The 288358-nt window shown below is 48.9% G+C and overlaps 1 protein-coding gene across 1 annotated transcript; it reads left to right on the plus strand.

Annotated features, from left to right (window-relative positions):
• Positions 1-4855: 4855 nt before the first annotated feature.
• Positions 4856-223867, plus strand: LOC140428153 (5-hydroxytryptamine receptor 2A-like). Its single transcript, XM_072514274.1, has 3 exons — positions 4856-5446; positions 95101-95301; positions 219770-223867. Exons 1-3 carry the CDS (start codon positions 5068-5070, stop codon positions 220606-220608), a joined length of 1419 nt encoding a protein of 472 aa, XP_072370375.1. The 5' UTR covers positions 4856-5067; the 3' UTR covers positions 220609-223867.
• Positions 223868-288358: the final 64491 nt, after the last annotated feature.

Genomic DNA, 288358 nt, shown 5'->3' on the forward strand with positions numbered 1-288358 from the left:
TAATAATCGCTTATTGTCACAAGTAGGCTTCAATTAAGTTACTGTGAAAAGCCCCTAGTCGCCATATTCCGGCGCCTGTTCGGGGAGGCCGGTACGGGAATTGAACCCGCGCTGCTGGCCTTGTTCTGCATTACAAGCCAGCTATTTAGCCCACTGTGCTAAACCAGACCAGTTACTTTACATAGTAAAGTGTGCAAATCTAATCAAGTTTAGTAGTGTAAAATAAATTTGTTTTGATTTAAACTCCTTATTTTTATATTCTTTGTCAACACTACATATCTGGCTATCTTGGAGGAAAAGGCAGGGACTATAACAATCATGTTTGTGAATATGAGTAGATCATGTTCTGTGTTCTTGTATATGAGTATATCATGGCCTGTATTTTTGTATATGAGTAGAGCGTGGACAGTGTTTTATGTATTTCATGAAATAATGGCCAGTGCTTCTGTATATGAGTAGATCATGGAATGCCATTTTGTTTATAGTTGATCATGGACTGTATTTATATATGAGTAGATCATGAACTAGGGTTCTGAATAGGTGCAGATCATGGATGGTATTTTTATATATGAGATTAGGGACTATGGTTAAATATATGAGTGGATCATGGACTGTGATTATGAATATGAGTAGATCGTGGGCTATGGTACATCATGGAACATGGTTATGCATATACCAGATCGTGGACTGTTGGTATGTTAATGAGTAGATCATGGACTGTGTTTACGTATACCAGTAGATAATGGACTTTTTTTATATATGCCAGTAGATCATGGACTGTGGTTTTGGATAATAGTAGATCATGGACTGATTATCTATAACAATAGATCATGGAAGTGTTCATGTATATAAGTAGATCATAGATTGTGGTTTTTTATATGAGCATATCAGGGTCTGCGTTTTTGTATATGAGTAGATCGTGGACTATGGTTATGCATATACCAGATCGTGGACTGCATATGAGTAGAACATGAACTGTGGTTATGTATAAGAGCCAATCCTGGACTGTGTTTTTGTACATGAGCAGATTCTGGACTGTGTTTTTCTGTATGAGTAGATCATAGATCGAATTTATGTATAGGAGTAGATCATGGATTGTAGTTATGTATATGATTTCATCATGGACTGTTAGATTTATGAGTGCACCATTAACTTAGTTTATGCTTTGGAGTAACAGATAATGGTTTGGGCTTAAATATATATGAGTAGTTCATGAACTGTGTTTATGCTTCTGAGTAGATCAGGGACTGTGTTTATGAATTTGAGTGGACCATGGTCTGTGGTTATATTTATAATGGGGAACAAAGAAATGGCTGACCAACTAAATATATACTTTTGTTCTGTCTTCACAAAGAAGTAAGAAATATTACACCAGGTTAAAGTCCAGCAGGTTTGTTTTGAATCACTGGCTTTCAGAGCACTGCTCCTTCCTCAGGTGAATGAAGAGGTGGGTTTCAGAAACATATATACAGACAAAGTCAAAGATGCAATACGATACTTTGAATGCAAGTCTTTTGCAGGTAATTAAGTCTGCAGGTCCAAATAGAGCAACTGGAGAGAGGGATAATCTCAGGTTGAAGAGGTGTGAATTGTCTCTAGCCAGGACAGTTGGTAGGATTTCACAAGCCCAGGCCAGATGGTGGAGGATGAATGTAATGCGACATGAATCCCAGGTCCCGGTTGAGGCCGCACTCATGTGTGCGGAACTTGGCTATCGGTTTCGGCTCGGCGATTCTGCGTTCTCGCGCGTCCTGAAGGCCGCCTTTGAGAACGCTTACCCAAAGATCAGAGGCTGAATGCCCTTGACTGCTGAAGTGTTCCCGACTAGAAGGGAACATTCCTGCCTGGCGATAGTCGCGCGATGTCCGTTCATCCGTTGTCGCAGCGTCTGCATGGTCTCGCCAATGTACCACGCTTCGGGACATCCTTTCCACTCCACTTCACAAAGAAGGACACACATAACATACCAAAAATGCTGGGGAGCACTGGGTTTAGTGAGAGGGAGGAACTGAAGGAAATCAGCATTGTCGAGCAGCACGGTAGCATAGTGGTTAGCATTGTGGCTTCACAGCGCGAAGGTCCCAGGTTCGATTCCCGGCTTGGGTCACTGTCTGTGCAGAGTCTGCATGTTCTCCCCGTGTCTGCGTGGGTTTCCTCCTGGTGCTCTGGTTGCCTCCCACAAGACCCGAAAGATGTGCTAGTAGGTAATTTGGACATTCTGAATTCTCTCTCAGTGTACCCGAACAGGTGCCTGAATGTGGTGACTAGGGGCTTTTCACAGTAACTTCATTGCAGTGTCAATGTAAGCCTACTTGTGACAATAAAGATTATTAAAATTAATTGGGGAAATTGATGGGATTGAAGGCCGATAAATCACCAGGGACTGATAATCTACATTCCAGTGTACATAAGTTAGTGGCCCTAGAAATAGTGAATGCATTGGTGGTCATCTTCCAGGATTCTATAGACTCTGGAACAGTTCCTGCAGATTGGAGGGTAGCTAATGTAACTCCCCTATTTAAGAAGGGAGGTACAGGAAAAACAAGGAATTATAGACCAATCAGCCTTTTGTCGGTTGTGGGGAAAGTGCTATAGTCCATTATAAAAGATTTATTAGCAGAGCACTTGCAAAACAATGTCAGAATCGTAAAGAGCCAGCATGGATTTATGAAGGGGAAATCATGCCTGACAAATCTACTGGAATTCTTTGAGGATACAACTAGTATTGTTGACGATGGGGGGTCAGTGGATGTGGTTTATTTGGACTTAAGAAGACATTCAACAAAGTTCCACATAAGAGATTAGTGTTAAAATTATGTGAATTCATCATGGCCTGTTGTTTTGTGTATAGTAGATCATGGACAATGTTTGTGCTTCAGAGTAGAGTCTGCACTGTATTTATCTGTATCAGCAGATCGTGAACTGTGACTATATATTTTGTAGATCCTGGACTGTGTTTATGTACATTAATATATACTGGACTGTGGTTATGAACATGATTTGATCATAGACTTTGGATATACATAAGATTAGCCATGGACTGTGTTTACACACTATGTAGATCATAGATTGCAATTTTGTGTATGAACAGTTGATAGACTGTAGTTTTGTACACATCAGGGACAGTGCTTATGCAACCGCGTAAATCATATCGTGTGTTCATGCTTATGAGTAGTCCATGGGCTGTATTTATGTATATAAATATATCAAGGACGATATTTATGTATATGGTTAGATCAAGGGCTGTGGTTATGTGTCTTGTAGAATACTGGCTGTGTGTTTGTATATGAGTCGATCATGGACTGTGTTTATGCATATTGAAGATCATGAACTGTGTTTGAGCTTTTGAATAGATCATGTATTATGAATTCATTATGGACCATAATTTTGTATAGGATTTAATCATTAACTGTGTTTATGCTTATGATCAGATCACAGACTGTGTTTATCTCTATGAGTTTATCATGGACTGTGGATATCCTTTGGAGTCGATCATGTACTTTATATATTTTATGAGTAGATCTTGGACTCTGTTTATAGATAATTGTATGTATGACTAAGTCTTGGGCTATAATTTTGTGTATAATTAGATCACAAGCTTTGTTTATGTATATCAATGTTTATGTAATTGAGTAGATTTCTCACTGTGTTTATGTATATGAGATAATGATGGACTGTATTTATGAATGTAGGTAGATCATGAGCTGTGTTTATGTATGTGCGTAGATCTTGAACTATATTTATGCATATGAGTTGATCATGGACTGTGAATATGTACGTGGGTAGATCATGGACTGTGGTTATGTATGTGGGTGGATCATGGACTGTGGTCATGTATATGTGTAGATCTTGGACTGTGTTTATGCATATGTGTTAATCATAGTCTGTACTTTTGAATGTAGTAGATCATAAACTGTGTTAATATATATGAGTTGATATATATGGATTGTTTACAAACATGCATAGATCATGAATTGTGCAAAACTACATGCATGCTTGTGAGTCCTTGACTTGTTCTGGACTATGATTTCATTTTAGAAATTAACCCAAATAGGCTAAACTTGGATAAATTTGGATTAAGTATCCCCAATGCTCTTGTCCATCAGTCGTACAGTCAATTATCTTTCTTACATGAATGTAGATGCTAAGTCAAAGTATTCATTGTGGAGTTTGTATGATAATTACAGATCGAGTGGTAATAATTTCTTCCAAGCAGTAAATGAAGTGCTCTGTGTGGAAATTAATCTTTTTGTTGAACGTGTATGATTGTAATGACATTATCTCAGGTAGTTAAAGCATTGCTCATATCCTATTTATCCTTTCAGTGTCTGACGGAGGAACATTGCAGCGGGTATTGGTAGAAAAGATGATGAAAGTGCTTTGCTGGAAGTCCCATACTTAGTGGTACAGCCCACCCACACTGAGCAGTCATTGCTGATTCCCTGCCAAAGGGAGGTGAGAGCAACTGACAGAAAGACAGCGAGCAAATGCACTGGAGGATGAATGAAAATACACAGACCACAGACTGATCTTCCGAACTGACAAACAAGCACGTCCACTCTGCAAGCCTTACTGCTGGGAAACTATCCATCTGAAGCAAGAGAGAAATCATTTTAGCTTTTGAAGGTGTAACATCAGCAGCTTTATTTAGTGAAGATTGAATAACAAGTCTGAGGTTAAGGACTGCTTTTACACATGCCGTTTTGATCTGGGATAAAGATTATTTTCCTTTGACCGCAATGGAAACAACCTCATTTTCAAAAGAAAATTGTCTTTGGAAGAAGTTACTGAAAGGAACCATCAATGAACACACACAAATGTGAATCATTCGGGATGGTTCAGCTGCTGCAGTTTCGGACTGGAGTATGTATTTTCTCGGAATAGTAACGGGACCTGAGTGAATGTGGTCTTTTAATGCTGCTCAGGAGAGACTAGGTGATTGACGGCTTTCGGTACCCACGTTCATGGCTTTCGGTGTCAGGACCCATGTTCCTTTTAACTATGACGGAGAGACATTTCAAATGTGATCGATTTTGCTGATTTGACTTGAAAGCTGAGGTTCGGAGAATGAGTTCTTTAACTGAAGTAGGGAACTCTCTCAATTTGACCACATACTCCTCTACAGCTTTACTGCTGAATCTCAGTGCATTCAGTAGCAGAGCCCCGACAGGATTTGCAAATCGATCTGGCTCTTGTAATCTTACTCTAGCTCCAGAAGCCCTATCGAACGAAGTCTGTGGTGACAGAAAGGAGAAAAACTGGCCAGCTCTGCTTATAATCATCATAATAATCTTAACAATTGGTGGAAACATTCTTGTTATCATGGCAGTGTCACTGGAGAAAAAACTGCAGAATGCCACCAACTACTTCCTAATGTCTCTGGCAATAGCAGACATGCTGGTCGGGATCCTCGTCATGCCTGTCTCACTGATCACTGTTCTGTATGGTAAGTAAGTACAGCATTTTTCATAGATAATTTTTTTAATAAATTAAATCTACTCTCTGTTTCCCCCTATCCTCTGTTGTGTGAAAAGCGAGTGAATTACTGCTGAGTAAAGCAATCGTAGTCCTAGCAATTATGTGGATGAACTGATTAGAACAGTGATCTGATTTAACATGAGAAGCCAGCTCAGCTTTGAAACGCTACCCATTACCTTTCTTAAATGTTAGATTTTGTTGCCTGCAGAGAAGCGCAGAATGTGCGGGTGCATTTAGGTCACGTATTTCCTGAATAGGTTAAGTACTTGATGCTGTTCTTTGTGAAACAGAAATAGAAATGCAGATCCCACCAGATGAGTCATTGGCCTTTACAGATTTTATATAGGGTTGCTTTGGCCAAATCTTCAGCTCCTGAGCATTCCTCCTGTATAATTTTAATTGTGTACTACAAAAAGCAAGCACAAGGTGAACCGATGACATATTGAACCTGGTGCATGTAGCATGTGTTTAATTGAAAACTCATTATTAGTGTCTGGTAGTACCTGTTAGTCCTCTGGTGCCACAGGGATAGGTATTCTCAATATTACCATGCCATACAGTAGGTAGGACACATACTGCTATATTACTCTAACACTGTGCAATTTGACCACCAGGTTTTCCCAAATTGTTGAAAATACTTTCTGAAAGCTTTAACATTCGCCCTTTCTTTTTAACAACTGAAAATTTTAATGTACCAAATCAGGGTTTTAATGACATTTAAGAAAAGATACATGGCTCTCAATAATATAATTAAATGGACCCATTGAACTACCTTTTGTATCTTCACTTGAAGTTTCACTTGAACACTTTAACAAAAGCCTGGGCTTGGGCGTTGAATCACGGGGTTTAGAATTGGGAAAATTGAAAATCAGGCAGGGGGACCATAATGCGCCTGCTCAGGCTAACTACAGGCCAGTCATCTTTAACTCCAATGGTGGGAAATCTGGGACTAAGTGTTGATTGAGTAATGAAAACCAACGTTTTTTAAAGACAACTTCCATACAATAGAATCCATAGAATCCCTACAGTGCAGAAGGGGGCCATTCGGCCCATCGAATCTGCACTGACCCTCTGAAAGAGAACACCCTACCTAAGCCCAGTCTCCTGTCCTATCACAGGGTTTTTGCACAGAGCTTTGCGTGGAGCCCATCCTTTTCAGGGTGGAAGCTGAGGTGATCACCATGACAGAGCCTGTGCACCTGACTATGACAAAGCATCTGATGACCATTGGTACTTTATGATTGGTCTTTTTAGGGCAACACAGTGGTGCAGTGGATAGCACTGGGACTACAGCGCTGAGGACCTGGGTTCGATTCCCGGCCCTGGGTCCCTGTCCCGTGTGGAGTTTGCACATTCTCCCCATGTCTGCGTGGGTTTCACCCCACCAACCCAAAAGATGTGCAGGTTAGGTGGATTGGCCATGCTAAATTGCCTCTTAATTGGGGGAAAAAATTATAATTGGGTACTCTAAATTTATAAAAAAATAAATGATTGGTACTTTTTGGGCAGCATGGTAACACAGTAGTTAGCACAGTTACTTCACAGCTCCAGGGTCCCAGGTTCGATTCCCGGCTTGGGTCACTGTCTGTGCGGAGTCTGTACGTTCTCCCCGTTATCCCCGTGTCCGGTTTCCTCCCACAGTCCAAAGATATGCAGGTTAGGTGGATTGGTGATGATAAATTTCCCTCAGTGTTAGGTGGGGTTGCTGGGTGACGGGGATAGGGTGGAGGCATGGGCTTAAGAGGGGTGCTCTTTCCGAAGGGCCAGTGCAGACTCGATAGGCCAAATGGCCACCTTCTGCACTGTAAATTCTATGATTCTCTATGATGTTCAATATTCTTGTCCCTGACTTTGGAGGAGGTGGGGGTGTAGTGGTAATATCATTGGTTGGTAATCCTCTGGGGATATGGGTTAAAATTCCACCAAGGCAGCTGGAGGAATTTAGAATTAATTAATAAATCTGGAATATAAAGCTAGTCCCAGTGATGGTCACGATGACAACTATCATCGATTGTTGCGAATAAACCATCTGCTTCACTAAAGCCCTTTACGTCTGGCCTACATGGGGCTCTAGACCCACAGCAATATGGTTGACTCTTAACTGTCCTCTGCAATGGCCTAGCAAGCCACTCAGTTCAAGCACAATTAGTGATGGGCAACAAATGCTGTCTTTACCATTGACATCCGCATCCATGAAAGAATAAATTAAGGGCAGCACGGAGCGCAGTGGTTAGCACTGCTGCTTCATGCCGCCGAGGACCCGGGTTCGATCCCGGCCCGGGTCACTGTCCATGTGGAGTTTGCACATTCGCCCCGTGTCTGCATGGATCTCACCCCCACAACACAAAGAGATGTGTGGGGTAGGTGGATTGGAAACATTAAATTGCCCCTTAATTAGGAAAAAAAGAATTGGATACTCTAATTTAGATTTTTACAAAAAGAAAGAATAAATTGAATTAACATCTCAATTGTGAAATTCTCACCCATATTTTCAAATCACTCAGTGGCCTCACCCCGCCCTATCTCTGGATCCTCCTGCATGGTTTCCATACTCCTTCAAATTTGACTTCATGGCGCTTCCTCAGTTATAAATCGCTCTGTCATTGATGGCTGTGCCTTCAGTTGCCAAGGCCCTAACTAGAATTCCCTCCCTACAGCCTCCCAACTCTACGTATTTCTCCTCCTTCAAGATGCTGCTTAAAATCTATCTCCGTCTTCTGTCTTAATAACTCCTCTGTGGTTCAGGGTCAAATTTTGTTCAATAATGTTCCCTTAGAGCACCTTGGGAAGTTTTACTACATTCAAGGCATTATTGCTGATCATTGACAAATGGTGAAAGCAAAATGCTTTAATATGGTTTACCCATTGTTATTTTTTGCAGAAATGTTTATGTATAGAGTCACATTGTAAGTGTTCACATATGCAGATTTAATTTTAAATGTTGACATACAGAGGGCTGCATAAAGCAAGGGGTGAATTTTAATACCCCAAGCAGGTGTAAAACGTAAACATGCCCCAGTCCACCTACTGCCAGGTTCAATGGAGGCGGCCAAGAGTGGGCCGTAAGGAATGGACTGCCAACCAATTCCTAGGAGCTGGGCTGACAATTTAAATATTTTAATGAGGCTGGTAGTTTCTTCTTTAACTAGCTTTTACATTTAAAAGCAGCCAGCAAGGTTTCCCAAGCCGCTTGTAAACTGCGCAGCCGAAGGGAACTGAGGACTTCTTCGGAGGGAAGGTACATACACCATTGCTTGTGGGTCAAGCCTCCCAAATTGCCCCTTGTCAAATCTCCAGCTCTCAATGTCCCCACTGGAATCAGTCCTATCTGCTCCTGCAACCTTTAATGGAATCCTTTATATCTGACTGGAAGCCAGGCCAGTCAATCAGGCAGACAGTCAGAGGGAGAACCCATCGAAGGCACAAAATGCTTACCATGGAGTTAAAACCTTTGGGTTTCCCATCCAAAATCCCATCCCCACAACACCCATCCCCCACAACACCCCTCGCTGCCCTTAGTAAGCTGTTGCTGTTAGTATCCCAGCTTAGGTTTTACATGTAGTACTTACATCACCCTAACAGCCCAACAGACCTGTGCCAGTATTCATGCTCCACACGAGCCTCCTCCTAATCTTCTCAATGCACTCAATCAGCCTATCATTATATTTCTTCCTCTCTCATGTGTTTATTTAGCTTCCCTTTAATTGCATCTATGCCAGTTGTTCATCTACCCCAGGCGGTACTGCGATCCACATTTTAACTGCTCTTTGGGTAAAGGTGTTTCTCCTGAATTCCCTATTTGATTAATTAGTGACTACCTTCACAGAATCACAGAATTGTTACAGTGCAGAAGAAGGCTATTCGACCCATCATGCCAGCATCAGCTCTCCGGACAAGCAATTCAATTCAAGCCGTTCTCCTGCCTTCTCCCTGTAACCCTGCACATTCTTTCTTTGCACATAACGGCCTAATTCCCTCTTGAATGCCTTGATTGAACCTTCCTCCACCACTTTTGTGGCAGCACCACCGTGCTAAATGGGATAGACTTCAAACAGATCTGGCAACTGGGCATCCACGAGGTGCTGTGGACCATCAGCAACAGCAGACTTGTACTCAACCACAATCTGCAACCTCATGGCCCCCACTCTGCCATCACCACCAAGCCAGGGGATCAACCCTGGTTCAATGAAGAATGCCAGCAGCAACACCAGCACAGTAAAAATGAGGTGTCGACCTGGTAAAGCTACATCACAGGATTACTTGTGTGCCAAACGGCAGCACGGTAGCATAGTGGTTAGCACAGTTGCTTCACAGCTCCAGGGTCCCAGGTTCGATTCCCGGCTTTGGTCGCTGTCTGTGCGGAGTCTGCACGTTCTCCCCGTGTGTGCGTGGGTTTCCTCCGGGTGCTCCGGTTTCCTCCCACAGTACAAAGATATGCGGGGTGGGTGGATTGGCCATGCTAAATTGCCCTTCGTGTCCAAAAAAGGTTAATTGGGGTTACTGGGTTAAGGGGTTGGAGTGGAGGAGGCATGTGCTTGAGTGGGGTGCTCTTTCCAAGGGCCGGTGCAGACTCGATGGGCCGAATGACCTCCTTCTGCACTGTAAATTCTATGAAACAGCAGAAGCAGCAAGTAAGAGACAGAGCGAAACGATTCCACAACCAACACATCTGGGGCACGATTCTCCGACCCCCCCATCGGGTCGGAGAATCGCCGGTGGCCGGCGTGAATCCTGGCCCCGGCGTGTCCCGAATTTTCCGCCACCGGAGATTCGGCAGGGGCGGGAATCACGCTGCGCCGGTCGGCTGAAATCGCGCCGGCCGGTGGGCCCACCCCCAGCGAATCTCGGTCCGCGATGGGCCGAAGTCCCGCCGCTGTCAACCCACGCCAGCTGGCATGGATTGAACCACCTTTCGAACGGCGGGACAAGGCGGCGCCGGCGGGCTCCGGAGTCCTGGGGGGGGGGGGGCGCGCGGGGCGATCTGGCCCCGGGGGGGCCCCCACGGTGGCCTGGCCCGCGATCGGGGCCCACCGATCCGCGGGCGGGCCTGTGCCGTGATGGCACTCTTTTCCTTCCGCCTCGCCATGGTCTTCACTATGGCGGAGGCGGAAGTGACCCCCTCCACTGCGCATGCACGGGGATGCCGTGAGCGGCCGCTGACGCTCCCGCGCATGCGTCGCACGGCAAAGTCATTCCCACGCCAGCTGGCGGGGCGCCAAAGGCCTTTCCCGCCAGCCGGCGCGGGCCTAGCCCCTCAAGGGGAGGGCTCGGCCCCTCAAGATGCGGAGAATTCCGCACCTTTGGGGCAGCGCGATGCCGGACTGATTCGCGCCGTTTTTGCCGCCAGTCGGCGGACATCGCGCCGATTGCGGAGAATCCCGCCCCAGATCTTAGCTCTGTAGTCCTGTCACATCCAGTCCTGAATGGTGATGGACAATTAAACAGTTCATTGGAGGAGGAGGCTGCACAAATATCCCCATCCTCAATGATGGAGGAGCACAGCACATCTGTGCAAAAGACAAGGTTCAGGCATTCGCAACAATCTACAGCCAGACGTACTGAGTGGATGATCTATCTTGGTCTCGTTCGGAGATCCCCAGCATCACAGATGTCTTCAGCAGTCTTCAGCCAATCTGATCCATTCCACTGGATACTGCAAAGGCTATGGACCCTGACAATATTCCGGTAATGGTACTGAAGACTTGTGCTCCAGAATTTGGCACACCCCTAGCCAAGCTGTTCCAGTACAGCTACAACACTGGTATCTGCCCAGCAATGTGGAAAATGCCCCAGGTACACAAGAAACAGGACAAATCCAACCCAGCCAATTACCGCCCTATCAGTCTACTCGCCATCATCAGCAAAGTGTTAGAAGGAGGCATCAACAGTGCTACCAAGCAGCACTTACTGAGCAATAACCTGCTCGCGGACCTTTAGTTTGGGTTTCGCCAGGGCCACTCAGCTCCTGACCTCATTACAGCCTTGGTTAAATCATGAACAAAAGTGCTGAATGCCAGAGATGAGCTGAGAGTGACTGCCCTCGGCGTCAATGCAGCATTTGACCGAGTATGTCATCAAGGAGCTCTAGCAATGGGAATCAGCGGGGAAAGCTCTCCGCTGGCTGGAGTCATACCTGGCACAAAGGAAGATGGTTGTGCTGGTTGTAAGTCAATCATCTCAGCTCCAGGCCATCATTGCACGAGTTCCTAAGGGTAGGGTCTAGGCCCAACCATCTTCAGCTGCTTCATCAATTACCTCCCTTCCATCATAAGGTCAGAAGTGGGGATGTTCTCAGATGACTGCTCAATGTTCAACACCATTTACAACTCCTCAAATAATGAAGCACTTATTCAAATGCAACAAGACCTGGACAATATCCAGGCTTGAGCTGAGAAGTGGCAAGTCACAAGTGCCAGGCAATGCCCATCTCGTACAAAAGATGATCTAACCATTGTCCCTTAACATTCAGTGGCATTATCATCACTGAATTCCCCACAATCAACACCCTGGGGGTTACCATTGATCAGAAACTGAATTGGACTTGCCACATTAATACTGTGGCTAGCAGGGCAGGTCAAAGGCTTGGAATCCTATGGTGACTAACTCACCTCTTCACACTCCCCCAAAGCCTGTCCACCATCTACAAGGCACAAGTGAGACACAAGTGAGAAATGTAATGGAATACTCTTCACTTGACTGGATGAGTGCAGCTCCAACAACACTCAAGAAGCTCAACACTATCCAGGACAATGCAGCTCCGCTTAAATGCTCCCCCTTCCACGAACATTCAATCCCTGCACCACCAATGGACAGTGGCAGCCGTGTGTACCAGCTACAAGATGCACTGCAGTAACACACCAAGGTTCCTTAGGCAACACCTTCCAAACCCACAACCACCACCATCTAGAACAACGAAAGCAGCAGATACCTGGGAACCACACCACCTGGAGGTCGCCTTCAAGTCACTTCCCATCCCGACTTGGAAATATATCGCCGTTCCTTCACTGTCGCTGGGTTACAATCCTGGAACTCCCTCTCTAACAGCACTGTTGGCGTACCTACACCTCGGGGACTAACGGGTTCAACAAGGCAGCTCACCACCACCTTCTGAAGGGTAACTAGGGAGGGACAATAAATGCTGGCCTAGCCAGTGAGGCCCACATCTCGTAAATGAATTTTTTAAAAAACACTGATAGACAGTGCATTCCAGACCTTAACCACTCGCTGGGAGAAAAGGTTTTTCTTCATACCACTTTTTCTTCTTTTGCCAATTACTATGCCCTCTCATTCTCGATCCTTTCATGGAACAGTTTCTCCCTATCTACTCTGTCCTTCATGATTTTGAATACGTGTATCAAGTCTCCTCTCAGCCCGGCGCCGAGGTCCCAGGTTCGATCCCGGCTCTGGGTCACTGTCCATGTGGAGTTTGCACATTCTCCCCGTGTTTGCGTGGGTTTCGCCCCCATAACCCAAAGATGTGCAGGATAGGTGGATTGGCCACGCTAAATTGCTTCTTAATTGTAAAAAATGAATTGGGTACTTAAAATTTTTTTTTTAAAGTCTCCTCTCAGCTCTTTTCACGCCCAAGGAAAATAGTCCCAACTTCTCTAATCTATCTTCAAAACTGAAGTTCCTCACCTCTAAAACCATCCTCATGAATCTTTCCTGCATTTTCTCTAATGCATTCACATCATTCTGGCACTCAGAACTGTGGTACTCCAGCTGAGGCCAATCTAGTGTCTTGTACCAGTTCAAAATCTGAAGAGTCATAAAGACTGAAATGTGAACTCTGTTTCTGTCTCCACAGATGCTGTCAGACCTGAGATTTCCAGCATCCACAGTATTTTGCTTTTATTCAACATAGCCTCCTTGCTCTTGTACTCCATAGTCCTGTATTTATCTTCTATTATGTAAGACATCTATCTTGTATTCATGGCCCCAGTTCTGGTCTTCCTCACAAGTAGAAACATCTTCTTTACATCAAGTCTATCAAATCTCTTCATGATTGCAATGACCTCCATCAGTTCATTTGTTTTTTCTCGAGAAGGGCAATACAGCCTGTTTAATCTTTTTTGGTGGGGATACTCTCTTAGTTCTGGCATTATCCTTTTTGCACTTTCTTGTATGTCATGATGTCATTTTTATAGTATGGCGACCAAATCTGTTCTCAGTTCATTAAGTGTGGTGGTTCCATTTGAGTTTAACACAGCTTCTCTGCTTTTCAATTCTACTATTTAGAAATTAACCCTGGGGCTTTGGTTATATTTTATGGCCTTATTAACCAGTGTTGCTACTTTTAGTGATTTGAGTATCCATACCCTCAGATCCCTTTCTTCCCCACTCCATCTCATTTAGACACTTAGGCTTAAACATTTGTCTGTCCCATTTTATTGGACAAGGTAGTTGTGACTCAGAACCTGCCCATGCCAATTCTGTTGGAATTGCCAGGGTAGTAGCATTAGGCCAAACATCTCCCACACGGCTGGCTTCTCTTCACACTGCCAGTTGCCTCTGCGCTCAGCTGGGGTGCGATTAGTAATGTGTTTATGGTGTAGTCCGCCTGGTCTTCTTAAAGGCAACCTGTCCCTCTTGAATGAAAGCTGTACTGTGTTAGAATTTAAAACAAGGAAAATGAAACACCAAGAGACAGAAAGGGTTTCAGGGTGATGGATAGACATTGGAGGTATGAATGGTGAAGGTGGGCAGGAGAACCAACGTCATGTTTCCACAGGAAGGTCCAGAAGCCCTCAAGGGACATATTCAATGGAGTGAGAGCAGGTGGTCAGAAAAATCAACTCCCAGAATCTGGACCTAAGGGCATGGCAGCATTGCCACAAGAAGTCTAATGACTTAACATGGGTGATCAAGGTCAATGAATGCACTTTCACAAGATGGGCTGGATATTTATGGGGTGACTCCATGGAGCTATAAATATGGAAACTAGGATTCCAGGATTCCCGATCCCATTCCTGTTGCCCCAATTTTTAGCAGTCGAGGTTAAAGGTGCCGGCTGGTGTGAGTTGTGAGCCCGCATCCAATACTCCCAACCTGGGTGGCTCCATTGTGGAGATAGCCATTTCTTAGCTCTTTGCAATTTTCATGGAGTTGGACCAGCTTTTAAAGGACCCATATTCATGGTCCCTCAGTGGTGTCCTGAACCATAATCTGGATGAGGAAACCTTTTAAAAGGTAAGTTCAAAAGGTATTACCCATGCCCCCACATCAAACATGCCTATCCACCCATAACCCCACAGCTCTTCATACCCTCCCTGCCCAGCAATTCCCCTGATGGCCCCTCATACCCTCTAAGCCAAGCTATGGCATTTCTATGCCCATTCACCCACTATACGTTCTGCACAGAAACAATTGACCTTATAGTAACAACAGGATGTATGAAGAAATCTTTAAAAATAAAGTTGTTCATTCATAACCTTCTATATTTTTTCAACCAAACTGCAGTGTCAGAGATTGTAAATTTCCTCCACATACTTGCTGAAGTTCTGACATCCTTCTTCAAGGATGTTGCCCAGAAAAGATTTAACATAACCTTGTTGCTTTTATACTCAGTGGCATTTTTTATCAAGCCATGGGTTTCATATGCTTTTTTAGGAGGATTATCAACTTGTCCTTTCACCTTCAAAGACCTCCTGTACCCACTTCAATATCTCAGAATCCAGAATCATTGAATTGTCGCATCAAAGAAGGAGGCCATTCAGCCCTCCATGTCTGTGTCAGCTCTCCGAATGAGCAATTCATTGAGTACAACTCACCCACAGATATCATATCATTTAATATCTATTACCTCTCCTCATTTTTTTTTCCAAAAGGCATCACTTCACAACATTAAATGTCAAGTGCCATGCATCTGCCCATTTCACTGGTCGATGTCCTTCTGAAATCTGTTCCTATCCTCATTGTTTACTACATTTGCGTGTTTCGTGTTGTCTGCAACCTTTGAAATTCTGTTCATACCATGTCCAGATCATTAATATATGTCAAAGAGAGCAGTGGTTTGATACTGGCGCCTGGGGAACCCCACTGTATACTTCCCTCCAATCCAAGTAATAACTGTTCATCACTACTCCCTGCTTTCTGACCTGAGCTGATTGATTACTGCACCTTTAATGTAATGATCCCTTTAAGGCCTGGTTTGGAACCCTGGGGGACTCCGCCTCCGGCTCCACCCCCCAGGGAGCCATACATAAGGTAATGTTCAGTGGGCAGTGTGGAGTGAGCACACTTCTCGGTAGCTGTCTGGTTCTCTGCTAATTAAAGCCTTTGTATTACCAATCATCTCTCTCGAGTTGTAATTGAGGGTATCTCATAACCTTTAGCCAACTTTGCATCTGTGCTGCCACATTCCTGCTAATCCCATGAGTTTGAATTTTGCTAACAATTCTATTATGTGCACTTGACCAAACTTCATACTTTTGTCCCTGAAATTCTATGAGTTGAATTTAGATTGTGCAGTCTAAGCATGTGCAATGTACCTAACTTTCAGGCTGCTTTTGTACTATTCAGCTGGCTTCTCTGATGGGATATTTTCCTTTACTTTATCGGACTTTCTGATTAACATTTCTGTGAGAAGTTTAGAAACATAAAAGACAAATTTCAAATATTTTACTGAGGTAATTAATTGCTGTTTAAATCTATACATGTATGTGCGTACACAGAGAGAGAAAATAATTGAACACTTATTGTAGCTTTTGTTAATTGGTTTAATTTTTGAAAAATGTTGTATCAGGGAGAGCCATAAAGAGAGGAATCAAAGAAATGGGTGAAAGACAGAAGTTAGAGAGATGGAAATAGAAGTGAGTGGGAGAGTAACGGTTTTATTTCTATAATATTGCTTCAATTTTTAGAAAGAATTGGCTTCTAAAGTCATTCGCACTTGGCTGTTAAAGTAAATCTAATTGCACATATCTGTGAGACAGATTCTAATTTATAACACCTATGAGACAAAGGGAGTGGGAGACAGAAACAAAGACAAAACTGGAGGGAAAGGCAGACAGGCAGTTTATTCCTTTAGCTAATTTTGTTTTTCTGTGAAGAGAAAATTTAACCTTGAGAGTAAGTAAGGGTTCAAACTCAGGGTCGCGACCCGTGACTGTTTGGCGGGAGGGTCGCGGAGCGATCAGTCACGGCGTTCGCGATCTTGGGAAGAATTGCCCAACGGCCGCGACCGGCTTTCAAGAATGCCGGCCGTCCTGTGAATGCGTGCTCCCTCAGCCTGATGCAGCAGTGCGCAGGCCCGGAACCCAGCGGGGCAAACCGCCTCCTCCGTACGTCAACTCGTTGTTCCAGAAGCAGATTTTTTTTTTAATCGATTGGTCTTCCCTCCAGAAGCGGTGGCAGAGAGCAGGTCATGTGCCCAGTACACTGACATCATGTAGACTGGGCGCGAAATTACTGAGAAGACTTTCCTCCGTTTTGTAGCGGCCAGCAAGCAAGCGACAGGACTGTGTGAAGAAATGAGGGTGAATCTTTTTGGACTAAGGAAGAGAGGGCCAGAGACACAAGCAGACCAGGATCTCAGAACTGAATCTGCTGGAGAGAGCTTCGCAGGAGAGTCCACGGCAGGACAAAGCGGTGCCGGTATGAGCTCCAGGACCTCTGATGAACAACCCACACAGAAATGTAACATTGAATGACAAAGCAAGTGAGATCATGTGGACCAAGCAGGCTCACCTGTCGCATTAAAGGAAAGCGTAAATGGTGGGTCTCGAAGTTCTGTCGGCGTGGGTCGAGAAGGGCGGCCGGCATAGGTCCTGAAGGCTGACCGGTTGGTAAAAATGGGTCCCCAGAAATAAAATTTGATGAACACTGGACTACAACATCCTCCTCCACTCCTCCATCATCTAATTATCTGGGACCAATTTTCAGAAAGACAGAGAATGTCTCCTGCTTCCAGATGTCCCGCCTCTAAAGCACCCACCAATTCTGCCAAGGGTGGGATGAAGGAAGTAGGTCAGATTTTGCACATTTGTGATTCACGGAGGCAGCTGCACATGATAAAGTGTAGCTGTCTTCAAACAGACCAAATTTTCGCTTGGGGATTTTCAAAAGACAACTTGTGGGCATTAAACTTTATAGGAGAAAGCCTGGAGCTGCTGGAGTTATTTGGAGAGGCAGGGTCCCCTTTTGGATAGATTCAGTGACACTTTTGGGTCAAGTGGCATTTTGGAGAGGTAAGACGCCCTTTGGTAGAGGTAAGGTGCCCTTTGGGATTGTTAAACATAGACATGAATGTGCATAAAAATGGATAAATTGATTGGAACTATCACCTCAGAACTATCAAGCTATAAAGGAATTTAAATCTCCTGTCCTTTAACTATTTAATAAATCTGTCTGCAGGTTAAATAAAAATGCTTGTTGTTTCACTTTGTCTGTTAACCCTTTGCCTAGAGATGCTGAGCTAGCTAGATGCTGAGCTAGCTGGATAGTCGGCTCGCGGGAGCAAAGTGGGGGGAAAGACGAAGTGGTGGGGAGGGAGGGGGGGTACTGCTGACATGTAAGGGACAGTTAGGAGACTGGAGATCAGATGGCAGTCGCCGCTGAGGGGCGAATCAAGTGAGGTGTGGAACACGGGCTAGGAGCTGGCCTAGGAAAGGTCATGGTTGACTGACAGGGGAGGGGGGGGCAAAAGCCCCCCCCCCCCCCCCCGACCAGCCTGGTTACATGGAATGTTCATGGACTGAACGGGCCGGTTAAGAGAGCTCGTGTGTTCGCACACCTGAGAAAGTTAAAAGTGGACGTGGCTATGTTACAGGAGATACACTTGAAGCTGGGAGACCAAATTAGATTAAAGAAGGGATGGGTCGGGCAAGTGTTTCATTCAGGACTGGGCTTTAAAACAAGGGGGATGGCTATCCTGATTAATAAAAGGGTGACATTCGAGGTGGGGAGGATAGAGGTAGACCCGGGAGGCAGATTTATTATGGTTAGTGGGAAGCTAGAGGGAATGGCAGTGGTGCTGGTGAATATATATGTCCCAAACTGGGATGATGTCGCGTTTATCAGGAAGGTGCTGGGGAAGATCCCAGACTTTGACTCGCACCGGCTGATCATGGGGGGTGACTTTAATACGGTCCTGGACCCGAGGTTGGACCGGTCGAGTGCTAGGTCGGGGAAGCTATCAGCAATAGCAAAGGAACTGCGGGGGTTCATGGAGCGCATGGGAGGGGTGGATCCGTGGAGATTTGAGAGACCAAGGAGCAGGGACTATTAATTCTACTCCCATGTACATAAGGCGTACTCCAGGATAGATTTCTTTGTGCTAGATAAAACACTGTTAGCAGGGGTTGCGGACACTGAGTACTCAGCAATTGTGGTCTCAGATCATGCACCACATTGGATAGATCTATGGGCAGACACGCGCATGTCCAGGCGACCACAGTGGAGACTAGATACAGGGCTGTTAGCAGGTGAGGAGATCTGTGAGCGAGTGAGAGAGGCCATTCGGGGCTACATAAAGATCAATGACATGGGAAAGACTGCAGCTGGGGTGGTCTGGGAGGCACTGAAAGCGGTCATTAGAGGGGAAAGTATTTTGATTCGAGCACACAGGGATAAAACGGAGCGGTCGGACCTGGACAGGTTGGTAGGAGAAATGTTACAGCTGGAAAGGAGATATTCAGAGTCTCCAAATGAGGAGCTCCTGAAGGAGCGTCAGAGACTTCAAATGGAGTTTGGGCTCCTTTCCACAGGAAAGGCAGAGGGTCAGCTGAAGAGGGTAAAAGAGGCAATATATGAACATGGGGAGAAAGCTAGCAGGATGCTGGCACATCAGCTGAGGAAACAGGAGGCAGAGATAGAAATAGGGATATTAAAGGATTTGAGGGGGAAGACGGTGACGGACCCGGGGGTGGTGAATGAAGCGTTCCGGGAATTTTATAGCCAGCTATACAAGTCGGAACCCCCGGTTGGGGAGGAGGGCATGAATCAATTCCTGGGGAAGCTCGAGTTCCCGAAGGTAAATGAGGAGCTGGTGGAGGCCCTGGGCAAAGCAGTGGATCAAATGCGAAGGGATTTTTGTAGATGGGACATACTCCCACTGACGCTGGCGGGGAGGGTTCAGATGGTAAAGATGACGGTCCTTCCGAGACTGCTTTTCTTTTTTCAGTGTCTCCCGATTTTTGTCCCAAAGGCTTTTTTCAGAAGTATGAATGTGGCGATATTGAGGTTTATATGGGCGGGTAAAACCCCGAGAGTAAAGGGGACACTCCTGGAACTGGCCCGCGAGGAAGGGGGATTGGCTCTGCCGAGCTTTATTAACTATTACTGGGCTGCCAACATATTGATGGTCAGGAAGTGGGTAGTGGGGGAGGGGTTGGTCTGGGAGCGGATGGATGCAGCATCCTGCAAAGGTACGAGTCTGGAGGCTCGGTACTCGCCGGCTCGGTACTCCACAAGTCCTGTGGTGGTGGCAGCCCTGAGGGTGTGGGGACAATGGAGGCAGCATATGAGACTGGAGGGGGTCTGCAGTGTGGTCACCGATCTGTGACAATCACCGGTTTGTCCCGGGGGGGCTGGATGGGGGCTTTAAGGTATGGCAGCTGGCAGGGATTGAGAGGTTTGGGGATCTATTCATCCAGGAGGGCTTCCCGACCTTGGAGACATTAGAGGAGGAGTTTGATTTGCCGGGAGGGAATGGGTTTCTGTATCTTCAAGTGTGGGACATTGTATGGTGGCAGGTTCCAAGCTTTCCTCGGTAACACCGCTACCGGTGGCATAAGGCAGAGAGTTTTGCCCACTGTCTTCAAATCCAGCTGCAAATGTCATTCACTAGACACCACTCCATTCGTCTTCCAGGCAAATGTCTAGGGCTGAACCAGTCTCTTCACCACCTTGGTGTCATACTTGACCTTTGGGTTGAACTTCTGACTGTGTACCCCACACCATCTGTCTTCATCCTTGTATTAGCTCATCCACTGCTGTGCCTTTGTTACCTCTAGATTTTACTATTCCAACAAATTCCCAGCTGGTCTCCCAAATTCTGCCCTTTGTAAATTTGAAGTCATCCAAAACTCTGCTGCTAATGTCAGAGGTTGCACTAAGTGCCATGCACCCAACACTGCTGTGCTCATTGGCCTTCATGACTTCGCTAACTTCTATCTCTCACCCATCTCTTTATCGCATTTTCCGACCTCTGTAATATCCTCCAGCCCCACTGAGGTGTCTGTGATCTTCTAATTCTGGCCTCCAAAGCATCCCTAATTTTAATAGCTCCAACAATATAAAAGGAAGGGTACAATCCTAATGAAGGTGCAGGAAGAGAAAGGTATGGGGGTATATGCGCACACAAACCGTTGAAGGAGGTAGGGTAGTTTCCAAGAGTAGTTGAAAAGACATTTGGGATCTTGGGCTTTATAAATAGACGTACAGTTGGAAAAGCAAGGATATTGATGAACCTTTATAAAATACTAGTTTCTCATCCACTGGAGCATTTCTGGACACCACACTAATGGAAGGCTGTAGAGAGGGTGTGGAAAAGATTCTTGACAATGTTTCAGTTACATAAACAGGGGGAAACTGCTCCCATTGTCAGAGGACCGACAACCAGAGGACACTGATTTAAGGTGTTTGGCATAGGAACCATGGGAAAAACCTTTCCCACAGTGTTTGGCTAGGATCAGAATTCATTACCTGTGAGTGTCAGGAAGGAAATTGCAGCTTCTTCAGGAAATTTGATAAACCCCTGAAGAAAAAGAAATTACAGTTACAGGCAAAGGTAGGGGAATGGGACCGACTGAGTTGCTCTTTCAGAAAGCTAGCACAGATGTGCCAGGCCGAGTGCCCTTCTTCTGTGCAGTACAGATTGTATGATTCAATTTGACGAATAGTGGCCATTCCTCCTTCTGGCATGGCTTTAAGATCTGAAATTTTCTCCCTCAACCTTTCTGTCTCTCTACCTTTTGTTCGTCATTTAAGGCGTTCCTTAAAACTTACTTCTTTGGCCAGGCTTTTGATCTTCTGCCTTAAGATCTCCTTGTGTATTTCAGTGTAAACAATGTTTTTGCTGACTCTCCTACTGTTATGTATCAGAGAATAAATTCCTGCTGGTAAAGCTTTGTGTGATGTGTAGTGATGTCAGCAGAGCATTTGCGTGGGCTTTAGGTAGTTCTCCACCTTTGATTGTACCTTAATAAACCTCTCATCGTGTTTTACAAGAATCCAAAGTGTGGGCACCTTCATTCCTTTTCTCTTTGCAGCAACAAAGAAATGTAACAGAAGAGAAAACTAACAACGAAGATTGAGGCAAAGGATTACTGGAAGACAAACCTGTTGACTAAACAGTGGAGACGGCATCAGGAGCAATGGAAGATTCTCGGGGCCAGATTCATATATACACACATATATCAGGCAAAGCACTGACACCATGCTGAAGGTTTAAAAAAGATTTTTGACTGCAAATGTGACTAAGAAGACCAACAGTCGGAAAATCTTGCCTGCATTGAAGTGAGTGGGAACTGGGCTGTAGGGACCACACTAAATGGGCTGCGGGGAACGGGGATTTTGAAGTCTGCCAACACTGCATGGACCAGTACTTGGGGGAAAGTCAAATGGCCATCAGGCAACACAGAAAAAAATTCCGGTTGCTTGAAAAAAGGAGATTGTTTGTGCCATACTTTCCATAAAAATATGAAGGAGGAAGTTGGTTGAAATGTAGACCCTGGGAGCCGGGAGCCGATATGGTGGCAAAAACAGGCTCCATGGATGTATTTGATGAAGACCGTGAGACTTGTAACTCTTATGAGGAAAGATTCCAATTATATCTCACAGCAAATCAGACACCAGACGGCCTAAAGGTCGCAGCATTTCTCAGCTCAGTAAGACGTAAAACTTTTATGCTGCTACAATATTGAGTTCACCCAGCAAAATCAGGAGATAAGTCCGGCATTGAATTAATGAAAATCTTAAAGGGGCATTTCTTTCCTCGACTATTATTGATGCAAAAAGGTTTCATTTCCACCGCCATAGTAGGGAAGAAGATGAAAACATTTCCCAATTTGTAGCAACTTTAATAAAGTTAGCAAAATATTATGAATTTGATGAAACACTTGATACTCTTCGTGATAGGGTGGTTTGTGGACTCCACAGTGAAGCTCTTCAGAGGAAGCTGCTCACAGAAAGGGATTAAACTCTAAAAGTTGCTGTAGATATTGCCACATCTATGGAGCTAGCAACAAGGGAAGTTTCACAGATGGGGGCTGAAGCGTAGATCCACAAAATGGATACCACAAGGATGCAACCATGTCACCGATGTACTCAGGTTGAACACTCAGCAGGGGAATGATGGAGTAAAACAAATACATACAAGAACTGTGGCAAGAAGGGCCATATTGCTGAGGCATGTTGCGCTCAGAAAACCTCTCCAACACCAAGAATATGCATGAAAAAAAACACATCTAAACAGACAAGTTGTGTCTATAAATTGGTAGACAAATTCAAGATCACTCAAAGGACAACGTAACAGAGCTACTGCAGGAGCTGAAGCTAGGTATTTTGTCAATAAAGGGCGATCAACCACATTTTGGGGCATATCCAAAACTCGAAGATCATTAGACCATAAGACCATATGACATAGGAGCAGAATTAGGCCACTCGGCCCATCGAGTCTGCTTCGCCAATCAATCATGGCTGATATTTTCTCATCCCCATTCTCCTGCCTTCTCCCCATAACCCCTGATCCCCTTATTAATCAAGAACCTATCTATCTCTGTCTAATTTGTGTAAATTAAAGTAAAATGGAAGGTGATATGGGCGTAGCAGTATCGTTGATACCTGAGGGAATTTATTATCAAAAGTTGAAGCATCTGCCTTTAAAACCATCAAATATGATCTTAAGGATGCACACTGAAGAGGCTGTACCATTAAATTATGGTGAAAGTTGAAGTAAATGGACAGACGGCAAAGTTGCCTCTTCACACATTGTCCGTGGAAATTTTCATGCTCTATTTCGCAGAGCATGGTTGGCTAAGATTAGGCGTAACTGGGAAGTCATAAATTAACTCTTGGATTCAAAGAGCGACTTACAGCAACAGTGTTCGAAGATTCGCTGGGCTCTACGACTTGAGTTGAGCTACACCTAAAAATCAACCCAGCCAGCACACCCAAATATCTCAAAGCTAGAACCATGCAATATGCCATCAGGCCAAAAGCTGAAGAGGAACTAGAAAGAAATGTATGAACAGGAATAATTGAATCTGTTGCTGCAAGTGATTGGGCGACACCAATAATTCCTGTATCAAAACATGATGGCTCAGAATTGGTGTAAATTTTAAAACAACTATTAACCCAATATTGTGCGCAGATCATTATCCACTATCGCTATTTGAAGACTTGTTTGCTGGACTTTCTAGAAGGCAGAAATTCAGTAAAACTGACCTTTTACAACCATATCCGCAGACGAATGTGGCTGCCAAATCACAGCCGCTACTCACCAGTGTGACGCACAAAGGTCTGTTTCATGACAGAAGACTTCCTTTCAGAATAACATCTGTGCCTGCTCTTTTTCAAAGATGGCTCAGATTCTAAGTGGGTTGAATAGAGCGTAATGTTATTTAAAGGACATACTCATCATTGGTTCAAGTGAACAGGAACACTTGGAGAATTTGGAAGCTACCCTGAAGCGTTTGCAGAGTCACAATCTGACAGTTAAAAAGAATAAGTGCAACTTTTTCAAGTCATCCATAAATTACCTAAGTTACATCATCGAGAAAGATGGCTTACACAAGGAGCCAAAGGAGATAGCTGACCGCAATCTTAATTTGACACAATAAAGGTAATTTTTTAGGATTGGGCAATTATCATGGTAAAATCGGAACAAAATAGCAACATGATTGAAACTTTTGCACATTTTGCGATGTGCCAAACAGGCATGATGCTGGTCAGAAGAATGTGAAAATGCATTTGATGAAGTAAAAGATGCTTTACAGCAGTCAGAGCTGTTGGATCATTATAATCCTGAACTGAAGTTGCAATTTGCTTCCGATGCCTCCTCTGGGGCCATTGTAGTTGTCTCATACATTATGCCTTCAGGAGAGGAACTACCGATGGCATTTGCTTCATGCACTCTTATTAGCACACAAATAAATTACGCTCAACTAAAAAAAGAGGCTTTGAGCATCATTTTGATGCAAGACGGTTCCACCATTACCTTTATGGCCGTCATTTCAGTCTTTTGACGGATCATCGATCCTTGACGACAATCTTTGGGTCGTATAAAGATATCCCTTCTTCGGCAGCAAGTAGATTGCAAAGATGGTCTTTGATATTGTCGGCACACACAATATCCAGTCTCACAAGAGCAACATGAAATGCTAATATTTTGTCATGAATGCCGTTGCAAGTTAAACAAGAACTTGAAGAACATTTTGTCAACATCCTGTATTTGTATTGGATATCGTAAGTGTGCACCGACAATATCAAAGACCACCTTTGCAATCTACTAGTTGCCAAAGAAGGTGTACCTATATTTGGCCCAAAGATTTCCATCAAGGGTCGATGATCCATCAAAAGACTAAAATAACACCCATAAAGGTAATGGTGGGACCATCTTACACCTAAAATGATGCTCAAAGCCTCTTTCCAGCTGAGCATAATGATCATGGATAATGTACCTGTGACTTCATCTCAACTTCAAAGATACGCAAGAACCAATCCAGTGATGGGGAAGGTAATAGACTTGGTCCAAAAAGAAATGCTGTCAGACGTTCATAGGAAAAATCTAGACCTCAAGCCTTACAGCACTCAAAGACTTGAGTGGACAGTTCAGAATGGAGTTCTATTGTGGGGAATCTGTGTGATTATTCTTCCGTGCTTGCGTACTAGAGTCCTTGGCCAACTGAATGAGGGACATCCAGATGTGGTGAGAATGAAAGAATTTGCACGCAGTTATTTTTGGTGGTTAATTGCTCAAATTGAAGAGAAAGTAGGGCAATGCCAATCCTGTGCAAAGCTAATGAACACTCCACCATTACAACCATTACATCCGTGGGGATGGCTGACATAGCCATGGCAGAGGATACACATCAATTATGCTGGTCCACTGGAGAGTCGCATGTTCTTAGTGATTGCAGACGCACACTCAAAATGGCCAGAAGTCACACGAATGAAGCTAACGAGACTGAGTAGACCATTGAGAAATTAGACAAAATATTTGCAAGATATTTACTTCAAAGTAGTTTGAGGACTATTTGAAGGGAAGTCACTCCATATCATCCTACAACAAACTAATTGGCTAAACGTTTTGTGTAATCATTAAAGCACTCTATCAAAGCATCGAAGGACCAGGGGACATTGGTAAGAAGAGCAAACATGGGGCTGGATTCTCCGTTTTTGGGACTATGTCCCCACGCCGGCATCAAAACGGTGGAGTTGTACTCCTGAACATCCTGTATTAAAGGGACATGAATTCACAGCCCTGCAGGGGGCTAGCAGGGACCTGGAGTAAATCTCACAGCTTTTGCTGCAGATACTGGCCCCCACACTTCTGGGTCAGAGGCCTCCAGCGGCCGCACCGTGCCCCATAGCGAACTTGGACCGCGGTGGTAGACCCACAAAGGAGACCCCTGATCGGCCGCATGTCCGACCCTCAAACCCCGCACAATTATTCCCCGGCCACCTATAAGGCCTCCCCTTGGCCTCCGATCCGCCTGACTAAGTCCGCAGTCGCCACGCGAATATCCCGACTGGCTGGACCAGGTTAGTTCCACTCCGACGGGACTTCGGCCAGTCGGGGGTGGAGAATGTCGGAGCGGGCCTCTGGCAATGGCCCCTGACGGCACGGCATACTCCCCGGTGACTTTCTGTGCCCAGAAAATCGGCGAACCGGTGCTGGTCCCAATTTCCGTGCCAAACTGGATTCTCTGCCTCGGCGCCAGTCGCGCTTTCAGCATCAGGGTGTGGAGAATCCAACCCAGTGTCTTTCCAGAACACTGTACATGCTACCATGTAGAATTCATCAGCAATGCTGTTGCTCAAGAGGAATCTACAAACACAATTTGATTTGTTAACTCCACCTGGTACTTCAGAGATTGTCAAACAACAAGCACAAATTGCTTGGAGGGAGCAATACTTTAAAAAGCAAATGTTCAACCAGGGAGTGAGAGTGCTAGCTAGGAGCTACACCACCATTGAGAAATGAGTATCTGCCGTGATCCTAGCAAAGAGAGGTCCAAACATCATACACTGTACAGATGGGTGATGAAAGAGTTTAGCAACGTCTTGTTGGTCAGCTACTTGCTTCATGATGTGATTTTGCAGAAACTTCTCAAGAGGTTCTTCCCTTGAAAAATCTAGACAGCGATACTTCAGAACAGAGACCAGACACGGAGACAAGTTCAGATTCTGTTTCTGAGGACTTTAAAATACCCACAGTGATAGATACTGGGGTAACTGCCCAAGAAATACCATCTACTGAAGAGAATGAGGGCACTTCCAAGGTCTCAAGCAGCCAAGTTCCAGAATGCTGCATTATACCAAAAAGGAATTGACGTCCACCGCAGAGTCTGTCTTTATTGAATTGTACATATGTATACATGTATCTACTGTAAAAATGTTAATCATTGTTGTTGCACTAATGAAGTAAAGGGAGAGCGGTGTTATGTATCAGAGCATATATTCCTACTGGTAAAGCATCACGTGCTGTGCAGTGACGAGAGTGTTTATGTTAGCTTTAGGCAGTGCTCCATCCTTTATTATATGAGCAATGCCTCTTATAAATCTTTCATTGTGTTTTACAAGAATCCAGAGTGTGAGCAACTCCATGCCTTTTCTCTTTGCGGCAACAAAGAAAATATAACAACTACATTGTGCATTTGGAGATTTTCCGACATTAAGGCAATTGTTGTTATTTTGATATTCAACAGTGGCGGCAGTAAAAAATGACTGGTGCCAGATTGTTTGTCCATGATATATTCAGGCCAGCTTCCCTGCCCACTGTTATCAGAGGGCAATGGATAGATAGTGTTTCTGGTAACCACGAGTTTCAGAGATCAGCAATGCAAGATTGCAGGAGAATTGTGCTTCAGGTTCAGCAATCAGGATGTGGAAAATGCAATTCACATATTTCAAAAGATCAATGAGCTTTTTCTAACCTTGGAAGCAATGTCTTGTGGCAATCACTGAGCTTCATGCCAGTCAGTAACTTTTAAATGTTAAAAGACTTCACGTTAGCAAGAATTTTACAGCTCCCAGAGTCCGTCACTGTTCAGCAGTCCCTTGCTATTTTATGCAGATAACTTAAATTGCTTTTTTCAACTAAACACAATAGCTGAATCTTCCTCTGGGCTCGGGAAAACCCCAATATGTGAATGTTCGCAACTCGTAAACTGCACACCCGACCCATGTGTGACTTCACGCGCCATTTCCTGTCTTTTCGCACTCAGGTGTTTAGATCAATGATTGCATATGGCGGAGGAATAATACAGGAATTTGTCTTTTACCTTCAGCAAGTTTATTATTCATAAAGTTCAGTAGAATTACAAACTCCTTATGGTTCCCTCAACTGTTCCAACTGTATCCATTTGTATTCTTTTGGAGGTTGAGCCAATGATCATCACCTGTCTTTAATATTGCAATTAGATAACAATGTAATTGCCAAAGCATGCAATGGCCGATACATTGATACCGGGTTGGGTTTACAGTGCAGTTTGTGAGTCACAAACCATTGTGCAGGGAGTGTAGGTGTGGAGGAGGGTTAGAAGGTCCAATTCCCAAACACAGTATCCCAACACCAACATTGTTTAAAAAGGTCTCACACCCCCATCCATGCAACTACCCCCCCATATCAGCCTCTGCCCCCTCCAATCACCCAGGCCATCCTATGCCCTCACGTACGCTACATGCACTGTCAGATTCCCTATGTAACCTCTATGCCCCCGTGTATCCTCCATGTCTCTCAGATCACCCAGGCTGCTTCTATGTCCCCCATGTAACCTCCATAGTCACTCATCCACCATGCACTGTATACAGTCCTCAGATCCCATGCAAGTGAACCTTATCATCTAAAAAAAGCCTCCGTATAATCAATCTGAGAGAATAAAATGCATTCTACCTGTGAAAAATAAAATTATTATCAGCTTGTGTCAACAAACCAGAAGTCAAATCAAAGGCACAGTTTGTTAATATACCCTCTTAAAACCATCATTCATTCTCCGATAAATGGAACACTTATTTGATGAAAGCCATTAGCACCTGAATCTCAGCCAAGCATTGAAAATGGCCACCGCTGTCCAAACAATAGACAGGAAGCAAAAACAGATGCTTATTTCAACTGCAATGCAGAGTGTCTGTCAATCAATGTATTGGAGCAGGTTGTTGGAATTTTCTCTTGTCAAAATCAGGTTTTCTACTTTAGTCAGAACCATTTAAATCACAGTGGAAAAGATGTTGGAACAGTCTGGAGGACATTTTGTAACATTTTATGGGGTTTTTTTTTCCATTGAAAAGGCACAGTAATGCATGTGAACAAATACACAAAGCGGGTCAATGAAAGGGTCAACCTATCTTTAAATTGATGAAACGCTGCATTGAAAATATAGTACATTACAATACAGCACCTAATAGTGACATTTGAAGGTGTGAAAACATTCAGAAGGCTCCCAACTCTTTATTTTCTTCACAAACTCTCAGACCTGCCGTACTTTTAATGAGCTTTCAAAACCCTGCACCAGCCAACGAAGATTTTCATCCTCCTTTTAAAATGGGACCTCGTTGGGGGTGGGAGTACATTTCACACAGTAGCCACTCACAAGTTGCAAAAGGGCCAGAGGGAAATTGCCCAGGATTTGGGAACATGGAGGGAAATTGGATTTCCTTCAAAAATAAAATGAAGGGTGGCTCTTGCACACTGCAATGTACCTTCTAAATCTTGAAAAAAACAGCCAATGTCATTGAATTTAGTTTCAACATGACTGGTTCCCATTAGAAATGGGAACAGAAGAATAATGAATAGATAAATTGACAGGAAATACACACAGATATAGGGCACAAATCTCCTGAATTCACTCATAAGTGCTCCCGCCAGCGTGAAAACTGGAGTGGAATTCAGTGGGACTTTTCAACTTTTTTGAGATTGTCGGGTTTTGCACTGGCCTTGAGTTAGGCAGGCCTACACTCACTGACTGGTCCTGGTCCTCAAAGATCAGGCACCGTTTTTAAATCTCAGAATAACATTGCAGCCCCTTCCAATCGCTGGGAAAGCTCCCTTCCAAATCACTGGCAATGCCAAGCGCCCCCAAGTGAACAACACCCCGTTATGGGCTCACCAAATGCTCCCTTCAGCCCCTCCCTCTTTATGCCACCCTTCAGTTCCTCCCCTCAGGACCCCTCAGTCCCCCTCAGGCGCTGCCCCTTATCAGTGTCATCCTTGCACCTTGCACTCCAAGGGAGGGGGAAAGTGGCTGAGTACCTTGTCTACACTTACCTCCAGGGTGTCGAGGAGGGCCCATCAGCAGAGGTGGGGATCAGGGAGACTTGGGCTGGGCTGTAGGGGCTCAGGTCAGGGGTCTTTCCCGGGATGGGGTTCTGGTGGCAGGTCTTCCCTCTGTAGCTTTGATAATCATTAAATTAGAAAGACCAGGCACTCTACCTGAGTCCTGCCTCCGCACTTGCTTTTTCTAGGAAGCTCGTCAGATCAAAGACTGCCTCTTTAAAAAAAGTGCTGTTAATTAGAACACCTGCTCAAAGGAGGAAGCACTTCAGAGTTAATGCCCCATGAAGAGCTATAAAAACAAACAACACTAATGCCTCCTTTGAAACAGCCTAGACCTGTCAGTCAAGAGGCTTATAAAAGGTAATGGACCGTGAAATTGAATGTAAACAATGCAGTTCAAAGCTTTTGGGCTTCGCAACATGCCCAGCAACTTGAAAAAGTTAAAGGGGAATGAAATTGACTGTGAAAAAGTACTTCAAATGTTTCCAACACATCAATGAGAACACTTCAGCTGACAGATATTTGAACTTGACATGCTGAGAGAAACATTAAAGAGCTCCAACACATCAGAGGATAAACTTTAAACTGCTGAAAGACAGTTCAATAATTTTCAAAGTAACAGAGGGAAAGACCACAGACCTGAACCCTTCCAGTCAAATCCAAGCCCCCGGCCCCTCCCCCCAGCTTCCATCTCCTCTGACGGATTCCCCCTTGGCACCCTGGTGGCAAGTGTAGAGAGGGTACTTAACCCCTTACCCCATCTTTGAGTTGAAACCATCAGGTCCTTGCTTATCAGGACCTGCACCAGTTCACACCCACATGACCCATGGCTGGTGGGGGCTGGAGCATCCCAGGAGACTGGTGTATCAGGTTTCCTGCCTGATAGTCACATTAAAATGAATTTAAATTAGTTTTCATGTTGGCACCCACTCTGGGCAAAAGTCTGGGGCTAGACTCTCTGAGCCTCCGCACCGAAATTGTGTTCGGCGTTGGGGCGGAGAATTGTCATCAAACCCGAAATTTTGACCGGCGCCGCTCCTGCACCAGGAGTCTCTCGCGCGCAAACTACACGGCGCGGGTAGGAGTCCATTGACAGAGGCCCCCCAATGATTCTCCGCGCGAAACCGGCCGAGTTCCTGACGGCGTGATTCTAACCACCTATCGGCCGTCGGGAACATCGGGTGGTGGCTGCGGACTCAGTCCGCGGCTGCCCAGGTGGGGGGGCGGGGAGATCGTTCACATGGGGGGGGTGATGCCTCATGGACTGCCAGGGGAGCGATCGGGCGTCACGGACCCGTGGACACCCGTGATCTTGGGGGACCTACGTTTTTGGTGACGCTCCGCGGTCTGTGTCCGCCCTGTCCACGGGGCACCCGCTGCAGGCCGCTGCCATGCACATGTGTGGACTCCTGACCGGAAGTGCTGTGCCCCGTATCCGCAGACAGAGCTACGAGGAGCACTGCGGGGACCTGCTAGCTCCCTGTAGATGGGAGAATCACTCAGGACTTTCTTCATGAAAGTCCACGCTGGCGTGGGGACATTGCCCCATTATTGGAGAATCCAGCCCATGATTGGGGCTGGCAGGAAGCTGAGTTTGACACCTGGCGAGAATCATATTTTGGCCCTCACGCCCGGCTCAACAGGTCGTTGTGATTCTCCCCTGGGGCTAGTGACCCGGAGAATCACCCCCATCATCTTAAAAATATATTATCGATATGCGCATGATTTGACATGGAAAACGCAAAATAAGAAAATATGCATCCATGGTAAAACATTTAATTGTTATTTTGTTTATGGTTAATTTATCTATCTTTGTCGGTTGGAATGCAAGTCTGACTATGGTGTGAGATTGAACAAAGAAGCATTTGTATTGAATGTAATTTCAGGTTCATCATAAAAACGCTGGGGGCTAATTTTTCCTCACTGAAAGTGTCTGCAAAGTTATAACTATAGGAAGCTGAAATGATATCCATTTCTGAAATCATTATTGGGAATTTGTGAGCTGATATGTCCCAACCGGACAAATGAGATTCATGTGCACTGAAGCATCCTCAGGGCATCAGAAGCCATGTTTTCTATTGGTCCCAATGCTAATGTTTTGCTTTGTGTTTAGTGTTACTTTCTGATAGAATTTGCTGAATATTTGTCAGGAAAATGTTGGTGAACATAAGGAAAAATTGAGTTAAGGATCAGCCATGAATGGCAGAGTAGGCCCGCGGGAAAAAAGCAAGGAAGACATGCATTTCCATAACACTTTACACAAACACTGGACATTTCAAAGCCAATTAAATACTTTCCAAGTGTAGTCACTGGTGCAGTCTCGGGAATGCAACAGGTAATTTGCAGACAGCAAACCCTAACAAACAGCAACGAGATAATGACTGAATTATCTGATTTTTTTGTAATGTTGTTTGAGAGAATCATAGAATTCCTACATGGCAGGAGGCCATTTGGGCCATCGGGTCTGCACCGACCCTCCGAAAGAGTACATTGCCTAGGTCCACTTCCCTGCCCTATCCCCGCAACCTCATAACCCCACCTAACCTGCAAACTAAGGGGCAATTTATCATGGTTAATCCACCTAACCTGCACTTCTTTGGACTCTGGGAGGAAACTCGAGCACCCGGAGGAAATCAACGCAGACGCAGGGAGAATGTGCAAACTCCTCACAGACAGTCACTCAAGGCCGGAATTGAACCCAGGTCCCTGGCGCTGTGAAGCAGCAGTGCTAACAACTGTGCCACCATGCAGCCCGTGAGATTCATATTGTTTAGGACACTGGGGATGACTTGACCGTTCTTCTTCAGGATAACATTAAACACAAGCAGAAAGTCCTTCAGCATGTTCCCTTCCTATATAGTACAACTCTTTCCCTGTGCCTAATTTTACATTAGCATTGTGCCAATAGAAAATATGGGGTGCGAGTCAATGGAAACATTTCTAAGTGTCATTTTTGGCAAATTTGGCAGGGTGTTCCTCGACGGCTGCATTGGTGAGATCACGGCCCCTATTCAACGGCATTTAATGCTAAAAAAGAGCCCCCATGAGATTCTTACCATTATTGGCTGTTTTGCCGTCTGATTCTCTGGACTTGCGCCTCAGCTTCTCACTGCTAACAAGAGGGAGCTGCTTTTAAATGCTTCCTCGCTCCCAGTCAACACACAAGCATAGCAGGGCGCAGACCTGATCCTCGCTTTGGTGATGCCAATCTCACAAGGCTTCTCGATGCTGTGAGTGAGAGGTGGGCCACCCTGTTCCCCGAGGGGGTCAGAGAACCAGCAGCAAGCTCAGCAATGTCACCTGGGAGGCAGTGGCAGCTGCTGTCAGTGCGGGCAGAATGATCAGGAGGACTGGAATCTGTCAGAAGAAGACCAATGACTTCCATCCAGCTGCAAGAGTATGTTACCACCTCTCTCCTGGCATCAGTGCTGTCTGCCATACCTCAAATTCCCAAATCCCTCCATAGATCACTGGCTGGCACCTCGCACCATCCCCACATCCAGTCTCTGTGCTTATTCCTCAGAACACCCTGGCACCCATCTGCACAACCCCTTCATGTCCAGGTGCAGTGCCCACACATGCCACCTGCTATAGACCCCCCTGACCCATCAAGCATGCAACTCACAATGCCCTCTCTTTGTCCCTGCAAGAGCAGGAAACCCATAATAAATGGGAAATGGCCAAGACGGGTGGAGGGCCAGATGCCAGAGATTCAAGTCTTCACCTGCTTCCTCCAGCTCCTCCTCGGGTTCGTCCTCCAGCTCTTCCTGGTCTGCCTCCTCCTGAGACAATGCATCATGTCTTTCCTACTCCTCACCCAGCACTTCAGTGCCAGGTTGTGTAGGGCACAATAGACCACCACAAAGCTGGGGTTGTATTGCAGGGCACCACCAGGGTGGTCCAGGCATCGGAGCTGCATTTTCAGCAGTCCCACACACCGCTCAAAACCAGTGGCATCATGGGACTCATTATATTGGCTCACTGCCTTGGTATCAGGTCGCCGCACTGGCGTCATCAACATGATCTCAGCGGGTATTCCTTGTCCCACAAGAGCCAACCCGTCCTCCAGGGATGGTCCTCAAAGACACCGGGGATCTCTGAGTGCCCCAGGATGTAGCTGTCATGCATGCTCCATGGGTAGTAGGCACACACGTGCATGATCTGGAGGCAGTGGTTGCACACGATCTGAACATTCAGTGAGTGGAACCCCTTCCTGTTAATAAAGGGCACTCCCTGATGCCACGGTGCTCGCAGGACGACATGCGTGCCATTGATTGCCTCCTGAACCTGTGGCGATGGTGGAGAATCCTGCAGGCCGGGCATCTTGGTGGGCCTTGTCCAGCTCAAAGATGTACGGTCTGATGCTTGGGCATACAGAGCATCTATGTCCTCCCGGATGCATCTGTGGGCTGTAGAGTATGAAATGCTACACAGGTCCCCACTTCAAGCCCTGGAATGAACTGGTGGCATAAAAGTGGAGGGAAGTGGTGACCTTCACAGCCACCAGGAGCGGGTGTCCTCTTCCAGGGAGTGCCAACTGCACGAGGATGTGGCACAGGTGCTACACTGTCTCTCTCCTGAGATGGAGTCTTATGCGGCACATGCTGTTCGTCATCTCATCGAACAACCAACGACGCCTAATAACCTTGGGCCATCGCTGGCCTTCCCTTTTGGGTTCCTCCTCAGCCTGATGGGTTGCCGGGTCTTCAGATTGTGCGGCGGCCCCCTTCACATGGGGTGCCACATCCAGTTTGCATTGTTTCTGCTGCTTCCCCCAGTGTCTGGCCACCTTGGCTGCCACCAGCAACACAAGGGCAGCCATTGTAGGATCAACTTGGGAAAAGGAGATAAACTGACAATCAGTTTGGGCTTCCATCCCAGGATCCTCAAATCACCCAAGCCTCCCCTACTCTTAAGAGTCCCCCATTCTCTCAGAGTGCCATCCAGAGAGCCAATTGTGCTGGCAAACCTTGCTCTGCACACTCACCATCGGCCACATCAGGAGCCCCTAGACCCCAGACCCAAGACCTCTGCCGGGAACATTAGGGAGGCCGTGCTCGGGTGCCCACCCCAGATCCACACATTTACCCTTTGGTTGCGAGAGGATCCTCAGTGCTGAAGGCCTGCTCTTTAGTGTTTAATTGTCGGCAGCTGACGGTGCTCGAGTTCAGGCCCACTGCTCAGGCTTCAAAGTGTACTTGTCTTCTCCTCACTTTGTCTCAGTAACTATCACACCAGGTTCCGGTTTTTACAAAGGAGTACGAAACGACACCCATGTGACTTCCCGCTGGCGAGTCAGGTAATTCCCGGGAGGCCGCTGCATTCTACTTCAATCTTGTTATGAGATTCAAATGACTGCAAACGAGGGTTAATGATATTCTTGCCTTTTTTGGGTGTGATCCGGAACTCGTCATTAGGAGCGGGCCAGTGAATTGCATATTGGTTTGCGCCTGGCGCGGATCTCGATTTTGGCCTTTCCTGCTATTTATCTGGTGCGTCCATAGCCTCATTTTAACATCTCAATGGAAAAACAGCAACTCTAACAGTGCAGCACTTCCTCAATGGATGTTAGCATAGATTTTAGAGAGGTTAAACTGTTCTTCTCGTCCCTAACAATCTGATTTTCCTAACATTTTACTTGTAAGATATTTGTTCAGAGACCATGGGTGGGATTTGTGGCAGCAGAGATGGCATGCCATTGGCCAGCGATGGCATCTCCAAGACCCTCCGCTGTCAACAGGGTTTCCTGTGTTCATACTTCAGAGTTAATGGATCCTATGTAAACCTATATAAGTAAACAACGATAACCTTCCTTTGAAATTGCCTGGACCTGTCAATCAAGAGACTTGTAGAAGGCAATGGAAAGATACACTGGCGGAGGCAGTCCAGAGAAGGTTCACTAGGTTGATCCTGGGTATGGAAAGATTTTCTTATGAGGAGAGATTGAGTAGATTGGGCCTGTACTCATTGGAGCTTAGAAGAATGAGAGATGTCCTTATGAAGACGTACAGAATTCACAGAGGGCTTGACAGGGAGATGTTGAGAGGATGTTTCCTCTTCTAAGAGAGTTTAGGCCCAGAGGGCATAATCAAAGAGTAAGGGGTTACCCATTTAAGACAGAGAAGAGATGGAATATCTTCTCTCAGAGGGTATTGCACCTGTGGAGTTCTTTACTGAAGAGGCTGAGTATAAGTATGATCAATGCTGAGATAGACAGATTTTTAATCAATAAAGGAATCACGGACTATGGGGATAAGGCAGGAAAGTGTAAGGATTGCACCAGATCAGCCATGATCTCATTGAATGGCGGAGCAAACTCAATGGGTCAAGTGGCCTACTTCTGCTCCTACGTCTTCTGGTCTTATAGATGGTGAAATTGAATGTAAACAATGCAGTTCAAAGGTTTAAGCTTCTAAGTATGCACATATGCTTGAAAAAGTTAAAGGCCAATGGAATTGACGATGGAAAAAGCACTTCAAAGGTATCTGCCCCATTAAAGGAAAGACTTTTACCTTCATCTCACAGACCTTTGGCATGCTGGAGAGAGTTTAAAGGGTTTAAGGCTACAGAGAGAACACTTTCACTTTCTTCTCACAGATCGTTGATTTTGCCATGCTGGAAGAGAGTTTAATGATTTTCAAGGCTACAGATCGGACACCTGCTAAACGACCCCCCATTATGAGAAGGACCCCAGCCTGAGCGCCTCCAACCCAGCCCAGCCCAAGTCCCCAACCCCCACAGTCCCTGAATGACCCCCTTGGCATCCTGGAGGCAAGTGTAGGGAGGGTACTCAACCCATTCTCCCCACTCCCCCTGGAGTGCTCGCTTGTCAGGACCTTCACCAATTCATGTCAGCGGGAATCCTAGCTGGGGGGGGTGGCGGGGACGGTGGTGGCTGGAGCATTCCAGGAGGCTGCTGAATCGAGCTTCCAGCCTGCTAATTACATTCAGATGAATTTAAATGGCCATTAGCATGCTCTTGCTTGCTCTCGGCGAGAACCTCCTCGGGGCTGCCTGGAACCTTGTAGGGTCAGCAGGACAGTCCGGGAGACTCGCAGTGGGGTATCAATCCCGTTTTTGACCTCAGGCCCAATTTAATGGGCCATGGTGATTCCCGCCTCTGGCTAGCAGCCCAGGAGAATTCCCCTCAAGGTTACACGGCATAGGCAGTAACATATTAGCATGGATAAAGGATTGGTTAGCTAACAGGAAGCAGGGAGTAGGATACATCAGATTTTTTCAGCTTGGCAAGATGTGATGAGTGGAGTGCCACATGGATCAGTGTTGGATCTTCAACTATTCACAATCAATGATTTGGGTGAAGGGACCGACTGTATGGCAGCCACATTTGCCACCAATGTAGGTAGGAAAGTAAGTTGTCAAGAAGAGGTAGAAAGTCTGTAAAGGGATACTGGCAGGTTAAGTGAGTGGGACAAAATTGGCCGATGGAGTATAACATGGATAAATATAAACTTGTTGACTTTGGCATGAAAAACAGAAAAGAATTTAAATGGATAGTGCTTGCAGAATGCGGTCACGCACAGGGATCTGGCTGTCATAGTCCATGAATCACAAAAGGTTAGTATGCTGGTCCAGCAAATAATTAGGAAGACAAATGGAACATTAGTATTTATTGCAAGGGGAACGGAATATAAAAGTAGGGAGGTTTCACTGCAACTGTACAGGGCCTTGGTGAGATCACATTCAAGATACTGCTTTGGTATCCTTGTTTGAAAAAATATATGATTGCATTAGAAACAGGTCAGAGAATGTTCATTCAATTCATTCCTGTAATGAGGGGCTCATCTTATGAAGAAATATTGAGCATGTTGGGCCAATATCAATTAAGGAGTTTGGAAGAATGAGAGGTGATCCTTTGAAAACATGTATGACCCTGAGGAGATTTAATAGGGTAGGCACTGGAAGCATGTTTCCACTTGTGGGAGAGACTAGAACCTGTAGTACAGGGATATCGGGCACAGCCAGGGTAAATGTGGGACTGGGAACAGTACTGTCCACAGAGTGATGTAAAGAAACACATGACCTGAGAATAAAGAGTTGTGGACTAGACAGAGACTGTGTAGAAACCAGTATGGAGTTAGCACGTGCTCTCTCTCTCGCACTCTCTCTTTTATGTAATATATATATTACATAAAATAGTTATGTGTTATAAATAAACAGTTAATGGTCACCATACAAGATTTAGAACCCCTTTGTGAGACCTCCTGAAAATGCAACATGCAATAGAACCGGGGGCTCAGTTGAAGAATAAGGGGGGCGATTCTCCAATATGGAGCCCAAGTGTTCGCGCCGTCATGAACGCCGTCGCGTTTCACGATGGCGCGAACCGGGCCCGGGTACAGCCGATTCTGGCCCCCACAGAAATATTTTCTCACAAAGGATCAGTAGTCTGTGGAATTCTCTTTCCCAGAGAGCAATGGAGAGCAATGACACAGCTTCCAGAGAGAATTCCACAGGCTAATGACCCTTTGTTAGAAAATATTTCTCCTCGTCTCCAGCTTAAAAATGAAAAGAAACATTTTCTCACAACGGGTCATTGGTCTATGGAATTCTCTTCACCAGAGAGCAATGGAAGCTGTGTCATTAAGTTTATTTGCAGCAGAGTTAGACAGTTTTTGGATCGACATGTCCTGGGGGACATACAGCAAAGTGGAGTTGAGACCACAACCACATCAGCCATGATCTTATTGAATGGCGGAGCAGGCTGGAAGGGCTGGCTAACCTGCTCCTGCTCTTAAGTCCTATCTATGTTCCTAGAAAAAGAATGAGAAAAATGCCATAAAGGCTTCTGGGCAGAACAGGTACCCCAGGATTACCTTTGGACACGAATGACTGTGACAAATTAAATAAAACAAATGCCGATTTCCATCTGTGCATCAGGTGCGCAGAGTCAGGAAAATTCCCAGTTCCACAAACCCAACTTCTAAACATGTCTGACCAAACACTAGAAAATCAAATGGATGAGAAATAAATTGACCTCAGTAGCATGGGCTGATCTGTTGGTGAATAAACCTATGGAGGAAATGAGAAGTACAATGAAAAACCGGTACACGTCGCATAAAAATAAAGTGGACTCGACTTATCAACTTAAGTGACTGTTGTCAAAAGAATCAAGCTGAAGGAAAATGTTTCCATAAATGTAAGGAAAAGTGGAAATCCAAAGGACTAAAAGCTACAGAAACAACCATGTGATACAAAGATGGTAATATGGCCAAAACAAATACGTAAAACGTGTGAGGGATATTAAATACAACAGTAGAAGTTTTTATAAATGTATTAAGCACATGAGACTGATGATTGTTACGTTCTGGTGTTTGGAAGATCGGAATAAGTGCACTAAAGAACTTCTAGTTCTTGACTAGTTAAAGTTTTACTGTTGAACAATTGCATGGGTTAGATAACCATAAGAGTATTATCAAAAACCTACAGACTATTATAAATGATCTAAGAGCTTCTACAAATTATGACTATCTGCTTAGAAGATCTTCTGTGAGCTCCCTGAGGTAACAGGCTGTTCTCTACTGCCTGCTGTTGGTTGCAGGTCTTGCTTATGCTTATCATCACATCCCCTTTCCTTTGGAAATGTATAGTTTTACATTCATAATCTCAATTTACTATACAATATACATGAAATGCATAATGTGTTCATTATATACATATTTACAGTTCATCACAAGTTCAATATGCCCAGCTTTCTTCTGTCTTGTCGACCTTCTGAGCATTGGTTGAACCTGTGAGGTTGCTTGATTTTCATTTGTTGTTGAAGATGATTTGTGCTGTGTTTCTTGACTTTGTACATTTTCAACTTGTTCTAGTTCTGTATGCTGAGGTAGCATTTGTTCAGTTGTCCTTGGATTGCTTACAACATCACCTTGTGGTTCCATAACAAAGGGGTGCTGAACCTTCAGCAAGGCTCTCCTGTTTTATCTAAGAACTTGTCCGTCATCGGTGATGATGATATATGACTGAGGACCTGATGATTGTAGTACCTTGACACACTTCAACCATCTGTTTCCATCAGGATCTCCTACGCTGACTATGTCATCTTTTTCTAATCATAGAATCATCGAATTTACAGTGCAGAAGGAGGCTTTTCAGCCTATGAGTCTGCACCTGCCCTGGGAAAGAGCACGCTACGTAAGCTCACACTTCAACCCCATCCCAGTAACCCCACCTAACCTTTTTTGTGGACACTGAGGGCAATTTAGCATGTCCAATCCACCTAACCTGCACATCTTTGGACTGTGGGGTGAAACCGGAGCACCTGGAGGAAACCCACACAGACACGGGGAGAACGTGCATACTCCACACAGACCGTCACCCTGTCATAATATGGACATCATGAGGTAAAAACAGGCAGTGACAGACACCCAGGGTAGCCAATCAACATACAGGACAGAACACAACCAATCACCAGACAGAACACCAGAGGGGGGTTTCTCACTATAAAACACACGAGGCATCAACACTCTGCCTCTTTCCATTGGTGACAACTGTAGTGACAGTCAAGGTGTATATATCAGTCAGCACCTTCTACACGTGGATCAGAGCTAGCCTGGTCTAGTAAGTTAGAGTTAGTACATTTAGAGTAGTAGAGTGTCAACCTACTGCCAGCTCTGTGCATTGTTCCAGAAGTTCAATAAATCGTATTGAACCAATGTCTACGTTTGGTGTATGCTTTACAGTTCATCTGCATCCTGTTGCAGTCCGTGTTACCCCAGGGTGAATAACACGACACACCCAAGCCGTGAATCGCCTGGTACCCTGGAGCTGTGAAGCAACAGTGATAACCACTGTGCTACCGTGCCGGCATCAATGGTTGCAAACATCTTGTCATTTTGTCATAAAACCTCTTCTGCCTCCTTTTTTGAAATGTGAGATTCCTCACAAGTTTTCAATTCATATGTTTCAGTGGAATGTAAGGTAAGGTTGTTCTGAGCTGTCGATTCATCAACAACTGCGAAGGAGATAACCCATTTATCAATGGTGCTGCTCTCGAGCTAAGTAACGCGAGATAAGGATCTTCCTGGCTGTCCATAACTTTTTTGAGTAGCTGCTTCACAATGTGAACACCTTTTTCGGCCTGCGTGCTTTGACAGGTTTGACTGTAAGTCCCATACTTTGTTTCCATTGAATTTCAATGCTTTTTCTAGTTGTTCTCCGGTTTCAAAGTCTACATAACCAAATTTCCTGCTGGATCCAATTCGGACATCCGTGATTGACAGTTCTTATTGGTGAAGAAGCATTTCTTTAGTTCCTCAAAATTCTTCTCAGAGTTCAAGTTTCCAACAAGGAACGAAAAGGATGCATCATTTTCAGTCTTGTGCTTCTTAGCTGGTGCCACCACCTTCTGCTCCTCTTACTTCCTCTTTCCAGCTTTCTTTGGCACAGCCATCTCAACTTGTTTCTCATCCTCACTCTCTTCTTCACTCTCTTCCTCATCACTGTCCGGAGCTTTTAACATGCCAGCTTTCTTTGTCTTGGGTGGTGGTGATGTATCTAATATCGGCATATATTTGGAGGTGTTTGAAGTTGCAGGCACGTCTGCGACTTAAGGAATGACCTGCTAATCCTGGTATTCCAGTGTCTTAGCTAGATCAATGTCCTCTACACCAGACATTTCTTCTGCACTTTGTGGTCTAGCCTCAATTAGCGGTTCATCCTGGTCTGATATGGCGATACATGCTTCGTCCTTTGTTGGAAAACTGCATGAAGATGTACCCATCTGCTCTTCCTGCAAGTTTTTTGATGTACCGGCCTCGAGTATTTGAGAATTCACTGCAGGAACCAATCCATGGGCATCGGATAATTCATCGTACTTCTCTGGATCCAATTTTTCTAAAATGGGTTTATTCTTCAGTTTCCCATGGACTGTTCGCAGTTGAAATGCTCTCAACTGATTTGTCTGCTGTTACACTCGCATTTTCAGCCTCTGCACAGTCTACCTTAGAACTTTCACACTCATCGCTGTCCTGCACAGATTGGATGCTACTTGTTATCAGCTCATCACTAATGCCAAATAAACTAAATCAATTTTCAGGCTCTTCTTCTGGTTCTTTATCCGTTTCTTCACCCTCTTCATCGTAATCAGCATCATCGTCTGCCGCTTCTCCTGCGAAGTATGACACTGCTGTTGGAATAATGTGTTCATGGAAACAATAACCAACTGCAAAGTCAGCAGAAAGTCGTGCCGCGGAACCTTCATCAAGTTTCCCATTCTCTGGAACGCCAGGTGGACAAAAAGCATTGAAGAAAGAGTTATTTGGTACAGTTTTCGTGACTGTTCCACCATTGCACCAACCCTTCTGCCTCTGCTTTGTTTTAATGGTCTTCATGGTAACATTTTTTTCCTTTCTTCCAGTCGATTTGGCATCCTGTGCATCCTATAACTTGTGGTCCATCAAAAAAGAAAAATTCTGACTTATCAGTCTGGGCTTTCATTGTTTATGTCTTGATCAATGTTTCATTTGTGAAATACTCATTTGGGTCAAACTTAAACTCCAGAGTAAAACTCATTGGCAGCCCTGGACCTGAAAATTTCACCTCTAAGTCTCGTAAATGCATTAGGATGGGCTCATCATGCTCCTGTATCATGTCACTGAGCAGATCCACATTCTTGAAGATTGTTAACCAGAATTCTGGAATTCTTACTGGCTCCTCCTTTTTGTGGTATTATCGTAACTGTAAATACTGCAAGGATTAATGAAGTGTCGAGAGTAGCCACTGGAGGGAGCTACAGTTACAAGTATATAAGGCAGTGATGCTAAGCCTTGTGGGAGTGTGCATGCAGGAGTTAGCGAGAGAGAGTCAGAAGTACAAATAGTGTGAGTGAGAGCAGATCATAATTTATATCAGTATTAAGATTAGCTGCAGATGAGTGTAGTTTAAATGTTAATAATCAACTGCGTATTCTTTAGGAGTATATGTCGAATCCAAATTAGTACTGTTAATAAATTTATAGCTTTGTTTAAGTTTAAGTTATTTTGTGGTCTTTGTGAGCACTACACCAACCATCCTGAAATAAGCAACACAAAGAATACCATACTTTTCTTCATCTTTTTTCTCTTCCTCCACCTTGACTTTTTCTTTCATTGGTATACTTCTGTCAGATATAACTTGAGTTTCCTTGTCTTCACTAGAGACAACGTCTACAAAGAATGTGTTCTCTAGTCACCTCATCAATGACACCGATACTCTTTGTTTGTTCAGGCCTTTTTCTTGCATAACATTGGGCTGCAAAATGATTCCTGCCAATACAGATGGCAAATATTTTTCCATAAGCAGGGCATTGCCGTGACATATGACGTTTGCCACATCGCGGACACAAAATGGAGGATCGGGTGGGCTGCTTAAAATGGCCACCCGCACTGAGAGCACGTTTCTTATTCAGCGGCTTCACCACACTAATGGTGCCTGACGCTTCTTCTACCTTCACGCCAAAACTATGAAGATTCAACGTGTCGAGCTGCTTTGCAGCCAGCTCACTAGCGTGACATATTTGAATGGCACTTTCATGTTTCAGGTCTATTTCTCGTAGTAGTTACTCACATACTTTAGTATTAGATATTCCAAAAACTATCTGGTCTCTTATCATCGACGACTAGAGTGTGCCAAAGTATCATGACTGCGCTTTCAGGAGCAAGTTAGTAAGGAAGCTATTGAATGCCACTCCCGTGTTTTGGGTGCGCGCACTGAATTTATAGCACTCAAAGGGATAGTTTTTTCTAGAGGAGCAATGCTGATCAAATCGATTCAGCACTTCTTCGAAGCTGTTGCTGTCAGCCTCATTTTCAAATGCGAAAGTATTGAAGATTTCAATTGCTTGTGGACCTGCTCTAGTGAGCAGCAACGCGTTACGCCTCGCATAGAGCTGTGCCTGCAGACCGAGGGCCGCAATATACAGTTTAAACCGCTGCTTAGTCACCCTCCAATTTTCATCTACATTACCGGTGAACCAAAACTGTTGAGGTGCCTTGATACCTTCCATTCCAGGCTTCAAAGTTTTACCGCGTGTTGAGCACAAGATGCCAGTAGTTTGCAAGGTTAGTCGCAACGATTTGATTCCTTTCTTGTCCCGCAGAGTTATCTTCAGTGGTTCGAATTATCCTGTACAAAACCTTCAAGTTCTGGTTAAATCATCGCTCCTGGTAGCATGTCATGTTCTGTAGACTGGCCGAAGTGAAAGATGTACTACAGAACATGTAGTTTAAAATAAGTTATTATAGAACAAACTGCGTAGGTAGGATAAATTAACTAACGACCAACTAACACTAAACAACTCTTGTGGAACTACTGCAAATATGTCCATCTCCCAGCACGATCAACTCCCAACACCCCAATCACATGGTGACGTGATGAGTTTACAATGCCACCTAGTGCAGTGGGTTAGCGCTGCTGCCTCACGGCGCCGAGATCCCAGGTTCGATCCCGGCTCTGGGTCGCTGTCCGTGTGGAGTTTGCACATTCTCCCCATGTTTGCGTGGGTTTCGCCCCCACAACCCAAAGATGTGCAGGCTAGGGGAATTGGCCACGCTAAATTGCCCCTTAATTGGAAAAAATGAATTGGATATTCTAAATTTATTTAAAAAAACAATGCCATCTAGTAGTCAGAGGTCGTGCATAACATTATGTACAAACTTTCATTATGCATATCATCACAAGGACTATACGTTATATGCTGAAAAGCATATCCTGTGCAAACTCTGTCCATTCATGACTGCTAAAACATGGGCCATTGTCACTCATGACAATTTGAGGTATTCCATGGCGGGCAAAAATGTCTTGATGACACACCTAGCTGATGAGTTTGCTAGTTCTGTAAAGTTGGAGAAATAGTTGATTACTAACAGGTATTATTTTCCTGCCAGATAAAACAGATCCATTCCTACCTTCTGCCATTGATTCATAGTGATTCAGCCCATTTCATAATGATTCAGCCCATTTTCATTGGTTCTTTTCATTGTTTGTACTGAAATTTCTGACAAGTTGCACAGTTTTCGATCATAATTTGAATATCTTGATTGATGCCTGGCCAGTATTCTGTCTCTCTAGCTTGTCGTTTGCATTTTTCTATGCCTAAGTGTCTCTCGTGAATCTTTTTCAAAATCATTGATTATAACAATTTTGGAATGACTATTCTATTTTGCCTCAGCAAAAAAACATTGGCTGTACTCAGCTCTGCTCTGATATTTTAATATTTGGAACAGGATCTTCTTGGCCATCCCTGTGTGAGATATTTTATTATCTTCAGTAAGATTTCATGTTTTTTGGTTTTGTCTCTGATTAGTTTTGACTTCTCATCTGAGACTGGAAGGGATTCTGTCACAAGATTCACATATGCTTGCACATCCTCATCCAAGTGTTGGTCTTCTTTCATGTCCGTAGCACGAGACAGTGCATCAGCTACTACAAGATGTTTACCTGGCGTGTAGATGAGATTAAAATCGTATCTTTGTAACTTCATCATCATGTATTGTATCCTGGGTGAAATCTCATTTACATTTTTCTTTACTATCGCCACAAGTGGTCTATATTCTGTTTCCACTAAGAATGTTGGTAGGCCATACACGCAATCATGGAATTTGTTTAATCCATTTATCAAGCCCAAGCATTCTTTTTCTTGTTGAGCATATCTCCGCTCTGTGTCAGTCATTGAATTTGAAGCATAGGCAATTGGAAGCCAATTTTCATCATTGTCTTGCTGCTATAATACTGCTCCCAACCCATCTTTTGGCATGTCTGTCGATATCTTTGTCTTCTTCTTGGGTCAAAAAATGTCAACACAGCTGCTGTAGTCAATGCTTCCTGTAACAGCACGGGACACCACAGTAGCATAGTGGTTAGGACAATGGCTTCAGGGTCACAGGTTCAATTCCCGGCTTGGGTCACTGTCTGTGCGGAGTCCGCACGTTCTCCCCGTGTCTGCGTGGGTTTCCTCCGGGTGCTGCGGTTTCCTCCCACAGTCCAAAGATGTGCAGGTTAGGTGGATTGGCCATGCTAAATCGCCCTTACAAAGAACAAAGAACAAAGAAAAGTACAGCACAGGAACAGGTCCTTCGGCCCTTCAAGCCTGCACCAACCATGCTGCCCGTCGAAACGAAAATCTTCTACACTTCCTGGGTCCGTATCCCTCTATTCCCATCCTATTCATGAATTTGTCAAGACACCCTTTAAACGTCACCATCGTCCCTGCTTCCATCAACTCTCCGGCAGCGATTACCCTTTGTGTAAAAAACCTGCCTCGTACATCTCCTCTAAACCATGCCCCTTACACATTAAACCTATGCCTCCTAGTAATTGACCCCTCTACCCTGGGAAAAAATCTCTGACGATCCACTCTGTCTATGCCCCTCATAATTTTGTAGATCTCTATCAAGTCGCCCCTCAACCTCCGACGTTCCAATGAGATCAAACCGAGTTTATTTAACCGCTCCTCATAGCTAATGCCCTCCATACCAGGCTACATCCTGGTAAATCTCTTCTGCACACTCTCCAAAGCCTCCACATCTGTCTGGTAGTGTGGCAACCAGAATTGAACACTATACTCCAAGTGTGGCCTAACTAAGGTTCTATACAGCTGCAACATGACTTGCCAATTTTTATACTCAGTGTCCCGGCCAATGAAGGCAAGCATGCCGTATACCTTCTTGACTACCTTCTCCACCTGTGTTGCCCCTTTCAGTGACCTGTGGACCTGTGCACCTTTATCTCTCTGACTGTCAATACTCTTGACGGTTCTACCATTCACTGTATATTCCCTACCTGCATTAGACCTTCCAAAATGTATTACCTCACATTCCTCCGGATTAAACTCCATCTGCCATCTCTCCGCCCAAGTCTCCAAACGATCTAAGTCCTGCTGTATCCTCTGACAGTCCTCATTGCTATCCGCAATTCCACCAACCTTTGTGTCGTCCGCAAACTTACAAATCAGACCAGCTACATTTTCCTCCAATTCATTTATATATACTACGAACAGCAAAGGTCCCAGCACTGATACCTGTGGAACACCACTAGTCACAGCCCTCCAATCAGAAAAGCACCCTTCCATTGCTATTCTCTGCCTTCTATGACCTAGCCAGTTCTGTATCCATCTTGCCAGCAAACCTCTGATCCCGTGTGACTTCACCTTTTGTACCACCTTCTGTCACGGCCTCAGCAATTTCCTCTCTTGCTTCCTGCAGTATTCTGAGGTAGATCCCATCAGGCCCTGGGGACTTATCCACCTTGATATTTTTCAAGACGCCCAACACCTCGTCTTTTTGTATCTCAATGGCTATCTACACTCCCTTCTCCAGACTCAACATCCACCAATTCCTTCTCTTTGGTGAATGCTGATGCAAAGTACTCATTTAGTACCTCGTCCATTTCCTCTGGCTCCACACATAGATTCCCTCCCCTATCCTTCAGTGGGCCAACCCTTTCCCTGGCTACCCTCTTGCTTTTTATACCTGTAAAAAGCCTTGGGATTTTCCTGAACCCTATTTGCCAATGACTTTTCGTGGCCCCTTTTAGCCCTGCTGACTCCTTGCTTTAGGTCCTTCCTACTTTCCTTATATTCCACACTGGCTTTGTCTATTCCCAGCCTTCTAGCCCTGACAAATGCCTCCTTTTTCTTTTTGACGAAGCCTACAATATCTCTCGTTATCTAGGGTTCCTGAAATTTGCCATATTTATCCTTCTTCCTCACAGGAACATGCCGTGTCCAAAAAAGGTAAGGTGGGGTTACGGGGAGAGGGTGGAGGTGTGGGGCTAGGGTGGAGGTGTGGGGATAGGGTGGAGGTGTGGGCTTAGGTAGGGTGCTCTGTCCAATGGCCTGTGCAGACTCGATGGGCCGAATGGCCTCCTTCTGCACTGTAAATTCTGTGTATCTGTAACACTCGCCACTCATGCTCATGTGTTTCAGACCTTTGGAAAACAGCGGGCGGGATTCTCCGTTTCTGAAACTAAGTGTTGACGCCGCCAACGCAGAATTTGTGGACTTTCACGGCAGAAAAACTGGTGCCACACCTGGACCGATTCCGCTACTATTGAGGGGCCAGCACCGGAGTCGCGTGGAACGCAATCGATTCCATTGAAAAAACGGTGCAGGATTTGCTGGGTCCGTGATTGACATTCGGGAGGCTGACAAGCTGCAGTCGCACATACAAACTACACTCCCCACACACACTTATCCCAGCCAACAAGATGGCACTGGTCATGCTGGAGTGCCCCATCCCGCTGATGGGTCAGCTGGGGCCAGAGGGCACCAGGTGGGGGTGCCCTGTGGGGGCACCTACACGACTCATGGCACTCAGCTCAAAGTGGGCTGTTAGCGGTGTGCGCAGCTGCATGGCTGCCTTGCTGGCTGCGGCAATGGTGTTCCATGCCCGTCCACCCCGACCCCACAGCCCACCTCCTGGCCATCCCCCACCACTTCCCTGGGCCTTAGCAAAGGTCCCCCGGCAAGTGGCACAACTATCAGCACAATATGTCAATGTTGGACACTTTCTGTACCCCCTCTCTTTCCCTCATCAGCTGCCACGCCGGGAACTCGGAGGCAGAGCATCGCAGAGGCCCCAGAGAATACCGTGTCGGGCTCACTAATGATATGCAAACGGTATCTACTATACGTGCATTCCCGAATGCATTGACACCGCTGTCGAGGTGCTGGAGCATTATGATTTGGCGTCAAATCGGCGCCTGACGCAATTTTGGCGTCGGAACCGATTCTCCACCCAATCACTTTTCCCAATTTTGCCGTCGGCTAACGGAGAATCCCACCCAGTATCTTTCTTGATTGTTTCCCACAAACACGTTGTTTTCGCTGAAAGGTTAGGAATACATTTTCCTACAAAATCTATCATGCCAAGCATCCTGAGGACTCCTTTTCTGTCTGTTGGACGTGGCATGTTTAAAATCGCTTTTATGTTTTCTTGGTCAGGTTGTATACCTTTAGCAGAAATTTCATCTCCGAAGAATGTAGTTTTTTCCATACCAAACTGGCATTTGGCTTTATTTAGTTTCAGACCATGCTTTTTGATGCTTCTCAGCACTTTGATAAGCCTTTCGTTGTGCTCTCTTCTTGTCGAGCCCCAATCGATTATGTGGGCTACGTATACTCTGACACCTGGAATGCCTTCTATGGCATGTTCTATTGCCCAATGGAAAATTTCAGATGCTGAAATAATATCAAATGGCATTCTGAGAAAACGGTATTGCCCGAATGGAGTGTTGAAAGTGTACAGCTTTGTGCTTTCCTCATCCAACTTGAGCTGCCAAAAACCCTGTGACGCATCTAATTTGCTAAAAAATGTAATTCCTGACATCTCACACGCAATTTCTTCTCTCTTCGGAATAGGATAGTGCTCTCTCTTTATGTTCAAATTGAGATCCTTGGGATCAATACAGATTCTGAGGTCATTGTTTCCTTTTCTTTACGCAAACCATGGAGTTCACCCAATCAGCTTGTTCTTCAATGCATTTTATCACCCCCAGATTTGTCTTTCTCTCCAGTTCATTGTTAAGTAGTTCCTTCAATGAAGCTGATACACGTCTTGGTGTGTGTATGACTGGTTGCGCATTTTCTTTTAACTGCATATGATAAGTGAATGGTAACACTCCGAATCCTTGAAAGATTTTAGGAATTCTTTCAGGATTGCATCCACTGATGTATTTTAGTAGTTACAGCACAGCCTGCAGTGCAGACTCTTTTCACTAGTTTGCGTGCTTCACATGCTTCCACTCCCAGTAATGACTCACGCTCGGCCGCTACAATGGAAAATTTAACTTTATGCACTTTATTCATTGCACGGAATTCTAGTATGCATACTCTCAATGTGTTAATTCTTTTGCCATTGCAATCCTTTGAAAGTACTATAGTATTTAAAAGGTGCGGTCTAATCTTCATTTCTAGCATATTGGATAAACTTATAAGATTGGCTCTCACTCCCGTGTTGAGTTTGATTGACATTGATTAATGTTTTATTAATCATCAGAGGAACTGTCTAATTGAACACTAGCATTTGCATTGCTTGTACTGCAAATTTGGTTTGAAGCCTGTTTAACTTGCATGCTGTTGCAATGCTTATCTTCACTAGTGAATCCCGCCCCCGCCGGCTGCCGAATTGTCTGGCGCGGGGTTTTGGTGGCGGCAGGAATCGCGGGGTGCCGGTCGGTGGCTGCTGGCAGCGGCCCCCCGGCGATTCTCCCGCTCGTGATGGGACGAGTGGCCACCTGTTTTCGGCGGGTCCTGCCAGTATAAATCACAACAGGTCCTTACCGGCAGGACCTAGCTCCACGGGCGGCCTGCAGAGTCCTCGGGTGGGGATGGGGGGACCTGGCCCCGGGGGGTGCCCCCATTGGTGGCCTGGCCCACGATCAGGGCCCACCCTCCGCACCGGCCGCTATCAACCTCCGCCATGGCCGGTGCGGAGAAGAACCCCCCTGCGCATGTGCTGGGATGGCGCCAGTACATGCTGGTGCTCCAGCGCATGTGCCAACTAGCGCCAGCTGGCAGAGGCCATTCGGGGCCTGTTGGCGTGGCGCCAAGCCCTTCCGCACCAGCTGGCGTGGTGCCAAACACTCCGGCGCCAACCTAGCCCTTGAAGGTGCGGAGGATTCCGCACCTTCATGGCGGCCCGACGCCTGAGTGGATCACACCACTCGTAGGCACCAGAGTGGCCCACCCCGCCGGTTTGCAGGGACTCCCACCCCATATCTATGAAATATGTGTCTTCGAGATTTATCTCATCAATCATGTTGTACAACTTTTAATTAGAAAAATATTGTTTTGCAGTGAATTTTGCCGTTGCACTTGGAACAGATTTTTCCAAATACTGGACATTGCTTTTGCAAATGCTTGTTGCCACATCGCTTGCATAAAATGGTGGTTTCAATTACTCGCTTAAAATGGCCACCACAGCTGGGACCACGTTTTGCCTTAGGGTGCATCACAACATGAATGGCATTGGCTGCATCTCTGAGTATTGCGCCAAAAGTCTTCAGGTTCAGAGTGCTAACCTGTTGAGCAGCTAGCTCGCTGGCATGGCAAATTCTAATGGCATCGTCGAGCTAGAGTTCGTTCTCCCTCAACAATCTCTCCCGAACATTATCATTGCTAATCCTGAACACGATTTGATCGCAGATCATTGACACTTGCAGAGTTGCAAAATTACAAGTCTGTGCCTTCAACCTCAAGTCTACTAAAAAGTTGACGATTCACCTGCCTGCTGTGTACGCATGCGAAAAACATACTGCTCGAATGTTTAGTTTTTCTTCAGTGTGCAGTGCCGATCAATGTTTTTTACGGCTTTATCAAAGTTATTTTTATTCGCTTTGTTATCGAATGCAAAGGTGTTAAAGATTTCTATTGCTTATGAAGCTGTTACAGTGAGCAGCAACACTAGTCACTGTTCATCAGGTTGTGCCTGAAGACCCCAGAGCTGCTACATAGAGTGTGAATTGCTGTTTAAAAGCATGCCAGTTTGCATTTACATTACCAGTGACTCAAAACTGGTGTGGTGTCTTTAGACCTTCCATCAAGGACTTCTCTGCCTTGCAGTGTATAGAGTGATATTTGTCTGTACTCTACGTGGTTAGTATAAATTATTTTTATTTATTCTCTGGTGACCTTGTCTTTAGATCTTCAAAACCAATCCTGGGTATCTTGTTAGTTCTTCAAAGGCAGTCCCATTACCATGTTAGATCTTCAATCCTGGTACCATGTTACATTCTGGTGCTTGGCCAGTCAAAATAAGTGCACTAAAGAACATCTAGTTCTTGACTAGTTAAAGTTTTATTTTTGAACAATTGCGTAGGTTAGATAACCATACAAATATTGTCAAAAACTACTAACCATTATAAATAATCTGCGTGGGTTAGATAACCATACAAATATTCGCAAAAAACTACTAACCATTATAAATAATCTAAGAGCTATTACAAATTGTGACTATCCACTACGGAGATCCTTCACCAATTCCCTGAGGTAACAGTGTCACGTGGTTGTTCTCTATTGCCACCTTCTGATTGGAGGTCTTGTATATCACTATATACATGATTGCTTATGCATATCATCACAGTGATGGGGTGGGGGGGGGGGTGCGTTTTGACATATTAAAACGGGTACAGGCAAGACCATAATGCCTAATAAGAATATGGCAGACTTACTCAATTAACAATTTTCACCTTTTTCACAGGGAAGGAAGAGAACAAAATAGGCACCAAAAGGAATCTGAAAATATGTTGGGGGAGAGAAGAAGGGGCTTCATTAAATATTTAAAAATGGTGTTGGAGCAAATCATGGGACTTAAGATTGACAAGTCTCCAGGACCAGATGGTTTCCAGCACAGAATATTAACATAAATAGGGGAAGAAATTGTAGGTGTGTTAGTCTCTAGATTTGAAATGTTTTTCAGAAGGAAAGAAGGGAAAGTGTAAAAACGGGTAACTAAAAGCTACCAATATCAACTACCAGTGGAGGCCATGAGCTGAGCGGTCGCATGAAAGGTGGCTCTCATCTAACAACCTCAACTCCCATCTTTTAACCCTAAAAATTGGGCACCAAAAGTACTCATAAACCCCAACCCCTATCAACCGCACTGCCAAGCAAGTTGGGAAAGAACCAGCCACCCAGCCAAAACGCCAGTAAAGACAAGGGGAGGGAAACCTCAACCTCAGAGCAGGGAACCGCAAGTGAAGTCAAAAACCAGTGAGGGTCAACCCCACAGATCTACTTGCACAAACCCAGGCGCTGATGGACAAATTGATACGTTTCATCAGCTCCGAGCTCTAGGGACATATGGAGGCAATGAGAAAGGACCTCCTGGCAGCCGTTTAGGTGGCAGTGGAAGCCATGACGCCCACACGAGGGAGGAAATGGACAAAATGCAGCGGAGGCGAGAGGCCCAGGAAAATATGACATGGGACCTTGATAAAGCCGCCATGGACCAAGGAGACAGCATCAGGGCACTCAAGGCTGAGGTAGTGAGCCTGGCCAAGACCCAGAGGGAGTTGAATGATAGAGTCGGCGACCAGGAAAACCGATTGCGTCGGCAAAACCTGAGAACCGTGAGGCTGCCAGAGGGAACAGAGGGGAATAACCCCACAGAATCGGTAGCAGCGATGATCAGGAAGCTGGTTGGCGAGGAGGGCTTTGCCAAGTCCCCGGAGGTAGACCGTGCACACCGGCTGCTTCGGCAGCGGCCCAGGGCTGGGGAACCACCGCAGGTAATTATTGTGAGGCTCCACAAGTACCAGGATAAGGAGTGGATCCTGAAGTAGGCGAAGAGCGTGAGAGGGTGCAAGTGGGAAGGACAATCCATCCGCTTGTACCATGACATTGATACCGACCTGGCCAAGCGCCGGGCAGAATTCAACGGTGCCAAACTGCACAAAGGTGGGGTGCAGTTTGACATGCTTTACCCTGCCAATCTATAGGTCACATACCAGGATGAAGAACACTCTTCGACACCCTGGAAGAGGCCAATAAGTTTGTCCAGAAAAATGGACTGAGCAATCAACGATAGAGAGCAATGGCCAGGAAAAAGGCTGCAAAAATTTGAGAGGGCAGAGGCGACCACAGGCAGAGGAGCGGAGGGAGGGGGGGTGGAGGAGATCGAGGTAGGCAGGGGTTAATCAAGGGGAAACTGACTATTAGGGGAGCCGCGACACTAGCGAGCAGGCTCGTGTACGGAAATACAGCGAAGGAGGAAGCCACGGTGCGCCTCTGAGGAGGGAGACCTGGCAGAGGGGAAGGGAAATACAGAACTTCAGGGGGAACAGAGGGCGAAAAGGGAGGGAACCAGGGAGGTAGAGAAGGGGGTAAAGCCAAGGGGGGGGGGGGGGGGACTAAGAAGGGGATGCACATGGGTAGGGGAATACCGGGGGAGAAACGGGGGGAGGGGAGTGGAGGGGGATGGTAGAGCACTAGTTGCAGCGGACAATACGTCGAGATGCTGAAAATGAGGAAGTGGTGGGGGCCATCTTGAATGGCCCAAGAGCAAGAGCAGGCCCAGACAAACAGAGGCAGGCCCACAGGGTGAATATGGTGGACCCCGCAGGGAAGGGGGAGGCTAATCCCACATAGCTGGATAGTAACATGGAACATGAGCATCAATGAGCTGGTGAAGAGATCCAGAGTCATCGCCCATCTCCTCTGAGCTTACCGGGGCGATACAAAATCTCGTAATTGTAGGCGGAGAGCTCGATCCTCCACCTCAAGATTTTATAGTTTTTGATCTTGCCCCGCTGTGTGTTATTGAACATGAAGGCAACCGACTGTTGGTCAGTGAGGAGAGTGAATCTCCTGCCGGCCAGGTAATGCCTGCAATGCCGCACAGCTTCAACGATGGCTCGGGCCTCTTTTTCGACGGAGGAGTGCCGAATTTCGGAGGCGTGGAGGGTGCGGGAAAAGAATGCCACGGGTCTGCCTGCCTGGTTGAGGGTGGCGGCTAGAGTGATGTCTGGTGCATCACTCTCAACTTGAAAGGGGAGGGTCTCGTCGATCGCATGCATCGCAGCCTTGGCGATTTCGGCCTTGATACGGTTGAAGGCCTGGTGAGCCTCGGCCGTCAGGTGGAAAACTGTGGAGTGAATGAGTGGGCGGGCCTTGTCCGCATAGAACATAGAACATAGAACATAGAAAATACAGCACAGAAAAGGCCCTTCGGCCCACGATATTGTGCCGAACCTTTGTCCTCGATTAATCATAGATTATCATTGAATTTACAGTGCAGAAGGAGGCCATTCGGCCCCTTGAGTCTGCACCGGCTCCTGGAAAGAGCACCCCACCCAAACTCAACACCTCCACCCAACACCAAGGGCAATTTGGACATTAAGGGCAATTTATCATTGGCCAATTCACCCAACCCACACATCTTTGGACTGTGGGAGGAAACTGGAGCACCCGGAGGAAACCCACGCAGAAACGGGAGGACGTGCAGACTCCGCACAGACAGTGACCCAAGCCGGAATCGAACCTGGGACCCTGGAGCTGTGAAGCAATTGTGCTATCCACAATGCTACCGTGCTGCCCTTGTTTTTTCTTAATGCATGAGTCAAAATGTGCAGACGGGGAGGAAGATTTCCTCTCATCATTCATTCCATCAAGGTTTTCTTTTAAAAAGTTTTTACATTTTACTGGAAAAGCAAACACAGGAAATGTCGCACATCTCAGTCAGAGGAAGTATCCCATTGTTTCAGGAACGCGTTTGGCTGCAGTTAAGGGACCCACTGGGCATAGTATGAGCAGAACCCCAGGCATCGTTTGAGGGCCTTGGGGCATTGGGGGAGGGGGAGTTCCATGAGGGGGCGCATGCGATCGGGGTCGGGCCCTCGAACTCCATCTTGCACCACATAGCCAAGGATGGCTAAGCGGTTGGTGCTGAACACACACTTCTCCTTGCTATACGTTTGGTTCAGGAGTTTGGCGGTGTGGAGAAATTTGGAAAGGTCAGCGTCGTGGTCCAGCGTTACCAGTTTAATACCGCTGAGAGGACGCCAGGAGAAACCCTTGCAGAGTTTCTATCCAGGCTACGCAGGATTGCGGAGTACTGTGACTATGGTGAGACCTTGTCAGAAATGTTATGTGACCGTTTGGTTTGCGGTATTAACAACGCGGCCACCCAGAGAAAGTTGTTAGCAGAGCCAACATTGACTTTTCAACAGGCCATTCAAATAGTATTGTCCCAAGAGAGTGCAGGAGCAACAGGGAATGGAGGTACATGCATTGGGGCCTTCCATCCCAAGATCCCTGCGGTATCTTGGGCTGGGCGGCGTTTGGATCTATGCAAGTGGCCGCCGGACGTTCATCCTCGAACGAGCCTTCTCCAGAACCAATGGATGAGGAGCCATGTCAGTGTCGGACATGTGGGCGCCGACCACGTCGCAGACGCCGGTCCAGGGGGCGCCGCCGTCGTTCCAACTGAAACTGGGGCCAGCCCAGGGACCATACCTTCCATTTGGATGAACCTGCGGCGACTAATCCCGAAGACGTGGAGACGGAGGACGACTCCCTGCAATTTCATTGTGTGGCAGCTCCCCGCCTGGCCCCCAATACAGGTTCTGGAGGGTTGACGGAGGTACTAGGACGGTACCCAGATGTATTCCAGCCCGGTTTGGGGGAAATAAAAGGGGCCGTAGCCTGTATCCAATTCGTAACAGGAGCCACGCCACTATTTCTGGGCGCGCCCGGTGCCTTACACCTTGCTCAAGAAGATAGAAGGGGAGCTCACTCGTTTGGAGTCATTGGGTATTATCAGGCCCGTCCGTTTCGCTGACTGGGCAGCGCCAATTGTACCTGTAATGACGCCAGATGCCACAGTTCGCTTGTGCGGCGGCTATAAACTTACAGTGAATACGGCTTCCCGGCTCGGCCGATATCTAATGCCTCACATAGAAGATCTCTACGCGAAGCTTGCAGGTGGACTCGTTCACAAAATTAGACGTGAGTCATGCCTACCTACAGTTGGAGCTGGACCCTGCCTCCCGGCCATACGTAACTATGAATCCACACCGGGGCCTGTATGAACATACACGGTTGCCCTTTGGGGTATCCTCTTCCTGCGCTATCTTTCAATGTGTCATGGAGGGATCTTGAGAGGTTTCCCGCGTGTCGCTGTCTACTTAGACGACGTTTTGATTACAGGGACGTCGGAGCAGGAACATTTGGAAAATTTGGAGGCTGTCCTTAGACGCTTTTCGGAGGCTGGAGTCCGTTTACGTCGTACAAAGTGCGTTTCAGGCGAAGGAAGTAGTCTACCTGGGTTATCGGGTGGACCACGAAGGTTTGCACCCCATCTCAGAGAAGGTGCACGCAATTCAACAGGCCCCTGCCCCGACTGACACTTCGCATCTTCGTTCTTTTCTCGGCCTCGTAAACTATTACGGGAAGTTCCTCCCCAATCTGGCAACTACGCAGGCCCCGTTGCATCTTCTGCTAAAGAAGAATCACACCTGGGTTTGGGTTCAGCGGCAAGAAACCACTTTCCGGCGGGTAAAACAGCAATTGTCATCGTCTGGGTTACTAACCCACTATGACCCTGGAAAGCCTTTGCTAATCATCCCCGTATGGTATTGGGGCCGTCCTGTCCCACAAGATGGAGAACGGGGCCGAGCGGCCGATAGCTTTCGACTCCCGCACATTGACTGCAGCGGAAAAGAAGTAAGCGCAGATCGAGAAGGAGGGCCTGGCGGTGGACTTTGTGGTGAAACGCTTCCACCAGTATAGCCGCCACTTCACTATCGTGACTGATCATAAGCCTCTACTGGGACTTTTCCGAGAGGATAAGCCAATACCGCCCATTGCTTCCGCACGGATCCAGCGCTGACTTTTGTTGCTCGCTGCCTACGAGTATTCTCTGGAGCATAAACCAGGGACCCAGATAGCGAGTGAGAGTTTGGTGACCGAGGGAGTGCTGAATTTGGTGCTTTTTGAGTGCGATAGTGGGAGTTTGGTGACCAAGGGAGTGCTGAATTTGGTGCTTTTTGAGTGCGATAGTGAGAGTTTGGTGACCGAGGGAGTTAGGTGAGGAGGGAGTAAGGTGCTCCTTTCATTTTGTTTCCGACATTTCCGCAAAGAGTGTGAAGAGAGCCAGGAGTTTACAGGAAGTGTAGCTGACTGGGAGCAGAGTCGAAGGGCGGAGATCTAGTTAGTCCACACAGCAGCTATATTCTTTAAGGTAAGAGGGGATGGAGGCTAGGCCAGTTACATGCTCCTCCCGTAGGATGTGGGTGGTGAGGGATACCACCGGTGTCCCCACTGACTATACCTGCGGGAAGTGCACCCAACTTCAGCTCCTCAAAGACCGTGTGAGGGAACTGGAGCTGAAGCTGGATGAACTTCGGATCATCCGGGAGGCAGAGGGGGTGATTGAGAAGAGTTACAGGGAGGTAACCACACCCAAGGTACAGGACAAGAATAGCTGGGTTACAGTCAGGGGGAAAAAAACAAACAGGCAGACAGTGCAGGGATCCCTCGTGGCCGTTCCCCTTCAAAACAAGTATACCGTTTTGGATGCTGTTGGGGGGGATGACCTACCGGGGGAAGGCCCTAGCGGTCACGTCTCTGGCACGGAGTCTGGCTCTGGGGCTCAGAAGGGAAGGGGGGAGAATAGAAAAGCAATAGTTGTAGGAGATTCAATGGTTAGGGGAATAGATAGGAGTTTCTGTGGTCGCGAGCGAGACTCCCGGAAGGTATGTTGCCTCCCGGGTGCCAGGGCCAGGGATGTCTCGGATCGTGTCTTCAGGATCTTTAAGGGGGAGGGGGAGCAGCCAGAAGTCGTGGTGCACATTGGTACCAACGACATAGGTAGGAAAAGGGGTGTGGAGGTAATAAACAAGTTTAGGGAGTTAGGCTGGAAGTTGAAAGCCAGGACAGACAGAGTTGTCATTTCTGGTTTGTTGCCGGTGCCACGTGATAGCGAGGCTAGGAATAGGGAGAGAGTGCAGTTGAACACGTGGCTGCAGGAATGGTGTAGGAGGGAGGGCTTCAGGTATTTGGATAATTGGAGCGCATTCTGGGGAAGGTGGGACCTGTACAAGCAGGACGGGTTGCATCTGAGCCAGAGGGGCACCAATATCCTGGGAGGGAGGTTTGCTAGTACTCTTCGGGAGGGTTTAAACTAATTTGGCAGGGGAATGGGAACCGGATTTGTAGTCCAGCAACTAAGGTAGCCGATATTCAGGACGCCAAAGCATGTAATGAGGCAGTGGGGAAGGGAACACTGACAAAGGAGAGTATTTGCAGGCACGGAGATGGGTTGAAGTGTGTATACTTCAACGCAAGAAGCATCAGGAATAAGGTGGGTGAACTTAAGGCATGGATCGGTACTTGGGACTACGATGTGGTGGCCATCACGGAAACTTGGATAGAAGAGGGGCAGAAATGGTTGTTGGAGGTCCCTGGTTATAGATGTTTCAATAAGATTAGGGAGGGTGGTAAAAGAGGTGGGGGGGTGGCATTATTAATTAGAGATAGTATACCAGCTGCAGAAAGGCAGTTCGAGGAGTATCACCCTATTGAGGTAGTATGGGTTGAAGTCAGAAATAGGAAAGGAGCAGTCACCTTGTTAGGAGTTTTCTATAGGCCCCCCAATAGTAACAGAGATGTGGAGGAACAGATTGGGAAACAGATTTTGGAAAGGTGCAGAAGTCATAGGGTAGTAGTCATGGGCGACTTTAACTTCCCAAATATTGAGTGGAAACTCTTTAGATCAAATAGTTTGGATGGGGTGGTGTTTGTGCAGTGTGTCCAGGAAGCTTTTCTAACACAGTATGTAGATTGTCCGACCAGAGGAGGGGCAATATTGGATTTAGTACTGGGTAATGAACCAGGGCAAGTGATAGATTTGTTAGTGGGGGAGCATTTTGGAGATAGTGACCACAATTCTGTGACTTTCACTTTAGTAATGGAGAGGGATAGGTACGTGCAACAGGGCAAGGTTTACAATTGGGGGAAGGGTAAATACGATGTTGTCAGACAAGAATTGAAGTGCATAAGTTGGGAACATAGGCTGGCAGGGAAGGACACAAGTGAAATGTGGAACTTGTTCAAGGAACAGGTGCTACGTGTCCTTGATATGTATGTCCCTGTCAGGCAGGGAAGAGATGGTCGAGTGAGGGAACCATGGTTGACAAGAGAGGTTGAATGTCTTGTTAAAAGGAAAACGGTGACTTATGTAAGGCTGAGGAAACAAGGTTCAGATAGGGCATTGGAGGGATACAAGATAGCCAGGAGGGAACTGAAGAAAGGGATTAGGAGAGCTAAGAGAGGGCATGAACAATCTTTGGCGGGTAGGATCAAGGAAAACCCCAAGGCCTTTTACACATATGTGAGAAATATGAGAATGACTAGAGCGAGGGTAGGTCCGATCAAGGACAGTAGCGGGAGATTGTGTATTGAGTCTGAAGAGATAGGAGAGGTCTTGAATGAGTATTTTTCTTCTGTATTTACAAATGAGAGGGGCGATATTGTTGGAGAGGACAGTGTGAAACAGATTGGTAAGCTCGAGGAAATACTTATCAGGAAGGAAGATGTGTTGGGCATTTTGAAAAACTTGAGGATAGACAAGTCCCCCGGGCCTGACGGGATATATCCAAGGATTCTATGGGAAGCAAGAGATTAAATTGCAGAGCCATTGGCAATGATCTTTTCGTCCTCACTGTCAACAGGGGTGGTACCAGGGGATTGGAGAGTGGCGAATGTCGTGCCCCTGTTCAAAAAAGGAACTAGGGATAACCCTGGGAATTACAGGCCAGTTAGTCTTACTTCGGTGGTAGGCAAAGTAATGGAAAGGGTACTGAAGGATAGGATTTCTGAGCATCTGGAAAGACACTGCTTGATTAGGGATAGTCAGCACGGATTTGTGAGGGGTAGGTCTTGCCTTACAAATCTTATTGAATTCTTTGAGGAGGTGACCAAGCATGTGGATGAAGGTAAAGCAGTGGATGTAGTGTACGTGGATTTTAGTAAGGCATTTGATAAAATTCCCCATGGTAGGCTTATGCAGAAAGTAAGGAGGCATGGGATAGTGGGAAATTTGGCCAGTTGGATAACGAACTGGCTAACCGATAGAAGTCAGAGAGTGGTGGTGGATGGCAAATATTCAGCCTGGATCCCAGTTACCAGTGGTGTACCGCAGGGATCAGTTCTGGGTCCTCTGCTGTTTGTGATTTTCATTAATGACTTGGATGAGGGAGTTGAAGGGTGGGTCAGTAAATTTGCAGACGATACGAAGATTGGTGGAGTTGTGGATAGTAAGGAGGGCTGTTGTCGGCTGCAAAGAGACATAGATAGGATGCAGAGCTGGGCTGAGAAGTGGCAGATGGAGTTTAACCCTGAAAAGTGTGAGGTTGTCCATTTTGGAAGGACAAATATGAATGCGGAATATAGGGTTAACGGTAGAGTTCTTGGCAATGTGGAGGAGCAGAGAGATCTTGGGGTCTATGTTCATACATCTTTGAAAGTTGCCACTCAAGTGGATAGAGCTGTGAAGAAGGCCTATTGTGTGCTCGCGTTCATTAACAGAGGGATTGAATTTAAGAGCCGTGAGGTGATGATGCAGCTGTACAAAACTTTGGTAAGGCCACATTTGGAGTACTGTGTACAGTTCTGGTCGCCTCATTTTAGGAAGGATGTGGAAGCTCTGGAAAAGGTGCAAAGAAGATTTACCAGGATGTTGCCTGGAATGGAGAGTAGGTCTTACGAGGAAAGGTTGAGGGTGCTAGGCCTTTTCTCATTAGAGCGGAGAAGGATGAGGGGCGACTTGATAGAGGTTTATAAGATGATCAGGGGAATAGATAGAGTAGACAGTCAGAAACCTTTTCCCCGGGTGGAACACACCATTACAAGGGGACATAAATTTAAGGTGAAAGGTGGAAGATATAGAAGGGATATCAGAGGTAGGTTCTTTACCCAGAGAGTAGTGGGGGCATGGAATGCACTGCCTGTGGAAGTAGTTGAGTCGGAAACATTAGGGACCTTCAAGCAGCTATTGGATAGGTACATGGATGACGGTAAAATGATATAGTGTAGATTTATTTGTTCTTAAGGGCAGCACGGTAGCATTGTGGATAGCGCAATTGCTTCACAGCTCCATGGTCCCAGGTTCGATTCCGGCTTGGGTCATTGTCTGTGCGGAGTCTGCACGTCCTCCCCGTGTCTGCGTGGGTTTCCTCCGGGTGCTCCGGTTTCCTCCCACAGTCCAAAGATGTGCGGGTTAGGTGAATTGGCCAATGATAAATTGCCCTTAATGTCCAAATTGCCCTTGGTGTTGGGTGGAGGTGTTGAGTTTGGGTATGGTGCTCTTTCCAAGAGCCGGTGCAGACTCAAAGGGCCGAATGGCCTCCTTCTGCACTGTAAATTCAATGATAATCTATGATTAATCTAGGACAAAGGTTCGGCACAACATCGTGGGCCGAAGGGCCTGTTCTGTGCTGTATTTTCTATGAGTGCCGATGCACTGAACCGATTGACTTTGTCGACCGGCTCCATGTCGACCCCCACGACCGGTGAGGTGGTTGCAACCCTAAATTTTATGGACTCCTTGCCTGTCACAGCATCACAGATCCGTGATGGGCAGCACGGTAGCATTGTGGATAGCACAATTGCTTCACAGCTCCAGGGTCCCAGGTTCGATTCCGGCTTGGGTCACTGTCTGTGCGGAGTCTGCACATCCTCCCTGTGTGTGCGTGGGTTTCCTCTGGGGGCTCCGGTTTCCTCCCACAGTCCAAAGATGTGCAGGTTAGATAGATTGGCCATGATAAATTGCCCTTAGTGTCCAGAATTGCCCTTAGTGTTGGGTGGGGTTACTGGGTTATGGGGATAGGGTGGAGGTGTGGACCTTGGGTAGGGCGCTCTTTCCAAGAGCCGGTGCAGACTCGATGGGCCGAATGGCCACCTTCTGCACTGTAAATTCTATGAAATTCTATTCTATGCGAGTGGACCCAGGCGGAGCCAGTCCTGTCAAAGGTTCGGCACATAGTCCTGTATGGTTGGCAACATAGACAGCTCCCAGGCGAGTTGCGGGCATTTTCCTCCAAGCTGTCAGAATTTAGCGTGGAAGACTGTATCCTCTGTGGCGGACGCGTGTGATTGTCACGGAAAAAGGACAGGAGCTGATACTAAAGGACTTGCACAATGGGCATCCGGGTGTGACTGAAATGAAAATGTTGGCCCAGAGTTATGTCTGGTAGCCAGGCCTCGACACCAACATTGAGAAGGTGGCCCAAAACTGCTCCATTTGCCAGGAGCATCAGAAGCTTCCGCCGGCCGCGCCCCTACATCACTGGGAATGGCCAGGGCGGCATTGGGCGCGCTTGCATGTGGATTTTGCCGGCCCTTTTCAAAGGTCCATGTTCCTTCTATTAATCAATGCCCAGTCTAAGTGGTTGGAGGTGCATAAGATGCTAGGCACAATGGCCTGCGCAACAATCGAGAAAATGCGTTTGTCTTTCAGTACGCATGGCCTCCCCGAGGTGCTGGTCACGGACAACGTGACCAGCACCTCGGGGATTCCTTGGACTTTGGGGGGGAGGGATGTTATAACCTGCCTGCTTACAACTGGCTGGGGACTAATGGCAATCCCACAGTCCTTAGGGAGTATGAGCTTCCCCAATGAGGAGGGTGGAGAAATCATGAGCAGTGTCCCTGCATAAATAGAGCTGGCCAATATGGAACCAGCTAGAGAGGAGTGAGCAGCAAGAGAGTTGTGTGTATATATGTAATTGTAAATAAATATTTCTTTCTATTCTACAAACTCGTGCCGGATGCTTCGTGGCCCTCACAAAAGTACTCTAAAAAAATGTTTTAAGTCTAAATTGTTTCTCCCTTTACATTTTGGTATTCTGGCATCTGTACGCTGAGTGCAATGTGAAAAACTTTGACAACATGTCCCTTTTTTCAGCAGTTCACAAGTTCTGTACCACCAAGTGACAATTTGTACGATTTTAATTTCACGGCATCATTTCCATCGCAGTGTTTGGATTTAAATAAACCAAACACTTATTCATTGGATGGTGCCCCTTAAAATACTCTTGCCTCGTGGTTACCCATCAACTTAAGGCCCTCAAGCACTGCTTCAGTGTTAATCTTATGCATTTTTTTAGTCACCACAATCAGCTCCCTTAATCACATAGATGCGATTCCATTTGGTTCCGCTTTTTGTGCTTGTCATAGTTCATGGTGAAGGAACCTAATTATTGCAGGTTGCTGAGGAAGAGATGATTGAACTAAAATTGGGAAACATATTCAGCTGTGAGATTGGGAGCATTCAAAACATTCATATGTACAAAGGAACCTTGGCAGAGGTCTTCCTCTTGTTGGTGTACTGACACGTTGTGTTATGGATTGTCCAGTTCCAGCCTCATCAGACTCAGCGGTTAATTGAATTGCATTCCCTAGAGAAAGCTAACACTGTTAATCAGCCGGGCTGCTCTTGTGCACCATTTTAAAGTTGATGCAGACATTTGCGAATAGATGGTCCTTCTGGGCTTTAGGTTGAAGGAATTATATCTATTGTGGGAGGAAATAAAAAGAAGGAAAAGAAACATTTAGAAGTAATTACACTTTTGTCCTGGTTAAATATCTGTGAGAATTTAGGATCTATGACTATTCTTTCACAGAAAGGATTTGGAAAAGGGGATGTTTATAATGTATGTTTTTTATGAATCTTGATAGGGGCTCTGGAATGATAGGTAACTAAGATGAAAATGAGCTTGACACTGGTTTCCATTGAAAATAAATAATATGTAATGTATTAGGTGGTCTTGATAATTAAATAGAACTCAGTGAATTGGCAAGTCTTTGATCCCTGTTCCGCCTGTGATTAGCAGGAGGTAAAACATAGAGGGCTAAAAATTGGGTTGCTCCAGATTTAGGGTGTGGGGTGTTGGGATTTGCAATTCCCCTACTCCTGGTCCTATAGAGGTAAGAAGCATACCTGCCCACAAAGAAGAGATGGTCATTAGGAATTCAGCAACGTGAGGGACTGTAAGATATAACCCCATTCCCCAACTCCCCACCAACCCCCAACACACACACACCATTACTGCACTATTGCATGTTATCCAGTGCCCTGCTGCATTGTACTATGCAATCATCCGCACTGTTAATGAGGTCATCTATCTCGCAGAATATATTACGTTTGTGCAAAAGGCACATAACCCTTATTAAGATGCAAATTAGTCAGTTAATAAACTCAATACATTATCAATACATACTCAATACATTCAAGGGCAGCACGGTAGCATAGTGGCTAGCACAATTACTTCACAGCTCCAGGGTCCCAGGTTCGATTCCCGACTGAGTCACTGTCTGTGCGGAGTCTCCCCGTGTGTGCGTGGGTTTCCTCCGGGTGCTCCGGTTTCCTCCCACAGTCCAAAGATGTGCAGGTTAGGTGGATTGGCCATGCTAAATTGCCCTTAGTGTCCAAAATTGCCCTTAGTGTTGGTTGAGTGGGGTTACTGGGTTATGGGAATAGGTTGGTGTGGGCTTGGGTAGGGTGCTCTTTCCAAGAGCTGGTGCAGACTCGATGGGCCGAATGGCCTCCTTCTGCACTGTAAATTCTATGAAATAATTATCAAAAATTATTTTCAGATTGTACTCCATGTCCTGTAATACCAAACAAATTTATGTTTATATAGGCGGAGGTCTCCAACTGTTGGTATTCTCTTTTCCTGCTGGCAATGCAACCACGCTCGCAGTTTTCAATGAGAAGTCCCAATGACAGGCGGCAGGAAGATTGAATCCCACCACCAGCGAATGGCACGCCGCCGAGAAACACATGGTTGAGGGAAGGCCATAATCTCTTGAATATTAAAAAAAAATTGTGAACTTCTTCACAAATGGAAATAGATGGAAAAACAGATGCTGAGCTGGGGAAATATTTTGGGAATAATTTTAGAATATGTTGAGAAAAGAGGAGAGGCAGAGGTTTATCAGTGGAGTTCTACAAGATATTCATTGAATCACTACATTGCAGAAAGAGGACTTGCAGCTCACCAAGCCTGCACCGACCCTCTGAAAGAGCAACCTACCTAGGCCCACTCCCTTGCCCTATCCCCGTAACCTAACCGACACATCTTTCGACAATAAGGGGCAATTTAGCATGGCCAATCCACCTAACCTGCACATCTAGGACTTTGGGAGGTAACTGGAGCACCCGGAGGAAACCCATACAGATACAGGGGGAATGTGCAAACTCCACACAGACAATCACCTAAGGTGGGAATCAAACCCAGGTCTCTGTGCTGTGCTAACCACTGTGCCACCCCACAAACGGCTGGTATGGTTGGAAACTTTATCGCTGCAGGTTGGAGAAAGAAGGAAGGCACACAAAGTGTGGGTGTCAGATTACCAAAGGATATGTAGGGGAGTTAAGGAAGAGGTTACAAAGATAGAGTGAGCTGAGGCTGTAGAGGAACAAGGACAAGGGAGATAGAGTATAATGTGAAGTTGTTCACTTTGACAGGAAGAATAGAAATACAGAATATAATGTAAATGGAGAGAGAATGCTGCAGTGCAAAAGGATCTGGGTGCCCATGTACATGAACCACAAAAAGGCTGCATGGAGGTACGGCAAGTAATTGGAAGCTAAGTGGAATGCTGACCTTCATTGCAAGGGGAGATTAAGTACAAGCATGGGGAAGTCTCGGTACAACTGTAGAGGACATTAGGAGACTGCACGCAGAGTACTGTGTCCAGCTTTGGTTTACTCAAAGATGGATGTACTTGCATTGGAAAGGTTCACTAGGATGATTCCTGGGTTGAATTCATAGAATTTACAGTGCAGAAGAAGGCCATTCGGCCCATCGAGTCTGCACCGGCTCTTGGAAAGAGCACCCTACCCAAGCTCACACCTCCACCCTATCCCGATAACCCAGTTACCCCACCCAACACTAAGGGCAATTTTGGACACTAAGAACAATTTAGCATGGCCAATCCACCTAACCAGCACATATTTGGACTGTGGGAGGAAACCCACACACACACGGGGAGAACGTGCAGACTACTGTTATGGGCCAGGGTTTAGAGAACCCCAAAGTGTATCATGGAGTTCATCTGACCCACAACTTTTAATAGATTGTGGTATGGGGAGCACACAACCCACTCTACAGGTGTGGTACAGCAGAAATGGAAACGTATTTTCTAAAGCAAAATAATGTTTATTCTATGAACTCAAGTTCACCTTTTTAAAACATACAGTGAACATCTTAGCAACCATTAATTCAAATACAACCCCAAAAGAATACAACACATCATAATCCTTAAGCTGTCCTTTTAACATCCAGAAGACTTAAAAAACCTTTAAACAGAAGCACATCAGGTTAAAGTCACTACTAAGAGTAGTTATTAGTTTTAAATCACCAAAGGATCGATTTACAGTCTTTAGAATACAGAGAAAGACTCTAATACACCTTCTGGCTGTGACTGCAGCTATCCAGCTCTGAAAACAAAACTAAAACACACCCTGCAGCAAACAGCCTAAAACGAAAGTAAAAAGCTGAGACAGCCCAGCTCCACCCACTCTCTGACATCACTGCAGTAATAAACACCCAATTCTCAAAGGTAATCTCACTACAGATATTTATATACACACTCATTTATAAACACCCATTTCTTAAAGGTACTCTCACATGACACTACGCACAGACAGTGACCCAAGCCTGGAATCAAACCTGGGACCCTGGAGCTGTGAAGCAATTGTGCTAACCACTGTGTTACCATGCTGCCCAGGTCATCTTATGAGGAAAGCTTGAGCAGGTTGGTCCTACACTCATTGGAGTTTAAAGAATAAATTATTGAAACATGTAAGATTCTGAGGGAGCTTGACAGGGTAGATACTGAGAGGATGTTTTCTCTCGTGGGATGCTAGAGGTTTAAAGATAAGCGCTGGATTCTCCGTTCCTGAGACTAAGTGTTGACGCGGCGCAGGATTTGTGGATTTTCTGGACCGATTCAGTGATTGTAAAGGGGCTAGCACCGGCGCCACATGGAACACAATCGATTCCAAGGAGATTCGCCAGATTCGCGATTGAAACTCAGGAGGCCAACAAGCTGCAGCCGCATATACACACCACTCCCGACACACACCATTCCAGTCAACAAGATAGCACTGGTTGCGTTGGAGCGCACCCATATGGCTGATGAATCGGCTGGGGCCTAGGGAGGTGGCCTAGGGGACATCCATACGACCCATGGCCCTATGTTCACAGTGGGCAGTCAGCTGCGTGCGCAGCTGCATGGCTGCCTTGAAGGTTGTGGCAATGGTGTTTTGTGTCCATTCATCCTGACCCCACAGCCCACCTCCTGGCTACCCGCTACTACCCCCGGCCCTGGCAGAAGCGCCCTGGCCAGCGGCACAACTGTCAGCAGACTGTGGTGACTATCTCTCCTCCAGCAACCACTGCGGCTGTTCCACGATTTTGAAAAGCACAAGTGAACCTCGCCATTGGGAATTTGGCACATTGAAGGTGGACAATCGCGGAGGCCTCGGAGAATACTGGGTCGGGTACGTTTAAGATATGCCAACAGTGTTTACTGTACGTGCGTTCAGGAACGAATTGACGGCGCTATCGCGGCAATGGAGAATTGCGATTTGGTGTGAAATCGGCTCCCGTCGCGATTTCAGCATCGGAATCGATTCTCCGCCCAATCGCGTTTCCCAATTCTTGCGTCGGCCGATGGAGAATCCCATCCCAGGAATCTCCCATTTCATATGGAGATGAGGAGGAATTTCTTTTCCCGGAGAGTCTTTAGTCTTTGCAATACTCTTCCCAAGAGAGCAGTAAATAAACGTAAACCCAGAGTACATTAGGCTGCTCTCCCTTTTGGGAGAAAGCTGACTGGTGGCGATTTAACCTGAGAGTCACCACACCTCAGGCGAGGGGCAAGGTTGAGAAGGTGGGGCCTTCATCAATAACCTCTGCCAGTTGGACCTGTGCTGTTGATTGAATAGGGAGTCAAGGGTGTTATGTTCAGGGGCTGTTTAGCACAGGGCCAATTCGCTGGCTTTGAAAGCAAGACCAAGGCAGGCCAGCAGCACGGTTCAATTCCCGTAACAGCCTCCCCGAACAGGCGCCGGAATGTGGCGACTAGGGGCTTTTCACAGTAATTTCATTTGAAGCCTACTTGTGACAATAAGCGATTTTCATTTCATTTCATTTCATGTTCTGTGTTGTGGCTGTGTCAAAGTTGCACACAGAACATCTAGTTCTTTGACTAGTAAGATAGTTTAATAGCAAAATGAACACATGGAAAGATAACTAATGAATTATAATTCAAACGGTATCGAATAAGTGGATTCTCCTGGACCTACTTCTAATGCGACTCTCCTCTAGTACGATTTACGACCAACTGCCCGTTCTGTGGAGTCCAGGTGGATCTCTGTTCCCATCTGCTGATCGGAGGTCATATTTCTAACTGTATGCATATCATCACATCCTCCTTCCTTTGGAAATGTGAGTGTTCGACAAATATAATTGTGCCCTACAAAATATGACATGCATAACAATTTAAAACATGTCATATATACAGATGTAACTGTGCTTTACAAAACAAAATATGCACAACAATTTCAAACGTGTCCCTTGTACACAGTTCATTACACGTTCAGTCTTTCAGGTTAACAACATATTCTGGTTGCTCTCCTGAACCTTGACCGAACACGTGATCTTGTTCCATCTTTCGAAAGACTGGTTTTCTGGCTGGTCTTTGAGACATCGACTCTTTCAGCTTTTTGAAGTGATGCTTCCTACTCCATGTGTGTTCTTGTTCATTGGCCTTATTGCTGATTCTTGTGTCTTCACTGTCGCGGCTGCTACCCGGTCGATCACCTGTGTCCTCAACTCTTCTCGTACCCTTCCTTCTCTTTTTTAGAATCAGCTCTGTCCTTCTCCTTTTATTCTTAGCTTTAGCGGCATCATCCGTGAAGTTGGTGCGGTTCACACTCACATCTGCCTGCGCCACTAGAGCATCATTCTTGCTACTGGTCGCAGGCCAAGGGATTAGCTGTCTCTGGATCTCTTGCTGCAATGGCTGTCTCTGGATCGTCTGCTGTGAAAGCTGTTTCTGGCTCTGATTCTGGAGCCTTGCTGGATTGAGGAGTTTTGGTTGATCCATGGTGCTTGCGCTCAAACTTTGTACTGCATGCCCATCAACTGGTGAGGCATCCAATGTCGGCATACTTTTGGACGGTTTCGCAGTTCCGACTTCAGGAATGATCTGCAAATACTCATATTCCGGTTTCTTAGCTGAATTTGTGTCTTCAACATTAGGCATTACTTCTTTACTTTGTGTTTTAGTTTCAATTAGTGGCTCATCCTCATCTGATATAACGATACATGCTTCGTCTGTTGTGTAGAACTGCAGGAAAATGTATCCATCTGTTCTTGCTGCAAGTTTTTTGATGGACTGGCCTCGAGTACTTCAGAATTCACTGCAGGAACTATTCCGTGGGCATAGGATAAATCGTTGCGCTTCTCTGGAGCCAATTTCTTTAAAATGGGGATTATTTCTTCAGTTAACAGTTGGCGGTTCGCAGTTGATTTGCTCTCAACCAATTTGTCTGCTGTTGCAATCTCGCTTTCAACCTCGGCACTGATGCCAAATAAACTAAATAAACCTTCATGGTCTTCCTCTTCTGGCTCATCATCTGCTTCTTCACTTTCCTCATTGTAACCATCATTATCGTAATCATCATCGTCGTAATAATCATCATCTTCGTAATTCTCATCATAATCATCATCTGCAATAGCTTCTCCTCTGAAGTATAACACTGCTCATGGAATTATGTGTTCCTGCAAGAAGTGACCAATTTCAAAGTCAGCAGCGAGTCTTGCCCCAGAGCCTTCATCCAGTTCCCCATCCTCTGAACTGCAGGAGGACTAAAAAAATTGAAGAAAGAGTCATTTGGTACAGTTTTCATAACTGTTCTACCAGTGCGCTGACCCTTATGCTTCTGCTTCATTTTAATGGTCTTTATTGTGACGCTTTTTTCCCTTCCTTCCAGTCGATCTGGCATCCTGTGCATCCTATAATTTCTGGGTCATCAAAGATGAAAAAATCTGACTCATCAGGCAGCGACTCCATCTTGTATGTTTTTGTCAATGCTTCATTTGTGAAATACTCATTTGGCTCAAACATAAACTCCAGAGCAAAACTCATTGGCTGCCCTGGACCTGAAAATTTCACCTTTAAGTCTTGTAAATGCATTAGGATGGGCTCAGGATGCTCCTATATCATGTCACTGAGCAAATCCACATTATTGTAGATTGATAACCAGAATTCTAGAATTCCTATAGGCTCCTCCATCTCTTCATCTGGTTTATCTTCCTCCACCTTGACTTCTCCTTTTATCTCATCGGATAACTGCTTCACTTCATCTCATTGTCATTTGCAATCCTCTTTTGTTGTAGCGCTGTCTGGAATGTACAGCTACTCAACTAGGTTTAGTGCCTCACATGCTTCCACTCCTATGATGGACCTCCGTTCCGTGTCTATTATTGAAAATGTTATGGTGTGACTTCTGTTGTGTACCCATGCTTTGAGCTCGCATGCGCCTAACATCGTAATCTCCTACCCATTGCTGTCCTTCAGCAGTCTTGACGACTGTCGGTTTGACTCTTAGCCTGTTCAGATCTGACAAACTGATAAGGTTGGCCCTCTCTCCCGTGTCGAGCTTGCATTTAATTAAAGTGCCATTGATCATCAACGGAATCGTCCATTTTTCTTCCATGGAGTTAGGATCATTATCACTACTGCTTCACTGTGCATGGTCAGACTCATCATGTCCTCCATCAAAATCATATCCACGAAAAACAGGTCTTCGATGCACATCTTATCAATCATGTTAACTGATCCTGTTTGGTCCCCAGTTAGACGTGAGAAACACTGCCTCTCAAAATGATCTATTCTGCCACACTTGGAACACACCTTCCCAAATGCTGGACATTGTCGTGGCCCATGTCGAGTGCCGCATCGTTGCCACAAAATGGCGGATCCAGTCGGCCATTTAAAATGGCCATCTGCAATGGGACGAAGTTTCTTATTAGAATGCGTCGCTAAGATTATGGCGCTGGCGTCTTCTTCCACATTGGCTCCAAAATGTTTCAGGTTGAGCGTACGAATCTGCTGTACAGCTAGCTCGCTTGCATTACTAAACTTGATAGCGTTTCCAATTTAAGCTCTTCTTCCCTGAATAGCCTCTTGCATACCTTATCATTTGATATCCCGAACACTCTCTGATCGGGGATCATCAACGACTTTAGCGTACTGAAATTGCACAAATGCACCTTCAACCGCAAGTCAGTTAGAAAACTATCGAAAGATTCACCTGCTTCTGAATATGCGTGCAAAACACTTGAACGTTTCATTTTATTGGGGGGAGCAATGCTGGTCAAAGTGTTTAATTATTTAATCAAAGGTTTTGCTTTCTGCTTCTCTGTCGAATGCAAAGATATATATTTCGATGACTTGAGGACCTGCTACCGTGAGCAGCAACGCAAAACGCCTCTTGTCAGGCTGTGCCTGCAGGCCAAGGGCTGCAACATAATTGTTGCTTAAAAACACGCCAATTCTTGTCTACATTACCGGTGACTTGAGGCTGGTGAAGTCCCTTTAGACCTTCCACCTTTAACTTCACAGTCTTTCTGTGCATCGAGTTCCAGTTCCCAGTTGTTTACCAGGTAGGTGGAAGAATATTTTATTTTCTTTCTTCAGCCTGTTTCGCTCCGTCTTCTTCGTAGTTATCTTCAATTGTTCTACACTCTCTGGAACCATGTTATGTTCTGTGTTGTGGCTGTGGTAAAGATACACACAGAACATCTAGTTCTTTCACTAGGAATCATAGAATTTACAGAATCATAGAATTTACAGTGCAGAAGGAGGCCATTCGGCCCATCGAGTCTGCACCAGCTCTTGGAAAGAGCACCCTATCCTAGGTCAACACCTCCACCCTATCCCCATAACCCAGTAACCCCACCCAACACAAAGGGCAATTTTGGACACTAAGGTCAATTTATCATGGCCAATCCACCTAACCTGCACATCTTTGGACTGTGGGAGGAAACCGGAGCACCCGGAGGAAACCCACGCACACACGGGGAGGATGTGCAGACTCCGCACAGAGAGTGAACCAAGCCGGAATCGAACCCGGGACCCTGGAGCTGTGAAGCAATTGTGCTATCCACAATGTTACCGTGCTACCCTGAGATAGATTATTAACAAAATGAACACATGGAAAGATAACTAACAAACTATAATACAAATGAAAACGAATAAGTGAATTCTCCTGGAGCTACTTCGAATGCGACTATCCTCTAGTACGACTTACTACCACTGCCCATTCTGTGCAGTCCCCTGGTGGATCTTGTCCCCACCTACTGGTCAGAGGTTGTATATATAACTGTATGCATTACTATGCATATGCATATCACCACAAAGGGTTTTGGGGACAGGAAGGAAAGTGGAGTTGAGGCCACAATCAGATTAGCCATGACCTTATTGAATAGCAGAATCAGCTTGAGGGGCCAAATGGCCTACTCTGCTCCTCTTTCTTATGATCTTTTCATAAGGCGTTGAATACTTTTGGAACTTTGGACTTAGTATATTTGAGCAGAGTCTGTAATGATTAGAAAACTGGACTTTGTTTGGCACAGGGCACAAATAGATGCATTCTACTGCTTATCACAACTGTTTGATTTAACGCAACCTGCAGAGATAATTAAAATGACCGTCGGGGAGTCAAGCCCGTCACCAATTTTCCTGCCAGGATTCTGCAACGTTGTGGTTGCCTGTGATATGGGCGAGGCGTTTTCAGAACCCCAAAAATGTATCATGGAGTTCAACCAACATCTCCCTTTAATGGATTTGTTGCTTTTCCTAGCACACGGCTTTTTCCCTAGGTGTGGGATTACAATTATGGACACGTGGGTTTTTAAACACAAAACACTGTTTATTCCATGAACTCAACTTAACATCTTAAATAAACATTGGATCTCTTAACACCCCTTACTTCAAAGATAACTCAGAAAATATTGCAACAGTAAATAACTCCTTAAAATGTTCCTTCAAACTTCCAAGAGACTTAACACCTTTAAACAGTATCACATCAGGTTAAAGGTTTTACTATTATGAGTTTAAATCACCCAAATGATCCAGAGATGGTCTTTTATGGCAGACATCACAGCTCACTGCAAACACAGACACACACAAGCTGTTTTTAAAACTTGCAGCTCTCTGGAAACACACAGACACACACAAGCTGTTTTTAAACTGCAAAACAAAACTGCAAAATGGCTGATCTGACCTGAGCTCCACCCACTCTGTGACATCACTGTTTCTTAAAGGTACATTGCTTAAACATCATGTCTTAAAGGTACTCTCACATGACACCTGCCTCAAGCAGGCAATACGCCTAATCTTGGGAGATTCACACATTGCCAGAACCACAGAATAGTCCAAAGTATGTTTTTGGAAGGATCCCTTAGGGGACAGAAGGTGCTCTCTTGGGCCCCGCAAGAAATCTTGGGCCTCCCCAGATCACATCTCTCCCCTTCTCTCTGACTAGTATCTGATTTGCGAACTGCCCGCATCCAGCACTTACTTACTTTATGCTAACTATTTCCTTGGGGTCACCAGTTGAGTGCAGTTTCTGCCCAGTCACCACTAACATCCATTGCCCTTGGCTTCAGGTTGGAGATAGATGTTAAAATATTAGCATGAGATCACAGGAGTTTAAACAGGCCAAACTTCATATCGACCAGTCCATGTTTGGGATTTTCTTGCCTCAACTGAACTTGTCCCAATCATGGCTCAAATAGCACTTCAATGCTGATTGAAGAACCAGCACTTGTCTGGAATTAGCTGCCTCTTCTGCTGGAGGCATGCTGTAAATAGTAAAATCGTGATGGAACGAACAAGTGTAAATTTTCTCAAAAGCTACAGCAGCCTACAGTTAACTCTTAAAATATAAATAGTTTCTAACGCACAATATCATCTCAGTCCTTGCTCAGGGTGCGAGAAATAGGCAGTAGTGAGTTTAGAATCTTGGACTGTGTATTTGAAGACTCGCGGAACACTTTCTGACACTTTTCTCTTTATACTCTATGATTGTTTCTCGCAAGAAGAAAAGACAAAATATGGGCAGGATTCTCTGGAAAAATTTCCAAGCACTGTAGCGAGCGGAATTGCTGCGAGTTTCCCGGCAATTGGCCCAGCTAGGCTGGCAACGCTATTCAAACGTCAATTGGTCCACTTAACGAGGCCTCATGGGCTTCCCACCCCGAATGCCAGCTCGCCAGCTGATTCACCGGGACCATGCTCGCCAGCCCCCCGCTAACAACTTCAAGTAGCACTTAAGCTGCATTTGCCAACCCCAGCCAGCTCACAACAATGGCGCCGAGGAGACCGGCCCCAAGATTCAGGAATACTGACCTGGGGAGGCTCCTGGACGCGGTGGAGGCCAGGAGGGATGTCCTGTTCCCCAGAGGGTCCTGGAGGGTGAGCCACAAGGCAGCAAGTGCTGCCTGGGATGAGCAGTCAGTCAGTTCGGGCAGTGAGACCAGGAGGACTGGCCTCCAGTAGGAAGAAGGTCAACGACCTACACCGGGCAGCACGAGTGAGTAGACACCAACCTCCCACTCCCCAACCCCCCAAAGAAGCATTCCCCCAGGCGACCCCCAACTCTCCCTCCCCCTTCAGCACTCCCTCCATCCACCCCTTCAACCCTCCCTCCACACACACCCCCCCCCACCCCACACCCCCACCCCACTACTGTGAGCCACGCGTGAGGCTAACAATGCCCTCTCTGCATCCCCTCAGGAAAAGCTGTCCCATAATCGGTGGGAGAGAGCCCAGACTGGCGGTGGGGTGTCGGACTTAAGAATCCTCACCTCCTTCGAGGAGAGGGCCCTGGAGTTGACGGGCTGGCCGAGGACAGGGCGGTCAGCAATGCGGAGGCTGGCGGACACCGCAAAGGTGAGGGACCACCAGGCTCCACCTGGAGGACCTGTCAAATGTGAATAGTGATTACCTTACTGACTGACCCACCCCTCCCACTGACCACATGTCCATTCTCCCGCAGGTCCAGCAGCCGACAGAGCCGGCCCATCCTGGGCGGCCCCCTCTCCTGACTCCGAGGAGAATACCTTGGAGGAGAGCTCCGGGGCTGCAACTGTTATAATTGCGGCACAGCTTTAATCCCCACCCTCCACCAGCGTGGATACACACATCTCGGTGGGACATGTTAGTGGTCAGGCTTCTGGGCACAGTCTGGTGAGCACCTCACTGCTGCTGATGCACATCTGGTGGAGGCAGGGACCCCCAGGCGAGACATCAGTTGGAGGTCTGCTGGATCCCAGGACCCAGCTCGGTCCCAGCCTGATGCGGAGCCTCTGGAGCAGAGTTACCCGGGGCTGATGAGACGATAGGGACCAACTTGAACGTTCAGAGGGAGATGTCAGCGTCACTCCAGCAGATCCATAGCCGATTGGAGGAGTCCCAGAGGCTGATGTTTCCCGGCACAGAAGATGGCACCGGCAATGAGTGGCACTGAGGCCAACACTGCTAGTGTAGCGACCGCACTGGACAGCCTGGTGCACGACATCATGAGTGAAGGTGTCTAAGGTGTCACGCAGTCAGTGATGCCCATGGCTGAGGGTCTCAGCAGTACGTCTGCCTCACTGGGGGATGTCACCTAGTACCAGGCCGACCTTCATGGGGTTCTGCGGGATATGTCCTGCTCTCAGATGGGAATTGCCGAGACCCTGCGGAGCCTGTTCCAGTCGCAGGTGAGCATGGCTGAGGCACTGCCGAGCATGGCCCGGTCACTGGGGGGTGTATCCCAGTCACTGAGGAGCATCGCCAAGGGCATCGGCACCATGGTGGGGACCATGGGGAACCACCAGGGCTGGCAGAGCCAGATGATGCAGGGGCAGCTGGGGCCTGAGCCAGCTGCCCCTCCATCCCAAGGTGAACCCCAGGGCCCTATGGGCACTGACCAGGAGGAGAGGGCGCTGAGTGCCAACGCAGGCCCGTTCTATTGGGCGGTAACAATGGCCACCAGCACTCCTGAGTTCCAGTCCTCTGATGAGGCCGTGTCTCGGGTCAGCACATGGGACAGGGCAGCACGACTGTGCGTGTGCTGTCGGCAGGTGAGCCGGGGCCCTCCAGCCCCAGAGCCCCCAAAGGACACGGGCATCGAAGGCTACGGGGCGAGGGAAGTAGCTGGCTGCCTCCACTTCAGATGTACATCCTGGGCAAACACCGAGACATAGTGGTAGAGCTAGGAAGGCCAGGCACTTTGAGCATCATTGAGGGCACTGGGTTTGGGGAGGGGTTAGGTAGGCACAGGGCTGGGGGCTGGGGGTTTGGGGGCGGCACTATCGGAAATGGGGTATTGTACAGCACACTAAACAACTCGTTACACAAACATTGTAATGTTTCTGTCACTTTCATCTGCAATGACGGCTGATCCCCGAACCCTTTGCCTGTCTCTCCAGGCAACCCCCTCCCCCATGGCACCCACCCACACTCCGGCCGTGGTCCTGTCCCAGGAGCTGTATCCCACCCCCTGGGTGTTCGGATGTTAGCTGCTGCGTGTGTGGTGTTGACTCTCACACAGCGTTCGGGCATCAAGGTGCGATCGGAATGCCAGGCAATGACTCCAACATGCTAAATGGCCTGCCTACCCACGGGAACCCATATGCTCACTTAACCAGGATTACCAATTTCCTATTAGCGATTGCCTTCAGCTGCGCAGCCAGAGGCCTCAGCAGTCGGTGGGAGTTATGGGTGATCGGTGGGGCAGACGGTCAGGGACAGGGGTTGCCCTGGAATGGGGTTGGGATCCAAGGGTTGGCATGGTGGTGCCCCCCCCCCCTGGCCTCCTCCCATGGCGGCCCACCCCTGCGGAGGGTACCCCACCCCCGCCGAGCACTGGGGTGGCAAGCCCAACGCCCCCGGTCTCTTTGCCTGTGAGCAAAAATTGCTACTCACCTCCTCGGCTCCCCACGGAAACCCTTCCACCAGGTTCACGTTTTAAAAAGGTGTACTAATCGGCGCTAGCATGAGCACTTGCTCGAGAGGCCGGTTAATGACAGGAGGCCGTTGGATGACAGATGACTCTCGTTGATTCTCTGGAAATGGGGCTTAAGTGGTGATAATTGGTTTCTCGCCACGCTACGGTGATATTCCAAATTTGCCTACGGGAGCGGGCCGTTTGCATCGCAAACTGTTTGCCGCCTGGTTCGGTTCCTGTTTTTGGCCTCTCTCGCTATTCACCGGCCTCGTTACGCTTGAGCGCGAGTGTAACGAGGCCAGAACATCGCGCCCTATGTCTATGAGGGCAACAGAAAGACAACACCAAATCACCTGTTTCATTTCATCATACAGATTACAACACAGGAAGAGGCCATTTAGTCTAGTGCACATGTCCCAATGCTAGCTCTTCGAACAAAGCAGTTGGGGACAATTTTCAACTGCCAGCTGTCCATTTATTGCCTGAAAAACAGGTGACAGTTGGAAATCAGGCCCACCTGATACAGTTTTCAAATGAGCCGGTAAGGGTTCCCTCAGTGGACTCAACAAGAAGGGGGCTTCTTAAATGAGCAGGATCTTTAGGCCCTGATGGGAGTAATTAAATGGGAGCAAGCGGGGGGGGGGGTTGCGATATTTTCTTTGTTGCCACAAAGAGAAAAGGTATGGAGGTGCCTACACTCTGGATTCTTGTAAAACACAATGAGAGGTTTATTAAGGGTGTGCTCGTACAATTAAAGATGGTGATCTACGCAAAGTCCGCGCACTCTGCTGACGTCACAACACATCATGTGACACATGACATATGCAGGAATGTAGTCAATTAGCATTGATACAACAGATTCCCTTATGTATTAATTCTATACATATATACAATTCAATAAGACAGTCTCTATGGTGGATGCCTATTCCTTTTTGGTAGAATTTGGCGTTCTTGAACTTGGCTACTACATACTTTGGAAGTGTCCTCATTCCTTTCTGTAGATGGTACTTCATGAGTAGTTATTTCAGTATCTGGCATTGGAAGTCCTCCCAAACGGAATCTGAACTTGTCATTGTCTCTGGTCTCTGTTCCAATGTATTGCTCTCTCGATTTTCCAAGAGTAATACCTTGTGAGAAGTTTCTGCAAACTCACTTCATGCAGCAAGTAACTGATCAGCATGACAACGCCAAACTCTTTCACCATCAAGTTTCAAACGCAAACTGGAGGATTGGTACCTCACCTTCTGATTAGGCACGTTACAAACTCAACAATGAGTTCAACAACTTCAGACTGTGAACTCTCTCCTCCACCTTCAATTCGTTTTTATTTCTCTCAAGTTTATTTTCATTTCTTCCATTGATTAATTTTTCCATCCCCCCTTTTTATATCGCTCCCATCTTGTTTTTTCCTTACCACCGTCTCCCCTTCCCCTACCCCATCCCTTTAGGCCATCTGTTCCAGGTTGTCCTTTGACACACTGCTTACCTTTGTCCTGCCATTAACACATTCTGAACTCTGCATGTGCCACTATCAGCATCCTTCTTAGCCATGGGAGCCACCATTTACATTCCCTTTGTCTTTTTGTCCACAACATCTTTGTCAATCTTCCCCAGCCTCCACCTATTGCTGGCCCTCTATCCAATCCCCACTACCCCCCCCCCCTCCATGCCCTCCCCTACTACAACATGAATCACATCCCATTTCCTGTTCTCGATGAAGAGTCACCTGGACTCGAAACATTAGCTCTGTTCTCTCTCCACAGATTCTGTCAGATCTGCTGAGATTTTCTAGCATTTTCTGTTGTTATTGCAGTTGATTTTCTTGTACTGCAGTGTGAGCATCGAGGAGCGAGCAGAGCCAGAATATCCTGCCAGATCGATGATCGTGCTAAGCAGTTCCATTGTAACATTAATAAAGAGTTGATATACACCAGTCTCTCTGAAAGCATTAAGTAAGCTACAAATAAAATGTGAAATGTTCCGATGCAGAACTTCAGATCATTTGGAACCAAGCACTGCTTCTCAGACTGCAGCTGAAGTGCTCTAAGATCACAAGCTCCAGGTCACTGAATCACTGAATTGTTACAGCTCAGAAGGAGGCTATTCGGCCCATCGTGTAAGCACCAGTTCTCCGAATAAGCATTTCACTGAGTGCCATTCTCCTGCCTACTCCTCGTAACCCAGCACATTGTTTCTTTTTTTCCCTGAAAAACATTTTATTGGAGGCATTTTCAAATGTATACATAACAAAGAAGAAAAACACAAAAGCCAACCGCGGCATAAGCAAACAGCCAAAACATCCTTACGCACCCTCTGACATCCCCCCCCCCCCACTCTTCCTGCTGCCACACCGCGCCTTCCACCCTTTTTTAACTTTTTTCCCAGACCCCCTCAAGCCCAACCAAAAAAAGAGACCACCCCCGCTAACGACGACTCAATGCTTCTTAAGGACATCGATGAACAGCTTCCACTTCGAGGTGATCCCCTCCTCTGCCCCCCACACAATGGCGAACTTGATTTTCTCCAAGTGCAGGAACCACGCCAAATCACTCACCCATACCCCTGCTCCCTGCGGCTCTGAATCTCGCCAGCACAACAAAATCCGTCTCCATGCTATCAGGGAGGCAAAGGCCTCTCTCCCCACCTGCACTCCCGGATCCTCCGGCACTCCAAATACTGCCACCTCCGGACTCAGAGCTACCGTTACCCCCAAAACCTTTGATATTATATCTGCAAATCTCACCCAAAACTCCCTCAACCTTGGACACACCCAAAACATGTGGACATGGTTTGCCGGTCTCCAACAAATAAATCCCCAAAGTATTCAATCACCAACTGCTGCCACCCCCAGAACCTCGCATCCGGGACAAAACTATGATTGTCGCAAATTGGCGCCCACAGGGACATGCCTTCCATTTTAAAATGCTGCCGGCATTGGTTCCACACTGGTACAATACACAGCCCACACTGGTACAATACACAGCCCACACTGGTACAATACACAGCCCACACTGGTACAATACTCAGCCCACACTGGTACAATACACAGCCCACACTGGTACAATACTCAGCCCACACTGGTACAATACACAGCCCACACTGGTACAATACTCAGCCCACACTGGTACAATACACAGCCCACACTGGTACAATACTCAGCCCACACTGGTACAATACACAGCCCACACTGGTACAATACACAGCCCACACTGGTACAATACTCAGCCCACACTGGTACAATACACAGCCTGCTTCAGAAGGTCAAAGCTCCTTTGTTTCTGTCAAAAATATTGAGGATGGTTTGTTTTACATTTAGAGCACCCAATTCATTTTTTCCAATTAAGGGGCAATTTAGTGTGGCCTATCTACCTGGCCTGCACATCTTTGGGTTGTGGGGCGAACCAGTACCCGAAGGACCGCTTCAGGTGGGAAACCATAGCCTAGTACAATAGAACGAGCGCAGCGGAGAAGGGAAAGCAAAGTGGCAAGAGAGAGGAGTGCAGAATAAGACGGGGAAAGAACGGGCAGTAACCATAGAGAATGGGCGAGGGAGAAGCAAGACAGTAACTCCTGGGAGGGGGCTCACCGGACTAGCAGGAAAGCTAGCGTCTGGGTATGCAGCAGAGCAGGGAAGCGGCATGCCCCCAACAGGAGGGATGCCGCTAGGTGGTGGGAGGGGGGGCACCACACAACAAGGACGGGGAGCAAACGGGAATAGGAGCGGTGGAAAGAGGGCCAAAACAGGGGAAAACGGGAGGGGGGATAATGGGGGGAAGGGAGGGATCGGAGGGGGGCACAGGGAGGGAAGGAAAAATATGACTAGAACGAGAAGAGCAATAAGGCTACAAAGGGCCACAACCAGGGGCCCAGAACAAGGAAACACTGCAAGCAACCACTCAGTACGGTCTCAGGACGAATGGAGACCCTGGACTGCAGGGGCCTTCCCACGTGGTGAATGCACAGTGGGCGGCCATGTTGGGTGTCGCCCAGACAAAGGGAGACCCCGCAGTGCAGGGCAGATCCAAATGGCGAACGCACCACTGGCAGCCATATCATCATAGAATTTACAGTGCAGAAGGAGGCCATTCGGCCCATCGAGTCTGCACCAGCTCTTGGAAAGAGCACCCCACCCAAGCCCACACTCCCACCCCATCCCCATAACCCAGTAACCCCACCCAACACGAAGGGTAATTTTGGACACTAAGGGCAATTTTAGCATGGCCAATCCACCTAAGGTGCACATCTTTGGACTGTGGGAGGAAACCGGAGCACCCGGAGGAAACCCACGCACACACGGGGAGAACGTGCAGACTCCGCACAGACAGTGATGCAGTGGGGAATCGAACCTGGGACCCTGGAGCTGTGAAGCAATTGTGCTAACCACTATGCTACTGTGCTGCCCCATGTTGGATGCCCCCTGGAAAAAGGGAACCCCAGAGGGCAGGGACCCGACCACATAGGGAGAGCAGTGACGGTAACCATCTTAGTCGGCCCCCTAACAAAGGGAACCCTGGAGTGCAGGGTCCACCTGGTAAGTATGATTGATCCCACAAGAGTGAGGGACAGAAGCCCTGCACCAGGATAGTCACCTGGGACATAAGGGGACTCAACGGCCAAGTGAAAAGATCCAGAGTCTTCAGCCACCGAAGAAACATGAAAGCCGATATAGGCTTCCTCCAAGAGACGTACCTGAGAGAGTGTGGTGTACACCACTAGTGGTATATTATATGTATTATGGCACTGCACGTATATTAGAGGTACGATGATAAATCCCCACCTGCTGGCTCCGCCCAGCAGGTGGCATATAAAAGTGTGTGCTCTCCTGAGCTGAAGCCATTCTGGTTCCAGCTACAGGAGGCACAACATCTTGTTCAATAAAGCCTCGATTGTTCCACCGTTCTCGTCTCATGGTAATTGATGGTACATCAATTTATTGAACAAGATTTTTAAATGATGGATCTCCTCATCAAGCCTGATCGCCTGCAGCTGAGCCCTCAGGCAGCCAACGCCACGTCTACCTTCGACCACTGGCTAGCCTGCTTCGAAGGCTACCTCAGAGCAGCTGCTGAAGAACCCTCGGACTCGCAGAAGCTCCAAGTCCTCTACTCACGGGTGAGCCCTGACATTTTTCCCCTCATCCGGGATGCGCCCACCTACTCCGAAGCGATGACGCTCCTGAAGAGACATTACGTTCGACCGGTGAATCAAGTGTACGCCAGGCACCTCCTGGCCACGAGACAGCAACTCCCCGGGGAGACCCTGGACGATTTATTGCAGGCTCTGCAGATCCTAGGTAGGAACTCTGACTGCCAGGCTGTTTCGGCAGTCCAGCACACCAAACTTTTAATTCGAGACGCTTACGTCATGGGCATGAAGTCTGCGTACGTCCGCCAGCGGCTATTGGAAGGGGGTACGCTCGATAGGCAGCTCGCTAATTCGTTAGAAATGGCCTCCCGTAACGTTCAGTCCTAAGCCCCCGATCACACGGCACCCTTGTGGGCATCGTTGGGCCCCACCAGCTGCCGATTCCAACTCACCACAAGCCTGTGCCGCGCGGCAGCGAGCCAACTCTGGGGAGCCCAAGTGTTATTTTTGCGGACAAAACAAACATCCCAGGCAGCGCTGCCTGGCGCGGAGTGCGACCTGCAACGGGTGTGGGAAGAAAGGACACTTTGTTTCTGTTTACCAGGCCCGGTCGGTCGCCGCTGTTTCCAGGCCCGTCTTTGCTACACCCCCCACGTGCGACACAGGGGCGCCGCCACCTTCCCCTCCACAAGCCGCGTGCAGCCCGTGGGTACCGACATCTTCCCCACCGCAAGCCTCGTGCAGCCCGTGGGTGCCGCCATCTTTGATGCCACCCGCCATGTGCGCCCCGTGGGCGCCGCCATCTTCGGTGCCATTTTGGACCACGCCTCAGGACCTCTGCTCGTCTGACCGTTCATCGCCTACCGCTACCTCCACCACCGCTGATCAGCCCGGGACCTCCCAACATCTTCCGCAGCTCGCCTCTATCAACCTGGATCAGTCTCAGCCCTGCAACCTTGCGACCGCTAGGATGACGGTGAAGATTAGTGAGCACGAGACGACCTATCTCTTTGACTCCGGGAGCACAGAGACCTTCATCCACCCCACTACGGTAAGGCGCTGCTCCCTCCCGGTACACCCCGTCACCCAGAAAATCTCCCTGGCCTCCGGATCCCATTGCGTTGAAATCCAGGGGTACTGCATCGCGACCCTCACCGTCCAGGGCGTAGAGTTCAGCAACTTCCGGCTCTACGTCCTCCCCCACCTCTGCGCTGCCCTGTTACTCAACCTGGATTTTCTGTGCCATCTCCAAAGCCTGACTTTAAAACTCGGCGGATCCCTACCCTCCCTCACCGTCTGCGGCCTCAAGACCCTAAAGGTCAATCCACCTTCCCTGTTTGCGAACCTCACCCCCGACTGCAAACCCGTCGCCACTAGGAGCAGACGGTACTGTGCCCAGGACAGGACCTTCATCAGGTTGGAGGTCCAACAGCATCTGCGGGAGGGGGTCATTGAGGCCAGCAACAGCCCATGGAGAGCTCAAGTAGTGGTAGTGAAGACTGGGGAGAAGCACAGGATGGTCATTGACTACAGTCAGACCATCAATCGGTACACGCAGCTCGATGTGTACCCCCTCCCATGCATATCTGACATGGTCAATCAGATTGCGTAGTGTCGAGTCTCTTCCACAGTAGGCTTGAAGTTCGCCTATCACCAGCTCCCCATCCGCCCGGAGGACCGCCAATACACTGCGTTCGAAGCAGATGGCCGCCTCTATCACTTCCTTAGGGTTCCCTTCGGCGTCACTAATGGGGTCTCGGTCTTCCAGCGAGAGATGGACCGAATAGTTGACCACTACGGGCTGCGGGCCACCTTCCCGTACCTAGATACGTCACCATCTGTGGCCACGATCAGCACGACCACAACGCAAACCTCCAAAAATTCCTCCAGACCGCCAAACTCCTTAACCTCACATACAATAAGGAGAAATGCGTGTTTCGCACCAACTGCTTAGCCATCCTTGGCTACGTGGTGGAAAATTGAGTCCTAGGGCCCGACCCCGACCGCATGCGCCCCCTCCTGGAACTCCTTCTCCCCCACTGCCCCAAGACCCTGAAACGATACCTGAGGTTTTTCTCCTATTACGCTCAGTGGGTCCCTGATGCACAAAGACGAGAGTAGGATGTAATCGAGGCTTTATTACACTGAGATGTGTGGCCTCCGACAGCAGCTGACGAAATGGCTGCTGTACTGGGAGCACACATATTTATACTCCGCCTACTGGGCGGAGCCAGCAGGCAGGGATCTACCCCCGTACCTGTAGTACAGGGGCCTTACCATAAAGCACCTATATCAACATCCTATATATACAATATATACATCAGTGGTGACTACCACAGTCCCTAATTACGCGGACAAGGCCCGCCCACTCATTCAGTCCACAGTTTTTGCCCTAACGGCTGAGGCCCGCCAGGGCTTCAACCGCATCAAGGCGGACATCGCCAAGGCCACGATGCACGTGGTCGACGAGTCCCTCCCCTTTCAGGTGGAGAGCGATGCATCGGATGTAGCTCCGGCCGCCACCCTCAACCAGGCAGGCCCGTGGCCTTCTTCTCCCGCACCCTCCATGCCTCTGAAATACGGCACTCCTCTGTCGAAAAGGAGGCCCAAGCCATTGTGGAAGCTGTGCGACATTGGGGGCATTACCTGGTCGGCAGGAGATTCACTCTCCTCACTGACCAACGGTCGGTTGCCTTTATGTTTAATAATACACAGCGGGGCAAGATCAAAAGTGACAAGATCTTGAGGTGGAGGATCGAGGTCTCCACCTATAATTATGAGATCTTGTATCGCCCGGGGAAGCTCAACGAAACCCCTGATGCCCTATCCCACGGTACATGTGCCAGCGCACGAGTGGACTGACTCCGGACTCTCCACTATGACCTCTGCCACCCGGGGGTCACCCGGTTCTTCCATTTTGTCAAGGCCCGCAACCTGCCCTACTCCATTGAGGAGGTCAGGACCGTCACCACAGACTGCCAAGTCTGCGCAGAGTGCAAGCCGTACTTCTACCGGCCAGATAGAGCGCACCTGATGAAGGCCTCCCGCCCCTTTGAGCACCTCAGTGTGGACTTCAAAGGGCCCCTCCCCTACACCGACCGCAAAGTGTACTTCCTAAACGTGATTGACGAATACTCCCGGTTCCCTTTCGCCATCCCATGCCCCGACATGACTTCTTCCACGGTAATCAAAGCTGTCCACAGCACCTTCACTCTGTTCGGTTTCCCCACCTATATCCACAGCGATCGGGGATCCTCTTTCATGAGCGATGAGCTGCATCAGTTCCTGCTCAGCAAGGGCATCGCCTCGAGCAGGACGACCAGCTACAATCCCCAGGGAAAGGGACAGGTGGAGAGGGAGAACGGGACGGTCTGGAAGGCCGTCGTGCTGGCCCTGCAGTCTAAAAATCTCTGGTCTACTGCTGGCAGGAGGTCCTCCCCGACGCGCTCCACTCCCTCCGGTCGCTCCTCTGCACCTCCCGGGTCTCGCTCCCAATATGGCTGACAATTCCTGGACCCGTCCTCCTCTGGAAGCATGTGCGGAGCCATAAATCGGATCCCTTGGTCGAGAAAGTCCACCTCCTCCATGCAAACCCACAATACGCCTACATGGCACACCCCAACGGGCGACAAGACACAGTCTCCCTCCGGGACCTGGCACCCACTGGGTCCCCACCCAAGACCCCCGACCTGACACTGCCCTCCCCCCCCCGGTTGCCTCATTCACCACTGCACCACTCACACTCCCTCCAGCGAACCTCACCCCAGCCCCCACCCCATCAGGATCCGTCCTCCCACTGGATCCACTCAGGGGTGATGAAGACGAGGACAACACGCTCCCGGAGTCACAGGTGACCAGGTCGGCGCCCACATCACCACCGGGACTGAGGCAATTGCGGAGGAGGGTCAAGGCCCCCGACCGACTTAATTTGTAATGTTTTCACCACCCCCGCCGGACTCTTTTTTTTAACGGGGTGAATGTGGTGAACACCACTAGTGGAATATTATATGTATTACGGCACTGCATGTAAATTAGAGGTATGATGGTAAATCCCTGCCTGCTGGCTCCACCCAGCAGGCGGCGTATGAAAGTGTGTGCTCTCCTGAGCTGAAGCCATTCTGGTTCCAGCTACAGGAGGCACAACATCTTGTTCAATAAAGCCTCGATTGTTACACCATTCTCGTCTCGTGGTAATTGACGGTACATCAGAGAGCAGGACCGACTGCGGGTAAGAAAGGGCTGAGTGGGACAAACTTACCATTCCTGCTACGGGACGAGTGCCAGGGGCGTGGCAATACTGATCAGCAAGAGGGCGATGTTTAAGGCGACGAAGATGGTTACGGACCCAGGGGGACGGTACGTCATGGTCGGCGGGGCCCTGGACGGGGCACCCGGTAGTACTAGTTAACATGTACGCTCCCAACTGGGTCGACACAAAATTCATTAAAAAGACCATGGCGGAAATCCCCGACATAGAGACGCACCGACTAATCATGGGGGGGGACGTTAACTGTGTACAGGACCCAAGGACAGACAGGTCAAACCCCAAAACAGGGAAGACCTCAAACATGGCAAAGGAACTCGGCCGTTTTATGGAGTAGATGGGGGCAGTGGACCCTTAGAGATTCACCCACCCAGGGGAGAAGGTTCTCCTTCTCCCCAGTACACAACTTGAATAGCAGGATTGACTTCTTTGTGGTGGGGAAAACGGTGCTTCCAGGGCTGATCAAAACGGAATACTCCGCAATTGTAACCTCCGACCACGCTCCACATTATATGGATGTGAGGTTGGAACCGGCAGGGCCAAACGTCCCACATGGATGTTGGACACTGCCCTACTAGCCGACAAGGCTTTCAGCGAAAGGGTATCACAGGCCATAGCGGAGTATAAGGAGAACCAAAACGGGGAGGTCTCACCCCCCACGTTTTGGGAGGCGCTAAAGCCGAAATTATCGCTTTCAAAGCGCAAAGAGATATTGAGGAAAGGGCGGTTGACTCCATACTGGAGGTAGACCGTAAATACTCCGAGGCCCCAATCGTACAGCTCCTGGCGGAGAGGGAAAAGCTACAAATGAACTTTGACCTGCTCTCCACGAGGAAAGCCGTGCACCAACTCCGCTATGGGGGACCCTATACGAACACGGAGACAAAGCCAGCCGCCTGCAGGCACACCAGCTGAGAAAGCAGGCAGCCACCAGAGAAATTGCACAAATCAGGGACACCAGAGGCACATTAGAAACAGACCCAGAAAAGGTTAACAAAACCTTTGCGACCTACTGCCAAGGGCTGTACTCCTCGGAACCCCCAGCAGGGGAATTGGGGATGAAATGGTTCCTCGATGGACTGGACATGCCAGTCATGGGGGAGGACAGAAAACGGGGCTTGGAAGCACCACTAGCACTGGGAGAGATCATGGAGAGTATTAGCCCCATGCAGGCGGGGAAGGCGCTGGGACCGAACGGGTTCCCGGCGGACTTCTATAAAAGATTTGCGACAGCACTGGCCTCGCACCTGTGGGAGATGTTCACAGATTCACTGGCTAGGGGCATGCTGCCACCTACACTAGCACAGGCCTCAATCTCGCTAATACCTAAGAAAGACAAAGACCCAATGGAATGCGGGTAATACAGACCCAGCTCACTACTAAACGCAGAAACCACAATACTGGCCAAGATCCTAGCCAAAAGGCTGGAGGACTGCGTTTCAGAGGTGGTCACAGAAGACCAGACGGACTTTGTCAAAGGTAGACAGCTAACATCGACCATCAGACGCCTGATGAACGTGATAATGACTCCATCCGGGGAGAGGACACCAGAAGTGATTGTCTCCCTGGACGCAGGGAAGGCCTTTGACAGAGTCGAGTGGCAGTACCTCATAGAGGTCCCATGGCGAGCGTACGGACAAACAACACAAACTCCCAGTACTTCCAGCTGCACAGGGGCACCAGGCAGGGATGTCCACTGTCCCCACTACTGTTCGTTCTAGCGATCGAACCACGAGCAATCGTGCTCAGAGCAGTAAAACATTGGAGGGGGATCCAGAGGTGAGGCAGAGAGCAGAGTCTCGCTCTATGCAGATGACATGCTCCTACATCTCGGACCCACAAAGTAGCATGGAAGGAATCAACGCGCTCCTAAGAGTTTGGTGCCTCCTCGGGCTACAAACTCAACATGAGCAAAAGCGAGATCTTCCCAGTGTATCCACAAGGGGGAGGGGCAGCACTAGTGGGACTGTCATTCGAACAAACCCAACACAAATTCCGCAACCTGGGGATCCAAATCGCTCATGACTGGATGGGGATCCACAAATGGAACCTGACCAGTTTGACAGGGGAAGTCAAAAAGGACCTGCAAAGATGGAACACACACCCACTCTCCCTCGCGGGGAGAGTGCAGACGATCAAAATGAACGTATTGCCCAGGTATCTCTTCCTACTTAGATCTATCCCGATCTATATCCCCAAGGCCATTTTCAAATCGCTAGACAAACTAACCATGGCGTTCGTATGTGGGGGGGGGGGGGGGGGGGGGGGGGGGGGAGAATGCTCGGATCCCAAAGAAAGTCCTACAGAAAACAAAGTCCAGGGGAGGGCTAGCCCTCCCAAACCTACAATTCTACCACTGTGCGGTAGCAGCACAATGAGTAAGGGGGTGGATCAAGGAGCCAGAAGCCGAGTGGGTGCGTGCGGAGGAGCTTCCTGCAGTGGGATCTCGTTTCGGGCCCTCGTCACGGCAGCACGCCCATCCTCACCCCCAAAAAACATTCCAGCAGTCCAGTGATGGTAGCCACCCTCCAAAGCTGGAACCAACTACGGCAGCAATTCGGCCTGACCAAAATGTCGGACAAAGCCCCCATCTGCAAGTATAGGTTCGTACCAGCGCTTATTGACGCCACCTTTAAAAAGTGGAGACAGGACGGGGGGACACTGACAGAGACCTATACATCGACTGCAGGGTCACAGCACTGGACGAACTGACAGAGATTTCAGTTAGCTAGGGGAAATGAACTAAGGTACCTGCAGCTTAAAAACTTCCTACGGAAGGAGACAAGGACGTACCCACGACAGACACTACTGGAGGAGTTACTTGACCCAAACATCCGAGGTAAAGGAAACTGTAGCGACATGTACGAACGACTGGTAGAGAGGGCTGACACCGTACTGGACGCAACGAGGAAGAAATGGGAGGAAGGCCTGGGGCTCAAAATAGGGTGGGGACTCTGGAGTGAAGCACTGAATAGGGTCAACTCCACCTCCACGTGCGCAAGACTCAACCTAACGCAACTAAAGGTGGTACCTAGAGCCCACTTAACAAGAACCCGAATGAGTACGTTCTTCCCGGAGGTGGAGGACAGATGTGAACGGTACCAAGGGGCGCGGCCAACCACGTCCACATGTTCTGGTCCTGCCCCAGACTTGTGGAGTACTGGACAGCCTTCTTCGAGGCAATGTCCAAAGTGGTGGGGATGAGGATGGAGCTGTGCCCGAAAGTGGCGGCCTTCGGGGTTTCAGACCAGCCAGTTCTCTTCATGGGGAGGCGGGGGACGCCCTTGCCTTTGCCTCCCTGATCGCCCGCCGTAGAATCCTGTTCGGCTGGTGGTCAGCAGCACCACCCAAAGCTGCAGACTGGTTGTCCGACCTCTCGGAATCTCTCCAAATGGAGAAAATCAAATTCGCCATCCAAGGGTCGGACAATGGCTTCTGCAGATCATGGGAGCCATTCACCCAACTGTTCCGGGACCTGTTTGTGGCCAACGAACGGACTGATGAATAATCAAGTATCCAAGAGCCAGGGGAAAGTAGCAAAAGCATGAGAAAAAAGAAGGAAGGACCCCGGGGGGGGGGGGGGGGGGGGGGGGGGGAGCAGTGCAAGGGGATAGCTAAACTCAAGAGAAAAGAAAGGTGAACTGCAGGGAGGGAGAGGGAGAGGGGAGAAGGGGGGCAGGGGAGGGGGGAAGAAGGAAAGAAGAGAGGGGAACCAGAGAGGGGGTAAAGACGAGGGAACACAAACTGGAAGGAGAGCACCCCAAATATTGCTAATTCCGGACTCGGAGTTACCCTACCTTCCAGGACTTCTGACATAACATCTGTAAATCCCTGCCAGAATTCCCTCAGTTTCGGACATGCCCAAAACATATGAACATGGTTGGCCGGGCTACCCCCACACCGCCCACATCTGTCCTCCACCTCCTCGAAGAACCTACTCATCCGGGCTACCGTCATGTGGGCCCTGTGGACTACCTTGAACTGAATCAAGCTGAGTCCAGCACAGGACGAGGATGCATTTATCCTTTTCAAGACTTTTTCCCATAGTTCAGTTTCCAGCTCCCCTCCCAACACCTCTTCCCACTTCCTCTTCACCTCTCTAATAGGGGCCCCTTCCCACTCTAACAATTCCCTGTATATGCCAGAAACCTTCCCACCTCCAACCCCTGTTTTTGACAGCACTTTATCTTGTAGTCCCCTCAGGGGGAGGCGAGGAAAGCTTGGGACCTGTCTCCGTACAAAGTCCCACACTTGAAGATACTGAAACCCGCTCCCTCCCGGCAAATCAAACTCCTCCTCTAATGTTTTCAAGGTCGGGAAGCCCTCCTGGATGAATAGATCCCCAAACCTCTCAATCCCTGCCAGCTGCCATACCTTAAAGCCCCCATCCAGCCCCCCCAGGACAAACCGGTGATTGTCACAGATCGGTGACCACACTGTCGCCTCCTCCAGTCTCATATGCTGCCTCCATTGTCCCCACACCCTCAGGGCTGCCACCACCACAGGACCTGTGGAGTACCGGGCCGGCGAGAACGGCAGGGGCGCCGTCAGTAAAGCCTCCAGACTCGTACCTTTGCAGGATGCTGCCTCCATCCGCTCCCAGACCGACCCCTCCCCCACTACCCACTTCCTGACCATCGATATGTTGGCAGCCCAGTAATAGTTAATAAAGCTCGGGAGAGCCAATCCCCCTTCCCCGCGGGCCCATTCCAGGAGTGTCCCCTTTACTCTCGGGGTTTTACCCACCCATATAAACCTCGATATCGCCACATTAATACTTCTGAAAAAAGCCTTTGGGACAAAAATCAGGAGACACTGAAAAAAGAAAAGCAGTCTCGGAAGGACAGTCATCTTTTTTTTTAATAAACATTTTATTGAGGTATTTCTTTGGCATTGTAACAGCAACAAAATCAACAATGTACATAACAAGGAAAATATAGACATAGTGCAAATACCACCTCCCTCTCTCACAGGTCCTACCATTGCTTACCCCCCTAATCTACACTAACCTAACCCTCCCCCGTCCCCCTTCCCCTGAGATTAATTCTCTGTGAGGAAGTCGACGAATGGTTGGCACCTCCGGGCGAACCCTAACAGAGACCCTCTCATGGCGAACTTAATTTTCTCCAGGCAGAGGAAGCCAGCCATGTCAGAGAGCCAGGTCTCCGATTTCGGGGGCTTTGAGTCCCTCCATGCTAGTAAAATGCGCCTCCGGGCTACCAGAGAAGCAAAGGCCAGAACGTCTGCCTCTTTCTCCTCCTGGATTCCTGGGTCCTGCGATACCCCAAAAATCGCCATCTCTGGACTCATTGCCACCCTCGTATTTAAGACCATGGACGTGGCGTCAGCAAACCCCTGCCAAAATCCCCTCAGTTTTGGACATGCCCAGAACATGTGGACATGGTTGGCTGGCCCCCCCGCACACTTCGCACACCTGTCCTCCAAGCCAAAGAATCTGCTCATCCGGGCCACTGTCATGTGAGCCCGGTGAACAACCTTAAATTGGATCAGGCTGAGCCTGGCACACGTTGCGGTCGCATTGATCCTACCCAACGCGTCCGCCCAAAGGCCCTCCTCTATCTCTCCCCCCCCTCCCCCCAACTCCTCCTCCCACTTTTGCTTCAGCTTCTCGGTCTGCGACTCCTCCGAACCCATAAACTCTCAGTATATGTCCAAGACGCTCCCCTCTCCTATCCATCCTCTAGAGACCACCCTATCCTGAATTCCCCTTAACGGCAGGAGTGGGAAGGTTGGTACCTGCTTCCGCAAAACGTCCCGTACCTGTAAATATCGGAATTCATTTCTCCCAGCCAATGCAAACTTCTCCTCCAGCGCCCACATACTCGGGAAGCTTCCTTCGAAGAACAAGTCCTCCATCCTCTCGATCCCCGCTCTCCACCAAATTCGGAACCCCCCGTCCATCCTCCCCGGGGCAAACCGGTGGTTATCACAGATTGGGGACCAGACCGATACCCCCTCTGCTCCCACATGTCCCTTCCACTGCCCCTAGATTCTCAGGGCCGCCACCACCACCGGACTAGTGGAGTACTCCGCCGGCAGGAACGGCAGAGGCGCCGTTACCAACGCCCCCAAACGTGTGCCCTTACAAGAAGCCGCCTCCATGCGCACCCACGCTGGCTCCCCCTCCCCCACCAGCCACCTCCTCATCATGGCTATGTTAGCCGCCCAGTAATAATTGCTGAAATTCGGCAGCGCCAGCCCTCCATCCCCCCGACTCCTCTCGAGCATTGCCCTCTTCACACGTGGGGACGTGCTCCCCCCACACAAAGCCCACAATAATCTTGTTGATCCGCTTAAAACGGACCGCGGGATGAAGATGGGGAGGCGTTGGAAGATTAATAGGAATCTCGGGAGGACCGTCAATTTTACCGACTGCACTCTGCCCGCCAAAGACAATGGCAGCACATCCCATCTCCGGAAATCCTCCTTCATCTGATCCACCAACCGGGCAAATTCAACTTATTGTAACCTGTCCCAATCCCTCGCCACTTGGATACCCAGATACCTGAAACTGTTCCCTACCACTCTGAACGGCAGTTCCCCCAGTCGCCTGTGCTGACCTCTCGCCTGGACCACAAACATCTCGCTCTTCCTCATATTGAGCTTATACCCCGAAAACCGGCCGAATTCCCCTAAAATTCCCATAATTTCTTCCATCCCCTCCATTGGGTCTGAGACATACAGCAGTAGGTCATCCGCATACAGCGAGACTCAGCGAGACAATTATGAAGGGAATAGATAGGATAGATGCAGGCAGGTTGTTTCCACTGGCGGGTGATAGCAGAACTAGGGGGCATAGCCTCAAAATAAGGGGAAGTAGATTTAGGACTGAGCTTAGGAGGAACTTCTTCACACAAAGGGAATCTATGGAATTCCTTGCCCAGTGAAGCAGTAGAGGCTCCTTCATTAAATGCTTTTAAGATAAAGATAGATAGTTTTTTGAAGAATAAAGGGATTAAGGGTTATGGTGTTCAGGCCGGAACGTGGACCTGAGTCCACAAAAGATCAACCATGATCTCATTGAATGGCGGAGCAGGCTCGAGGGGCCAGATGGCCTACTCCTGCTCCTTGTTCTTATGTTAATTAGAACTACTTTCTTTTGTGCTCTGTGGACTGGATTTTCCTCCTGGGAATGTTTTGCCCTATTGCAGGTCAAAAACTGCACTCCCAATTGATGTATGACTTTTCCCAGAATTCTTTTCTTTTCCTGCGGAGTTTGGGTTTTCAGTGCAGTTTGCGAACTGTGAACTAGTACGGGAGGAGTGTGGGTGCATAGGCCCAGTTCAGTTCTCAGTGACAGCTGCACCATACCTAACATTTTTAAAGACCCTTTAAAGCTCATCCATCACTCCTCTCACCCACACATCTTCCACCCCATGCCTTCTCCGTGCATCCTTATGTATCCCCCATGGCGACTTGTCAGTATCACAGGCTTCAGATTCCATGCAATATCTATGCAAAAATACTTTGCGTTATTTGATGGGAAAATAAACCTCTCGCCCTCTTATAAAAGCCTCTACCAAATACATTAATACCGAGAAGAAAACGCATTCTGCCATGTGAATAAAGCCGTGCATTAAAGCTGTTACTCTGCTATTAGCCTGTGTGAACAAGCAGAAACCACATTAAAGGCATGATCTGTTATTACATCCTCATAAAACTGCAATTTATTCTCAGATGAAGGGAACACGAACTGTGCTGAAACTCCTTTATACTTGAAGCTCAGCCAAGCATTCATAAAGACCACAGCTGTCCAAAATATAGTCCACTCTCTGAGATGGAAAGAACAGAATGTGCTCATTTCAATTTCAAACAAGCATATCTGTCAATCAATGGACAGGAGCAGGTGGTTATATTTTTTTCAAGTATCTAAGGACTTTTTTAATATGAGCCAAAGCCGTCATTCCATTTAAATCACAGTTCAAAATATGACAGCACATCTGACAGGACATCTGTAACATTTTTCACTGCATTATAGTACTTACTCCATATTTTTTATATACCATGATAACTCCAAATCATCGAAACAAAATGTGATCTGTTATGCCCTGAGGCTCTGGTGATATATTTACATTATATCCCAGATATGACAAGTGACAGAATTTCTTTTTCATTTTAAGATATCTTGATATATTTGGTTCAATCGAAGATTATGCCCTGAACTCAGGTCCCTTCTTTTATTACCACATTGCAACTTAAAAAGCATAAATATTTGCATCAGATAATTTAAAGCTTGTAAGTATTTAAAATTCAGTTAGGTATTAATCATTCACTGATCTACTTGCTCTTTTGTTTAGGATACATCTGGCCATTACCTGCCAAACTGTGTCCCATATGGATTTATTTTGATGTGCTGTTCTCAACTGCATCCATCATGCATTTGTGCGCAATATCGTTGGATCGGTACATTGCGATCCGGAATCCCATCCATCACAGTCGCTGCAACTCAAGAACTAAAGCGTTCATGAAAATAATTGCTGTTTGGACAATATCTGTCGGTGAGTGCACAATATGTCATTACCCAGAGCAAGATTATGATTCTGTCTTTTTTGTCTCCGCTTCGCCCCCTCCTCTTTCCTGAATAATGAAATCCATGATGTAGAATAATTACAGCCTCTAATTTGAAAAAAAATATGACAATGGTTAACAAGCAGTTTGATGATAATATGAGACTAACTATGCCTTTGAGAATGGTAATCAGTTTGATAATGGTGTACCACAGAGGCAGATATAAACAGAGGCCTATTTTAAGATGGGACATTTAATAATATTCAAAGATAAACCAGTACAGGAAGACACAGAGCTAAAAGGAAAGGACGAAACTCATCAACATTTTACCCTAAAGCAAGGTTTGTTGTGATGGGTTAGCACCTTTCCCTTTCATCTCTGTCATCTGCTTTGGTGTCCAGCTCAGACGGAGAGATGAAATTCACTGCTGTGCAAGTGAAGGAATAGAAGTGTTTTGGCATTCTTGCAGCACCTATCACACAGCCCAAAGCACTTTACAGCCAACTAAGTACTTTTTAAAGGGTAGTCACCATTGTAATGTAGGAAGCTCAGCAACCAATTTACACACATTAAACTCCCACAAACAAGAGATTGATCTTCTTTAGAAATGTTGGTTGAAGGCTGAATGTAGGCAACTCTCCTGTTGCTCTTCAAAAAGTGCCGTGGACCATTTCAGGTCTTCCTGAGACAGCAGCCGATTCTTCAGTTTAATGTCCTGTTGAAAAAGCACCACCTCAGTACCACATTCGTGGGAGGCCCTTGAGTGAAAATTTCCACAATTTTCTGACTCCTCCCACACCCCCAAACACTCACAGTGGGCAACCCCAGCCCAACCACACATGTGCAAAAAATGTCAGTTGGGCACCTTGGCAGTGCCAATGAGGAACTGCTCCTGCCAGTGCCACCTGGCACTGCCAGGGTGCCAGGCTGGCCCTGTCAAGGTGACAGGCTGGCATTGCCAGAGTACCCAGGTGGCACCAGCAGTGCCAAGCTAGCACCCTGCCCATACGCATGGAGCTGGGGGCCTCCAATCCCCTTGGAGACCCCCATGAGTGTCGTTCTGTCTGGTTCCCATTTGTGGGGACCAGTACCAAACAGCACTCGCCTGAAATCCTCAAGGCGAAGGGATTGAAACCAAAATCCTCAGGTACCTTGGGAATCTGCACATTAGAGTAAGGCTTACTGCCCCGCTCTAATATGCAGATTTGCCAAAAACTGATCCCGCCCATTGTGGGCAGGATTCCCCTTGCAACATCTCACGAGGTCGCAATGAATCCCGCGAGGCGTTGCGAGCCAGGTAGATCCCGGGAACGGGGTCTCCCAACTTTCAACAGCCACACTGCACCGCGGTGAGCTGCTTTTCCGACGCAGCGTGGCTGGAAGATCGCGCGCATAGAGTCTTTAACATTGTGACAAGTCCCAAGGTGCTTCGCAGGAACATAATCAGATAAAAATTGATGCTGTGCCTAAGAAGGCAATACTGGGATTGGTAAGTAAAATCTTTGCAAAGGATGTAAGTTTTTAGGGGAGAGAAACTTCCCGGGTAATTTCCACATATGGTGTGTGTGCATCAGGACTCCTGCAGGCTCCTGACACACATCTCCCAACATGCATCCCAGCTCCGATGATACAGAAGATTTGGACTATCACCATTGGTAACAAGATAGCTCAGTTACTAGCACTCATGCTCTCTGGCTCAGTAGGTTGCAGGTTCAAGTCCCACTCCCAGACTTCAGCACAAAAATCAAGGTTGACACTCCTATGCAGTATTGAGGGAGTGCTGCACTGTTGGAAACGTGCCTTTCAGTTGCGATATTAACCCAAGACTAGCTGGAATTCTCCAGCTGCTGGAATTCTATTTTCCCACTGGCAACGCTCCCTGCCCATGGGTTTCCCGGCGGCATCGGTGGCTTCAATGCGAAATCCCATTGACAAGTGGTGGAAGAGAAAATCCTGCCATCAGCGAACAGCACGCTGCCGAGAAACACAAGGCTGGGGGACTGGAGAATCCCACCCTCTGTCTGGCCTCGATGTGAAAGATCCCATGGTACCATTTGAAGAAGAGATGCCATGTTTAATTGTACAGCGTTATCCTAATATCATCAATTACTAATTTATAGAAAACCTATTTATAATCTTACGTTACAAAACACCCCATTTCCTGCCCGTCTCCATATAATGAAATCTCAGTTAAAAGGTCAAGATATGGACATTTGTTCATAGACAAATGTTGCAGCAACCTGGCACTTTCATTCTCAGTGTCTGATTTCATTGTTTCCATAATGTTACCTGTTAACCTACACTGCTCAATTACCGTAATATACCATAGTTCGCTCAGACACTCACAGCTAACACCTCCGATAGTGCCATTGCACATAATTTAGAGGCTAACTCAGAAACTGTAAAGTAATGAAGCACCAGATATAAGTGGGCTGCAAGCAGGGCAGGGAACAAGATTTGCACCTCCGATCAAACCCCTGCAACGAACCACTCAAGACGAATTAAATTTTCTCAAGTCTGAGAAACCCCGCCATGTCGCTAACCCACACCCCCGACTTTGGGGGTTCCGAGTCCCTCCATCCTAGTAAGATCTGTCTCCGGGCCACCAGGGAGGCAAAGGCCAGGACATCGGCCTCTCTCACCCTCTGTGCTCCCGGGTCTTCTGACACACCAAAGATCGCCACCTCTGGATTCGGCACCACCCTCACTTGTAATACCTCTGACATGACGTCAGCAAACCCCTGTCAGAAACCCCTCAGCCTCGGACACGCCCAAAACATATGGACAAGGTTAGCAGGACCGCCCCCACAGCGCCCACACCTATCCTCCACCTCCTTAAAGAAGCCGTTCATCTGGGCAACAGTCATGTGTGCCCTGTGGACCACCTTAAACTGTATCAGGCTGAGCCTGGCACACGACGTGGACGCATTAACTCTCCTCAGGGCCTCCTCCCATAACCCGGTTTCCAACTCCCCACCCAGCTCTTCTTCCACTTTCTCTTCACCTCCCCTATCGGGGCCCCCTCCCATTCCATCAGCTCCTTATAGATCTCTGAGACCTTCCCCTCTCCTACTCCTGTTCTTGACACCACCTTATCCTGTAGCCCCTGGGGCAGCAGGTGCGGGAAGGTCGAAACCTGCCTCTGCACAAAATTCCTCACCTGCAGATACCGGAACCCATTCCCCCCTGGCAACTTAAACTCATCCTCCAGCCCCTCCAGGCTCGGGAAACCCTCACCAATAAAGAGATCCCCAAATCTCTCAATCCCTACCCGCTGCCACCTCCGAAACCCACCGTCCCACCCCCCCCCCTGGAGCGAACCAGTGGTTAGCACATATCGGTGCCCACACCAATGCCCCCTCTAATCCCATGTGCTGCCTCCACTGTCCCCACATCCTCAGGGCTGCCACTGCTATCGGGCTTGTGGAGTACAGAGCTGGCGAGAATGGCAGAGGTGCCGTTAACAATGCCCCCAAACCCATGTCCTTACATGAGGCTGCCTCCACCCGCTCCCATGCCGACCCCTCCCCCGCTACCCACTTCCTGACCATCGCAATATTCGCCGACCAGTAGGAATCAATGAAATTCGGGAGAGCCACCGCCCCCCCCCCCCCCCCCCCATGCCCCTGCTTCTGCAGCAGCACCTTTTTCACCCGCGGGGTTTTACCCGACCAAAAAAATCCCAAGATCTCTGCATTCACTATTTTGAAGAATGCCTTGGGGATAAAAATTGGGAGGTTCTGGAAAACAAACAAAAACTCGGGAGGACCATCATTTTAACTGTCTGTACCCACCCCACCAATGACAACGGGAGCGTGTCCCACCTCTGTAAGTCCCTCCTCATCTGTTCTATCAACTGACCCAAATTCAGTTTATGTAGCTGCTCGCACTCCCGCGCCACCTGGATAACCAAATATCGAAATCCCCCTCCACCACCTTGAACGGCATCTCACCCAATCTCTTCTTCTGTCCCCTCGCCTGGATCGCAAAGACCTCACTCTTACCCATATTCAATTTGTATCCCAAAAACTGGCCGAATTCCTCTAATATCCACATAATCCCTCCAATCCCCTCCAGTGGGTCCGATATGTTCATAAGTAGATTGTCTGCGTAGAGCGAGACCCTGTGTTCCACCCCCCCCCCACTATCCCCTGCCAGACCCTCGACACTCTCACTGTCAATGCCAACGGCTCTATAGCCAAGGCAAACAACAGTGGGGTAAGTGGACACCCCTGCATCGTCCTCCGGTGTATCCTGAAGTAATCCGATCTCACCCGATTCGTCCGCACACTCGCCACCAGTGCCTGGTAGAGCAACCAGACCTAGTCCACAAATCCTTGCCTAAACCCAAACCGCCCCAGTACCTCCCGTACATATTCCCACTCCACCCGATCAAAGGCCTTCTCTGCGTCCATGGCCACCACCACCTGAACCTCGTGTCCCACTGGAGGCATCATAATTACATTAAGCAACCTCTTAATGTTGGTCGCCAAATGCCGCCCCTTATCGAACCCAACCTGGTCCTCCCCTATTACCCCGGGACGCAGTCTTCGATCCTTGTGGCCAGGATCTTCGCCAATAGTTTGGCATCCACATTTACCAGGGAGATCGGCCTGTACAATCCACAGTTTTCCTGGTCCTTAACCCGCTTTAAAATGAGAGAGATCGACGCCTGTGACAACATTGGTGGGGGGGCACACCCGACTCCTTTGCTTCATTGAAGGCCCTTTCCAACAGCGGTCCCAAAACCCCCGAGAACTTCTTATAAAATTCCACCGGGTAACGTCCGGTCCCTGGGCCTTACCCAATTGCATCGCCTCCAGCCCCTCTACTACTTCTACAAGCCCAATTGAGGCCCCTAGACCCTCCACCCGCTCCTCATCAACCTTCAGGAACTCCAATCCTCCCCAAAACTGCCTCATCCCCTCTTCCCCGGCTGGGGGTTTCGACTTGTATAATTTACTGTAAAACTTCCTAAACACACCATCCACCCGCGCCGGGTCCAAGACCGTATTCCCACCTGCAGGACGCAGGTGAGGACTTACATTCCCAATCCCCCCAATGACCTTCCACTCACCCCCCATTGCGCTTCCATGAATTAGCCCGCCCAGCTATCCTGGCAGCCCCAGCCCATGGCACCTAGCATCCTACCCCCACTGATTCCCCTCCCCCCCCCAAGCAAAAACAACCCATCCCTAAGCACCAACAAAGAGACCAACCCCCCCATCCCCGAACAAAGAACAAACCTGAAGCTGAAAAAGAAAGAAAGGGCCCCAAACATAAGTTAACAGCAACATCATAACAGCATCTCCACCAAAGTTCAAAGCCCACCTTCTCCAGCCAGCCCATTGTCTTTAACAAAATCTACCCTTCCTCGACCGAACCAAAGTACAATTCCTGACCTGAATAGGTCACCCACAGATGTGCCGGGTAGAGTAGCCCAAACTTCGCCCCCTTCTTGTAGAGGGCTGCCTTGACCTTGTTAAAGCTCGCTCTCCTCTTGGCCAACTCTGCACCCAGGTCCTGGTACACTCGGATTTCACTGCCCTCCCAGGAGCAGCGCCTCAATCTGCCTGGCCCATCTCATAATTTGCAACCGCACCACGATCACCCTGGGCGGTTTGTTTCCCTTGGGCTTCCTTATTAGCACCCGGTGCGCTCGATCCACCTCCAAAGGCACCCTCTCTGAGCAACTTATCCAGTATCCTCCCCACAGAAGAGCCAGCATCGGCTCCTTCACTCCCCTCCGGCAGGCCCACGATCCTTATGTTCTGTCTGCATGACGGGTTGTCCAGATCTTCAACTTCTCCTGGAGCCGTCACTGCTGATCGCGCATCAGCTCCATCTCCGCTGCCATCAAGGCAAACTGCTCCTCATGCTCCCCCGCCACTTCCTCCATCTTCTGGATCGCCTGACCTTGGGCCGCCAGCTTCGTTTCCACGCAGTCGACCATTGCCCTGATCGAATCTACCGCCCGGGCCAGGTACTCCAGTCTTTCCTTCCGTTTCTGGGTGCACTTTTCGTTCAAAAAGCTCACCAGCTAGTCTGACGACCACTGAGCCGGCAGGGCCACTCCCTGCCCCTCCACCATCTCCACGTGCTTCGCAGGCACTGCACCAGCTCTAACCGACTGATTCACTCTTTTTGACCGCTTCTGACCCTCAGCTCCTTACACAGAGGGTCAATCTCTTCCACTCACTCTCCTTCACCTTTATTCCGCCTCACATACACCAGTTAATCGGGGAAGAGGTCCGAAGGAGCCACCAAATGTGCGACCACTCACTCCATGGCCGCCACCGGAAGTCCGAGCCCAGCCTTTTCAGCATGGGAGCAGTGATCAATTCAATGAGCACATTTTAAAATCCCACCACAATGCGGTGTCTGATCACCGATTTTATAGCTTCCATTTCAGCAGAAGCTGATGGAAGTCACGGAGACTCAGTTTTCTGCCACGGCAGCTGATGCCCACAAAGCACTGCTTGGTGCCAAGCAAACTCACACTGCTGCCACCATGGCTTCAGATCAGATACCAGTTCAAAGATCAGGTTTCGCAGCAGTCCAGAAACCCATTGTCCAACAAAATACTCTGATTGCTGGGATTCCCCACCAAGGGAGAGGCAGTGGCTCTCTGAAACACAATTTTACTGCCCTCTCTCAGGATCAGAGCATTTGTCCTCCCCCTGGCCCTCCCACTAGAACTATCTTTGGGACAGAGGGTACCTCATGAGCATTAACTGGTCAACAAAACAACTTTTTTAGGGCCGAAAGAAATAACTTGCATTTATACAGTGTCTCTTATGACTTCAGGATGTCTCAAAATATTGCACGGCCAATGACATACGTTTAAAGATTCAGTCACTTGGGCTTTGGTGATGGCCTCACTTCCATTCTCCCTCGGGACATATTTGGGTAACCCAGCAGTGGGCGTCACATTGAAGATATGGAGGCAATTTCGGCAGCACTTTAAATTAGGGACTTTGTCGAAGTTGGTACCAAGTTGTGCAAACCATATGTTCAAACCGGCAAGATTAGATGCTGAATTTAGGGGCTGGGAGGAGAAGGGGATGGGAGGAATGAGGGGCGAAATTCTCTCGAAACGGCGCGATGTCTGCCGACTGGCGCCCAAAACGGCGCCAATCAGACGGGCATCGCGCCGCCCCAAAGGTGCCGAATGCTCCGCATCTTTGGGGGCCGAGCCCCAACATTGAGGGGCTAGGCCGGCGCCGGAGGAATTTCCGCCCCGCCAGCTGGCAGAAACGGCCTTTGTTGCCCCGCCAGCTGGCGCGGAAATGACATCTCCGGGCGGCGCATGCGCGGGAGCGTCAGCGGCCGCTGACAGTTTCCCACGCATGTGCAGTGGAGGGAGTCTCTTCCGCCTCTGCCATGGTGGAGACCGTGGCGGAGGCGGAAGGGAAAGAGTGCCCCCACGGCACAGGCCCGCCCGCGGATCGGTGGGCCCCGATCGCGGGCCAGGCCACTGTAGGGGCACCCCCCAGGGTCAGATCGCCCCGCGCCCCCCCAGGACCCCGGAGCCCACCCACGCCGCCTTGTCCCACCGTTCAAAAGGTGGTTTAATCCACGCCGGCGGGACAGGCAATTTATCGGCGGGACTTGGGCCCATCCGGGCCGGAGAATCCAGCGGGGGGGCCCGCCAACCGGCGCGGTGCAATTCCCGCCCCCGCCGAATATCCGGTGCCAGAGACATCGGCAACCGGCGGGGCGGGATTCACGCCAGCCCCCGGCGATTCTCCGACCCGGCGGGGGGTCGGAGAATGACGCCCGAGAGATTTGTTTTTGGAGGGGCAGTTTGCGAGCTTGGAGAAGTTGTCAGAGAAGTTTGGGTCCGTGACTTTACGAGGAGGATTTTTCCAATGTTTCCGGTAGTGACGCCATCGTCATTGCTGGAGAGGGTTCTGTCGCTTGCGGAGACGGAGGAAGGGAGTACTTCAGGAATTTACAGGAGGATATTGGAGGAGGATACTGTGTTGCTGGAGGAGGGTTACGGCTAAGTGGGAGGAGGAGTTGGGGGCGTTTTGGAGGAAAGGGTGTGATGTGCAGCGCTGCAACGGGTGAATGCTACTTCTTTGGGGGCGATTCTCCGAGCCCCGCGCCGGGCCGGAGAATCGGCGCAATCGCGCCACGATGCCCCGATGCCGGCGTGCGATTCTCCAAGGGGCGGAGAATCAGCGCCATTTGTGCCGACGCAGTACCGGCTGCGGGCCGCTGGAATCGGCGGGGCCGCCGATTCTCCGGCCTGGATGGGCCGAGTGACCGCGCGGATACGACAGAGTCCCGCCAGCACCGTTCACCCCTAGTCGCTGCCGGCGGGAACTCTGCGCGAACGGTCGGGGTGCGGCCTGAGGGGGGGGGAGAGGTGGGCTCCTTCACCGGGGGAGGGCCTCCGATGGGGTCTGGCCCATGATCGGTGCCCACCGATCGGCGGGCCGGCCTCTCCGCTCCCGGGCCAACTTTCCGGCGCGGCTGGCCCCTGAACACCGACGCCATGTTGAGTCGGGGCCGGCGCGCAAAAGAAGTCCCCCGCGCATGCGCAGGTTGGAGCGGCCCAACTGCGCATGCGCGGGTTGGCGCGGCGCCCATTTGGCGCCGGGAAGGGAGGCTGGAGCAGCGTGAACCGCTCCAGCCCCGTGCTGGCCCCCTGTGGGGCTCAGAATCTGTCGTAACCGGGCCCGGTTCGCGCCGTCGTGAAACACAACGGCACGAACACTTGGGCTCCATTTGGGAGAATCGCCCCCTTTGTGCGTGAGACTTGGGCGTACACAGTTAAAGGTGGTACACAGGGAGCATCTAACAAGGTCCAGGACGAGTCGGCTGTTTATGGGAGTGGTGGACAAGTGTGAGCACTGTGGGAGGGGCCCCGCCAACCATGTCAATATGTTCCGGTCATGTCCTGACCCGGCGAGGTTTTGAGTGTCCTTCTTCAGCACCATGTTGGCAATTCTGCGAATTACGTTGCAGCCCAGTCCCTCAAAGGCCATATTCGGGGTGTCAGACCTGCTGGAGTTGCAGGCAGGGGCTGGGTGGATGTCCTAGCCTTCACCTCGTTGATCGCTCGCAGGTGGGTTCTGTTGGGGTGGAGGTCAGCTGTTCCACTCAATGCTTCAGTGTGGCTGGGGGTTCTCATGGAGTTTTTACACCTCAAGAAAGTTAAGTTCACCATGAGGAGTGAAATTGAGGGGTTCTACAGACTTCAGGCGGTGGATATGAAGGACGATCACGCACCTGGAGATGCTCCATTCTGAACCCGACCTTTTTAGCATGATAACAACGACGCTAACCCTAAAACATATAAAATTCGCTAGGGGAACAGTGGGCCAACAGAAAATGCCAAAAAATAACAAAAATAGGAGAGAGGAGAGCTGAGTATGTTCCTCAGACTCCGAGGCATCTTTGGAATCAGCGGGGGACAAAATGGCGACAATGTGCAGCCCCTCCCCCCTCCCATTTGCCGACAACATCAGCCACATTGTGGCAGCTGAACTGAGAAAGTATCAACGTGAATTGACCGGAAAGGTCAAAAGGTCAGTAGACAAGTCCCTGATCCAAAAATCAGGCCAATTAGAAGGGATTAACAAAATTATGGAGACATGGGAGAACATGGTCAGAAAAATGGGGAAGGCCCTCTCCGATCACAGTGATTGGATCGCAGCGCTCAAACAATATCTGTCTGCGGTCCTAAAATCGGATAAATATTTGAAATTTAAAGTAAGTGACCTGGGAAACAGGTCCTGAAGGCAGAACAGCCGCCTTGTGGTTTTGCCGGAGGGGACGGAGGGCAACACCACCACGGACTACATAGCGAATGTGCTGTCCAAGATGGTGGGGTGAGGGGATTTTCATGTCACCCCCAGAATTAGGTCGAGCTCATTGCATGTTGTGGCTGAGACCTTGTGTAGCGGAACCTCCATGAGCAATAATCATAAGGTTCCATAATTTCAAGGAAAAGGAACAGGTCCTGCGGTGGGCCAGGGAGCACCAAAATGTAAATTGGGAAGGTCACACAATCCGGCTGTACCAGGACCTCAGTGCACAGCTGACAAAAAAAAGGCTGCATTCAATGGGGCGAAGTTTGCTCTATTCAAGAAGGGTATTCAGTTTGTGCGAATATACCCGGCCCAGCTTCGCGTTTCTGTCGGGGGAAAGATCACAGCCGGGATTCTCCATCCCGCCGCACCTGTTTTCTGGTGTGGCCTGCCCCTGCCGGCAGCGGAATTCTCAGCCCCGGCAGCTGGCCAATGGGGTTTCTCATTGTGGGCACCCCCCACCCCGTCGGGAAATCCACGGGCGTGAGCGCGCTGCCAGCGAAACTGAGGATCTCACCGACGGAGAATCCAGCCCCACTTCTTTGACCCCCGAGATGATGCAAACATTTTTGTTCAGAAGCTTGGATTGAACTCTGTTTAAGTCTTTCTCTGTATTTGTTAAAGATTTAAGTTGCTGTACGTTCTGAGGTTAAGTAATTTTCTATATGGTTGGTTTTTATGAAGAAATTATTGTTGAGGTTTTTTTCTGCTAGTGCTGCATATATTTCTCTAACTGTGCCGTAGTTGTCACTGGGTTGTTATATTTGGAATTCTTGTTAATGGTTTATCTGAATTTTTAAGATAGGGTTGACTGGCGAGCCTCTCAGCTATAGCTAGAGATGAGATTAGTGGAGGGAAGGTACAAAAGTGGATATACTGCAGCTCCCACTCACAAACACCCTGCAAGTGGGAGCTTAGATTATCGTGTTAGTAAATTCAGGTTTTGTACAGATTTAATGGGTGGGATTGTTCGGCCGCGCCCACCTACCGGACGGAAATTCCTGCCCGAAGTCAACGGACCTTTACATGGTCCCCGTCCTGCCCTTGCAGTGGGAGTGGACAAAACATCCAGCACAGTATTTTTGTTGGGCGTTGTTGGGTTATGGTTGAGAAGGGGAGGGAAGGGGTTAAAGTTAGTTTTTAACGTTGCCCTCTGCTCGATATTTGTCTGGTCTTTGGAGCAGACCAGGCTGTCCTGGTGGGATCACTTCACCATGGCTTAACAGGATTCCTTGCTTGTTGATCTACAGATGTAATGGTTCACCCAGGTGGGAGAGGTGGTGAAGGTTCTCCTTTCTGCCTTGCAACCTGGAATGTGAGGGGTTTGAATGGACCAGAGAAGCGGACAAGTATCTTTGTTAATTTGAGAGGTCAAAATTTGCGTGTTGTGTTCCTACAGGAGACCCATCTAGAGGGCCATATAAGGCTTCGCAAAAATTGGGTGGGACAAGTCTTTCACTCAGGCTTTAATGGTAGGGCCAGAGACACGGCGATCCCAATCCACAAAAAAGTGCTATTTGCTCCCTCCCGGATTATGGATGACCCCAATGGCTGTTATATTATTCCCTGTGGTTCACTGGAAAACACTCTGGTTATTTTAGTGAATATTTGTGCTCTGAATTGGGCAATCCAAGCTTGATAAACACCCTGGTGAGCCTCCTTACTAAGACTCACATTGGATGATCCTAGGAGGGGACTTAAAGTATGTCTTGGACCCTAAATTGGACCACTCCATGCCAAAATCCTGTACCCAATCTGGCATGTCCAGGGCATTGACCTCTTTCATGGACAGTATTGGAGGGGGTGACCCGTGGCGTTTCCTGCATCCAAACAGTAAATGATTTTCCTTTTTTCGCATGTTCACTGTGCCTATTCCCGAATTTATTTTTTTATTGTTGACAAATCCCTCCTCCCCTCAGTAAGGATAGCCGAGTACTTGGCAATTGCCATCTCGCATAATGACCCTCATTTTGTTGACTTCTGCTTTGATTTTGCACCCCCCACCCCCCACCCCCCCCGCCACACCCCAAAGTTCCCGCTCTGGAGACGAGACACCACTTTACTCTCTGATGACAAATTTTGTGACTGTTTATCTGCCTATGTAGCAGACTTTATCAAACTCAACAAAACAGAGTCAATTTCTCCTTCAACATTCTGGCAAACCCTGAAGGACATCATAAGGGGGAGATTATCTCATATAAATCTCACATTGTGAAAAAGGAGAGAGTGGAACGCCAAAGGCTGGTGGACTCCATTTTGCCATTTTGGAGGTTGACTGCCAATATTCATTTGCCCTGAAGCCGGAACTACTGATGGACAGAAAAAACTTGAAACTTCAATTTGAATTGATCTTCACAAATAAAGCAGTGCATCAGTTACAACGTTCGAGGGGCAAAGGGAAGGAGAGGAGCACTAGGTCTGGCTATACGTCGATGATCTACTCTTATATATTACAGATCCGGCCTCCTCTATGGAAAACATCATGAAGATACTCAGAAGATTTGGCACATTCTAGATTATAATGTGACATTATTAAATATGAGTAAAACTGAGTGTTTTCCAGTGAACCTGTCGGCTGGGGGAGGGGTTCAGCTTGGTTCGCTGCTGTTTTGTCTCTGGCCCTCTTATTTTCGATACCTAAGGATCCATGTAGCCCATAACTGGGTTTTACTCCATAAACTGAACTTTTCAAGCCTCAAAATGTACCTCCATAGATGGAATAATCTCACTCTGACTCTGGCCGGAAAGATCCAAACTTTCAAGATGAATATGCTCCAAGGTTTCTATTCTTATTTCAATGCATCCCCATTTCTTTACCCAAAGTATTTTTTACTACAGTCAACAAATTAATATTGACTTTTATCTGGGCAGATAAAGAGTCCCAAGTCTGCAACACTCTGCTTCAGAGAGACAGAGGATCGGGAGGCTTAATTCTCCCAAATCGCCTGTTTTATTACTGGGCTCTCAACATACAGAAAACCCTACAATAGCTAAGTGACCCGAAGTCAAACTGGAGATTAGAGGCACGGTCTTGTGCCACAGCCTCCTCCCTACACACCATAGTTACCTTCTCTCTGGTAGCTCTTTCCTCAAACCCTGTGGTGCTTTCACCCCTCAGGATTTGGAAGCAGTTTCGGCAGAACTTCAATCTTCTCTCACTGTTCTCATTTGCCCCGATATGTAACAACCACCTCTTTGTGGCCTCAGGCCCGGACCCATCATTTAGGTCCTGGAGAACGGGTGGTCTGGTTCACTTTGGGGATTTATTTCCAAATGGAAGCTTTGCCAGCCTTGAAAAACTCTCAGACAGATACAATCTGTCTGGTTCCAACCTTTTTTGTTTCTTTCAAATTCGGGATTCCTCACGTAAGTTATTTTTGTCCTTCCCCCCTGACCACACCTTCTTCCCTGCTGGAAAAGGTACTGGCCTTGGCACAGGAGGTGAGAGGGTCAATTTCAAATCTGTGCAGCCTCATTTTACATTTTATCTTCAGATCCTGCCCTTTGAATAGAGTGTATGAGAAATGGGTGGAGGAACTAGGCCCTGTGCTTACTGACGCAGTTTGGAGAGAAGCCCTCTACAGGGTGAACTCCACTTCATCCTGTGTCAGACTGAGTTTGGTTCAGTTCAAAGCGCTTCAAGAACACATTGAACAAAGGCAATGATGAGTGGATTCTTTAGAGACGTAGAGAACAAGTGTGACTGCTGTTCACTTACACCAGCTAACCACACGCATGCGTTTTGGTCTTGTCTTAGGCTTGCTGGATACTGGGTCTCCTTTTTCGACACAATATCCAAGATTGTTCGGGTAACCCGAGAACCTTGTCCGCTGGTAGCGATATTTGGAGTTTCGGACTCCGAGTCTTTCTACAAGGGAGTGAGGGCGGATGTTCTTGCCTACGCCTCCTTAATAGCCAGGAGGTGAATATTACTTAACTGGAGTTCCCCCTCACCACCCAAAGCTTCTGCATGGGTGGAAGATATGATATCGGTCTTGCATCTGGAATAGATGAAGTATACCATCACAGGCTCGGTGAGGAGGTTCTACCAGAGATGGCGGCCATTCATTTCATTCTGTAAGGACCCGGACATGTTTGAGGGTTAGGGGGGGCTGAGTTAGAGGGGATTAGTTTAGTAATGGTGGTTTCTTGTTCCAGTGTTCTCATTAATTACCTTCTTACTCTTGATTCTATTTTTTACGTAATGTATATTATGTGTATATCTTTGTCAAAATGTATATTACTGTATAGTTTTGATAATTTAATAAAAATTTTATATTAAAAAAAATTGAGCGGTTCTACAAAAGATGGCAGCCATTAATTTTGTACTTTCAAGAACTGGTCACCGTCAGCTGTTAGGAAGGGTGGGGTAGGGATTTTTGGGGTGTGGAGGATGCAGTCACTGCTGTTTTTCTTTGTTTTTCTGTTTCATTGTTCTGTATTTATCAAAAAAGGTGAAATGAAAATATTTTTAAAAAACAAATGTTGTCACTGTTATAATGTAGGAAAACATGGCATTAAGTTATCTACAGCAAAGTCACACCAACAGCAATTAAATAAAGGCCAGAAAAACAATTATTTGAGAGCAGTGGCTGACTAGTACACAGAGCACAAGAGGTTAACGGAGCAGCAGATCACAACAAACACATTTCACACACACCACTCTTCATAATCAATAGTAAATGTTCCACACTCTAAACTAAAAAGTACCTTGAATTGAGCAACAAAAGGAATAACAACCAACAGCAAGCTGAAGGTTACATTGTTGTTACAACATTCTGAATTCTGTCCTTTTAATTTCCTTGCGGAAACTTAAAAATAATCCCAAATGATTGCATAATGCACCTGTCCCACTCCAGGCTCCTGCTTTTCTCCTTCAAGTCCATCAAGTCTCCTTGTCCTCTTGCTCTGATCTGTTCTGTTGCTGTTTCTCATGCACGAACATCCATGGGCCTCTTGTGATTGCAATATTGCAAAATGAGTGAACAATTATTCTGCCAACTTACTCCATGCCAGGAAGTAAACCACCCCCAGAGGGATCTGGATATTGGGCCTGTTTCAGAAGCTGTGCCCGGTTATTGTTTTCTGTCTCGGTCGCTTTTTATAAGCCTGAAGTATGGAGCTTTCTTGAAGTGTGGAGCTTTCACACACATATCATCAGTCAAATCCACACCTCCCAGCAGCCAACCTTACCTTCTGTCTTCACCCTTGGAAAGTGGGAAATGTTTGATGGCATCAAGAAATGAGCAGTCCCTTGGAAAAGAGCAGTAATTGGCATAATGTTTGGTCAGCAATGGTACACCATCTGGTAGGGAATGGTTCTGTGAGCAAAAGTAATTGTATGAATAATAAGCTGCATTCAATGACATGTTATACCCTGACAATGTGTCCAATGGTGACAAGCTTGACGATCCTGCGTGAACTGAAAAGCTCATACTTGACGGTTTCTATAAGACACGCCCTCTGCTTTGATCGTCACATAGGAACATAGGAATCAGAAGCAGAAATAGGCAGTTCAGCACCTCGAGCCTTCTCCACCATTCAATCAGATTATGGCAGATATTTTGCTGGTCTCAAATCCACCTCCCTACTGTCGTAGTCACCACTAGTTGTATTACATGTATTACGGCACTGCCCGTATAGTAGAGGTACATGGGTAAATCCCTGCCTGCTGCTCCGCCCAGTAGGCAGCATATAAATGTGTGTGCTCGTCGGTGCTGCAGCCATTCTGGTTCCAGCTTCAGGAGGCACAACATCTTTGCTCAATAAAGCCTCGATTATTCCACTACTCTCGTCTTAGTGGTAACTGATAGTGCATCACCTACCTGTTCCCCATATGCCTTTAACCTGTTTTTTGAAAAATTGGAAACATATCTATTTTATATGACATATTACTTTGAGGTAATATGTCATTATTCTTTGCCTCGTGATCCAGAATGGTTTGATGAACATAAGAACAGAAGAACTAGAAGCAGGAGTAGGCCATCTGGCCCCTCGAGCCTGCTCCACCATTCAATGAGATCATGGCTGATCTTTTGTGGACTCAGCTCCACTTTCCGGCCCGAACACCATAACCCTTAATCCCTTTATTCTTCAAAAAACTATCTATCTTTATCTGAAAAACATTTAATGAAGGAGCCTCTACTGCTTCACTGGGCAAGGAATTCCATCGATTCACAACCCTTTCGGCGAAGAAGTTCCTCCTAAACTCAGTCCTAAATCTACTTCCCCTTATTTTGAGGCTATGCCCCCTAGTTCTGCTTTCACCCGCCAGTGGAAACAACCTGCCCGCATCTATCCTATCTATTCCCTTCATAATTTTATATGTTTCTATAAGATCCCCCCTCATCCTTCTAAATTCCAACGAGTACAGTCCCAGTCTACTCAACCTCTCCTCGTAATCCAACCCCTTCAGCTCTGGGATTAATCTAGTGAATCTCCTCTGCACACCCTCCAGTTCCAGTATTTCCTTTCTCAAGTAAGGAGACCAAAACTGAACACAATACTCCAGTTGTGGCCTCACTAACACCTTATACAATTGCAGCATAACCTCCCTAGTCTTAAACTCCATCCCTCTAGCAATGAAGGACAAAATTCCATTTGCCTTCTTAATCACCTGTTGCACCTGTAAACCAACTTTTTGCGACTCATGCACTAGCACACCCAGGTCTTTCTGCACAGCAGCATGTTTTAATATTTTATCATTTAAATAATAATCCCTTTTGCTGTTATTCCTACCAAAATGGATAACCTCACATTTGTCAACATTGTATTCCATCTGCCAGGCGCTAGCCCATTCATTTAGCCTATCCAAATCCCTCTGCAGACTTCCAGTATCCTCTGCACTTTTTGCTTTACCACTTATCTTAGTGTCGTCTGCAAACTTGGACACATTGCCTTGGTCCCCAACTCCAAATCATCTATGTAAATTGTGAACAGTTGTGGGCCCAAAACCTATCCCTGAGGGACACCACTAGCTACTGATTGCCAACCAGAGAAGCACCAATTAATCCCCACTCTTTGCTTTCTATTAATTAACCAATCCTCTATCCATGTTACTACTTTCCTCTTAATGCCATGCATCTTTATCTTATGCAGCAACCTTTTGTGTGGCACCTTGTCAAAGGCTTTCTGGAAATCCAGATATACCACATCCATTGGCTCCCCGTTATCTACCGCACTGGTAATGTCCTCAAAAAATTCCACTAAATTAGTTAGGCACGACCTGCCCTTTATGAACCCATGCTGCATCTGCCCAATGGGACAAGTTCCATCCAGATGCCTCGCAATTTCTTCCTTGATGATAGATTCCAGCATCTTCCCTACTACCAAAGTTAAGCTCACTGGCCTATAATTACCCGCTTTCTGCCTACCTCCTTTTTTAAACAGTGGTGTCATGTTTGCTAATTTCCAATCCGCCAGGACCACCCCAGAGTCTAGTGAATTTTGCTAAATTATCACTAGTGCATTTGCAATTTCCCTAGCCATCTCTTTTAGCACTGTGGGATGCATTCCATTAGGGCCAGGAGACTTGTCTACCTTTAGCCCCATTAGTTTGCCCATCACTACCTCCTTAGTGATAACAATCATCTCAAGGTCCTAGCCTCATTTTTATCAGTCACTGGCATGTTATTTGTGTCTTCCACTGTGAAGACCGACCCAAAAAACCTGTTCAGTTCCTCAGCCATTTCCTCATCTCCCATTATTAAATCTCCCTTCTTATCCTCTAAAGGACCAATATTTACCTTAGCCATTCTTTTTTGTTTTATATATTTGTAGAAACTTTTACTATCTGTTTTTATATTCTGAACAAGTTTACTCTCATAATCTATCTTACTCTTCTTTATAGCTTTTTTAGTAGCTTTCTGTTGCCCCATAAAGATTTCCCAGTCCTCTAGTCTCCCACTAATCTTTGCTACTTTGTATGCTTTTTCCTTCAATTTGATACTCTCCCTTATTTCCTTAGATATCCACGGTCGATTTTCCCTCTTTCTACCGTCCTTCCTTTTTGTTGGTATAAACCTTTGCTGAGCACTGTGAAAAATCGCTTGGAAGGTTCTCCACTGTTCCTCAACTGTTTCACCATAAAGTCTTTGCTCCCAGTCTACCTTAGCTAGTTCTTCTCTCATCCCATTGTAATCTCCTTTGTTTAAGCACAAAACACTAGTGCTTGATTTTACCTTCTCACCCTCCATCTGTATTTTAAATTCCACCATATTGTGATCGCTCCTTCCGAGAGGATCCCTAACTATGAGATCATTAATCAATCCTATCTCATTACACAGGACCAGATCTAGGACCGTTTGTTCCCTCGTAGGTTCCATTACATACTGTTATAGGAAACTATCGCGGATACATTCTATAAACTCCTCCTCAAGGCTGCCTTGACCGACCTGGTTAAACCAATCGACATGTAGATTAAAATCCCCCGTGATAACTGCTGTACTATTTCTACCTGCATCAGTTATTTCTTTGTTTCTTGCCTGCCCACCATAATGTTACTAATTGGTGGCCTGTAGACTACTCCTATCAGTGACTTTTTTGCCTTACTATTCCTGATTTCCACCCAAATGGATTCAACCTTATCCTCCATAGCACTGATGTCATCCCTTACTGTTGCCCGGATGTCATCCTTAAATAGCAGAGCTACACCACCTCCCTTACCATCCACTCTGTCCTTCCGAATAGTTTGATACCCTCGGATATTTAACTCCCAGTCGTGACCATCCTTTAACCATGTTTCAGTAATGGCCACTAAATCATAGTCATTCACGATGATTTGCGCCATCAACTCATTTACCTTATTCCGAATACTACGAGCATTCAGGTAAAGTACACTTATGTTGGCTTTTTTACCTCTGTTCTGAATCTTAACACCTCGATCAGTAACCTCTCCTAAGTTATATTTCCTCTTAACCTTTCTCCTAATTTTCCTTGACGTTGAACCCATATCTTCATGTAACAACCTGCCGCGTCGCTTACCATTAATGTTTTCACTTCCCGTTTTATTCCTTTTAATATTACTGGTCCTATTCACTGAGCTCCCCTCAGTCACTGTACCTTGTACTGTCGCCCTTTTTGATTTTTGACTATGGCTTCTCTGCCTTACACTTTCCCCCTTACTGCCTTTTGTTTCTGTCCCTGTTTTACTACCTTCCAACTTCCTGCATTGGTTCCCATCCCCCTGCCACATTTAGTTTAAACTCTCCCTAACAGCTCTAGCAAACACCCCCCCCCCCCCCCCCCCAAGGACATCTGTTCCAGACCGTCCGGTTTGTACTGGTCCCACCTCCCCCAGAACCGGTTCTAATGCCCCAGGAATTTGAATCCCTCCCTCTTGCACCATCTCTCGAGCCACGCACTCATCCTATCTATCCTGACATTCCTACTCTGACTAGCTCGTGGCACTGGTAGCAATCCTGAGATTACTACCTTTGAGGTCCTACTTTTTAGTTTAACTCCGAACTCCCTGAATTCAGCTTGTAGGACCTCGTCCCGTTTTTTACCTATATCGTTGGTGCCTATGTGCACCACGACAGCTGGCTGTTTACCCTCCCCCCCCCAGAATGTCCTGCAGCCGCTCCGAGACAATCTTGACCCTTGCACCAGGGAGGCAACATACCATCCTGGAGTCTCGATTGCGTCCGCAGAACCGCCTGTCTATACCCCTTACAATTGAGTCCCCTATCACTATAGCCCTGCCATTCTTCTTCCTGCCCAGCTGCGCAGCAGAGCCAGCCGCAGTGCCATGAACCTGGCTGCTGCTGCCTTCCCCTGGTGAGCCATCTCCCTCAACAGTATCCAAAGCGGTATATCTGTTTTGCAGGGAGATGACCGCAGAGGACACCTGCACTGCCTTCCTACTCTTTCTCTGTCTTTTGGTCACCCAATTTCTATCTCCCTCAGTACCCTTCACCTGCGGTGTGACCAACTCGCTAAACGTGCTATCCACGACGTCCTCAGCATCGTGGATGCTCCAAAGTGAGTCCATCCGCAGCTCCAGAGCCGTCAAGCGGTCTAACAGGAGCTGCAACTGGCATACTTCTTGCACGTGAAGAAGCCAGGGGCAGTGGACGTGTCCCTGAGCTCCCACATCACACACGAGGAGCATGACACGGGTCTGAGATCTCCTGCCATGTCTTAAACCTTCGGTTAACATCAACAATTACAATTTCCCCCCCAAAAATAAAACAAATAAAAAAGTAAAATAAAATAAACAACGAAGAAAAAAATAAATAAATATATCAATGAAAAGAAAAAGAAAACAGAAACACTACTTACCAGTCACTTACCAGGGATAAAAAGCACCTCCTCCGCCCCCCCCCCCCCCCCCCCAAGCTTCGAATTCCCAACTAGATTCAAATTCCCAAACTCACTCTTGGTTCTGTCACACTCTGGCTGTGGCTTACAATTTTTTACAGTGCAGAAGGCTTCACTAGCTCACTGGGAGAACTGAGTAGATGATAAAGAAACCAGCAATCTTTAGATTGAAGCAAAACTAATTTATTGAATAACGATTAAATTAAATAGAGTTTGCACACTCTACAGAGCTATAACTATTAATACAGTAATCTATAATCTAATATTAACTAATGATGTACCCGTGCTACTTCTCTCTAATCTAAACTATTCCTTGAGCTGTGATCAGTTCCTCTCCTCTGCTAACACTGCCCAAGATTCCCTGAGGTCTGATATTTATACTGGGAACTGGTGGTGCCCTCCAGTGTTTGAATTACACTGAGATGTCATAATTAACCCTTCAGTGGTATACCTATATACACATCATTACATCTATCACCTTCTTGAAATCATTTAATGACTCAGACTCCACTGCACTATGGGGCAGCGTGTTCCACAGTTCACTTAAACTCTCCTGGAGTGTTTTGAAACAGCTTCGATGCAGGCCTAAGAGAAGGTTGCAGGGTTGGTTTGTGTTAGTCTTTGTATGTGGTGAGGAACATGGCAGTTGTTTGAATCAACTAATATTACCAGAACAGATGATCACATTGCTGTTTGTGGATTCTTGCTGTGTACAAATTGGCTTTTACATTACAAGAGAGGGTACACTTCAAAGGTATTTCATTGACTTTAAAGCACTTTGGGATACCCTGAGGTAGTAAAGGGCACAATATTGATGCAAGCTCTTCCTGATAGTCACTTTTTCTCAGGTTTCTCCTCTCTTTTCCTAGTTAGTGACTTGCCCTGGGGAAAAATCCACAGGAGCTGGAAGTCTGCTCATATTTCATCCTTCATCAGTGAGCTGGGATATTGAGCACCAACCAGCAGGCTAGTCAACCGCAACAGTGTATTGTAACTAAGCCTAATTATCTGCACATGGCCTCGATACAACAGGGGTCATTGGACATTGTACCCAAACAGAAATCTGAGCTGATACTTTTCCCCTTCCCTAGCTTGGGAACGCAGGGCACATAGAGGAACGTCTTGACTTCCCTCATTGAGGTACACTACTTCACAAATCAGAACTGAACCTGGGAACTTCCTACTCTATAAAAGGCAGCACATTGGCAGTATATGGAGCCAAGGTGTAAATAAGAGGTGATTATTTTAATGTTGGATCAGGCTGCCCTTTTACAGAATGGTCCCAGGTATTTCAGCTAGTTCTGGAATGTGGTACCAGATGGTAGCTTAGGTTACATTAGTGTCAGAATGGTTGTCATTGGAAACTGAGAAAATAATTTAAGCAAACAATAATAATTTATACAAGCGCCACAATAAATTGTAAAAATAGCAATGAGGATGAACAGGAAGAAGGCACAGTCACCGGTAGCTGTACTGCTTATGTCTCACTTTCCTGTTTTTGCAACATTCACAATGGCCTGCAATTATGTTGTGGGAGCAAATGGGAGCATCAGATGGACAATTTTCTTCCGGGTTAATTTTAATTTTTATAGACATTGCTGAAACTTTATGCACTGGGTCAAATTGTAATCCAATTTATTTCCACCAACTTGCATTGAGACATCCTCATCATCATTTTTAAAATATATATTTTAATCCGGCATTTTCATAAAAAACAAACTGAAGCAGAATTAAAATTATACAACATTATAAATAATCAACACCCACTCACCCCCCCCCCCACTCCCCAATCATCGCCCCTTCGCCAGTCCTGCCTTTCCCATTTTAATCCACTTACACCCCTCCTCTTTTGTTGGCTCCTCAATCCTCCTTAAAGAAGTCAATGAACGGCTTCCACTCTGAGTGAACCCACCAACCGACCCCTTCAGGACGAACTTGACTTTCTCCTGCCTCAGGCATTCTGCCAGGTCACTCACCCACACCCCCACCTTTGGCAACTCCGAGTCCCTCCATCCAAGTAAGATCCGTCTCCAGGCTATCAGGGAGGCAAAGGCCAAGACATCAGCCCCTCTCGCCCCCTGGAGGCACAGTGGCACAGTGGTTAGCACTGGTGCCTCACAGCTCCAGGGACCCGGGTTCAATTTCGGCCTCGGGTGACTGTGCGGAGTCTGCACGTTCTCCCCGTGTGTGTGTGGGTTTCCTCCGGGTGCTCCAGTTTCCTCCTACAGTCCAAAGATGTGCAGATTAGGTGGATTGGCCATGTACAGGCGAGGTTACAGGGGATGGCGGGAGAGTGTACTGGATAGAGTGCTTTTTCAGAGGGATGCAGATTCGATGGGCCGAACGGCCTCCTTCTGCACTGTAGGGATTCTATGATTGGGAAACCACGGGACATTTTCACCAAATGTAGAAAATCCTTTTACTATAAGATCATTGTATCCTACAACGGTATCGCTAATGTGCTACTATATTACTACTTTACCACAAAATCATTACTGTACCACTATATCACTACTGTACAAATATAACACTGTTGTAAAACTATATCACTGCTGCACCACTACCATGCTTGACAGGGAAATCATGCTGACATATATACTGGAACACTTTGAGGATGTAACTAGTAGAGTTGATGAAGGGGAGCCAGTGGATTTGGTGTATTTGGACTTTCAGAAGGCTTTCGGCAAAGTCCCACATACAAAATTAGTGTGTAAATTAAAGCGCATGAGATTGGGAGCAATGTATTGAAATCAATAGAAAACTGGTTTGCAGACAGGAAACAAAGCGCAGGAATAAATGGGTATTTTTCCAAATGGTATCGCAGGGATCGGTGCTAGGACTCCAGCTATTCACAACATATATTAATGATTTAGATGAGGGAACAAGATGCAATATCTCCAAATTTGCAGATGACACAAAGCTGGGTGGGAGGGTGAGCTGTGAGGATGATGCAGAGATGTTTCAGTGTGATTTGAACAAGTTGACTGAGTAGGCAAATGAATGGCAGATGCCGTATAATTTGGATTAATGAGGTTATCCACTTTGGTAGCAAAAACAGGAAGGAAGACTATTATATGAATGGCCATAAATTAGGAGAGGGGAATGTGCAATGAGATTTGGGTGCCCTCGTACCAGTCACTGAAGGTAAGCAGCAGGCAGTAAAAAAGGCAAATGGTATGTTGGCCTTCGTAGTGAGAGGATTTGAGTACAGGAGCAGGATTTATTTTACAACGGGGCCTTAGTGAGGCTACACCTTGAATATTGTGTGCAGTTTTGGTCTCCTTATTTGAGGAAGGATGTTCTTGTGACAGAGGAAATGCAGAGGTTTACCAGCCTGATTCCTGGGGTGGCGGGACTGACGTATGAGGAGAGATTGAGTCAGTCAGGATTGTATTCACTGGAGTTCAGAGGAATGAGGGAGGATCTCGTAGAAGCTTATAAAGTTCTAACAGGGCTAGATGCAAGAAGGAGGTTCCTGATGATGGGGGTATTCAGAATCCGGGGTCACAGTCTGAGTATATGGGGTAGACTATTTAGGACTGAGATGAAGAGAAATAGCTTTACCCAGAGAGTGGTCGGCCTGTGAAATTCGCCAGCACAGAAAGCAGTTGAGGCTAAAACATGCCATGAAGCATGGAGTTGTGACTGCCTAGCACCCCAATCAGACTGTAAGGCCTGGACACTCTGTCTCAACTCCGGAGGCATCAATACCACAGAGGCAGCAGCCAACATTCCAACACCCAGGATCTGGCCGACAGCACTGGGGACATCCCCATGATCAGAGGGTGGGTGTGTGGACCGGGGAGGGAGCCAATGCCCGGGTCAGGTAATGTTCCCAGCGGGTGCCTGGGGTCCGGAGTCTGGGACCCGGTGCCCAGGGAAACCTGCAGCGGCTGGGGGTCTGTGTGCAGGGCGGGTTGGATCACACTCTGAGGGTTGGCAGGGGATCTGAGGGTGGGGGACACCTGGGGGATCCAAGGTACCTGGAAGCCATATCTGATTGTCAGTCTCACACCTTCCCTTACAGATATCACATAATGGATGATATTGTGCACCCTGCGGAAGCTGCCATCGTGGTGCCAGGCGCCAGAGAGGGCAGTGGCAACAGCATCGACAGAGGCTTGAGGCAGCAGCCCATGTGCAGGGGTCTGTCCCACAGCCTGAGGACCTGGCTGTCCATTAGGCCAGGGAATTACCCGGGGGGGAGGCCGGCAACACCCAAGGTGTTCATCACTGGTCGTTCAAACAGATGTCAGACAGCATGTGCTGCAGGAGGCTCTGCCTCACCAAGGGAATGGTGCGGTACCTGTGCCATGTCCTTGCTGACTTGGCACCATGTGAAGGAGGAGGATATCCACTCCCATGACCATCAAAGTCACTGCAGCCCTGAATTTTTATGCCTTGGGATCATTCCAGGGCTCGAGCGGGGACCTGTGTGGCATATCCCAACCAACAGCCCACAAGTGCACCCGTGAAGTCAATGGTACCCTATTTGGCTGGGCAGCACGGTAGCATTGTGGATAGCACAATTGCTTCACAGCTCCAGGGTACCAGGTTCGATTCCGGCTTGGGTCACTGTCTGTGCGGAGTCTGTACATCCTCCCCGTGTGTGCATGGGTTTCCTCCGGGCGCTCCGGTTTCCTTCCACAGTCCAAAGATGTGCAGGTTAGGTGGATTGGCCATGATAAATTGCCCTTAGTGTTGGGTGGGGGTACTGGTTTGTGGGGATAGGGTGGAGGTTTTGACCTTGGGTAGGGTGCTCCTTCCAAGAGCCGGTGCAGACTCGATGGGCCGAATGGCCTCCTTCTCCACAGTAAATTCTATGATAATCTATGATAAACTTTGACCTCAACCAATCACGACAAGCTGCCCGGGCAGCAGGATTCTCTACCATCGCTGCGATGCCCCTGATCCAGGGAATAATAGATGGCACGCATGTCGTCTTACGCACACCAGGTGATCCGGTAGCGCCCTGCATTAACAGGAAGGGGTTCACTCTCTGAATGTTTAACTTGTGTGCGACCACAACATGAAGATCATGCACATGTGTCCATGCTTCCCAGGGAGTGTGCACGACAGCTACATCCTGGGGCAGTCGGACATCCCCGGCCTCTTTGAGGGACACCCCAGGGTGACTGGGTAGCTCTTGGGGGATAAGGGTGATGCCAGTATGGAGGCCAGTGACCAATGTGGAGACACAATATAACAAGTCCCATGTGGCCACCCGGGCTGACATTGAGTGGTGCATCGGAATGCTGAAAATGTGCTTTTGATGCCTCGAACGCTCTGGTGATGCCCTGCAGTACACCACCCAGAGTGTCACTCACTTTGTGGTGGTCTGCTGTGCCCTCCACAACCTGGCACAGCAGTGGAGCGACATGCTGGAGGTGGAGGAGGAGGAACATGCAGCCAGCTCTGAGGAGCCCGGTCAGCAAGGGCTGGAGGATGAGCCCGGGGATGACCCATGGGAGAAGCCGGAGAATGGAGGACAGGTGGCGGTGATGAGGATCCGGCGTACTCTGATTAACAGGATGCCCCTCGTGGACATGGCTTCATCCATCATCTGTCATCTCTCCTCCTCTCCCTTCCCAATGACCAACCCCCCCACCGCTTGCGTGCCCCCCCCAAACCTGTCCGCCTCACCCTGCCCCCGCCCCCTGGCAATTCCCCCACCTAGCTACCTATCACCCGCACACACCCCCACCCCCACCAATACCCACAGGAGTCTGACTTCTGTCTGTCACCTGTCTGCTGAATGCACGCTCACACCCACCACCTGCACGTGGTGTGCCTTGAGGAGGCAGGTCCCGTAGCAGGGAAATAAGGGCTGAGGCCAGGTGAGGGCGGAGGGAAAATGGGGGAGGGGGTTGCGCAGACCGGGCTGCCATGTGGAATAATGTGATAGGGGCTTCACATGCCTCAGGTGCAACATATGTATAGATTTTTTTTAATTTAGAGTACCAAATTCATTTTTTCCAATTAAGGGGCAATTTAGCGTGGCCAATCCACCTACCCTGCACATCTTTGGGTTGTTGGGGCAAAACCAACGCAAACACGGGGAGAACGTGCAACCTCCACACGGACGGAGACCCAGAGCCGGGATCGAACCTGGGACCTCGGTGCCGTGAGGCAATAGTGCTAATCACTGTGCCACCGTGCTGCCTGTGCAACGTATGTTTAATGGTATACAAGTGCAATAATGACCCCCAACTGCCTCTAGTTACCGATGGTGCCACCCCTCCCCTCCCCCTACTGCCCTCTGAGTGATCTTCCTAGCCCTCCGAGATCTACCGCCACGTCTAGGTGTTTCCCCAGAATGCACATCAGAGATGGAGGCAGCCTGCTCCCTATCATGTCCTGTGGCTTTTGATGCCCCTAGTGGGTGTCCTCTGGAGGGCTTGGAGCTGGAGGGCCCCTGCCTACTTGCCAGTGGCACATTCTTGCCATGCCACCCTGTTCCGCACGCTTACCCCAAAAGTGCCGTTGTCAGGGAGTCGGCTCAGGAGGGCTGGTGACCGCCGTCACCTCCCTGCAGGGGGGGTCCGGGTCAGCCTCTCTGATCGGTGTCCATAGGACCCTTGAGGGTCACCTTCGGTGGAGGGACAGCTGGATTAGGCTCCGGCTGTCCTGGCGGCTCCCCAATGTCTGCACCTTGGTGTCGATGCCCTCAACAATGTTCTTCTGTCATGGCCCATGCTCTGCAGTGTCTCGCCAAAGTCCACCTGCAATAGGGACACGTCCCCCAGTGACTCAGACATGCTGTCGAGGTGCTTAGCCACGGCCAGCACGAACTAAGCTACGCCTTGGACACCACCACTCATGGTGCCGACATTGTGTTCCAGGTTCTCCACTGCGGTCGCCACCCTGAGGTGTTGGCCATGTTGCTACACATTGCCGGTGCCCGTAGCCTTTGGGACTCCTCCATTTTGCTATGGACCCACTGGAGTGTCACTGACATCCCCCTTTGAATCTCTCGGCCGCACCCTATCAACTGCATTAGCTCTGGGATAACCTGGTCCAGAGGCTCGACATCTGACTGGGACTCAGCTGGGTCCTGGGACCCAGCAGACCTCCAACTATTGTCCCTCCCCCGGACGTTCCTGCCTCCTGATGTGCCACCTGCAACTGTGAGGTGCTCACCAGCCTGTCCTCCAGAAGCCTGTCCACTAACATCCCCCACCAAGGCTCATCCTGGATGGGCTGGAACCATCAGGTTACGATCCTGCGGGAGGATGGACATGTGGGGCTGGATTCTCCAATTCTGGGGCTATGTTCCCACGCAGGCATGGGAACGTTGGCCTTTTACGCCAGACAAAATGGCGTTAAACGGCCACCGATTCCCCGTTTTGCTGGGGCTAGCATACCGGCAGTGTGAAGCACCCGGCTCTAGCTGCCGATACCACCCAGAGAATTGCCGGGTCCGTGGCCGCGCAGGCACACGGCGGCGACCTGCAGCAGCCGCGCCGTGCTACATAGCGGAGGCCGCTCGTGGACCTGGCCCGTGAAATGGTGCACCCCCTTTGGCAGGCTCGCACGCCCCGGACCCCCCCCCCCCCCACAGTGCCCCCAGCCCCAAATTAATTTCCCCCCCTGCCCGCGGATCGGTCCTCCCCCAATTGTGGCGGAGCTGGACCACACGCGACTGATGCCGTCGGGAACTCAGCCGGTCAGGGGGCGGGCCTCAGGCAATGTCCTGAGGCCTCGATACGTGGCACGGCGTACCCCTAGAGAATGTTGCTTTGGAGGGGGCAGCGCATCGCGAAAGCGGCAGCGCGCCCGATTTGGTCGGGAGCTGTGATTCTCCGGCCGATCTGCGTCCCCCAGTGCCTCGGCCAATGTTTGTTCCACATCCAACACCTAAAACTGATTATCTGGTTGCTGGCAACACGGTGGCGCAGTGGTTAGCATTGCTGCCTCACAGCGCCGAGGTCTCGGGTTCGATCACGACTCTGGGTCACTGTTCGTGGGGAGTTTGCACATCATCATAGAATTTACAGTGCAGAAGGAGGCCATTCAGGCCATCGAGTCAGCACCGGCTCTTGGAAAGAGCACCCTCCCCAAGCCCACACCTCCACCCCATCCCCATAACCCAGTAACCCCACCCAACACTAAGGGCAATTTTGGACACTAAGGGCAATTTATCATGGCCAATCCACCTCAACTGCACATCTTTGGGCTGTGGGAGAACACCGGAGCACCCGGAGGAAACCCGCGCACACACGGGGAGAACGTGCAGACTCCGCATAGACAGTAACCCAAGCAGGGAATCAAACCTGGGACCCTGGAGCTGTGAAGCAATTGTGCTAAAGACTATGCTATCGTGCTGCCTGTGTTTCACCCTGTGTTCACTTGGGTTTCGACCCCACAGCCCAAAGATGTGCAGAGTAGGTGGACTGGCCACAATAAATTGCCCCTGGTCAGTGAGAGGGGAGGATCATCGAGCTGGCATGAACAACTCATGTGTGACAGGGGGCCGGTAGATACTCATCTCTGCGGCGCAGGCCAATCTTGACGTCGGTGACTGATCTGTCCTCGGCCACCCCTGCGGCCACCCCAGTGACCTCCTGGGCCCATTCCTCGTAGGGGGTGAGAATCCTGAAGTCCGGCATCATGCCACCCTTCTAGACCCTTGTCCATCTGTTGTGGTTAACTTCTCCTACAGGGACACAGAGGGGGCATCATGAGCCGGGCGCTTCATGCATTACGCAGGGGAGTGGTGCATGGCGGGGGACAGGCATGGGCACCGACGGTGGGCATGGCTGGGGTGTGCTGGCGGGTGACAGAGTGTGCTGGGTGGCGGTCCTCCTTGTCACACTCCCTGTGCTGACAGCCCTGCCACTGCCTCCCAGGCTTCACTGGCTGTCCTGTGGCTGACCATCCGACCACCTCGAGGGAACAGGGTGTCCCGACTTGACTCCACCGCGTCCATTAGTCTGGCCAGATCGACATATCCGAATTGTAGAGCTGGTCTGCGAGGTGGCTTGGCTGTGTGCTGTCTGGGGTTTGCTCTGTGGGATCGGTTTAAGTGCTGCTCCCCTCGTTAGCGGGGAGCTGTCGAGCACGGTACCGGTGAATCAGCTGGCGGGACAGTGATTAGCGGCATGAAGCCCGTGATGCTCCATTAAAGCCACTCCATTAAGTGGCTTAATTAAAATTAGATATGGTGACGGCCTCGCCCGGTCGGCTGTCGGAAAACCCTTGACATTTCCCGTTCACTACCACCGTTAGCTCGCGCCCTATATCACTGCTGTACAACTATCACTGCTGTACAACTATCACTGCTGTTTGTGATATTACCACCCAGTGCTTTATCTGTAATTTCTACTGTTCTTGTCAAACTCAGTTGGTTGTACAACAGGTTTGTGATGCAGAGTGAGGCCAACAGCGCAGGTTCTATTCCTGTACTTACTTCTTGTCAAATATGCTGCTCTGTCGATGTTTTGTATGGATCAGATGTTGAACTGATGCCCCATCTGTCTTCTGCAGTGCGCATAAAAGATTCCTTGGCACTATTTCAAAAAAGAACAAGGAAAATCTCCCAGTGCCTTGGTCAATTTTGTTATCATCCAACACTTAAAACAGATTATCTGGTTATTAACTCATTGCTGGCAACACGGTGGCGCAGTGGTTAACATTGTTGCCTCACGGCGCCGAGGTCCCAGGTTCGATCCCGGCTCTGGGTCACTGTCCGTGTGGAGTTTGCACATTCTCCCCGTGTTTGTGTGTGTTTCGCCCCCACAACCCAAAGATGTGCAGAGCAGGTGGATTGGCCGCAATAAATTGCCCCTTAATTGGAAAAAAAGAATTGGGTACTCTAAACTTTTTTTTTTAAATTAACTCATTGCTGTTTGTGGTACTTTTCTGCATCCTAATTAGCTACCATTGTTTTCTACATTACAGTAGCGATTACATTTCAAAAAAAGTACTTAATTGGCTGTAAAGTCCTTTGAGACATTCGTGAAAGGACTTTTGTTTCTCTTTTACCTGAAACACTAACCTGTCGTTTCCAATTTAAAATGCTGATGGCGCATTGCCTATTTCCAGCACTTTTTGAAATGTGCATGCAAAGAGCTTTTCAAACAGCACAAATTTATCTCCATTTCTGGGCACCAAGGCCGTAATTCACAACGATTCCAATGGAGACTGAGAGCATGTAATTATCTAACGTGGGCCTGAGCAGATCCCATGTTGCCCTCTTCTCCATGGTGCTGCCAGCAGCTCCTGTGCACCACAGGAGGCGGAATAATGTTGTGAGTAAACCACATGCTCCAGGCTGTTTTCTCTGTTTAAAGACGGAGTTCCCATCAATGGGAAGCTGCACTAATGGAGTGAAGGCTGTTAGATAAACACTGCAGAAAACTCAGGCTGGAGGCAGATCTCACAACACGCCAGCGAAAGGGCTCCACGAGTCAGTGATGCCACCCTGGAGGTACTAGTGATACAAGCAAAGGCCAAGAGAGGCACATGTTTGCATTAGCAGGCAGGGAATCTTCAAGGCACCACTCATAAGGGAATGGGAGCAGGCGGCAAAGATGATTAGTGCCCAGAGTCAAGGCAACAGTGCAGAATGAAGTTTAATGACCTCACTCGGGTGACCAAGATGAGTGAATATGTTCAATGTAACACACACACGTGCACACACACATGTACACATGTGTACGTGCACATAATTGCACACGTGTACACACACACACCAATACACACACCCATACACATGTATACACATACATACACTGACACGTGCACACATACATGCACATGTATACACACATGTGCAGATACACACAATTCTCCACCTCCTCAAATCTACAACTACAGCAAGCACATTACTCGATCACAGTCATTGTCATTCTGCCCTCTTTCTTTTCCACGAGAAGGTGGAATACAACAGGTGGGAAAGCCATTGGATACTGGATGATCAGCACACATTCATCCCCTCAGTGTCCTCAAGAAGTTGGCGCAATTAATAATCAGGGGAGATGCCTCCTAGTCACTGGCACCCGGAACTACCGCGGCCAAAGAGAATGATTGTCAGTCGCTGCCTTTTTCACCATCTCCACTCACTCCTCACCCTCATCCTAAAATGGAAATTGAATTAAATGGAACTCCTGCTTTCCTGCCCAACACACCCCACGTCCCCTCATTCACAATCTTTCCTTTTGTATTTTAACATAGTCAAGAACGGATGTCTGCTCAGCCTCCATAGAATCATGAGGAAGAGCAAGGACAACCCCTCACAGTGAAGAAGGGGCATGACCTGACATGACCTTACATTCACAGCCACTGGTAGGGGCTTGTGTAGAGTCAGGATCAGCAGGTGGTGAGGTACTAAGCACAATTGAGTTGCAGAGAGTCCTGGGGTGGGGGGGGGGGGGGGGTGCGGTGTGGAGGACCGGACAACTCTCAGCTGATCTCAGAGCAAATGGGGCTTACTTTCATTTTTTTTTGAAAATGTTTTTATTGCAGTTTTGAAATTTATAGACAATAGACAACAGTATGTGCATCGGGTACAATATACAAGAAATGTCCATTGGTATCGACCCCGCCCTCCTCCTTGGTTCCTCCCACCGCGCCCCCACCCCCGCCTCTCCCTTTTTGGTGCTTTAAGATATTTCCTTAGGTCTCATATCATACAGTGGCCGATTGCCCTCTACTTATAGATATGCGTTTCTTTCCCCTTCCCCTTCCCATCTTGTTGATTGGCCACTCCCCCATCCTGTTTTGGGTGTTTCTTTGGGGGTTCTGTTCTTTGTGGCCTTGCCGCAGGCCCCCTACTATCCGTTTTGGCTGTTCTCCAGCCTCCTTCTCCTCTCTCCCTGGCCTTCCCCCCCCACTTCTCCCTGTCTGTTTCCTGCTATCTTGTTGGTTCCCATGTGCCCCCCCCCACCCCACCCCGGTCTATTGGCTGTTGCCTTAGAACAGCTCCTGGAACAATTTGGTGAATGGCCTCCATGCTTTGTGGAAGTCACCCTCTGACCCTCGGATCGTGAATTTGATCTCGGGTGGAGAAATTCCGACAGGTCTGTCAGCCAGTCTGCAGTTGTGGGTGGTGCTGCCGATTGCCAGCCGAGCAGGATTCTTCGATGGGCGATTAGGGAAGCAAAGGCTACGGCATCGGCCTTCTTCCCCATGAATAGTTCTGGACGGTCCGATACCCCGAAGACTGCCACTCTATGGCATGGCTTCACCCACAGCCCCACAACTTGGACATCGCCTCAAAGAAGATTGTCCAGAACCCAACAAGTCTGGGACATACCCAGAACAGGTGGGTGTGGTTGGCCAGGCCCCTCTGGCACCGTTCACATTTATCCTCCACCTCCAGAAAGAACCTGCTCATTCAGGTGCTTGTCAGGTGTTCTCTGTGCACCACTTTCAGCAGCATGAGGCTTAGCCTTGTGCAGCAGGAGGTAGAGCAGGCCCATTTCAATGCTTCATTCCAGAGTTCCCACCTTATTTCCATCCCTCGTTCTTCCTCCCATTTTTCCTGTGTTTCGTCCAGTGGGGAGTATGCCCTTCTTAATAGTCCCCGCAGTTCCCCTCTCCTAAATTACCCACATCCAGTAGTTCCTCCAGCATCGTATGTCTTGGGATCCGTGGGTAAGCTGTCGTCTCCTTCGAGAAAGCTTTTAATCTATAGGTGTTCGTTCCTGTTAGGTAACTGCAGTCTCTCTGTCAGTTCTGAAGTGTTGGGTGGTCTGCCACACAGCTGAACCAACACGGTTGTGAATGGTACAACGCAGTTTTATTTCAGATAACTATTTACATTGGTGAACTGTTCACTGAGGTTCGATCATGACCTTTAATTCTGTGGACCTATTCCTAATTCTGTCTTGTGGTGGCACTCAGCACATGGTGGATGTCTGAATGGCCTGCAATGAGCTCTGTGCCCTGCGCCGTCTCCTGCTCGAGTACCCAGGAAGTGTCGTGTTCCCTGTTTTGTACTGTGTATGCTCTTGCCTGTGATTGGCTGTCGTGCTGTGTGCGTTGATTGGTCCGTTGATCTGTCCATCAGTATGTATGTATGTGCTATGATGTGTGCCTGAATATCATGACAAGTCCCTCTAAGGTCGCTAGCCTGTCCTCTGTGTAAAAATCCCTAATAGTCAGTGTGTACCCCCCCCCCCCCCCCACCCCCCACCCCCACCCTCCGCCCCCCCGGCCCATCCTGTCTCCATCTCTTAAAGGGGGCATCTAGCATGGCTGGCAGGAACTTGTGGTTACAGATGGGGGCCATGGTGGACATTTCGGTCAAGCCAAAGTGCTGGCTCATTTGCTTCCAGGTTCGGAGGGTGGCTACCACCACTGGGCTTGCTGGCGGAGAGGGGAGCGCTGCAATAGCGAAGACGCGGAGAGATGTTCCTGTGCAGGAGCTCTCTACCATCCTCACCCATTCCATGTCTGGTGAAAATGGGGCTTTCTGTCAGAAAACACTGATGATGCCTGATGCACTGACATGTCTTCATTCATTGGCAAGGAGCATGGAGGAGTCTGACTCCAACATGCCAGAGGTATCATACCGATCTTGGAGACCACCCTTTCCACTATGGAAGTGGTGGACACCTCCCTGGCAGGACTGCCAGACTAACCCATGATGGGGGGTCTGGTGAGCACTGTCTCAGCCTCCACTGCAAAGCTGAGGCAGAATCTCAGACAGAGGTTGTGAGATCTCTGGTTGCTGCCATCAAGACAGAGACTGGCACCATGATAGGGACAGATCTCAGTGCTGATTAGACCGTGAGCAGCAGTCCAACAAACGGTGCAGAGAATTGTTGAGATGCCAACACTGGGAGTTAAAGTGCTGGGGGTACAAACCTACTTTGCTCCCTCTAGAGATGACAGTACCTTTTTCAGAGATGACAGTGTGGTGGGCAGGAAAGCAGGAGTTCCATTTCATTCCATTTCCATTTCAGGATGAGGGTGAGGAGCGAGTGGAGAAGGTGCAAAAGACAGCGACTGACAATCATCCTCTCTGGCCGTGGCAGTGCTGTGTGCCAGTGGCTCGGATGCATCTGCCCTACGCAGAATCCATTATTAAGGAAGTAATAACAGGACATTCAGAAAGTCAAAAGGAAATCAATCTGAGTCAGCATGGTTTAATGACGGGTAAATCGTATTTGATAAATTTGCTAGAGTTCTTCAAAGATGTATCAATGGATAGTGGTGATCCAGCAGGTGTAGTAGGCACGATTCTCTGTCGGTCGCCAGCGGAATCGGGAAAGACGATTGGGCGAAGAATTGGTTTTGACACCAAAATCGTGACGGCCGCCGGGTCCACGCCAAATCGCAATTCTCTAGCGCCTCAACAGCAGCGGCACTGTTGCTTCACAGTGCTAGTGGCGCAAGTTTGATTCCTGGCTTGGGTCACTGTCTGTGCGGAGTTTGCACGTTCTCCCCGTGTCTGCGTGGGTTTCCTCCGGGCGCTCCGGTTTCCTCCCATAAGTCCCGAAAGACATTCTTGTTAGGTGAATTCTCCATCTGTGTACCCGAACAGGCGACGGAAAGTGGCGACGAGGGACTTTTCACTGTAACTTCATTGCAGTGTTGATGTAAGCCTACATGTGACAATGATATAGATTAAGGGAGTAATAACGTATTCCAATTTGCACATACAGTAAACATCGTTTTCACATCATTAGCGGGCCCGACCCATGATTCTCTGGGGCCCCCAGATTCTCCACTTCCACTGGGGGGAATTAACAACGGCAAGGCTCACTTGTGCTTTTAAAAATCGAGAACAGGCTCCACCGCTGATGAGGGAAAAAGAGGAGGTTGGACACGCAGAGGCATGCCCATGGGCTGCCAGTATTGATACTGGCTGGGCTGGCTGGGGTGGAGGTCCCTGCTAGGACCAGGGATGGAGGGTGAGATGAGGGGGACAATGGGCTACGGGGCCAGGGTGACCCCACAGGAGTGGGGCGGTGTCCAAGCAAGGACTGCCATTGCTGCGGCCTGAATGCAGCCATCTTGCTTGCTGCACACCCCACCCACCGTGGCCACTGGTTCTGCAGAGTGACACCGACCATATGGGTGCCTCTATCCCACCACGCCTGCACCCCACCCACCACCATAAGCCCCATCCCAAAGGCTGCCACCTGCCGGGGAGGTACCAAGTGGCTTGTCCAAGGGCAACGCCCACAGTAGCCACTACAGGAGGTTGCTAGATGGGGGCCACGAAGCAAACCTCGAGCATTAATAGTGCCAGCTGACAGTAGGGTATCCCTGGCAGCAGGGCCATGGACACCCCCCCCCCCTTCCCCGCTGTCGCCTGCAACTCCCTCCGTGATTCATACCTGCAGCACTATGAGATGCGAACCTTGGGTTGGCAGCAACAGCGAGTATGGTCCATGGGTTGGAGGATGATAACAACCCGCTCTGCGATGAACTCTGTTGCTCCACATTGTTTGACAATGTTTAAATCCTGCCCACGGTAGCATTTTCCATCGTCCAACTGGGTGATTTCTGCACGCGAGCTGGCCATTCCATCACACACTCTCATCGAATCGCTGGGAGATTGGGACGGGGGAACTGGGCGGATGGCGGTGAGCGCTGGTTCAACTGCAGGTCCTGATCCAAGCCCACTCCCAATTTCTGTCCATTATTCCACCCCCCCTCCCCCACGCCGCTTTGGCAACCAGCCTGGAGTAGCCCACCCTTCACACCCTTCTGACAGAGCAGCGAGGCAGGTTATAATATTGTGCACATGTGTTTAATGTGAAAACATATATATATCGTGCCCTAGCCCCTATCACGAAATGTGCCTTGCACCCGTACCAACTTAACTGGTGTCTACCTTTCTGGCCTATCGGGCTCTAACGCTATGTCTAGGTGATCCCCGGACGGTGGGATTGATGAAGAGGTGGGAAAATTATTTTTGACTGAGTTGAATGAAGCCTCAACATTGGCCTCCTCTTGCTCTCTGCACAAGATGGATGTGGCCTCCTCCCTGCCTCCTCCTAACCTCCTCTTCTTCCTGAAATAGTTTCTGGAACCCAGAAAGTAATGGTTGGGCACTCAGAATGACTATGTTGCGAAGGATGCAGCACAATACCACAAAGATATGAACATGCTCTCTGGTGTACACTGTAGAGATGCCTTTGAGAAATGGAGGCAGTGAAACCATTGTTTGAGGAGTGTTATGGGCGAGGTGTTTTCAGTACCCCAAAATGTATCATGGAGTTCAGCCTACCTCTCCCTTTAATGGATTGTTGCTTTTGAAGCACGCGGCTTGTTCTCCAGGTGTGATAATACAATTATGGACACGTGAGTTTTTAAACACAAAACAATGTTTATTCCATAAACTCAACTTAACCTCTTAAATAAACATTGGATCTCTTAACACCCCTTACTTCAAAGATAACCCCAAAAATATTACAACACTAAATAATCCTTCAGTTATCCCTTTCAACATCCATGAGACTTAACACCTTTAAACAGAAACACATCAGGTTAAAGGCTTTACTATTATGAGTTTAAATCACCCAAATGATCCAGAGATAGTCTTTCATGGCAGAGATCACAGCAGATCCAGCTCACTGCAAAACACAGACACACACCCAAGCTCTTTTTCAAACTGCAACTTCAAAATGGCTGAACTGAGCTCCGTTCCACCCACTCTCTGACATCACTGTTTTCTTAAAGGTACATTACTTAAACATCCATTTCTTAAAGGTACTCTCACATGACAGGAGGCTGAATGCTTGCTCCATGGTGTTGCGGCTGTCACTGAGACAAAAAGAGCTATCCGCCATAATCCCACATTCTAGCCCTTAGTCAGTCGCCCTGAGGTTACGATGTTTGAAGTGCATGTCCAAGTATTTTAAAATACGATTTTAAAAGTAGAGAAAATCTGTCTCGTCCACCTTTTCAGGTGGTGAGTTCCAGTCCCCCACCACCTCCTGGTGAAAACAATTGGTCCTTAGCTCTTCTCTAATGGTTCTACCAATTACTTCAAATCTATGACCCTGGTTATTGACCTCTCTGTTAAGGGATAGGTCCTTTCCGTCCACTCTAACCAATCCCCATGTGATTTTATACAACTCAATTAAAGTCTCCTCTCAGTTCCGGGCCTGTCCAGCCTTTCCTCATGGTTAAAATTCTGCATTCCTGGCATCATCCTGGCATCATCCTGGTAAATCCTCTGTCGCAATGTTGCACGGTATGTGTAGCAAACAGTCAGCAATGCATCATGCAACTCGAAAATCATCAGTCAGCCTTGAATGGCATATAACATAGTCTGGCAGCTCAAGGACATTTCTAGTGGCTATTTCGTGAGAGAGTGCAGGTTAACCGTGGGACTTTGCATTTATTGTGATCCAGATGGAATTATGTTAGAAGCTGAGAGTGAAGCTGGAGGATGGAAATTGTTTGAGGTCATCGATAGAAAGGGTTGACAATTGTAGCTCGTTGAGAATGAGCATATTGATATAATCATGAAGCTGATCGCTGGGCAGCACGGTGGTGCAGTGGTTGGCATTGCTGCCTCACGGCGCTAAGGTCCCAGGTTCGATCCCAGCTCTGGGTCACTGTCCGTGTGGAATTTGCACATTCTCCCTGTGTTTGCGTGGGTTTCGCCCCCACAACCCAAAGATGTGCAGGGTAGATGGATTGGCCATGCGAAATTGGCCCTTAATTGGAAAAAATGAATTGGGTACTCTAAATTTATATTTTTAAAAAGCTGATCGAAAGACCTGCAATAATCATGTCATCTGGAAAGGGGCTGCACTGTCACAGAATGATAAATGTTTGAGCATAATAAGCGTGAAAGGTTTGTCTGGAACAATTTCGAAAATGGCTATCAGTGACTCTCTTTAAAAAGTCTGTCTTTGACCTTTCATTTTTCTCTAATGCCATATCCCCAACCTACCATTTCTATCCAAGGCTTTCAACCCGTGATTATCATTCGGTGATATGCACACCATTTTCCCTTTCAATTCAGTTTTCAATCTGCCCACAGCACTGAGATTCCCCCCAATCAAAGTCATACCGTAAATCGTGGCATAGAGGTTGACCCCTGTGAATAAGATGGTCCCATTTTTCGGTCCCAAAAAATCATCTTTTTGCATGTGCTCGATATGTGATCATGGCCCTTTTCAGCCATGACATGCTATACTCGCATTAGTGGTCAGCCTCAATTTCCCAGCCCACAAATGTTTTACTTGAAGGTATCTCATACCTGGGCAAAAGGCATCAAGCAGGAATTACAGACTGAAGTTGCTCAGGAGTTTAAGGCACACAGAACAGACTCCATGTGGCGAACAGATGGTGACAACCCACACTCATGCCAGCAGTTCACTTTTATACTCGCCGTATAAATTGTTCCCCCCCCCTCCCCAATCCCGCCTATCTGGACAGATTTTTTCAAGGCTTCAAAAATCGACTTTTACACCGACATCTATCGGAATCAACATCTGCACGCCTTTGCCCAATCTCTGCTACTTTCATCACCATTGGTCACTTCACTGCCTTCCTTTGCATGGACCAGCACCATGCCACTACACTCAGTGGTTGTAAACTACGGGGTTCACTTTTAGGCCAGGATTTTCATGCCCTGACATCAGTTGGCATCATCACAAGCGTGACCGTTAAAATGTCAACGACTTCAGGTTTTCCCATTCTGCCGGTGTCGGCATGAAATTCCTGGTCTTAGTCTTTAGCACTCCTGACGGATAAAGCACTGTACTGTGCTAACAAGAAAGTGTATCCTTGCATCTTGGCATTTCTTCCCTCATGCTAACATCCTTACCTTCACTGTGTCTCAGCTTCTTACTCACCATTCATCTGCTAACCCTACTTAACATTCTCTGTAAGGACAGGTTAGTTTCCACCTGTGAATGACAATTAATTCTACATTTCAACCGCCATCATCAGCTCTCATTATACTTTCTGCCTATTTGTCTGAATCAAGTCCTGGATGGCTCATAATTTCCTCCAGCTCAAAGTCGGTGAACCAACATCCTCATCATTGGCTCCCACCTTTGTGTCACTGGCTTGAACTCCATCGACATCCCATCTCACACTGAATCCTTGGCATCCAGTTCAACCCTGAGTTAAGGGCTTTCACCTCCTCTCTTGTTTGATTTTTCCCTTCCGCGCACCCATCCTTCGCCCATATTAGTGGCTGAAGCATTAACTACCTGCATCCTATTATCTGGAACCCTCTCCTCAACCAATCTGCCTGTCTCTCTTCTCCTTTTAAAAACTTTCTTTAATCACATCCCTTCGATCAAGTTCTAAGTCACTGCTTCTAAATGTTTCCTTCCTGGTTTGGTGTTCATTTTTCTTATCCCTATTTGTGAAGCACCTTGGGATGCCCTTTATATAACAAATGCCATATAAATATTGTTCACTTTCTCTTGAGGTGTTCTTTCAATGTGCAGAGGTACTATACAAATGCTTTTATGACAGCGATAAAACAGATACTGGTTGGAAGCAAAAGGAAACTTTCCCGAGAGGAAGTTAAATGGAAAGGTTGTGGAGGGAAAAGGAAAAGTGCTTCAAATGGTAGTTGAAACAAATGGAGATTTGAAAATATGCAATAACAAAGTTGAACCAATAATTGGGGAGAACTGAGAGATGGCTTCATAGAAATTGAACATATCCTCATTTGGAGTTGTTCACTGCCAAACAGCATTGGGCCATGAACATTTCTGACAGTATCATAATAACAAAACTGAAGTTAGAAGCTAATAGGTTATAACTGAAACATGGTTCTTCATTGCAGTGAGAAACCCTTTGATTTATAAAATGCATACCTACATGTTTTTTCTTAATTTTGTGAGTACCTATAATTAAATTACTATCGAGTGCAGTGTGTATCTTTAATTATTAAATGCAGCCAATTATGCTGAGGTTCTGAAAGTTAATTCTGAAGATTTAGTGATTATTTTAATTAATTATTAAATGTGCTTAGCTATAACACAGAGTGCTGTAAAGTGATAAAGATCTAAGTGACCCAGGCGCTATTCCAGAATTCATCTGTTTTGAAGAAAATCTTCCGTGAGGCAAACCCTTAAACAACATTCGCACAGTAATCATCGTGCTTTCCAAACCTACTGACACCCCTTTTAACTTTTTCAGCAACTCCTGTTTCTCGCCCCCTCCCCTGCCCCACACTCCTTCACTGAACAAACTATGAAGAATTGTCTCTGCAATATGATGCACTGAATTTAATTTACATTGAATTATCTTGGAAGTGCAGCACAGAAATGGGCTATTTGGCCCAATTACTTGTCTATGCTGGAGTTTATGCGCCGCATGAGTCACCTCACATCAGACTTAAATCTAACCGCATTAGTCTATTCTTGCTCTCTCCTGAACTTTTGTTAACTTCCCTTTAAATGCATTTTTGTTATTTAGTTCAACAATTCCATGTCCCATGTTTCAATTTGATCTCACGATACTTACTAATGACCAATACCATTCAGTCCACCTTCTTTCATTCATGTAACACAACCTTCTACTCCCTTCATTGACGCCCCCAGTTACTTCTGAAACAATTTCAGAGTTTTCATTTCCTGACCTCTGCCCAGAGGCCATTCCAATTATTGGTCACTCTCCATCTGAAGGAGAACTTCCTGATTTTAGTCCTAAAGTTACCTTTTACTAGTTGAACCTGTCTTCTTGTCGTGCTTTCACCATTTAATGCAGCATATTCCACATCATTTATTCCATACCAGAGGCGAGATTCTCCGACCCTCTGCGCCGGAATCGGGTCCAATGCGGGGGCGGAGAATAGCCGTTCACGCCAGAAATCCGGCGTGACGGCGTTTCTGCAATTCTCCATGGACCCGCTGGTCCCTCCCACGTGCGCAGTCGACGCAGCGCTGGTGGGGGGCCATTGGAACAGGCCCCTGGGGTGATTCTCCACGGTCGACTGGCCGAACTCCAGCCAGCATGGTTTACATGTGGTACCACCCGGCGGGGGCTGGGACCCGCGGCCGCGGTGGCGGTCCTGGTGGGGGGTATCTGGCTCCGGGGGGTGCCTCAGCGGTGGCCAGGCCTGCGATCGGGGGCCACCGATCGACGGGCCATCGCGATCTGGGAGGGACCTACCTTCCTCCACGAGGGCCCGCTGTGTGGCTCCGCCATGTCGAGGGCGCCCGCGCCGAGGTGTGCGGGATGGACGCCGGGACTCTACTAGCCCCCTGATAAAAGGAAAATCACCCCAGAGAAGAGAGACTGGCAGATTGGTTGAGGAGAGGGTTCCAGATAATAGGATGCAGGTAGTTAATAATTCAGCCACTAATATGGGCGAAGGATGGGTGCGCGGAAGGGGAAAATCAAACAATAGAGGAGGTGAAAGCCCTGAACTCAGGGTTGAACTGGATGCCAAGGATTCAGTGTGAGATGGGCGCATGATGGCACAGTAGTTAGTACTGCTGCCTCACAGCGCCAGGGACCCAGGTTCAATTCCAGCCTCGGGTGACTATCTGTGTGCAGTTTGCACTTTCTCCCTGTGTCTGTGTGGGTTTCCTCCGGGTGCTCCGGTTTCATCCCCCAGTCCAAAGGTGTGCAAGTTAGGTGGATTGGCCATGATAAATTGTCCCTTCGTGTTCAAAAAAGTTGGGTAGGGCTACTGGGTTACGGGGGTAGGATGGGGGCGTGGGTTTTTGGGTGCTCTTTCAAAGGGCAAGTGCAGACTCAATGGGCCAAATGGCCTCCTTCTCCACTGTCAGGATTCTATGATTCTATGAGTCAACTACGTTGTTGCTGGTTTAGCACAGTGGGCTAAATAGCTGACTTGTAATGCAAAACAATCCCAGCAGCGCGGGTTCAATTCCCGTACCGGCCTCCCCGAACAGGCGACGGAATGTGGCGACTAGGGGCGTTTCACAGTAACTTCATTGAAGCCTACTTGTGACAATAAGTGATTATTATTATTATTATTGTGGATAAGGAGCCACAGGTAGGCCAGACAAGGTAAGGATGGCAGATTTCGATCCCTAAAGGACAGAAGTGAACCTGGATTCAAACCTGGGTGCCCAGAGCATTATGCTGGGTACCAGGATTATTCATCCAGCGACAATACCACCACACCACCACCCTCCCCCCCCCTGGCTTGGCAATCTCTGTGAGATCACCTCTCACAACACTTCCTTCTCAGGCTGAAGCGTTGTGAAGTGAAGCCACATAGCATGAATTTTGCAAGAGACACTCAGCCGTCTAGGGACTCAGTGAAGTCCACTTCTGACAATTTGGTTAAATGGTTGGTGATGAAATGCTGGCTACTGAGGCTCTGTTTCACCAGTCGGAACACCCACATCTGATTCACTATGGACAGAGAGACGTAAAAGAATGCAGAAGGGTTTTTTACACATGGCAGGCTTCCCCTGGCGCAAGATCCCATCGATTGCGTGCATATTGTCCTGAATGCTCCCCAGGAGAACACTGCAATTTTCATCAATCAAAAGGGATTCCACTTTCTCAATGTGGAGCTGGGGTGTGACCACATGCAACGCTTCATGGTCTGTACCTGGTACCCTGGCACTATTCATGCCCCTTCATTCTCCAGAAGGCTTTTGTACCCCATGCATGCCAGCCAGCCCTCTGAGTTACAGGCTATTGGCCAATATAGGTCTTCCCCTCCTGACACCGTTCGTGATGAACCATGTGCATCTACACAGAACTGCTTCAATGAGAGAGCAGTTGCCATAAGGAGTTTCAATTATCAAATTATCAGCATTTCCACTGCTGAGAGCCTTCCAGAAAAACCCTGCAGTACAACCCTGAGCAGATATCCAGACTGGTGGTTACCGCATGCTCCACAGCCTTGTCATTATGAGGGCACAGCCCTTCCTTTCACTTACCAGAAAATAAACCGAGGAAGGGAGGCAGCAAAGCAGAGAGCCCCTTTCTCCGGGACTTACAATGCTGCCTTCGCCTAATGAAGGTGCTTGGTTAAATGGACAGCACAACCCCTGTGACCATTCCTCACGCTGTGGAATTTATTCCCCAATGTTCATTCAGCCCATCTTCATAATTCAGATTTTCAGTGCTGAGGGTTTTCTCTGCATTGCCTCTGACCCTTGAATGTCTCTATTACGGCAGCACAGTGGCACAGTGGGTTAGCACTGCTGCCTCACGGCGCCGAGATCCCAGGTTCGATCCCAGCTCTGGGTCACTGTCTGTGTGGAATTTGCACATTAGAACATAGAACATAGAACGATACAGCGCAGTACAGGCCCTTCGGCCCACGATGTTGCACCGAAACAAAAGCCATCTAACCTACACTATGCCATTATCATCCATATGTTTATCCAATAAACTTTTAAATGCCCTCAATGTTGGCGAGTTCACTACTGTAGCAGGTAGGGCATTCCACGGCCTCACTACTCTTTGCATAAAGAACCTACCTCTGACCTCTGTCCTATATCTATTACCCCTCAGTTTAAAGCTATGTCCCCTCATGCCAGCCATTTCCATCCGCTGGAGAAGGCTCTCACTGTCCACCCTATCCAACACCCTGATCATTTTGTATGCCTCTATTAAGTCTCCTCTTAACCTTCTTCTCTCCAACGAAAACAACCTCAAGTCCATCAGCCTTTCCTCATAAGATTTTCCCTCCATACCAGGCAACATCCTGGTAAATCTCCTCTGCACCCGCTCCAAAGCCTCCACGTCCTTCCTATAATGCGGTGACCAGAACTGTACGCAATACTCCAAATGTGGCCGTACCAGAGTTCTGTACAGCTGCAACATGACCTCATGACTCCGGAACTCAATCCCTCTACCAATAAAGACCAACACTCCATAGGCCTTCTTCACAACCCTATCAACCTGGGTGGCAACTTTCAGGGATCTATGTACATGGACACCTAGATCCCTCTGCTCATCCACACTTCCAAGAACTTTACCATTAGCCAAATATTCCGCATTCCTGTTATTCCTTCCAAAGTGAATCACCTCACACTTCTCTACATTAAACTCCATTTGCCACCTCTCAGCCCAGCTCTGCAGCTTATCTATATCCCTCTGTAATCTGCTACATCCTTCCACACTATCGACAACACCACCGACTTTAGTATCGTCTGCAAATTTACTCACCCACCCTTCTGCGCCTTCCTCTAGGTCATTGATAAAAATGACAAACAGCAACGGCCCCAGAACAGATCCTTGTGGTACTCCACTTGTAACTGAACTCCATTCTGAACATTTCCCATCAACCACCACCCTCTGTCTTCTTTCAGCTAGCCAATTTCTGATCCACATCTCTAAATCACCCTCAATCCCCAGCCTCTGTATTTTCTGCAATAGCCTACCGTGGGGAACCTTATCAAACACTTTGCTGAAATCCATATACACCACATCAACTGCTCTACCCTCGTCTACCTGTTCAGTCACCTTCTCAAAGAACTCGATAAGGTTTGTGAGGCATGACCTACCCTTCACAAAGCCATGCTGACTATCCCTGATCATATTATTCCTATCTAGATGATTATAAATCTTGTCTCTTATAATCCCCTCCAAGACTTTACCCACTACAGACGTGAGGCTCACTGGTCTATAGTTGCCGGGGTTGTCTCTGCTCCCCTTTTTGAACAAAGGGACCACATTTGCTATCCTCCAGTCCTCTGGCACTATTCCTGTAGCCAATGATGACATAAAAATCAAAGCCAAAGGTCCAGCAATCTCTTCCCTGGCCTCCCAGAGAATCCTAGGATAAATCCCATCAGGACCCGGGGACATTCTACCCATGTTTGCGTGGATTTCGCCCCCACAACCCAAAGATGTGCAGGCTAGGTGGATTGGCCACACTAAATTGCCCCTTAATTGGAAAAAGTTAATTGGGTACTCTAAATTTATTAACAAAGAATGTCTCTATTACAGCTCAGCAACCAGAACTGGACACAAATTCACCACAAAGTCTTACCAGAGCTCTGTACAGTTTGCTAGTGGATTCCTCTGACTTGTGGTCGACTGTTTCCATCCTGTATTTCAACATTTCATTGGCCTAGTTCAGCAACATTTTGTATTGCTTGGACACCTTGTACATTGAGTCTCATTCAAACTCTATGTTAGCTATTTCAACAATGTTCAAGTGTTGCCCATTTTTCCTTTCTGCGTGTTGTACGCTTGTCTGTATTAAATTGTATCTGCCGAGTAGCCACTCCAAAGATTTTGTTTAGCCCATGCTGTAATCTCTGGACCAGCTCTGATGCTGTTTGGGATCATCAGGAAGTTTGGCCAATGAGCACAATATACTGAACCATCTGGAAGGTACATTGTTTATGGAAAGGCGGAGGACATTCCACCATGAACTTGAACTTGAGCAGCTGGAATGTTAAAAAGAAATGAGCTTGGAGAAGCAGAGATTTCCAATCCTTTCCATATGACATTTGAATTGCAATATTTCAATAAACAGATGGCAGGAACAATTACTGCTGCACTCATGTTAGATTAGAATCAGATTCTCCTGAAGCAAATAAACCACGGAATGACTGAAGCCTTGACACATGCTAAAGACTTGAACATAGACTCGGACATCAGTGCAGTACTGAAGGAGTGCTGGAACATCAGGGGGGCGGTGGGGGGGGGGGGGGTCTTCCGATGAGACTGAGGTCCCGTCTGCATTCTCAGTTGGATGTCAAAGATGGGACTATTTTGAAGAAGAGCAGGAAAGTATGGTCTGGTATCCCAGTCAATATATGCTTAAAGACAAAAGTTCTAGGAAGGGATTTCATTAATTTGAGTTGCCAGCTAGTAACTGAAGGACAAGGACCATGCCAGCACAGAGCTCAACGAACTTTCAATGTGGACAGACCTGAAACATTGTATGGTCACAAAACCGGAACAAACTCGAGGCCCATCATGGATCTCAGTCCGAAGTACAAAGCAGAAGGAAAACACCAGAAACTGTCAGAAGGAAACATGGAAAATAGGAGCAGGAGGAGGTCATTCAGCCCTTCGAGCCTGCTCCACCATTCATTATGATCATGGCTCGTCATCCAACTCAATAGTCTGATCCGGTCTTTCCCTCATATCTTTTTATTCCTTTCACCCCAAGAGATATATCTAACTCCTTCTTGAAAACATACACTGTATTGGTCTCAACTATTGTAGTGAATCCCACAGGCTGACCACCCTCTGGGTGAAGAAATTTCTTCTCATCTCAGTCCTAAAAGGCTTATCCCATATCCTTAGATTATGAACCCTGATTCTGAACACCCTCACCATCGGAAATATCCTTCCTGCATTTACCCTGTCTAGTCCTTTTAGAATTTGATAGGTTTCTATGAGAGCCCTCCTCATTCTTCAGAACTCCAGTGAATATAATTCTAATCAACTCAATTTCTCCCCATATGTCAGTCCCGCCATCCCAGGAATCAGTCTGGTAAAGCTTCTCTGTATAGCAAGAACATACTTCCTATGATAAGGAGACCAAAACTGCAGGTATGGCCTGACCAAGGCCCGTTATAATTGCGGCAAGATATTTCTGCTCCTGTACTCGAACCTCTGGCAATGAAAGCCAACATATCATCTGCCTTCTTTACTGCCTGCTGCACCTGCATGCTTACCTTCAGCGACTGGTGTATAAGGACACCCAGGTCTCACTGCACATTCCTCTCTCAATTTATAGCCATTCAGATAATAATCTGCCCTCCTGTTTTTGCTGCCAAAGTGGATAACCTCACATTTATCCACATTATACTGAATCTGCCATGCATTTGACCACTTACTCATCTTGTCCAATCACACTGAAACATCTCTGCATCCTCCTCACAGCTCACCCTTCCACCCAGCTTTGTGTCATCTGCAAATTTGAAGATAATACATTTATCGTGCTGTTAGGTAATTTGGACATTCTGAATTCTCCCTGTGTACCCGAACAGGTGCCGGAATGTGGCGACTAGGGACTTTTCACAGTAACTTCATTGCAGTGTTAATGTAAGCCTAATTGTGACAATAAAGATTATTATTTAATTCCCTTGTCTAAATCATTATATATAGAACATAGAACATAGAACGATACAGCACAGTACAGGCCCTTCGGCCCACGATGTTGCACCGACATGGGAAGTCAAAAAACAAAAGCCATCTAACCTACACTATGCCATTATCATCCATATGCTTATCCAATAAACTTTTAAATGCCCTCAATGTTGGCGAGTTCACTACTGTTGCAGGTAGGGCATTCCACGGCCTCACCACTCTTTGCGTAAAGAACCTACCTCTGACATCTGTCCTATATCTATTACCCCTCAGTTTAAGGCTATGTCCCCTCGTGCTAGCCATTTCCATCCGCAGGAGAAGGCTCTCACTGTCCACCCTATCTAACCCCCTGATCATTTTGTATGCCTCTATTAAGTCTCCTCTTAACCTTCTTCTCTCTAACGAAAACAACCTCAAGTCCATCAGCCTTTCCTCATAAGATTTTCCCTCCATACCAGGCAACATCCTGGTAAATCTCCTCTGCACCCGCTCCAAAGCTTCCACGTCCTTCCTATAATGAGGTGACCAGAACTGTACGCAATACTCCAAATGCGGCCGTACCAGAGTTTTGTACAGCTGCAACATGACCTCATGACTCCGGAACTCAATCCCTCTACCAGTAAAGGCCAACACTCTATAGGCCTTCTTCACAACCCTATCAACCTGGGTGGCAACTTTCAGGGATCTATGTACATGGACACCGAGATCCCTCTGCTCATCCACACTTCCAAGAACTTTACCATTAGCCAAATATTCCGCATTCCTGTTATTCCTTCCAAAGTGAATCACCTCACACTTCTCTACATTAAACTCCATTTTCCACCTCTCAGCCCAGCTCTGCAGCTTATCTATGTCCCTCTGTAACCTGCAACATCCTTCCGCACTGTCGACAACACCACCGACTTTAGTGTCGTCTGCAAATTTACTCACCCACCCTTCTGCGCCCTCCTCTAGGTCATTTATAAAAATGACAAACAGCAACGGCCCCAGAACAGATCCTTGTGGTATGCCACTTGTAACTGAACTCCATTCTGAACATTTCCCATCAACCACCACCCTCTGTCTTCTTTCAGCTAGCCAATTTCTGATCCACATCTCTAAATCACCCTCAATCCCCAGCCTCCATATTTTCTGCAATAGCCTACCGTGGGGAACCTCATCAAACGCTTTACTGAAATCCATATACACCACATCAACTGCTCTACCCTCGTCTACCTGTTCAGTCACCTTCTCAAAGAACTCGATAAGGTTTGTGAGGCATGACCTACCCTTCACAAAGCCATGCTGACTATCCCTAATCATATTATTACTATCTAGATGATTATAAATCTTGTCTCTTATAATCGCCTCCAAGAAGTGAGGCTCACCGGTCTATAGTTGCCGGGCTTGTCTCTACTCCCCTTCTTGAACAAAGGAACCCCATTTGCTATCCTCCAGTCCTCTGGCACTATTCCTGTTGTCAATGATGACATAAAAATCAAAGCCAAAGGCTCAGCAATCTCTTCCCTGGCTTCCCAGAGAATCCTAGGATAAATCCCATCAGGCCCCGGGGACTTATCTATTTTCAGCCTGTCCAGAATTGCCAACACCTCTTCCTTACGTACCTGAATGCCATCTATTCTAATAGTCTGGGTCTCAGCATTCTCCTCCACAACATTCTCTTTTTCCTGAGTGAATACTGACGAAAAATATTTATTTAGTATCTCGCCTATCTCTTTAGACTCCACACACAACTTCCCATCCCTGTCCTTGACTGGCCCTACTCTTACCCTCGTCATTCTTTTCTTCCTGACATACCTATAGAAAGCTTTTGGGTTTTCCTTGATCCTACCTGCCAAATACTTCTCATGTCCCCTCCTTGCTCGTCTTAGCTCTCTCTTTAGATCCTTCCTCACCTCCTTGTAACTATCAAGCGCCCCAACTGAAACTTCACACCTCATCTTCACATAGGCCTCCTTCTTCCTCTTAACAAGAGATTCCACTTCTTTGGTAAACCACGGTTCCCTCGCTCTACGCCTTCCTCCCTGCCTGACCGGTACGTACTTATCAAGAACACGCAGTAGCTGTTCCTTGAACAAGCTCCACATATCCAGTGTGCCCAACACTTGCAGCCTACTTCTCCAACCTATCCCCCCCAAGTCATGTCTAATGGCATCATAATTGCCCTTCCCCCAGCTATTACTCTTGCCCTGCGGTGTATACTTATCCCTTTCCATCACTAACGTAAACGGAACCAAATTGTGGTCACTGTCCCCAAAATGCTCACCTACCTCCAAATCTAACACCTGGCCTGGTTCATTACCCAAAACCAAATCCAATGTGGCCTCTCCTCTTGTTGGCCTGTCAACATGTTGTGTCAGGAAACCCTCCTGCACACATTGTACAAAAAACGACCCATCTAATGTACTCAAACTATATCTTTGCCAGTCAATATTTGGAAAGTTAAAGTCTCCCATAATAACTACCCTCTTACTTTCGCTCTTATCCAGAATCATCTTCGCCATCCTTTCCTCTACATCCCTAGAACTATTTGGAGGCCTATAGAAAACTCCCAACAGGGTGACCTCTCCTTTCCTGTTTCTAACCTCAGCCCATACTACCTCGGAAGAAGAGTCCCCATCTAGCATCCTCTCCGCCACCGTACTACTGTTTTTGACTAGCAGCGCCACACCTCCCCCTCTTTTGCCTCCTTCTCTGAGCTTACTATAAACACCTAAACCCCGGAACCTGCAACAACCATTCCTGTCCTTGCTCTATCCACGTCTCCGAAATGGCCACAACATCGAAGTCCCAGGTACCAACCCATGCTGCCAGTTCCCCTACCTTATTTCGTATACTCCTGGCATTGAAGTAGACACACTTCAAACCACCTACCTGAACACTGGCCCCCTCCTGCGAAGTCAAATCTGTGCTCCTGACCTCTATACTCTCAATCTCTCTTACCCTAAAACTACAATCCAGGTTCCCATGCCCCTGCTGCATTAGTTTAAACCCCCCCAAAGAGCACTAGCAAATCTCCCCCCCAGGATATTTGTGCCCCTCAGGTTCAGATGTAGACCACCCTGTCTGTAGAGGTCCCACCTTCTCCAGAAAGAGCCCCAGTTATCCAGAAATCTGAATCCCTCCCGCCTGCACCATCCCTGTAGCCACGTGTTTAATTGCTCTCTCTCCCTATTCCTCATCTCATTATCACGTGGCACGGGCAACAACCCAGAGATAACAACTCTGTTTGTTCTCGTTCTGAGCTTCCATCCTAGCTCCCTGAAAGCCTGCCTGACATCCTTGTCCCCTTTCCTACCTATGTCGTTAGTGCCAATGTGGACCACGACTTGGGGCTGCTCCCCCTCCCCCTTAAGGACCCGGAAAACACGATCCGAGACATCACGTACCCTTGCACCTGGGAGGCAACATACCAAACGTGAGTCTCTCTCGCTCCCACAAAATCTCCTATCTGTGCCCCTGACTATCGAGTCCCCAATTACTAATGCTCTGCTCCTTTCCCCCCTTCCCTTCTGAGCAACAGGGACAGACTCCGTGCCAGAGGCCCGTACCCCATGGCTTACCCCTGGTAAGTCCCCCCCCCCCCACAAGTATCCAATGCGGTATACTTGTTACTCAGGGGAACGACCGCAGGGGATCCCTGCACTGACTGCTTCTTCCCAGTCCCTCTTACAGTTACCCATCTATCTCCAATCTTTGGTGTAACTAATTCCCTGAAGCTGCTATCTATGACCCCCTCTGCCTCCCGAATGATCCGAAGTTCATCCAACTCCAGCTCCAGTTCCCTAACTCAGTCTTGGAGGAGCTGGAGATGGCAGCACTTCCTGCAGGTAAAATCAGCAGGGACACTAACGGCATCCCTCACCTCAAACATCCTGCAGGAGGAACATTGCACTCCCTTCCCTGCCATCCCTCTAACCTCCAACCAAGACCTGGTTAATAAATTTTTAAAAATATATAATAATAATATAATATGGCACTTACCTCACACCAATGGGTCTTATATATGTTGTGAATAGCTGAGACCCTAGCAATGATCCCTTTCTCATTGCACAATACCCAGCCTAGGATGACCTGTATTCGAGTTGGTTCCTCAATGTATTGGTCCAGGAAATCATCCCATATATACTCCAGGAATTCTTATTATCTGATATTGGGAATAACTTGATTTGCCCAATCTATATGCAGATTAAAGTCACCCATAATTACAGATGTTCCTTTATAGCATGCATCTCTAATTTCCTGTTTAATGCCATCCCCAACATCAACACTACAGCTTGGAGTCTGTGTACAACTCCAATGAATGTTTTTTACTCCTTAGTGTTTCCCAGCTCTACCCATACAGATTCTATATCATCGGAGCTAATGGACTGGATCCTCTGGTCCCCCAGCTGCGTGTTTCTCAGCAGCACACTGTTCGCTAGCGGCGGGATTCGATCTTTCTGGCGATTGTCAATGGGATTTCCCATTGAAGCCACCCCACGCTACAGGAAAACCCGCAGGTGGGAACGCATTGCCAGCGGGAAAAGCGAATCCCAACAGCTGGAGAATTCCAGCCAAAATCTTTCCTCACTATTGTGTTAATATCCTCTTTAACCAGCAGTACAACCCCACCAGATTTTATTTCTTGTCTGTTCGTCCTAAATACTGAATACCTATCGATGTTCAATTCCCATCCCTCATCACCCTGCAGCCATGTCTCTGTAATCATGACTAAATCATACCTGTTTACGTCTATCTGTGTGATTAATTCATCCACTTTATTGTGAATGCTCTGCGTGTTAAGGCACAAAGCCTTAGGTTTGTCTTTATAACATTCCTTGTCCTGTTCCTGTTATTTTTCACTGTGGCCCTGGTTGATTCTGGTCCTTGATTTATCTGCCGATCACTTTTGTTATTTCCATTTCTGTCCTTTGTTCTTGTCCTTGATTCTGGGGCTGGTTTAGCACAGTGGGCTAAACAGCTGGCTTGTAATGCAGAACAAGGCCAGCAGCGCGTGTTCAATTCCCATACCAGCCTCCCCGAACAGGCACCGGAATGTGCCGACTAGGGGCTTTTCACAGTAACTTCATTGAAGCCTACTTGTGACAATAAATGATTATTATTATTATTAATTCCCTCTCCTCTTACTCTTTGCATAGGTTCCCCGTCCCCTGCCATTCTAATTTAAATCAAGTAAACTAAGTTTACTTTGTGCAGTAGGATGTAGCTTCACACTCTAGGAAAACGTATGGGTATATTTCCCACTTACTCTGTCTGTTAGCTTTGACAAAGAGTCATCGGACTCGAAACGTTAGCTCTTTTCTCTCCCTACAGATGCTGCCAGACCTGCTGAGATTTTCCAGCATTTTCTCTTTCGTATGGGTATATTTTCTTCCTTTCTCAATGTTGAACGTATGGCTTTTTGGTGTGTTCTTTAAGTAGATGCCTCAAAGACAAGGTGAATGTGAGCAAATTCCTATGCTTTGTGTGAAATTTGAATTCTGGGTGGCTGAGGGCATCATTTTTACACAGTTCACAAATGCTTCACCCTATGGACATGTACTAGATACAAAAGGGGCTGAAATTCCTCCAGGTGTCACTGCAATCTCACCCTGTGCATTCTTGGCTGGAGCTTGCAGGGGCAGTGAGAGGGCCTACCTCATTTGCATGGGGCTGACAACCGCAAGTGCACCTCTGTTGCTGCTCTCTTTGTGTAACCCACAACCCCGGAGGCCCCCAGTGATGCACTATCAATCACCACAAAGACGAGAGTAGTGGAATAATCAAGGCTTTATTGAGCAAAGATGTTGTGCCTCCTGTAGCTGGAACCAGAATGGCTGCAGCACCGGCGAGCACACACATTTATACGCCACCTACTGGGCGGAGCCAGCAGACAGGGATTTACCCATGTACCTCTAGTATATGTGTCTTACCATAATACATCCAGTATTGCTAGTGGTGACTACCACATTCACCCCCTGTTAAAAAAGAGTCCGGCGGGGGTGGTGGAAAACATTACAAGTTCAGTCTGTCGGGGGCCTTGACCCTCCTCTGCAATCGCCTCAGTCCCGGTGGTGATGCGGGCGCCGACGTGGTCACCTGCGACTCCGGGAGCGTGTTGTCCTCGTCTTCGTCACCCCTGAGTGGAACCAGCGGGAGGACGGATCCTACTGGGGCGGGGGCTGCGGTGAGGTTCGCTGGAGGGAGGGGGAGTGGCACAGGGGTGAATGAGGCACCCTGGGGAGGTTGGGGGGGGCGGTGTCAGGTCGGGGGCCGTGGGTGGGGATCCAGCGGGTGCCAGGTCCCGGAGGGAGACTGTGTCCTGGCGCCCGTCGGGGTGTGCCACCTAGGCATACTGCGGGTTCACGTGTAGGAGGTGGATCCTTTCAACCAAAGGGTCCGACTTATGGGTCCGCACATGCTTGCGAAGGAGGACAGGTCCAGGAGCTGTCAGCCATGTTGGCAGCGAGACCCCGGAGGTGGACTTCCTGGGGAAGGCAAAGAGACGCTCATGAGCGGTCTCGTTAGTTACGGTGCAGAGGAGCGACTGGATGGACTGGAGCGCGTCGGGGAGGACCTCCTGCCAGCGGGAGACCGGGAGATTTTTAGACCGCAGGGTTAGCAGGACGGCCTTCCAGACCGTTCCGTTCTCCCTCTCCTCCTGCCCGTTTCCCCGGGGGTTGTAGCTGGTCGTCCTGCTCGAGGCAATGCCCTTGCTGAGCAGGAACTGACGCAGCTCATCACTCATAAAAGAGGATCCCTGATCGCTGTGGGTGTAGGTGGGGAAACCGAACAGAGTGAAGATGCTGTGGAGAGCTTTAATTACCGTGGCAGAAGTCATATCGGGGCCTGGGATGGCGAAGGGGAATTGGGTGTACTCATCGACCACGTTCAGAAAGTACGTGTTGCGGTCGGTGGAGGGGGGGGGCCCTTTGAAGTCCATGCTGAGGCGCTCAAAGGGGCGGGAGGCCTTCACCAGGTGTGCTCGATCTGGCCGGTAGGAGTGCGACTTGCACTCTGCGCAGACCTGGCAGTCTCTGGTGACAGTCCTGACTTCCTCAATGGAGTAGGGCAGGTTGCGGGCCTTGATGAATGTGGTAGTCACCACTGTTGTATTATATTGTATGTACTGCACTGCAGACGAGGGTATTACGGTAAGGCCCCTGTACTACAGGTACGGGGATAGATCCCTGCCTGCTGGCTCCGCCCAGTAGGCGGAGAATAAATGTGTATGCTCTCTGAACGGCACCCATTTCGGCAGCAGCTGTAGGAGGCCACACATCTCTGTGTAATAAAGCCTCGATTACTCTCTACTCTTGTCTCGTTGTAATTGATAGTGCATCAATTTATTACACAGAGGTTTTACAAAGATGGATCTCTGCATCAAGCCGGATCGCCTGCAGCTGCATCCTCAAGCAGACAACGCCAAAAAGGACTTCGCACATTGGCTAGCTTGCTTTGAAGCAGACATCGGATCTGCGACAGACCCAATCCCAGAAGCACAGAAGCTCCAGATTCTGTACACGCGGCTGACCTCCGATGTCTTTCCCCTCATCCAGGACGCGCCTACCTACGCAGAGGCCATGGCACTAATGAAGGAGAACTACGCTCAGCAGACCAACAAGATCTACGCCAGGCACCTCCTGTCCATGCGGCACCAACTTCCCGGTGAGTCTGTGAAGGATTTTTGGCGTGCTCTGCTCGCCCTGGTGAGAGACTGTGATTGCCAGTCCGTTTCGGCCGCTGAACATTCTAACCTGCTAATGAGAGACGTGTTCATTACGGGCATAGGGTCGGCCTACATCCGCCAGCGCCTCTTAGAAGGGGCTACGCTTGACCTCGCGGCGACCAAGAAACTAGCGCTCTTGCTTACAGTCAACTCACGCAACGTACAGGTGTATGTCCCCGACCGCGCTGCTTACCCCTTCTGGGCATCGTGGATCCCACCAGCGGCCACCTCATCGTGGACCCCATCAGCGACTGCCCCCAGCCAACCCCACGCCTGAGCCGCGCGGCGGCCAACCAACCCCGGGGATCCAAGTGCTACTTCTGCGGACAGACAAAACACCCCTAGCAATGCTGCCCGGCGCGGAGCGCGCTCAGAAAGGCCTGCGGCAAGAAAGGACATTTTGCTGCAGTGTGCCAGGCCCGCTCAATCGCCGCTACTGTCGCCAGTGGGCGACGCCATCTTCCTCGCCTCAGACCACGTGCGGCCCGTGGGCGCTGCCATCTTGCTCCCCTCACAACACGTGCGGCCCCTGGGCACCGCCACGTTGCTTGCCTCACAGCCAATGGGCGGAGCCATCTTGCCTGCCCCAGGACACGTGCGGCCCGAGGGTGCCGCCATCTTGCCTGCCTCAGGACACATGTGGCCCGTGGCCACCGCCATCTTACCCGCCTCAGGACCCCTGCCCGTCGGGCACCTCAACGGGCCGCTCATCGCCTGCAACCGCCGACGACCAGCCGCGACTCGCATCCATCGCGATCGACCAGTCCCGACCTCACAACCTCGCGACCACGTTGACAAAGGTAAAGGTCGACGGGCATGAGATGTCCTGCCTTCTGGTCTCCGGGACCACTGAGAGCATCATCAACCCTGATACGGTAAGGCGCTGCTCCCTCGCGGTACACCCCATTAACCAAAGAATCTCCCTGGCGATCCGGGGGTACTGCATCGCCACCCTCACCATCCAGGGCGTAGAGTTCAGCGGCTTCCGGCTCTACGTGCTCCCCAACCTCTGCGCTGCCTTGCTACTCAGCCTGGACTTCCAGTGCAACCTCCAGAGACTAACCCTGAAATTTGGCGGGTCCCTACCACTCCTTACTGTCTGCGGTCTCACGACCCCTAAGGTCGACCCGCCTTCTCTGTTTGCAATCCTCACCCCGGATTGCAAACCCGTCGCCACCAGGAGCAGACGGTACAGCGCCCAGGACAGGGCCTTCATCAGGTCTGAGGTCCAGCGGATGCTGCGGGAAGGTATCATCGAGGCCAGCAACAGCCCCTGGAGAGCCCAAGTGGCAGTGGTGAAAACGGGGGAGAAAAACAGGATGGTCGTTGACTACAGTCAGACCATCAATCGGTACACGCAGCTCGACGCGTACCCCTTCCCACGCATATCTGATATGGTCAATCAGATTGCACAGTACCGGGTCTTCTCGACAGTGGACCTGAAATCTGCCTACCACCAGCTCCCCATTCGCAAGGCGGACCGCCCGTACACCGTGTTTGAAGCGGACGGCCGCCTTTACCATTTCCTTAGGGTTCCCTTCGGCGTCACGAACGGGGTCTCGGTCTTCCAACGGGAGATGGACCGAATGGTTGACCGGTACGGACTGCGGGCCACTTTCCCGTACCTGAATGACGTCACCATCTGCGGCCACGACCAGCAGGACCACGACGCCCACTCATCCACTCCACCGGTTTCCCACTGATGGCCGAGGCTCACCAGGCCTTCAACCGTATCAAGGCCGACATCGCCAAGGCCGCGATGCACGCGGTCGACGAGACGCTCCCCTTCCAAGTCGAGAGCGATGCATCAGATGTCGCTCTGGCCGCCACCCTCAACCAGGCAGGCAGGCCCGTGGCATTCTTTTCCCGCACCTTCCATGCCTCCGAAATTCGGCACTCCTCCGTCGAAAGGAGGCCCAAGCTATCGTTGAAGCTGTGCGGCTCTGGAGGCATTACCTGGCCGTTAGGAGATTCACTCTCCTCACAAACCAATGGTCGGTTGCCTTCATGTTTAACAACACACAGCGGGGTAAGGTCAAAAATGATAAGATCTTGCGGTGGAGGATCGAGCTCCCACCTTTAATTACGAGATTTTGTATCGCCCAGATCAACGAGCCCCCCGATGCCCTGTCCCGAGGTACATGTGCCAGCGCACAAGTGGAATCGACTCTGGACCCTGCACGACGATCTCTGTCACCCAGGGGTCACCCGCTTTTATCACTTCATTAAGGCCCACAATCTGCCCTACTCCATCGAGGAAGTCAGGGTTGTCACCAGAGACTGCCAGGTCTGCGCGGAGTGTAAACCGCACTTCTACCGGCCAGACCGTGCGCGCCTGGTGAAGGCCTCCCGCCCCTGTGAACGCCTCAGCGTGGACTTCAAAGGGCTCCTCCCCTCCACCGACCGCAACACGTATTTTCTCAATGTGGTCGACGAATATTCCAGATTCCCCTTCGCCATCCCATGCCCCGATATGACGTCTGCCACCGTCATCAAAGCCCTCAACACCATCTTCGCTCTGTTCGGTTTCCCCGCTTACGTCCACAGCGACCGGGGATCCTCATTTATGAGCGATGAGCTGCGCCAGTACCTGCTCAACAGGGGCATTGCCTCGAGCAGGACGACTAGCTACAACCCCAGGGGAAACGGGCAGGTGGAGCGGGAGAATGGGACAGTCTGGAAGGCCGTCCAGATGGCCCTACGGTCCAGAAATCTCCTGGCCTCCCGCTGGCAGGAGGTCCTCCCCGACGCACTTCACTCCATTCGGTCGCTCCTGTGCACGGTGACTAACAAAACCCCCCATGAACGTCTCTTTGCCTTCCCCAGGAAGTCCACCTCCGGGGTTTCGCTCCCAACGTGGCTGGCAGCTCCAGGACCTGTTCTCCTCCACAAGCACGTGTGGCTCCACAAGGCAGACCGGTTGGTTGAGAGGGTACAGCTACTCCACGCAAACCCGCAGTACGCCTACATAGCGTACCCTGACTGCCGCCAAGACACAGTCTCCCTCAGGGACCTGGCACCAGTGGGTCCCCACACACCCCCCCCTCTGCCCCAGCACCACCCTCCCTTCGCCCAGCGCACCCCACCACAGCCCCGCTCCAAGACAATCCTTCCTCCCCTTGGTCCCACCCGGGGATGAAGAGGATGTCGACACGCTCCCAGAGTCACCGACGACCCAGCTGATGCTGATGGTCAGAGTCGCCACCAGCACTGCGGCGCTTTCAACGACGGATCAAGGCGCCCGACCGTCTAAATTTGTAACCTCTGAAATTTTAATGACAACCTGTATGTAAATCGTTTTCCCCCCCGCCCCCCCCCCGCCGGCTGGACTCATTTTTAACAGGGGGTGAATGTGATAGTCACCACCGTTGTATTATATTGTATATGCTGAACTGCATATGAGGGTATTACGGTAAGGCCCCTGTACTACAGATACGGGGGTAGATCCCTGCCTGATGGCTCCGCCCAGTAGACGGAGTATAAATGTGTGTGCTGTCCGAATGGCAGCCATTTTGGCAGCAGCTGTAGGAGGCCACACATCTCTGTGTAATAAAGCCTCGATTACTCTCTACTCTCGTCTTGTCGTAATTGATAGTGCATCAATGAAATGGAAGAACCGTGTGACCCCCGGGTGGCAGAGGTCTTAGTGGAGAGCCCGGAGTGGGTCCACTTGTGCATTGCCACATCTACCGCGGGATAGGGCATCAGGGGGCTCATTGAGCTTCCCCGGGCGATACAAAATCTCGTAATTAAAGATGGAGAGCTCGATCCTCCACCTCAAGAACTTGTCATTTTTTATCTTGCCCCGCTGTGTGTTATTGAATATGAAGGCAACCGACCGTTGGTCAGTGAGGAGAGTGAATCTCCTGCCGGTCAGGTAATGCTTCCACAATGTTTTGGGCCTCCTTTTCGACAAAGGAGTGCCAAATTTCGGAGGCATGGAGGGTGCGGGAAAAGAAGTCCACGGGCCTGCCTGCCTGGCTGAGGGTGGCGGTCAGAGCTACGTCCGATGCATCGCTCTCGACCTGAAGGGGGGGGGGGGAGACTCGTCGACCGCGTGCATCGTGGCCTTGGCGATGTCTGCCTTGATGCGGTTGAAGACCTGGCGGGCCTCAGCCATCAGGGGAAAAACTGTGGACTGAATGAGTGGGTGGGCCGTGTCCGCATAATTAGGGACCCATTGGGCATAGTAAGAGAAAAACCCCAGGCATCGTTTCAGGGTCTTGGGGCAGTGGATGAGAGGGAGTTCCAGGAGGGGGTGTATGCGGTCGGGATCGGGCCCTGGAACTCCATTTTCCACAACATAGCCAAGGATGGCTAAGCGGTTGGTGCGGAACACGCATTTCTCCTTATTGTACGTGAGGTTAAGGAGTTTGGCGGTCTGGAGGAATTTTAGGAGGTTAGCATCGTGGTCCTGCTGATCGTGGCCGCAGATGGTGACGTTATCTAGGTACGGGCAGGTAGCCCACAGGCCGTACCGGTCAACCATTCGGTCCATCTCACGTTGGAAGACGAAGACCCCATTAGTGAAGCCAAAGGGAACCCTAAGGAAGTGAGAGAGGTGGCCATCTGCTTCGAACGCAGTGTAATGGCGGTCCTCCGGGCGTATGGGGAGCTGGTGGTAGGTGGACTTCAGGTCCACTGTGGAAAAGACCCGATACTGTGCAATCTGATTGACCATGTCAGATATGCGTGGGAGGGGGTATGCGTCGAGCTGCGTGTATCGATTGATGGTCTGACTGTAGTCAATGACCATCTTATGCTTCACCCCCAGTCTTTACTACTACCACTTGAACTCTCCAGGGGCTGTTGTTGGCCTCAATGACCCCTTCCCGCAGAAGTCGTTGGACCTCCGACCTGATGAAGGTCCTGTCCTGGGCACTGTACCGTCTGCTCCTGGTGGCGACGGGTTTGCAATCCGGGGTGAGGTCGCAAACAAGGAAGGTGGATCGACCTTAAGGGTCGTGAGGCCGCATACAGTGAGGGGTGGTAGGGACCCGCCAAATTTCAGGGTTAGGCTCTGGAGGTTGCACTGGAAGTCCAGGCTGAGTCGCAAGGCAGCGCAGAGGTGGGGCAGGACATAGAGCCGGAAGTTGCTAAACTCTACGCCTTGGACGGTGAGGGTCGCGCTGCAGTACCCCCGGATTTCCATGGAATGGGATCCGGAGGCCAGGGAGATTTTCTGGGTAACGGGGTGTACCGCGAGGGAGCAGCGCCTTACCATCATGGGGTGGATGAAGCTCTCCGTGCTCCCGGAGTCAAAAAGGCAGGTTGTCTCGTGCCCATCGATTTTCACCGTCGTTGTTGCGGTCGCGAGGTTGCGGGGCTGGTACTGATCCAGGTGATCGAGGCGAGCTGCGGCAGATGCTGGGAGGTCCCGGGCTGGTCAGCGGTGGTGGAGGTAGCGGCAGACGATGAATGGCCAGACAAGCAGGGGTCCTGAGGCGCCGTTCAAAATGGCGCCGAAGATGGCAGCGCCCACGGGGCGCACATGGCGGGCGGCATCAAAGATGGCAGTGCCCACGGGCCGCACATGGCCTGCAGAGAAGAACATGGCGGCGCCCACGGGCCGCACGTGGCTTGCGAGGAGGAAAATGGCGGTGCCCCTGAGTCGCACGTTGGGGGTGCAGGAACGCCGGGCCTGGAAACTGCAGCGACCGACCGGGCCTGGCAAACAGGAACAAAGTGTCCCTTCTTTCCACATCCGTTGCAGGTCACGCTCCGCGCCGGGCAACGCTGCCGGGGGTGTTTGTTCTGCCCGTAAAAATAGCACTTGGACCCCCCAGGGTTGGCTGGCTGCCGCGTGGCGCAGGCTTGCGGTGAGCTGGAGTCGGCTGCTGGTGGGGCCCACGATGCCCACGAGGATGCTGCGCAGTCGTGGGCCTATGACTGGACATTACGGGAGGCCACTTCTAACGTGTTTGCGAGCTACCTGGTTCCTGCAAGATCAAGCATACCCCCTTCCAGCAGACGCTGGCGGACATACGCAGACCTCATGCCCGTAACAAAGGCGTCTCGGATTAAAATTTCAGTGTGCTGGATTGCCGAAACTGCCTGGCAGTCACAGTTCCTCCCCAGAATATGCAGGGCACGCCATAAATCGTCCAGGGACTCACCAGGGAGTTGCTGTCTCGTGGACAGTAGGTGCCTGGCGTATAGTTGGTTGACTGGCCGAACGTAATGTCCCTTCAGGAGCTCCATCGCTTCGGAGTAAGTGGGCGCATCCCGGATGAGAGGAAAAATGCCAGGGCTCACCTGTGAATAAAGGACTTGGATATTCTGCGCGTCCGAGGGTTCCTCAGCAGATGTTCGGAGGTAGCTTTCGAAGTAGGATAGCCAGTGGTCAAAGGCGGACGTAGCTTTGGCTGCTTGAGTGCTCAGCTGCAGGCGATTAGGCTTGATGCGAAGATCCATCATTTAAAAAATCTTTGCTCAATAAATTGATGCACTATCAATCACCACAAAGACGAGAGTAGTGGAATAATCGAGGCTTTATTGAGCAAAGATGTTGTGCCTCCTGTAGCTGGAACCAGAATGAGTGCAGCACCGGCGAGCACACACATTTATACACCGCCTACTGGGCGGAGCCAGCAGACAGGGATTTACCCAGGTACCTCTAGTATATGTGTCTGACCGTAATACATCTAATACTGCTAGTGGTGACTACCACACTCAGCATCACTGATGTCAGTCTTCAGCCAATACGATTCACTCCACGTGATATAAAGCAATGGCTGAAGGCACTGGATACTGCTAAGGCTATAGGCCCGAATAATATTCCGACAATAGTGCTCCAGAACTTGCCGCACCCTAGCCAAGCTGTTCCATTACAGGTACAACACTGGCATCTACCCAGCACGTGGAAATTTGCCCAGATGCGTCCTGTACACAAGAAACAGGACAAATCCAACCCAGCCATTTACCACCCTATAAGTCTACTCTCCATCATCATCAAAGTAATAGGAGTCATCAACAGTGCTATCAAGCGGCACTTACTCAGCAATAACCTGTTCATGGACACTCAGTTTGGGTTCTGCCAGGGTCACCCAGCTCCTGACTCCAATATAGCCTTGGTTCAAACATGGACAAAAGAGCTGAATGCCAAGACGAGGTGATAGTGATTGCACATGACATCAAGGCAGCATTTGACCGAGTATGGCATCAAGGAGCCATGCTAAACAAGAGTTAATGAAATGAAATGAAAACCACTTATTGTCACAAGTAGGCTTCAAATGAAGTTACTGTGAAAAGCCGCTAGTCGTCACATTCTGGCGCCTGTTCGGGGAGGCTGGTACGGGAATTGAACCATGCTGCTGGCCTGCCTTGGTCTGCTTTCAAAGCCAGCGATTTAGCCCTGTGCTAAACGGGAATCAGGGGGGAAGCTCTCTGCTGGTTGGAGTCATACCTGGCACAGAGGAAGATAATTATGGTGATTGGAGGTCTATCATCTCAGCTCCAGGACATCACTGCAGGAGTTCATCAGGGTAATATCCTAGGCCCATCCATCTTCAGCTACATCATCAATCCATCATAAGGTAAGAAGTGGGGATGTTTGCGGATGGCTGCACAATGTTCAGCACCATTTCTGACTCCTCAGACAGTGAAGCAGTCCATGTCCAAATGCAGCAAAACCTGGACAATATCTAGGCTTGGGCTGACAAGTGGCAAGTTACATTCACACCATACAAGTGCCAGGCAATGACTATCTTCTACAACAAAGGGTCTAACCGCATCTTGACACTCAATGGCTTTATCATCGCTGAATCCGCCACAATCAGCATCCTGGGGTTACCATTGATCAGAAACTGAACTGGACTAACCATATTAATACTGTGGTTACCACAACAGCTCGAAGGCTAGGAATTGTACGGCGAGTAACTCACCTCCTGACTCCCCAAAGCCTGTCCACCATCTACAAGGCACAAGTCAGGAGTGTTAAGGAATACTGTCCACTTGCCTGGATGAGTGCAGCCCAACAACACTATAGAAGCTTGACACCAACCAGGACAAAGCAGCCCATTTGATTGCTCACCCTTCCACAAACATTCAAACTCTCCACCACCGAAGAACAGTGGCGACCGTGTGTACCATCTACAAGATGCACTGCAGTATGTCGCCAAGGTTCCTTAGACAGAACCTTCCAAACCCATAACCACTAACATCTCGAAGAACAAGAGCAGCAGATACCTGGGAGACCCAACACCTGGAGGTTCCCCTCCACGTCACTTGCCACCCTTCCTTGGAAATATATCGCTGTTCCTTCACTGTCACTGGGGCAAAATCCTGGAATTCCCTCGCTAACATCCTGTAAATAATTTTTTTTAAAGTCTGTCACTTTCTCTCCACTGTGACAGGGGTTCCCAAACCGCAGATCCCACCCATGTTCAGTTCAGAAGAAGAAAGTTCCTTTTCTACAGGCTGCTCGATTTTCCGAGCCAGGCAACTGGGAATTTCAGGAAACCTCCCTTGTTTGCTTTACAATTTGATAATCCCCAGAAACAGCCTGGAAAAGGGCTCCTGGTAGTTGCCACCAGAGCAAAGACAGGCAGAACATACGAACATACAGACATATGAAATACGAGCAGAAGGAGACCATTTGGCCCCTCGAGCGTGCGCCGTCTTTCAGTAAGATCATGCCTGATCCATTTGTGTTGAATTCCACATTCTCAGCTACTCTCTGATAACCCAGACAGATTTTGGACTAAAATCACTTAATTAACCAGACAGATTAAGCAGCAGGTGCAGTATTATGGAATAAAGTAAAACTTTCCAAAAGTCGTGAGTGAGGATTCAGAGGGGGGGTTGTTATATGATATCAGGTGTAAAATCTAAAAGAAGTTTTAAGATGCTGATCAATGCTATTGAGGACACCTTGTTATGAATTTACTTCCCTGTTTGCTGATGAACCGGAGCTGTGGACCCGCTGAGAACCTGCATGATGTGATCTCAGCTGGAGTAGACAAAAATTTGGCATTTGGAGGAGGTAGGAATTTGAACAAAGGGAAGCTTCACCTTAATTTAACACTGCATCACTTGGATTTCGATTTATTGTTACGTGTACCGAGGTAGAGTGAAAGGTATTGTTCTGCGTACAGGCCAGACAGATCGTTCCATACATGAAATAACACAGGACATACGATAAATACACAAAGTAAATACTAGACATTGGGTGAAGCATACAGCGTGTACTGCCACACAGTAGCGAAGATGCATGGAGAGGTAAGTTCAGTCCATAAGAGGGTCATTCAGGAGTCTGGTAACAGTGGGGAATAAGCTGTTTTTGAATGTGTTCTCAGACTTTTGTATCTTCTGCCCAATGGAAGAAGTTGGAATACAGAATAATCCGGATGGGAGGGGCCTTTGATTATCCCGCCTGCTTTCCAAGGCACCGGGAGGTGTAGACAGAGTCAATGGATGGTAGGTGGGTTCGCGTGATGGACTGGGCTGTGTTCACCACTCTCTGTAGTTTCTTACGTTCTTGAGTCGAGCAGTTGCCATACCAGGCTGTGTTGCAGCCAGAGGATGTTTTCTATGGTGTATCTGTAAAAATTGTGTCGTGTGACAGTACCTTTAAGAAATGGGTGTTTATAAATGGGTGTGTATATAAGTATCTGTCGTGAGAGTACCTTTAAGAAATGGGTGTTTATTACTGCAGTGATGTCAGAGAGAGGGTGGAGCTGGGCTGTCAGTCAGCATTTTACTTTCGTTTTAGGCTGTTTGCTGCAGGGTGTGTTTTAGTTTCGTTTTCGGAGCTGGATAGCTGCATTCATAGCCAGAAGGTGTATTAGAGTCTCTCTCTGTAACCTCAAGACTGTAAATCGATTCTGGTGATTTAAAACTAATAACAGTAGTGACTTTAACCTGATGTGCTTCTGTTAAAGGTTATGTTTTTTGTAAGTCTTCTGGATGTTAAAAGGACAGCGTAAACATTACTTAGTGTTGTGCTTTTTGGGGGTTGTTTTTCAATTAACGGTTGCTAAGATGTTCACTGTTTGTTTTAAAAAGATTAAGTTGAGTTCACAGAATAAACATTGTTTTGCTTTAAGAAATACTTTACCATTTCTGCTGCACCACACATGTAGAGTGGGCCGTGTGCTATTAAAAGTTGTGGGTCAGGTGAACTCCATGATACACTTTGGGGTTCTAAAACCCTGGCCCATAACAAATTGGGGGCTTGAGGGGGATAAAAGTGTATCTATTGGTTGGGCATTGTGAACTTAAAGACAGTGAGGGGTGAGCATATTGTGGGTGCTTTTCAGGTGTGGTATTACAGTTTAAGTAGTGTTTTGGACAATGGCTCTTTCAGAGGCTCTGATGTTTTTGGGGGTGTAGACGGAGACACGCAGTACCTTATGGACAGAGACTAAAAGCAGACTGTTAGATTTGGCAAAAACATTGCAGTTAACATTACCTGACAAAATGCGAAAAGATGAGGTAATTATGGCGGTGGCTAAGCATTTAAAGTTGCCTGAGATACAGTTTGACTCATTGGAAATAGCAAAAAATTCAGTTACAAATTAAACAAATGGAACATGTGAAAGAATTAAAGCAGCTTGAATATGAAAGAGAGAGAGAGGAAAAAGAAAGAGAAAGAGAGAGAGAGGGAAAAGTTAGAGAAGAAAGGAAAACATGGTTGAAAAAGAACAAGAACAGGTGGAGAATGAGGCGGATATTTTTAGTTCCGGAATATTGGCGTAGTTCATAGAATTTACAGTGCAGAAGGAGACCATTCGGCCCATCGAGTCTGCACCGGCTCTTGGAAAGAACACCCTACCCAAGGTCAACACCTCCACCCTATCCCCATAACCCAGTAACCCCACCCAACACTAAGGGCAATTTTGGATACTAAGGGCAATTTATCATGGCCAATCCACCTAACCTGCACATCTTTGGACTGTGGGAGGAAACCGGAGTACCCGGAGGAAACCCACGCACACACGGGGAGGATGTGCAGACTCCGCACAGACAGTGACCCAAGCCGGAATCGAACCTGGGACCCTGGAGCTGTGAAGCAATTGTGCTATCCACAATGCTACCGTGCTGCCCGTGTTACCGTGTTACAACAGAAAGATATAGAAATAAAACGGATATATGAGAAAGCATATACGGAAGAGGAATCTGAGTGTATACCAGAGTGTTATTACCATAAAAGTGATGTCTTGATGAGAAAATGAAGATCTTTACATATGTAGGCGGATGAAAAGTGGGCAGAAGTTCATCAAGTAGTATTGCCGGTAGGGTATAGAAAGGAGGTGTTGCGAGTTGCACATGAGGTACCAGTTGGAGGTCATTTGGGAATAAGGAAAATTCAAGCTATAATACAAAAATATTTTTATTGGCCTGGACTATATAAGTATGTAGTTAAATTTTGTCAATCATGTCACCCATGCCAAGTGATAGGGAAACCTCAAGCAGTGATAAAACCAGCACCCTTAATACCCATTCCAGCATTTGAGGAACCTTTTACATGGGTCCTAATCGATTGCGTAGGTCCGCTTCCCAAAACAAAAAGTGCGAATCAATATCTTTTAACTATAATGGATGTGTCTACTAGGTTTCCAGAGGCCATTCCAGCACGTAATATTACAGCTTAAAAGATTGTGGAGGAGTTACTTAAATTCTTTACTAGATATAGACTACCCACAGAAATACAATCGGATCAAGGATCGAATTTTACCCCAAGATTATTCAAAGAAGTTATGGATAGCTTAGGAATAAAACAATTTAAATTAACTGCATACCATCCTGAATCGCAGGGAGCGTTTGAAAGGTGCATTCAGACATTAAAGACAATGTTGAGGGCTTATTGTCACGATTATCCAGAGGATTGGGATAAAGGAATTCCATTCATACTGTTTGCAATTAGGGATGCACCTAATGCTATTCCAATCAAACAACATCCATACAGACTTAACCCTTTAAAATTGACACAGGTTAACAAAGAGATTGAGAGTATGCTTAAAAATGGCACAATTGAAGCGGGTTGCAGCCAATGGAGCTCACCCATAGTGATGGTACCAAAACCAGACGGTACCCAATGGTTGTGTGTGGACTATAGAAAGGTCAATGCAGTTACAAGAATGGACTCTTATCCTATCCCACGTTTGGAGGATTGCATTGAGAAAGTGGGACAATCAGTTTATATTTCCAAATGGATTTACTTAAAGGTTACTGGCAGGTACCTTTATCTGAAAGGGTGAAGGAGATTTCAGCTTTTGTGACTCCAGATGGTATATACCAATTCAAAATTATGCCATTTGGCCCCAGCCACATTTCAACGGTTAACTAACAAAGTTGTTTCAGGATTACAATTGTGCGGTATACATCGACGATCTGGTAATTTTCAGCCAGACATGGAAAGAACATTTAAAACGTCTGATGGAGTTATTCGATCGACTTCAGGAGGCGGGTTTGGTGGTAAATCTAGCCAAAAGTGAATTTGGAAAATCCCAAGTCACTTTCCTTGGCCATACAATCGGACAGGGTCGAATGGTCACACGGGCTGTGAAGAAAACAGCTATTGAGGAGTTTCCGATAGCCTCAAGACAAAGGGAAATAATGCAATGTCTTGGCATGAGTGGATTTGATCGAACATTTGTGCAATTGTTTTGTAGCGTGATTGCTCCACTGATGGACTTGCTCAAGAAGCGTAACAAATTCCAGTGAGTTTCAACAGGCATTTGACTGCCTGAAAGCTGTGATAACCAATGCTCCTGTGTTGGAGAATTACAAGGGACTCTGATCAGATTGAACTAAAGTATCTGACTTTAAAGAGAAATGCCGAGCCGTAGAGAAATGGATGGATCGTGTAGAGATCTTCTTGTTCAAAGAGACTGTCAATCAAGAAGGATTTCAGTTGGAGGAAGAAGAACAAAAATTGATTATATTATTATATCTGTTTGCGTGTGTTGTTTTTTGAAACAAAAAAGTATATTTACTGTGTGCATTTCTTAAAGGATGGTGAAAAGGTGAAAAATGAAAACATCTTGAAGTTGATGGGTTTTTTTTTTCTTGGGGGGGAGGAGTCATGTGAGAATACCTTTAAGAAATAGGTGTTTATTACTGCAGTGATATCAGAGTGGGGGTGGAGCTGGGCTGTCTGTCAGCGTTTTACTTTCGTTTTAGGCTGTTTGCTGCAGGGTGTGTTTTAGTTTTGTTTTCAGAGCTGGATAGCTGCAGTCACAGCCAGAAGGTGTATTAGAGTCTCCCTCTGTAACCTAAAGACTGTAAATCGATCCTGGTGATTTAAAACTAATAACAGTAGTGACTTTAACCAGATGTGCTTCTGTTAAAGGTTATGTTTTTTGCAAGTCTTCTGGATGTTAAAAGGACAGCGTATGCATTACTTAGTGTTGTGCTTTTTGGGGGTTGTATTTGAATTAATGGTTGCTAAGATGTTCACGGTTTGTTTTAAAAAGGTTAAATTGAGTTCATAGAATAAACATTGTTTTGCTTTAAAAAATACTTTTCCATTTCTGCTGTACCACACCTGTAGAGTGGGCCGTGTGCTCCCCATACCACAATCTATTAAATGTTGTGGGTCAGGTGAACTCCATGATACACTTTGGGGTTTTCCATACCCTGGCCCATAACAAATGGTAAGAGTCAATGTTGGCATGTGTAATTTCCTTAGTTTCCTGAGGAAGTATAGACACTGTTGTATTTTCTTGAGGCTCTGCTGGGGGCACTGAGAAGTCAAAGAAAGAAATTTGTCCTCAGTACAGGAAGTGAGGAAGATACATGCTGTTGCCACAAAGAAGTCGTGGCTATGATGCGCAGGAGGTCAGCAGCAGAAACTGTGCCCACATTCATGGATTCAGTACTGGAAACATTTTAATGACCAAACCAGGTCATGAAAGGTAAGTACAGCTGCACATGTACCTGCATCACACTGCATTCTCCTCACTCTGCCTTGTTAAGCCTATGAAGTATAGTCCACTGCATAACTCTTGTAGATGCACCCATCCTTCACTTTCTATGCACTTCCACATCTCCATCCATCCAGCCCTCCGACTCAGTCTTACTCCTCTTCCTGCTAGCCACTCTAACCAAACACCATGGGCGGAATTCTCCGCTTCCCAACGCCGAAATGGCAAAACGCGATTGGGCGGAGAATAGCTTCTGACCCCAAAACCGGGATAGGTGCCGGTTTGACGCCAGATCGGAATGCTCCAGCACCCTGAAAATGGCGTAAATGCGTCACTCACCGCGCGGGGTGGAAGTAAAGTAGGCATATAATTAGTGGACCTGACACTCCGGGGCCTCTGCAATTCAGTGCCTCTGATGGGCCGATTTCCCGATGGCATCGTTCATGTGCAGTTTCAAAAATTGTGAACCTGCAGCTCTGGCTGCTGAGCGAGAGGATGTAGGAAATGGCGTCGAGTGACAGTGGGCTGCTGGCCTGATCACCGGCCGTGCAGGCTGCGGTGGGGGTTGGAGCCCTGCCAGGGCCGTGGGACGGGTGGGGAGGGGCAGGGGGAGGGGGGGGTTGGGCAGCCGGGGTGCCCCCCAGACAGGGGCAGTGTCCAAGCACTGACCGCCATCTTGCTGAACACCCACTGACCACCCACCCCGGCCCCTGTTTCTACACAGTGGCACCGGCCCTATTGGGTGTGCCCACCCCACACCCACCCCACAGCACAACCAACCCCCCAGCCCCAAACATCCTACCCAACCGGCAGCCACCCACCAGGGGACCACCCAGGGCCACACCCAAGGCAGCCTCCAGTGAGGGCAGTGCCAGGCAACGGGACCCCTGGCAGCAGGGAGGGCGCCAGGGCCGAGGGCACCGATGGGACCGAATACTGACGGGGTAGGGGTGCGGGGGGTCATGCGTGGGAGAGGCCCGCAATGCCAACCGGGGCCACCACGTAGCCCATGGTACCTGGCTGGGCACAGGAGTATGCACCATGCTAACATGTTGGCCTTCTACCCCCTGCAGACAATGGCACTCGGACACCAATCCATGATGCTGGCCACTGTGGTGATGGCTGCAGCCCTGTGAGATACTCTGCAGCCGCGTGAGCGGGGGCCGCTCAGAGAGGAAGGGGAAGCTGCAGCAGAGCAAAGGGCTGCAGAGGACCCAGCTGTGGAGGATCGGGCTGCAGAGAACTGGGCTGCAGAGGGGCAGGTGACAGCTGCACAGGCTGGAGGGCTGGCTGCCCAACAGGTCGAGGAGGAGGAGGTGTCAAGGAGGCGCTGCATGAGGCCTCGCATGAACCGGCACCACATGTCATTCGAGGACTTGCTAGACCGAGCATGCCGTTGGAGACTGCGGATGAGCAGAGAGACAGTACAACACATCTGCACCACAGAGGCATGGGGGAGGACACCCGCTCCCGGTGACCGTCAAGGTGACGGTCGCCCTAAAGTTTTACACGACGGGGGTCCTTCCAGTCGCCGAGTGGGAACCTGTCCGGGTTCTCACCGACCTTGGTGCACAGATGCATCCATGCCATCATGGACGCCCTACATGTCCAGGCGGACCAGTACATCCAATGCCATGTGGACCGAGCCCACCAGGATGCCCGGGCAGCGGGGATCGCTGCCATCGCCTGGATGCCTCGGGTTCAGGGGCCAGTAGACGGGATGCATATCACACTGGGGGCACCGACAGATGGCAGGCCCGGAGTGAGAGGGGTGAGGGGTGTGGGTAAGGCGTGCGGGCATCTAAAATGGCCGCCCACACAGTTTGATGAGAAATTGGTCAACACAGAGATGCAGACAGGCTGCAGCTTGCAAATATACAAAGGCTGCAGCCCAGACCTTGCAGAAACTTACACAGGGAAAAGGTCGCTGAAAGGCCATCCCGGGACAATGGGATCCAGGTAGAAACCAGCAATATGTGGCAGACTTGGTGACGTTGGTTTCCTTATTTGGGAAGGCCTACACGTACCTCGGACACTAACGGCCATGGCCAACTTGGATCCGCCCCACCATCAAGGTCCATCCCCAATTGACTGAGATCGATCAGAGTGATCAAATCCTGATCGAGCAATTGGACATCTACCTGGGACCGCCCAAAAGTGCATGTAGCGCACAATGACTTACGAGAGAGACGAATAGAGATGAAGTCGATGAGGCTTTATTAAGCGTGACTTGTTCCCCGCAGTTCAGCAACAGACTGGAGCGGCGGGGAGAAGCCCGGGTTCTTATACTCCGCCTTCAGGGCGGAGCTAGGGGTCAACAGCCAACCAGGACCCGGGATCTGTCAGCCAATAGCATCACGGCTTCACAGTCCCACATGACCCCTAATACATACTACCACATTCACCCCTTGTTAAAAATGAACCCGGCGGGGTGGTGGTTCACATGGTGGTAGGGGTTTACAAGGCTGGTCCTAGGAGGAAAAAACATTTTTGGCATGTCATTACAATCTTAGCCCTACACTGGGCTATGTACAGGGTTTGTGAACTATTTACAATATTCGTAAGAGGAAAAGAACATTTTCGTTACAGTCCAACAACATTCTTGTGTTACACCGATGCCACGAGTCGAGCGGGCGGTCTGGTCTTCCTTGTCGATCGCCTCAGCCCCGGTGGTGGTGCAGGTGCTTGTTCCAGCGTTGCCGTCTCCGGGAACGTTTCGGTGTCTGTTTCTGTTTCACTCTTGGTCGGACACGGGAGGAGGACCGATCCTCCCGGGAAGGGGGTGGTCGCGGGGTGCGCCGGTGGCAGGGAGGGGATGATCGGTGTCGGGGGGGTGTGCGTGTTGCCGGCGGGCGCCAGGTCTCGCAGGGAGACCGTGTCCTATCGGCCGTCGGGGTACGCCACGTAGGCGTACTGCGGGTTCGCGTGGAGGAGGTGAACCCTCTCGACCAACGGGTCCGACTTGTGCGCCCGCACATGTTTCCGGAGCAAGATGGGTCCTGGGGCTGCCAGCCAGGTCGGCAGCGACATTCCGGAGGAGGACTTCCTGGGGAAGACAAGGAGGCGCTCATGAGGCGTTTGGTTAGTGGTGGTACACAGCAGCGACCGGATGGAGTGGAGAGCATCCGGGAGGACCTCCTGCCACCGTGAAACTGGGAGATCCCTGGACCGTAGGGCCAGTAGGACGGTCTTCCAGACCGTGCCATTCTCCCTCTCTACTTGCCCGTTCCCCCGGGGGTTGTAGCTGGTCGTCCTGCTCGAGGCTATACCCTTGCTGAGCAGGAACTGGCGCAGCTCGTCACTCATGAAGGAGGACCCCCTGTCGCTATGGATATATGCGGGGCAACAGAACAGTGTGAATATGGTGCTAAGGGCTTTAATGACTGTGGCCGCTGTCATGTCAGGGCAGGGGATGGCGAAGGGGAAACGGGAGTACTCGTCCACCACGTTCAGGAAGTATGTGTTGCGGTCGGTGGAGGGGAGGGGCCCTTTGAAATCCAGACTGAGGCGTTCAAAGGGGCGGGAAACCTTGATCAGGTGCGCTCTATCCGGCCTGAAAAAGTGCGGTTTGCACTCTGCGCAGATGTGGCAGTTCCTGGTGACTGTACGGACCTCCTCCACAGAGTAGGGGAGGTTGCGGGACTTTATAAAATGGTAGAACCGAGTGACCCCCCCGGGTGGCAGAGGTTCTCGTGGAGGGCTTGGAGACGGTCTATTTGTGCGTTGGCACATGTGCCGCGGGATAGGGCATCGGACGGCTCGTTCAGCTTTCCGGGACGGTACAAGATCTCGTAGTTGAAGGTGGAGAGCTCAATCCTCCACCTTAAAGGTCTTGTCATTTTTAATTTTGCCCCGCTGTGCATTATCGAACATGAAGGCTACCGACCGTTGGTCAGTGAGGAGAGTGAATCTCCTACCGGCCAGGTAATGCCTCCAATGTCGCACAGCTTCCACTATGGCTTGGGCTTCCTTTTCCACTGAGGAGTGGCGGATTTCTGAGGCGTGGAGGGTTCGGGAGAAGAAGGCCACGGGTCTGCCCGCTTGGTTAAGGGTGGACGCTAGAGCTACGTCGGAGGCGTCGCTCTCGACCTGGAAGGGGAGGGACTCGTCGATGGCGCGCATCGTGGCCTTTGCGATATCCGCTTTGATGCGGCTGAAGGCCTGGCGAGCCTCTGTCGACAGGGGGAAGGTAGTGGTCTGTATTAGTGGGCGGGCCTTGTCTGCATACTGGGGGACCCACTGGGCGTAATATGAAAAGAACCCCAGGCAGCGTTTCAGGGCTTTGGAGCAGTGGGGGAGGGGAAATTCCATGAGGGGGCGCATGCGTTCGGGGTCGGGGCCTATTATCCCATTGCGCACTACGTATCCCAGGATGGCCAGCCGGTTTGTGCTAAAGACGCACTTTTCCTCGTTGTATGTAAGGTTCAAGGCGTTAGCGGTCTGGAGGAATTTTTGGAGGTTGGCGTCGTGGTCCTGCTGATCGTGGCCGCAGATGGTTACGTTGTCGAGATACGGGAACGTGGCCTGCAACCCGTGTTGATCAACCATTCGGTCCATCTCCCGTTGGAAGACCGAGACCCCGTTTGTGATGCCAAATGGGACCCTTAGGAAGTGGTATAGACGCCCGTCTGCTTCGAAGGCTGTGTACTTGCGGTCACCTGGGCGGATGGGGAGCTGGTGGTAGGCGGACTTGAGGTCCACGGTGGAGAAAACCTTATATTGGGCAATCCAATTTACCATGTCGGATATGCGGGGGAGAGAGCATCTAGCTGTGTGTACCTGTTGATGGTCTGGCTATAGTCTATGACCATCCTTTGCTTTTCCCCGGTCTTTACTACTACCACCTGGGCTCTCCAGGGACTATTGCTGGCCTGGATTATGCCTTCCTTCAGCAACCGCTGGACTTCAGACCGAATAAATATCCGGTCCTGGGCGCTGTACCGTCTGCTCCTAGTGGCGACGGATTTGCAATCCGGGGTGAGGTTTGCAAACATGGATGGCGGTTCAACTTTGAGGGTTGCGAGGCCGCAGATAGTGAGTGGGGGTATTGGGCCGCCGAATTGAAACGTTATGCTCTGCAGGTTGCACTGGAAATCTAATCCCAGTAATGTGGGCGCGCAGAGTTGGGGAAGGACGTAGAGCCTGTAGTTTTTAAACTCCCTCCCTTGCATCGTTAGGGTCACTATGCAGAACCCTTTGATCTCTACGGAGTGGGATCCTGCAGCTAGGGAAATCTTTTGCGTACTGGGACGGATGGTCAAAAAACAGCGTCTTACCGTGTCGGGGTGGATGAAGCTTTCGGTGCTCCCGGAGTCGATCAGGCATGGTGTCTCGTGTCCGTTGATCAGCACCGTTGTTGTCGTCGTCTGGAGCGTCCGGGGCCGCGCTTGATCCAGCGTCACCGAGGCCAGATGTGGTCGTAGTGTCTCAGCGTCTTCTTCAGACCCCGTGGAGCCGTCGATGCTGGGGTCCTTTGTTGTCATCCAAGATGGCGGCATCCATGAATCGCACGCGGCCGGGGGTGGACAAAATGGCCACCCCCACGGATCGCACGTGGTCGGGGGTGGACAAAATGGCCGCCCCCATGCATCGCACATGGCTGGGGGGTCACAAGATGGCAGCGCCCATCCTCCCCTCGTGGTGGCCGGGACCCAAAATGGCAGCGCCCGCGGGTCGCACATGGGGCGCTGGGGGGGGGGTTGGGGAGCATTTGGGATGCGCTGGACTCTTTCTTCTCTGGGGACAGCGGCGACCCCCCGGGACTGGCACACAGCCGCAAAATGGCCCTTTTTGCCACAGCTCTTGCAAATCGCTGCGCGTGCCGGGCAGCGCTGCCGGGGGTGTTTCGCCTGCCCGCAGAAATAGCAGCGGGCCCCCCCGGGATGATCTTGCGTCTTAACCGCGCAAGCCTGTGAGGGAGGGTGGGGGGGGTTTGTCGTGACGGGGGTCCACGGAGCCCAAGGGGCTGCCGCGCGGTCGGGGCCGTAGGCGCGGGCGTTTTGCGAGGCCACATCTAGGGAAGCTGCGATGGCCCGTGCCTCTGAGAGTCCTAGCGACTCTTTTTCTAAAAGTCTTTGGCGGATTTGGGGAGAGTTCATACCTGCCACAAACGCATCGCGAATTAACATGTCCGTGTGTTCAGTCGCGTTTACCGGCGGGCAGCTGCAGCCCCGTCCCAAAATTAGCAGCGCGGCGTAAAACTCCTCTAACGATTCTCCGGGACTTTGCCGCCTCATTGCGAGTTGGTAGCGTGCGTAGACCTGGTTCACTGGGCGAACGTAGATGCTCTTCAGTGCTGCGAGCACCGTCGGGAAATCCTCTGCATCTTCTATGAGAGGGTAAATTTCCGGGATTACCCTTGAGTGCAGGACCTGCAGTTTCTGGTCTTCTGTGATCCGGCCGGGGGCCGTTCGGAGGTAGCCTTCGAAACAAGCTTGCCAGTGTCTAAAACCTGCTGCTGAGTTCACTGCATGGGGGCTGATCCGCAGGCATTCCGGGGCGATCCTGAGCTCCATAGTCCTTTAAGCTCACTTAATAAATTGTAGCGCACAATGACTTACGAGAGAGACGAATAGAGATGAAGTCGATGAGGGTTTATTAAGCGTGACTTGTTCCCCGCAGTTCAGCAACAGACTGGAGCGGCGGGGAGAAGCCCGGGTTCTTGTACTCCACCTTCAGGGCGGAGCTAGGGGTCAACAGCCAACCAGGACCCGGGATCTGTCAGCCAATAGCATCACGGCTTCACAGTCCCACATGACCCCTAATACATACTACCACAGTGCATAAAACCTGTAAGGGATAAAAGGTGCTGCGCAGCCCACCACACACTCTCTCGACCACCGATGACAACGGTGATACCTTCACCAGCCAAGGAGGGGACCATCCGCGCCATCCACAGAGGGACCAGAGCCGAAGACACAGATGACCAGCAACAGACATCCAGCACTGCCTGACGACGGACTCCAGATGAGGCCATACCTGCTCTGCACGTGCCAGTCACCTGGAAGTTAAGTTGGTTTTTCTTGTGTTAGTTTAGAGTGCAATCTGTATGTGTGTGTGATTGACTAGTATTAATTCTGTGTGTGTATTGAACTAGAATCATTTTATACAACTTGTGTGGTCATTTGTCCATCGTATATGGGGAGGAGACATACTGTGGTTCAGAAGGTACAACAAATCTGGCGACCTTGGTGGTATTCGACTGGAACTTACAATTGATGCTCCGAAAGATCCCACAGGACATATATTCTTTGAGATTTTGCCTGAGCCCGAATTAGGAAGGCAACTGACCCACATAACGGCCAGGATTCCAAGTAAATCGAAGGGAATATAAAGGTCTCTATTCTTGAGGCTAATTCACAGATCAAACATAAACCACAGGTGTGAACTCCGTATTGGACAAATCACCAAATTTCGGAAGTGTGTACTAACTGCATGCGTACCTAACAAAGGAGGATAGGGTCAACTCTGCAAGTTTGCACGCAGCTTCAGAGAGATTAGGGCCGGAACATAACCACAAATACCCGCTGTCCAATCGACTCTCTACCCCATTGTTCCCTAACGTCAATATGGCAGCTCAGACACAGGTAAAGATGTAGAGGCGCAGAAGACAGGAACAGAAAGGTGTCCCATATGGGAGGAAGTAATACAGAGATGTATCAAAGGGAAAGGTTGGCCCATGTGGTCAGACTTTTGATCAGGCACCGAGACAGGTCCTAGGGCTGTAGGGCACACTTGGTGGGAAGGCGTGAGCGAAGTACACGGAAACATCATCCGAACTATAAGAAGCCACTGACCGCACCTATTGCATCATTGAGCTGAAGAGCTATCACCGCACCTCCCCACCCGGCAACTGCAAGGCCAACGCTTTAGCCAGATCCGGTGCCCATAACGGACATTTCTGGCAACCACCCGGAGGTGAGCCAATGAATGCGGTTGACATCTCCCAGACTAACATAGCCGACCTCGCTCAGTCCCAACGCACAGACGATTCCCGACAACAAATTCTGAACGCAATCACCGGCCCCCTACGACATATGGGAGGAAGAGCTGACCATACAGGACGAATTTGTTTAAAGGACGGGAATGATGTGGGCCCTACCAAAGACTGAAACAAAGACATATACCAATCCCATGACAGACACGGACACCAGGGCATGGAGACCACTACGGACCACCTTTATGTTGGTGGCCGGAACTAAAGGAGGATGTCACTTATTACATTGAGGACTGCCTCATTTGCGCCCAGAATATTCCCGACGGTTACGTCAGGAAGAGACATATAGGACCCACCTATCCTGTGGAGGGTCCCTGGATGAATCCCCCTGTGGGTTACATCAGCCCACCCCCACCATGCAGAAATGGATTTAAGGATGTACTGGTTATCATTGACACCTTCACAAAGCAGTTCCCACCCGCCCCACAACCACTCACAATCCCCAATCTCCCTATTGGACATGGGACCACACCAGACGGTTGGTCAGAGTAGCCGAACGATTCGAGGACCAGGACACGGTAACCCTGAATCCAATGAACGCAAGCAACCGGCAGGTGCAGGTCTGGCGACCAGGGGAAGTAGATGATTCCATGGATGAATCTCCCATTGGGGTATTACAAGAACAATTGCGGAGTATTCTGAGGTGTGTGGAGCACAAACATTCTGAGGTGTCCAGATGATGACACTCGAACGCGTCCCAATAAGCATGGTACAAGATTTCCTGATGGAACAGACCCCATCATCTGTGCTCCACGCACGCTAGTATTCTTTGTTTGTGCGTTTTTTTTCACTCTTGGCTCCCTCCTTCCCTTCTTCTCCCTAAGTGTTATTTTTAATTCGAACTGTCCCTCGCCTCTCACTGATCTTCCTCTGAGAGCACCTTCATCATCAGCATTCACGCTGAGTTGTCTTTCTGTCCATGGATAACAGACTACCAACCCATACTACATTGTGTACCTGCCACACAACTCCACGATTGTCTCCTACTACTCAAGGCAATTGGTATGTATACTTCCTGCACCCTTCCCCCGAGTGTATTTCACTGAGATCAACTCACAATGATATTCACTCCCTGACCATTTTCTCCCCTCCTCCACCCCGATCAGAGTCCGATCTTCACCATTGCTGTGCGTGGAGATCACCCCACCTTTCACAGACGAGGGGGTAGGCCCTCACCAACCACATATCCTCGTCCTGTTATCTGTCCTTGGACACCCAACATATCGCCATTGCGTTCCTTCCGGTTCAAACCACCGGTCTGTTCACAACTAAGTAGTAGCCCCTTCCTAGGAATACACATGTTCTTCAACAAACTCGGGTAGCGGAGTAACGGCATTTCCCCTACTCTAAACTTATAAGAAAAAACTCACCCTGGTTGTCCCGAGGGGGCTGTGGAGTTTCTTCTGGCACTGCTGCCCAGTCCAGACGACGTCTCCCACGGTGTTGCCCACCTCTGCCACCTGCTCCCAGGCACGGCGACTGGCGGCGCCCAGCAGCCTTCCTCCCGGGCAGGAATACAGGGTCATCCCTCGCTCCTCCAAATTGTCCAGGAGGGTCACCAGCTGAATGTCCCTGAACGGTGCCGTTGCTCTCCTTCCAGCCATCTTGTTGGCTGGGATGGTGTGTGTGGGGGAAGATTGTTTAAGTGCGGCTGCGGCGTGTGAGCCTCATATGCGCCAACCCGGCAAATTCGTCGCCATTTTGCATGGAACGGGTTGCGTTCCACGTGGCGATGATGCGAGCCCATTTAGAATTGTTGAATTGGTGCAGCTTTCTGCTATTTTTCCTGTCGTAAAACACCATTGTTCCCACGCCGGCGTCAGCACCTTGTCTCAAATTCGGAGAATCCAGCCCACTGTACCGATCAGGTGAACACATGCTATCAGTGCTCACTCACAGTCTGTTCTTCACCATTGCAGAAGAAAGCTCAAAACACAAGGGCCGTGATTCTCAGGCCTCGTTGCGCTCTCGCGGGAGATGCCGAAAACGAGAACCGCGCCAGGCGCCAAACAGTTTTTGTTGCAACTGGCCCGCTCCTGTCAGCGAAATCAGGATTCTGCCTTAGCATGGCGAGAAACCAATGATCACCACTTTAGCCCTATTTCCATACAATTAACAGGGCACCCGGCCATGGTAGCTGGCCATATCCATGAGCCTCCCGTGATTCATCAGCCTCCCCAGCAAGTGGTCACGCTGGCGTCGATTAGCACTCCTTTGGAAAAACATGAACATGGCAGAAGGGCTTCTGCGGCGAGCCAAGGAGGTGAGTAGCCATCTATGCTCACTGGCAAAGAGCCCGGGGTTACTGGGCTTGCCACCCCAGTACTCTGCAGGGGGTGAGGGACCCACGGCAGGGGTGGGCTGCCATGCAAAGGGAGAGGGGGGAGTGAACAGGCGTTGCATGTGGGGGAGGAGGGGCAATCACGTATGGCACCAAGGTGCCAACCCCTGGACCACATGTGCCCATTCCAGGGACAACATAAGGCCCTGCCTGTCTACACCTCTGACCAAATATGGAGACCAGACATGTTAGCCACACCGCGGTGGTGTGGAGGCCATTTGAGCCTCTGGGTGGTTGGGGACTGGGCAGGGCAGTGCCCTGGCAGTTCCCATGGCACCCAGGCAGTGCCAACCTTACTCACTAGCAGAGCCAACCTGGCAGCCTGGCAGTGGTAGCTTGGCACTTCTGGGTTGCCAGGTTGGCACTGCCAAGGGGCAGGGCTGGAGGGGGGCCAAGCCCTTGAATGGGGGATGAAGGGGGACTGAGGGGCCTTAAATATGGGGGGGGGGGTTTGAACGACCGCAAAGCGGCGTGTGCTCCCTTGGGGGGAGGGTCCTGGGGGGGTGGGGCAATGCCCCGATGCGTATGGGGATGGATGGATGGACAGCACGGAAGCATTGTGGATAACACAATTGCTTCACAGCTCCATGGCCCCAGGTTCGATTCCGGCTTGGGTCACTGTCTGTGCAGAGTCTGCACATCCCGTGTGTGCGTGGGTTTTCTCTGGGTGCTCTGGTTTCCTCCCACAGTCCAAAGATGTGCAGGTTAGGTGGATTGGCCATGATAAATTGCCCTTAGTGTCCAAAATTGCCCTTAGTGTTGGGTGGGGCTACTGGGTTATGGGGATAGGGTGGAGGTGTGGACTTGAGTAGGGTGCTCTTTCCAAGAGCCGGTGCAGACTCGATGGGCCGAATGGCCTCCTTCTGCACTGTACATTCTATGATAATCTATGATGCCTGGGTGGTTTGGGCGGGCAAGGTCACGTGGACGATTAGTGATGGGGGGGGGGGGGGAGATTGTCCTTCAGAAGTTGGGGGTGATGTCCATGTCTGCTGGGGTGCGATGTCCATGGGTGGGGTTGTGGGGGATCCTCAACCTCACTTAGAGATTGGGGCACCCTTTCAAAATGGCAGCCCGATCTCGGAGGAGACAGTCTTGGCGACGTCTTTAGTTCCCCACTGCAGAAAAACATTCAAAGTGTTGGATTTGCCAGTAAGAAACTCCCCATGCTGCACAAAAATGATTTAAGTGTCAGTGAATACTGGTCTGGATCTCATCCAAAAGGCCAGCTGAAAACACCCCGGCAAACCCACCCCAAATTACACTTTCATAGAATTTCATAGAATTTACAATGCAGAAGGAGGCCATTCAGCCCGTCGAGTCTGCACCGGCCCTTGGAAGCCCACACCTCCACCCTACCCCGTAACCCAGTAACCCCATTTAACCTTTTTGGACACTAAGGGCAATTTAGCATGGCCAATCCACCTAACCTGCACATCTTTGGACTGTGGGAGAAAACCCACGCAGACACGGGGAGAATGTGCAGACGCGACACAGACAGTGACTCAAGCCGGGAATCAAACCTGGCACCCTGAAGCTGTGAAGCAACTGTGCTAACCACTGTGCTACCGTGCTGACACTTGGTGCGCGATCCAGCAGCCACGCTGCACCGAAAAAGCATGGCACAGCATGGCCGTTGAAAGCCGATAGGCCCCACTCCTGGGATCTACCCGGCTCGCCATGCCTCACGATCCAACACGATCTCTCGAGACGTTATGATGTGACTTTCACCCATTATGGGCGGGATCATATTTTAGCGAATCTGCATATTAGAGCAAGGCAGTAAGCTTCACTCTCACGTGCAGTTTCCTGGCGTACCTAAGGCTTTGCCTCAGAAAAGTCAGGCAAGCGCCATTCAGCATTGGTCCCCACAAACGGGGACCAGACAGAGCGAACTCGGGGATCAGAGGACCCCAGCTGCCATGGCACTTCTGGTGCCACCTGGACACCCTTTCAGTATCACCTGGGCACCTTAGCAGTGCCACCTGAGTGCCAGCTTGGCAGTGCCAAGGTGCCCAGGTGGCACTTCCAGCTGTCAGAAGCAATGCCAGGGTGCCAGGTTGGCACTGCCAAGGTGCCAAGCTGGCATTTTTTGAACGCATGAGATCCAGCCAGGGATGCCCAGTGTGGGTGGTGGGGAGGTGTGCGGAAGGGGTGGGGGGGGGGGGGGGGGAGGGGGGGTGCAGGGCAGGGTGCGGGGAATAGTGCCCCCGTAGTGCGTTTAGGCTTGAGGGGAAGGTCGGGGATCATTTTGGGGGACTCAAAGATTTCTCACTACACTGGGGAATGCCAGCAAGCAGAGCTCCACCTGTTGAAAATGGGGATATGTGCAGCCTCAACTGAGCGTTCCCCATTCAGTCCCCTTATACAACGTGGTCACGTTGAATAGCCTTGTGTTTCTCGGCACTGTGAGCGCCGGGAAGCACACGGCTAAATGCGCTCGCTATGGGACTTTGTTCCCTTTTGGGACAATCGCGCTGAATTCCACACTGTTCTCGTACCTCTCAGTCCTCTCCCTGAGTTATGTTACTAGTATCAATAAAAGGCATCTGGATCAATTAATTGGATGATCTAATGAAATGATGTGGAGATGCCGGCGTTGGACTGGGGTGAGCCCAGTAAGAAATCTTACAACACCAGGTTAAAGTCCAATAGGTCATCCCCACACCCCCACTACTTGCCTTCAAACAACCGCGCAACCTCAAGCAAACCATTGTTTGCAGCAAACTACCCAGCCTTCAGAACAGCGACCACGACACCACACAACCCTGCCATGGCAATCTCTGCAAGACGTGCCAGATCATCGACATGGATACCACCATTACACGTGAGAACACCACCCACCAGGTACGCGGTACATACTCGTGCGACTCGGCCAACGTTGTCTACCTCATACGCTGCAGGAAAGGATGTCCCGAAGCGTGGTATATCGGCGAGACCATGCAGATGCTGTGACAACGAATGAATGGACATCGCGCGACAATCACCAGGCAGGAATGTTCCCTTCCAGTCGGGGAACACTTCAGCAGTCAAGGGCATTCGGCCTCTGATCTCCGGGTAAGCGTTCTCCAAGGCGGCCTTCAGGACACGCGACAACGCAGAATCGTCGAGCAGAAACTTATAGCCAAGTTCCGCACACATGAGTGCGGCCTCAACCGGGACCTGGGATTCATGTCGCATTACATTCACCCCCCACCATCTGGCCTGGGCTTGTGAAATCCTACCATCTGTCCTGGCTTGAGACAATTCACACCTCTTTAACCTGGGGTTACCCCTATCTCTGGATATGTAAACACTTAATTAACTGCAAATGCTCGTATTCTAAGCATTGTCTTGCATCTTTAAATTTGTCTATATATATGTTTCTGGAACATACCTCTTCATTCACCTGAGGAAGGAGCAACGCTCCGAAAGCTAGTGTTTGAAACAAACCTGTTGGACTTTAACCTGGTGTTGTAAGACTTCTTACTGATCTGATGAAAGAAAGTGTTCTTTTCATGTAGATAAATATAAGGTAGTGTATGATGGAGCAAAGAATGTCAAATGTGTAGAATTGAGGGAGTAGTGTGAAAGACAAAGGATTGGAGTTTTAGCACTGGTCATTGACTGAAGGAATTGTTGTGTTGGGTGTTCCGCTGTACAGACGAACCAACATGGTTGTAGATGGTACAACTCTGTTTTATTACTCTTGATAACAACATCTGTAAACTTATCACTGTGGTTCATAATTTACCCGTTAACCTGTGGACCTAGCCCTAACACTATATTAGAGAGGCACTCAGCACATGGTGTATGTCTGAGTGGCACGCTGTGAGCTCTGTGCCCTGAGCTGTCTCCTGCCGGAATGAGCGGGAACTGTGGTGTTCTCCGTTTTATAGTGCGTGTGCTCTCACTGGTGATTGGCTGTGATGTTGCGTGTGTGTGTTGATTGGTCCGTTGATCTGTCCATCAGTGTGTATGTGTATTTGCACCATGATATGTTTATCTGAATATCATGACATCCCCCCTTTTTACAAGAATATGTGCCGATGTGGTAATAAATATAGATGTGTACTGAGTGCAGCTGAATGTGTGTGTGCAATATCTACAACATGTTCATGAGGCTAAACTATATACATAGGAAGGTGTCAGGTGCAACATAGCAACGAGGTTGTACCATAAACAAAACAAGTGCAATCATCAAACATCGAAAACGAACTCCTGTAACGACAAAAAGGGAAACACATTAACATTGTGGCAGAACACTTTAGTGAGTCCAATGTGCAAACAGGCTCATAAGTCCAGCCTAGTAGGTGGGCGACGAATTCGGGTTGACCGCCTCAAGGGTAGGTCAGGATCCACCGGCTGAGGAATGGGCCTGGCCACGGGTGATAGAGGAATAGGCATGGTGGCAGGAAGCTCCACGAAGTCGACATCAGGGATAACAGTAGGGCGTGGCACCGGTGTATGATCACGTAGCGAGCGCGGAAGCAGCCGAAGAGTCCGACGATTATGCCGGCGAATGGAGCCATCAAGCATGCGAACCAGGAACGAGCAGGGAGCCACGCGGCGGAGAACTTCGGCAGTTGCCGACCAGCCACCCTCTGGTAGGTGGATGAGGACGTTGTCTCCAGGCGCCAAGGCAGGAAGATCAGTTGCCCGAGTGTCATGTGCCACCTTCTGCTGAGCACGCTGCTGTCGCATCCTCTGCAGTACTGGAGCATGGCCGGGTTTAGGAACATGAATGGACTGTACAGTGGTCCTGAGGGCGCGACCCAGTGAGAGGCCAGTAGACAGTGGGGCCGAGCGATAGGCCAGCAGGGCTAAACAGAAATCTGATCAGGCATCAACAGCCTTGCAGAGGAGCCGCTTCACGATATGGACGCCCTTTTCCACCTTGCCATTTGACTGGGGATGCAGAGGGCTGGACGTCACGTGTGTGAAGCCATACGAAGCGGCAAAAGACTATTCTTGGCTCGCAAAACAGGGCCCATTGTCCGACATGACGGTAAGCGGAATGCCATGGCGAGCGAAGGTTTCCTTGCATGCCCCGATGACAGCTGACAGTGTCAAATCGTGCAGGCGTACGACCTGGGTGAACTCAGGAGTCTGAGTTCACCCAGTATCACTGCACCCGGTATAATAAATAAAAACTAACTGTACAACCTCTTTTGGAAGAAGCAGAGAGAAAGCACAAAGAGAGGAAATTCAGAACTCAACAAATCCAAAACTCAATTATCTGCGGTATGCTGTCCTCTTTGCAGGAGAACCTTCTGGGCACAAAGGAGCCTTTACAGATACCTGCGCACACACCAGAACACTACCAAACACCCCAGATGATGAACATAGTCATCTTCATCTCAAAAGATGAACAAGCCAAAGGTTGAAATTTAAACCCAATTTCCCATTGAGACAGGGCGCTGGAAGATGAATCTGATTGGCACACTCTGAGACAACACTACTCCTGTTTGCTTATTGAACCCGCAAACTCATTTATCTACATCAGAACAACTGGTTCAGATACTGATTGTAATTACAACCAAAAAACAGCATTTCAACAATGGAAAGGTTCGATATTGCACACTTAATCCCTCGAAACCTTGCTTCCATTACTTCAGAGCTGCTAGCAGTTGCAGCAGACCAGTGCAAATCGTTATCATAATCTGTGCAAAAAAAGATGTTTCACAGGATGTACGGTAGAATAGGCAATTTTGATTATTGTCAGCAGTTTGTTTAACTATTTGTACCACTACGTCATTGCACTGAATCTTGTGCCTTCCCCTGTGGTGAGTTAGGTGTCAGGGAGATATTTATTCCTGCTGGAGGCTGGCCAGCGGGGATCATACCAGGCTGTGATGCAGCCAGATAGGATGCTTTCTAGGATGCATCTGTAAAAGTTGGTGAGAGTTAATGTGGACATGCCGAATTTCCTTCGTTTCCTGAGGAAGTATAGGCGCTGTTGTGCTTTCTTGGTGATAGCGTCGACGTGGGTGGACCAGGCAGATTTTTGGAGATGTCTAGGAATTTGAAACTGCTAACCATCTCCACCTCGGCCCCGTTGATGCTGACAGGGGTGTGTACAGTACTTTGCTTCCTGAAGTCAATGACAGCTCTTTAGTTTTGCTGGCATTGAAGGATAGATTGTTGTCACGGCACCACTCCAATAGGTTCTCTAACTCCCTCCTGTATTCTGACTCGTCGTTATTTGAGATCCAGCCCACTCTGGTCATATCGTTAGCAAATTTGGAGATGGAGTTGGAACTAAATTTTGCCTCACAGTCGTGTGTGTACAGGGAGTAGAGTAGGGGCTAAGTCCGCAGCCCTCCGGTGCCCTCTGTATTTCGGACTATTGTGGATGAGGTGATGTTGTTTATTCTTACTGATTGTGGTCTATGGGTCACAAAGTCGAGGATCCAGTTGCAGAGGGAGGAGCCAAGTCCTATCATCCCTGTGCTTTCTGACCTACATTCTTTTTCATTTGTTCACACGATGTGGGCGGCGCTGTAGAAGCTAAAGGAAGTTGGTTGGTCAAGAGTTTGCTCGAATGGGATCAAGAGTGCAGGAAGTGGGTCTCATGGACAAAAAAGGACTTGGAGAGGGTATGAGAGGAGACAGGAGAGAAACTAGAGAAAACTGCGGGTGCAGGGCTAGGGCAGGGGTAAACTAGCAGAAGTTTGGCTCATTGGATGAGGCAAAGGGGGGAAGGAAGGAGGATAGATTTTGGTCTTAGTGCTAAAGGTCCAGGCCAGATGGCACTCCAGGTGTCAAAATGGTTGGAATGGCTTCTGAGGTGTTTTTAACAGATGTTCAAAACTTTCAGTGTTGGATGATATTTTGATGCCTGGAGGAAATCGCAGACGATTATTATTTATTTGTAAAGAATCGGCTGTCACAACTCCAATTAGACTTACACCGTGCCAAATACCAGAAATCTAGAGCTGGATTCTCCGTAGCCCGATACCAAAATCGGGAGGAGAATGGCTTCCGATGCCGGAATCGAGACAGGCGCCGGTTTGCGCCAGTCTGCGATGCTCCGCCCTCTCCAAACTGGCATCATCGGTCCACGTGCCGTGCGCATTTGCAACGGCATTGGCGTGTCATCGGCCGTCCCACCTGCGATGGTCCGCCATGGATGGGCCGGGTTCCCGACGGCGTGGGCCACGTGTAAGTCCCAGCGGTCGGGAACTCGGCATGATGGCTGTGGACAGTGTCCAGCGCCACCACACTTGTCTGGGATCTGCGCCACTGACCTGGGAGTTTCTGCTTGTGCTGGGGGAAGTGATGGGGGGGGCGGTGGATAGGTAGCATAGTGGTAATGTCACTAGACTAGTAATCCAGAGGTCTAGTTTAGAATTGTGGGGAAAAGCTTCTGACTATCCACTCTGTCCATGCCCCTCATAATGCTATAGGGACCCTGGTTCAAGTTTCGCCATGGTCGATGGTGAAATTTGAATTGAGTAACTATCTGGAATTAAAAGTCTAATGATGCCCTTAGAACCATTATTGTTGTAAAAACCTATCTGGTTCACTAATGTCTTTTAGAGAAGGACATTACATGTGAATCCAGATCCACTGCAATGCAGTTGATTTTTAAATGCTTAGTCAGTCTGGGTAGCTATAGCAGGATTAGCAGCAGTGTCGAACCCGAGTAATAGAAGTGTAAATAGTTTAATAAACGTGTTGAAGTTATCTCCACGTCTGAACCTTCCTTTGTCAAGTGCACCACAAGGAAGCCGCTTATGTTACACCGAGAACATAACAAATCAGCATCCTTTCCAAAAGTGTGTTACCCGAGTTGAAAGCAACCCTCCGATTGTGCCCTAGACAGTATTTAATAAAGCTTTAACATAACGTCCTTGGTTTTCAACTCTATTCCTCTGTTCATAAAGCCAACGATCCCATGTGCATTTTTAAACAGCCTTCTTAACCTGTCCTGCCAGCTGTAAACATATATGTGCATACACCCGTAAATGTCTCTTTGTCAAATTTTAGTTTAGGTTGCTTCTGCTCATTCTTCGGACCAAAATGTTTCAGCTCATACTTCTCTGCATTAAATTTCATCCAATATGTCTGCCCATTCCACCAGTCTATGTTCTCCCAAAGTCTGTTACTGTCCCCATTGTTTACTACATTTTTGGTTTCCTCTCATCTGCAACCTTTGAAATGATATCCTGTTTACACTGGTTCAAGATTTTTAAAATTCTTTCACGGGTTGTGGGCAACCCCCAGGATAGTGATAGTGGGGATTCAGTGATGATAATGCCATTGAATGTCATGGGGAGATGGTTGGATTCTCTCTCAGAGATGATTATTGCCTGGCATTTGTGTGGTAAGAAATTAACTTATCACTTATCAGTACAAGCCTGAATATTGTCCAGGTCTTACTGCATATAGACAGGGACTGCTTCGGTATCTGAGGGTCTTGAAGGCCACTGAACATTGTGCAATCACCAGTGAACATTCCCATTTCGGACTTTATGATGGAAAGAAGGTCATTGATGAAGCAGCTGAAGATGGTTGGGCTGAGGACACTGCACTGAGGAACTCCTGCTGTGATCTCCTGAAGCTGAGATGATTAACCCCCAACAACCACAACTGTCTTCCTCTGTCCTAGGTATGACTCCAGCCAGTGGAGAGTTCCCCCCCCAATTCTCAATAACTTCAGTTTGGCTAGGGTCCCTTGATGCCATAGTCGGTGGTCTGATTGCCAAGGGCGGTCAATTTCTTCTCACCTCGACCATTCAGCTCATTTGTCCATATTTGGATTAAAGCTGTAATGAGGTCAGGAGCTGAATGGACTTGGCTGAGCCCAAACTAATGTCAGTGAGCAGGTTGTTTCTGAGTAAGTGTCGCTTGCTAGCACTGTTGATGACCTCTTCTGTCACTTTGCTGATGATTGAATGTAGACTGAGGGGGCGGTAATTACCTGGTTGAATTTGCCCTACTTTTTGTGGACAGGACATAGCTGGACATAGTCAGGTAGATGCCAATGTTGTAGCTGCACTGAAACAGCTTGGCCAGGGGAATGGCTAGTTCTGGAGCACAAGTCTTCAGTACTATTGGCAGAATGTTGTCAGGGCCCATAGCCTTTGCAGTATCTAGTGCCTTCAGTTGTTTCTTGACATCATGCGTAGTGAATCAAATTGGTTGAATACTGGATCAGTGACGCTGCGGACCTCAGGAGGAGGCTGAGTTGGATCATCCACTTGGCACTTCTGGCTGAAGATGGTTGAAATAGCTTCAGCTTTCTCTTTTGCACCAATATGCTGGGCTCCCCCATCATTGTGCGACACCTTATGAGGTTGGTTTTAAGCTGGCAACATTGGAAGGTTTTTGAGGGTGAGATAGAATATGCCCATTGGGTAAATGTTTTGACTGCCATGGAGTGTTACTGGGTGTGAGATGAGAGTGCGGTGTTCTGCACAATGTGAGCAATTGTTAGTGTGCTGAATGGGAGATGTCATGTGAAAATGCATGCACTGGCCTTGACCACCTACTGCTGCCAGGTCCTGAGGTTTAGATTCTGGGAATGGAGCTCTATAGTAACCTGCTCCCATTCCCTTGGGAGGATGCTTGCTCAGGGCCTTGTAGAAATTCGTGTCACCCATCCACCTCCAAGATGTGGGTTTCCAACGCTACAGCCGTGAACCATGGAGCCCTCTCTGTATTCTGGTGTTCACTTTCCCTTGGTTTCAGTTGCATCATTGGTATTCAACAGCAGGCTCCTGTGAATGAGAGTAGTTGGCCTTTTTAGAGGAACAGACTGTCTTTAAGGGCAGGAAGCAAGCTAGAACACATGCTAACCTCCCTCACTATTAATTTTGTGTGTGAGCCAAGTATTGGGCTGCATAAAGAAACTATTTGAATCAGGAAACAGCACACGTTTGCATACAGTCTGGTTCAGTGGAAACTGATATGAGAGTAGTGATTTGTGATCCCGTATGCAAAAACATGTGCAGACCAAACCTAACCATATACATCAGATAATCTGTAACTAGTAATGTTGAATGTCTTGATGTTGATGTAATTTGTGATATAGGGAAATGTAGAGGCTACACTGGCTGATCCTCAGTTTCCAGAAAAAAGTTAAATTCAACAATAAAGCAGATCACTGGTGAGGCTAATTCTCTAGTCTGCACCTTTGAGCCTGTCTCCCTGCTTAGTGACACAAGGTTAGTGCCTGTACATTACCATTGACAAAAAGATACTATGGTTACAAGAGCCCGGTCAGAAGCTGTGAATTTTGCAACAAGTAACTCACCTCCTGACTCCCCAAAGCCTGTCCACTATCTACAAGGCTCAAGTCAGGGGTGTGATGGAATTCTCCCCATTTGCCTGGATGCGTGAGCTCCAACAACACTCAAAAAAACTCAACACCATTCAGGACAAAACAACCGGATGAAAGGCACCCCATCCACAAACATTCACTCCCTCCACTACTGATGCACAGCAGCAACAGTGTGTGTGCTATCTACAAGATGTAATGCAGCAACTCACCAAGCTTTGACAGCAGCTTCCAAATCCCCCACCACCACCTTGAAGGGAAAGTGCAGCAGATACATGGCAACGCCACCACCTGGAATATCCCCTCCAAGTCACTCACCATCCTGACGTGGAAATGTATCACTGTTCCTTCACTTCGCGGCCGGAGAACCGTGCCCAAAGTCTATTCACTGATGGGAGACAAAGGCCATCCATTGTAAAGGTAGCTGATGATGCCTGTAAGACACACAAGGACTCCAGCCAAGGAGAACTACAACCACAGTAATGCCACCACAAGGACAATAATTTAGAGGCCTGTTCAAAAAGAGGTTTCACTGCCTGGTGCATTCAGGGGGACCACTGCAATGTCCTCTGGCACACATCCCCCTTATTGTAGTAGGCTGCTACACACTACACAATCTGGATCTCTCAAAAGGGCACTCATTGGAGGATGAAGACTGTGGTGCTTTTCAAGAGGCTGCAGAGGATGATTCCAGTGCTGAGGAGGAGCCTGAGCAACTCCAGGGTGAGGAGCAAGATCCCAAATTGAGGATGCTCATGGGTGGCAGGGAAGCCATGATTCAAAGTTCTTTCAGTTAGGACTCCAAAGCAAGGAATCAAGATGATGGACAGGGAAATGTCACCTTATTGATCGGTGCTGATGAAGCCCTCATGTCGACCTACACTCATGTCCCTACCTCTGAAATAAACTTTGCAGCTCTATTGTATGTGTAGGCCCCGATTGGGCAGGAGAGTCCAGCGCCATGACAACATGGTTTCTTCAGATACGATAGTCACTGGTAGAGGGTCAGAGAAGCTGCTGCTACCACCTGGAGCTCACTGAGAGGAAGCCCCAGATGCATGGAGCTGGGGTCATCTGCCAACATGAGGTTTGTTTGAACCTCCTTGATCATCGGAGATGGATGGGATGCCAGAAGCGTCTCTACGTGCCTCATCCATCTCTCACATTGGCCATAACCAGCTTGAGGGTTCACAGGTCTGAAGGCAACCCCAGAAACCCCTAATTGAGTTCCTGGAGCTGTCTCTGCATGAGAGTCACCATTTTTTCTATGAATGAGGCGGTGTGTTCAGAGCTCTGGGCTAACACAGTGCTCACACTCTGCATGCACTCCTCCAAGACTGAGACCATGGCACACCAACCCTCAGGGATCTTTGCCAGATCCAGACATGCATCCTGCTGGACATCCAGCATCGGCTGCATGATGGATGACTCCAGGGGCACAATATCTGCCTCAGATCTAGCATCACTCTGGTCTCCAGCAATTCTCTGACTGCTGGCACCCTGGAGACTCTTCACTGTGTCAGCTCCTCAGGTGAGTGTGACATGCCTTCACCTCTGTGCACTACCATCTGCTTCAAAACGTGTATGCCTGTATCTGCACTGGTGCATGGTACCGAGGGTGGATGTGGCGCGTGTACACCTGGCTTCAAGTACTCTGATGTCAAGGGAAGGTCTTCTGGCGTCTAGAGGATGCTCCATCTGAGGAAGAAAGAAAAAAATGTCTGTCTTGAACATCTTTACGAACTCAGAGTGTAGACAGTGTGGTTGCTTCTCAGAATCGACATCTGGCTGAACAAAGATTTCTGAATGCAGAGCAATGGGGATTAGTGGATTTCACCTGTCAGTCTTACAGCTACTGCTTCACATCACTCATACCCTCCCCCAGTCTCTTTCATGTCCACTGGACTCTTACTCTCCTCTGAGACTCCTGCCTCTTTGCGACCATGGACATGGCTCCACGTTCACACACAATCTCGAGGACTTACTTCTCCTGCTAACTTAAGATCAGAAGGTTAGGTTCACCACCACCCATCCATCCTTGCTCTTGCGCATTGTGACTACTCTTCTTCTGTAAGGACAAAATTGCTTTTATTAGTCCCCCCTCTACATGTCAGAACATACCAGCCTCCCCCCTGCCCCCAAAGACGTAGGCTCAGGTGCCCTTCACATTGCACACCTCATCCTTATATATTGCCAGCCATCCTGTGAATCACATGTAGCTTTTCAAGGCGCAGGGATATCTGCCAATTTACGCTCCACATTACATACCCATAAGCATCAACAAGTGCTGCCACCCAGAAACACATCTCTCCATGGTTACCACTGGATTCAGTACTCACCTTGGCAGAACACAGAAGTTAATCAAACCACTTCCTGCACTGCATCAAGGTCCTTTGTGCTGCATCTTGTCTGCTGACCTGATCTGCTGACTCATGCCATACCTCCTTTGATAATTGTGGTGGACTTTTTTTTCTGTCTTGTGGCAGCAATATCTCCAATCGGGCACTGACTGCCCCCTGCAGAACTTGCAGGCACTCATCAGAAAAGCAAGAGGCAGATGACTCCAGCCATTTCCATCCCACGACATACTGCACTCACAATGAACGGCACAAGAAATGAGAGTAGTTAGACTCCTGGAAATTCAAAGCAGCTCCCCGAGTCTTTTGCACAACAACTGTGAGCCTTCAGGCACCTCCATTTAAATCCCCTGCCCACACCACAATTTGTCTCAGCCCCAATCCGACCAATGCATTTCCATCTCGTCAGTGCTCTGGTGTAGCAAAATCCAACAATATCTAATAATTAGCAATTGGGAAGCTAATGAGGAGGATGGGGAGGACTTGCCTGGGATTTTCACATTGTCAGAGCGGCCTTCTGCCGTGTTCTGGGGTGGGGTGGGACAGCCTTCCTGGGGTACCCCAGTGTCAGGGCCATGAGCAGGAAAGGTCACACCAGCAGCCTGAACAATTCCTATGAAGGGGGTTTGCCCTCTGATCCAAGTGACCTCCCAGCTTTGGCCCTCATCAGTTTTGAATTTGTTACACCTTCCCGAAGATGCTTCCATTTTGAGGCACTCTACTAAGCAGCGCTCTACTTTCTGCCTGAACCGCGCCCATCTTTTCCAATTGGATGCTGCTGACATTCCAAAGCTGGGGTATTCTGATTGGGCCTGAAGCCTCAGGAGCCTATCAGCCACCATCCTTAACTGGATGTGGCCAATTAGGAGGCCACTTGCTCGACAACAATCACGGATGAAACCCACATTTGACCGGATTTTCAAAGGTGGTAAGATTGCATCCATTGAGCTCTAGACTTGCTATCTTTCCCAACATTTAAAAATAATTCTGGAACCTTTTTGCATCCTTGCTGCATGTCTGAAACTCAACAATCTAGGTCGCATTTGCTCACTGAAAAAAATCTGATGTTTTTGCCAAGTCCAATTTTTCTAAATGAGTTATCCAAACATCTTTTAATATATTTCAAAACAAAATGGCATGCTTTCAGGAGCATATTTTCATCAGACAGCAAGAGACCTTTGGTATCTCTGAGTAATCCTTTTCCCAACACGAGCAAGCTGTAAACAATCGGATTTCTTTTCGTTGGCAAACATATGCAGCGGAATTCTCCGACCCCCCGCCAGGTCGGAGAATCCCCGGGGGGGGCGGCGCGAATCCCGCCCCGCCGCCGGTTTTTTGGCGGAGGTGAGGTTCACGCCGGTCGGGGGTCGTTGGCAGCGTCCCCCCCGGCAATTCTCTGAGCCCCGATGGGCCGAGCGGCCTCCGTTTTTGGCCAGTCCCGCCGGCATAGGTTAGACATGGTCCCACACGGCGGGACCTGCCAGGTAAGTCGGCAGGGGCGGTCCTCGGGGGGCGCAGGGGGATTTGACCCTGGTGGGGGTCACCACGGTGGCCTGGCCCGTGATTGGGGCACTCCTTCATTCCACACCGCCCCCTGTAGGGCTCCGCCATGGCCAGCGCGGAGAAGACAACCCCCTGCGCATGCGCCAGAATACACTGGCCGGTGTGCGCATGCGCGAGATCACGCCAGCCCTTCAGCACATGTGCGAACTCGCGCAGTCCCTTCAGTGCCAGCTGGCATGGCGCCAATCCCTCCGGCATTCACCTAGACCTCGGAAGTGCGGAGAATTCCGCACTTTCAGGGGCTATTGACGCCGAAGTGGTTCGCGCCGGTTTTCCCGCCGACGTGGGGACTTAGTCCCGCGAAAGGAGATCTTCTAGATATTGCATGATAAAATTCACCAACAGTTTGGGGGATTTTTAACTAAGGGCAACTACTGATTAATGTTGATGATCTTGCAAAAAATATGGCTGGAGTTGAGCTCCCCCAGATTTTCCATATTGACTGGGGCTCATGATGCAAAGTTCAGCACCAGCAGAGTCACCCAGATTGAGAGAATTACCCCTTTTGCATTAGTGAGCAACAGTATTCCGAGAGAAAAACATTTTAATACAGGTTCAGGAGAGGCCTGGACTGCAAAGAGAAGGAAAATGAAAGAGCATGCATTTGTCAGTGTACTGCTGCAGAAGGAATTTCAAGTCCATGTGCAATGTAGCATTTCAATTTTTCACCTTCAAGCAAAAGCGTTCTCTCCAGTAAGAGCTGCATGGTGTTCTGGCATAGCAGAATCCAATTACTAACGATCATTTATCAGCAGGCAATTGGTATCTTTGTTCCGCAGTGTGATCTGGGGGGTTACATTATTATGGAAATAGACTGGTAAAAATTCAAATCTCCCACAGAATTATGATTGATAAATATAGCATCTTTTTCTCAGAAATCATTATGAGGAGCCAGAATTCACGATAAGGTTTATAGGATAGTTATAGAAAACCAGGTGGCTGAATGGTGACAGCTTTCCAGACTGCATTTCACAGAACAGCAGTAATGGCTGCCATCTGGTATGTCAAGCTAAATGGTACTTGGTTCGAAATCTCAGCGGTGATCATTATTCCTAAGCAAACTAGTGATTCTTTTAAAATTAAGTAAACAGAGTTAATTTTCATATTGTTGAGAACCAACCCATGATCTCCCTTACTGCAATGTGACAGACCATTACTTCCTGGAAGAATAATATACCTAAATTGAATGGGCATTTATTCAATGTATAGAAAAGCTTAATTTAGCTATTTTAATATTTAAGAAGAGGTCTTGGGGTGCAGTGGGTAGCGCCCCTGCCTCTCAGCCAGAAGCTCCACGATTGAGTCCCACTCCAGGACATAATGGCCAAGGAGGTACATTCAGAAGGTGGCCAAACAGGTTGAGGATCAACTTTCAACATTCTTCCAACACGCCAATGGCTGGCGGTAAGAGTGGGAGAGACTCCTGGTTGGCCATGCTTGATGGGGAATGGCGTCCCTCAAGCTATAAGCCCCTAATGACTTGTGCCAGGAAAAGCTGACTATGGAAATAGATGAAACTCTGCCTTGCGCGCCATCAGGTGCAGGAAGAGAAACAATAGCAACAATATTTATGTGATATAGGGCTAGCTTTACTGAACTGAGCCTTAAGCAGCTTAACTGAAGAGTGTCAACAAGTGACACCTATCTATCTGGCTACAGGATGGTGCATAGCTACAGCCAACGAACTGCACTGTCCAATAGTTGGAGTTTAAGTTACCAGGAATTAACGTGAAATGTTCCCGCTCTGGCATGCAATTGTTATATTCATTAATTCTGCAGGGATTAAAGTTTAAAAATTCATTTCTGGGATGTGGGCATCGCTGGTTAGGCCAGCATTCGTTGCCCACCCCTAATTGCGCTTGAAAAGGTGGTGGTGAGCTGACTTCTGGAGCCACGACTGTTAATGTGCTGCAGGTACACCCATAGTGCTGTTAGGAAGGGAGTCCCAGAATTTTGACCCAGCGACAGTATAATAATAATAATCTTTATTGTTACAAGTAGGCTTACATTAACACTGCAATGAAGTTACTGTGAAAAGCCCCTAGTCGCCACATTCCGGCGCCTGTTTGGGTACAGAGGGAGAATTCAGAATGTCCAAATTACCGAACAGCACGTCTTTCAGGACTTGTGGAAGGAAACCGGAGCACCCAGAGGAAACCCACGCAGACATGGGGAGAACGTGCAGACTCCACACAGACAGTGACCCAAGCCGGGAATCGAACCTGGGACCCTGGAGATGTGAAACAACAGTGCTACCCACCGTGAGTGTGAAGGAATGGCGATGCCTTTCCAAGTCAGCATGGTGCGTGACTTTGAGGGGAATGTCCAGGTAGTGGTGTACCCATGAGTCTACTGCCCTTGTCCATCTAGGTGGCAGCAATTGTAGGTTTGGAAGGTGCTGTTAAAGGAACCTTGGCGAGTCCCTGCAGTGCATCTTATAGATGGTGCACACTGCTGCCACTGTTCGTCGGTGGTTAAGCGAGTGAACGTTTATGGATGGTGTGCCAATCAAGTGGGTTGCTTGTTCTGGACGGTGCCCAGCTTCTTGAGTGTTGTTGGAGCTTCACTCATCCAGGCAAGGGAAGAGTGTTCCATTACATTCCTGACTTGTGCCTTGTAGATGGTGGGGTGGGGTGAGTTAAATGGTGATTAAAACCAGGGAATGTTACAGTCCCTTGGGAAGACAAGTCCCTTCCACAAACATTCAATATCCCTCCACCACTGACGAATAGTGGCAGGCGTATGTACCATCTACAAGATGCACTGCAGGAACTCACCCAGGTTCTGAAGACAGCACTTTCCAAACCCACGACCACTACCATCTAGAAGGGCAAGAGCAGCTGATACCTGGGAACACCACCACCTGGAGGTTGCCCTCCAAGTCACTCGAAAAAATTAAATTCACCTTGAGGGGTTGGTTGCAGGGGTTTGCTCGGAGGTGGCAGCTGTTCATCGATTTCTTTGAGAAAAATTAAGCTGTCAGCAGTGGGGTGGGGTGGGGGGAGGGGGGAAAAGGGGAGGCATGGGAGAGAGACGAGTAAGGATAGGAGAACCAACGGAGGGGTGGTTGGAGAATGTGGCATTGTTTGTGTAAGCCATGTTGGCTGGGGTTTGTGCGCGGGGGGGGGGGTTGTTGGTTATATTATGTTTTTGTTTTTTTGGAAATTTGATGTTTAAAATTGTTAACATTATAAATGCCTCAATAAAATATTTTCTAAAAAAAAAATTAAAAACATTGGCCGATAACTTCCTGGTTTCCCAGAGATGCATTTGGGGGTATCCCAAAGATGCTCCACGGAATCCCTCTAGGAAGTTCCCACGTAAGGGTTACAATTGCCCAGAAGTGCTAACTTCCTAGGGACTGGCGTTGCAGCATTGGGCTGAGAACCATCTGACAGAAGCAATTTAAATTGCCAACTTTAGATAATTCTGCCAGTTTTACCCTGTAGCACAATCAATCACTCATGAGACGAGATGAGAAGGAGTCGAACGATGGCTTTATTACGCAGACTTGTTCCCCAGCAGGACAGTTACAGAATGCGGCTGCTGGGAGAACCCGGGCTCTTAAACGCCGCCTTACTGGGTGGAGCCAGCAGGCAGCTGATCCAATTGGGACCCAGCGTCTAACCACCAATAGCCTCTCGGCATCACAGGGTACCTTAATACCCCTAATACATACCACCACATTCACCCCTTGTTAAAAAGGAACCCAGCGGGGTAGTGGGCCGTATGGTGGTAGGGGTTTACAGAGTCGGTACCTAGGATGTCGCTAACACGGCGGCTATGCTCCGATATCAACTACTAGTACTACTTACAATGCCGCTTTTACTGGGCAACCCAAAAACAAATTATTTACAGAGGCATTTCTTGCTTTACTATACTGATTCGATGAGTCAAATGGGTTCCCAGGTCTACCTCGCCGATCGTCTTAGCCCCGGTGGTGATGCAGGCGCTGGTTCGGGCCCCGTCGTCTCTGGGAGTGTCGCGATGCCTCTTCCACACACTACCACACACACACAGCCGTCGCAGGCAAGATGGCGACGCGAAGAGCAGCACCGCAATTTAGGGACAGGGAGCTCAAGACCCTCCTGGACACTGTGGAGGAGAGGAGGCTGGTGTTATACCCCAGGCCGCAGGACGGCAGGCGCCATTGTTCGCCGTGCGTGGGCGGAGGTGGCCGAGGCCGTCAGCGCTGTTGGGGCGGTGGCCAGGACAGCAGACCAGTGCCGGAAAAAGCTGCAGGACCTCCTCAGGGCGGCCAGGGTGAGCCCCCTCCCCCCCACACAAACGTGCCCCCCCTGTCGCCCAGGGGAATGGGCTCACCCCCACCCCCATCCTTACCCACATGACTCCACCCACCCATGCCAGGCTCAATGGCCGGATGCCCTGTACACCAGTGCCATCAGAGACCCAGCCGCTGGGCTAAATGCGCCGGGCTAACACTGTTGCTGTTGTATTCTCCCCCCCCCCCCCCCACCCTATAGATCACCCCCCCCAAGGAGAAGTCTGCGCATAACCACCGGGAGTGGGAGAAAATCGGAGGGGGGCCATGCCCGAGCAGAGGGCACTCGACATCGTCGGCAGGCCGGAGGAGAGGGAGGCAGCGTTCGGAGGCGTGCCACCAAGTGAGACCCCCTACCTGGTTGCGGCTCCTCACGACACGTGTGCCCAACCCTCACCCCTCACCCCTCCACCCTCACACCACACTCCAACAGCCCTCACCCCTCCACCCTCACACCACACTCCAACAGCTCTCGCCCCTCCACCCCTCACCCCACACTCCAACAGCCCTCACCCCTCCACCCTCACACCCACACTCCAACAGCCCTCACCCCTCCACCCTCACACCACACTCCAACAGCCCTCGCCCCTCCACCCCTCACCCCTCACACCAACAGCCCTCACCCCTCCACCCTCACCCCACACACCACAGCCCTCGCCCCTCCACCCCTCACTCCAAAAGCCCTCGCCCCTCCACCCTCACCCCACACACCAACAGCCCTCACCCCTCCACCCTCACCCCACACACCAACAGCCCTCACCCCTCCACCCCTCACCCCACACTCCAACAGCCCTCACCCCTCCACCCCTCACCCCACACTCCAACAGCCCTCGCCCCTCCACCCCTCACCCCACACACCAACAGCCCTCGCCCCTCCACCCCTTACACCAACAGCCCTCGCCCCTCCACCCTCACCCCACACACCAAAAGCCCTCGCCCCTCCACCCTCACCCCACACTCCAACAGCCCTCGCCCCTCCACCCCTCACCCCACACACCAACAGCCCTCGCCCCTCCACCCCTCACACCAACAGCCCTCGCCCCTCCACCCCTCACACCAACAGCCCTCGCCCCTCCACCCCTGACCCCACACACCAACAGCCCTCGCCCCTCCACCCCTCACCCCACACACCACAGCCCTCGCCCCTCCACCCCTGACCCCACACACCAACAGCCCTCGCCCCTCCACCCCTCACCCCACACACCACAGCCCTCACCCCTCCACCCCACACACCACAGCCCTTGCCCCTCCACCCCTCACCCCACACTCCAACAGCCCCCGCCCCTCCACCCCACACACCAACAGCCCTCGCCACCTCATGCCTCACCCACTCCTTGTGCTCCATGGTCGCGAACATACAACGCTGGTCGATACCAGAGCAGGCATCCAGGACTAGCAGCGCCAGGTGTCGGGGGGGCTTCCGGGTTTGGCTCCGCTCGCACCCCCGTCGGATGGATAAGCCCGGGGGCCATCGGGCACCCTGGGGGAGGAGGCCCAGGCTGCTGACTCCTGCGGGGAAGTCCCAGAACTCCGCAACATCTCGGACTTCCCCCCCCCTCCTGTCCTTGGTGCATCAGGTGGGCAGCGGGCAGAACAGGTCGGCACCCCACCACCCGGGACGTCCGAGGAGCAGCCGGCCCCATCCAGGCCTGGCCGCCCCAGGAAGCATGTGCCAACGGGAATCCTAATCGCAGGGCAGGGGTCACAGCATTCCACCCCCACTCCTGCTGTATCGTCTGGGGAAACCACCTCGGCTTTGTGATAGGGCCTGTAAGGCCAGAAAACTAGACACCAGCTAAGTTGGCACGGGTGGAGGGCACCGTCTAGTTATAGGGGCTAGCGCACAGACTGTAAATACCTCTTCACATTAAACACCTATTATCACCATTGCAAGCTGCCACTGTGCTCTGTCTGATGGGTGTGGGGTGGGGCGTTCAGTGGTCGCCACTGTGTGTGAGGGGCGATGGACAGTTGAGGCCCAGCGGGTGGGACGTGCAGCCTCCGTCCCCCCTCCCCCGACCATCTCCTTCACCCGTCCCCAGCAATTCGATGGGGCCATGTGATGGAATGGGCAGCGGTGCTCACCCTGGGAGGAGGTGCTACTGTGGGCATGAGTCAGACAATGTCTAACGACGTGGACTATGGAGCTCATCGCAGAGCTGGCTGTCATCATCCTCCATCCCATGGACCAGACCTGCTGTCACTGGCAACCCTGGGACCCCAGCTCGTTGTTCCGCAGGAATATATATAATGGAGGAGGGTGTGCATGCGGGTGGTTCGGTGGTGTGGGAGGTGAGGGTGGTCGGTGGTGTGGTAGGTGAGGGTGTTCGGTGGTGGGTAGGTGAGGGTGCCTGGTGGTGTGGGAGGTGAGGGTGCATGGTGGTGTGGGAGGTGAGGGTGGTCGGTGGTGTGGGAGGTGAGGGTGGTCGGTGGTGGGTAGGTGAGGGTGCCTGGTGGTGTGGGAGGTGGGGGTGCATGGTGGTGTGGGAGGTGGGGGTGGTCGGTGGTGTGGGAGGTGAGGGTGTTCGGTGGTGGGTAGGTGAGGATGCCTGGTGGTGTGGGAGGTGAGGGTGCATGGTGGTGTGGGAGGTGAGGGTGGTCGGTGGTGTGGGAGGTGAGGGTGGTCGGTGGTGTGGGAGGTGGGGGTGGTCGGTGGTGTGGGAGGTGAGGGTGTTCGGTGGTGTGGGAGGTGAGGGTGGTCGGTGGTGTGGGAGGTGAGGGTGGTCGGTGGTGTGGGAGGTGAGGGTGGTCGGTGGTGTGGGAGGTGAGGGTGGTCGGTGGTGTGGGAGGTGAGAGTGTTCGGTGGTGTGGGAGGTGAGGGTGGTCGGTGGTGTGGGAGGTGAGGGTGGTCGGTGGTGTGGGAGGTGAGGGTGGTCGGTGGTGTGGGAGGTGAGGGTGGTCGGTGGTGTGGGAGGTGAGAGTGTTCGGTGGTGTGGGAGGTGAGGGTGGTCGGTGGTGTGGGAGGTGAGGGTGTTCGGTGGTGTGGGAGGTGAGGGTGGTCGGTGGTGTGGGAGGTGAGGGTGGTCGGTGGTGTGGGAGGTGAGAGTGTTCGGTGGTGTGGGAGGTGAGGGTGGTCGGTGGTGTGGGAGGTGAGGGTGGTCGGTGGTGTGGGAGGTGAGGGTGGTCGGTGGTGGGGGAGGTGAGGGTGGTCGGTGGTGTGGGAGGTGAGGGTGGTCGGTGGTGTGGGAGGTGAGGGTGGTCGGTGGTGTGGGAGGTGAGGGTGGTCGGTGGTGTGGGAGGTGAGGGTGGTCGGTGGTGTGGGAGGTGAGGGTGGTCGGTGGTGTGGGAGATGAGGGTGGTCCGGTGGTGTGGGAGGTGAGGGTGGTCGGTGGTGTGGGAGGTGAGGGTGTTCGGTGGTGTGGGAGGTGAGGGTGGTCGGTGGTGTGGGAGGTGAGGGTGGTCGGTGGTGTGGGAGGTGAGGGTGGTCGGTGGTGTGGGAGGTGAGGGTGTTCGGTGGTCTGGAGGTGAGGGTGTTCGGTGGTGGGTAGGTGAGGGTGGTCGGTGGTGTGGGAGGTGAGGGTGTCCGGTGGTGTGGGAGGTGAGGGTGCCTGGTGGTGTGGGAGGTGAGGGTGGTCGGTGATGTGGGAGGTGAGGGTGGTCGGTGGTGTGGGAGGTGAGGGTGCCTGGTGGTGTGGGAGGTGAGGGTGGTCGGTGATGTGGGAGGTGAGGGTGCTCGGTGGTGTGCGAGGTGAGGGTGGTCGGTGGTGGGGGAGGTGAGGGTGGTCGGTGGTGTGGGAGGTGGGGGTGGTCGGTGGTGTGGGAGGTGAGGGTGTTCGGTGGTGTGGGAGGTGAGGGTGGTCGGTGGTGTGGGAGGTGAGGGTGGTCGGTGGTGTGGGAGGTGAGGGTGTTCGGTGGTCTGGAGGTGAGGGTGGTCGGTGGTGTGGGAGGTGAGGGTGGTCGGTGGTGTGGGAGGTGAGGGTGGTCGGTGGTGTGGGAGGTGAGGGTGTTCGGTGGTCTGGAGGTGAGGGTGTTCGGTGGTGGTTAGGTGAGGGTGGTCGGTGGTGTGGGAGGTGAGGGTGTCCGGTGGTGTGGGAGGTGAGGGTGGTCGGTGGTGTGGGAGGTGAGGGTGGTCGGTGGTGTGGGAGGTGAGGGTGGTCGGTGATGTGGGAGGTGAGGGTGGTCGGTGGTGTGGGAGGTGAGGGTGGTCGGTGGTGTGGGAGGTGCGGGTGGTCGGTGGTGTGGGAGGTGAGGGTGCCTGGTGGCGAGGTGGTGTGGTAATGTGGTCTCCGTGTCCCTGCCGAGCCACCCCACCCCCCAGTTGGTGAAACGTGCGTCGACTAAAGCATCTCATGCACACTGGCCCTGCCAATGACGTAGTGCGGCCTCTAGTGCATGGCCGGCACCCATGTCCCGCCCAATGTCCACTCCCCCCCCCCCCCCCCCCCCCCCAAACCATCATCCTCCTCGTCTGGAGAGGCCTGCCCTTGCTCCTCATCCTCCTCCAGCACATCGCCCCTCTGCTGGGCTGCGTTGTGGGGGACGCAGCAGACCACAACGATGCGGCCGATCCTCCTTGACTCGTCATGCACACTGCCCGGGTACCGGGAGCAGACGTGCAGGATCCTCATCTGGTGGTCACAGAACGTTCATGGAGTGGTGTAGCACCATCGATCACACACGAGGCGAGACGTAAAGAACTTCAATCGAGGCTTTATTGAGCAGACTTGTTCAGACTTGTTCCCCCAGCAGCTCAGTCTCAGAATGCAGCTGCGGGGATTAAACCCAGGTTCTTATACCCCGCCTATCTGGGTGGAGCCCAGTAGGCGGCGGATCCAATCGGGATCCAGCATCTGTCCTCCAATAGCTCCTCGGCATTCATGGTGTACCGTATTACCCCTAATACATACCACCACAAGTGGTAACCCTTCGTTCGTGAACAGCGGCCTGTTATCCGCAGGTGGCCGCAGGGTGACATGCACCCCGTCGTTTACCCCCTGAACCCGGGGCATCCCGGCAACGGCAGAGAACTCCACTGCTCGGGCATCCTGGTGGGCGCGGTCCGCAGGGAACTGGATGTACAGGTCCGCCAGGGCATACGGGGAGACAGTGATGGCACGGATGCACCTGTGCCCCGATGCCTAGGAGATGCCGGACATATCCCCAGTCGGCGACTGGAACGACCCCGTGGCATAAAAGTTCAGGGCGACCGTCACCTTGATGGCCACCGGTAGCGGATGTCCTCCCCCACTCCCATGCAGTGCTACGTGTGCAATCACATAGGGAGCTGCCATCGGTGTGAGTGGTCCCCCGGGTGGGTGTTGCCAGTTGAGTGGGGTGGCCCAGGGGCGGGGGGGTGCCCACCCATACGGCCATCTCCTCGGCGTCCACCCAGGGGCTGGGGTGGGTGGTCAACAAGATGGCCACCGTAATTGCGCTCCTTGTGTGGGCACCGCCCTGTCATGTCGGGGGCTCTCTGACTGCTCGGCCTCTTACCCCCCCTAACCCCCCCCCCCCACAGAACGCACAGCCAAGGTCCGTTCCGGGAGCCCGCAGTTCCCCCCATGCCAACCCCTACCTCCTCCCGCAGCCGCCTCAGCCAACGCGCCGGCTTCACGATTTTCTACAGGTGGTTAAAACCACACCGTCGGGAACTCGGCGCATCCGGGCCTCAGAATCGCTGGGGCCCCAGAGAATCGGTTGTCGGGACACTTGAGCTGATTCTCCGGATCGCGTGGCGGGCGCCACGATTCCGTCAAGTTGGGGGGGTCTGGAGAATCGGAATTCGGCACGAAAACAGCGTCAACGCCGACTTCGCCATCGGAGCCAATTCTCCGGTTGATCACGTTTCGCGATTCCAGCACGGTGTCTCGGAGAATCCAGCCCATGGGTTTTCAAAAGGCATTAGATGCAGTGCCACACAACAGACTTGTCATCAAAGTTACAGCTGATGGGGTAAAAGGGAAAGTAGGAATTTGGATAAAAAATTGGCTGAGTGACAGGAAAGCGAGAGTAGTGATAAATGATTGTTTTTCAAATTGGAGGAAGGTTTGTAACGGAGATCCCCGGGGTCAGTGTTGGGACACTTGCACTTCCTCATATATATTAATGACCTGGACTGTGGTGCTTAGGGCATGATTTCAAAACTTGCAGATGATACAAAGATTGGAAACATTGTCAACTGTGATGAGGATAGTCTTGAACTTCAAAAGGACATAGACGTGTTGGTAGATTGAGCAAATAAGTGACAGATGAAGTTTAATGCAAAGAAGTGTGAGGTGATTCATTCTTGCAGGAAGAATATGGAAAGACAGCACAAAATAAAGGAAGAAACTCAAAAACAGGTGCAGGAACAGATGGACCTCGGTGTATATGTACATAAGTCATTAAAGATGGAAGGGTATGTTGAGAGAGCAGCGAATAAAACATATAGCATCTTAGGTTTTATTAATAAAGTCATTGAGTCAAAGAGTAAGGTTATGTTGAATTCATACAAGATGGGGACTTCTGGTGGTGGCCATGGAGTAAGTGGTCGCACATAGGGCAGCTCAGGCTCAAAGGCATTGGTCTGAGCTCTTTTCATCCGAGAGTGGGGTAGTTTCAAAAGGAAAGTACAGCTGAAGATGTGGAGGACAAGTTTCCCCTCAGAGTGGCACGTCTGCTGGTTACCAGATCCGGCAAGAAAAGGTTAAGGACCTGGCCAAGGAACTGGAGGAGACCTGTGACATAGTAGCAATTCTGAAGGTAGCAGAGGGGGAAGGGTCGGCGCAAGTTGGAAAGCCCCAGATGGAGCAGTTGATGGTGTTTATTAAAGAAGAGTTCCGCCAGCAACGAAAGGAGATGCACGAGGACCGGTCAAAGGCCATTGAGGGAACATGGCTCCCCTGAAAGGATTGATGGAGCGAATGGAGAAATGTCTCGAGACGCAGGGGTCACAGATACGGAAGATGGAGAAGGTGATGTCCAAGCACAGTGATCGGATGGTGGCATTTGAGGCTGGGATAGGACTCCTGAGGGACCTTTGCAAGTCACTATGGGCAAAGGTAGAGGAGCAGGAGAACAGGTCCAAAGGCAGAATTTGCACATCTTTGGCCTGCCGGAGGGTGTGGAAGGTACAAGTGCAACATAAGTTTCAAGGATGCTGGTGGGGCTGGTGGCGGAAGGGCAAGACCCCACAGGTTGACAGGCACACAGGTCTCTAAGGCAAAAGCTGAGAGTGGGGGAGCCGTTACAGACGGTGATTGTGAGGCTCCACAGGTTTGTGGAGAAGGAGAAGATCCTATGGTGGAGGGGAACCGGGTCCGACTTTACCAAGATATTGGCGTGGAGCTGGCGAAGAGGCGTTCTGGATTCTACAAAGCCAAGGTGGTGCTATACCAAAGGCCAATTCGGTTTGGGGTACTGTACCCAATGAAACTGTGGGTGACTTTTGATGGCCTGGAGTTTTATTTTGAAACGCCAGAAGAGGCCAATGACTTCATAAGAGACCATAAATTGGGGGAGAACTGAATGTCAATGAGAGATGAAGGAGCTGGCACAGCAGAAGATGCAGGTGTTGTGGGGGGCCTGAGGGTGTTTTATTTTTAGGTTGGGTGATTTTCCTGTTGTCGTTTGTTCGGGGGCTATAAGCTTGTAAGGGGGCAACTGCCCCCCCCCCTCCCCCGCCATCTGTGGTGTTTATTTGTTTTTGGAGAGGGTGACCTATGGTTTTGAATTGCCTTTGTTTGTGTGTGGGGGGTGTCCACAGAGAGCCGTTTGCACAGACCAAAGGGGGAAAGTTGGGTGAGGGTGGAGGGGTAGGTAGGGGGGACCTTCGGGCAGGAGCTTCCATGCTGACAGGTAATGCTGGTGAACGGAAGTGTGGTGAGGGAGGTGGCCATGGGGCTGACCAGGTTGGGGGAGCAGTCAGGGGGAGGGGAAAAGGGGGAACGTGCGTGGCAGAGTTGGAGACTGAGCGTGTTCATGGGCGGAGAAGGGGGCCATCATGGATGGGCTCGGATCAGGGCGAAATTGAAGGAGGGAGAGCCGGAAGGGGATGATGACGGATGGTAGAGGGGAGTGGAGGCGTAAGCCTCTGGTCAGATTTGTAACATGGAATGTATGGAGACTGAACTGGCCGGTGAAGAGGTTTCGGGTCTTCGCACATTTGAAGAGTTTAACGGTGGGGTGGCCTTTCTCCAGGAGACGCACCTTTGGGTGAAGGATCAGGTGAGGTTGGGGAAGGAAGGGATCGGTGAGTCAGCTTTTCACTCGGGGTTTGATTCAAAGTCACAGGGGGGGGGTGTTGCTCTTATTAGCCTTAGTTTTATTAGCTCTGATTATGTCACCTTTGCTCACGAGTCGCCAGGTATCTTTCTGATACCGCCACGTGGTTCAAGCTCGAGTTATGATTAATGAGACAGCACACCGCTTAGTAAGATTGAACTCAACGGTCATTTATTATGTACAGCAATAAATACTTACACAATAATCCTACATTCTATATCACTACCTACCACTACTGGCCAATACTTAACTTTTGGAAATGGCCCACCAGGTCAGGGAAACGAATGGCTTATTGAATTTGGTCTGGCCTGCGGGATTCAAAAGGCTGATACGGGTCGATGGCTAGGAGTCTCTATCGGGTAGCGATCGCTGGAGTCAAACTTATGGTTTCTGGTCGATGTTCTTGCGTAGGTTGCGAGCAGGAGAAGAAGGGAGAGAGAGAGCGATCTGAACTTGGCCCCTCAATTTATAGGGCCCAGGGGCTTTCCGCCTCTCGGGGCGGCCCTTGACCCTGAGTCCCAAGTGATTGGACTTGTTCCCAATCACTGGGTTCGATACGCTCCAATAATGGGGCGATTCCTCGATGGGGGGGTGGTCGTTCACCTGTCATTGTTTCGGCCACTGCTGGTGCCGAGAGGTCCGGCCCGGCATTTAATTGCTAATATGTTGCAATTGTTCCCGGGGATAGCCGATTAAACTGCAGATGTCGGTGTTGATGTGCTGCTAATAGTCGCAGGTATCGATCTGGGCCTACTTCCCCAGAGCCGAATACGCTATTCTGTCTGCAGCTGTCCATTTGTGCCCTGTTGGCTGCTTTTCCCATCAGCCTTTTTGGTTAGCCAGTTTATATCGGGTTTTGGCCAAATAAATCGGGAATCAGCCATTTTAGGTAGCTACAGCGGCCATCCTGCTGAGCAAAAAGTCAGGCAAAGGAAGTGCAGGACCCAGGTGGGAGGTATGTGATAGTGAGTGGGGTGCTGGAGGGGACGCCGGTGGTGCTAGTGAATATATATGCGTCGAATTCGGATGACTTGGTTTTGTGAAGGGGCTGCTGGGAAGGATTCCGGACCTAGATACGCATCAGTTGGTTATGAGGGGTGGTTTTAACTCCGTTCTGGAACCGAGGGTGGACGGGGACCTAAGTCAATGGGAAGGCTGAGGATGGCGAAGGAGTTGGGAGGGTTTGTGGAATGTACGAGAATGGTGGATCCGTGGAGGCCTAGGAACCCGGAGGGGAGGGAGTGCTCCTTTTTCTCACATGTGTACAAGGTATATTCCAGAATCGATTTTCTTGTAGTGAGCCGAGCGGAGTTGGTCGTGGTGGAGGGAACAGAGTACGCGGGAATCATGATCACAGATTGTGTGCCACACTGGCTGGTGGTCAGACATTGCTCGAGGCAGGAGCAGAGGCCGGGATGGAGGCTGGATTCGGGGCTTTTGGTGGATAAGGGGTTCTGTGAGAAGCTGTGGTCAGTAATCAGAGATTATGTGGAATTGAATGGGGAGGTATTGGCGGCCATGTTTTGGGACGCATTGAAGGCTGTGGTTAGGGGGGACGTTATCTTGTACAAGGTGCACAGGGACAGGAGGAGGGAGGAATATGGTTGGTTGTTGGACGGGATAGTTGAGGTGGGTAGGAAGTATTCGAGAGCTCCCACCAAGGAAGGGTTAGCGGAGAGAAAAAGGTTACAGGGCCAGTTTGACAGGCTGACAACGGGAAAGGCAGTGGGGCAGCTATGGAGGGCGAGGAGAATGCAATATGAGTTTGGAGAGATGGCGAGCCTCATGTTTGCCCACCAGCTATGGAGGCAGGCCGCGCCCTGGGAAATTCTGCGGATGTGGTCAGGGAAGGGGGAAGTAGTGTCGGAGCCGGGGAAGATCAATGAAGCATTTAGAGAGTATTATGAGAAGCTATACAGGATTGAACCGGGTGGTGAGGAAGGAGATATGGGGTGATTCCTGGATGAGCTGGAGTTCCCAAGGCTGGGTGAAGAGAGGAGGCAGGCTCTGGAGGAGACATTAGGGCTGAGGGAGGTGATGGATTGCATAATGGGGATGAATTCGGGGAAGGCCCTGGGGCCGGATGGCTACTCGGTAGATGTTTATAAGGAGTTTTCAACGGAGTTGGCACTGCATTTGCTGGGGATGTTAGCGAGGTGCTTGAGACAACAGGACTCTTCCTTGGGAATTTGTGATTCCATCATCAATCTTTGGGGAGCATTAATGGCAAAATGCTTCATTCTCTATGTTATAACCTGCCTACTGACGATTGGCTGGGGACTAATGATTATCCCACAATCCTATGGGAGTATGAACTTCCCCAATGAGGGGGGCGGAGAAACTCCTACTATAAATAAGCTGGCCAGTCCAGGAACCAGGAGGAAGGAGAAGGTAGCAAGGGAAGTTACTGCTACTGCTATGTATATGTTGTTATAGTAAATAAACTTTATTATTTTGTATCCTTAAAACTCGTGCTGGATTCTTCGGGGCCCTTACAAAACTGGCGACGAAGGTAAAAGTGAATAGCTGTCTACACTGCTGAAGCCACCTCCCTGGATTTTTGTTGGATACAGGTTGGAAGTTGTTTTCTATTATACCATGCCTCTGTACGGACGTTTGGATGTTTTTGATGCTGCGCTGGAAAGCTGGAACCAGTACACGCAACGGATGCGTTACTATTTCCGGGCAAACAATATCACTGAAAACGAGCGCCAGGTGGTCATATTGCTCACCGCCTGCGGACCGCATACGTTTGGGGTGATTAGGAGCCTTACGTACCCAGCTGCGCCGGACACCAAAACGTTTGACGAACTTGTGAATATAGTGGGGCAACACTTTAACCCAACCCCGTCCACGATAGTCCAGCGTTACCGGTTTAATACCGCTGAGAGGACCCCTGGAGAATCCCTTGCCGATTTTTTTATCCAGGCTACGCGGGATTGCGGAATACTGTGACTATGGTGAGACCTTGTCAGAAATGTTACGCGACCGTTTGGTTTGCGGTATTAACAATGCAGCCACCCAGAGAAAGTTGTTAGCGGAGCCAACATTGACTTTTCAACAGGCAATACAAATAGTCTTGTCCCGAGAGAGCGCAGAGCGAGGAGTACAGGAGCTACAGGGAATGGAAGTGCATGCCTTGGGGCGAAACCCTTTCCGCCCAAAAACATCCCCCCGCACTCCTGCGGTACCTTGGGCGAGGCAACGACCAGACCGACACCAGTGGCCATCGGACATTCCTCCCCGAAGGGAGCCTTCTCCAGAGCCAATGGATGAGGAGCCATGTCCGTGTCAGACTTGTAGGCGCCGACCCCGTCGCGGACGGCGGTCCTGGGGACGCCAGAGGCGCCGTCGTTCCGACCGAAACTGGGACCAGCCCAGGGGCCGTAACTGGGACCAGCCCAGAGGCCGTACCTTCCATGTGGATGAACCTGCGGCGACCACTCCTGAGGTCGTGGAGACGGAGGACGACTGCCTGCAGCTGCATTGTGTGGCAGCTCCCCGTGTGGCCCCCATTAAGGTGACATTACGGGTCAATGGCCACCCGCTGGAGATGGAGTTGGATACTGGCGCAGCGGTCTCCGTGATCGCCCAGAGGACATTCGACCGCATCAAGCAGGGTATACAGACCCTTACACTAACTGACTCACAGGCCAGGTTGACCACCTACACGGGGGAACCACTGGACATTGCAGGAACTACAATGACCCCTGTTGTCTATGGACGCCAGGAGGGGCATTTCCCACTTATCGTAGTGCGTGGCCATGGGCCCAGCCTGTTGGGTCGGGACTGGTTGCGCCATTTGCAGTTGCAATGGCAGCACATCCTCCAAACAGTTTCTGGAGGGTTGACTGAGGTGCTAGGACGATACCCAGAGGTATTCCAGCCTGGTCTGGGGAAAATAAAAGGGGCCGTAGCCCGTATCCAAGTTGAACCAGGAGCCACACCGCGCTATTTCCGGGCGCGCCCAGTGCCTTACGCTTTGCTCGAGAAGGTAGAAGGGGAGCTCACTCGTTTGGAGAGTTTGGGTATTATCAGGCCTGTCCGTTTTGCTGACTGGGCAGCACCAATTGTGCCAGTAATGAAGCCAGATGCCACAGTTCGCTTGTGTGGTGACTATAAACTTACAGTGAATACAGTTTCCCGACTCGACCGATACCCAATGCCTCGCATAGAGGATCTCTACGCGAAACTTGCAGGCGGACTCTCATTCACAAAATTAGATATGAGTCACGCCTACCTGCAGTTGGAGCTGGACCCTGCCTCCCGACCATATGTAACAATTAACACACACCGAGGCCTGTATGAATATACACGGTTGCCCTTTGGAGTATCCTCTGCCTGCGCAATTTTTCAACGTGTTATGGAGGGCATTTTGAGAGGTTTACCACGTGTGGCTGTCTACCTAGATGACGTGTTGATTACAGGGACGTCGGAGCAAGAGCATTTGGAAAATCTGGAGGCTGTCCTTAAACGCCTTTCGGAGGCTGGAGTCCGTTTACGTCACACAAAGTGCGTATTTCAGGCAAAAGAAGTAGTCTACCTAGGTTATCGGGTGGACCGCGAGGGTCTGCACCCCGTCGCAGAGAAGGTGCGTGCAATTCAACATGCCCCCACCCCGACTGACACTTCGCATCTTCGTTCTTTTCTCGGTCTCGTAAACTATTACGGGAAGTTCCTCCCCAATCTGGCAACTACGCTGGCCCCCTTACACCTGCTGCTAAAGAAAAATCACACCTGGGTTTGGGGTCAGCCGCAAGAAACCGCTTTCCGGCGGGTAAAGCAACAATTGTCGTCGTCTGGGTTACTAACCCACTATGATCCGGGAAAGCCTTTGCTCGTCACATGTGATGCATCCCCGTATGGTATTGGGGCTGTCCTGTCCCACAAGATGGAGAACGGGGCCGAGCGACCGATAGCTTTCGCCTCCCGCACATTGACTGCAGCGGAGAAGAAGTACGCGCAGATCGAGAAGGAGGGCCTGGCAGTGGTTTTTGCGGTGAAACGCTTCCACCAGTATGTGTACGGCCGCCATTTCACTATCGTGACTGATCATAAGCCCCTGCTGGGACTCTTCAGAGAGGATAAGCCGATACCGCCCATTGCTTCTGCACGGATCCAGCGCTGGGCTTTGTTGCTTGCTGCATATGAGTATTCTCTGGAGCACAAACCAGGTACGCAGATAGCAAATGCCGACGCACTGAGCCGATTGCCTTTATCGACCGGCCCCATGTCGACCCCCACGACCGGTGAGGTGGTCGCAACCCTAAATTTTATGGACACCTTGCCTGTCACGGCATCACAGATCCGTGAGTGGACCCAGACGGAGCCAGTCCTGTCAAAGGTTCGGCACATAGTCCTGTATGGTGGGCAGCATAGACAGCTCCCAGGCGAGTTACGGGCATTTTCCTCCAAGCTGTCAGAGTTCAGCGTGGAAGACGGCATCCTCTTGTGGGGGACGCGTGTGGTTGTCCCGGAAAAAGGCCAGGAGCTGATATTATCAGACTTGCACAATGGGAATCCGGGCGTGACCAAGATGAAAATGTTGGCCCGGAGTTATGTCTGGTGGCCAGGCCTCGACACCGACATTGAGAAGGTGGCCCAAAACTGCTCCATTTGCCAGGAGCATCAGAAGCTTCCGCCGGCCGCGCCCCTACATCACTGGGAATGGCCAGGGCGGCCTTGGGCACGCTTACATGCAGATTTCGCAGGCCCTTTTCAGGGATCCATGTTCCTTCTACTAATTGACGCCCAGTCCAAATGGCTGGAGGTGCATAAGATGCAGGGGACAACGTCCTGCGCAACAATTGAAAAAATGCGTTTATCATTTAGCACGCATGGCCTCCCCGAGGTGCTGGTCATGGATAATGGCACTCCATTCACGAGTGAGGAGTTTGCTAGGTTTACAAAGATGAACGGCATCCGCCATATCCGCACTGCCCCTTACCACCCGGCTTCAAATGGGTTGGCAGAGCGTGCAGTGCAAACATTCAAAAGAGGCCTAAAGAAGCAGTCTTCCGGATCAATGGACACGAGACTGGCTCGGTTTTTGTTTACGTACAGGACCACCCCCCATACAGTGACTGGGGTAGCTCCCGCAGAACTCCTAATGGGCCGGAGACTTCGCACCCGCCTTAGTATGGTCTTCCCGGACATTGGCGCAAAAGTACGCCGCACACAAGAACGGCAGGGACCGGGATTGTCTCGGCATCGTCCGATTCGGCAGTTTGCGCCCGGTGACCCAGTATTCGTGCGGAATTTTGCTGGTGGTGCCCAATGGGTTCCTGGGGTAATCTTTCGCCAAACGGGCCCTATATCGTACCAAGTGCAAGCCCAGGGTCGTCTCCAGCGAAAACATGTAGACCACGTCCGGTCCAGAAGATCATCCCCGCAAAAGATTCCCCGCCCCCGGAGCTCAGTTCAACAGCGGCAAAGACCAGAAACAAGGGAAGGTAGTCCTCAATCTTCCACTGGTGCCTCACTCAAAACCTGCGCAGGTCATGACGGGACCGAATGGGGACAGAGACGCTGACATGACGGAGGCAGCAGACTCTGACTCCGAGATGGAGACACAGGATGAATCAGAGGGGGAATCCTCGGGTCCACAGGCCGTGGATGTACAACCACGCCGTTCATCATGGAAGCGCCGGTCTCCGTCTCGTTATACGCCGCCTGATCCAGCGCCGCGTGCAAATGGCGTCCGGCCTGCGGCCAAACGAGTTTGACGCCTCCCTTCGCCAGGGCCTACGGTGGATTCCTTGGACTTTGGGGGGGAGGGATGTTATAACCTGCCTACTGACGATTGGCTGGGGACTAATGATTATCCCACAATCCTATGGGAGTATGAACTTCCCCAATGAGGGGGGCGGAGAAACTCCTACTATAAATAAGCTGGCCAGTCCAGGAACCAGGAGGAAGGAGAAGGTAGCAAGGGAAGTTACTGCTACTGCTATGTATATGTTGTTATAGTAAATAAACTTTATTATTTTGTATCCTTAAAACTCGTGCTGGATTCTTCGGGGCCCTTACAAAACTCTATGAACTGACATTTGCACTTTGACAATCTTTTGTGAGGGCTACGAAAAATCCAGCACAAGTTGAAGGATAGAAAGAAATAACATTTATTTACAATAACATATATATACAACAGCGGCAGCAACTCCTTGCTGCTCACTCTCCTCTAACCGGTTCCAAACTGGCCAGCTTTATTTATGCAGAGAATCTGCTAATGATTTCTCCGCCCCCCTCATTGGGGAAGCTCATACTCCCACAGGATTGTGGAATTGCCATCAGTCCCCAGCCGGTGGTAAGCAGACAGGTTATAGCATCCTTCCCCCCCAAAGTCCAAGGAATCCACCGAAGACCCTGGCGAAGGAGGGCGTCGGACTCATTTTCCCGCAGGCCAGACACCATTTGTACGAGGCGCTGGATCGGGCGGCGTGTAACGAGACGGAAAACGGCACTTCAGTGATGAACGGCGTAACGGTTCTACATCCAGGGCCCGAGGATTCCCTCTCTGAGGCGTCCTGTGTCTCCATCTCGGAGGCGGAGTCCGCTGCCTCTGTCATCTTGGCGTCTCTATCTCCATGAGGTTCTGCAACGTTTAGGTCTCATTTGAATGTCTGCACTGCGCGCTCCACCAACCCATTTGAAGCCAGGTGGTATGGGGCGGTGCGGATATGGCGGATGCCGTTCATCTTCATGAACCTCGCAAACTCCTCACTTGTGAACGGAGTGGCGTTGTCCGTGACCAGCACCTCGGGGAGGCCATGCGTACTGAAAGACAAACGCATCTTCTTGATTGTTGCGCAGGACATTGTGCCTACCATCTTATGCACCTCGAACCATTTAGACTGGACATCGATTAATAGAAGGAACATGGATCCTTGAAAAGGGCCGGCGAAATCTGCATGCAATCGTGCCCAAGGCCGCCCTGGCCATTCCCAGTGATGTAGGGGGAAGCCTCTGATGCTCCTGGCAAATGGAGCAGTTTTAGGCCACTTCCTCAATGTCGGTGTCGAGGCCTGACCACCAGACATAACTCCGGGCCAACATTTTTATTTTGGTCACACCCGGATGCCCATTGTGCAAGTCTCTTAGTATCAGCTCCTGTCCTTTTTCCAGGACAACCACACGTGTCCCCCACAAGAGGATACCGTCTTCCACAGACAGCTTGGAGGAAAATGCCCGCAACTCGCCTGGGAGCTGTCTATGCTGCCCACCATACAGGACTATGTGCCGAACCTTTGACAGGACTGGCTCCGTCTGGGTCCACTCATGGATCTGTGATGCCGTGAAAGGCAAGGTGTCCATAAAATTTAGGGTTGCAACCACCTCACTGGTCGTGGGGGTCGACATGGGGCCAGTCGATAAACTCGTAGGCAGCGAGCAACAAAGTCCAGCGCTGGATCCGTGCGGAAGCAATGGGCGGTATTGGCTTATCCTCTCGGAAAAGTCCCAGCAGAGGCTTATGATCAGTCACGATAGTGAAGTGGCGGCCATACACGTACTGTGCAAGCGTTTCACCGCAAAGACCACTGCCAGGCCCTCCTTCTTGATCTGCGCGTACTTCTTTTCCACTGCAGTCAATGTGCGGGAGACGAAAGCTATCGGCCGCTCGGCCCCGTTCTCCATCTTGTGGGACAGGACGGCCCCAATATCATACGGGGATGCATCACATGTGATGAGCAAAGGCTTTCCAGGATCATAGTGGGTTAGTAACCCAGACGATGACAATTGTTGTTTTACCCGCTGGAAAGCGATTTCTTGCGGCTGACCCCCCCTTCATACAGGCCCCGGTGTGTATTAATCGTTACATATGGCCGGGAGGCAGGGTCCAGCTCCAACTGTCGGTAGGCGTGACTCATATCTAATTTTGTGAACGAGAGTCCGCCTGCAAGCTTCGCGTAGAGATCCTCGATACGAGGCATTGGATATCGGTCGAGCCGGGAAGCCGTATTCACTGTAAGTTTATAGTCGCCGCACAAGCGAACTGTGGCATCTGGCTTCATTACAGGTACAAGTGGTGCTGCCCAGTCAGCGAAACGGAAGGGCCTGATAATACCAAAGGACTCCAAACGAGTGAGCTCCCCTTCTACCTTCTCGAGCAAGGCGTAAGGCACCGGGCGCGCCCAGAAATAGCGCGGCGTGGCTCCTGGTTCGAATTGGACACAGGCTTTTATTTTCCCCAAACCGGGCTGGAATACATCTGGGTACCGTCCTAGCACCTCAGCCAACCCTCCAGAAACTGTTTGGAGGATGTGCTGCCACTGCAACCGCAAATGGCGCAACCAGTCCCGGCCCAACAGGCTGGGCCCGTGGCCGCGCACCACGATAAATGGGAAACGCTCCTCCTGGCGTCCATAAACAACAGGGATCATCGTAGTTCCTGCAATGTCCACTGGTTCCCCCGTGTAGGTGGCCAACCTGGCCTGTGTGTCGGTTAATGTAAGGGTCTGTATACCCTGCTTGATGCGGTCGAATGTCCTCTGGGCGATCACGGAGACCGCAGCACCAGTGTCCAACTCCATCTCAAGCGGTTGACCATTGACCCGTACTGTCATCTTAATGGGGGCCACACGGGGAGCTGCCACACATTGCAGCTGCAGGCAGTCATCCTCTGTCTCCACATCCTCGGGAGTAGTCGCCGCAGGTTCATCCAAATGGAAGGTACGGCCCTTGGGCTGGCCCCAGTTTCTGTCGGAACAACGGCGCCCACAAGTCTGACGCGGACATGGCTCCTCATCCATTGGTCCTGCAGAATGCTCCCTTCGGGGAGGAATATCCGACGGCCACTAGCGTCGATCCGGACGTCGCCTCGCCCAAGGTACCGTAGGGGTGCGGGGGGACGCTTTTGGATGGAAGGGGTTGCGCCGCAAGGCATGCACCTCCATTCCATGTATCTCCTGCACTCCCCGTTCTGCATTCTCTCGGGACAATACTATTTGAATGGCCTGCTGAAAAGTCAATGTTGGTTCTGATAACAACTTTCTCTGGGTGGCCGCATTGTTAATACCGCAAACAAAACGGTCGCGTAATATTTCTGACAAGGTCTCGCCACAGTCACAGCCTGGATAGAAAATCGGCAAGGGATTCTCCTGGGGTCCTCTCAGTGGTATTAAACCGGTAACACTGGACTATCGTGGATGGGGTTGGGTTAAAATGTTGCCCCATTAAGTTCACAAGTTCATCAAATGTTTTGGCGTCCAGCGCAGCTGGGTACGTAAGGCTCCTAATAACCCCAAACGTATGCGGGCCACAGGTGGTGAGAAAAATGACCACCTGGCGCTCGTTTTTGATGATGTTGTTTGCCCGAAAATAGTACGCATCCGTTGTGCGTACTGGTTCCAGCTTTCCAGCGCATCGTCAAAAACATCCAAACGTCCGTCCAGAGGCATACAGAAAACAACTTCCAACCTGTATCCAACAAAAGTCCAGGGAGGTGGCTTCAGCAGCGTAGACAGCTATTCACTTTCACCCTCATCGCCAGTTTTGTGAGGGCCACGAAGAATCCAGCACGAGTTGAAGGATAGAAAGAAATAACATTTATTTACAATAACATATATATGCAGCTGCAGCAGCAGCAGCAACTCCTTGCTGCTCACTCTCCTCTAGCCAGTTCCAAACTGGCCAGCTTCATTTATGCAGGAAATCTGCTAATGATTTCTCCGCCCCCCTCATTGGGGATCTCGTACTCCCAAAGGATTGTGGGATTGCCATTAGTCCTCAGCCAGTGGTAAGCAGGCTGGTTATAACACAATCTAAAAAAAGTAGCCTCAAAAATGATGAGCAGATACATGCTTTGTGTAATATGTTCAATTACAATGTGTAAAAGTTCATGGTTGGATGCAACCCTGAAATGAAAGTTGAAGAGTGAATGTGAGGGGTGAGAGATTTGTGTAGCACAGTCACAACAAAGTCATGCTCTGAGTAGGCTTCTCAAAACCTAGGTAAAACATAATGGGCGAGATTCTCCGACCCCCCGCCGGGTCGGAGAATCGCCGGGGGCTGGCGTGAATCCCGCCCCTGCCAGTTGACGAAGTCTCCCGCACCGGATATTCGGCGGGGGCGGGAATCGCGCTGCGCCGGTTGGCGGGCCCCCCCACTCGATTCTCCAGCCCGGATGGGCCGAAGTCCCGCCGCTAAAATGCCTGTCCCACCGGCGTAAATTAAACCACCTACCTTACCGGCGGGACAAGGCGGCGCGGGCGGGCTCCGAGGTCCTGGGGGGGGCGCGGGGCGATCTGGCCCCGGGGGGTGCCCCCACGGTGGCCTGGCCCGCGATCGGGGCCCACCGATCCGTGGGCGGGCCTGTGCCGTGGGGGCACTCTTTCCCTTCCGCCTCCGCCACGGTCTCCACCATGGCGGAGGCGGAAGAGACTCCCTCCACTGCGCATGCGTGGGAATGCCGTCAGCGGCCGCTGACGCTCCCGCGCATGCGCCGCCCGGAGATGTCATTTCCGCACCAGCTGGCGGGGCACCAAAGGCCTTTTCCGCCAGCTGGCGGGGCGGAAATTCGTCCGGCGCCGACTTAGCCCCTCAATGTTGGGGCTCGGCCCCCAAAGATGCGGAGCATTCCGCACCTTTGGGGCGGCGCGATGCCCGTCTGATTTGCGCCGTTTTGGGCGCCAGTCGGCGGACATCGCGCCGTTTCCGGAGAATTTCGCCCAATATGTTTCAGTCTCCATGGCTTTAAAAAGAAGCAGCTATGATGCTATTTTCCATGTCTGGCAATCGCCAATCACTTTCTGCTGTCATGAGAGCATCCCTGTGGTTGGAATCTGCGTCAGGAATAGTTTGCTTTTCCGAACCGAAGTTATAGATGGAGCACTGCACTGTAGGCGCCATCTTTCTGATGAGAGGTAAAACTGATTCCCTGTCTGCTCTATCAGGCAGATGTAAAAGATCATAGGGCACCATTTCAAAGCTGAGCTGGAGTGTTCTCCCTGGGGTCCTGGCCAAATATTCACTCTCAACCAATATTGTTCAAATCGATTGCACATCTCCATTATCACATTGCTGTTTGTGGGATTTTTCTGGACACAAATTATGTAATGCTGTAATTCGCACATTGTGCCAGCGACTGCACTTCAAAAGTACTTCATTGGCTGGAAAGCGCTTAGGGCATCCCGAGGGCACGAAAGATGTTACATAAATGAAAGTCTTTTCCTTTTTTCATCTTGAATTGAAATTTTAATTCCTGCAATCCTGATATTGAATTACTGATGTGGTTCATGAGGATATCTTCTGACACATTTGGTAGTGTCCCGGCCTATGAACCAGAAGCCCCGCGTTTGAGTCCCAACCCTGGGACTTGATGACCAAGAAAAGTGCGTTCAGAACGTGACCAAACAAGTTAAGTACAGTATCAAACTGCAAATCCTTCCAACACACGCCAATGGCAGGGGTTCAGTCAGGTAATGGAAAGAAAGTTGAGGCTTATAAACATACGTATTAGGAGCAGAGTAGGCCATTCTGCACCTCAAGCTGCCTCCACCATTTGATAAGATCATGGCTGTACTGATTGTTGCCTCCACATTCCTGTCTACTCCTTATACTCTTGACCCTCTTGTCAGTCAAAAATCTATCCAACTTAGCCTTAAAGATTTTCAATGACCCAGCTTCCACTATCTGGAGAAGAGAATTATCCAGACTAATGACCTTCTGAGAGAAATAAATTCTCCTCATTTCCAACTTAAATGTGAGACCATTTATTTTAAATATGTGTCCCCATAGTTCTAGAGTCTCTCACAAGGAGAAACATCCTCTCAGCATCCACCAATCTCCATCGCTCCAGACTACAACATGTAAAAGTCATGTTGTCACAGAAACTTGGATTCACAAAGTGAACTGTAACACACCAGCACGTGTGGTCCATGATGGAGGACAATTGGATCAGATTGCTACAGTATAAGACTCTGGTGGGAAGGTTCCATTCAGTCTCTGTCAGTATTCATCCCATCTCCAGCAGCCTAGAGGTGGTATTTCTATCATTTTTAACAGACTAGCAAAAGCTTAGTTGGTGAGGTGTAATCTTCTAAACCTGACAGATGACTCCACTGTTCGGACATGAGTATTGCAAGAAGGACACAACATCCAAAGCTCAAATCAAACACTAATGACTTTGCATTATTAACATCCATTACATTATAGTCATTAGCAATATATTCCTTCATCACAAGTACATTACAAAAAAATCAAGCATCACCGAAGCAAGGATGTACTTTTTTATTCATTCATGCGATGCGGGGATCGCTGACTAGACCAACTTTTATTGCCCAACCCTAATTGCCCTTGAGAAAGAGGTAGTGAGCTGCCTTCTTGACCTGCTGCAGTTTCTGTGGTGTAGGCATACCTATAGTGCTGTTAGGGAGCGAGTTCCAAAAGTTTGACCTAGTGACAGGGAAGGAATGACAATATGTTTCCAAGTCAGGACGGTGTGAAGATTTGGAGGGGAACTTCCAGGTGATGGAGTTCCCATGCATCTGCTCCCCTTGCCCTTCTAGATGGTCATGGATTTGGAAGATGTTGCTGCAGTAACCTTGGTGAGTTCCTGCAGTGCATCTTGCAGATGGTATACACGGCTGCCACTATGCAAAGGTCTCTGATCTCATCTGACACTGTGATTAGTTTACCGTTCCTGTTCTTCACCTGCGCTATTTCCCTTGTGGCTTAACTGATAAGCCAGCAGGCGGCTGGCCTTGTCTCTGTATTCATAGAAGGTCTCCCGTGTCTGGCGGAGTTGGTCCACTGCTTTCCTCTTTTTCCTCTCCACCAGTATCGTGGACTATCACTAATTCACCACTAGTATGGAGTTGATCAGGTGTTGCCCAACCGCCTTCTCCTTCCTGTCCCTGAGTGCCTTGTCACTCCATGTACCCAAACAGGTGTGGCAACTAGGGGATTTTCACAGTAACTTTGTTGCAGTGTTAATGTGAGCCTACTTGTGACACTAATAAAGATTATTATTATTTCCCACCTTATCACCGCCTTCAGTGCCTCCCAGAATGTGGACTGTGAGACCTTCCTGCTCTGGTTGCAGGATAGGTACCCGTTGATGGTTTATGGCATTTTCTCACAGGACGCCTTTTCGGTGAGGAGGTCTCCAGCCTCCATGGGAGGGTGCAGGGCCCGGCCCATTTCCAACCTCACATCCACCTTGTGTCGGAAATTATGATTGCGGAGTATTCCTGCCCTACCACACCTGGACTCACCCATTTGCCCACGACGTGAAATCGATGCGGGAGTATACTTTGTGGACTTGAGAGAAGAAGAACTCTTCTCCTTTGGGTGGTTGAACCCCCACGGGTCCACCTCCCCATCTGCTCCATAAAGGCATTCAGTTACCTTGCCATAACTAATAGTTGCCCTGTTTTGGGTCTGGATTTGTCCAAACGTGGGTTCTGTTCACAGTCAAAGTCTTCCCCCATGACAGGTTGCTGGGAAATTAGGTCTGGAATTTCTGCAATGGTCTTTTTGACGAAGTTAGCATCATCGCAACTGGGGGCATATACATTCACAGCACCACCGGTGCCCCTTCCAGGACACCGCAGACCATACCGACACCCCCAGGTTCGTCACCACGTTCCTCCTTTTAAAGGCTGTCCTTTTGCTAAACAGTGTGGCCACCCACTTCGCCCTCATCCCATAGCACGCTTGGTAGGTCTGTCCTATCCAGCTTTTTCTGGCCCTCAGTCGGTCCTTCTCCCTCAGGTGTGTTTCTTGGAGGAAGATTGTGTCGGCCCTCAGGCTTTTCAGATGGGGGTAGACTCTAGGCGGGATTCTCCAACCCCCCCGCCGGGTCAGAGAATCCTCAAGGGGCAGCACGAATCCCGCCCCGATGCCGGCTGCTGTATTCTCCGGGCGGGAGTGGGGTTCACGCCACGCCGGTCGGGGGCCGTTGGCAGCGGACCCCCCCAGCAACTCTCCGGGCCCCGATGGGCCAAGCAACCGTCCATTTTTGGCCAGTCCCACCGGCCTGGGTCACGCATGGTCCCACACAGCGGGACTCGACCAGAGGGAGGTCCTGCACGGTAGCCTGGCCCGCAATCGGGGCCCACCGATCTGTGGGCAGGCCTGTGCCGTCGGGGCACTCCTTCCTTCCGCGCCAACCCTGTAGGGCACCGGCATGGCCCGGCCCGGAGAAGAGAACCCCCCCGTGCATGCACCAAAGTACGCCGGCCGGTCTGCGCATGCGCGAGATCACGCCAAGCCTTTGGCGTGGGGTCTTAGTCCCCAGAAGGGAGAATCCCAGCCTTTGGGTCTTTTCACTGGGCTGTTAAGTCCACTGGCGTTCCAGGTGACTATTCTGGTGGGGGGGTTTCTGTTCCCCACCCCCTCCTGCGGGGTCAGCCATGCCCACTGCATGGATGTGCCACTGCTTTTCTCTTTGTTTGTGGGCCACCCAGGTGGCCGCCGCTGTCTTCTTCATTCTGGCCGCCTCCAGGTGTGACCTGTTGTAACCAGCATTCTACCATCCCCCCTTCCCTCTTCCCACCGAGTCTCCGATTCCTCCCCTGAGCCCATCTGCCCTTGCCGTCCCCCCTACCCCATACTGCTGTTGCCTTTGCCCCTTTGCCCTTCTCCCCCTTCCCCCGGTTTGTCGTTTTCCCCCCCACCTTTCTGCCAGGCATTCCCTCCCTATCGGGAGTTGTACCACAACATTCCCCTCTTACTTCTGAGCACTAGCATATTTGCCAGTGTTGTGGCTCCCCCCTGGGAGTAGCCCCCCCCCCCTCACTTTTCATCGCAGTGTACCTCTACCTTCTCCCCCCTGCCCCGTTTGAGCAAGTTTTCAGCCTGGAGATCAAAGACACATTGTTCATAATCTGTATAGATTCTCTATTGTTGGCTTCCCAGGCCGTTTTTCTGGATGAACTCATCAGCATCCTCCAGTATGTTAAAATAATGTTCCTTATTGTTGTAGACTAACAAGAGTCTAGCCGGGTACAGCAGTCCAAACTTCACCTTGTTCTTCAATGTAGCCGCCTTGGCCCCATTGTACTCAGCCCGCCGGTTAGATTGGCCCGAATGTCCTGGTAGATTCGGATTGTATGTCCCTCCCAACTATAGGGCCGTGTGCTTCTTGCCCAGTTCAGAATTCGCTTCTTGCTCTGATATTTGTGGAACTTGGTGATAATCACCTTTGGGGGTTCTCCTCCTTTGGGCCATTGGCGGAGTGACCTGTGGGCCTTTGGGGCTTGGGGAAGTTCCCCCCACCCGACCAGCATTCCGAGCATCTGGGTTGCTTACTTCGTCGGGTTTCTGCCCTCTGTGCCCTGAAATAGTCTGACAATCCTTAAGTTCTGGCAGCGAGAACTCTTCTCCTGATATTCCACCTTCCTCTTGAGTGCTTTCTGAGTGGTCACCAACCTTGTCACTTCTGCCTCGAGTGAGGCAATCCGATCGCTCTGGTCTGTGGCCACTTTGTCCAGCTCCAGCACTGTGCCTCCTGGATCCCCAGTCTTTGCTCTGTTCGTTCCAGCGCCTCTTTGAAGGGGGCCAGCGTGATTTCTATGGCCGACCTCATGGCCGCCATGAGGTCCTCCTTGATGGAGTCGCTGTGTATTTGGTGCTCCTGTGTAAGGATCTCCATCGACTGACTTCTCAGCATTCGTGCTGGCGATCCCTCTTGGTCTGCCATATTCTGCTCCGCTTCACTCCGCGTGTCTGCGGTCTGGATCTTTTTCTCCTGACTCTTGCTGATTTTAATGTTTTCTGGCTCTGTGGCTGATTTGAGGGTATTTCCTCGGGTGGTTGTTAGATTAGCGTAAGAGTAGGTTTTTTTGTTGTTTTGGCGTTAAAAGGTTGTTTTCGGGCTAAAAGGACCTAATTCGAAGTTCCCAAGGGAGAGCTGCCTTTCATGCAACTGTTCAGCACATCGCCAACACCGTAAGTCATGCTCGCCATTTTTGGCCGAGATCCGGAACTCGTCATTGGGAGCGGGCCGGATGAATTGCAAACTGGTTTGCGCACGGCACGATCCTCAATTTTGGCCTTTCCCGCTATTTGCCCTGAGCGCTCAGATTCGCGCCGGGCGCAATGCGGTGGTTATATCACATCCTTGAAGTGATTTTAAAAAGAACCAAATGTGATCTGAGAAAAAATTTTGTACACAGTAAGTGGTTCAGGTCTGGAAGTCTGATGGAGGCAGGTTAAATCGAGGTATTCAAGAGGGCAATAGATGATCATCTGAATAAAAACAATGTGCAGGGGTACAGGCAGGAGACTAGCTCTCAGTCATGATGCTGATTTGGGGAGCCAATGCAGGTACGATGGGCCGAATGGCCTCATCCTGCACTGTAACGATTCTGTGATAGCTTAGAGGACAGGAGAGATTAAATGACAAAGATGTCATGGAGCAAAAAGTAAAGTGTGTGTAGTGGTAAAGGAACAAGCATTGGTCCAATGTAAATGTTAATAGCAGAATAAAGATCAATGTTGTCTGAAAACAAAATCTGATAACAAGATACAGACGGGCACTAGGGGGGACAAAGTACAAAACTGAGGACAGAGTTCATGGTCTGAAGTTGTTGAACATTGAACTCAATGTTGAGTCCCGAAGGCTATAAAGTACCTAACCGGAAGATGAGGCGCTGTTCCTTTAGCTTGCATTTAATTCACTGGAACTTTGCAGCAGGCCGAGGACAGTATTGTGAGCATGAGAGCAAGGTAGTGAATTGGAATAGTAAGCAACCATACGTTTGTGGTCAGCCTACCTTGAAGAAGTTTTGTTTTCCAGCCATATCCTGAGTTTATTATATGATGTGACTCTAGGCAATTGTTAGAAAATTCCATTGGTCGTATCTGGGACAGTTTCTCAGTTGCTTCCTGCCAGAACCTTTCAAACTATGCAAGTAATATGAATGTACCCCTGGATATCAATGAGAAAGTTTCTTAATATCTAATGATGTTTACTGCAGTTCCCTGTGACATTTGAACAGAGAGCAAATATGTGGTGAATGCTCTGTCATTCTAATTCTTAGTATCGAAAGCATTGATAACTCAGTCTTGGTCATTGCTCTTGAGGTACTAATCTCCCATCTGAGTCAGAAAGTTATGAGTTAAAGTACTATTCAAAGACATCAGCAGAAATTCTAAACTGACATTTCATGATCCCATGGTACTACTCCAAAGAACAGTAAGAAGTCTTACAACACCAGGTTAAAGTCCAACAGGTTTGTTTCAAATCACTAGCTTTTGGAGCACTGGTATCGTCTTGCATCTTTTGACTTTGTCTATATATATGTTTCTGGAACCTACCTCTTCATTCACCTGAGGAAGGAGCAGTGCTCCGAAAGCTAGTGATTTGAAACAAACCTGTTGGACTTTAACCTGGTGTTGCAAGACTTCTTACTGTGCTCACCCCAGTCCAACGCCGGCATCTCCACATCATGACTCCAAAGAAGAGCAGGGGAACTCCCTGCACACTCACCACCCCCCCCCCCCCCCTCCCCCTCCACTCCCCTTCCTCATCTTCTCATTCCCTCAAAGTCCTGACCAATATTTATCCCTCAATCAACATCATGAAAACAGATTATCTGATCATTATCACACTGCTGTTTGTGGGAGATTGCTGTGTGCAAATCGGCTTATTTCTAACATTACAACAATGACTGCACTTCAAAGGCAACTAATTGACTTTGAAGTGCATTGAGACAAGTGCTGTGTAAAAGGAAGGATTTCTTTTGTACTTTTGAAAATGGTTCCAATATACACATTTGGTTTAGAATCTGTTAACCTGAGTTTACCATTTTGTTGCTGAGCATTCTTAACTTATTCCTTTTCTCATCAAATTATCTCCAAGGTATTTCAATGCCAATCCCTGTTTTTGGACTCCAAGATGCTTCCAAGGTTTTTAAGGATGACAGTTGTTTTCTCACAGATGAACATTTTGTCCTGGTGGGTTCCTTTGTGGCGTTCTTCATTCCCCTCACAATAATGGTGGCCAGCTACTTCTTGACAATCCGAGTACTACAACAGGAAGCCACTTTGTGCTTGGACGTCTTTAAACCCAAGCCCAAATGGACGAACTTTCGGATGTTTCTTCAGAAAGGGCCTCTGTCGGCCAACTCATCAGACAAAGCAGCAATGTTAAAAACGTATGACATTAAAGGTACACCTCCTCAGATATCGTCTTGGTGTCCTTTAAATAAAGAACTGGGAACTTCAGGAAGACGGTCAATGCAATCAATTAGTAATGAGCAGAAGGCTTCCAAGGTTCTTGGGATTGTGTTTTTTCTTTTTGTTGTGATGTGGTGTCCATTTTTTGTGACCAACGTAATGTCTGTAATCTGCACAAAGGTGTGTGATAAAGAGTTCATTGAAGAACTCCTCAGCATCTTTGTCTGGGTTGGGTATCTTTCTTCTGGTATTAACCCACTTGTATACACACTTTTCAACAAAACCTATCGATCGGCCTTTTCAAGGTACATTCATTGTCAATACAAGAACGAAAATAAGCCTGCTCAGCAAATTCTAGTCAGCACGGTACCCACTCTGGCATCCAGCAAGGACAAACTGCAGCTGTCCAGTACGGAGAGCCTGAGGACCAGAGTACATTCTGTCGAATCACTTGGAGAAACCCATCAGGAGACATCAAGGACTGAAAAAGTTTATATCACTGAAAAGGTCAGCTACGTTTGAGTGCAGACCCTTTACAAAACAGTGCAAGTCTTATTTGAGATAGTTAATAAAACAGAGGGTAACATGACACTTGCATCTTTCAGGTGTTGTTCTATTGGAATATTAGCTATCCATCAGATCCCAGGCATGATGTGTTCACTGCCTTTAAGGTTACACACAGCAGAGCACAGGAAACTTGGCACAGTTGGATTTTCCAGTTCAGATTATGGGAAAGAATTAAAAGTAAATACATTTGACTGGATTGGTTATTGTATTGCAGCCCATTGCAATTGTTTTAATTTATTTTCAAATAACCATGCACTGTCAGAATGTTTAGTAAATCACATTGGATTATAAAGGGTATATGGCACAGAAAGAGGCCATTCAGCCCAGTCAGTACATGCCGGTATTTATGCTTCTTTCAAGTTTCCTCTCGTCATTCCTCATCTAAATTTATCATTGTGACCCTCTATTCTCTTCTCCCTCATGTGTATGTCTCACTTCCCCATAAAGGCCCATTTTCTATACTGTTTGTTTCAACCACTCCATGTGGTAGTATGTTCCACATTCTCAATACTCTTCAGCTAAAGAAGTTTCTTATGAATTCCCGATTAGATTTCTTGGTGACTATTTCATCTTCCCCACAACCCTGAGTAATAGGTGCAGCAATAGGTCATTTGGCTCCTTGAGCCTTCTCTGCCGTTCAGTAAGATCGTGACTGATCTGATTGGGGCCTTAACTCCACTCTCCTGCCTGCCTTGACCCATAACCCTTGACTCCTTTCCACGCCAAAAAATCTGTCTTACCTCACAATAGCATACATTCTCTCTGCATCCTGACCATCAAAACTTTTCCGAATTTTAAGCACCTCGAGTGCACGGCACCTCTCAGCCTTCTTTTCCCCTAAGTTAATCTTTCAAAATTGTCATTAACGATTCCATTCACAAATTCTGTTTATTATTTCCTTTCGTTTCTAAACTGTCTTTTCTTCATAACATCATCACCGTCAACTCCTTCCTGGCTCTTAGGGATGCACTTGATTGGTTACTTGTAAATAGCAACTCCCAGATTTAACTGAGATAGTAAATTTCATTTGTTTTCCTTTTGATAGGAACCTGCACAAAGTGACACAACGGTCAACTTTAGACACAAAAACAGTACAAAAGTAGATTATTTATATTTGCAGATGTTTCATGGTAAGCCATCTGTGCAGTTCTGGTTTACATGATATGTTCGACATGTGAATAGTTTAAGATGTTGTGAATATAGAGACTTTTCTTCATATGAACTGTAAAATCCATTTTCAAGTACATTATAAAAAAATAGTAAAATGAGTTGTGATAGTGTTTGTTTATCTTATAACTATCGCTCAGAAAGGTATTTGAGGAGAACAGCACCTCTGGATGTACTACATGTGTGCAAAAATTCTAACTCTACTGTAGCCTTGCTTGACTCTCTTGTTAAAAACATAATGCTTTGATCTTAGAGACTTAAAGTCAGGATTAAAATTCATCACTTGTTAATTTTTAAATTGTGTAGATAATGGGAAATTGGAACACGCTAAAGGTTGAACCTAGTAAAACTTTCTTGATTGAGTTGCATTCAAATTATTAAAATATGATCTTATGTTTCAGGGGTCCGCTGTATATATAAGCATTTTCAAATGTTTTATTCTGTTGTACATATAGGTGAAACTAAGAGATCAAAATGATTTATAATGTTTGTTCACTCTGGGCTCCTTTCCCAGGTTTGAGTGCATCTTCTGCCAACTCCCCATTTGCTTCTGCAGTTTAAACAGGGGGAACCTATCTGCCCTGACAGCAACATATAGCAGAATAAAGTCATATATTTTGATATACATTTATTTCATGCTGCATTAATGCATCGGCTTCTACATTGCTCAGGAACAGCAAAGGCTGCTGGGATACAATGGCACTGCCACCCTGAATAAATGCAGCCAAATTGGTCTAACATGGAAATGGTGTTAACTCCATTCCCCTGGGGTGCACTGAAACTCTGCTAAGATTTTCCCTTTAGCCTTAAGTTCTTTTCCCCGTTTTAAACATCTTCACACTGAATCTTCAGTAATGCCCAATATAGAGCAGTAAGGAGATGTATATAGTACAATCTAAATGGCCAATCTGCAGATTACTTCCCAAAATTCCCTCTCTCTGACTGAAGGCCCAAGCTAATCCCCAGATAGCAAGACCAGAATTATATGATTTCCACTCCAGTATCTTGGGCCAGCCGCATATGGCACAGTCCCTTTAAACATATAGGAAACACCTATTATTAAATCGAGTGATTTTAAAGCTTAATACCATATAAAACCGATTCAAATTCACAAATTTAAAACAGTTTCAAGCAGAATCAGAGGTTCCTGGCGCACAGCCTCGCAATCTTACAAGAGGCATCCAATCAATAGGATTCCTTTGCATTTGCCGTTCAATTAGGTATGGAGGGGTTCCCAAGGCCCAAGAGGAACACTGCAGAGTACAACAGGCCCACCAGAAATGGTTGCCACTCCTGAGGCTGGGATGGAGCATGAGGGTACCTCAAAATAGAGGCATTCTTGGAGGCACACTGACATTTAAAAATTATAAGGCTCATAGCTTATAAATCTTTATTAGTGTCACAAGTAGGCTTACATTGCAATGAAGTTACTGTGAAAATCCCTGTGTCGCCACACTCCAGCCTGTTCAAGTACACTGAGGGAAAATTCAGAATGTCCAAATCACCTAAAAGCATGTCTTTCGGGACCTGTGGTCGGAATCAGTGCAGAGGGGAAAGCACACAACAGGAGAGGTTATAACAGAGGCCACAGCCTTTACATTCTTGTGGCTCATTTATTGGGTGAGTGAGGAGAGGTATCAATAGCCCTCTGTATCCCACTGTGAGACTGCCTCCATGTTGCTGGCAAACCTGAGCCTGCATCCAGGAGGTATGAAGGCATTCGGGAACCAATGCAACAGTCAACTTTCGGAATTTCCCCACTCCCACACCTCTAAAGCCTGTGGTGATGACATGATTCTGGCCAATTATTCCATTGTTTCTGTAAGATTCAATTGTTCCCTGTTTGATGCTTTGATGCTGAAAATTACCTGTCTTGATTTTTGTGCAACTAATATGTAATGTGCTGAGATTTCACATCGCCTCTGTGCAGAGAAGACACAACTTTGTTCTCAATAGTGTACAAAGTCATGATTTAAGTTTTGTTGCTTCAGATGTGTATTTTGAATCTTCCATATATTGTGCCAATAAAAACATTTCAAGAAACCAATGTCTGGCATTTTAGGATGAATAAAGGTGATTACAATTTAATTTTGGAAATATTGCAATATACACCTTCTTTCAATTGTCAATGTGGTCAGTTATTTCACACATAGGGAGATGGTTCTTGATTCTTATTAGAGAAGCTAATGGAACAATACAGAAACTGTAAGTAATTTAAATGGCAATTTGCTTCCATGTAAAGAATTAAAGTCCAGGCTTTAAGGTAACTGAAGCTAATGTAAATGATCTATATAGGGTCGAGGTGACAAGAGGACTTTCTGGCGCATAGCATCAACACTGAGATATTGACTGTTAATTTAAGGGTCACACTGCATCTTCCAGATAATCAAATATGTCTATGTATCACCTTTTCAGAAGGTCTCCACAATACGACAAAAGGACACAACCTGTGACGTTAACTCTGTTTCTCTCTCGGCTGATGCTGCCTGACCTGGTGAAGATATAAGACCATAAGACATAGGAGCGGAAGTAAGGCCATTCGGCCCATCGAGTCCACTCTACCATTCAATCGTGGCTGATTTCAACTCCATTTACCCGCTCTCTCTCCATAGCCCTTAATTCCTCGAGAAATCAAGAATTTATCAACTTCTGTCTTAAAGAAACTCAACGTCCCGGCCTCCACCGCCCTCTGTGGCAATGAATTCCACAGACCCACCACTCTCTGGCTGAAGACATTTCTCCTCATCTCTGTTCTAAAGTAACTCCCTTTTATTCTAAGGCTGTACCCCCGGGTCCTAGTCTCCCCTGCTAATGGAAACAACTTCCCTACGTCCACCCTATCTAAGCCATTCATTATCTTGTAAGTTTCTATTAGATCTCCCCTCAACCTCCTAAACTCCAATGAATATAATCCCAGGATCCTCAGACGTTCATCGTATGTTAGGCCTACCATTCCTGGCATCATATAGAGCAAGGTGTGGGGGAAGGGGCTGCACGAGGTGTTAATCACCGTGCGCCGGGGCGGGGTGAGAGGGTCGGTGAACGTCAATTGGCTGAGTAGACTGTCAATCACGAGGGTCAATGTCGATAGCAGCCAATCAGGCGCCCAGACCATCACGATTGACAGGCTCTCAGCCAATGATTCCCCTTCCTCTGAACAACAATCGTTGGGCGCTTGGCAGGTGCCGGATTGCCTCGTGCCGGGCCCCGTGCATGGTTCAGTTTGGTGATGGTTCGGGGCTCTTTTGTGCACTTTTCAGACCTGGCTGCAGTGAAATGTAAGCCCAGTGCCTTTTTGTTTACCCGCACATCCTGACCAGACTCTCCTCTGAGTGCTCCCACAGTCAATGGTGCATGTGGCCCGGCACTTCGCTTAACAACCTCGCCACAATGATGGTGTGGCCCAGACTTCTGTGTGGGAGTGTGAGAGAGGGAGGGAGGTGAGAGTGGGAGAGAGATGAGAGTGAGAAAGTGAGATGAAAGGAGACAGAGAGTAAGATGAGAGGAGACAGAGAAATTCAGAGGAGTGAGACGAGGGAGGGAGAGAGATGAGAGTGAACGAGGTGACAGTGAGAGATGGGAGTGAGATATGAGAGAGAGATGAGAGAGGAATGAGGGAGAGATGAGAGTAAGACTTGAGAGTGTGAGAGAGATGAGTGTGAGGGAGATGAGAGGAGAGAGTATGAGGTGTGAGTTGAGTGAGGGAGATGTGTGCGATGAGAGATGAGTGGGATGAGAGTGCGAGAGATGAGTGCGAGAGAGATAAGTGAGGGAGATGAGAGGTAGATGAAAGAGAGATGAGTGTGAGAGTGCAAGAGAGATGGGAGTATGAGAGGGAGGTGAGAGATGAGAGGGAGAAAGATGAGAGGGAGATAAGCGTGAGAGAATTGAGTGAGCATGAGAGAAGTGTGAGATAAGAGAGGTAAGATGAGGGAGATGCGAGTGAGGGAGCAAGAAGCGAGTGGAGAAGAGGAGATGGGGGGGAGTATGAGAGGACAGGGAGATGAATGTGAGATTGAGGTGAGAGATGAGAGTGCGAGAGAGGTGAGAGTGTTAGAGATGAGAGGGAGATGTGAAAGCAAGATAGGTGAGAGATGAGAGTGAGAGATGAGAATGTGAGAGAGGGAGGTGAGTGTGAGTGAGTTGAGAGAGATGAGAGTGAAGATAAGTGAGTGAGAGAGATGAGAGTGAGAGATGAGAGTGTGAAAGATGAGAGTGAGAAAGAGATGAGAGAGAGATGAGAGTGAGAGGGATATGAGACAGGGAGATGAGTGTAAGAGTTGAGAGTGTGAGAGAGTTGAGAGTGAGAGATGAGTGAGTGAGAGATGAGTGAGTGTGAGAGATAAGTGAGTGTGAGATGAGGGAATGAGAGAGATGTGTGAGAGAGATGAATGTGAGGGAGATGAGTGTGAGGGAGATGAGTGTGAGAGTTGAGTAAGAGTTGAGAATGTGAGAGTGAGATGAGTTGAGGTGAGGGTAGATGAGTGAGAGGGAGATGAGTGAGTGTTCGGGATGAGGGAGTGAGATGAGAGTCAGATGAGTGAGTGAGAGATGAGTGAATGTGATGAGTGTGAGAGATATGAGAGTGTGAGAGAGGTGAGAGTGAAAGATGAGGGAGATGCGAGTGTGAGAGAGATGCGAGAGAGCAGGAAGCGACTGGAAAGGAGAGAGAAAGGGTGAGGAGAGTGGGAGGGAGAGACGAGTATGAGAGGGAGAGAGGAGAGAGAGAGGAATGTGAGAGAAGAGTGAGGGGGGGATAAAGGAGAGTGTGGGAGAGAGAAGAGTGTGATGGAGAAGAAAATGAGAGGAGAGGGAGAGTGGGAGAGAGAAGAGCGAAATAGGGCGAGAGAGGAGAGCGGGAGAGGGCAAGAGAGGAGAGCAAAAGAGCGAGGGAGCAGAGGAGGAGAGGGCGAGAGAGGAGGGCGGGAGAGAGCGAGATGAGAGTGTGAGAGACCCAGGCTGACAGCAAACCCGCTTCTTTTTCCATTTTTGTACAAATTACACCAAGGCCAGTCTGTGTCACCGGGGCGAGGACAAGGTTAGTGGTAGTTAAATCCTAATCTTGATCTTGGTCCTCCACCCTCCTTCCCTTCCCTGTGACCGGGACTTGGAGTCTAGTCTGTCTCTCTTTTGCTCAGCTTGTTCAGTGAGTGTTTTATTATTTAGCTCTTCTGCTCGGCACTTTTTATTGGTCATTGTTATGAGTAAATCTCTTTATTATTAAAATATTGTTTTGGCAATTTATTTCAGCATGTAGTTTATTCTCTCTTCCTATCTTCACTTCATTTGTTGAACTTCACATTTAGTTATGCTTTCTTCCTACCTTAACTTTACTTGTTGAAATCCACATTTAATGTAGCAAAGCAGTTCTCAGGCAGCTGTTGCTGTGTTTCTTGCTGAAGGGGAATAAGAGGCTCACAGGAAGTTTGATTGCTTTTGGAGGGATGGGGAAAGGGATTATTTGTGTTATATTTTCCCCAGTAGAAACGGGAAGTGTTGGAAATGTTCAGCATGTCTATTTGGCAGCATCTGTGTTGAGAAACTGTGTTGAGGTCAGTGACCCTTCATCAGAACTCATGTAGATGGTGGACCTGAAGGTTGATGGTGCCTGACCTGCTGAGTATTTCAGCATTTTCTGTTTCAGATTAGGATTTCCAGCATCTGTGGTACTTGACTCTCCTATTCGATGCCCCATGCTGGGCATTTGTAACTGTGAATAGTTTCCCTATTTAAAATAAGAAAATATTTATCACTCAATGCAAAGTGTTATTTTTCTGTTAACAAGCCCACTTACAAGGATAGAAATAGTACATTATTACAGGTGAATTGGTTGATACTAATTCATTGGAAGGTTTTGCTATTTTTAAGTTTGGCAGTCAAACAAAGAGTTTAGATTTAGATTTATTATCACGTGTACCGAGGTACAGTGAAAAGTATTGTTCTGCGTACTGTCCAGTCAGATCGTTCCATACATGAAAAACATAGGACATACAATAAATACACAATGTAAATACAAGATATAGACGGGTGAAGCATATGGAGTGTAGTGCTACACAGTAGAGAATATGCAGAGAGAGATTAGTTCAGTCCATAAGAGGGCCATTCTGGAGTCTGATAACAGCGGGGAAGAAAGTGTTTTTGAATCTGTTAGTGCGTGTTCTTAGACGTTTGTACCTCCTGCCCGATGGAAGAGATTGGAAGAGACAATAACCTAGGTGGAAAGAGTCTTTGATTATGCTGCCTGCTTTCCCAAGGCAGCGGGAGGTGTAGACAGAGTCAGTGGATGGGAGGCAGGTTCGCGTGATGGACTGGGCTGTGTTCAGACCCTCTGTAGTTTCTTACAGCCTTGGGCTGAGCAGTTGCCTACCAGGCTGTGATGCAGCCAGATAAGATACTTTCTATCATGCATTTGTAAAAATTGATGAGAGTCAATGTAGACTTGTCGAATTTCCTTAGTTTCCTGAGGAAGTATTGGCGCTGTTGTGTTTTCTTGGTCGTAGCTTCAACGTGGGTGGACCAGGACACATTGTTGATGATGTGCACACCGAGAATTTGAAATTGTCGTCCATCTCCACCTCAGCACCATTGATGCAGTCAGGGGTGTGTACGATACTTTGCTTCCTGAAGTCAATGACCAGCTTCTTAGTATTGCTGACATTGAGGGAGAGAATTTTGCCACACAATCATATGTGTATATGGAGTATAGGAGGGGGTTAAGTACACAGCCTTGCGGGACCCTGGTATTGAGGACTATCGTGCAGGAAATGTCCTTGTTTATCTTTACAGATTGTGGTCTATGGGTCAGGAATTTGATGATCCAGTTACAGAGGGAGGAGCCAAGTCCTAGATTTTGGAGTTTTATTATGAGCTTGGCTGGGATTATGTTGTTGAAGGCGGAGCTGTAGTCAATGATTAGGAGTCTGACGTAGGTGTCCTTGTTGTCGAGATGCTTCAAGGATGAGTGTATGGCCAGGCAGATAGCGTCTGCTTGGACCCGTTGTGGTGGTATGCGAATTACAGTGGATAAGGCATTCTGGGAGAATGGAGTTGATGTGTCTCATGACCAACCTCTTCAAGCATTTCATAATGATAGATGTCAAAGCCATGGAATGGTAGTCGTTGAAGCAGGTTGTCTGGTTCTTCTTTGGTACTAGTATGAGTATGACGGTGTTCTTGAAGCAGGTGGGTACCTCGGAACGATGTAGGGAAAGATTGAAAATGTCCGTGAACACACCCGCCAGTTAGTCCGTGCAGAATCTCAGAGCACGACCAGGGACTCCATCACGACCCATTGCTTTCCATAGGTTCACTTTCAAGAAGGTTGATTTAACTTCGGAGGCTGCGACGTTAGGTATGGGTGTGTCAGAGGCTGTTGGGGCACTGACAATGGTTTGTTGGTTTCCTGATTGAAACGAGCACAGAATGGATTTAGTTCATTGGGAAGTGGTGCTCTTTTGCCAGAGATTCTACTCAGCTTTGCTTTGTAACCCGTTATGTTGTTTAAGCCTTGCCACAACCGACGAGGGTTTGTGTCATTAATCTGTGACTCTAGCTTAGTCTGGTATTGGCTCTTGGCATCCCTGATGGCTTTGCAGAGGTCGTACCTAGATTTCTTGTATAGGTCTGTGCCACCATTCTTGAACGCCTCACACCTCGCCTTCAGTAGGGAGTGAATCTCCTGGTTAAACCATGGTTTCCGGTTGGGGAACACAAACACTACATTCTTTGACACGCAATCTTCTACACACTTACTGATGAAGTCTGTGACGGTGGTGGCATACTCGTTTAGGTTGGCCGCTGAGTTCTTGAATATGGACCAGTCCACTGACCCCCAAGCAGTCGCATGGGAGCTCTTCTGTTGCCTTGAGCCAGCATCGCACAAACCTCTTAACCGGATTCTCCTGCTTAAGTTTCTTCTTGTATGCCAGGAGAAGGAGCATCATCTTATGGTCCGACTTTCTGAAGTGCAGTCAGGGGATGGATCGGTAGGTGCCCTTGATGTTTGTGTAGCAGTGGTCAAGGATGTTGGGGCCCCTGGTGGGACAGAAAATGTGGTGGTGGAATTTTTGTCTTGAGGTTGGCCTGGTAGAAGTCTCCGGCCACGATGAATAAAGCCTCAGGGTATTCTGTTTCATTGTTATTCATAGCAGTGTACAATTCATTAAGTACCTTCTTCACTTGAGGTGAGATGTTGACCGCCGTGATGATGGCAGAAGTGAACTCCCGTAGAAGATAGATAGTATGGGCAGCACTTCACAGTCAGGTATTCCAGGTCTGGGGAGCAGTAGTTCACCAGGGTTGCCACATCTCAGCACCAGGAGGAGTTGATGAGGAGGTAAATCCCTCCACCCTTCGCTTTGCACGGTAACACCGTGTGGTCCATCCGGTGTATTGAGAAGCCGTGAGGTTTTATGCACAGTCCGGTGAGGCAGGAGTGAGCCATGTCTCTGTGAAACAGAGCACACAGCAGTCTCTTACTTCCCTCTGAGAGGTGGATCTAGTGTTAAGCTCGCCTAGCTTGTTTGATCGCTTTGACGTATGCCAGGAGTATGCTGGGGAAAGGAGACTTGAAACCCTGTTGTTTTAGTCTCGGTGTGTGTTCTTCTAGGATTGCAGCTGCTTCTGTATGTGGTCCCAGGCATTGGTTGCGATTTAGGGTTCACCGGAGGGGGGCATGTTCGCGATCCGGTCAGGCCATGGGGAACCTTTCGGCTTGTTTCGGGTCCTCGCATGGGGTAATTTGGGGATATTTAATGTTCCTCGGTCAGGTTGGGTCGGGTCACGTGGTCGGTTCCGGCGTTGATGGTCAGGTCGGACATTCCGGAGATCACGCCTTGGATTAGGCCTGGTCGGGCCTCCATGGCGATTCTCCTCTTCTCCATTTTCTGGTAAGTCTGGGCGGGCTTCTCTGGGTCGGGTCTAGTCAGGTGCCAATTGAATATGGCACTTAGTTCAAGCTATTCTCATTCACACATGGGATTATTGTTTGCAATGCTTGAGGTTCAAGTCTTTTGAAGTTTGCTGTCTGGGTGTTGCAGGTTCAAAGAGGTGGGGCTGGTTGCATAGTATGAATGACCAACTTGTATTTACTGACAAAGTTGTGGTTGTAAAGTATATTGTACTAAAATCTGATCTTTCGACAGATCTTACAAATAGAGGCATAGAGCGCGAAAGCCAAGAAATTTTCTCAACCTATATGAAACAGTTAGATCCAATCATGGTTCCCAATTATAGGTGCCTGAAGGATATGATGGCGATGGTTAAACAGAGGGAGAAGGGGTCTGGAAACAGGAGAAGAACTTGAGCCCATAATTTCTCTCTCTGGCTCTGATTTCCAGCATTTCCTTATTTTGAAACCAAGCTGGTTGGTTTGCGATTGGCAGATTTGTATGTTTTTGACCATTAACAGCTATTTGGTTAATGTTGGAGTTGCAGGTCGACAAGGAAATGCAGGATCACAAAAAAGTAGGTTTTACCCCAAATAAAGTCTTCAGCTGCAAAACGTGGATTGCGATGAATATAGGAATTCCAGATACATTGTATTATATGTATTTGGTGCAGTAAGGGTTAAAAGCCTGGATTGGTGTGTGTGTGCATCTGCTGCAGTAATCTTTTTTTTTTAAGTCCTGGTTTAAAAGACAGACGCTTTGGTTACAAGGGATAATTAAAGCGTTGTAAAAGCTGGTTGAATGGAATTTTGTTTATATGAAGAAGGTTCCCCGGGGAGTAGATAATTCGAGACATTAGGCGGGATTTTTTGTGCAACACGCCGTACGTTTTTTGGAGGCAGAGGCGGCCCGCCAGCGGGATTTTCTGGTTCCGTTGTCATTAACGGGATTTCTTTTTTAAAAATAAATTTAGAGTACGCAGTTCTTTTTTTTCCAATTAAGGGGCAATTTAGCGTAACCAATTCACCTATCCTGCACATCATTTTGGGTTGTGGGGGTTGTCGTGTTGGGAGCTCTGCTACATAGACGAACCAACACGGTTGCGGATGGTACAACTCAGTTTTATTACTAACAATAACAACATCTGTAAACTGGTTACTGTGGTTCATTCATTACCCTCTGACCTGTGGACCCAGCCCTAACACTATCATGGAGAAGCACTCAGCACATGGTGAATGTCTGAGTGGCTTGCTGTGAGCTCTGTGCCCTGAGCTGTCTCCTGCTGGAATGAGCGGGAAGTGTCATGTTCCCTGTTTTATAGTGTGTATGCTATTGGCTGTGATGTTGTGTGTGTATTGATTGTTCCATTGAACTGTCCATCAGTGTGTATGTATGTTTGCACCATGATGTTTATCTGAATATCATGACATCCCCCCTTTTTTACAAGAATATGTGCCTATGTGGTAATAAATATAGATGTGTACTGCGTGCAGCTGAATGTGTGTGTGCAATATCTACAACATGTACATGAGGCTAAACTATATACATAGGAAGGTGTCAGGTGCAACATAGCAACAAGGTTGTACCATAAACAAAACACGTGTAAACATTAAGCATCAAAACAAACTCCTGTAACGACAAAAAGAGAAACATATTAACATTGTGGCATAATACGTCAGTGAGTTCAATGTTCAAACAGGCTCATAAGTCCAGCCTAGTAGGTGGGCGACGAATTTGGGTTGACCATTAGGGTGGCACACCATTCATCACCCGGATTGACACTGTTCACTGGCATCGGCTGGTGGGTCCTGCTTGGAGACATCCGGTTCCTGTCAATGACCGCAACACGGAAGGCTTCCCGGTCATCTGTATCACCGGTTTGTATATCGTCCGGGTATGACTCGGAGTGCGGAGGCTGAATGGTCCGCACGTCCCTGCGAGGCTGTCGGAATTGGGGAGTGTTGGCAGGTTGAGCTGCTCGACAGCAGGCAGCGTAGTGGCCCATGTTGCCACAGCGGAGGCATTGTCGGTTCTTTGCCGGACATTGCCGCTTTAAATGTACGGATCCACAGTTGCCGCACGTCGTGACGTCATGGCGTTTGTTGCGCCATTGCGCATCCGCAGTTCGGTCCTGCGTACAGCGCGCCTGCGCGTCACATCCCTCTGCGTCGACGTCTCTTTTGGCATGGGAGGCCGCGGAAAGTGCGCGAAATGGCCGCCCTCGTCCGGGCCGCGGGCCGGGAGGAACTCGATCGCCTGGACCCGCTCGGCCTTGTAGGACCCCTGCCATGCCGATTCGGCCGCGTAGGACCCCTGCCATGCCGATTCGGCCGCCTGGAATTGGGAGTAGCGGCTGGTCGCGTTTTCATGGAGGACGCAGGCTTCGATGGCGGTGGTTAGGATGAGGCTTTTAATTTTGAGGAGCTGCTGGCGTAGGGTGCCCGAGGTGACCCCAAAAACAATCTGGTCCCGAATCATGGAATCGGAGGTGGCCTCGTAACCGCAGGACTGCGCGAGGATACGGAGGTGTGTGAGGAAAGATTGAAAGGGCTCATCCTTACCCTGCAGGCGCAGCTGGAAGAGGAACCTCTCGAAGCTCTCATTCACCTCGACGCTGAAATGTTGCTCGAGTTTGAGAAGGATCGTCTTGTACTTCGTCTTGTCCTCACCTTCCGCGAACACCAGGGAGTTGTAGATGTGGATGGCGTGTTGCCCTGCCGTGGAGAGGAGGAGGGCGATTTTCCTAGTGTCCAAAGCATTCTCCCTTTCTGTGGCTTCTAGGAAAAACTGGAAGCGCTGTTTAAACAGCTTCCAGTTGACGCCGAGGTTTCCAGCGATTTGCAGCAGCTGCGGCGTGCTGATGGTGTCCATGGCGCAGGATGGCAGCTTCCTTAAGATGCGTAGGTAGGTCTCACAGTTACTGGGTTCCAACCCTGGTACTATGTCGTGTTGGGAGCTCCATGGTCCTATGGAGCACATAGTTGAAGGGTTACCAGGCGTCCAAGTCTATGTGGATGACATAATTTGGGGGTCCACACGTTTTGAGCATGACAGAAAGCTTCTCAGGATCTTAAAAAGTATATAGAAGAATGGCCTAAAGCTTAACAAAGCAAAGTGTCACACTGAGGTTGACAGCATCACCTTCTTGGGGGATAGGCTCTCTGCATAAGGCGTGCAGTCGGATAATGAGAAGATAAAGGCTATTTTGACGATGCCACATCTCACAAATAAAAAAGGTATCCTACGGATGTTAGAGATGATCAACTTTGTTGGCAAATTTATTCCTGACCTGGCATCTAAAACCTCTCACCTCCGAGATACGATCAAAAAGGATGCAGTGTTCCAATGATCCCCCAGACACGAGCAGGAATGGTAAGCATTGCAGATCTCCTTGTCTACAGCGCCAGTTCTCGCATTTTTTGACCCTGCGAAAAGACCAAAATTTCAACCGATGCATCTAAGGATAGTCTGGGAGCGGTGTTACTGCAGCAGAAGACAGCTGGCTGCCTGTGGCATACGCATCCAGAGCAATGTCAGAGACGGAGCGCAGGTATACGCAAATTGAAAAAGAATGCCTTGGGTTTAATCAATGGTTTGGACAATTTCCATGATTGTGTATGGTCTTCTGATATTTCCTGTGGAGACTGACCACAGGCCACTCGTTTCAATTGTACAGAAGAATTTGTGTGAAATGTCCCCAAGGATCCAGCACATGATGTTGCGTTTTCTTCTTTTACTCTTTTACTCTGTCCTTTCTCTGGCTCTGTTGCAATTATGGCAATCAGTGAGTTTACCCTTCTTTCTGTGTTATCGATATTATATTGCTCAGAGTCGCCAGGTATCAAATGATACCACCACAAGTTTAACCGGCTATCGATCAAAGAGCCAAACACCAGTTAGTTAGTTCAATGTCAAGGGTACTTTATTTACACACAATTAGTCATGCAACATAGACACTACTGGTTAACTACACCTATCGACTAAGACAACCTGTACTTAACTTCGGGCACCTGGCTTAGGTCAGAGAAACAGTGGCCGCTGTTCGATTCTGGATCTATCGGGTTCGAAGGAGAAACTGCTGTTCAACTAGGCTCATAGCGAGCGTTGAACTTAGACTTGCTTCTTGTGTTGCTGCAATTGGAGATGGCCGTGACCGGGGTACCAGGTCCAATAGAGGACGAACATGTGGCGAACTCTTCTTCTTATACTTGGGAGTTTTCGTGCTCTTTTGGGTGGTCCTTCAGTTTGGGCCCCACTAATTGGGTGATCCCTGTTCACTCTGTTCGATTCCTAACCAATAAGTGGGTGGGGATCTGGATGGCTGGGCGTGTCCCAAGCTGTCACTGACCCCGTTGTTTATGCTTCCCTTGAACAGGGAGTGGTGCCGAAATGTCTGGGACTTTACCGGTCGCTCGAGTACCAGTCCTTTGTTTTGGTGAAGCTGGGCCATCAAATGCTAATCGGCCCCATTAAAATGCTAATTGGGCGGAGGTTCGATACTGTCTGGACTTCTTGCTTGCAAATATGCATTTCAGGCTCTGAGCCTGTCTGAGTCTTGGTTTGTCCATTTTACATACTAGGCTTTGCGAGTTTCTCTGTACCTAGTTGTAAGTGGTCATCCCAGATGGCTACAATGATGATGAAGCTCCAACGCTACAGTTTCGACCTAATCTACACACCAGGAAAGCATCACATTGTCGCTGACCCGCTTTCTCGAGTCACGGGTATCAATGAGGTACACCTGGTTGATGAAGATGTGCAAGTCCATGTTAATCTCGTCACTGCGTCTCCTCCAGTCTCTGACGATAAGTTGCGTCTAATAAAGGAAGAAACAGCCAAGGACAAAGTCCTACAAAAAGCAAGAAAATATCTCCAAGAGGGATTGCCTAAGTATTCCTGCTTGGACTATTACAATGTGAGGGCAGAGTTGAGGAGGCAAATGGATTTCTACTGCAACAGCAAAGGATTTTAATTCCACATTCCTTGAGGCCTCTCATTCTCAAGAAGCTCCATGAAGGGCACCTGGGCATTGAAAAGTGCAAGCGCAGGGCCAAGGATACAGTTTATTGGCCAGGCATCACCCAGGATATTGCAGTCATGGTTGATAACTGTGACACTTGGCAGAAGTTCCAGTGCAAGCAGAGCAAAAGAACCGATGCCCATGGGTGAAATCATCACAACTCCTCGCCAGAAGGTGGGCATGGATCTTTTTCACTTCAGTGGGAAAGAATACTTTTGGTCATCGTCTACTTCTCTAATTATCTGGAGGTGGCACAGCTAGCAAACGCGACTGCTCAGTGTGTTATCAAACATGCTAAAGAGATTTTCGCTCGGCATGCACGGGCAGCACGGTAGCACACGTGGCTAGCACTGTGGCTTCACAGCGCCAGGGTCCCAGGTTCGATTCCCCGCTGGGTCACTGTCTATGCGGAGTCTGCACGTTCTCCCCGTGTCTGCGTGGGTTTCCTCCGGGTGCTCCGGTTTCCTCCCACAGTCCAAAGACGTGCAAGTTAGGTGGATTGGCCGTGATAAATTGCCCTTAGTGACCAAAAAAGGTTAGGAGGGGTTATTGGGTTACGGGGATAGGGTGGAAGTGAGGGCTTAAGTGGGTCGGTGCAGACTCGATGGGCCGAATGGCCTCCTTCTGCACTGTATGTTCTATGTCTATGTCTATGTCTATGGGATACCAAACATGTCATGGCTGACAATGGTCCCTGCTTCAAAAACTATGAGTGGACTGAGGTCGCCCGTCATTATGACTTTAAGCATATTACTTCTAGTCCTTTATACCCGCACTAAAACAGGAAGGCAGAAAAGGGCATGCACATTGTTAAACAGCTGCTGAAAAAAGCCATTGACAGCCAGGAAGACGTGTATCTGGCACTTTTGAGCTATTTTTCGGCACCGCTCATCAATGGGCTGTTGCTAGCGCCGCTGCTAATGAATAGGCAGCTACAGCGACACTGCCTTCCATTGCGACTCACCCTGTGATCAAGGGACGGAGCGGTAACTGCTTCTTCAGAAAAGGAGGCAGATAGGGGTCTACGAAAGATCCGCAAAGAAGCTTCAGCCACTGCATCCAGGTGACACGGTTGGACTGGAGGATGTCAATTGAAAGAGTTGGTACAAGCATGCAAAGGTACTGCAACAGGCAGGTCCACATTCATATCTCATCATCACTGAGGATGGCACAGTCTTGCGGAGAAACCGAAGAGCGCTGTTGAAAGTTCAATGTCCCTTCATTTTGAGTCCAAAGAAGAGTTGGTATGTAATCCCAAAACACTTGAAGAGGACACAGACTACCAATCAAAGCGAGCACTCAGAGAAATATCCGCAGAATAAATAGAGAACAAGCAGGAACACCAACAATAAATGAAGGTGGAACACGATCGTCTCTGCAGCCATTGCTCAGGCGATCAACCAGATTACGCCGTAAACCTGAGAGACTGAATTTGTAGTGAACTGTGTACAGTTACATGTCTGAAATTGTTATGCATAGCACGTTTGGTGAAGCACAGTTACATTTGTAAATGTTAACACTTCCAAAGGAAGGGTGATGTGGTGATATGTATGTGTACAGTAATGTATTGTTTGTGTAAACCTTTTGCTTTGGTAACATACTTGGCTATATGAATTCATCATTGCTTTTTGCTACATGAACTTTTCTGCTGAGACAGTGAACTTTGGACTAAGAGCAACTCTAACAGATGTACCTTCCAAAGGCAATAGGTCAAGTAAGGACTGGTTCTCCATTTTCTTCAGGAACTGTTATCCTAAACTGTCAAAACAGCTGCGACCACATCCAGGACTGGCAACCCATACCCTTATGTAATCACGTGCGCAACATATGGATTTCATAAATGTAAGCTTCTGTGTCACTCATTGATAGCCACATATGGCATGAACTGAGATACTAAGAGAATAAGGATTTATAACTAAAAATGGTATGAACGGCAAAACTAAGAATTGATTGGCTGTATGTAAATGAGAATGCAAACTAATTCTGCTTTGAAATTGCTTATTAAGCCAATTTAAGCCATAACTCAGAGAGAAAGTGTGCTGGCAAGACTGCGGAGTCTCCGACCTTTCTCCCAGAGCTCTGAAAATTGCTTCTTTTGCTCACGTTGTCCATTTGTGAATATTTTTCACCCAACATGTATATAGTTCTATTAATGTATGTAGTTATTGATACGAACTCCAGCCAGCAGGTGGGGAAATAAATCCACCATGTGCCTCCAGAGATCGGGCAGTTGGTAGTAAGTTGTACTAGAGGACAGTCGCACTAGAAGTAGCTCCGGGAGAATTTACTTATTCGTTAAAGTTTATATTATAGTTCTTTAGTTATCTTTCCACGCGTTCATTTTGTTAATAAATCATCTTACTAGTGAAAGAACTAGATGTTCTGTCTGTATCTTTACCACGGCCCCAACACAGAACATAACACCTAGTCTTTGAGATAGTGTTGGGGAGCTTATTTCTTGAGTTCCTGCAGCCCATGTATTGAAGGTGCTCCTTATACTGGGGCAGGTTTATTCAGTTGGCTGGACAGCTTGTTTGTGTTGCAGAGTGAGGCCAACAAGCGCAGGTTCAATTCCCGTACTGGCTGAGGTTATGAAGGCCCACCTTCTCAACCTTGCTCCTCGTCTGAGGTGATCCTCAGGTCAAGTCACACCAGTCAGCTCTTCCCCCCTCAAAGGGGAGAGCAGCCTATGGTAATCTGGGACTATGGCGATTTTACTCCTGTCGAGCGTTCCAGGATTATGAGCCAGCAATGATGAAAGATGGGTGATATTTGTCCAAGTCAGGGTGATGTGTGGGAAGGAGGAGGGGAACTTGAAGGTTCCCATGCTTCTTTCTAGGTAGTGGATGTTGACGGTTTAGGGGGTGTTGCCGAGTCCTGCCCTATTTAGAATAAATGATCAGGGCAAATATATAATAATTCAATTCGGCATGCTGTAGACACTTTTCATGCTGTGGGCTCCTCTACATTGGGGAGACCAAACATAGACTGGTTGACCACATTGCAGAACACCTTTGTTTAGTCTGAAAGCATGACCCCAACCATCCTGCCACTTGACATTTTAATCCTCTACCTTGCTCCCACTCTGACCTCTCTGGCCTGTTGCAATGTTTCAATGAAGCTCAATGCAAGCATAAGGATCAGCACCTCATCTTTCAGCTAGGCACTCAACAGCCTTCTGGATTCAATATTGAGTTCAACATCTTTACATCATAACCTCTGCCTTGATTTTTGTTTTAGAACATAGAACATAGAACAATACAGCGCAGTACAGACCCTTCGGCCCACGATGTTGCACCGAAACAAAAGCCATCTAACCTACACTATGCCATTATCATCCATATGTTTATCCAATAAACTTTTAAATGCCCTCAATGTTGGCGAATTCACTACTGTTGCAGGTAGGGCATTCCGCGGCCTCACTACTCTTTGCGTAAAGAACCTACCTCTGACCTCTGACCTATATCTATTACCCCTCAGTTTAAAGCTATGTCCCCTCGTGCCAGCCATTTCCATCCGCGGGAGAAGGCTCTCACTGTCCACCCTATCTAACCCCCTGATCATTTTGTATGCCTCTATTAAGTCTCCTCTTAACTTTCTTCTCTCCAACGAAAACAACCTCAAGTCCATCAGCCTTTCCTCATAAGATTTTCCCTCCATACCAGGCAACATCCTGGTAAATCTCCTCTGCACCCGCTCCAAAGCCTCCACGTCCTTCCTATAATGCGGTGACCAGAACTGTACGCAATACTCCAAATGCGGCCGAACCAGAGTTTTGTACAGCTGCAACATGACCTCCTGACTCCGGAACTCAATCCCTCTACCAATAAAGGCCAACACTCCATAGGCCTTCTTCACAACCCTATCAACCTGGGTGGCAACTTTCAGGGATCTATGTACATGGACACCTAGATCCCTCTGCTCATCCACACTTCCAAGAACTTTACCATTAGCCAAATATTCCACATTCCTGTTATTGCTGGCTTCTTTCTTACTTTATCCCTTCATGTTGCATTTAATTGAACGATATAGCGCCATTCGTCTCTCATTTGAACACAGCCTTTGTTTCGTTGCAATACCCGTTGGCAATCTCTTTCACTTTTTCAGCACAAATATTTTTATCAGTTAATCTCTCCTACCCTCCACCCTATTGTAGATCTTTCTATTCCCTTATGTTCTTTCTGCCTGTTCCTCCCATCCACTGGTTTAAAAACTCTTACATTTCTATCTATCTTCAGTTTTGATGGAAGGTCGTCGATCTGAAATGTTAACTCTGTTTCTATCTCCACACTTCCTGCCTGACCGGCTGAGTATTGCCAACATTTTTTGTTTTTATCTCATTTGTAAGCCTTGAAAAGGTCTTGCCCATTTCCTGAAATGTCACTTCCAAACGTTTTTGCCAATTCTGCACATCAATATTCAATAACTGGCTTGCACCAACATTACATGGCCGTGTGCTAATTTATGGCATCCCCTTGTCTGCTTTTTTAATGGAAGCATTTACAGTGAATGGGTTACCTCTGTTTAAACAGCATAGAATAGAGTTTGACAAAAGTGTTTCTTTGTGCCCTTCCTAATCCCTTCATGGCAGCCAAAACTCTTGAGAAAGTAACCTCATTTAACTGGGGAAGTCCAATTAGAGTGTGGTAAAGGTGGAGGCATCTCCCGATGATAATATGTATCAGGGTGCAAGACTCGATGTTTTTGAGTTTGTGTGACCTGGCTCGTGCGTCACCGTCAGGTTATGGAACATTGTCTTGGTTCTTGCAGTATTTTGCAACGGTTGCAAGTGGCTGTTTGTGTAGCTGTGAGCAGACGAACAAACATCTGTTCTACCACCCCTCACATTGCAGCTGACTGCACATCCGGAGGTTGTAAAAGCACAGCTGCTTGGAACAGTGACCACTGCCCCCACCCCTCCGACCACCTCACAGCAGACATAACAGCAGATTACTTAAAACGGTGAACTGTGATGTAGCATCACAATTGTCGTTGTGCTCTGTGGTAGTCACCACTGTTGTATTATATTGTATATATGGGTATTACGGCAAGGCCCCTGTACTACAGGGGTAGATCCCTGCCTGCTGGCTCCGCCCAGGAGGCGCAGTATAAATGTGTGTGCTCTCCGAATAGCAGCCATTTCGTAAGCTGCTGTAGGAGGCCATACATCTCTGTGTAATAAAGCCTCAATTACATTCTACTCTCGTCTCGTCGTAATTGATAGTACATCATGCTCCTTTCTCTGACATATCATACTGTGCATAGAATCAATAATACTGACTCATTCTTCCTCCAAGATTGTAATGCCTATCATGCATAACCTCCTTTTCATTTTGGCTTCAACCAATGTAATTCCTCCTGTCTTTCAGACTGTTCATGTGGTGATGGACATAGTAGTGTCTATAAACATAGGTCACTCCAACATATTTGTTTACGCCAGTCAACATAGTGCCACTGCCTTATAATGTTTATGGTGCATTGTTGAGGGCTCTGATGGTCCAGATTTAGACAAGTGGAACAAAATAAAATTGCCTCTCTTTACAACAGCAAAATATATATTTATAATAGGGGTAGCACGGTAGCCTTGTGGATAGCACAATTGCTTCACAGCTCCAGGGTCCCAGGTTCGATTCCGGCTTGGGTCACTGTCTGTACGGAGTCTGCACATCCTCCCCGTGTGTGCATGGGTTTCCTCCGGGTGCTCCGGTTTCCTCCCACAGTCCAAAGATGTGCAGGTTAGGTGGATTGGCCATGATAAATTGCCCTTAGTGTCCAAAATTGCCCTTAGTGTTGGGTGGGGTTACTGGGTTATGGGGATAGGGTGGCGGTGTTGACCTTGGGTAGGGTGCTCTTTCCAAGAGCCGGTGCAGACTCGATGGGTCGAATGGCCTCCTTCTGCACTGTAAATTCTATGTAAATAATAATAATCTTTATTTGTGTCACAAGTAGACTTACATTAACACTGCAATGAGGTTCCTGTGAAAATCCCCCTTGGCGCCACACTCTGGCACCTGTTCGGGCACACTGAGGGAGAATTCAGAATGTCCAAATTACCTATCAGCACGTCTTTCAGGACACCCGGAGGAAAACCACGCAGACACAGGGAGAACGTGCAGACTCCACATAGACAGTGACCCTGTTGATCCCCAAATTTCTTTCTCTGTCAGTCTGGCCTCAATAAAAGTTGAGATGGATTCGCACGTAAAAAGAAGTTATTTATTTAGCTTGCAAGCTTGAATCATCTTACAGAAACGTAAGAGACATCCAGCCTCTTACACCCCAGAAAACGACTGAACTAAAAGACAAAGGGATCTCTGCAAAATCAATTCAAATGGTATCAAGTTTCACATTCTCGACGGACATAGGTCAGCCTATGTCCCTCCTGACCTGTTCGATCTATTCTGATTGGCTCACTTCCAATCCCTTTCTCTGGCCCCTATCAATGCAGCATCACTCTGATAGACACACCTCTTCCTGCTTTTTCCATGCGGTCTCAAACCCCTTTGTCCCTAACTGCCAGAATCAAAGTGGCTTATTTCTACATTACATTAACTAGTATCTCTAAAGTAACTATTTTATATCACATTCGTCATTCCCTCCTTTTATCATTCCATGATAACCGAACTATCCAATCCATAGCTACGGTTCCTCATCTAAAAAGATCTGTCGCTGCATTTCCAATTCCTGTCTTAGCCCCCTTCATCTGCCTCACCCTCATGGATTTTAACAGTTAAATTTTTTTTTCCGGTGATTGGGGCGGTGATCTGATCTAGTGCACCCCGCATTCTACCCATCACACATTTAAGGATGGCCAGGCCCACAAAGATGCAGCTGAAAACTACCACTAGATACATGGCCATATTTATCAACCAGTCCTTCCATCCTCCAAATCCCCAGTTACCCCAAGAGCCAGGATCCTGCATCCCGTCCAAGTGATCCCGTATGCGATCCATAAATTTAGTAATGTTAGCGGTCAAGTCCTGAACACCCATGATACACTTGCCCTGTACTATGGCGCATACCCCACCCTCACGGGCCAGAAGATAGTCAAGAGCATGCCGGTTCTGCATTGCAAACAACCGTAGCTGAGACAACTCCTTGGTTATTGCCCCGAGGGCTCCCAAGGTTTACTACCCGGGTTTTCCTCAGTTTGGCCTTTAACTAACTTAAGTGTATCTCCCGGTAACCTACGTTCTAGCTGTACTTCCCTTCTCACACGCCCCGTCCTCTCTCTAGTCCCTTTCTCTTTCTCATGGTCTTTTCCTACACTCTTCTGACAGCCTGATGTTACCTTTATTGTACCACTTTTAACACATCCAAAATCAAATTTACATGTATTCCAAAAACAAGGCAATGTCCATATAATGTTCCCTTCCCATCGCCGGGACCGGTGCAGCTGCTTCATGACTCCTGCATTCTCCTTAACTTTGATGACCTTCCATGAGTCGATACCATGTCCTCGTATATGGGGGCAGCGAAGAACATCACCTTTGCATAGGTGATGTATCCTTGTAGATTGGTTGGGGCTAACAGATACATAATATTCCCCTTTTCCATGTCCATCGCCAATAACACGCCAAACGAAGTGAGGCCAAATATCAGACAGACGATGCGTTCCACTCCATCATGCTCCACACCTGTAAAATAGCACTGGAGAAGGGAGGCAGGTTAGTATCCGACCTTTTACAGTAGTGGAGATGGACTCAATTTACAGTGATGTAGGTGAAACCAAGCACTTCGCCCCTCCACTTTAACTGCTGTGGGGGTGGTAAGGAGAACTTGGAAGGGCCCGTCCCATCGCGGCTCCGACCCCTTCCTCGTCCAATTTTTGACCATGACATAACTACCGGGCTGGACTGAAAGTGAGCTAGGTACTGGGGCAATGGCTGGTGAGCCGCGCGGACTTGGCCATGGAGTTCCTTGAGCACTTGCGTAAGGGCTAGAACATAGGTGGTCATTTCTTCAGTCATCTGATGAAACTGAACCCGTCTGGGAACCTGCAGGCTCCAAGGAGTTCTAAGAGGCCTGCCATAAATAATCTCGGCGGGAGAGAGCCGGGCTGGTCCCGCAGGTGTAACCCGCAGCTGGAAGAGGGCAACGGGGAGCAACTTAAGCCATGTCAGTCCCGTGTCTGCTCTTAATTTAGCCAATTTAGTTTTGAGGGTCTGATTGTGTCTCTCAACCACCCCGGCCGCCTGCGGTCTGTAAGCACAGTGTAACTGCTGGCGTATGCCCAACTGGGAGCAAAACTCCTTGTTAATTTGTCCAATAAAATGAGGCCCATTATCAGAACTTAACTGAGCTGGTATACCGTACCGGGGAATGATTTCCCTCATCAAGACTTTAACCACAGTAGCAGCTTTACTATAGATAGTCGGATACGCCTCGACCCATCTGCTGAACACATCCACAATGACCAAAACATATTTGTAACATTGACACCTTTCCAACTCAATGTAATCCATTTGGAGCGTCTCAAAGGGACCACTGGGCAACGGGGTTTGCCCCTTCCCACAAGGGATACCTTTTCCGGTGTTATATTGCTGACAAATCAAACACCGATTACTGATACTTTGGGCCAACCCCTGCATTTTAGGGTGCCACCAAGTGTCCAGCAACAAATCACTAGTCCCTCGAGCCCCACAATGAGTTGCAAAGTGTACACATTCAATGACCCATAAAGCCAGCACATCAGACATACAAGTCTGATGTGCAGGCGTGGTCCATAAAGAGGAAACAGAATCATATGTACAACCTAACCGTTTCCACATTTGTTTATCACTCTCAGGAGCGTCCTCCTGTAACCTTATGACGTCTTGGATGGTTGGCATTGGCTTGTCAGAAGCAGACATATTCATAGTAGATCGTTTAGTCTGACTTAACATTTTAGGCACCATCACTTGCTGAATTTGTGCGGCTGTGCGCGCTGCACGATCTGCTCGTTCATTACCAACGTCAACTGGGGTTGTACCATTCGTGTGGGCAGCGCATTTAATAACGGAAATCTGCGCGGGCATAAGGAGGGCCTGCAGTAGGTCATTAACTAAACCCCGGTGGGATATTTGACCACACATAATCATGTCAGGTTGTTCTGACGAAATGTCACTCAAATCGCCCCTTATTGTGGTAGTTTCCTGAATCAAGGTTAAACAGTCGTGGCCAGGTGCGTCTTCATGGACAGGGGGACCACTAAGAAAACAGGCTGGATTGATAGTGGTACAGTGGTTAAATGTCAGACGTGGATTGTTCAAAAGGTATATCTCATACCTATTCTGACGAGCTGCGGTAAGATGCTGACCATTCGCCCCATATCCCTGGCATGGTACTGGTCATGGACCTGACGTGTAATATGAGGGCTTACCGAAGCTGACTGTGGCCATAAATGTGGTGATATTGTAACAAAATCGGCTGTACCTTCTTTTCCCGTGACTCTGGCTGTAACCTTGACTGGCCATTCGGTCTCAAGTAATGGCCGGTATTTGTCCTCCAACTCCCTGTTTTGTCCAGTTCTGTCATAGGCCAGGGTAACGTGATGCAGTGACTGTTCAACGTCTAACGTCCACCACTGGGGGGTGATAGAAATATAGCACTGTTGTCTCATCCTCCTCTTCGCTGATCCACCCACCCAAAGTCACTATGTTGGAGCTCCTGCTGGTAAACTACCATTTCTGCCGCTTGTTGGGGTCGCAGATCATCCTTTTTCATTACATACTCAGTCTTAACCTTTGTAACTGAGCCTCCTTCTTGGCCTACACCCTCCTTCCAGTAAAATCTGACTGCCCTTGCCATCTGGGAAGGGTCGTTCTCTGTCCAATTCATGTTATTACATTTCACAGCAGTAACCACAGAAGGTGGTAGGCAATGCATTAACATAGCACAGTATTGAGGGGAATTCTGACCATTTTGATACAGCAAATCGCCTGACTGCCCCCGGTAGATTTCATTAAAACGCTCCAGACATTCCTCTGGCTCTTCAATCTTCCTAGGTTTTAGGTCTAAGATAACAGAAAGATGTATGGGCCTTTGAAATGTGCTATTCAACGCATTCAAGATCTGTGTCCTTCTTTTCTCTATTTGCTCTCTTTTTTTTTAAACTTAAAAATGTCTGAAAATTCAAATTGAATTACTGCAACTTGCAAGCTTAGCTCTGATCTCAACTCAGAACTAAATTTACAATTTGCTTAACACAAACTTGTATAACATTTACAACTTAATTATTTAACAATTTTTCTTTTAACAAGTTTTTTTTCTTTTACATACACATAAGTATTAGCAAAATCAACTATCATCTCCAGATTGACACTTTTTAAAATGGTGTCCATGATCTTCTTTAAGTTTTTATTAATCTCCAGATAAAATGAGATAAACCTTATTTCAAGTAAGTAAAACTTAAGATTCTGGCAATTTCAATCAATTGCTTTCGAAAATAATAACTTTTATCAAAGAGGTGGAGAAACCCACTGGTTTCCTTTAATTAATTCAAAACGTAACTTTGCTGGTGTTCACTGACTCAAAGGAAAGGTATCCGATTACACTACGGCTGCTGCTGTTATCTCAAAGCCTGAGTGAGAAGCACTGTCTGTTTTCAACTCCGCCTGCTGCTGTTAACCCTTTGAGAGACTTCTGCTTCAACCAATATGCAGCATTCCTCACAATCTCAACTAGACCTCGGAACTTTACAGTCCAAGGAGACAATTTTAGCTTAATCAACTATATATTTAAAACACTCACACATAGAGTTGAACCATCTTCAGATTTAAAAACAGTTATACTGGACTGAACCTCCATCTATTGAAGTCCCATCAGCCCCTGAACCCATATAATAGACTGAACCTTCATTAATGAAGTCACATCAGCCTCTGAACCCTTATAATAGACTGAACCTTCATTAATGAAGTCCCATCAGCCTCTGAACCCTTATAATAGACTGAACCTTCATTAATGAAGTCCCATCAGCCTCTGAACCCTTATAATAGACTGAACCTTCATTAATGAAGTCCCATCAGCCTCTGAACCCTTATAATAGACTGAACCTTCATTAATGAAGTCCCATCAGCCCAAAACCCTAACCCAAGCCGAAACAACAATATGAAATCCCATCAATTAAAGTGCTAATCCCCAGACTGACCTGTGATTTCGTCGAGGCGGTCTTTCTGTGCCAACCGCGAGTGACCAGACTAATCAGACGATAAGAAGAGGGGAACAATCAATGCGCGGTCGTTTTCCAGTTCTACATTGAGGGCCCTTTGTTCCCCATCCTCCTGTTCATAATCAGTCTAATTCTGATTTCGCAGTTGGATCAGGATCGCCCTGAGAAATCCCGGGTTTCGGCACCAAATGTTGATCCCCAAATTTCTTTCTCTGTCAGTCTGGCCTCAATAAAAGTTGAGATGGATTCGCACGTAAAAAGAAGTTATTTATTTAGCTTGCAAGCTTGAATCATCTTACAGAAACGTAAGAGACATCCAGCCTCTTACACCCCAGAAAACGACTGAACTAAAAGACAAAGGGATCTCTGCAAAATCAATTCAAATGGTATCAAGTTTCACATACTCGACGGACATAGGTCAGCCTATGTCCCTCCTGACCTGTTCGATCTATTCTGATTGGCTCACTTCCAATCCCTTTCTCTGGCCCCTATCAATGCAGCATCACTCTGATAGACACACCTCTTCCTGCTTTTTCCATGCGGTCTCAAACCCCTTTGTCCCTAACTGCCAGAATCAAAGTGGCTTATTTCTACATTACATTAACTAGTATCTCTAAAGTAACTATTTTATATCACATTCGTCAACCCAAGCCAGTAATCGAACCTGGGACCCTAGTGCTGTGAAGCAATAGTGCCAACCACTGTGCTACCGTGCATTATATCTCCTCTCAACCGTCTCATCTCTAAGGAGAACAGCCCCAGCCTCTGTGGTGTATCCACATGAATGAAGTCCATTTTCCCAAAAGCATTTTTGTGAACCTCTACATCTTCTCTACTGCTTTCACATGCTTCTGAAGTAAATTGGACACCATACGACAATTGAGGCAAACCCGAGCTTAATTCTAACTTTTTTCTTCTGTCCTTCTGTGTACGTGGGTCTCCCTCCTTGCATGTAGGACGGGCTCAAAATATCAAAGATGGTGAATCTTGCTTCTATCTTCCAACATAATTACAGTTGTGCAATGATTAGTGAATGAGTTTTTGCATGGTGATATCTAGGGTTAACATGGATAATTTCTGCTTGTTTGGCTGACTTAATGCTGATCAGGCTTTGCAATGAGTAAGTATCTTGGCGTACTGCCAGGAATTTGGATGATGTGTACCAGAATACGCAACATCCACATCTAAACGGTAAGTTGATGCACTCTCCATTTATCTATTCAAGTGCGCTTTCTTGCAAGAATCCAAAAATAGGCCTTCCATTTATTAAATTACAGACATTTTGCCTTGTAAACATCCTGAAATTGAAATTAAACAACTTAGCAAACAAAGCAGTGATGAGTGCAAATTGGAAGACACCAAAAGCTACCAGTAAGTTTTTTAAATGTTAAAGCCATCACAATGCTGATTATCATTGCAATATTTGTTTTGAGTCCTATTTCCTTGGATCAGTGTTTTTCACACCAGTTTTTCACTGCTGTTTTTGCATTAACACAAACTACACTCTGTTACTTTGGTAAAAAATCGAATTGTAAAACTATGGAACACAACCCACATACCAGGGAGAAGGGACACTAAATTGCACTCCACACCACTCATAGTTTTGTTACGACAGGTGTCGTTTTGTTACCACAATGGCATCCGCGCTGTGTGCACACACACCTGATGCAGCCTGCAGCTAACATCATCTTGGTGAGGGTGTTGGTGCAGATGTTAGAAGCATTGGGTCAGAGGTATGCAGACTGTAACGTCAGTTTGTATGTATCACTGATTTGACACCAGCACTGCTACTTTGACCTCCACATACCAGTTAACCTTATACCTCGCACAGCTGACCATATACTCAGTGGCAGGAAAGATCATCCACTGGCATATTTAAAAAGATCATCAACCACTCGGATTAATTCTGATGAATCTCTATTGGATCTGTCGGAGTTGTAGAAGTTGTCAGGATTTTGAATGTGGCAATGGCAGATGCGCAGGGTTTGGCCCTGCCAGCTCTGGTCGATGGACCAGTTGGTGAGCTTCTTGAATGAGAAGTTCTCCCAACAACGTAAGGAGTGTGCGGAGGACCTGGCCCGGGAGGTGGACTCGATGAGGGCGGTGGTTGACCGCGTGGAGGCAAGACTGACGACCCAGGGACAGGCGATCCAGAGGTTGGAGGAGCAGGCGGGGGAGCATTAGGAGCAGTCCACCTCGACGGCAGTGGAGATTGGGATGCTACAGGACCAGCAGAAGCGATTGTTGGAGAAGGTGGAGGGCCTGGAGAACCGTTCTCAGAGGCAGAACATCCGGATCGTGGGTCTGCCGGAAGGGAAGGAAGGATTGGATGCTGTTGCGTATGTGGGGAAGATGCTGGAGAAGCTGATGGGGGAAGGTTTGTTCGCCAAGCTGTTGGAGGTGGACCGGGCCCACAGGGCACTTATGCCAAAAGCCCCAGGAGTGTGAGCCCCCGAGGGCGATGGTGGTACGACTGCATCGATTCCTAGACGAGGAACGTATTATGAGATGGGCCAGGCAGACGAGGCGGTGTATGTGGGAAGATGCTGAGATCCGGGTGTACCAGGACTTGGGAGCAGAACTCGCAAAGAGGAGGGCGAGTTTCAACAAGGTCAAGTCAGTACTGTATGCAAAAGAAATAAAGTTTGGACTGCTTTACCCGCCCGATCTATGGGTGACCTATGAAGGTCGGGAATTGTACTTTGGCTCGCCGGAGGACGTAGTGGACTTTATGAAAGACAATAAGCTGATGGGAGAATGAAGACCTCGAGCTTTGACTGTGGGGAACTGAGCAATGAGCTATGTTTTGTAAAACTTTCAACGTTCAATTTGCGATGTTCGGAATGACGTTTGAGGCTTTGTATATATATTTTCTTTTTCCGTTTTTCATTCGGTTCTGTGTGGGGTTAGCTGAATAGATAATACTTTGTTAAGGGAGGAGAGGCAGGGCTTTGTGCTCAGACCTTGGGAGGGAATGTTTGTTTGTTCTTGCTTCTTGCCATTGTTTTGAGAGTTTACATTAAGAGCAGGGGAAGGGGGACCAGTGGGAGGTCGGATGCTCGGCGCCAGGGGTGGGGGCTGCCAGTCTAGCTGGGAGGGCTAGTTCATGGAAGCAAAGTGAGGGGTGAGCTGAAGATCAACGTAAGGGGGGGGGGGGGGGATTTTCATAGAATTTACAGTGCAGAAGGAGGCCGTTCGGCCCATCGAGTCTGCACCCTACCCAAGGATGGGAGGGGGAGGGGGGGTGTCGGGTGCGGGGGGGTTAGTCTGCTGACAGGGAGAGGACTTTTAAGATGGTGGAGGAGAAGAGTTGATGACGGTAGCTGCCGGAGGGCAGGCCAGGTGAGGTGCGGGGCATGGGGCAAGGGCTGGCCTAGGAGAGACGATGGCTGGGGGAGGGGACAGGGTGACCCCGGACCAGGTTGGTCACGTGGAACGTTAGTGGACTGAATGGGCCAGTCAAAAGAGCCCATGTGTTCGCACACTTGAGGCAACTGAAGGCGGACTTGGCCATGTTGCAGGAGACGCATTTGAAGTTGGGAGACTAGGTTAGACTGAGGAATGGATGGATCGGACAGGTGTTCCATTCGGGATTGGACTTTAAAACGAGGGGGGTGGCAATTCTGGTCAACAAAAAGGTGGCATTTGAAGTGGGGAAGATAGAGGCAGACCCGGGGGATAGATTTATTATAGTTAACGGGAAGCTGGGGGGAATGGCTGTGGTGCTGGTGAACATATGTGCCCAAACTGGGATGATGTTGAGTTCGTTAGGAGGGTGCTGGGGAAGATTCCGGACCTGGACTCGCACCAACTGATTATTGGGGGGGACTTCACCACCGTCCTGGATCCAAGACTGGACCGGTCGAGTCCCAGGTCTGGAAAGGTGTCAGCAATGGCAAAAGAGCTGCGGGGGTTTATGGAGCACATGGGAGGGGTGAATCCGTGGAGATTCAGGAGGCCAAGGAGTAAGGAGTTTTCATTCTACTCATGTGCACAAGGTGTATTCCAGGAAAGACTTCTTCGTGCTGGACAAAACGCTGCTGGCGGAGGTGGTGGATACTGAATACTCAGCAATTGTGGTTTCAGACCACCCCCCCACATTGGGTAGACCTGCAAGTGAGCCAAGGAAAGGCCCAGCGGCTGCAATGGAGATTAGATATAGGGCTGCTAGCAGAGGATGAGGTGTGTGAGCGGGTGAGGGAGGCCATTCGGGGATATATAAAGATTAATTATACGGGTGAGATCTTGGCAGGGTGGTATGGGAGGCACTGAAGGCGCTTATTAGGGGGGAATTCATCTTGATTCAGGCCCATAGGGAGAAGACGGAACGGGCAGAGTTGTACAGGTTGGTAGGTGAAATTTTACAGGTGGACAGGAGGTATGCAGAGTCTCCGGATGAGGGGCTCCTGAAGGAGCGTCAGAGACTGCAAATGGAATTTGGGCTCCTGTCCACAGGTAAGGCGGAGGGACAGCTGAGGAGGATGAAGGGGGGGGTGTGTATGAATAGGGGAAAAAGCCAGCAGGATGTTGGCGCATCAGCTGAGGAAACAGGAGGCGGTGAGAGAAATTGGGAAAGTAAAGGATATAAGGTGGTTGTGGACCCGGAGGGGGTGAATGATGTGTTTTGGGAATTTTATAGCCGACTCTATAAATCGGAACTCCCAGCCGGGGAGGAGGGTATGAAGCGATTCTTGGGGGGGCAGGAGTTCCCGAGGGTAGACAAGGAGTTGGTGGAATGCTTGGGAGGCCCAATCGGGCTTGGGGAAGTGATAGACAGATTGGGGGCAATGCAATCGGGTAAGGCTCCGGGACCTGATGGATACCCGGGGCGAGATACTCCGACCCCCCGCCGGGTCGGAGAATCGCTGGGGGCTGGCGTGAATCCCGCCCCCGCCGGTTGCCGAATTCTCCACCACCGGATATTCGGCGGGGGCGGGAATCGCGCCGTGCCGGTTGGCAGGCCCCCCCCCGCGATTCTCCGGCCCGGATGGGCCGATGTCCCACCGCTAAAATGCCTGTCCCGCCGGCGTAGATTAAACCACCTACCTTTCCGGCGGGACAAGGCGGCGCGGGCGGGCTCCGGGGTCCTGGGGGGAGCGCGGGGTGATCTGGCCCCGGGGGGTGCCCCCACGGTGGCCTGGCCCGCGATCGGGGCCCACCGATCCGCGGGCGGGCCTGTGCCATGGGGGCAGTCTTTCCCTTCCGCCTCCGCCACGGTCTCCACCATGGCAGAGGCGGAAGAGACTCCCTCCACTGCGCATGCGCGGGAATGCCGTCAGCGGCCGCTAACGCTCCCGCGCATGCGCCGCCCGGAGATGTCATTTCCGCACCAGCTGGCAGGGCACCAAAGGCCTTTTCCGCCAGCTGGCGGGGCGGTAATCCGTCCGGCGCGGGCCTAGCCCCTTAAGGTTGGGGCTTGGCCCCCAAAGATGCGGAGCATTCCGCACCTTTGGGGCGGCGCGATGCCCGACTGATTTGCGCTGTTTTGGGTGCCAGTCGGCGGACATCGCGCCGTTTCCGGAGAATTTCGCCCCTGGTCGAGTTTTACAAAAAGTGCTCCGGGTTGCTGGGGCCGCTCCTGGTAAAGGTTTTTACTGAGTCCAAGGAGCTGGGGGTGCTCCCCTCAACGCTATCGCAGGCTTCGATTTCCCTTATTTTGAAGCGGGATAAGGATCCAGAGAGCTGTGGATCGTATCGGCAGATTTCTCTTTTGAATGTAGATGTGAAGTTGCTGGTAAAGATTTTGGCCACACGTATAGAGGACTGTGTCCCGGGGGTAATTGGGGAGGACCAGACGGGATTTGTGAAGGGACGGCACTTGACGTCCAACATTAGACGGCTCCTAAATGTTATAATGTTGCCAGCGGAGGGGCGCGAGGTGGAGTTGGTAGTAGTCATGGATGCAGAAAAGGCCTTTGATCGGGTGGAGTGGAAGTACTTGTGGGATATCCTAGGAAGGTTCGGGTCCAGGCAGGGATTTATGGACTGGGTCCGGTTGCTATACCAGGCACCGGTGGCGAATGTAAGGACCAACCGGGTCCGGTCAGAATACTTTAGTTTGTGTAGGGGTCAAGACAGGGATCACGCTCTCCCCACTACTGTTTGCCTTGGCCATTGAGCCCTTGGCAATGGCCCTTAGATCATCGAATGTCTGGCGGGGGATAGTGAGAGGGGGGGTGGAGCATAGAGTCTCGCTCCACGTGGACGATTTGCTCCTTTACATAACAGATCCGCTGGGGGGGGGGAAAGCCTGGAATTATGGAGATATTGGAAGAATTTGGTCGGTTCTCAGGCTACAAGTTAAATATGGGTAAGAGCGAGGTGTTCGCGTTCCAGACACGGGGGCAGGAGAGGAGACTGAGGGAGTTACCGTTTAAAGTGGTGGGGAAGAGTTTTAGGTAGCTGGGGATCCAGGTGGCTGGGGACTGGGGTCAGCTCCATAAGTTAAATCTGGGCAGGGTGGGCAAGCAAATGAAAGGAGACTTCCGTAGGTGGGACATGCTCCCGCTGTCATTGGCGGGGAGGGCACAGACTGTGAAGATGACAGTCCACCCGAGGTTGCTGTTTGTTTTTCAATGTATTCCAATTTTTATCCCTAAGGCTTTTTTCAGGAAGATGAACAAGAAGACCATCTCGGGTTTTGTATGGGCTGGTAAGACCCCGAGGGTGAAGACTTTTGGAATGGGGGCGCGGGGAGGCCCTTCCGAATTTTATTAACTATTACTGGGCCGCCAACATATCGATGGTTAGGAAGTGGGTAATGGGGGAGGGGTCAGTGTGGGAGCGAGTGAAGGTGGCATCTTGCAAGGGTACGAGTTTTGAGGCTTTACTAATGGTACCCCTGCCGTTCTCGCCGGCTCGGTACTCCACAAGCCCGGTGGTGGTGGCAGCCCTGAGGGTGTGGGGACAATGGAGACAGCACATGAGATTGGGGGGGGGCGTCAGTGTGGTCACTGATCTGTGATAATCACCACATTGCTCCAGGGGGACTGGACAGGGGCTTTAGGGGGCGGCAGCGGGCAGGGATTGAGAGATTTGGGGATCTCTTCATTGAGGAGGGCTTCCCAAGTGGAGGCATTAGAGGAGGAGTTTGAGTTGCCGGGTGTGAATGGGTTTCGGTACCTGCAGGTACCGAGGCAAGTTCCAAGCTTTCCTCGCCTACCCCTAAGGGGACTTCAGCATAAGGTGATGTCAAAAACGGGGGTTGGGAAGGGGAGGGTTTCGGAGATATACAAGGAGTTGATGGAGTGGGAAAGGGTCCCTATCGGGGAGGTGAAGAGGAAGTGGGAGGATGAGCTGGGAGGGGTGTTGGAAGTCAGACTGTGGGAAAAGGCCTTGAAGAGAGTCAATTCATTCTCATCGTGTGCCAGGCTTAGCCTGATCCAGTTCCAGGCGGTTCATAGGGCTCATATGACTGTGGCCCGGATGAGTAGGTTTTTTGAGGAAGTGGAGGATAGGTGCGGGTGGTATGGGGGTAACCCGGCGAACGACATACACATGTTCTGGGCATGTCCGAAGTTGAGGGGATTCTGGCAGGGATTTGCGGACTTCACGTCAGAGGTCCTGGAAGGGAGGGTGACTCCGAGTCCAGAAATGGCAATATTTGGGGTATCGGAGGGTCCGGGGGCCCAGTGGGGGAGAGAAGCCGATGTTTTAACCTTTGCCTCCCTGGTGGCCCGGAGATGGATTTTGCTGGGATGGGGGGACTCGGAGCCTCCAAAGTCAGGAGTGTGGGTTAGTAACATGGCAGGGTTTATCAGGCTGGAAAAGATTAAGTTCGCCTTGAGAGGTTCAATTCAGGGGTTTGCTTGGAGGTGGCAGCCGGTCATCGACTTCTTTAAGGAAAACTAAATGTCAGCCGAAAGAGAGCTGGGTTTTACCTAGGGGTAAAGGGGGGGATAAAAATGAGAGGCATGGCATTATAAAATAAGAGACAGGGAATCTAATACACGGGTAGTTAGGAGCTAGGGCCGGGGGGTAGTTGTTTATGTTATTGTAATATTGTTGCATGTGTCGGGCCGCTAGGCTGTTTAGAATGTTAATTTGTTAAACTGAAAATTACAAATGATTCAATAAAATGTTTTCGAAAAAAAACTAAAACCAAATGCACTTATGGAGTCCGTATCCTTCCATTCCCACCCTATTCATATATTTGTCTAGATGCCCCTTAAATGCCGCTATCGTACCTGCTCCCACCATCTCCCCAGGCAGCGCATTCCATATATCTACCACCCTCTGCCTCGCAAATCTGTTCTAAACTTTTCCCCACTCACTTTAAACCTATGTCCCCTAGTACTTGACTCTCCTACCCTAGGAAAGAGCATCTGACTATCCACTCTGTCCATGCCACTCATAATCTTGTTGACCTCTCTCAGGTCGCCTCTTAACCTCCGTCGTTCCTGTGAGAACAGGCCGAGTTTATCTAACCTCTCCTCATAGCTAATGCCCTCCATACCAGGCAACATCCTAGTAAACCGCTTCTGTACTGTTTCCAAATCATCCACATCTTTCTGGTAGTGTGGCGACCAGAATTGTACATAATATTTCAAATGAGGCCTAACTAAGGTCCTGTACAGCTGCAACATGACTTGCCAATTTTTATATTCGAGGCCCCAACCGATGAAGGCCAGCATGCCGTATGCCTTCTTGACCATCTTATCCACATGCGTTGCAACTTTCAGTGATCGGTGGACATGCATACCCAGATCTCTCAATACTCGCAAGAGTTCTACCATTTACTGTGTAACTCCTACATGCATAGGACCTTCGAAAGTGCATTACCCCACACTCCATTTGCCATTTCTCCACCCAAGATCTCAACCAGTTTATATCTTGCTGTCTCCTCTGATAATCCTCTCCACTATCTGCAACTCCACCAATTTTTGTGTCGTCTGCGAACTTACTAATCAGACCAGCTACATTTTCTTCCAAATCATTTATATACACCATGAACAACAAAGGTCTCAGGACTGATCCCTGTGGAACCCCGCTAGTCACAGCCTTCCATTCAGAAAAGCACCCTTCTGCTTCTACTGTCTTCTGTGGCCAAGCCAATTCTGTATCCAACTTTCCAGCTCTCCTCTGATCCCATGTGATTTTACCTTTTGTACCAGTCTCCCATGAAGTACCTTGTCAAAGGCTTTACTGAAATCCATGTATACATCTACTGCTTTTCCCTCATCTATCATCTTTGTCACTTCCTCGAAAAACTTGATCAAATTAGTGAGGCACGACCTCCTCTTCACAAAACCATGCTGTCCATCACTAATAAGTCCATTTGTTTCCAAATGTGAGTAAATCCTGTCTCTAAGATTTCCTGGATTATCACTGCTGCCCTTCTCAAACAATGGAACAACATTGGCTACTCTCCAGTCCTCTGGAACTTCACCTGTTGCCAATAAGGATACAAAGATTACTGTCAAGGCCCCAGCAATTCCCTCCTTTGCTTCCCTGAGTATTCAAGTTGGTAAAGTTGACAAGCCTCTTTCCCAAAGTAATTGTATAATAGTTAACATCCTCTTGGGCTGCTGTCTGTTCAGGAGACCGATCAGAGGCAACTATTACGATCCTGGACCAGACCCCAGTGGCTCGGTCACTGGACCGAAACCCCAATATTTCAGTTTATTTTAAGACTGTGTGAAAAGAATGGTTCGCTCCAGGAGTGATTGCATGAAAAAATAGGGCTTTGGTATTTCTAAAACACAACTTTATTATGAATACAATGTTAAACTTTTAACTTCACACCTGAAAAGAACAGCTTACAATTACCGCTTAACACAACTATACAATTTCCCATTAAACAACAAGAAAAGAAACATACAGCTCTTAATCCATCATAAAATTAGCAGGACATAGAGTAATACTTGCTTTATAAAACAGATTTGCCTCAGGTTCGAACCCCTTTAGACTTTGGCTGAATATCTTCAACTTGGTTGTTTCAGCCTTGTGTCTTCAGACAAGAATCCTCTGCTTTAAAATAGTATTACTTTTTTTAAACTACCCTATTTGGAAAGAATTATGGGCTCAGAGTCAGGTAGATCAGAACTCAGCTCCTCTCTCTCAAAGCTCCTCCAAACTCTCTGCCTTTCTGGGCTCCACCCAGCAATGACCACATCTCCCAAACTAAAAAAACAAATGATCTCTGAAGGATGCCAAAGCACATTAACTCTCCAGAGAATGCCCCAGTCAAACCACAGTCCGTTAGCCTAGACTGAACAACACATTCCTTCATCAATTAATCTTCTGTTTCCGAAAAACAAACCAAAATCCTTATTAAAACAATATACCCCATGGCTTTTAGCCCTTAAAATGCTCAATATTTAGAATTCAATATTCTTAAAATCTTTCAGTCGTCACATAACAAAGAGGAAGACAAGCTGTTTAGAAAGAGAGAAGGAGGAAAAAGAGAAAAATGGAAACAACCAGATGGCATCCCAAAGTACTTTACAGCCAATGGAATATTTTTGAAGTACAGTCACTTTTGTAATGTGGGAAACATGGCAGCCAATTGATCATAGCAAGCTCCCACAAACAACTATGTGATAATGACCAAATAATCTATTTTTGTTGTGATGCAGCCAATAGACTGCTGTGTCCCTGCAAGAGAGGGGGAAAGTGAGAGTTTGGTACAATGTGTGTTTGGGCGATATGCCTGTCATTGTTGAATAGCTGGCAGTGTGTGCAAGGAGGGGGTTGATGTGGCTTTGAAACTTGTAAAGGTGCTAAGTGAATGAGGGTGAGGTGAGGCTATGGATGTTAGGTATGAGTTCTGCCTGATGGAGACTGTTGGGAGGTGAGTGAACAGGTGGGCCATAGAGGGGTATAGTTGTGAATTGATTGATGTATGATGCTAATAGTTCATCTGTAAGAATTTGAAGATGCAGTCACTGACCTCAACCACTCATGAAGCCATTAAACATCTTCTTGCACTGCATCCAAGCACACAGGGCCACAGTGCTTATATTGACTGTAATGGTTATCTATTTCCACTCCCTTCTGAGTGTCAGCCTGGGGAGCTTCCCAGTGCCCATGTGGGGAGAAGACCTCTCTCCTCCTTTCCACCTCTTGCACCAAAGTCTCCTGTTATACATCAGAGAACCTTGAAGCACATTCTCTCGCCTGTTGCACCATTTCCACACTTCTGTTTCCTGCTCAGAGATGCTTTTGTAACCCAGCATCTGGCTAGCTTTAAGAGGTGCTCGTGTCACAAGGATTTGAGAATTCTGCAAAGGCGTTCAGCCATTCAGCAGCGTGCTGGAGCAGGGCTGCCATGATTTAAAGTGTAAGCAGCATGACGTTTGCCTACTGCTTGCATTTCGACAAATGGACAAGGATTACTTACACTATGATCCCTGTGCCCCTTTTCCAGCCTTATCCATTATCCCCTGTTTAGTGAATGCGGTGCTGTGCACAATGGTTGGAGGCAGTCTCTTTATGTAATATCAGTCTATATACATAGACATTAAATTGAAAAGCATTAAGCTGCCTTGCAGTTACCAGACATGACATACAGGACTGGATTTTCAGAGCATTGGGAGGACTGTGCAAACATTTCAAAATAGCAGGTGGGTTCTGGATCATGAAGTCCAGCCCATCTCTGACAGATCCAATTTTGTCCAGCCAGGGATAGGGGGATGTGCGTGATTCACACAGGCATGAAACCCAAACTCGGGGCCTTTTGAACTTAGTGCTGAGTTCAAACAGACCCCATTTGGCTGTTTTAAATGCCACAACCCGCAGTGTGGAAGTCATGAATTGATCCAGAAAACATAGCACTCTTAAAAGGCAGATGTTAGTGTCGTGATGTGAAATTTTAAATACCCTGCTCTTTAACTGAGAAGAAAAAGACTCAATGGCAGATATTTTTAACCTCTACTGGACTGTTTTCATTGACAAGCCATGTGGCATAGGTTAGAAAAAACATTACCATCCGATCATGCAGTTTCAATGGAGGTCTTTGTTGACAATGCCCCATTGGCAAATTTTTGTGCCATTATGAATGTCTGGCTGCATTTCAATGCAGGAATGCATCTCAGCAGAATTTCTGAGCTCACATTTTGATTGACAGCTTAAAGAGCCAATTAAAGAATGAGCTGTTTTTGTGGGATCTGAATAGAACTTAGTTTTTTTTTAAACAAGTCATTAACTGCATGAGGAAATTTTAAAACTTTGGATTTCTTGAATGGGAGTTTTATCACTATCATGTTTGTATGAGTGAGAGCTGCCTTGTATTGGTAGAAATTTACTACTTCACCAAATGGCTCCTGAGTTCTGCCCACGGTAATAAGCTATGGAAGTGGCATGGGATATCAAGGGAATGGAGAAGCATGGGGATGGGTGGGAGCATACATTAGCATGGGGATTTGAGGGGCCGGGAGGGGGGGGGTGAGGACTAGAGTACCTGACAGCATCTAAAACAACTGGGATTAAGCCTAGAGAACCAAGGCCTTCTTACGGGCAGGACGGTAGCATTGTGGATAGCACAATTGCTTCACAGCTCCAGGGTCCCAGGTTCGATTCCGGCTTGGGTCACTGTCTGTGCGGAGTCTGCACATCCTCCCCGTGTGTGCGTGGGTTTCCTCCGGGTGCTCCGGTTTCTTCCTACAGTCCAAAGATGTGCAGGTTAGGTGGATTGGCCATGATAAATTGCCCTTAGTGTCCAAAATTGCCCTTAGTGTTGGGTGGTGTTACTGGGTTATGGGGATAGGGTGGAGGTGTTGACCTTGGGTAGGATGCTCTTTCCAAGAGCCGGTGCAGACTCGATGGGCCGGATGGCCTCCTTCTGCACTGTAAATTCTATGATAATCTATGATAACCAGCCCGCCTCAGCACTTGCCTTACCCCATTGCCACCAAGGATCCACTTCAAGGGTCAGCAGGCCCCAAACTATCCCACCGCCACCTCCCTTGAGTAAATATTGGGTCTAACGGGACCCTTTAAACCAAGGCAGGTCTGCCAAGTCGGGAGGTTTCCTGGCTTAAGCTACCTACCCCAACGGCAAAAATCCACAGCCTAATTAATTGGAAGTTCTGAATTTGAATTGTCAATTTATTTGACTTGAAGTCTTCAAGAAAAGTCTCTTGTGCAGTTTTATTTAAATTGCTTAATTTGAATTACTGGAAAATTAATTTTTTTGTTGAGTGAAAAATGAATTTGAAATAACAATAGCTCTGAGAACCCAAACAATGTAAATGCTTCAAAAATTCTCTCTCCCAACTGGTGCATGAATTCCCAGCCGTGGCTAGAAGCACATGCACATGATTCTCCTCATTCTCTGTTCCTTCAGCAGAGGAAATATTGGGCTAGATTCTCCTGTTGCCGACACCGAAATCGCATCCAGCGAATGGCTGGAGAATCCAAGTTTTTGCTGAAAAGCAGCGTACTCCAAAGCATCGTACTTTTAGAGTATGTCATGAGAATGTCACTTTAAGAAATGTTTGGTTGCTGATGTTACTGGAGTGATGTCAGAGTGTGGGTGGAGCTGAGCTCTGGTTCTGCTTTTTAGTTTCACTTTGAGAAAAGCTTGGGTGTGTCTGGCTTTTTGGTTTCGTTTTTCAGTGTGTTGCAGCTGAAGTCAGAAAAAGCAGCTCTACTGCTGTTCTCTCTGCCATGAAAGACTATCTCTGGATCCTTTGGTGATTTAAAACTAATAACTGCTTGCAGTAATGACTTTAACCTAAGCTGGTTTAGCACACTAGGCTAAATCGCTGGCTTTTAAAGCAGACCAAGGCAGGCCAGCAGCATGGTTCGATTCCCGTACCAGGCGCCGGAATGTGGTGACTATGGGTTTTTCACAGTAACTTCATTGAAGCCTACTCGTGACAAGAAGCGATTTTCATTTCATTTCATGTGCTCCTGTTTAAAGGTTTTTTAAGTCTTTTGGGTGTAAAAGGACACCATACTGATTACTTAGTGTTGTATTCTTTGGGGAGTGTATTTGATTTACTGGTTGCTAAGATGTTCACTGTTTGTTTTAGAAAGGTTAACTTGAGTTCATAGAATAAACATTGTTTTGTTTAAAAATATACTTTTGCATTTCTGCTATACCACACCTGTAGAGTTGGCCGTGTGCTCCCCATACCACAATCTATTAAAGGTTGTGGGTCAGGTGAACTCCATGATACACTTTGGGATTCTCTAAACCCTGACCCATAACAAGTACGCCACGCCACGTATCGACGACCTCAGGACATTGCCTGAATCCCTGTCCCCGATGCTCCGCCCTCGACCGGCCGAGTTCCCATCGACATGGAACATGTGTGGTCTTACCTGTCGGGAACGCGGCGTGGCGGCTGTGGACACAGTCCAGCGCCACCACAGACAGGGGCGGGCCGATCCACAGGCGGGGGGGGGACATTATTCGGGGTTGGGAGCACTGTGGGGGGGGGGGGGGGTGGTCCGCGGCACGCGAGCCAGCCGAGGGGGGGAACTATTTCACGGGTTTGGTCCGCGAGCGGCCGCCGCCATGTAGCACGGCACAACCGCTGCAGGCCGCCGCCGTGCGCATGCGCAGCCACGGACCCAGCAATTCTCCGGAGCGTATCGGCAGCTAGAGCCAGGTGTTCTACGCTGCCGTCCTGCTAGCCCCCAGCAAAACAAGGAATCGGTGGCCGTTTAATGCCAGTTTTTCTGCCGTAAAATGCCACTGTTCCCTCACCGGTGTGGACATAGCCCCCGAATCGGAGAATCCAACCCATTTTCCCTGTCTCTATTCTGTCAAGTCCTTTCAACATTTCAGACACTTCCACCAAAGCTCTTGAAGAAAATTGGGAAAGAACACGGGTAAAAGAAAGGGTTCAAATTGATCTGTTAATATTGTTGTGTGGTTATTGATTGTAGCAGTATGGTTCCTGTAGTGTAAATGTTACTTTTAGCAGAATTTACATGCTCAATTAGACCCAGCTGGAGTGCATTGTTGACACAAAATAATTTAATTTAATAAGTTTCTTTTGTTCTGTAGTTTGGTGTTTATTGATTGTGCCTCTTAAATATTCAGGCATATTTGTCAAATGGTTTTTGATTGATGACCAGCCCATCCTAATTGGCAATTAAGATGATCTGAATTAAGCCCAGTTATGTACAGCTGATGTAATAATTAGGCTGATTGAGGGAAGACATGATTGAACAACTTAAACTAACAATTGCCACACTACAATTTTTTTAATTAAGAAGCTGAGATAAAAAGATAACCCATTGGACAGGACAGAGTTGCCAGGGTTTAAACAAATAGGGGAGGAATTTTAAAAAACCTTAAAGTGTTGCTAAGCCTGTGTCTTAAAATAATGGGCGCGATTCTCCGCTCCCGCGACTAAGTGTCCATGCCGTCGTGAACGCCGTCGAGGCGAAACGGCCTCGATCTTGACCGATTCAGGGCCCGAAAATGGGCTAGGATAAGGGCCGCGAGAAACTCGGGGGCGTATCACTAAAGCAGCGTCGTCAGCGCGCGCCAGGCATTGGCGCCGCATAAAAGCGGTGCAGCGTCATCCGCCGCATAATTTCCGTCACCTGCGCATGCACAGGTTGGCCGGCGCCACCCCGCGCATGCCTGGTTGCCGTCCTCGCTGGGGCCACCCCGCAAGAAGATGTCGGATGGATCTTGCGGGGCGGCGGAGGAAAGGATGTCCTCCTTCAGAGAGGCCGGCCCGCTGATCGGTGGGCACCGATCGTGGGCCAGACCCCTTTTGAGTGCAACCCAGGTGAAAGAACCCCCCTTGCCCCCCCCCACAGGCCGCCCCCCCCCCCCCCAGCATTCCCACGCTTTTCCCGCCGGCAGCGACCAGGTGTGGATGGCGCCGGCGGGAAGCCTTCGTTTTAGGCAGGCCGCTCGGCCCATCCAGGCTGGAGAATAGCGGGTGTAGCGGAGAATCGTCATTTTGGGTGTCCCGGGCGATTCTCCGGCCTGCGCCGCGCAGAACTTGACGGGGCCGTTCCCGCCGTTTGGGTACATCGCGGGAGGGCATCGGAACGGCGTCGCGGGGAAAAATGGCGCATCAGGCGATTCTCCAAACTGGCGCGGGAGCGGAGAATTGCGCCCAATGTTCCCTGGGTCGGGAGTTCCATATAGGAAAGAATGACTTGGAGCAGGAGAGTGAAACAGAAGAGTTGTATCAGGAGCTAGGAGTGAACAATAAAAGAGCATTTTTTTGGATCAGCAAGGATCATCGCAATATTGATAAAATAAAGACAAAAAAAGTAGTTGTGATAGAGAATGAGAGCTTGTAAGCGAGGGAGGCAAAAAAATCTATCTTGTCCAGGAAGCGTTCTATAAGAATCTTTATAGGTCGGAGCCACCTGGGGAGGGGTCAGATATGGTGGAGTTTTTGGATAGCTTGGGAGTGTCCTCAGTTGGAGGGGGAAGGTCAGGAAGGGATAGAAGAGCTTTTGTGTGCGGGGGAGGTCCTGACAGCTATTGGGTGAATGTAGACTGGTGAGGCTCCGAGGTCTGATGGGTTCCTGGTGGAATTTTATTAAAAGTTTGCAGGATGCTGGTACTGTTACTCGTGGAGATGTTTGAGGACTTAGTAGCACAGGGTTCCCTGCCTGAGACATTGATGCAAGCTTCCATTTCACTTCTCTTAAAGAAGGATAAGACCCTGTGGAGTGTGGGTTGTACCACCCAATTTCCCTATTAAGTGTGGCTGCTAAGATATTAGCCAAGGTATTAGCACTGAGGTTGGAGCAATGTCTCTCTCAGGTGATTGGGGAGGATCAGATGGGTTTCATTAAGGATCGGCGATTATTGTCTAACATGCGGCGGTTGCTAAATTTGTTGTTGTCCCCATCGGAGGGGGCGGAGCATTGTTGCGCTGGATGCCAAGAAGGCTTTTGATAGGGTAGAATGAGGGTATTTGTTTGCGGTACTGGAAACGTTTGGGATAGGGCCCGAGTTTCTGTTATGGGTAAGATTGTTGTATAAAGCCCCGATTGCCAGTGTCCGTAAAAACAACATGAGCTTGGGCCATTTTCAGTTGAACAGGGGAACGTGACGGGTGCCCTATGTCCCCCCTCTTGTTTGCACCGACGACAGAATCTTTGGCATTACCCTGAGGGCATCAGATGGGTGGAGGGGGTTAATGAGGGGGGGGTTGGAGCACAGGGTGTCCCTGAACGCTGACGATCTTCTCCCTAGGTAACGGACCCGATCCCCGCCATGGGCGACTATAATGGTGCTGCAGAAGCGCTTTGGCTCTTTTTCAAGGTACAAATTGAGCCTGGAAAAAAATGAGAGTTTCCCAGTCACTCCCCGGGGAGGGGGGTCAATCTGGGGGTGTTGCTGTTCTGCTTAGTGGGTTCTCATTTCAGATATCAGGTGGCTTGGGATTGGGCCCGGCTCCATAAGTTTAATTATATGTGCTTGGTGGGAAAGGTAAGAACCGTTTTGGAGAGGTGGGATAGTCTTCCAATGTCCCTGGCAGCAGGATTCAGTCGGTCAAGATGAACATTTTACCAAGGTTTCTGTTCCCGTTCCAGTGTTTGCTGGTTTTTCTTCCGAAATCCTTTTTTGGGGGGAGTCGAGAATTGATTTCGGTGGGCAAAGTGGAGAGGATTTGAAGGACAGTCCTTCAGTGGGACCGACAGTGAGGGGGTTTGGCGTTGCCGAACCTGATAAATTATTACTGGGTGGCTGTTGAAATGTTTTTCAGAGGCTAAGAATTAAACTGGCTTAGTTCTTACAAAGACTCACGGAGACAGCATCTCTGTAAAGATGATTTTATTCTCCCAAGCTTGTTTAACATACGAGGGAGAGTGATTCGGGGCAGTTACCAAATTATTCTAACTTCACATAGTTTGTGTGTTCAGTATTATCCATTTGTAAAAATGGTTACCACCCCTCTCAGTTGGACATAATCCAATCATTAGCTACAGATTACCTACAATGACCAGTATAATTAACTCTTGTGCATCTTGGTACTGCGTGATCAACTCATGCTGTTCATGGCCAGCTGGTGCTTGTCAAGCCCCTCTTATCCATCGTCCTGATGCCTTACACAAATAACCCTCTCCTTCCTACTGTCTCTGACTTGTGCCATTGTCTAATTAGTCAAGGCGTTTGGAGCTGAGGATAAGGAATATACCTGCTGAGCTGAACAGCTTGCATTCTGTATGTGTCTGTCCTTCCTAAGAATGTGGTCAAGTCTGGTTGGTTTAAGTCCCATTATGCTTAGTGCGCAATTCACTATCCTCGGTGCCCATACCCAGAAGTGTGTTGTCTGTTGCTCAGGTTTATGTTTGTTTGCTACTGATCTTTGGCCTTGTTTATTGAGCAATCCAAGTATAAAGGTGTATGCTGGGTTATGTACTACTTGTGTCTTACTTACTTTCCCCACTTTCTGTGGCGAATGCGGAGAAGGTGTTGGGGTGGTCTGGGGATCCGGAAGCTACGGATGAAGGGTACGGATGGAGTCAAAGTCATGGAGGGAGTCTGGGTTGAGGGCACTCGCGACGGCCTCACTCCTGTTCTCACCGGTGAAATAATCAGCAAATCCGGTGGTTGTCTCCACCCTGAAGATATAGAGACAATTTTGGCAACATTTTAAATTGGGGGTGGTTTTGGAGTTGGCTCCGATCTGCGCGAATCATTGGCCGGACTGTCCATTCCTGAGACTAAGTGTTGACGCAGGGGCAGGACTCGTGGACTTGTACGACAGCAAAACTGGCACCGCACCTGGACCGATTCAGCGACCATTGAGGGGCCAGCACCGATGCCACATGGAACACGACCGATTCCAATGCAAAACTGTGTCTGATTGACACTCAGGACGCTGACAAGCTGCAGCCGCATATACACACTTCACTCCTCACACACCCTCATCCCAGCGAACAAGATGGCACTGGTTGCGCTGGAATGCGCCCATCCTGTTGATGGGTCGTCTGGGGCCAGAGGGCACCAAGGGGGGTGGCCTGAGGCGATATCCAAACGACCCGTTGCGCTAAGTTCACAGTGGGCAGTCGGCGGCATGTGTAGCTGCATGGTTGCCTTGCAGGCTGTGGCAATGGTGTTCTGTGCCCATCCACCTTGACCTCACAGCCCACCCCCTGCCACCCCAGCTACCCCCCTCCCCCCATGCCGCACCTGGCAGAAGCCCCCCCGACCAGCGGCACAAGTGTCTGCACACTATGGCGCTGATGGACACTTTCCATACGCCTCTCCCTTTCCCCTCAGCAGCCACAGCACCTGTTTCATGATTTTCTAAAGCACAAGTGAACCTCGCTATCGGGAATCCACCCCCCAGTGGAGACGGAGATTTGCGGAAGCCCCGAAGAACATCGGGTCAGGCCTGCTAATGATATGCAAATGGCGTTTAGTTTACATGCGGAGTGGAAAGCATTGATGCCGCTTTCGAGGCATTGTGGAATTGTGATTTGGCGTGAACCCGGCTCCCGCCATGATTTCAGCGTCAAAACTGATTCTCTGCCCAATCGCCTTTCCAATTTTGGCGTCAGCCGACAGAGAATCCCGCCCCATATGTTTGAACCTGAGTGGGATGTCACGTTTGGAGGGTGGGAAGAGAAGGGTTTGGAAGGAATGGGTGATCTGTTTTTGGAGGGACAGTTTCCGAGTATTGAGGAGTTGTCGGAGAAATTTGCGCTCTCTCAATCTTGACTCGTTCAGATACCTACAAGTTCATAACTTTGCAAAACGGATCTTTCCAACATTCCATGTGGTGCCACCAAACCCGTGAGTGGAGACGTTTATCCCGCCCGCAGTGTCTGAGGAGGAGAGTATCTTTATTATTATAATCTTTATTATGTCACAAGTAGGCTCACATTAACACTGCAATGAAGTTACTGTGAAAATCCCCTAGTCGCCACACTCCGGCGCCTGTTCAAGTACAAAGAGGTCAAATTCAGAATGTCCAATTCAACTAACAAGCACGTCTTTGGGACTTGTGGGAGGAAACCGGAGCACCCGGAAGAAACCCACGCAAACACGGGAGAATGTGCAGACTCCGCACAGACAGTGACCTAAGCTGGGAATCAACCTGAGATCCTGGCTTTGTGAAGCAACAGAGCTAACCACTGTGCTACTGTGCTGGATATCTGTGGAAGGATTATATCCGAACATGCAGGCTCGTTGGACGGGTTAAGGTCAAGTGGGAGGAGGAGACCAGTGGTGTTCCACAGGGATCAGTGCTGGGACCTTTGCTCTTTGTAGTATATATAAATGATTTGGAGGAAAATGTAACTGGTCTGATTAGTAAGTTTGCAGACGACACAAAGGTTGGTGGAATTGCGGATAGCGATGAGGACTGTCTGAGGATACAGCAGGATTTAGATTGTCTGGAGACTTGGGCGGAGAGATGGCAGATGGAGTTTAATCCGGACAAATGTGAGGTAATGCATTTTGGAAGGTCTAATGCAGGTAGGGAATATACAGTGAATGGTAGAACCCTCAAGAGTATTGAAAGTCAAAGAGATCTAGGAGTACAGGTCCACAGGTCATTGAAAGGGGCAACACAGGTGGAGAAGGTAGTCAAGAAGGCATACGGCATGCTTGCCTTCATTGGCCGGGGCATTGAGTATAAGAATTGGCAAGTCATGTTGCCGCTGTATAGAACCTTAGTTAGGCCACACTTGGAGTATAGTGTTCAATTCTGGTCGCCACACTACCAGAAGGATGTGGAGGCTTTAGAGAGGGTGCAGAAGAGATTTACCAGAATGTTGCCTGGTATGGAGGGCATAAGCTATGAGGAGCGGTTGAATAAACTCGGTTTGTTCTCACTGGAACGAAGGAGGTTGAGGGGCGACCTGATAGAGGTATACAAAATTATGAGGGGCATAGACAGAGTGGATAGTCAGAGGCTTTTCCCCAGGGTAGAGGGGTCAATTACTAGGGGGCATAGGTTTAAGGTGAGAGGGGCAAGGTTTAGAGTAGATGTACGAGGCAAGTTTTTTACGCAGAGGGTAGTGGGTACCTGGAACTCGCTACCGGAGGAGGTAGTGGAAGCAGGGACGATAGGGACATTTAAGGGGCATCTTGACAAATATATGAATAGGATGGGAATAGAAGGATACGGACCCAGGAAGTGTAGAAGATTGTAGTTTAGTCGGGCAGTATGGTCGGCAAGGGCTTGGAGGGCCGAAGGGCCTGTTCCTGTGCTGTACATTTCTTTGTTCTTTGTTCTTTGAGTTGGGGCAGGTGTTGGGGGATGGGGTTTGGGGTGGGGTCCTGCAGAGGGAGAACTCCACGCCCTTATGTGCAAGGCTTGGCTTAGTACAGCTCAAAGTAGTGCATAGGGCTCATTTGACTAGGTCCAGGATGAGTCTGAGTTTTGCGGGAGTAGAGGACAAGTGCGAACATTGTGGAAGGGGTCCGGCCATCATGTGCACATGTTCTGGGTGTATTCTATCTCATGGGGTCTTAGTTTCCTTCGCGATTGTGAAAATTGATCTGGAGCCCTGTCTCTTGGTGACCATATTTGAGGTGTCTGAATTCCCAGAGCTGCAGTTGGGTGCGGGAGCTGTTGTCCTGGCCTTCGCCTTGCCGATTGCTCAGAGGTGAGTGTTGATGGGTTGAAGGGCAGCTTCTCCACCCAGTGCCTCAGTGTGGCAGGGAAATTTGATGACTTTCTTGAGGTATAAGAACTCCAAAGACACCGTGAGAGGGGCACTTGAGGGGATCTACTGATGATGGCAGCTTTTTCCCAGGATGGAAGAGTCAATTACCAGGGGACGTAGAGTTAAGGTGCGAGGGGCAAACTTTAGAGGAGATGTGCGAGGGAAGTTTTTTATATGGTGTAGTGGGTGCCTGGAACTCGCTGCCGGAGGAGGTGGTGGAAGAATGTACAATAGTGACGTTTAAGGGGCGTCTTGACAAATAACATGAATAGCATGGAAATAGAGGGCTTCGGGTCCCAGAAGTGTAAAAGGTTTTAGCATGGTCGGCGCAGGCTTGGAGGGTCGAAGAGCTCATTCCTATGCTGTACTTTTCTTTGTTCTTTGTTTATTTTGTACTTCAAACTGCTGGTCAACGTTAGTTGCTGAGGAAGGGTGGGGGCCGGGGGGGTGAGGGTAGGGGGAGGGATTTGTTTTTTTCATGGGGGGGGGGGAAAGTTTGTGACTGGGGGTGTTGTTTGGTGGGATTTGGTGTTATGTGTAAAATGAAAAAGGCTTGAATAATTATTTTTTTTTAAAAAAGTATTGAACGTTTACTGAGTTTGTGTTATCTGAAGTTTAAGAATCCCAAAGAAGAACACCTAAATCTCACCTCTTCTTGCCTTGAATCTCCTGAAACCTGTGCTGGAGACATTGGGAGCGATTCTCCAGAAAGATTTCTAAGTGTGGTAGCGAGCAGGAACTGCCGTGAGCTTCCCGGTGCTTGGGCCAGTGAGGTTAGCAATGCAATACAACATTTATTGGTCCAGTTATTGAGGTCCCATGGGCTTTACGCTGCAAATGAAGGCTCGCCAGCCTATTCGCCGGGACCGTGCTCGCCAGACCCCTGCTAACTAGGTCGAGAAGTACTTAAACAGCACTTGCACAGCCAGCCCCACTCAGCTTGCAGCCATGGCACTAAGACGACCAGTCCCGAGATTTGGAGACATGGACCTGGAGAGGCGCCGAAATGCGGTCAAGGCCAGGAGGGATCTCCTGTTCCCCTGAGGGTCCCGGAGGGTGAGCCACAGGGCAGCCAGTGCCCCCTGGGATGAAGAGGCAGTGGCCGTCAGCTCGGACGCGTGACCAGGAGGACTGGCCTCCAGTGCCGCAAGAAGGTCAACGGCTCACACGTGTGAGTTGACCCCCCCCAAAGCACCACCACCACCATGAACTGCACGTGCGGCTAACAATGTCCTCTCTGTCTCTGCAAGAGAGGCTGTCCCACAATCGCTGGGAGAGGGCCCAGAATGGCAGAGGGATGCCTGACATAAATAAACCTCACAACCTTCGAGGAACGGACCCTGGAGGTTACGGGGGTGGCTGGCGACTGAGCGCCACCAATGCAGAGGTCGTCGCACACCGTGGAGATCCATTGGGCTCCATCCGGATAACCTGTCAAACTGAGTTGTTATTGTCATACAGACTGACCCATCCCTCCCACTGACTATGTGTCCATTCTCCTGCAGGTCCTCCAGCCAACGGTGCCGGACCCTTCCCTGCCTCCCATGGGACCACTTCGGAGGAGAGCTCCAAGGATGCCACAATCGATGTGTCACAGCTGTCATCGCCTCCCTCCACCAGCGCAGACACACACACCTAGTGGGCAATGTTGGTGGACAGGCTTCTAGAGCACCACACAGTCGCTGATGCACATCAGGTGGAAGCAGGAACGCCCAGGTGAAACAGCAGTCGGAGGGCTGTTGGATCCTGGGTCTCATCCAGAAGCTGAGCCTCTGGAACATGCTATCCCGGAGGTGATAGAGACATTAGGGAGCGGCCAGGACATACAGAAGCAATGTCAGTGACACTCCAGGAGGCCCGTAGCCGATTGGAGGAGTCCGAGTGGTTACGGGCGCAGGAGATGTCGCTGGCAATGCATAGCACCAAGGCCAACACTGCTAGGGTGGCAACTGCACTGGGGAGCCTGGTGTACAATGTCAGCAGCATTAATGGAGATGCCCAAGGCATCGCGCAGTCAGTGACGGCCGCGGCTGAGGGCCTCGGCAGATTGCCTGACTTGCTGGGGGACATGACCCAGTACCAGGCTGACTTTGATGGGACGCAGCGGAGTATGTCCCGGTCTCCTATAGGAATGGCCGACGCGCTGCGGAGTTCATCCCAGTCGCAGGTGGGCATTGCCAAGGCACTGGCGAGCATGGCCCAATCACTGTGGACTATCGCCGAGGGCGTCAACACCATGGTGCAGATAAAGGGGAGCCACCAGGGCTGGCAAAGACAGACGACGCAGAGTCATTCAAGGCTCAATCAAGCTGTCCCTCCGTTCCGAGGTGACTCCCAGGGCATTGACCAGGAGGAGGGGCCGCAGGGTGACAATGCGGATCCATCCTGGTGACAGTGGCCACCAGTTCCCCAGAGTTCCACCCCCTGTTGAGGCCGCGTCTCGCAGGCCGCACCCGGAACATGGCGGCATGGCTGTGCATGTGCCGCCGTCAAGTGCGCCGGGGCCCTCTGGCCCCAAAGGACGCCCGCTGGGGGCATTGAAGGCCACAGGATGAGGTAAGCAGCTGGCTGCCTCCACCTCTGATGTGCATCCTGGGGATACACCTAGACATAGCAGCAGTGAAAGGAAGGCCAAACACTTTGAGGATCACTGAGAGGGCACTGAGGGGGCGTGGTGGGGGAGTAAGGACTGGAGCTTGCCTTGGGGCGGGGTGTGGTAAGGGGGGGATAGTGGGGAGGCACCATTAGGAGAGTGGGGCGGTGGTGTATATTTTTATGAGGAACATTAAAATACCGTCACCACAACCAGTATGATGCCCCTGGCTCTTCGTTCCACGATTCCCTGGGTGATCGAAGGTTGGCCGCTGCGTATGATGTTGACTCCGGAGGTGTCTGGGCACAGTGTCCATGCATCAACCTGTGATTGGAATGTTGGCAATGAGCCCCATGTCTCATGGCCCGCACACCCACAGGGATCCACTTGGGATGTGTGAAGTGCTCACTTAACCAGGATTGCCAATTCCCATTAGCAATAGCCTTCAGCCGCAAGGCCAGATGCCTCCGCAGTAAGTGGGAGTTATGGGTGATCGGGACAGAAACACATGGTCCAGGGGTTGGCATGGAGGACCTTCGCATGATCAAACCCACCCCTGATATCCCCTGTCCTCCATGGCACAACCCCAGCTGGGCTGCCCCCCACGTGCTCTGGCTTACTGCCTGTGGGTGAAGATGGCTGCTCTCCTCCCGGTTCCCCGCAGCAGCCCATCCGCCAGGTTCATATTTTTCAAAAGGAGTAGTAATCAGCACCAGTGTGAGCACTTGCTAAGGAGATCACTGAATATCGGGTGGCTCCCGTTAATTATATGAAATAGAACTTAAGCGGGATCCTGATTTCGCCTACAGGAGCCCAGCTCGGTTCTCGTTTTTGGCCTCTCCCTCTATTAACCGGCCTTTATTGCGCTCTCGCTCGAGCGAAACAAGGCCAGAGAATCGCACCCATTCATTTCAAAAGACCGTTCAATTCAATTGAAAGCCCCTCATCGCCAAGTGATTATGGTAAATTATGTATTAATTACCAACCTCCCTGGACCAATGGTGGCACCAGCTCAGGTGAACATGAGCCAAATACACCTCAGTAAAACCTTGAAGTAGGCCTGTTGGAGCCATGTTGCAGCTGCTCTTTATATTTCTTCAGTTTTAACTTCCCACCCATTCTTAGATGTAAAAATTGCCCACATTCCACTCACACACAACCATGTCTTTCAAAGAAAGTGTTTAATCGCAATGGATCAACATAGAAATCCAATTATCCATCACAAAGCCATCAATTTAAATATGAGACCAATGTGTGGGAGGTGTGCTGAGAGAAATTGATGTTATTTGCTTTTAAACAATGGGATATGTAAAAAGTAATTATTCAACAATTGTTTTGGCAGTTTCAGACAAACCCTTGAGCTTTCTGTGAGCATTAGGGAATGAACCATCCATGGGTTCATGTAGGATTCCATTGTCACCATTTTCAGTAGGCGGGATTGATCCATTTAAAAAGAGGCTTCATAATTGTACTTCATAATCGATACAATATTTGCAAAGTTCATGACCCAAACTTTTGTCGTTGTCAATTGTCCACTCCCATAGCCTATACATTTTAAAAATATTATAATATTGTCCTCCTTCACTCTTCAACATCTCTGGATATTTTACTGCTCCTTTTACTGGAATCTTTTACGTCTTGTAATTTGGTGTAGCAGTACTTGTACCAGTTTGGGAAAATATAGAAAATATTTCCCCTACAAGATTGCTGCACATTAAAATCTTAGTGCTTCTTTAGAAGAGAGCAATAATTAGTTAATGTTGATTGCTCGGCATGTCCGGTTTAGACTGAACAATTATAATATACAGATGGGTTGACATGTCTATTCAATTACACTATCATATTGGAAGCATCATTATTATTCTGTGTGTGGCTTGATGCATCTGTAAGGATTTAAGTGTCATTTTTTATTTCAAATTCAGGAGAAAAATGTTTATACTTGCCTGGCAATAACGAACACTATTAAATTGTGACTTGAATCACTACTGAGATGAGTTGAGCTAATTTAATCTATTTTACTCTTTGAGAGGGTTGGGGAATCACTTAAAACTGCATTGATAAGCTCAGTGAGTAGTTGAATCAGGCACATGAAAGATACCAGGTTAGATCTTGGGTTTGTGCAGAGTTCACTAAAACAGTGGGCACGCGGCACTGGGTTTGAGAATGTGAGCATTAGGTCAGAATGAGTTGGAATTCAGCTGTGATGTATCCACAACAGCAGAAACAACAATGATATCAAAACTGGGAACTTGATATTCAGGGATGTTTGACCTTTCGGAAGGACAGGAGAGAAAGAAAATGTGGTGGGTTGTCACTGTTAAAATGAGGACAGTTGTAAAAGATAATCGAGACTTGAATGATGCAGAGTTCATTTGGGTGGAGGTAAAAAACAGCAAGGGAAAGAGTAGTGTATAGATCCCCCAAACAGAACACTGTAGGAAAGGCTGTAAATCAACAAAATAGCAGGAGTATGTAAAAAAAAAGAGCAACAATTATGAATGAGTTTAATCTTCATGTTGATTGGATTATTATTATTACTTTTATTATTGTTAATCAAGTTGGCAAGGGTAGCTACGACAACGATTAGGAATAGTTTCCCAGAGCAATATGTCATGAAGCCAACCAGGGAATAATCTATCTTGGGTCTGATAATGAGGCAAATTTAATAAATGTCCTCAGAATAAAAAATCCCCCATGAAGTAGTAGTCCTAACGTGAGAGAATTCAATATTCAGTTTCAGAGTGAGAAATTTGGGTTGGGAACAACGGTCTTTAACTTAAGTTAAATGGATCGAGTTGCTGAAGTAGATTGGTTGGATAGATTAGCAGGAAAGACTGTAAACAAGCAGTGGCAGATATTTAAGGTAATTCATGACTCTCAGAAAAAATATATCCCAGTAAGGAGGAAAGGTTCTAAGAGTGTGATAAACCAACCATGGCTAAACAAGGAAGTTAAGGAGAGTATTAAGTTGAAAGTAAAAGCATATAAGGAGGCAAAAGTCATTGAGAGCCCCAAAGATTGGGATAAATTCAGAATCCAGCCAAGGAGGACTAAAAATATAATGAGAAAGAAAATAAACTACAAAGGCAAACTAGCGAGGAATATAAAAACTGACAAGGGCTTCTTTAAATATATAAAAAGGAAGAGAGAGGTCAAAGTGAACATAGGCTGCTCAGAAGATAAATCTGGGGAGATAGTTTTGGGGAACAAGGAAATGACAGAAGAGTTAAACAGACATTTTGTTTCAGTCTTTACAGTGGAAGATACTTCAAACACCTCATCAATACTAAAGAATATGAGGGAGCAATTAAATACCATCACCATCACTAGAGACGTAATATTATATAAACTAATTGGGCTAAAGGCAGATAAGTCCACTGGTTCTGATGGCTTGCACCCTGGGATTCTAAAAGAAATAGTTACAGAGATAGTGGATGCATTGGTTATATTTTTCAAAAAAACCTTGGATTCTGGAGAAGTACCGGAGAATTGGAAAAACTGCCAATGTGACAGCCCTATTCAAAAAGGGAGGGTGGCAAAAAAGTGGGTTACTATAGACCGATTAGCCTATTGTTGGAAAAATGTTGGAACAATTACTAAGGAAGTAATAGCAGCACATTTGGAAAATCATAATCTAATCAAGCAGAGTCAGCATGGCTTCATGAAAGGGAAATCATGTCTGACTAATTTATTTGAATTTTTTGAGGAAGTCTCAACCAGAGTGGATAGAGGAGAACCTGTAGATGTGATGTATTTGGACTTCCAGAAGGCATTCAACAAGGTACCTCACAAATGGTTAAGTCATAAGTTAAGAGCCATGGTGTTGGAGGTAGTATATTGGCATGGATAGAGAATTGGCGAATGGGCAGGAAACAGCAAGTTGGGGTATGAGGTTATTTTTCAGGTTGGCAATCTGTAACCAGTGGGATTCCATAGGGCTCAGTGCTGGGACCGCAACTATTTACAATTCATATTAATGATGGCGGCATGGCAGTGTAGTGGTTAGCACTGCTACCTCACGTCACCAAGGACCCGTGTTCGATCCTGTCCGTGGGGAGTTTGCACATTCTTCCTATGTCTGCATGGGTCTCACCCCCACAACCCAAAGATGTGCCAGTAGGTGAATTGGCCACGCTAAATTGCCCCTTAATTGGAAAGAAAAAGAATTGGGCACTTTAAATTTTAAAAAACCATTATATTAATGACTTGGAGGAAGGAAGTGAATGTACTGTAGCCAAATTTGCAGGTGACACAAAAATAGGTGGAAAGGCAAGTTGCAGGAGGGATACCAACAGCAAACTAAGTGAGCAAAAAGTTGGCAAATGGAGTATAATGTGGGAAAATGTGAAGTTGTTCATTTTGGAAGGGAGAACTAAAGAACAGTAGTATTTTAATGGAGAAAAGCTACAACACAAAGGGACTTGGGGATACTTTTGCACGAAACACAAAGCTGGCACATGGGTGCAGCAGGTAATCAGGAAGACTAATGGAATGTTGGCCCTTATTTCAAGAGGGTTGGAGTATAAGAGTCGGGCGGTCTTGCTGCAACTGTACACGGTACTGGTGAGACCACATCTGGAGTACCAAGAGCAGTTTTGGTCCCCTTTATTTAAGGAAGATATTTCATTGGAGGCAGTTCAGAGAAGGTTCACTAGGATGATCCGCATTATGGAGGGCTTGTCTTGTGAGCAAAGGTTAAACAGGTTGGGATCCACTCATTGTAATTTAGAAGAATTTAACGGTGATCTCATTGAATCATGCAGGATTATTAAGGGGCTTGATAGTAAATGCTGAGAGGATGATTCATTTCATGGGAGAGTCTTGGACCAGAGGGCATAGTCTCAGAATAAAGGTTTTTTTTGTTTACACTTGGAGTGCTGCTTTGGACTGCAGTAGAGTGCTTAAGTTGTTGTTTGGTGACTGAGGGGGTTTGGTGCTCTTTTCCACTTTTCCTCAAAAGACGAGAGGTGGCCTTCATAGAAATCATAGAATTCCTATAGTGCAGAATTTGGCCCATAAAGTCTGCACTGACCCTCTAAAAGAACACTCCACCCAAGCCCACTCCCCCATACTATCCCAATCACCCTTTAACCAAACCTGCACATCTTTAAACACTAAGGGACAATTTATCATGGCCAATCCACCTAACCTGCACATCTTTTGACTGTGAGAGGAAACCGGAGCACCCGGAGGAATCTCACGCAAATACGGGGAGAATATGCAGACACAGTCACCCAAGGCCAGAATCAAACCCTGGTCACTGGTGCTGTGAGGCAGCAGTGCTACCCACTATGCCACCGTGCTGCCCCGTAAGCCGGACATGGAAGCTGTGGAGCTGTTTGCGATAAAAGAGCGTGAGGAGAGCATCGGGGACACAGGATAAAAGAGTGTGAGGAGAATTAAAGCAGCAAAGAAAGTGAGAGTGGCTTCAAAGTGACATTACAGGAAAGTGGTGAGCTGATTGGTAAGGAATCTACATTTGGGGACTGAAAAAGAGAGTCACATGCCTACCCCAGTGCCAGAGTGAGGGACATCTCAAACATGTTTGAAAGGATTTTGGATAGGGACGGGGAGGATCCAATTGTTTTCCATTTTGGGACCAACAACATGAGCAAGAGGTCCTCTTTGGGGATTATCAGGAATTAAGGATAAAATTAAAGAACAGGACCTTGAGGGCTATAATCTCTAGATTATTACCTGAGCCACGTGCTAATTGACAGAGATAGGAAAATCAAGGAAGTAAACACATGGCTAGAAAAGTGGTGGGTTCCATTTTGTGGAATATTGGAACAGAAAGTTGCTGTACTGTTGGGATGAGCTCCACCTGAACCGGTCTGGGACCAGTGTCCTGGTGGAAAGTCTAACTAGGTTGGTCACAAGGACTTGAAACTAGTAAAGGGGGAGGCGGGCGGGTGAGGGGAAGGCCTTGGGGTAGGCCTTTGGGGGATGGCAAAACTATCAGAAGTATATTGATTAAACTAGAAGAGAGGAATAATAAATGTGTGAGTAAAGCATCAGTGCTGAGGGACAGTGAGAGTGTATGGCCCACATAAGAGTTCTATATACAAATGTATGGAGTGTAAGAAATAAATTAAATGAGCTGCAGGCACAAATTCAAATGGAAGATGATGGTATAGTAGCCATGACTGAGACATGGTTACAGGATGGTCAGGACCGGGAATGTACCACGCTTCGGGACATCCTTTCCTGCAGCATATGAGGTAGACAACATTGGCCGAGTCGCACGAGTATGTACCGCGTACCTGGTGGGTGGTGTTCTCACATGTAATGGTGGTATCCATGTCGATGATCTGGCACGTCTTGCAGAGATTGCCATGGCAGGGTTGTGTGGTGTCGTGGTCGCTGTTCTGAAGGCAGGGTAGTTTGCTGCAAACAATGGTTTGTTTGCGGTTGCGCGGTTGTTTGAAGGCAAGTAGTGGGGGTGTGGGGATGACCTTGGCAAGATGTTCATCTTCATCGATGACATGTTGAAGGCCGCGAAGATGATGTCGTAGTTTCTCTGCTCCGGGAAAGTACTGGATGACGAAGGGTACTCTGTCGGTTGTGTCCCGTGTTTGTCTATTTAATTTCATGTAAGTGGCTAGACAGTGCATTGTTGCTCTGGCTCAGTACATAAGAGCTTACAATTAGGAAAATAATTTATTTTCTCTTTAATTCTTCCATGGATGTGGGTATCACTAGCAAGGCCAACACTTATTGTTCATCCTTAATTGTCCATGAACTGAGTGGCTTGCTAGGCTATTTCAGAGGACAGTTAAATGTTGCATGTAGGCCAGACCAGGTAAGGATGAAAGATATCCTTCCCTAAAGGTCATTAGTGAACCAGATGGGTTTTTAATGACAATTAGCGATAATTGTTATGGTCACCATTATTAAGACTAGCTTTAAATTCCAGATATATTATTAATGGAATTTGACATCTACCATCTGCTGTGGCAGGATTTGAACCTCTGTCCCCAGGGCAATAGCCTGGGCTTCTGGATTATTAGTCCAGTGATATTACCTCTATACCACCATCTCCCCCAAATAGTCCACATGGTCCCTCAAACCTACTCTGCCATTCAATAAGATCATGGCTGATCTTCTGCCTCAACCCACTTTTCTGTACTATCACCATATCATGTAGCCATCTGGGATGGCCACTTCCCGATTACAAAATGGACACTTTGCAAAGGTTGCAGGGAAAATGGACAATACTGAGAAAACAAGCAGGTTCAGGGTTTGTCTGTATATTGGAGCTGCAGCTCCCAGACAAGACCAAAACTGTAGGCCCATTAGTATACTAATGCCCATCTCCGGGAACAAAACGGTAACATTTCAGTAACCAATACTAAGGCAGACACCCCGGCGCCAGAGGAGACCGAAACAAAGCAGGCCAACGGCAACCCAGGACACGCCCAGCCATCAGGGCACCCACCCCTTTATTGGATGAGATCAATATGAATGATCAAGAAACGGCCCAATTGATTGGGGCCAAGTTCAAGGCCCGCCCAAAAGAGTGCGAAGCAGCTTTGGGTATAAGAAGGAGCCCCCAAGATAGAATCGTTCTCTTGGACCCGGCTCTCACCGTGGAGAGACCTGTCCACCAGCTGCACCAGAAGCAAGTAAGTCCAAGGTCAACGCTCGCTACCAGACAGACGACCGTAGCTGTTCCCCTTCACCACTTCAATCCCAGCAGCCTCAGGACCGAACAACGGCCATTGTTCCTCTGACTGAGTGGGCGCCCGAAGCTAAGTATAGGCTTTAGCAGTAGTGATAGTTTAGTCTATAGAGTTTCATGCATGAGTATCTTTAACTGTGTGTGTAAATAAATAAGCATTGACTTTGAATTAACTAACTGGTGTATCGAGTCTTTGATCAGTATTCGGTTTGAACCTTGTGGCGGTATCGAAAGATACCTGGCGACTCTAGAGCAAACGTAATTAGAATTAAGGAAGGCGACCATATTGACCGCCATATTCAGAGCCAACCAAAGAGAGCAACAATCCCTTAAAGTCCAAAAATATTTTAATCTCTGTCCTGAATATATTCTACGACTGATCATCAACATCCTCAAGTATAGAATTCCAATGATTCACAACCCTCTGAATACATAGAACAGTACAGCACAGAACAGGCCCTTCGGCCTTCGATGTTGTGCCGAGCTTTGTCCGAAACCAAGATCAAGCTATCCCACTCCCTGTCATTCTGGTGTGCTCCATGTGACTATCCAATAACCGCTTGAAAGTTCCTAAAGTGTCCGACTCCACTATATCACAGCAGGCAGTCCATTCCACACTCCAACCACTCTCTGAGTAAAGAACCTACCTCGGACATCCCTCCTATATCTCCCACCCCGAACCTTATAGTTATGGCCCCTTGTAACAGCTACATCCACCCAAGGAAAGGGGGCGCGATTCTCCGCTCCAGCGCCGGTTGGGAGAATCGCCTGGGTCGCCAAATTTTCCCGCGACGCTGGTCCGACGCCCTCCCACGATTCTCCCAAGCGGCGAGAACGGCCCCGTCGAGTTCCGCGCGGCGCAGGCCGGAGAATCGCCCGAGACACCCAAAATGGCGATTCTCCGGCACCCCTGCTAGTCTCAGGCCCTGATGGGCCGAGCGGCCAGCCCACAACGGCGGGTTCCCCCCGGCGCCATCCACACCTGGTCGCTGCCGGCAGGAACAGCATGGGAGCGCTTGGGGGGCGGCCTGCGGGGGGGCGAGGGGGGATCCCACACCGGGGGGGGGCCTCAAATGGGGTGTGGACCCGGCGATTCTCTGGCCCGCGATGGGCCGAGCGGCCGAGCGGCCGCCCGTTTTCGGCCGGTCCCACCTGTGTAAATCAAACCAGGCCCTTACCGGCGGGACCAGGCTCTACGGGCGGCCTGCAGAGTCCTTGGGGGGATCTGGCCCCGGGGGATGCCCTCAAGGTGGCCTGGCCTGTGATCGGGGCCCACCGATCCACGGGCGGGCCTGTGCCGTGGGGGCACACTTCCCCTCCGCGCCAGTTGCTGTCAACCTCCGCCATGGCCGGCACGGAGAAGAACCCCCTGCACATGCACTGGGATGAAGGCAGCACACACTGGCGCTCCAGCGCATGCGCCAACTCGCGCCAGCCGGCGGAGGCCCTTTGGAGCCGGTTGTCGCGGCGCCAAGCCCTTCTACGCCGGCTGGCGCGGCGCCAACCCCGCCTGCGCCGGCCTAGCCCCTGAAGTTGTGGAGCATTCCGCACCTTCCAGGCGGCCTGACGCCAGAGTGGTTCACGCCACTCCTCGGCGCCGGTACGTCCCGCCCCGCCGGGTAGGGGAGAATCCCGCCCAAGATATTTTAATATCTTAATAAACCTGTTATTAACATTTTATGGAACAAGAGAAAGCAAAGGAATTGGGGAATGTAAAAATCACACAATTGGGAATGAGCAATGGACATTCATCAGTCAAGCTCCTGTACCCTCGGAGCACATACATACACTCTCAGCTCAATCCAGTTTATTTGATTTCCTGATGGAAGCCTGCAGAGTTTCTTCAGCCCTCTCCCAAAGGTAATAAACCAAAGCGCCAAACTATCCAACCTCATTTCACACATCAGTGATGAACCATTTACAATTTATACACATGAAGCCCGAAGTGAATTATCTATTCTGTGAACAAAATCGCCAAATATCACCATTGTTCAGAAAAATAATCAAACACCCAAATAAGTGAATATTACACTTATATCAACAACCGATTTGCTTCTGCAAGCAGCAATGTGATAAAGAGCAGATCATCGTTTTTTTTTAATGATGTTGTTTGAGGGTTAAATATTGGCCAGGACACCAGGGAGCAGCCTGCTGTTCTTTTCCAACATAGTGCCATGGGATCTTTTACATTAACCTGTGAGTATGGGTTGGGCCTCGGTTTGATGCATCATCTGAACGATGGTACCACTGATAGAATAGCACTCACTCAGTAGTGCACAGGAGTGTCAACCTGGATTTTGTGAGCAAGTCTCTCCTAATCTTCTGACTCAGAAGAAAGAGTTCTAACACAGAGTTATGGCAGGTGCTCCAGTGACTTGATGAGGGGGTGCTGCATATGTTACTGGATTTACCTGTGAACAGGGGAAGTACTGTCTACAGAATTTAAGTCTGGTGCCCTCTAGAAAGCCAATGTGCCAACCAAGATACATTCACAGATTTATCCCACAAGTGGATGACTATTTTCTAATTAATCAGATTGAGAATAAGGGAGCCAGGGAGAGAAGGAATGAAAGATTTATATAATTGGCATGGGCGGCACAGTAGAGAGTGGTTAGCACTGTTGCTTCACTGTGCCAGGGTCCCCAGTTCAATTCCCGGCTTGGATAACTGTCTGTATGGAGTCTGCACGTTCCCCCCGTGTCTGCGTGGGTTTCCTCCAGGCGCTCCGGCTTTCCAAAAGACGTGCTTGTTAGGTGAATTGGATATTCTAAATTCTCCCTCTGTGTACCAGAGCAGGCGCCGGAGTATGGCGACTAGGGGATTTTCACAGTAACTTCATTGCAGTGTTAATGTCACAAGTAGGCTTACATTAACACTGAAACTTGTGACAATAATAAAGATTATTATTATTATTATTATTAATAATGCCAATCGTGACCTCAGGATGTGGCAAAGCACTTTATGGCCAATGAAGTACTTTTTAGTTTCTTAAGAACTCCTTTGCTCTTCAAATAGTGCCATGGGTCTTTCACATCCACCTGAGAGGTCATAGTGGACCTCAGATTAACATCCTATAGGGCAGCAGTTATTCTATATCAGACGACAGTGTCATCCTAGTTTCCAGGCTGAAGGCTTTGGAATGGGGCTTGAATCCACAAGCCTCTGATTCAGGAAAGAGTGTTACCACTGAACTCTGGCTGACCTCTTAAGAAGAGGATATTATAACATTACTTTAATATTAAAATAAAGGACATATGGATGCTAAGAATAAAAGGAATATTTTTTGGAACGCATTGTTCCAATACAATAGGGCGGGATTCTCCGACCCCCCCGCTGAGTCGGAGAATTGCCGGGGGGGGGGGGGCGGCGTCGGGGATTTGGCGGGGGTGGGAATCGTGCCGCACCGGTCAGCGGCTGCTGGCAGCGGCCCCCCCAGCGATTTTCTGGCCCGTGATGGGCCGAGTGGCCGCCCGTTTTCGGCCGGTCCCGCCGGAGTAAATTAGAGTAGGTACTTACCGGTGGGACCTGGCTCCGCGGGCGGCCTCCGGGGTCATCGGGGGGGGGGGGGGGGGGTGGCATGGGGGGGGCGGGGCACAGGGGGGGCACGGGGGGGGGGGGGGATCTGGCCCCGGGAGGTGCCCCGACGGTGGCCTGGCCCGTGATCGGGGCCCACCAATCCGCGGGCAGGCCTGTGCCGTGGGTGCACTCTATTCCTCCTCGTCGGCTGCTGTAGTCCTCCATGATGGCCGCGCGGAGATGATTCCCCCCCTGCGCATGTGCTGGGATGACGCCAGCACACACAGGCGCTCCCACGCATGCGCCAACTCGCGCTGGCCGGCGGAGGCCCCTCGGCGCCGGTTGGCCTGGTGCCAAGCCCCTTCCACGCCGGCCGGTGCGGCGCAAACCACTCTGGTACCGTCCTAGCCCCTGAAGGTGCGAAGGATTCCGCACCTTCGGGGCGGCCCGACGCCGGAGTGGTTCACACCACTCCCTCGCGCCGGAGTAGCCCGCCCCGCCGGGTCATGGAGAATCCCACCCATAATCTCAATAAGGATCTGATATGTAGGCTGTGCTTATTATGAGAAAGTCAGGAGGTGCACCTTAGGCATTGGGAAACACAAATATCTGGAACCCGAAAGTACTGCTGGATTTGCCATATTGGAAAGCAAGGCTCACAATCTGGGCAGGTGCCAGGTGGGAAGCAGCTGCTGAAAACATTGCTGAGCAGATTGTAGTTTGAGAAAGAGGGATACTCAATGCAACAGCGAGGTAGGAAAGATGGCGGGAATAGTTTGGGGGAATTATTAGATCACGAGGATTTATTAGATCACAGGACTTGTTAGGTCACTGGGGCTGGGTCTTTAGATCGTGGGGATTGTTCAATTCTGATCATAAGATCAAAGAGTTCTTGGATTACAGGGTGTAGTTAAATCACAGGATCATTAGATTAGTAGGGGTCAGTAAATCATGGGGGAATTGTTAAATTGTTTGGGACTCTGAGATTAGAACAGTACAGTACAGGAACAGGCCCTTCAGCCCTCCAAGCCTGTGCCGAACTTGATGTCTATCTAAACTAAAACCTTCTGCACTTCCGGGGTCCGTATCCCTCTATTCCAATCCTATTCATGTATTTGTCAAGGTGCCTCTTAAACGTTGCTATTACATCTGCTTCCACCACCTCCCTGGCAGTGTGTTTCAGGCACTCGCCACCCTCTGTGTAAAAAAGCCTTGCCTTGCACATCTCCTCTAACCTTTCCCCCTTGCACTTTAAACCTAAGTTCCCTAGTAATTGTGGTTAGCACTGTTGCTTCACAGCACCAGGAACCTGGGTTTGATTCCCGGCTTGGGTCACTGTCTGTGCGGAGTATGCACGTTCTCCCCGTGTCTGCGTGGGTGCTCCTTGTTCCATCCTCAAAGATTTAATTCAACTTAGTCAGATACAAGCTTTGTTATTGAATCCCTGTTGACTGTTCTTGATTAATCCATGCCTTGCTAAATGATGAATAATACTGTTCCTCAGATTTCTTTCCAATAATTTGCTCATCGCTGTGGTTAGGTTGACTAGCCTGTAATTATTTGGTCTATCCCTTTCTCCATTTTTAAACAGCATGAGTAAGGAATTAAACTGAGGGATGAAAAGAGTATAATCAAGGCTAAAAGTCAAAGAAATTCAATGCTGAAATTCTCAATGATCTGATATTCGGATTGAGAGGAAATCTTGGAATAACCCGTGACATGAGTAACGTGTTGCCTTGTAGCATGTGTGAATATCTAGGACTGAAACATGAATCAAGTTTTCTCACTTTTGATCCAGTTGGTAGACATGCCATCTCTTGAATCAAAGAGCTCTGAATTCAAGTCCCCACTTCCAAGAATTGAGCAGATAATTTGGGCAAATACCTCTCTGCAGAATAGAAGAATTGTTATATGTGAAATATCTTTCAGCAGAGAGGTCAAGATGAGCCCTGTTTACCAGCTCAGGTGGAAGATCCAGAGCAAAGATGTCCTTCAGATAGTCTTCTTTAAGCAAATGCTATCAAACGTTAACTGATTTACATTTATACCTTGCTGTGTGCATTCTTCTGAAAGTTTCTCTCTATTTAATAGTGGTCGTGATTCAGAGAGTGCATTTTGAAATGTCCTGTGGTTGCGTATTTTTTAAGTGCGTACTCTTTCTTCAAAACATAGCACTGTTTATCAAACTTCTGGCAGGTTAGAGGTTGAAACTATACGGTTTAATCTGGTACGGGTCAGTTAAGAGATTTGAGAGGAGTGAATTGGATCTAACATCAGCACTATTAGTCAGTATTGTTTGCTGCATATACTGATACGTGGGTAATATATATTGAATTAATGAATAAAAATGAATACAGATATTTATTTTGCTTTAATCATCCTGCAAATTCTGAAAAGTTGTACGAACATTCACCACCCATACCACTAAAATATCCCCCTTAGTCATTTTCAAAGTGACATAAATAAACACAATTTCCCATTTTATTCTTGAATGGAAACCCAGAGGGAATAGGGGACTACATAAAATGTACAGCACAGAAACTGGCCATTCAGACCAGCAGCTCCACACCAGCCTCCTCCTTTTCTACTTCAACTCACCGATCAGTACAACTGTCCATTCTGTTCCCCCTCACGGTTTTATTTATCTTATTTTCTGCTCCATGTGATTCGCGGAACAGCTTCCTCTAGAAATGCTGATTTCCCCCTGCCTGCTCACAGCGCATTCACCTCTCAGACCAGGGCCTGCTCCTTAGCAGCCCCCCCCCCCCCCCCCCCCCCCCCAGAATTCCTACTGAGCACCCAGAGATACGGCAGTCACCATTTTTGTTATAATCTGGGGTTAGGCAAGTCATGGCACACTAATGAAACCTTAAACAGGTCATGGGACACTTATGAGACTGGGGGATTGATATTCCCAAACTATGGGGAATACACACTCCCCCACTGAGGGGCGGTGTGTCTCTTCTATATCCTGTATAAAACCGGAGGGCCTGTGAGCTGGGCCCGTGTAGTAGAGTGACTACCCTTGAGGGACCGGTTTGTCAAGGGTAGCAGCGACACAGAGACGCAGCTGCAGCTGCTGGCAGAACTTTCTCTAACGTCGCAGTCCAAATAGCCTAGGCGAAGAAAGACGCGGACTGGGGAGTTTGGGAATTACAAGCTATGAAGGTGAACGCATTGGGGCATGGACTGGGGCATGTGGACTCCTCCTTTTGGTCACATCAGCGCAGGCCCATGAAATGTTAAATGCGGACATCCCCATATCTCCAGGGGCCACCGCCTGCTCTCGTCAAATATTGGACCTCAGTGCCCTACTTGTTGTTGCTTCTGCCGAGGGGTCCGTTGACGGACTGGGATGGATTACCCCCACCGATCAAGCTGTGGTCGGCCGGAGCCAGGGATCTGGAGAAGGAGAAAGAGCTCCTTTTACACTGTGTCTCAGCGCCTCGAGTAGCCCCCATCACTGTTCCTATCCGGGTAAATGGCCATCTGTTGCAAATGGAGCAGCGGTGTCGGTGGTAGGCTTTAATACTTTTGAAGATATTCGAAGGGGTACCTGGGTGCTGGACCGACCTAAAACTACGGCTTGTTTTGCCACCTATACTGAGAACAACTAAGCATTGCCAGAACGACGAAGGCCCCCGTAGAGTACGGTCACCAGGAGGCCCAATTGCCTTTAATAGTGGTTAATTGGGATGGGCCTAGTTTGTTGGGCCGCGATTGGCTCCGCCATTTACACTTAGATTGGAGCCGAATTCTCCAGGTTAGCTTGGGCAGTTTATGTGCTGTTTTGGGGAAGTTTCCCGAAGTATTCCGCCCAAGGCTCGGCACCATCAGAGGGGCGATAACAAGAATTTACATCGACCTTCTGGCCCAGCCTCGATTTTTCCGGGCCTGCCCTGTTCCATACGCCTTAGTTTACCAAGTTAATTTGGAGTTGGATCATCTGGAAGCATTGGACAGAATCCGGCCTGTTCATTTTGTCAATTGGGCCGCTCCAGTTGTTCCCGTCCTCAAGCCAGACAGCTCCGTCTGCATTTGTAGGGATTATAAATTAACCGTGAATACCACTTCCCACCTGGACAAATATCTGCTTCTGCGAATAGAAGACCTTTACGTCAAACTGACCGGCAGTGTTACATTCACAAAATTAGACATGAGCAGCGTATTTGCAGCTGCCATTGGATGAGGCCTTGCGACGTGTCACCATCAACACCCAACGTGGCCTATTTGAATACACACGTTTGCCTTTGGGTGTCTTCCGCATGCGTCATTTTGCAGCGTGCTACATGGATTGCCGCGAGTGCCCGTTTATCTGGATGATGTTTTTGGTCACCGGCGTCTCGGAAGAGGAACACCTGAAAAATCTGGAGGCATTGCTCCACAGGTTCTCAGACTTCGGCGTTCAACTGCATCTAGAGAACTGCGTTTTTCATGTGCGTGAAGTGACCTACCGGGGTACCGAGTGAAGAGAACTGGCCTCCACCCCATGTTGGACAAGGTGAAGGCATCCAAATGGCTCCAGCTTCCACTGACGCCACGACTCTGAGATCGTTCTTAGACCTCGTTAATTATTATGGAAAATGTGTTCCACGCTTGGCTGTTATTCTGGCCCCTCTACATTCTCGTTTGAGGAAACACTCCGAATGGAATTAGGGCATTGACCAGAAAGCCGCCTTCCAGCGAATAAAGAGGCGCTTGACAATCTCGGGCTTGCTGATGAACTATGACCCTCGAAAACCTTTGATCATCACCTGTGACACCTCCCCCCCTTACTGGATCGGAGGGGTGTTGGCACATCAAATGCCAGGTGGCTCAGAGCGTCCTATTTCCTTTGCTTCCAGGACCCTGTCGGCGGCTGAGCACCACTATGCCCACATCGAGAAAGAAGTGATCTACGCTGTCAACAAATTATTTCAATATGTGTACAGACGGCATTTCTTATTGATCACCGACCACAAACCTCTGCTGGGCCTTTTTAAAGAGGATAAAGCCATTCCGTCCATAGCCTCGGCTCTAATCCAACGCTAATGGGCCCTCGTTCACAAGCCAAGATTATCGGTCTTCTTGCGCTCCCTACAGGGTCCGCTGTGTCAGGACGGTCCCCTCCCATTCACATTAAGCAGGTTGGCCAAGCTGGCTGTGTGGACCCTGAAGCAGGGTTTGAGGATACCAGGTTGGCCTGATTTCTGTTTGCTTCCCGGCCTACACCCCCTATGCAGTTACAGGGATTGCCCCTAAGGAGCTTCTAATGGGTTGGCGTCTGCGGACCAGATTGGAGTTGCTGTTGCCCAACAAAAGGCCAAAAGTACGAAAGGCACAGGATCTTCAGAACCCGGTTCAGCATTCCAAGCGTCCGGTTCGCGTTTTTGTCCTGGGGGATGAATTTTACATTCGTAACAATGCTCAGCGTGACCGCCGACTTAAGGGCACTGTTCTGCGGCTGACCGGGTTGACCTCATATCGCCTACAAGTGATGTACCAACAAGTGACACACCATGTGTACCACCTTAGAGCAGGAGCCCGGTGACACCCTGGGCCCTGTTGGGCCCCTACGATATCTCCGCGCCCACTGTGCCTCATGGTGGCCGCGCCGTTCTGCCCGACTCCTCGTTGGACTCCTCTGATTTGGAGATGGACTCGACTCCTCCGGTACTGGGGCCGCCAGTGCCTCTCCTGCTGGTGCCATAGGTGCCCGAAATTCCCCACCGGTCTGGACAGAAGAGAAACACCCCGCTCCGCTACACATCGCCGGACCCTCCTCTGTCTGTTGTCGTTGAGGGCCAACTGTTTCTTAAGAGACGCTGGCGTCCACACACGCCTCCTGTCTCCCCATCCCCGTGTGGGACTGAACCGCCACAGATTTTGGGGGAGGGATGAATGTCATAACCTGGGGTTAGGCAGGCCATGGGACACTAATGAAACCTTAAGCAGGTTATGGGAAACCTATGAGACTGGGGGGATTGATATTCCCAAAGGCACACTCCCCACTGAGGGGTGGGGCGCCCTTTCCACGTCCTGTATAAAACGGAGGGCCATGAACTGTGTGCTGGGCTCCTGTAGTAGAGTAACTGCTCTGTACTCTTGTTCTGTTGCATTAAACTTTTTTTCTTTGACTCAACCTGTGTGACTC

The sequence above is a fragment of the Scyliorhinus torazame genome, chromosome 8 (assembly GCF_047496885.1).
Source record: "Scyliorhinus torazame isolate Kashiwa2021f chromosome 8, sScyTor2.1, whole genome shotgun sequence".
NCBI classification, from domain to species: domain Eukaryota; kingdom Metazoa; phylum Chordata; class Chondrichthyes; order Carcharhiniformes; family Scyliorhinidae; genus Scyliorhinus; species Scyliorhinus torazame.

Coding starts and splice junctions, on each gene's coding strand:
- LOC140428153 (XM_072514274.1), top strand. CDS start 5,068: ATGAGTTCTTTAACTGAAGTAGGGAACTCTCTCAATTTGACCACATAC. Junction 5,447..95,100: donor ACTGATCACTGTTCTGTATG/GTAAGTAAGTAC, acceptor TCTTTTGTTTAG/GATACATCTGGCCATTACCT. Junction 95,302..219,769: donor TGTTTGGACAATATCTGTCG/GTGAGTGCACAA, acceptor ATTATCTCCAAG/GTATTTCAATGCCAATCCCT.